Source organism: Columba livia, chromosome 2 (assembly GCF_036013475.1).
Source record: "Columba livia isolate bColLiv1 breed racing homer chromosome 2, bColLiv1.pat.W.v2, whole genome shotgun sequence".
Taxonomy (NCBI): domain Eukaryota; kingdom Metazoa; phylum Chordata; class Aves; order Columbiformes; family Columbidae; genus Columba; species Columba livia.
The window spans coordinates 110,176,771-110,465,128 of record NC_088603.1 but is presented as its reverse complement, the minus strand read 5'-3'; the positions used below and the strand labels follow the sequence as shown (position 1 = coordinate 110,465,128).

General features: G+C 40.9%; 4 protein-coding genes across 57 annotated transcripts; all 4 read right to left on the bottom strand.

Annotated features, from left to right (window-relative positions):
- Positions 1-41,895: 41,895 nt before the first annotated feature.
- On the bottom strand, positions 41,896-72,467 carry AKAIN1 (A-kinase anchor inhibitor 1). The gene is made up of 2 exons (XM_005515004.4): positions 59,410-72,467; positions 41,896-44,784 (listed from the first exon to the last, which is right to left on the bottom strand). Exons 1-2 carry the CDS (start codon positions 59,423-59,425, stop codon positions 44,594-44,596), a joined length of 207 nt encoding a protein of 68 aa, XP_005515061.1. The 5' UTR covers positions 59,426-72,467; the 3' UTR covers positions 41,896-44,593.
- A 140-nt stretch (positions 72,468-72,607) lies between these two features.
- ZBTB14 (zinc finger and BTB domain containing 14) lies at positions 72,608-79,284 on the bottom strand. 5 transcript variants are annotated; one of them, XM_065053238.1, is made up of 3 exons: positions 79,083-79,284; positions 76,375-76,458; positions 72,608-75,899 (listed from the first exon to the last, which is right to left on the bottom strand). In XM_065053238.1, the coding sequence occupies exons 2-3, from the start codon at positions 76,375-76,377 to the stop codon at positions 74,556-74,558; spliced, it is 1,347 nt and encodes a 448-aa protein (XP_064909310.1). In that variant the 5' UTR covers positions 76,378-76,458; positions 79,083-79,284; the 3' UTR covers positions 72,608-74,555. The 5 variants fall into 5 exon arrangements, with proteins under 5 accessions (XP_064909310.1, XP_064909311.1, XP_021138398.1 ...); XM_065053239.1 differs by lacking the exon at positions 79,083-79,284 and adding an exon at positions 78,891-78,993; XM_021282723.2 differs by lacking the exon at positions 79,083-79,284 and adding an exon at positions 78,008-78,777.
- A 22,602-nt stretch (positions 79,285-101,886) lies between these two features.
- Positions 101,887-250,439, bottom strand: EPB41L3 (erythrocyte membrane protein band 4.1 like 3). Of its 50 annotated transcripts, none has more exons than XM_065053201.1 (26): positions 250,245-250,439; positions 172,120-172,304; positions 164,647-164,844; positions 145,627-145,731; positions 143,264-143,306; positions 139,739-139,814; positions 137,941-138,159; positions 137,533-137,620; positions 133,845-133,997; positions 131,867-131,964; positions 130,018-130,193; positions 127,695-127,915; positions 123,263-123,832; positions 119,069-119,122; positions 116,901-116,936; positions 116,667-116,732; positions 115,993-116,184; positions 112,520-112,594; positions 112,005-112,106; positions 109,882-110,004; positions 108,974-109,345; positions 107,799-107,930; positions 107,281-107,379; positions 106,107-106,187; positions 105,726-105,842; positions 101,887-104,468 (listed from the first exon to the last, which is right to left on the bottom strand). In XM_065053201.1, exons 3-25 carry the CDS (start codon positions 164,698-164,700, stop codon positions 105,732-105,734), a joined length of 3,246 nt encoding a protein of 1,081 aa, XP_064909273.1. In that variant the 5' UTR covers positions 164,701-164,844; positions 172,120-172,304; positions 250,245-250,439; the 3' UTR covers positions 101,887-104,468; positions 105,726-105,731. The 50 variants fall into 50 exon arrangements, with proteins under 50 accessions (XP_064909273.1, XP_064909276.1, XP_064909260.1 ...); XM_065053204.1 differs by having other exon boundaries at positions 127,695-127,861; XM_065053188.1 differs by lacking the exon at positions 250,245-250,439 and adding an exon at positions 203,536-203,698 and having other exon boundaries at positions 172,120-172,325.
- Positions 110,343-111,355, bottom strand: LOC110356169 (uncharacterized). Its single transcript, XM_021282722.2, has one exon. It carries the CDS (start codon positions 111,140-111,142, stop codon positions 110,492-110,494), a length of 651 nt encoding a protein of 216 aa, XP_021138397.2. The 5' UTR covers positions 111,143-111,355; the 3' UTR covers positions 110,343-110,491.
- Positions 250,440-288,358: the final 37,919 nt, after the last annotated feature.

Below are 288,358 nucleotides of genomic sequence, written 5' to 3'. Positions count from 1 at the left end.
TTATATGAGTTGTTTCAGATTGGCATCTTGACATTAAGAAATAGTTATATTTTTAGAAGTAGCCAGGAAATTTGTTCTTTCACTTTAGAAACTGTAAGCAAATTTTTTCTCTTTCAAAATGTATAGTTTCTTGAATGGCTAAACAAGCCAGTTTCCCCATAGATATGCATCATTTATCAAACATCCTAGAAAATCCAATTCCTGAAATACATGTCACGCAATAGTTGAATTGAGGCCAGTAAGGTCATTCTCAGAGCTACAGGATCAGCCTTTACATTTGATAGCAAACAAACAAGAAAGCAAACAACTATTTTGCAGACTATACTGAATCCACTGTCCTGAAATATCCTGAGCTTCCAATGATGACCTTTAGACAATCCCCCACTGCTAAACTGTCCTGACAATTTAGCAATAACCTCCAATCTCAGCATTTCAGAATTACAAGCAGAGACTGAGAAGATAAACTGTCTCTCTGCAGTATAAGGGTATGGAATATTTATCTCTGAGAAGCAGCTCATCCTGAGAAAAAGGTACATCTAGGAGCAGCTAGGAGAGGGGTAGAGAGATGAGGTGAAAAAAGGAAAGGGAAGGAGCTGACATTCAAAGGTGATGGAGAACAAAAGAAAGAGACCATGACTTGCAGTCAGATACAAGAGTTGCAGTGCTAACCTATCCAGTTGTTCTTGGGTACAATGTGTGCACTGGGGTGAAAGCAGAGGGGTATGTAGTCATGTACGTTCCTGTGCATAAACAGTCTGACACCACACCAGCAGCTACTGGCAGGAGCAGTGGTAAACAAATTTTTGTGTGTGTGTAGTCTGCTGTATTCCCTTGCATCTGTTTATGCTGGAATACTTTCATAAATTATATTGATACAATAGGAGGGGTAGAATTGCACACTTTATTTACCATTATGTCTTCAGGTACTTCTAAAAATGTTAACAGGGAGCTTCATAGTTCACATAACTATCCAGGCAACAAATACTTTACCCGATTAACATCTTCAGGTGAACTGGTACTGTGTTTGACCAAAGACCAGTAGGGTAAACATGCCCAGATAAAGCTTCCTTCAGAGTACCTAAGGTAAATAAATTCTCCAAACAGGCAACAAAAACATAACAGCTTCTGAAGAGTATTTCAGCGTCCTTCAGCAAGTCACTGCCTGTAGTGCAGATCTTTTGTAAGGTCTCAAAGGTCTTGAAGGACAGGAAGTTGAACGTGAGCCAGCGGCATGCCCTGGCAGCACAGAAGGTTATATAGCCATCCTGGGCTGTATTATCAGAAGCACACAAGAGAAGAGATTCTCCCTCTTTGCTAAGCATCTTTTAGACTGTGTTTAGAATACTGTGCACAGTTCTGGGTCCCCCAATACAGGAAAGACATTGGTAAACTCAAGAGGCTTCAGCAGAGGGCTACCAGGATGGTCAGGGCTAAAGCACTTGCCCTGTGAAGAGAGGCTGAGGGACTAAGGCTGGTTCAAACTGGACACACGACAGCTCTGAGGTACCTAACATCAGTCCCTCAGTACCTGTGAGGTTACCCAGTAAATACAGCGATGCTCATCACAGTAGTGCACAGTGGGAAGACACCAGGCATAAAGACAAGTGAGAGGCACAAACTGGATGCAAGGAGAAACTTTTTTACCCTGAGGACAGCTGTGCACTGAATCAGGTTGACCAGGGAGGCTGTGCAGGCTGTAACTGGAGGTTTTCAAGAACAGAAAACCCAGAACATCCTGATCTGATCACATAGCTGATGCTGCTTGGAGCTGCATGTGTCTCCAACAAAGTTCAGACATTAAGCAGACTTTAGGTCTACCTGAAAAGCAAACTAGACCACTATTGAACAACAAGAATACCGAAGCCTGGAGTACAACCTTGCCTCAGCACCTGAAGGGAAGGCTCTGTTGGGCTTGACAGGTCACTATTGCCAGATGACACTATGCATGGGCAGTCTGAAAAGCTTGCTTGGTCACAGGAGCCAACATTTCACCTAAGATGGACTTAAGCCCCTTTGTAGGCAATCCATAGCTTTCACTGAATTGGGGTGGGGGAGCTGTCATAATTCAGTGCTTATGGCACAGCAGAGCTTTCAGAAGAAAGAAAAATCTCAGACTTATATTTAGCAAGTGAGCAATGAAGCAAAATGGCATAGCAAATGCTGACGGTACTGGTGAGGCTGTGGGGGTGGGAAGGGGGCGTGAATACTGGCAAGAGCTTTAGAGCGAGTTTTGGTATTTCAGTTTAAGAGGTAAAGATGCTCTGCAGCAGGTACTGAAATGCCAGTACTGCAGAAATTTAAACATCATCTGAGCTTTCTCCCATCTCCCACCCTTCTGTCTTGTTTGAAAAATATTTACAAGGGGGTGAAAGGCAACCTTCAGACATGTGACCATATCTGTGTGCTGATGCTTTCTATAAATACGGGTTTGCTGCAGCACGAAACCATGTTCTGCAGCAGTGTGGCATTATGGCTTCTGCTCAGCAAAAGCTGTTTCCATTCTCATTTCAGACCCCTGCTAGTGTTGGCATCTGGCTCTCAGCTACATGACTTTTTTGCCCTCCAGCTCTAAAACAGAGGAAAGCAAATACTGTCAGGTCCAGCTTCGGCTGGAAAGAACAAAGTCTGGCTTTGTAGCTCAGACCTACCTAATCGGCAACAATACAGAAGTGATTTAAGAAGCCTGATGATTCCAGGCTATATTGGTGTGCTGCAAATCATTTTGTGGTCAGTTATCATCCATTCTGTGTTTCTGGCTGGATCCACTCAATTCTGTGGTGCATAATTTAGACAGTGCAGATAATTTACATTTTATTTCCATCCCCCACTGCTTTTCCCAAATTTCACTCTACACTAGTTTCAATAGTCCTGCTACCTACACGTGTGGTAGGTCCATTTAAAACCAAATTGCCCTTGGTTACTAGTATGAATAAATGAATAAGTTTATATGCACAGCTCTTCAGTGGTGGCAGAATGCTTAAAAAAAAAAAAAAAAAGTTAAAAAAAAAAGTTGTTTATTTTTCTCCCACAAAGTCACGTCCCTTTTTCACCTTCTCCATACAATGGAATGGCAAATCCAGTTCACCTTACAGAGAGAGAAACTTGGTTATCCTAAATGGAGGAAAGGGATTGTACACAGGTGTGTGTGCTGGGGTAATTATTTCTATTTAATAACTGTCAGCTCAAAACAAAATGGCTGAAACTTAAAAAAAAAAAGATCTGCAACTACAACCATTTAGAAATCAAGCAAAGTCAATAAAACATGGAAGTGTTCAGGTTTTCTTGAAACTTTATTCTTCCTGTTCTTTCCTTTTGCCGTTAGTAACTATGCTATTTTTCCCTTGCATTTTTCTGTTTTAAAGTTAAAAGATAACTCATTTATGTGCTTAGTTTAATTTTATCTGTAAAAGAAAAAAACACCACAAAACTTTTTCAAGCAATTTGTTACTGATCTTGTGCAATTAAAACATTGTGGGTTGACAGGGCCTAAGCTGATCACCATGCAGTTTTCATTCAGACTACATTGTATTGTGTGGCTCTGGATGTGCCTACCCACAGAACAACCTCACACCAAACCTAGTAGCAAAAATTACTTCCAGATTGTATTTACCTAAAGGCCTGCTTGCTTTGGCATCTAGATCGACTTGCACTGTGGCTCGGCTAACAGTCAAGGAGTTCCAAGGAGTTTTGTTGTCTTTTTTTGTTGTTGTTTGTTTGGGTTTTTTTTTTGTGTGTTTTGTTGTTGCCATTTTGTTTGTTTTGTTTTAATCACCTTCCCAAACACATCTGGTTTGGACGCTCCTGGAAAAAGGCTGTTGGGCCAGATGAACTTCTTATCTGACCCAATACATCTGTCCTTCTGTGCCCTCTGAGGGCAGATACTCACATCACATTGAAAGGGCTTGCAGCTAAACAGTTCATTCCAAGAAAAGACTGCTGAAATATGACCATAGAACCTGTGAACACATAAATATTCCTATATATTCCCTCCTCCACTAACCATACAGGGGACAGTTTCAGATACTTGAGAGGCAGCAGAAAAATGAACCTTTCCCTTCTCCTGAGCTTGTGCTGTCAGACAGGAGCTTGCAGCCTCTGTAACACCACAGATGGATCTACCCTTACTTCAGGCATCCACATGGGGGGGAAAAGACTCACCCAGTCTTTGTCACTGGGTGGACACATTGCAGGGGTTTTATGTGGCAACTTCCTCTGCCAAGACAACCAGCTGTCTGAAGGCTGGATTTGGCACTTTAGCCTCAAAGTGGAGGGAATGTTTTATTGTTGGTGGTGGTTGGGGTTTTTTTTTGGCAGACTCCAACGTAATTCTCCTTCTCACACAATCTGCATGTGCCATTTCACCAAATCTCCTGCCATTTTGAGTGTTCTGAGCACTGGGAATAGTCATATTTGCTCTCTGCGTGCAGCAAATTCGTTTTCCAGGGACTGAAATATACTGGGCTAATGAAAGTACCACTGGGCACAGATTAGGGAAACTGGATGTCTTAAAGCTCAGAAGCATCAGGTGAGCCGATTTATAGGTGTTTGTAATTTAAGACCTGAAAAGCCTTTATAAGCTGCAGGTTTGTATTTCACTATAGCTTTCCTAAAGACGACAAGCAGAACAGCAGAAGGAAAGCACAGTGTTATTCTTATGAATCATTCCCCCATTCTGCTGCATCGCTACTTGTTTTTAACGTATGACATTAAGGCCTTTTGAGAGTGTCTAGAATCACAGAGCAAATGACAATGTCTTATCAAACAGTCTCCCAGGTATATAAATAACATGTTTTATACAAGTTTTCCCATAGCATACATTTACATAACTTTAGAAAAAGCCCACGACAATTTACCTGCCTCACACTGTTCTTCAAAACAGTAAAAATCTATTCAAGACTCTGGGAGAAATGAGTATGTGAAAGATTAACATGCTGTGAAGTAACTGTTCTCCTGGAGCTACTAGGGACCTAAAGATATTTTTATCTTTTTAGAGTTGTGGGGTTTATTTCCTTACTGCTTTGGAGAAGGGCCATTATCAGGTCCAGGTGCTGCATTCACCAATGATGCAGGCAGCAGTGATGCCAAGGCTCCATTTTCTTTTTGAGCTGTATCTGTCAACACACCCCCAGAGAAGGGCAGAATTTGGAAAGGCTTGTGTGGCTATCAAGTGACATTCACTCTTCATTTCAGCAAGGGCTGAGTAAAAACAGAAAAACACTTTTGTATCAATGGTAACGGAAAGCTCTTTAAAACAGAACCTGGTTACCTTGCACCAGTTCTAAGAAGTGCTATAGGGATACTTAAAATTTATCCATCTTTGACACTGGGACATCTTATTGCCTCAGTTTTCAGGCTTACATCTACCTCAGTTTTTGCAGTTCAGCTCCTCTAGGCCATACTGCTGCTGGAGCACTGGCCGGTCTTTCCACAGCAAACCAAAGTCCAGTACAAGTTAACATGGGGCATTATTACAGCCTCAGCCATCTCCTGTCAGAGCTCTTGCGACATTATCCTTGGTAAGACATCCATGAGGGACCTGCCTGGCAAGAACAACTAAATATGTTGGGTGAGGAAGAGGGACACTGCCATACTAGGCAGACCCCCTCCTCTGGGACACCTCTGCTCTGCCATTCAAAGCCCCTTAGCCCAGGGTTGGCAAATCTAAGCTTCCATCCTCCAAGGACTGGCCAGCTCTTCACAGTACAACTGCAATGTGCTTTTGCTCAACACTTTTTCAGTTTTAAGCCTCCATTTATCAAGCTCAGTGATCTCTACAAACTTAAAAATAAGTCACAGAGGTTGCATCAGTTTGGTCAAAGAAAACACCATTAACACCATTTTTCCCCTTATCAGTAGCAACAAGCACCATGGTTGCCCACAAAATAAAATTTCCCTTAAGGTTTTATTTAAGGGGAGGAAAGAATCACAAAAAAAAACCCATCAAGCCACCTGGCAGATGTTAGTAATGTGCTCTGCTGCACCAGCAAGTTGTGGTCATGCTTTGCTGCCAGTCACATAGCATATTGGGGCAGCTTCAGTGGATTAGCACCCACCTCTACCCCTGCATTTTCATCAGTGGCATGGAAAATATGGAAAAGTTTCAGTCACTGCTACCCTCCTGCAGTGTAATTTCAGTTGTCAAGTAAGTGATACCCAGGAGACAGTTGCATTTTTTTTTTTTTAAACCAAAAATGCAAGAAATAAGAATAGGGTTTCCAACAATTTGGATAGATCTTCCTTCTAATTCACAGCAGCTAAAGTTGCAAGCTCTGTGGCTTCCCCAGAAGACGTTTCCAGCCATTTTGCACCTCTCAGGATTGATCTGTCACCGAAAAATGCACAGAGTATCAAACAGTTCTTGCCTATCTTAAGTTTTCATGCAATACAAAGTTTCACACCTTCCTAAAACAGGAGGGATTTCTATTTAATGAATATAGTTATTGAAGATTCAGTACGAGTTCAGATAGAAGTTCTCTTCACCTTCCAATTTCGCTATTTGCTCAGTTGCTTTTTATCACCTCAGAAACTGGCCCAGAATCAGGATAAAGTTGCAGTATAATCTTTTTTACTGCTGTAACTGGTAATGTGATGTTAGTGTCTCATCACAGGATGGTTTCATTTGGTGCATCTTTCTTCTACCCTCAAAGGGCTCCTACTGATAATTGTCCCACTTGCTGGCTATAGATCATGTCCTTTCATTATTCCTTTAGCGGTTTTTGAATGGCCACAGCCCAGTTCCCCGAGTGGTCTTGACCTGGTCAGGAGTTTTAATTCTGCTTTTTTTCCCCTCCCTACAGTCACCAGGGCTTTGGCACCACTGCGCAGTCTCTTCAGAGTAACCCCCATCACCACTCTGTGGCTTATTCTGAACTTGGTAAATTAGAAGCATTAGGTCAAAGATTAGAACAAACAGAGAATTTCAAACCCTGCTATTGACCTTGGAAATTAGAAACTGCCCTTGTCAGACCATCAGAGAGTTGCTGATGATAGCTGTGACAGCCCTGTGTCCCTGCCACATTACAGCAAAAACCAGAAAGGGGCAACATTCTTATCATGCAAGTGCTTCTTTATTACACTGCTTCTTTATTCAGCTGACCAACAATCTCCCAGTCAGATGTGCCTGCTGACATTTGTGGTTTACTGAACATTTACCTGTTCAAGGCAGATGCTAAAAGTAACACATCAGCCAGAATTGTTCACCCCAACTACACTGCCTCTTTCAGATACCGAGCTCTGCTGGGTGAGTACTGCAGTTTTGCAATGGTTTGTGAGAATTTCTGACATCCTTCCATGGACAAGGATTAAAGCAAGTGAATTGGAGACCTCTTATACAGGTCATTAGAGCCAGAATCTAAGAAAGGGTAATTGAGGTTTGTAGTACATTTTTTTTTCTGTAGTGATTCAAGTTAGAAAGGTAAAGAAGAGAAACAAAACCCACTTGATCAGATATTTTTCACTAGAATAAATCACAATAAGCCACTTCAGATAGTTCCCCTTAATTTCTATTCCAAAAATGCTGCTTTCTCTCTAGAGGTAAGATATTTTGGCCAAGATGTTTTCTAATTGCAAATACAAGTTCTCTACTGGTACATATTATCATTTAGCACACACAGTTGACGTCACTTGCAAACACGTTTCTTACGTTTGCTCTATCTTCTAAATAGCATCAGCTGATGTAGAATCCACACACAAAAAAACCCCAAACAAACAAACAAAAAACAAAAAAAACCCTTTTCTTAGAAATTTTATGCCTTATTTCAAATTCAGATCCCACAATTTTTGTTCTACTTTTTGGCTCTGTAAACAAAATAGAGTAATTAAAACCTAGGCTAAAAGCAGTTCATATTTACTTCTATACCAAATTCTTACACTCTTTCTAAAACACTTGTACTAAACAGTCCAGAATATTGCATGATTATGGATTGGATATTCTTGTTTTATCAGACAAATACCGAAGAGATTTGAACATTCTGCAGGTCTGAGCCCAGAGTCTAACATTATTCTTCTTTTAGCTTATACCAAAGGAGCCATACATTCTCTATGCAAATATTTTTCCTGTAAAACAGTAACAGGACACAGCCAACTGAGCCAGCTAGGGACTCTGCATCACCAGCTGGGATTGACAACAGTGTGTTATTTGCTCGAAAGATTAACAAAGAAAGTCTCCAGGTCCAACGTAAAGACATTCAGTTGTGTTTGCAGTAACAGGGACTAGTTAATCCTTGGTGAGATTCCAGCTGGAAAAACCCATGAGGCCTGTGAAGAGATGATCTGAGTTCCATTTCTGACTGGATCTTCACATGCGTTGTTTCCATTGGCAAGATCTAAATATCTGCCTGCTGTTGGATTTGCAATACCATCTCCAGAGCCTTTACCACTCTCTGGGTACATGGCCACTCATCCCTGTACAGCTCCCTCTTCCACACTTCCTGCTCCTTGCCTCATGTACTCACTGCTTAAAGCTAAGATGGGAAAGTTACATCACTAATCTATTCCCTCTCAAGCTCTTTAATAATTCCTGTGTGAAACAACTCAAGCCTGTTTTCTCCTCTTCCTCCTTTCTTGCTCTCTACCAACCACTGATCCTCTCTCTTTCTGCTCTCTGATATCTTCCACTGCTTGCTGCATTTCGGCCCTACTCCTTACTGCTCACACCCCCTCTGCAACCTGTTGGATTTTAGCAACTTCATCCCAGCTGAGCATCAGCTAAATATAGTAGGAGGGGGAATCCAAAGAAACAATAACAAGCCAGTATCTGTTCTGTAGACACTGTCACAACAGCTCCTCAACCCTGCACCCTAAAGACATATGCAATCACCTACAAGGTCGATGAGTATGTAGGGACTGGAAGGGGAGGGACAGTGACTGTTGCTGCCTATAGACAGAATATTCTGAGAATTCAGAATGTGTTCATAAATGAACACACATCTGAGGATACATAGACTGATTTTTTTATTCAGGTGTTTAATAAATCCAGGCAAAATAAAAATCATTTGCTCTCTTTCACAGGCTGCCCTCTTCCAGATTTCAAATCCTTGCACCAAGCCAGAAGAATGGAATAATCTTAAAGAAACTGAGAGTCCCCCCATTAAAAAACAAACAAAAACAACAACACAAAATCCAAACCCACACACCAAAAAAACCCGACACAAACAAAACCACTCATCCTACACATTTTTCCCCTAGCTTTGTCTTCAGCTAACATAGTTCTCCCATTTCTTGATTTAACCAAAGTAACTGTGAGAATAGGACTTCTGGGAAGGAAGATCTCAAATAATTAAGAATTAGGGAAATGGTAAGCAACTGAGAGCAGTATCTTCATATTGAAAGTGCAGTGTAGCCCTCACTGCAAGTGCAGTGTCTGAGTATAATTCCACTTAGCATTGCCTGGGCAAACAAAAATTTTACTGTAGCTAAAACCAAGTGATATGGTAAAACAAAGAGGAAGGTTAACACAACATTAATTCTCATTCAGCATTAATTCTTAGTATATATCCTGCTGGGGAGGTCCTTTAAAATAGAAAGTGAACGTTGCTGTTGTTTTCTCCTGCTGCACTTGTGAACCAGAAAGTAGGATTTATTCTCCTACCAGAGAGCACAATTGCTTACATTAGTCTCAGGTGCATTAGCAGGGAAAACAAATGCTTGGGAAAAAAAACAACAACTAACAAACAACCCAAACAGCAATGACATAAATATAAATGAATCAGTAAAACTGCATAATCAGATGTGTTTGTGGCCTTTTTTGTAATTATAGACAGTGCCCTGGAGGGCAGTCACATAGAAGTAAATACATTTTTTTAAATGTCACATGGATCATATATTGCTAGCTGAAGCGAGAACAGCAGTCTAAGATGAAAGTCAATACAGAACAACTTAAGCTTTTTAAGCTACTCTTTCATGTATACTTGAGCTGTATATAATCAGGAACATCCATCTTAGAAAAACATTCTTCCAGCACACTGAGATTACTGTTGCCTGGAAATTTTTTTCAATCCCATTTCACTTATAGCTTCTGACAATGTTAGTGACAGCCACGTCACAGAGCATTAGGTAAAATTGTGAGAATTAATTACGTGCTATTTATTTAACTTCTCTTGTCACCCGTCTCTGCTCCTTCTATTTGAAAATTCATTGGTTCACCTAAATCATCTTTCCCTCACTGACTCTGTGTGTTACCCAGTCCCACGTTTGCATTAAGTACTTACCTCCTTTTCTTTGGGAAAGGAATGAATTTAAACAAATGGAAAACTCGTAAAGTGTTTATGCTCCATTAAAGCTTAATTCTGCTCTTAATCCTGGACCAAAGTGTTTATAGATTCATTCATATTAAATAGAACTTGAGTCTCTGTAGTCCCTTTCTCTCTAATGAGGCTAACAGAGAAAGAAGATGCTACTAAATGTGGACAGGGGTATCACTTGCTGGTCCCACTATTTAATTCTACTTTATTACAGGTATTCAAAACTGTACTTTATCCTGTAGCTCCCTTTTCAACTTCCATTAACTACATTGTCACAGTACGCCATTAGAACAGAATGGAGCAATAACTACAAGGGACACAGTTATTCAGGAGGGGAGAGGCAGACAAGAAATTCTATTCTCCTTGACTGTTAAAACACAGTTATTTGACTCAAATATTACTTTTGTCACACCAGGCTATTTCTAGATCCCATATACAGATCCAATAGTTACCTTAAGATAAGCTGTAGTACTGGCATGCTTGGCTATACCCATTAGTGTGCTTTGCTACTGATACGGTCTCTCAAAAAAGCCCCAAGGAGAATATTGTTGAAATACTGTAAATACGCTAGGTACTTGTTATTAAAAAATACCCGTGTAACTACCAGCACACCCCAGCTCCACTAGTTCTGCTTCCACCTTTCAGGAGAAAATTCAGTCCCAGGGAGACCAGAGATGCAACAAATGTTGAGCCAAATCACCTCATTTTCAGAATTAAAGATAGCATTTAATGCTTTTATGCACCAAGCTATCTTTTTAAATCACTACCAATCTGTGTTTGAAGGTGCAATATTACTTTGCAGAAAGCTTTGTTCCCTAAAGCCCTGCAATGCCAAACCCTTCCCTTTGCACTTGTGAGTCATGGCGGTGAATCACCAGGGAATAGATCCTTCCCCTGTTATATCAAAGCTCTACTCAAATCAACCTCACATTTGTCAACACTCACTTTCTGGGTTCAGCATCCTGAGGTATCTACTCTGGGGTCACCAAAGAGCACGATCCCCTGCTGTCTGCCCTGGGCACCACCAGCAAGCTTTCCACATCTTGCTGCTGTTCAGATATAAAATAAGTTATTTCCCTTCTTAACAGCACTATGCTGACAAGGAGGACAGCATCTTGCCTGCCAGTCAGGCAGCTGCTCCCTCTCCTGCAGGAGCTGCACATTGCCAGACCCTGCCTGTCCCTGCCCATCCCAGCCCCATGTCACCAGCATGTCTTGATCCGCACAGGGCAGTGTTGTCCGGCTCCTGCAAAGCCCTGTTGCCTTTCTGCACCCCTTGGGGAGTTGGGGGTGACTTTTGCTTCTTTGTCATCCCTGCATTTGCACCAGTCCTCTGACAGCTGCCTTACTGTATTTCCTCCTGCAATAGGCTTCCCTTGAGGAGTATATGCCAGGGTAGAGCAAGTTGTATGTTCTGCCTAGGAGAAAAGGGACACGGGATGACCAGATCTCGAGTGCCACACAGCTTCTCTTCCAACAAGGCACAAAGTGTTTTCAGCAGATCAGCTCAGTCTACCAGAGGTCTGATTGAGCCAGCAACCCTAGTGATGGTGTGAGTTTCTGGTACACTGCCTGTGATGTCCGACTTACTGGAGAGGATTTGGCTATGCTTTGCTGCCCAACAGATGTGTGTGAGAAACCACTACTTCAGCTGTCCCAGGAGGGCAAATCCTGCTGGCAGGCAGGAGCTTTTAAAGCTTCTCTGAAATATTCCGTGAACAAAGGTTTCACCTGAACATGGACAAGCAAAGTACTGCTTTCCCTCTGGACAGGAGGTGACAAAAGCGAGGGGAAAGAAAGGAGAGTGGGAAAAAACAAAGCAAAACAACCCACCTGAAGATTAACTGTAGTCTTGTCAGTGGAAAGCTACACAGCTTTAAGCCCCAACACTTTAGTCTGTAACTTGCAGGCTTACAACTGTTCTGATCTGATGCAAGTAGAAGCAGCAACATACCTGAACACAGGAAAGAACCTGCAGGTCCAGACCGTGGTCTCTTGGAAGTGACCAGAAGGAACTGCTGATAGGATAACATGTGAACAAGCCCAGATGAATCCATAAATAGGAATAGTCACAAAGACACTGAGATCCAGGTCCGCAACCCTCACCACTACAACATTTGGATCACACAGTCCCATTGACTGCTGTGGCAACATCCACAAAATAGTTTGCTTTTCCACATAAGTAAAGAATCATGACTGAGCCAATAATTATTTATTGCCCCATACCAGCCTCCAAGAGAGCCAAAAGGCTCAGTGAGGTGTGTTCAGCAGTACTGTAACATGTGCAGAAGGAAAACCAGATGCATTGTCATAGGCTGTGGACCAAACCACCCACAACTCCCAAGTTACAGGTAACAAATAAAACAAGCTCAGAAGTAGCTAAAGCAACTTAGAAAACCACTAAAAATTAAAAAGTCTCACAATACTATCCAATAGAAGCAATTAATTTTCTGGTTTAGGTCAGGGTAATTTAAGTAATAATTACATTTTGAGCAAAGTCTGCCAAGTAATAAATGTAAAACATAAATCACAATCAACTGAACTTGGTCAGGAGCACTGCAGAACTTTCCTCTTGGAGACTGAAGGGAGAAGCAGGCCTCCTTCTCTAATAAAGACAAATTGTAAACCCTTATTGTAGTCAGGTCAGAATGTTATCCTTCTTGAAAACAGCATTTTACAAGGTTTCTATAAACATGTTTTCTTCTGGATTCATCTGTCTTGATAAAAACTCTCTTCCCGTCTGTTCCCTCCAGATGAAACCTCCAATCCCCTCCTCTCTAGTTTTTGCAAAACACTTGCTGTCAGTATTACATAAGACACCAAGCAGCTCTCTACCTTTAACTGTTGTCAGCAGCTGTCAGGACAGGGAAGATGGGGACATGAACATTTACTGAGCTGCAGGCAGCAATGCAGGGTTGGCAACTGTTCACTGGCCAGTTTGTAGGCAGAGTCCCCATACTTTCTCCCCCTCCCATCATTAGGCTGTTGGAGACATGCTGAGATGAGCACCTTAACATTTTCTTAAACAGCACAAAGTTGGTCATGGCATACCTGTATTCTGAATTAGATGGCATTAACTTCCCTTTACAAAATAATAAGTATTCAGCCACCTGCATCTCTAGTGAGAAGAAAGAGGAAAAAGTGGTGTCCTTCTCTCAAAGGGTCAGGCTCTGAACTAATGGCTTCATTTCAACAGCTTGAACACTAATCCAGAAAGGTTTAGAGAAAGGTGAGTTGCTGCAGCTGCATACAGAGAAGCTGAAGGGATTTCAGCGTAACATATACTTTGCTTTTGGTTACCTTACTTATTGAAACCTTTATCTGAACATAAACTCAACAGACAATCCACAGACAAATCCCCAGTGTGATATTTAAAGGCAGTCAGTGTAAATAATGCATAAGAATAACAGATGGAGCCTCTGGCCAGCACAGGGTGATTCAAGTTACACATCCTCCACATCCTCAGACTCCACTCTCAACTTGGCGTGCAGAATCCAGTTGCAATTTCTGCACTGGAATATTTGTGACACTTCACTGCCACCAAGAGCCTCAAAAGTCATACTGTGCCATTTAGTTTTTGAAACAGGCCCTTCTCCTGACTTCATGGAAAGCACACTGAAAAACAATAAAGAGCAAATACTATTTTGGTTTTTCTTTGCTACTACAAGTTTTCCCTCTCCCAGCCTGTTATAACATTCATTACACAGAGAAGCAAGTGTTTCATTTCTAGGGCTTCCTCTGCTTCTGTTTAATGTCAGCAACTCTTGTTTCTGGTGCAGAGTTTGTTATGATTAAAGTAGGTTAAAACTTCAAGAAACAGGCAGGAAGAACATACAATGTTATTTGTTCAGAAGCAGAGATATCATTACCAAGGATTGACTTCACTAATAAAGGTCAGAAGACAAAGGGAAAGGTTTGTACTAGAGTATATCAAGACATTCGGCAGTAAGTCCTACACAAAGTCAATACATGCTTTATGAAAACTATGAACAGAACTGTACGATTTGCAGCGTAACTCTCATCCTAAATATATATCCAGGAGGTTTCGCAAGACACCATCATCTTTTACCTGCAGCTGTAGCAGTTTTAAGCAGCAGAAGGTTGCACTCTTACTTTCCCACCCATCGCTCAGGTCTGTTGTATTTCCTTGCTCATCCATGTGAGATGAGGGAGCTGAAGTTGCCTCAGAAGGTCTGGCCCACCACCCTGCTACCAGTATAACTTCCAAGTCATTACACAGAAACCTTACAAGGAAAACATATGACAAAGCACTATTGTTCCTTAAAAACCAAACCCTCCACAGTTGCTGATTTTGAGTTTTACTTTCAAATGAGCAAGTATTCAATATTTGCTACAATGACAACAAGAAAAACTCAGATAAAATGTCAATTCACGGTCTTGATACAATCTGGGTTCTTTTCAGCATTTAAAAAAAAAAAAAAAATATATCCAAAACCACAACACAGCCCTCAGTTTCTTTGTAATGCTTCATTTGAATATATGATCAATGACATCACAAATTGATGTTTCACTGAAAAACTTTGTGCTCTTCAGCATTTTAGAATTTGTTTCTATAATCACCAGTAAGACAAAAGCACTAAAATAAAAAATTCTGCTCTCTAGTATGTACCATTATTTCCTATGAGGATGTCACCTGTGCTTTTGAAACATTATGGTACAGGACACAATAAATCACTTAACTGTAGATCCTAATTACACCTTTCCAGAACAAGTGGCAGTCATCTAGATGATAATTTCCTTCTTCTTTTTTTTTTCCCCTTTATTTAATTAATTCATGATAATTCAATCTGATAATTTCCTCCTTGCTTAAACTTGAAATTAGCCCAATTTCTGCAATCTAGGGTTTGGAGTAATTCAGATGATTCTGTGTTTCTCCTGTTTCACAAACAGAACAAGAGGAAACAACTTTGTATGTTACTTAATTAACCACAGGTCAAGTAGTTATTAGTTGCAGAAAGGACAACAGTAATAAGACACAAAGCACATAAAATAACATCATCATCATCATCATCGTTTGTACGTGTTAGAACAGTGCCTGAGGACAAGCATCTAATAGGAAGCCACTGTTCTGGCAACACACAAACAACTCAGCCCTTATCCTAGAGGAGCTGTTAGGCTCCGAACACAGGAAATCAGCAGAGGAAGAGGGTGGAAAAAAAAATAGGACAGAAACAAACCAAGCAGAGTTAGGACACTCAATATCAGATTTTTGTATGTGTGTTTGTTCTCTTTTTTTTTCTTTTTAAACTTTCAATCTAGGGCTTACTTAGAAAAGCAGCATCTAAAGAAGGCAAAAGCCTAATGAAGGACAGGAAAGTAAGGGGAGTAGAGGGGAAGTAGACCCTCTACTAAGGGAAGTAGAGTAGGAGAAGAGGGGAGTCAGACCAAGTCACAGGAAGGGCAAAGTGCCTCTGAGAAACCAAACCAGTCCCACAAGGCAGAACAACTCCCACAACCACATATTGCCTAAACCCACTACCAACAACAACAATACCTTTTCCTGGAAATCTCTGCTTCCCAGTCCTCAGGGTACAACTTCTTCCTGAATTACCCCCAAACTCAGAAATCTGACATAGCTGAAACAGTGACAATAGCTACCAAATCTCTCAGCAGGGCTGTCTCCTGCTCCCTTGTGGCTGGGAGTGGTAGGAAGATAAGTGGTCCCAGGTGGAGCTTGTTGCCTCACCAAAGGTCTATGAAGCAGGTCAGCACACCTGCTTTCTCAGCCATCACAGGTGAGTATAGAGCTTGTCATACTTATTAAGCAAAATGTGCTGAACAACTCAGTGTGGATTTATTATAGAAATGTCATAACAATGAAGTCAAGTGGTGAAGCTATGCTTAATAAAAAAACATCCTTGTGATGCTCCCTATCTTTTCTTCTTTGCTTTCCCCATTGATAAGCTGGTGGAGCATGAGTGTACGCAGGGTAACTAGGTGGTGCAAAAGTGGAAAACAAGAGTGTGTATGTGTGTCAAGAGATGGATAGCACAGTAAATGCAGTAATAGCTAGACTGCAATCTTGACAACACTGTGGGGAAAACTAATGCAAGCCCTGAGCTCTGGAGTGTGATTCTTTCACTTTCCAGCTAGGAGCAGAAAGCAATTTGGTGAGATTTGCTGCTCTAATAAAAAAGACGTTGTATAAGAAAACCATGGCCGCAGCACGCCTAGCCATTTAGCTTTCAGGTAAGGTAGAGCTAAAATTTCTAACCTCTGGTACCACTAGGCTGTAAAGTAGCTTGAGGTCTTCAGGTTGCCTCAGCATCCAAGAGCCATACCATGTGGTGTACCTGTGATTTCATCTGATACCGGAGGGACATCTCTGCACACTACTTTTGGACCTCAGATGGTCTCTTCCAAAGCAGTGGGAAGGGTCTGTGATGGAAAGCACATTGGACAGTACTGTGTGGCACTGTGGCCACAACTGAAAAAAGTAATAGTGGAAGCATGAGAGGAAAAATTAGAGTCAGAGCTGGGAGAAAAAAGTGCACAAGGCAGCAGCAGTGACAGCTTGGGCAGGGCTGTGGGTCTGGGATGCAAGTGCAATGTAATATACATTAGGTGAGAGGAAAATTAGGCTGCATGTGGCCATCACTCTCCTAAGGAAGCTCTAATTGTCACATAAACCACTCAAGCTTTCCTCCGGCTGAAATTACAACCTCAGAATGAGTTTACTTCTGATAGCAGGTTGTATCTTCAGCTGCTGTAAATCTTTCTGGCTTCATGAACACCACAACAGTTGTGCTGATTTAAACCATCACAGTAGCTGGCCCAGCAAATTGCACAAACACTGACCAAAGAGGCATTCTCTCCCTGCTGGATTTACAGGCATGGTCTGCTACCATGGATGGGATGGTCCTTACAATTCACTCTTTTGTGTGGTCCTGATTTTTTGAGCTATGCCTGTGCCATACAGCGGTGTGCTTAGGCCAGACCAGAGTGCCCTGCTCACCTACATGTCATGCAGGGAGACAGGGATGCTGCATCCTCTTCTCCCACTGGGATACAGCCAAGGCAGATGTTCAGGCTTGATGCTGAGAAATGTCCTGGCTCCCTTGGTGACACTGCTCTCCCCAGACTGAGGAACATCCCTGCCCAGCCTGTGTTCCATCAGGGTTGCAGGGTGGAGCCAAAGGGCTTGCAGGACTGCTGTGCAGCACTCCATCATTTGTGAAGCCCAGCCCAGTGTGGCCACTACTGAGTATAAGAGAAGGCATTAGACGTCGCCTGATAAATTATAGTTTCTTTGACTATGTTTTGTCTCAAGGTTCTCTGCTTTTAGGCCATTTGCCACTATGTCTCTGTGATGTCTATTTACATAATAAAGAGTGGCTTCTGCTCTAACCTGCAACCTAGACTGTTTCTTGTGGCCGAAGGAGGTTGAAAAGTACACGTTGCTTTTGAAATCTGTCTCTGAGCATTTCTTTCAGCAACAGCCGCAGTTCACATCTCATAAACATCCACATTTTTCAATACAAGTTTCACATTTGTTAGTTCTAATCTAATTATTTATAGAAATGCTGTTTTCCTGTGATCCATAATCTTCTCAAACCTTAGTGGTTTCTTGCTGTGAAAAATTACTCATGCTGGGCTGCATATATCATGGTAGCTGCATATTTGTTCATTGCAGTGTATTTTCCTATCCAGAAAACTGAGTCTGAAAAAGGTTCCTGGAAAAGAGCTCTCACAAAGAATACTGCCAGAGGGCTAATCCCATCCCCCAAATGTTCAGGATTCCACTGAAATTAACTGGATGTGTATGCAGAAGTGTAAACAAATGTTCTTCCATATCTTCTATCAAGTATCTATAGCATCTATTTTCTACCTACTGATGGATTTTGCAACAGATATTTTAAGGCATTTACCCTCAGGGAGGATTAGCTCTTTCAATTAACAGAGTTAATTCTAGTAGTTGGACAGACCCACACAGGTTCAAGTTGATGGTCAAAATGTGACGTGGAAAGTTCAAATGTTTGTGTGAACTTCTACCAAACTGGTCTAGTCCTTGAAACCAGCTGCAAACCAGGTTGCCTGTGGGACTGGGGCTTTAGTCCTTCTACAACAGAGTGTAAGTGCAAAGGAAAACAAGTTATTGGGAAGGGAACTGTACCCAATTATGGTGAAATTAAAGAGCTTCATTCAAAGATGGTTTACTGCAGGACCTCAACAACCTGCAGAATGTCAGAAAAACACATGTACCTTTCAGACTGCCCTGCTGCCTTTTTCTGTGTTTCACATGCACTCATTTTGGGACCAAAAGGCAGTTGCCCTTCTTGGGGAGGACTGAGCAAATGTGGGTGCACAGCCAAGGTCAGGGCTGCATGCCCTGGGCTAGAGGCTGTCACTCAGGACCCTGCACTGATCTTCTGACCTCTCAATAAGCATGTTCCTGTCCCACAGCTGTAGAGTGGAATCTCGTTCTCAGTGACGCTGAGGTTGCTTGTTGCTCCCACGGAGTTGGGGAAGGCTGCGAACAGCAGAAAGCTCAGCAACCCGCAGGGTCAAGGGGAGCTTTGCTGCCCCCACATTACATACACTCCTCACTCTTCTCTGAAATACTCTATAGCATCTTTTTAATAGATGCTCTGCTCAAATGAGGTGATTGTCCCACTCCGCTCTGCACTGGTGTGGCCTTACCTGGAGCACTGTGTGCAGTTCTGGGTGCCACAGAATAAAAAGGATATAAAGCTACTCGAGAGTGTTCAGGGGAGGGCTATGAAGTTGGTGAAGGGTTTGAAGAGAAAGCCGTATGAGGAGCAGCTGAAGTCACTTGGTTTGTCCAGGTTGGAGTAGAGGAGACTGAGGGGAAACCTCATCATGGTCTACAACTTCCTCGCAAGGGGAGAAGGAGGGGTAGGTGCCAAACTCTTCTCCTTAGCGACCAATGACAGAACCCAAGGGAATGGCAGGAAGATGTTCCAGGAGAGGTTTAGGTTGGACATGAGGAAAAGGTTCTTCACCCAGAGGGTGGTGAAGCACTGGAACAGGCTCCCCAGGAACATGTCACGGCCTCAAGCCTGACGGTGTTCAGGAAGAGACTGGACAATGCCCTCAGACACATGGTGTGAACTGTGGGGTTGTCCTGTGCAGGCACAGGAGCTGGACGCTATGATCCTTGTGGGTCCCTTCCAACTCAGGGCATTCTATGATTCTAACAGGCTTATTCAAGCTGAAATATTCTAACCAGCATTTTTTCCCCTCTAAGATACATTTTTATCTTGGAGTGAAAAAAGAGGTACATTTTTTCACCATTGAGAAAGACCCCACACATATATTTCAAAGGATGGAATTATTTGTTGTACAAAACCACTCAGGCAGTCCATATCAACCTGTTAATTACAATTCAACAGGTTTTCCACAGCAGCATAAAATTAATGTTAATTTATTTGGGTAAGTCTTGTTAACAACTATTGTGACACGGTAAATGGAAAATAGATCGTTACCAGAAGGGTTTACTTTGTCAAGAGTTGCCCTAATTGGTGATGAATGCAGCCATGCAGGGAGCATTAGACATGTTGGGTTGGGAGTGAGAGAAGGTTTTCCCTCCGCAGTTGAGCTGAGTTACATGACCTCACCATCCTGCAAACTGCAAAAAGGAGCATTGTGAGACAGCTGTGTTTCTATCGATAATTGAACTCATTAATGTTGCATGGTGACTTGGCCTCCTGTTTACCTCAGCATCCATTGAGTACTGAATTTGTGTCATTTCTGATTTCTCTTCAACATCGCAGCTGCTCAGTGTAGATACTTTTTCACAGACAATTAAAGGACCTAAGAGAGGAACAGGAGTGAGAGGGAGGACATTGTCTGTTAATTAGATTTTTTGCAAGTAATTGACCCAGTCATGCAAAATGAATATCTGAGATTTGTTGTTCCTATTGTTATTTGCACCACTCACAAATCTGAAGTCATTTTACATCGAACTGAGTTTCAGTAATGAAAGGTTTTGTTCTCTGGGGGTTTTGGAGTGGAAAAAAAGACCCACTTCTCAATCATATATAAAATATCTAAAAAATTATACAACAAAACAATACTAACAGTGTTTTCTATAATGAGTAATATGAACATATATATACATCTAAAAGCTGCTTTCACAATGCATCAAACATATTTGACAGTCTGGTATTTTTCGCCAGTAATTTCTTGGTAAAATGTAAAATTTCTAAAAATGAATGTGAACAAAAAAATTATCCTGGTTGGAATATGAATCCTTACCCTTTCATCTTTTTATAAATTCCACAAGGAATAATAATAATAATAATAAAAATAATATCTTATTACTTAAAGAAGACGGGTTTATGCTATCAAACCCTCTACATATCTGTTGCACTCTCTCTTCTTCCACAGCTTTTGAATGTTGCTGGGCAGCTTCAGTGAGGCAGCTAGCAGAGATGTACGGCCGATGCTCTGAAACACAGAGCAATATGCCCGACAGAAGAGATATCTCTTTAATGTGGTCACTGAAAGAGTCTGTGAAATGAACCATATAGGAAACAGAGTGCAGAAAACCAGATTTCATCACTTTTACATAGGACGGGAGGTGCTGTGCTCACTCTGATGGGCTTTCTGCCTCAGAGTTGAGCAGCTCCGCTCCCTGGGTGAACACAGGAATATTAATAGTCTCGGAAACAATTACAGAAGAAATACTGAAACATGTCTAAATGGGGTGGGAAAGAAAGAAAGAAAGAAACAAACACCACCATCACACCACCCGCCCCCCCCCTCCCCCCAAAAAAATAAAACACCCACAAATAAAAACCTAAAATCATGACATTCATGTTGTACTTTGCTTCCGTAATTTATTATTCTAAGCGGGACTTTGTGGCCAAGTCTTGTTCGCTACTCAGTCTCTCAAGGTTTGCAGGGGCACTGCATTTTTAGAAATGCTAGAAATCTGGACCTAGGTGCACATGTTCTTCTTTCACATGTGTACAGGATTTATCACAACAGCAAATCATCTATCTTTTGTCCAGGAACCATGCTGATGCACTTCTCCCATGTCATGCCTCTAAATCCCACCTCCATCATCTGGAAGGCCACTAATTCTCACCATGCTTGAGGATGTGTGACTTCTGCCCTGGACATAGGGCTCTTTGGCCAGCAGAATGGGGACAGCTTTGTTTTAGCAGCCAGTGCCAGCACAGAGGCTTGAGTATTAACAAGCAGAATTAGTGGTTTTGCCAGCATCTGTTTAGATTAGATTAGAAAAGGTGTTAGGAGAGATTAGCTGGGGATGGGCTCGTAGATAGTGATAGGGGCCGGTAGGGACATTAGAGGGCACTCAGGGACAAGATCTTCTGCACAGCTGCATCGACGGGTTCAGGGAAAGGTTTATGTCAGGTATTGTTGAGTGCCTGGGAGGGGGAGGTGGGTGGACACAGCACAAAGTGGGCTCTAGATGGACATCGCTACTACGTTCTTGTCCCAAACTGTAAATGGCTCATCTGTCCTTAAAAATCAGCTGGTCTGACACCTTCAGGGTCCTGGGGAAATCCACAGCAGCACTGCAAAAAATAACCTTGAGCACTTCCCCGAGGGAACCTGGGCTCCTTGGGCTTGGCCATGAGCTGATATTACAGAGCAGACAGCTTTCTGAGGTCAACGTATTTTCTGACAGGGCCTATGTGAACAGGAGATCCTTGCCTCCCACAGTGCCTTCATCAGGAAACAGATGGTGTTCACTGTGAAAATCTCCTGAAAGTCACCCTTTCTTTCTTTAGGCCCTACTCTGTTTTGCTAGGCGTTCTTCCCATGCTGCCATGCCCCAGTTGCAATCCTGCCCCACCTCAGACTTCATGTGGAAATGACTGTCTTTTTCTTTCCTCCAGCTCTCATCAGGACGTGACAAAAATGAGCTTGGAGGTCACACACTTTGTTTGTTTTTCCTGGTCCTTGTGGATAGATGACTGGTGAAAAGTGTGCTCCACTTCTTCTTTCCACAAGGTAATATACTCCTATATCTTGTCTCTGAATCCTCCCTCCAGCCCCAGCTTCCTCTACAAACACTTCACAGCACTCCCAACAATTACGGGAACCAGATCTACCACAGGCTGAGACAGAAACATTGTCAGTTTGCAGTTTTCCTTGCTGGTATCTGCAGGGGCTCAGGAGGCCTTCTGCAGACTTGGGAAGGGTGAATGATGCATTTGGCTTAATCCTTGCTCTGTGTAATACACCTCTGTCTCAAAATCCACTTTTCGTCTAGTAATATGGAGGAGCAGCAGCAAAGGTGACTATGTGGATAGGCCAAGGCAGGAGGAATATGACAGGTGGATAAAGGGCACCCATCATGGAGGGAAAGCCCCCACATCTGTAGTTCACATGGTCTGAAAAGAGATTAACCACAATACACTGCTATGGGAAGTAATGCTCAACAGACTCGAAAGTAAAATGTTTTTACAAATTTAGTAAAAGGGAAATGGAGAGAATGATTTTTAACAGCCTGGGCTCCTATCTGAGCATATGTTGAGTATAAGTTCTAAGGGGAAAAAGGCGAAAAACTGAACAGGGAATATTGAGGATGTATCCTAAACTGCATTTGCTCTTTCGAATAATGCAGGTGCTGCAGTGAGAATCCACAGGGTTGTTGGGTCACTTTGTTGAAGTATCTTTTCAAAACAATGGGGTATCCAGAGACCAGAAGCTCTGGAGCATCATCAGCTCTGAAAGAAATACAACCCCATTGCAGTGGCACAGTATCCCCACTACCACAAATCTGACTTCTGGACAGAAATTAATTTCATAGAGCTAAAAAAAACCCTAACAAAACAAAACAAAACCCCAAATGGAACAAACATACATCTATACAGCACAACCAGCTTTTTCCCACTGGGTAGCTAGTCTGCTTACAGCAAAACAGTAACAGCACTAATAAGGATAGCAGATGGGGGGTGAGGGAGGGAAATGGAGTATTTAAGAAAGTGAAGGTTAAATCTTCAAAGAAACAGGATAATAACAAAGTTTGAAACGAAAGTATCCTTTGTTGATGAGTTGTATATTTTTGTTAAACTGCTGATTCACCACTGTAAATAAATAATGATAGTTTCATTAACAGTGAGCAAGCAGTGAGGCTTGCTTTGGTTCCCTTCAGGCTTTACTTTCTGTTTTACTAGTGCCGCGCTCAGCATGAACGGCTAATTGAACCCCGCTCAGCAAAAGCCTCCTCCGCCGAGCGCGGTTCCTTCCCCCGCAGGCGGGCGCGGTGCTGCCGCGGGCGCGGATCCAGCGCGTCTGCGGTAGCGGCGGCGCGACGCCAGGTGGCGCTATCGCACCGCCCCGGCAGCCTCGGGGAGACCCCCCCGCAGCGCCTATTAATTTCCTTTCGTGTAATTAATATAAACACAGTTTCTTAAATACACACATCGCCTTGCATTTTTAATCCGATGCGTTATTTAGGATGAGTGCTTTATTAGGCTGGTTGTCTCCTCTCCTTCCCCTTTGGGCTGAGTTTCTTGATAGGACAAGGGGTAATGGTTTTAAACTCAAAGAGAGGAGATTCACGCCAGACATGAGAAAGAAATTTTTTACAATGAGGGTGGTGAAACACCGGCACATGTTGCCCAGAGAGGGGGTAGATTCCCCATCCCTGAAAACATTCCAGGTCAGTTTGGACGGGGCTCTGAGCAACCTGATCTAGTTGAAGATGTTCCCACTCATTGCAGGGGGTTGGACTACATAAGCTTTAAAAGTCCCTTCCAATTCCAACTAATCTATGACTCTAGAATTCATCACTGGAGGGTTGTGGCACCTCACTTCTGTGGAGAAACACTTGTCTGTGGCCTCAGTGTGGGTTAATGCTGCTCAAGCATGTTTTTCACCTCAAGTCAGATTTTTCTTCTTCCTGCAGTAGAAGTGGGATACATAACATGAAAGGTTCATGCTGGAAAGTCAAAACCCAGCTTGTTACCCAGTGTTTTCCACGCAGTGGGAATTCATTGGTCTGTGGAGCATTAGTTGATAATTTTCTCAGCATGTACACACAAATATAAAGTACAAACTAACTATTTTCTCCCTGAACAAGCATTTCTTGCTTTTCCAGTACAGTCTCCAAAAAATGACTGTAAATGATCCACTTCTGAAAGAGGGAAAAATCCACCAGATTAGGAAACACGTGGGATCTTTCTGTTCTGTCAGGTCAGTCAGGAGTGCCCATGGAAGCCGGGGCATGAAGCAAACACATCGTCAGACCCGTCTGTGCAGAACTCAGTGGGCTTCAGCTCTTTGCATTTTATCTGGCCTTTCTATACCTTAAGAGACATTTCTAGAGAAAGACAAAAGAAAAAAAAAAAAAAGAAAAAGTTAATCAGGAATTGAAATGTATCCAACAGTTAGACAAATTTTGACAGATTCGCTGTCGATTTGTTTCCTGTGCGAGTTAGGTATGTTTTTTCAACAGCTTCATGAAACACAGCTACTTAAAGCCACTTGGCCAAGGCCCTTCATTTCAAAAGAAAGGTTTCTGAAATATCTCTCAGGGTCACTGAGGGAAATCGCTCTTCAACAGCAGCTTGTAAGGATTTCCATTCTAGAGCAGTCACAGCAAGAACATCCTACAACCTCTTGTTCATACAAATACCAGATGATTTCCAGACAAATTCTTCCAGCTTCAGCTATTCTGAGATTTTGTGGAATAGCTTCTACTCTCCTAGCTGGCTGTCCCCTTCCCATTGTTTTGTTCTACTGTTTCTGGGAGGTGTCGCTTATTCTCAGTGCTTACTAAAGTTTGTAGGGCTTGAATCATTCAGCACCATAATTTCTGGGACTGAGTCAAAAAACCTAAACAAGTCTGGATGAGTTATTTCCCAGAAATAGCATTGAAAACATCAGTCCTTTCAACATCTCTCCCACAGCCACAGCAATGAACCCTTCTCAGCTGTGCTGCCCGAAAATACCCACAGAGCACAGCTGATGTGTCTGTATCCACCCCAAATAGACTTGCTGTGGGGACCGCACCCTGACACCTCACTGAAGAAGGGCAAAGCAGAGCAGAAAGGTCCAAACACCAAAACTGACTTTCCAAATAAAGTGAGCTGGCCCAGCTTTATGTTTATTAAGCAGTAAATAAGCAATGTCAGCCTTGCCTACTCAGTATACCTCTCCTTAATGAAACCTAAATGCACTCACTAGCTTGCTACAGAGATCAGCAAAGATTTATTCTTTCTTCTAAACATATAGTAGAATGGTCTTCCTATTTGTTTAATCACTAACCCATGAAACCTGAAGGGAAATTTTTATCCCAGAGACTAATTTCTGTCCCCACTGATTTAGCAGTAAAGTAATGAAGCTTGGGACACATGGGATTCTGAAAAGAGTTATTACACGCTTTTAACTAGACACAATCTCTCAAAATATTTTGAGAAACAAAGACTGGAATCCTTTGAAGTGACTTTCAACCAAGCTTTTAAATGAATTAGGATGTTATTTCTGTGTAACAGCTAGACCATAGATTTGGTTTCTAATTAAATACTGGATGAAAACTTCACATGTCAGTGCTTACAAATTTGTCCACTGTCAAATCTGACCAAAGTTACTTGGAGAGATGCTCTTTTCTCCTTCTTAATGGGCACAGTAACTTTCCTCTGGGAAAACAAGCAGAAGTTGAAGGACATGCCATTTTGTCGTTATATAGAAAAAAAAAAAAAAGAAAAAGAAAAAAAATATTAATTATTGCAATCATGTAAGTCACGGATTTCTTTTGCAGTTGTTATCAAGATTTCACTGGAATTTCTCTGTCACAGTACTTCAAAACCTGTCTCTGGTCTCCAGAGGAAGCCACCAGTGCCTGGTGCCACATTAGTCGTCAAATGGTTAATGACATTCATTTTTACTGGATCATTTTCAGTCATATCATACTTTAAGACAAATACAAGCAGTTTCACTTTCTTGTCACAAAAGTCAAGGAGCAGATAATGTTAAGTGCTACTGGCAGCATTATGGGGCAATGCATTTTTAATAATTACATAGTATTACAGTTATAACTATTTATCCAAGCATCAGACCTGAATAACTCTTTTGTCTCTGTCCCTTATTACCCTTTATTTCTCCGTCTCTGTAAGCATCTCTTCTATTTCTTCAGCTAACTTAAAAGAAAATCCTACTGTATTTCTGGCTGCAAAAATAATCCTTCCATTTCCCTTTTGTTGTCTCATCTGTAATGACCCCTGACATCAGTTCAAAATAAAAAGTTGTACACCTGAATGTTTTTTCCAAGGTAACCCTGAAAGATTCCCAGCATTTAGTGATGACTAGTTACATGAATAAGATTAATAGTTAAGATTAATAGGAACAATAGTTAAGATTAATAGGGACAAAAAGAGCATCAATTCCTTTCAGTTTACATCATTCATTGACAGTAGACATCAGGGAATTATTTCAGACTGGGTTTTTAGTTGCTCAGTTAAATAAATGTGTCTCTCTGCTATCAGCCAAACTGCTTTGTTTTGGTTCTTTGTTTGTTTGTTTGCTTTTTTCCCCTGGGCCATTAAGTTAAAGGCTTGTGACTCTCTGGTCAACAAAGTGAGTGCAGTGTGAGCAGGAGCACAGCAGGAAGGGGTGCAGGGGCACAGACAACACACAATATAATCCCTGACCCTGTTGGAAGAAAATCACCACCTTAAGATGGCATTGCAGAGTGACTTGGCCTGAAAACTCAGTAACTTGATGATATATTGCTAAGAAATGCATGAAGACATTGGTAGCACACATTATTTTCCCCATGCAGAGCAATACCCAAATGCACTGTGAACTCTACCCCGTGTTTCTGTCTGAAACATTTGTGGCATTCTGAGCCTTCAGGGTCTGGGACACAAAAGACACAGCCATGGTTTTACACTGCTGAACACTGTACTGTCTAAATGCTCTGCCTTGACCATTCAGAAAGGCTTTGCATAGCATTTCACAATTCTTAACCTAAATCTTCTTATGAATCTGTGATTTAGGATTCCCCAGCTTAGCCGTGTATGAAGACTTTCAGCAGTCACTGTCCTTCATTCTTAAAGCCAAGGAATAAAACTGTGCTCTTGCTGTTTTAACCTGAAAGCAGTAGAGCACAGATCGTTGTTAATATTTAATCTTTTTTTAAAGAGTAATATTTACCCCTACTATGTTAGAGTGAGAGATGCCTGAGATGATCAGGACATAGAAACCATTGTGTGCTTTTGTGTTTAAACAACTCAGCTGGGACCAGAATTCTTCTCAGTTCCTACCATGCCATAAAGCCTAATGTTTTAAAATCAAAAATGTATTGTAGACATTGGTCTGGATATTCAGGCACCTAGAATCAGACCTGTTTCTTGGAGATACTGTAAGCAATCATTGTCTTCAGAAGAACCTCAGCTGGAACCTGCCCATGCTTAGACTGTGGTGTACAGCCCCCAAAACAGTCTCCATGTGGGTTGTACCTGATGACAACCACTGCAGTCTAAATCGTATCACTCTTACACATATGTATTTTTCATTCCTAATAGGCTTTATCATTCCCACACACACTTTTTTTTTTTCAGTTGGATATAAGCATAAACCAAGATTTCAAAAATGACTAATTCTGAGTGTTCAATTTGTCATCTCTCCAGATTTTCAGAGGATGTTTGGCCAAAATTTTTTGACTCTCAGACCACATTAAAATGTCACAAGCTAGACAAAATACAGGGTCTCAAAATGCCCACTGACAAATGGCATTACCAGCAGAGCAGTGAGTTGAAGAAATTCTATTACTAGAAAACATTAGGTGATAATATTAAAATAAATATTCAAATTAGGGCTCTTCGATATACATGGGTAGAGTGCTTTCAGATCAAGAGAAATGGAAAGATCAAGTCTGCTGAGTCTTTTGTCTGTTTTCATACAGGTTTGACAAAGGTCTGGTGATCTCAGAGAAATTAAGCTCTTGTGAAGTCTGTGAAAACAGCTGCCTGCAGAGACCATTTTGGGGGAGTCTGCAGTGGAAGCTCATACATTACCAGACACTGGGGAATCCACTTAAGAGATGAATTTGTCTAGATGACATCATTCAAGGAAAATACCTTTTTTTGATACATCAACCATAAGACTCCCACTCTGAAGCCAGTTCCCATTAGCATTGTGCTTTCATAATAACTTCAATTCTCTGTTTTTACAGTACCTCATTACTTCAGAATTTTTCCCTCCAACAAAAAGCCCTGAGATAACTTCTGAGAAATCCTTCTGTTGGCCCATGTTTTGGAGGATGTTATTTTACTTTTCAGGGTAATGTAGCAACTTCTTTGGCACTCTGTGAAAGTCACAGAAATGCAGGTTCCAGCTCTGCAGAACATACTACACAGATGAAATGACTGCTCACGTGTCTCTTGCCACTTCTGGAAGAACTCGGCTTCTATTAGAAATAGTGCAAGGACATCAATGTGTTTTTTGACTACACTCCTGTCAACTTTGTGCCTGAGGGCAATTCTTACTTGTCGTATTTACCACTCACTTGGTCACAGAATTCTCACTAACTGCAGGGCAATCTCATTCATCATTATTACCAAAGGTTGTCTCTTCCGACACCCTTTTATCAATCTGGCTTCTTGAGTTTCCAAGAAAAAAGAACAAAAAATCTCTCTCTCCCTCATCCTCAGTGTGAGTCATGGGTCAGGATTGGAAAAGAGGATCATCCAGAAGAGTTAGCCCAATGGTGTCAAAATCATGTAAATATTTAATGTTCTGTTTGGAAAACATTTCAGCTGGAAGATTTATTATGTTTTATCTATAGAAGACATTAAAAATAAATATTCAGAATTGTGATAAGTATGCAAAAGGAAAATAATGATTTGAAGTATCCTGTGATATTTCAATATGCAATGGCAAGTGGAGAAGGTGTGATGATGCGGAAAATTCTTAATTAACATTTGAGTAAGTATTCTCTGTCTGCCTCTTCCTCAGCTCACTATGCAAGTCTTTAATATCCTTGTGTATTCTCCGTGCTATAAATCCTCAGTTCTATGTCAGGGAGTGGCATGTAGGATCAACAGTTTTTCAATGGAAATTGTGAAGGGCTCTGTTGATCTACCTTCCAACAGGATACTTACCTCTGACTTGAAATGAATATTAAGTTATTAGTCCTCCATTAAAAAAAAAAAAAAAAAAAAAAAAAAAAGCAAGTGATCTTAATAAATGAACAGGGTAATTTTTATCAGTACCCCTAAGTGTCAAATTCATTATTTCACCTCCAGAGCAGTTGCCCTAAAAGGCAATAGAACATAGCTCCCAACCATCAAAATAATTTTTCTGCAGGGCTGACAATCACTGTTATAAATATCTTCATCTGGGAGGATGTTTGAAGTGCCCTGAAAAAGAAGAAATAGCCTCAGAAAGGAAGATAGGAGAGGTACTCAAGGAATCACAAAGTATCTTCCTCTCCTTACCAGACAGTCAAATTTTGAATTGAATTCTCATGTAAACTGAGGGGAAGCTAAACCAAATGAAGATTAAGTAGTAGAAACTGTTTTTTTGCAATACCTAACAATGAAATTTGGGCATATTGTTCAAACCTATTGACATGTTGTTCTAAATTCACATTATTTTGTCTTTGAGAAGCCTGCACTTGTATTCTGCTTCCCTTTTTTAAGAGGGGTAAGCAGTGGAATTTGCATTACCATTCAGCTGGAACCTCAGGAAATGGGCTTGTAAGTACTGTTGCAGCAAGGTGGAAAACCTTGTTTAACCACAAAGAGCATTGTTGTTTTGCTTTCTTAGGCAAGCCACTCAGAGAGTAGTGAAGCGGAGAAATCGACATCGGATTGCACACATCCTTTTCCCAACAGATGTCCCATCCCTTATCCCACCTCTATTGGGAGTTCCTCAGATGCAGGCATGGCCATGTGAGTGGGTCTGACTGTAGTACTGTGCTTTTCACATCCTACCCTACTGCTCCATTGACTCTCCTTTCTCTGATAAGCCAAGTGAAAGATTTTCAGATGAAACATGCCTAGGGAAGGAACCCCAGGAAACCCAGGCTCAAGACTTTGGTAGCTGTGAGAAGTGTTACTCAGAGGGATCTGCAGTTCCACACCTTACCTGCTTCTGCAGGAGGCTGGGAATCACATTTTTAATTTGGAGGCCAGACACAGGCTGCAGATTGGGTGTGGACAATCTCTGCTCTATTCAGTGTGTTGGCAGAAGGATGCTGTAGTTCAGCAGATTCAGGATATTCTGAACTGACACCTACGCCACCCAACAGAAAAAGCCAGAGCATCTGAAATGCTTCCTTTCACCTAAGCCCAGTATGCTCTCTTAACTGGTGTGCACCAGGGCAGGATGAGAAGCAGAAAACTCCTGCTCGCAACATTCATGAGAGAGGCAAGTTTTCTACTCCAAACCCTACGTGTGGGATTTCCATCTGGTTTGAATCAGGAAACCTTCCTGACCAGCCAGCAAAGCTGGTGCTGGCCTGGACTTGGCTGTGACAGTGCCCCTTTGCCACTGTCCCATGCCACCCATAGCCTCTGGGTCCATCCTGTTTGAGTCTAAGCACATGAAACTGCCAGCTGTCCCACTACCTCTCCCCTACTCAGGTACCAGATAGGAAAAAAATTATAGAACTATCAAATAGAGAACTTTTCAGAAATAATAGATATTTATTTGTTTGTGACTTCTGCCTAACCAGTACCAAATGAGAATATGTATCACCTCATAAGCACAGTTGCTTCTGGTTAGTTGTCCTGTGTCAAATATAGGGTCTCACTTTTTGGCTAGAGCTCTAAAATACCACTTGATTTGAATTAACTGGAGTGCAATAAAGGAATAAAATATTTGGTTGAGTGCGGTTTTCTTTGCAGTGCCCAGAACAATATGCTCATCCAAGGAGTAAAATAGACCAAGTTCATCTGTATTGCTGATTTGTTTGCCTCTCATGGGCTGAAAAGATCCTCGGGGCAGCGCTCCTTGTACAGAGGCTGCCTCATACTTCTGCCAAACTGTGGGAAGCTCTGGGTGACCATGCAAGTGTTTGAGGATATCCAGGCAGTTTCACTGATCTAAAATGTTCAGAGCTTGCAAGGCCCAAGATTACACTGTAAAAACACACACATCAAGGGTGAGTGGAGGAAAACCAAAACTTTATATGTTCAAACCTCAGGAGAAGCTGTTCACAACATAGTTTACCTTCAGGAATCTAATTAAGGACCAGTTAACATGGGTGTTGTGCTCAGAGAAGCTACACCCCTTTCAAAAACACAACTACTGCATCATACAGCATCAAAATAATTTAAAAGTTTAGAAAATAGTTATTTTTAAATATATAGGCTGAACAATACTGAAGGGATGACTACTGAAAATTACACAAGTCACCTGAGATGACGGAGTTGTCAGATCAAGAAAGCTCTTGAGGTACCAGCAGTGACTTTGCACCCTTATTTGTAGCACTAGTTTCATTCTTGGAAATGGTTCAGGAAATGCTGAGAGGGCAACCAAGGCTTGATCAGGAAGCTCCAGGGATCCCAAAGGTGTCTGAAGAGCAGGAGCTCAATTAGAAGTGCTCCAACCAAGTGTGCCAAACAAACAATGCACTGCCATTCCTCACTTCATGGGAACATCTGTCCTGCACTCCCAGCTCCTTCTGGGGAGGATCAGGGTGCAGAAGGCAGTAGCAGCCTTTCACCATCCATTTAATTGGTGCACTCATTATCCCCTTTTAAGTAGCTCTAAAATAAACCAGACTGCAGTCATGTAGAAAAAAATAAATAAATATGGCTGTGTCTGAAACCTGACCACAATCTAATTTCTTTAAAGGTTGCCTGATACAGATATCTTGAGAAACAGTTCTGCAGAAGCAGAGATTGATTCCACTTCCCCTCTTTTGCCAGGGAATAACCTTAGCAAAACTTTCAAATTTATGGTAATTCACTGGTTTCAAAGGGCAGACGAAATAAATCTTTAATAAAGAGGTTTGCCCCAAGAAGTAACTGCCAGTTTAAAGAGCTCAGAGCTCCAAATCATTGGCCTGTGTGCTCTCTGTAATTTAATACTGGAGGATCTTGGTTAACTTCATTAAGAGGATGACAGTGAAATTGAGATAAATCATCCCACGGTAGGGGAGGGACCAATACAGAGAAAATTATAACCGGCAGGACAAACAGGCTATATTATGATGCAGATAACTTACTTCCACATTAGTGTTAAAATGAGTTTAACACAAAATCTACATTTTACATCAGAGCCCACGCTACTGTGGAATTAAACACATTGTACGATTCATGTAGATGAATCTGTAGTTTCTGGAACTTTCTTAGGTTTTGTTCTTTATTATTTTCGGCCCATGGATTAAGACTGAATTCTGTTTTTCTTGCACTGACTTCTCAGTTAAAAAATTGACTATGTTTTGATCTTTACATCTTCACCAACTAATAGTTCAGAAATGTCTTTACTAAATGTGCAACTTCGACAGTCTCAGCTTTTACTTCTAGTGCTAGCTTGTGTCAAGTCTGAATTTTTTTTTATTCTGTTAAAAGATTCTCATTCTCTACCATCCTTTAGCAGTCATGCTAAGCATATTTGCTAAGACTTCACACATGGCTCACACTGACCAGAAAAAACATTAGGATAACCCCAGTATACAGAGCGTTAGTTCTGTCTCTCAACTGCTGGCTTATTCCTGCCCCCCCTGCAGGGAATATCAACCATTTGTATAAAGATTTTTCCTCCAGAAAGCTGAGTCACTGGTTTTATTAAACAAATTCAGCATGAATTGTCCATTTCAGTAACCCTTTTGCACTGAGTAACATTCACTTCTTCCTACTTAGCAAGAATTTAAATTCAGAAACTTTATTTCAAGCTTTGTAATACCAGCTTTTCAACACCAGCCCTCTGTAGCACCCCTCTTCTTTGTGTTTATTACTTTTCAGAAGCAGAGTGCTGGACACTGAGGGGAAGACTGCTCTGGCCCAACCATTCTCTTATCTTTGGACCATTGGTGGTCCACACCTACAAGACCGGTTTCATTCTTTGTTTTGGAAGTAGTGACCTGGGAGCAGTGGGTGTGGGTTGTGACTCTGGTTTTGACAGAGCCGTGCCCTTCTGCTCTCATCTTCTTGTCTCTGGACTCCCCAGGCTGCACATGTCCCCTTAGGATGGGAGTCTTGCTGGGAGCACCATTTTTCAACTGTGGATAAACAATGAGCACCACATGACAGTGACCCATCAGTCATTTCCAAGTGCATCATGCAATGCCGTATTTTATGTGACAGCACCCTGCACTTACAGACTACAGACACAACTTTAGCAAATGTAGGAGTTTAGTCAGTACAGGTACAGAGGACACATGTCAAAATGAATTCTGTGCTATTTTTTGTTCAGTTCTACCTCTGGCCTCTGTGATTTTGAATACACTAGTTTCCTGAAAGAAAATCCATGCTTCAGCATAAAATAATGTAGTATAAGACTGAATGAAACCTAAGAGCCTTGGCTCAACAGGAAATAACTTTTTAATAATTTTATCCCATTTGCATTGAGTCAGAATACATTTCCTTAGTACAGGGCACAGGAAAATATTATTTTTATAATTGATTGATTTAAAAGGGTTCTGTTCTACATCAAGAAAGGGGAACAATACAGACCTGTGGCGGCAGACAACCTGATTTTGAAATCAGAGTAACAAACATTAACAACTGCAATAACCGACCTGTCATGTTATCTGCTTAAAAAAAGACTTAAACAGTGACTTATACTCTAAACTGCAGAGTGAAGAATCACTAGCTATGGTGGATTGATTTCTTGCTGATGGATGCTTTACATACAGTTATGGCAACCACAGAGGCTGTACATACACTCACCTGCTACCATCAGCTGTGACAGTTCTCCTGACTCTCTGGCATGGGTGTCTGTTACAGGAATGAAGGTCCTCCTTGAGCCAGGAGCTGGGCTTTGCTTTCCCTGGCCAGAGGGAGCAGGCAGCTGGTCCTGCCCTGGCTCAAGTATGGGAGGAGAAGCTGTGGCAAGAACCTCTCTCACCTCAAGGCTCTGACTTAATGCAAGCACCAAGGGAAGAGTACAAACCAAGCAAGCAAAGCTGAGTGTTTGAATAGTCTCCTAGTCTCTAACCATTTTCAGCTCCAATTTCCATAGGTGCCTATGTATTTCTACCCTCAATGGATTTCTTCTCCATGCTTATTCTCACCCTTAACTCCACTAGATCCTGCAGCCCAAAGAAACTTTTAATGTTCAGTAGGAGTTCAGCTCACACCAAGGCTTCTCACAGAGTGAGGTTATCACAAAGGACTCTTTTCCAGTCTTCTGCCTATTGTAATGTGTGCCTTTTTCCAAGGACAATCTCTTATTTCTTTAATACTTTATTTTGTTTATGTCTCATATGGATAAGGAGAGTCCAAATAAATCAGATTTCACAGGTTCACAAAATGGCATGGATTGGAAGTAACCTCTGGAGGTCCTCTGCTCCCACCCCGGCACTGAAGCAGGGCCACCTAGAGCAGGATACCCAGGACCATGTCAAGACAGTTTTTGAATATCCCCAGGGATGGAGACACCACAACCCCCCTGGTCAACCAGTGCCAGTGCTTAGTCACCCCCACAGTATAATGTGCACAACAACAATAAACAATCACAGAACCACTAAAAAAAAATCTGAAAGGTTTCTGGGAAGGTTTCTAGATCATTCATGATCTTAGGACAGGAGCAGTTACAACTATGTTTTCTTGACAGGTCTTCCCCATTATTTTCCCATGATGCACCATCCCCATGCAGGGAAGGAATGTCACATCCCGAGAGCCTTCCATCAGGTTTTCTTTCCTGGGCAAATAGATGCAAAAGCTGTCAGGAGGTACAAACACAGATGGCTAATGTGAGCACATAAGCCTCACTTTCTTAGGAAGTCAGGTAAAGAAAACTCCACCACTGACCTCAGACATTCACCTAAATGGGTAACTCAAGTTCAGCTGAGCTCATTGTACATTGTTGCATGTGGTTTGTTGCCAAGATATGGACTGTGATTTGTATAATGTGTCAGTACAAGCAGCTTTGAAGCCAGTGTTAGAAGTGTAATTGGGTGAAATCCAGGCTCCTTTCAAGATGGTGAGAATCCCGTCAGGCATTTTTAGGAGATCAGACTCATTAACTGCGACCAGCTTCAGAAATAAAGGCAAATGTGACTAAGATTTTCTAAGCTCCTAGGAAAAAAATGTCTACATCTAATTCAAAGTATTGGTAACTCTTCCAAAATAACTAAAAATATATATATATGGCAGATTTCTTAATGGGAATGAGCCAGAGCCAGTGCTCTGCCAGATGCTGTTCTTACAGAAACATCATGTGCCTTTGACACGGTTAAAACATAAGCACAGACAATTTCTAAACCTCAGATGGGGTCTGTGGCTTTTTTTCTTGATTTGACGTGATGGGTATACAGTGTTGGATAATGGATAACTTGGCAGGCTGCCTTTTGCAGAGGGACAGGCAGAGCTGTGAAAAGAGATGACTTGTAATAATCCCTTCTTCCCCTTGCTAGAAGATAATGGCTCCTTATAACTGATTTATATCTAAAAGGTACAATTGAGAATATATGTAAAATGAGAAGCTGCCCACATGAGGTCTTAGGATGAGTGTGGATGACAGCAAAATCGTAAGAAGTTCATTTATAAGTACACAGGAAAGGTGTTTGTTAAAAGTAAAGCCTACTAAATATTCATTAGCTACTCCTGCTCTAACAAGCTCCAGGAAACACCCTTGGAAATCTTTGTTTTCTGAAGTTACAAGTGATTTCTGAACATATCAATGCACAAAACATGGACACAAAGTGCAGCTGCCCCCTCAGCCCTTGATTTCCTTCAGCTGTAGCTAGAACAAGTTGTGTTTGTTTCCAGGTAAGTTAATCATTTTCCATTAACAGCAAAAGAAAGACTTTTTAAAAAAGACAAAGTGTGGTATCAACCTGCCTCCCTCCCCCACATATACATGCAAAAGCCTAATCAGCAAACCAGAAACAACCAGAAGTTGTGTGCAAGACTTTTGTTATGGAGTTGTTCTGGACTTTGAAAACAGTGCTGACAGCCTGACACATGCTTAGTTGTGGGTTTCATGTCACATAATATCACAGGCTTTCTGATATCATGCACCAGCACTAGGTTTCACCTATCACAGTGTGTTCACCCCAAAATCACTCTGCTGTTTGGGTTTGTCTGTTTTTCATGCATAAGGCAAACATAAAGCAGGCAAGAAAGGCCAACCAGTGAGGATCTGCTCTGGGGTGGGAGAGTTTCAGTTGGGAAGTAGTTTATTTCCTCAAAAGAGACTGTTGATTCATTTCACCCGTAAGAATGTTCTCTGCAAAACCGTACCATAAGTGATTTTTATTACAAGGGATAAAGGTTTAGAGGAAAAATCTGGAGGAAAATTTTTTCCTCAGACCAGTCCTGTAGCTCTAGTATCATCATTTCAGAGTGGGGACTGATGTTTTCCAGAACCTTCAGACTTCTGACCTATTCTGACCTAATAGGAAAAAGTTCCTATTTATTTATGCATTGCTTGCCTGGTGGGGTCCTCCTATACTTTAAAATCATAGAATCATTTTGGTTGGAAGAGACCCTCAGGATCATTGAGTCCAACCATTAACCTAACTCTGGTACTAAACCATGTCTCATGACTCAAACACTTCCCTGGGCAGCCTGTTCCAGTGCTTGACAACCCTTTCTGTGAATAAATTGTTCCTAATATGCAATCTAAACCTCCCCTGGTGTAACTTGAGGCCACTTCCTCTCATCCTATCACTTGCTACTTGGGACAAGAGACCAACACCCTCCATGCTACAACCTCCTTTCAGGTAGTTGTACAGAGCAATAAGGTCTCCCCTCAGCCTTCTTTTCTCCAGGCTAAACAGCCCCAGTTCCCTTAGCCGCTCCTCATCAGACTTGTGCTCCAGGCCCCTCACCATCTTCATCACCCTGCTCTGCACTCTCTCCAGCATCTCAATGTCTTTCCTATAGTGAGGGGCCCAAAACTGAACACAGGATTCAAGGTGTGGTCTCAACAGCACCAAGTACAGTGGCACAATCACTTCCCTAGTCCTGCTGGCCACACTATTCCTGATACAAGCCAGGATGCTGTTGGCCTTTTTAGCCATGTGGGCACACTGCTGGCTTATGTTCAGCTGAGTGCCAATTAATAGCCCCAGATCCTTTTCCACCAGGCAGCTTTCCAGCCATTCTTCTCCAAATCTGTCGTGCTACCTGGGGTCGTTGTGACCCAAGTGCAGGATCTGGCACTTGGCCTTGTTGAACCTCATTCAGTTGGCCTCAGCCCATTGATCCAGCCAGTCCAGATCCCTAGAGTAGATCAACACTCTCCCCCAACTTGGCATAGTCTGCAAACTTACTGAGGATGCACTCAATTCCCTTGTCCAGATTGTTGATAAAGGTATTAAACAGAACTGGCCCCAATACTGACCCCTGGGGAGCACACCTTGTGACCAGCCGCCAGCTGGATTTGCCTCCATTCACCACAACTATTTGGGCCCAGCCATCCAGCCAGTTCTTTACTGAGTGTGAAGTACACCTGTTCAAGCCATGAGCTGCCTGCTCCTCCAAGAGAATGCTGTGGGATATGGTGTCAAAGGCTTCACCGCAGTCTAAGTACACAACATCCACAGCCTTTCCCTCATCCACTAAGTGGGTCACCTTGTCATAGGAGGACATCAGGTTGGTGAAGCAGGACCTGCCTTTCATAAACCCATGATGGCTGGGCCTCGTTGCTTGGTTGTCTTGTATGTGCTGCATGATGGCACTCAGGATGATCAGTTTGATGAACTTCTCTAGCACTGAGAACAGACTGGCAGACCTGAAATTCCCCAGATCCTCCTCCTTGCCCTTCTTGCAGGTGGGTGTCACATTTGTCAACTTCCACTCAACTGGGACTTCCCTGGTGAGCCAGGACTGCTGGTAAATAATTGAAAGTGGTTTGGTGAGCATCTCTGCCAGCTCTCCCTTAGAGCCCTTGAGTGGATCCCATCTGGCCCCATAGACACATGTGTGTCTGATCAGGAAGGTTATGTAACAGAAGAGACTAAGGTCCCCAGACCCCACCAGTTCAACTGTTGCTCCATTACTGCATGCCAAAAAGACTGGGGAGGAGCAGGGTTTTTAGCTGTGCTCTTGTACTGCTAGGACAAAATTGCATCTTTTTGGTGTCCCCTTCTACCATCTGTTGTTCTCCTTGTGTCTGCCCTATTGGAGTTGCAGTGAAAGGTGGAGGCAAAATGACAGCAGGAGAGACATAGCACAGTCTAATACCCAAAGTGACAGTCACAAAACAAAGAGGAGTTGTCTGTCTCCTGTAGGTGTCTGCACTCACACACTGAATCCTTAGGCTGATGCATTGTTCCTCTAGGGAGACATGCCAAAAGAAACTGGGTTTCTTTGTCCTTCTGCAGAGCATTTGGCACATCCCTGAGTGATGACACATTCGTTGCCACCAACATGAAAATTCATATGTGTAAGCATTTTCTTTTTCGCTTCTGTAGGTATGGGCATTTGGGTTAAATGAGTGGATCACAAAATAATAACGAATCAGGCAATTACCAGCAGAACACATTTGTTATCTGCTGTCAAGCCTCAGAAGCAGAGGGAACACAGTCATCTGTGCGCCCTAACGAAATGTGACAGGCTTTTAGAGACTGAAGCCTGACATTTCCTGACAGCATCACCATCTGCACACTGAAAGCTGCTAGTATCCAGACATCATAATCTGTTAAGGGCTGTTTATTATTGTACCACCAAATCGTAGGTCATGCAGATCCTTGAGTTATATGTCACCAGCTTTGTATGCAGTCTCCTTACCTTAGCTAGGATCCAAATTCTCAGTCGCTCACTGTGCTAGTTGGATGTTTAACTTTCCAAATAAGCAAGCCAATAGCCTAAGATACAGATATTTGAAAGGGGGGAGGGAGGGGGAAATCCTTCTAGCTCGCCAGCAGACAAAATAGATGTTAACCTAATTCTTACTAGGGCAGATGGAGTTATATAATCTGATTTCTAGGAGTATGGGATTTTTTAAGGAAGTAAGGATTTACAACATATGATATACAGCAGTTTTTGCAGCTTCAGAATCCTAATGTGGCAGTAGTTTCTACAATCCTGCTTCTATGCTCACTGCAGGTACAGACAAAACAGTTTAAAGAATGAAAGATGCAATAATAATAGGAGTTTTTACCTAAATCAAGGAGAAACATTGCCTCAGATATGCTGGAACACAGAGACTCAAACAGGGACTAGAGGGCTGATCCAATATTTTTTTCTCAAGCATTTTTTCAGAGCAAGGAAAAAGGTGACCTTGAGAGACGACAGTACAGGTTTACAGGAGTAAAAAAGAACAGACCAAAAAAGAACCCCAAAAAACAGTGGAGGTAAACTATCTTGCAGACTTCAGTGTTTCTTTGTATTATAAGGAAGAGGAGAAAAGGCTGTAGGCAAAAAGGCATAAGTCAAGTTACAGAAGCAGATGTGCCAATTTGGCCTTGAAGAAGAGGTCTGGCACCATGAAGAGTGGTCTTGAATTGCAAATGTATTTGCTAGAGTACTGCATGTTTGCTTTACTGCCTGGTAGTGAACATGGAGCACCCTCTCAGTAAGAGAGGGCAAGGAAGCACTGCCTAACACAGTTGTTCTCCTTAGAAATAAACACACACAGGGAACTGTGGGAATGGGTCAATATCCCACCAATGAGGCAAAGAAGATTTATTATACTCACTCTCCCTCGTCTGGAAACAGATGGCTTTCATAGTTCATCTTGTAGCTGAGGATTTTCAGAATGAGCTGTCTCATGTGAAAGAAATGACAGAAAACAGCATTAGCAGGAGGTATGTTTACTAAGCAAATATGTGGCAAACACATCTACTATAGCAACTGGAGACAAGGGCTTAGCTGTCTGGGACGCATATGCACATGTGAATGCAAGTGTGCAAAGAATAGCAGCTATTATCTTCCCAGAGCAGTACCAAATGTGTTCCCCTGCCAAAGGACATAATTCCAAGTCTTCTGTAGACACAAGGAGGTAACATTTAAGTTTTCAGAAGAACACAGTAATGTTCATCTTCCACCTCATATCACAAAGCAAGCAATTACAGTCTTCACTAGCTGGTGTTTCTAAATGGGTTTCAACTCTGAAAGAAGCACACACACAATATTTTCCTAAAGGTACCAGGAGTTTCCTACTTCAATGTTTTAGAATCAGCTCAGATGGATTCAGTTTCCAGCTTGCATAAGGGTTAATTTTCTCTCTTTCTGTAAAATTTCTACTCCCAGCTACTGTCACAACGTATGTGGATGATTCATGATGATCCGACCTATGTGGCTTCCTACTATAGGCAACTGAGGGGAAAATACCTGCAAAACACCACAACAACCAAACCCCACAGTTCCTTTTCTTTAGGTCATTATTTATTATTACTTTTCACCTTTAGTGAAAGACAAAAGCCACATCACAATGGAACATGTAATTCCACAGGGGTACTAATCAAACCCAAACTAAACATGAACTATTGTTGTTTTAGTGTAAAACTAGCAAGCTCATATAACAAAATCCAAGTAGCAAATCACTGGAGGAAATGTTATTAGAACAGAAAAGCTGCTTATGTTAATAAAGAAAATATGCCTGGCAGACAAGAACAGCTTAGAAACAAATGCATTTTAAGTATGTATCTATTTCTTGGTGTTCCCCAGAGCACTCAAATTTAGCCAGTGTGTGTGCTCATCTATTCAGTCTTAAGGATTAAAGAAATTGTTGGTCACATTGGCTAAATCCAGTCAAGATACAGTGGCCTTTTTTTGGAAACAAAAGCCTATTAGTGTCCACCAGGTTTTGTGAACAAAACAATGCAAGTAGAGAAAAGAAAACTTACTTCTGCTCCCTTTGAAACTCAAGATACAAATTCAAAACCTACTAGGCTGCAGAGATTCCTTTTTTTCTGGAAAACCCAAAATATGCAAAAGGGTTCTGTCAGAGTTTATCGTATGAGACATGAGAAGCCAAACATGAGAAAACTCATCATTAGAAACCAGGTTCCATCAGTACCTGCTGCACACTCCTGACTGAGTGTCAGGTGGGGAAAACATCTACAGCTTGGTTTCCCCTTCTCACTCCCACAAACTGATTTGGGTTGGTTTTGGTTTTGCTTTGTTTTTTTCATTTTAGAGTGGTGACTTCCAGTGTAATCACACAGAACCAACAATTTTATGAACAGTAGTATCTTGTAATCTCTTACAAAATCCTGCCGTGGCCATGTGAATTTCAGTTTAAGTGCTGTTGCTTGATTAAACTACAAAGAGTAGTACAAGTATGGTAATAAAATTGCAATAATCAACCTGAATGAAAACATAACAAACATAGTGCAGGATAGCCACAGACAGCTGATTCTTCTTTGTGGAAAGACTTGTGTTAAGTCTACTTTCACATGTTTGTGCATCTTTCTACTTACTATAAACGCTAAAAATTGGTGAGTTTGTTTTAAATACATATAGACACCACTTTGTCTTGGACTTTTAAGATATGAATTATTGTGTTGAATAATGCATTTCCTACTGCAAACCTCACGAGCACATTTCTTGCCTCATACAACTGTCTAGTGAATCTGAAAATTGCTTCCCTTCTTTTGACAAGAGAAAACAGAGACATGTAAGGTATTAAGAGTGTATTTAAGAGTTTATTTATTTGTAGTCAGACCTGCATCACATCTGTAATGATTTCTGTAGTCTGTATTTTCTCCAGAAAATATAATCTGTCAGTGAAGATACCAAAAATACCCGCTTTCACCATACAGTAAGCATTCAACAAGCCAAGGGTAAAGTTTTCTTTTGTGCAGTTCTCTCACATGCAGTACAGATCTCTACATATCCTGGATGCAAGTGGTGTGCAGAACACCCTTTGTCAATAGAAGATACTAAATGCATGCCTTAATTTAGGGTTATATGCTATAGATAGGAGAGACATTATTTGGCTCTCAGGGATAACAACACTATTTACTCTAGAGTATTTGTTTTTCCTTAATAGGTGACCATAGAGAACTTCCTCAAGGCTCTGGGAGGCTTCCTATTATTTTTCTCTCTCCAAGATACTAGATGTCTGACAGGACTGAAAAGGACGTGCATGACATAATGGTTGAGTGGTGGTGTGTCTAAAAAGGCTAAGGCAGTAAAGTGATATTGTAGAACAGTATGATGGGAGGAGAGCTGGAATAGGCTCATATGAAGTTGTGGCAAAAACCTGAATTTACTGGCTTTTGAAATTCCTTTTTCTAATCTGATTATTAAAAAGAAAAAAAAAAAAAGAAAAGTAAAGAAGTTTCTAGGCTACATGAAGATTGTTAACATAATTACCAGGAACATAAAAGAAGACACCTTGCAAATTTCTGGGGAGAAAAAGCATTAGAAGTAGCAGACTAATCCTGAAGAAATGGGATGTAGCTCTCTGTCCTACAGCACTCTAAGCAAGTCTATGGCGAACACCATTTTGCACCACAGAGTCTCTCCAACAGTCTTGCTTACCCCCATCTACTGCTCTTACCCATCAGCCTTGGAAATGAACCTTGACTCATTATCTGTTTTCTAGGCTCTCAGAAAGCAAAGATGCAAAGAGGGCTTAGAAATGAGCTATGTCCCAACAAAAGGTCAACTGATGAAAAAGCTAATGATGAAAAATAACTATTACTACAAACATACACATACCTCAAGACTGAACTACTTCTATCTTTGAAAGTTTGCTTGGCAGGGAAAATTCACCCAATGTCTATAGAAGTGAACCAACTGTGTACTTGCAATCCAATTTAGTTTTCATTATTAGAGGATTTAGAACAACTTTAATCAGGTTGAATTCTTATTTGCATTTTTAAGTGAATGAAGATTGAGATAAATCATTGTCTGGTATGAGTCAGTGCCGTTAAATCAGAAAAAAAAATCGAACCAAGCAGATTTCAAAGGCTTAATAGTACAGTATGTGACTATTCATGACTAAGCCTCCGGCCATGAGAAAGAATCCTGAAATTGTTTAACACAAGCAGTAGGACACAGTAAGTAATAACCAATTACTTAAACCAGAAAGTCTCTTTGAGAATCATCTGAGTAGAAAAGCAATTATGAAAGTTTGTCTCCTTCATTGCAGATCCTGTGCATCTGTTTCTCTATGTTTCTAGGTGTATTACTACAAGAATTCAGATGAATCAGAGCTAAAAGCCATTTCTAGAATCAAATATATTGTTATTCATTTCAGATGTGTAATAGTGCAGTTGTTATTACAGTAAGGGAGCACAAAAGTGAAACCTACATTTATTTAATTTGTGTTTTCAGAAACACCATGGATTCCTTCAGCTACACAGAGTGGTTAAAGTTCTGCATTACTCAAAGCAGTGCTATTTAAGGTGAATCTGTGTAACAATTCCAAATGTCTAAAGTCACTTTATGCCCAGCAGGTGAGAGATATCTACCATGACAGCATTCAGACAATATATTTCCATCCTTCGAGACATTAATAAATTCAAACATTTTTTTTTAAGCCACTCCAGTCTTCACTTTCTGTAAATCAGTTCCCAGCAAACTTACAAAACTGAAGGAAAAGCTGGCAAACTCTGTGCTAGCACATCAGTTCCTCTTATTCAGTATCAAAAGAATAAAAAGGAATAATTGAGGCACAAGTGATTTTTTTTCTGCAGAAGTATAGAAGTATTTCAAATAAGTAGACTAAAACTTCAGTATTTCTTTTAACTTCTTTAAAAAAAAACATAGATAAGAGGTCTATAATCACAGTCATAGATCGTAGCCACTGTAGTCTTACTGGATTGCTTTTTTTTTTCCCCAAGATGGAAAAAGTAACTGGTTCATGGAACTTACCAAATCCACTTTACACTGACATTTCATAGAGTCCAGGTTAAAGCAAAGTACAAACACATGCTTCAAGGCAGCCTGAAAGCATTCTGCTACACTCAACAGTAAACTATTTTTTCAGTGAAGACATCTTCAGTGAACCCAGTAACTCAGAGAAGAGTCTGTCCAGCTGAACTGGCATAAACATTGCACACAGAATTTACATGAAAGTGCACTCACAAGATTTTGAGAATTAGCCCATACCTTAAGAGCTTGTGCTTGAAACTACTTTTATAGCTATGGTTATTGTTTCTGTTAAGAGGCACTGCATAAATATGGAGTTAGTCATCTAATGCACTTAATATTTCTCAGCTGAGGACTATTGCAGCTTTACCCTATGTCTAGGTGTGGTTATACTTTGGTTTGCTTTACAAGAGTAACATTGCCTAGCAATACAGCTGATACTAAAGAGAAGGCTGAAAACACTGCAGCCTGGAGGACTGAAGAAAACAATCTGCTTCTTTACTTCTTTTCATGCTTCTTGGTTAATTTTCCCCTTTCTAGCTGGAGGCTCGTACTGCTGTTTGTTCGCTTCTCCTTTCGCTGGCTCTCCTGGGAAACTTGCTGCACTGCTCGGAGGATAGCAGTCTGCACAATCTGCTTGCTGGCGTTCTGCAGCTTCACTTCATCTTGCTCCAGCCCTGGCTTCTCACCTGCCAGAACCAAATGACAAAGAGAGTGAACTAAGCGTTTGTGGCTACTCTGTGAACACCTGAAGGACAGAAAACAGTGACAAATGACAGAACCCAAGGGAATGGCAGGAAGATGTGCCAGGGGAGATCTAAGTTAGACATTAGGAAAAGGTTCTTCACCCAGAGGGTGGTGAAGCACTGGAACAGGCTTCCCAGGGAGGTGTCACAGCCCCAAGCCTGACAGTGTTCAAGAAGAGACTGGACAACACCCTCAGACACCTGGTGTGAACTGTGGGGTTGTTATATGCAGGGACAGGAGTTGGACTTGATGATCCTTGTGAGTACCTTCCAACTCAGGACATTCTATAATTATATGAAAAAAAACACTGAAGAGTTCTTGGGAGCAATTTATTATATATGAAACCTGCTAATACAGAATATGATGTATTAGGGTGGAAAGAGTCTCCACGACACAGTGTGACAGGACTGAATAAAGGGGGAGACTTTGAGTCACACAGCTTGGTGACCCACTTCCCAGCCCCAGGGACAGCTGTGCCTTCACAGCTCAAACAAGCACAGCTGCATTTTCCAGCAAGATAATGGAGGAGGTTTTTCTTGTCCAGCTGTGAATCACATCCTTTTTGACTTGAGCTGTGCTTCTGGATGTGGAATTTTACTTCATTTTGTAAGCCTGACACATGCTCCCTCACCACCATACAGAGAAAAAGCTGTTTCATTAACATTTCTATTTACTTTTACTTTGGATTAAAAGCCCTCATCCATCAAATTGACTTCAAGGTATAAAAATTTTGTTTAGTGCCAGTTTATTAATCCTTACCTACATTTGCAAAAATATTTGCAAAAATATTAAAAACTGCTTATATTGCTTTGGTAGAATATAAACCAACATAAACCACAAAAACAAACAAACATCATATACAGCAACCTGACAAATATGTATTTCTTATGTGATACTTCCATGTTTTGCTGAAGTGCTAAAATCTGGAGGAGAACAAAGTAATGTAGTGTGACTGCTGACACTAGGTAATGAAGAAGAGTGGCTTGTTTTAAGAGGTTTATCTTTTGGAAATATTTTGTTTCCTAACAGAAATGACAATTTTGTAGGAGAATAAAGAATGTTGCATAATGGTCAAAGTTGATCTCAATATAAAAAAAGTAATTCTGAATTAAGGTGATCCACACCTATTGGAATTTAGAAAAATGCAGACTTGGTTGCTAATTGAAATACTTAGGCTAGATGCTTATTTGCATCACTAGATTTGGTTTTAAAGGTTTTTAAGATACTAATCAGTTCTTTCTTAATTGACACTGTTGTGCTCAAGTATTTCATTAAACAGGATTTGTATTTTACTGTCTCTTTGGAAGTCATATATTAAGAATTATGTCTTGAGAGAAGTAAATAGCGAATTAAAAGTCAACTGCTTTTATGAGAGGTCCACATCTGGAGTTATGAGAAATTCCCATCCCATGTTCTTTTTGCAATAAAATTCAAGGTACAGACAAAAAGTAGAATCACCTGATTACTTTAAGGAAGACACTACAAAGATCTGATATACTTGAGGAAAGGAATGTAATCCAGAGGAACCTTCACAGGCTTGAGGAGTAGGCCCATGTGAGCCTCATTAAGTTCAACAAAGCCAAGTATAAGGTCCTGCACCTGGGTCAAAGCAATTCCCAATATCAATACTGACTCAGAGATGTTAGGATTGAGAGCAGCCCTGTGGAGAAGGACTTGAGGGTACTGGTGGTTGAAAAGCTGGACATGAGCCAGAAATGTGCGTTTGCAGCCCAAAAGGCAAATCATATTCTAGGCTGCATCAGAAGCAGTGTGGCCAGCAGGTTGAGGGAGTGATTCTACCCCTCTGCTTTGCTCTGCTGAGACCCCACCTGGAGTTCCGGGTACAGCTCTGGAGCCCCCAAAGTTAGAGGGACATGTACCTGTTGGAGAAGGTCCAAAGGAGCCCACCCAGATGATCAGAGGGCTGGAACAGCTCTCTTACGAGGACAGGCTGAGAGAGATGGGGTTGTTCAGCCTGGAGAAAAGAAGGCTCTGGGGAGACCTTATTGTGGCTTTTCAAAATACAAAGGGGACTTATAAGAAAGATGGAAAGAGACTTTTTACCAAGGTCTGTAGTGACAGGACAAGGGGCAATGGTTTTAAACTGACAGTAGCTTTAAATTGGATATAAAGAATAAATTTTTACTATGAGGGTGGTGAGTCACTGGAACAGGCTGCCCAGAGAAGTTATGGATGCCCCACCCCTGGAAGTGTTCAAGGCCAGGGTGGATGAGCTTTGAGCAACCTGGTCTAGTGGAAGGTGTTCCTGCCCATGGCAGAGGGCTTGGAACTAGTTGATCTTTAAAAGTCCCTTCTGATTCTAAAATTCTGTGATTCTGTGATCCGAGTCCAAACCAATCACTAGCAAAATGGTCAAACATTACTCTGTGAGAAATACATAATTCATTATCTCCAATTCTTATTTGAAAGGACTCCAAAAATATATTTAATTCCATCAAAACCAGACTTATTCATATTAAAAAAAATATACTTATATTCATGCCATACACGTTGTGGCTAAAAGTAAGATACAAATGTCATTTAATTCTATTGAAAATGAATAGTGTAACAAAAACCCCTGCAACTGTACTGAGATGACAAAGTTTGTCTACAATTAAGAGGTTAAAACTATGAAAGCTTAGAAACCATGTTTTAAGACAGAAAAGCTGATGGAATGGAATAGCTCGAATTCCTGGCACAGCTTCCCTGATTCAGTTTGTTCCACTCCTCAGCACTTGAAACAGTGGGTTTTTGGGATAAAATTCAATGTTTCTTAACAGTAAAGTACAGATATTTCTCTATTACTCAAATATGAACTTGTTTTGTATTACATGATGAATTAGTCTTCTGGCTGGGCTGAGAAAGATCAGCCAATTCAGCTGGTGTTCAGAAGATAATATGTTCACAGAAGTATGGATAAACATGCAAATGTAAATACAAATTAGCATGTTGGAACAGGCTATGAGGTTGTATGAAATGTGAAAAATTTGCCAGCTCCTATAGCTATAAAAAACCCAACCCATAATTTATTATTAAAAACATACTGTCATTAAGCACCTTGCTGTTGAAAATGACTCAGTTTTCTTTCCTTAGAGACACTTGATTGTTTATTTGGCTCTTGCCACTTAATCTACAAAATATGACCTTCAAATGTTTTTACATTAGGAAGGTCATCCAAAGTAACACCCAGCTGAAAAAAAGGCAGTTTTCCAGTGAATTTCTACCTGAGCTTTTTAGTTGTTTGTAACGGAGCAACACCTGCCTGAAAGCACCACTCAGGTGAGACCAACACTACCTCTAACTCATTAGATGATTCTTTTATTTGCTGGGAAAACAAATGAAGAACAGAGAACTCAAAACCTCTGGACTACTTCTGTCATGTCTCTGTTGGTCTAGGTATGCACAGAAAAGAAAAGAAGTAGCACAAACAAACTTTTAACAATTTTACAACCGTATAACATAGTTGGGGTGATAGTAACCCAGGTAACAACAGCTAATTGGCTTTGGCCATAGAAAGATTCAAAATCACTGGCCTGGATTGATGTCACAAATAAGACCATTGACAGCTTATGGTGACCATCTAAACCAGAAAGAAACAGTGAAAATAATAGACCTCTTTGAGCAAGACATCTGACATTGTGTAGAGGTCTGAGCCTGCACTGGGACCACTACATGCAGGAGCTGGACTGCCAGCCAGGATCCAGACATGTTGAGCAGTCAGACACAAGTGTCCAGCTTCCCTGGGTGTGTCCATCTGAACATGATCCTGGGAAAATGGTTCTACACAACCCTGCTTGAGCAGGCAACTGGACAAGGTGACCTCCAGAGGTTCCTTCCAATGTCAAGCCTTCTGCGATCCTGTGATTCTAGCTGGTGAGGCTGCCATAAATCACAGCTTTTCCACTTCCTGAAGGATAAAGAGCAGTGTCTAGAAGAGTATCCCCCAATCTTCCAATTATTCATTTCAGGTAAAGCAGTTAGCACAAAGCTGTTTTCTGAGAAGCTCATTTATTGATATGCTGGACTTACTCTGAGCAAGGAGAGAGGGATTGACTAAGGAAAGCAGAGATGACTCATTCAAGGATCCCAAAGGGGCTGAGCTGGAACATATCTATCAAAATACTCCACCTTTCTGAAATGCAGACTGTTGTGGACATAAACAAAGGCAGGAAACTGAGTGCCTATAGAATTAATCAGGCATTTTTAGAACCGCATATTTTCAATTAGGTAAAAGAGAGATGTTCCCCTTGTTTAAGAATTTGGTGTTTAGCTAATCAAAATAAGAGTTACTAGGGTGATAAGATACAATTAATTTTATATATATATTTAAGATTTGAATAATTACTGGTTCAATAAAAATTCCATGACAAATGGTCGCATGAAGTACTTGCTGGGAAAAACTTGAAAGATAGTACAAACAGCATTCTGCCTACTAGTTATCCTTGTCTAATGGCTAGTTTTTTCCTCTTGATATCAGAAAATCATTTCTACTTATTCTCTGTTGTTAAACACTCACTTGATATATAAAGGAACCCAGCACCCTAATTCTGTAAACAGAAAACTGAAAAATCCAGGATAAGTGATGTTAGATGCAAGGTAGCAATTTTATCATTAAAACATGACAAAGTCTCTTTAGCATGTTTTTATTACCTTATCTTTCACTTGGTAAGTTTTATGCCAACTATCATAGCAGATGAAAAGTAATTTACAAGCCTGGTTCTGAAATCTAAAGTACAGTCTGAGAGATTAAAAAAAAACCTCAAAATCTTGGACTCACTGCAGGAATCAGTCACATTTTCCACCCTCAGCTAAAACTATAGCCGTATATCAGTACCTTGAAATTCCCTTGCCTCACTTGAAGACTTTCCCCATGAAGGAAGATATGCTGGCAGTTTGGAAAAAGAACAAAAGCATTTGAAGTAGATCCCAAGTATTCATTTGAATTACTAGAACTAATAGTTTACGGCCGACAACATCTTGAATGGGAGACTTAACATTCTCTGTGATATTTCCAGACTATGCTATATACCTAGAAATGTATGCATAGAAAATGGTAGTTACAGAGAAGGAGGATTTAGTACACATTAAATCTGTAAGAACTTCACTTTGGTTGCACATGGACCTTTTCTCATTTACACACAGCACATTCTTCAAAGCATCCCAAGTCACTTCCTTTCCTGCCTGCAATCAAAGCAGTCTCTTGCAATTTCTGTTCTTATCCCCTGTGACTTTGCCCTTTCATCTTGCTACAAGGTAAACTTAACATGCCTTATAAACACTCCTACTAAGTGACACTCAGCAACAGGTCATTTGTTTGAATCAGCAGTGAAGTTCTTTACCACATCTTTTTGTTGGATTGTTGGGAATACTATAATGAAGCTAAACTACCACAGGCATGACCTTGCTCTTGCAGAGATGCAAGTCCATCCCAGATCCACTAATGCTGGCAATGAACTGTGACGGAATGAGACACGTTTCAGTGGGTGCAGAATCAGTGTTTTAGAAGGAAACAGAAGCAACATTTCTCACATAGAAAGAGAGCAGAAGCTAAATAGAGGAAGGAGGGAAGGAGGGAAGGAGGGAAGGAGGGAAGGAGGGAAGGAGGTGTCGGGGATTGGCTCAAGGAGCACAGACATGAGTCCACCAAGCAACTGTACGAGCAGAGCCCATTTATCACTCATATTGAGTCGGCCGCATTTCTTCCTCCGTCCGCTCGGGTCTGGAACTCTGATGGGACTTTTCTCGGCAAGGAGGGAAGGAGGGAAGGAAGGAAGGAAGGAAGGAAGGAAGGAAGGAAGGAAGGAAGGAAGGAAGGAAGGAAGGAAGGAAGGAAGGAAGGAAGGAAGGAAGGAAGGAACAAACGAATGAACTTTGGACTTTTGGAGAACATGAACTAGAAATAACTCATCCCATATTTTTTGAGAAGACATTGGTCATGCATGATCATGCAGGACCATGAATGTACATCCAGTCTCAGGAAACTTATACTGTCTATCCCTTTTGCTTCTTCACCTGTATGAGGTTATTTCTTTTCCTAGGGAAAAAGTAATGCCTTTAATTTAAATTCAACTTTCCTTAAAGCATGTGACATTCATGCAGCCTGTCATGTCTTCCTGCAGGTCAGGTCTCATTCTGTCTTGAGACACAACACAAACATTGCATTTGAAGAGAACAGCTTAGCTTATAGGTCCAGTTCCACGAATCTCAAGGGCCATTCATCAGAGGTTGAAAGTTTATCATGTTCTGCTTCACAGGAATAACAAATGCAGTTTAATTCCAGCAAATTAATACCACCAAAGATGTTATTCTGGAAAAAAAATAAATTTTGTTTGTGTAAACTGCTTTGAGCTTAACCATATCTAAAACTAACAAAAATCACATTCCTCTAAGCAAATTTCTGAGCAATTTAGAACTGACAGTTACCCAAAATGTATTCACCTGTTAGCTAGCATTTTAATTTATGCAGATTTTCTAAAGCTGGAAGAGCCATGAAGCAAATATTCTTTCTTCTTTTTAAGAGATTATGCAGGTATATCCTTTAACAAGAAAATATACTGTTTATCAAGAGATTGCTTTGGATTGCGATAGTTAACCATTTTATTATTTTCTGCAGCATTGCAACACTAGAATTATTTTTGTTTCCATTATTAATAAAAAATAACAATAACCCAATGAAAATACTGCTCTCTGTTAAATCTGTTTCAATTCTCTTTAAAATTACTACTCTAAGATTTATAATCCAACTGACATTTTAAAATGAAATTTAAGTATAAGTGAGCAAGACCGTGACAATAAGACCACCACAAGATCAAGTATGGATGCATATGAGCTGTATTTATGGAAAAAGTTACAGGATGTTACCCAAATTGTGTTTATAAACTGCAGATCTTTTAAAAAATCTAGAAGCCTGGTAAGTTTGCAATGACATGATGCACATGTATATGTTGTAGTAACTAACAGTAACATTCTTTGCATTAGTATTGATATTCTTCTACAAGAAACATCAGTTCTTCAACCTTCCATTGGCATTAGGCAGTTACATATCTCTCCATCTTTCCAGCCACAGCATGGAAGTTCCAGATGAGCCTCTTCTGGCAAATATTTTGTAACCTGTGAATTGAAATGGTAAAAAAATCTCCTTCCTTGATTTGCTTTATAAGTTGATGCTAGGATTTCAGCAGCAGAAATTTAATTTGAAGAAGAGGTGTAAAATATGAAGCTGCACAGCATCCATAATCATGAAATGTTGATGAGTCACGTTAATTACACCCAGAATGCATGAACATGGCAGGCAGCCAGGGCTGAAGGCTCTCCAACGTGTGCACAAAAACCAACTTTATATATGAGTGTCATTAAGCTATTTACAGGATTAGAGAACCAATTTGTCTCAATGTCAGTAATGATGCCAGTTCAGACGCCTCACAAAAAGGTCCTAAAATGAAGTTGTAAATTGAATCTTTAAAAAAATAAATAAGAAATGTATTCATAACTGTATTAGCATTAATTCTGCCTAGTAATGTTTCTCACATTCTCAAATGGAGCCTTGTGAGGTCCTGACTGACAGCTGTCAAGAATCAGAGGGCAATACTCACTTGCCCTGATTCCTTGAGGAAGAACGGAAGACACCAAACATATCAGAACTGCTAAAAGTACTTTCATGTAGGACTGCTATGTTTTTTCCAATTCCCTAACCTGTGGTGTGCAGGGGATTTTAACATTCACTTTCCTTAGGAAAGTCACAGCTCAGTTCTATCATATTCTCTGCCTTAACCTCACTCTGTAACTCCTGTCATGCAACCAGCATGGAAGAAGAACTGTTTTGGGAAGGGGGAGAGCATAGACTACTTTGCTTTTCAAACAATTTATAAGTATGAAGCAGGAAAAACCCTGTTCTGAACACAAATCCAGAATGAATGGAAGGGTGAAAGAGAAGAGCAGAAATGCAGATAAACTGTCTCAAAGAACATAATAACATATCCAGAGTAACATGTCATTGTATCTTTTCTAAACTAAGTTTTTGTAATTTTGTTTTTCCACTACGTTTTATATTTTCTTAAGAGCAAAGAATATCTAGAAGTCTCTGGTTTGTTTGCTATATAAAAGTTATATTTATAAAGACTCCAGTGAGTTATTTCACAGCTGTAATGCTGACAGAATCCTTGTTTGCAACAGGATGGCATGACATGCTGTTTTCCCCTCTGAAAGCTAATTCGTTACATTCCCAAAGAAATATTAATATTTTCTGCTCTGTTAAGAAAAATTACTTCAAGAAAAAATATAATGTCAATCTGTGAGTATTTAATAGAATTAGTAAGGCATACGCACCCCCTCCATACTGACAAGTGGTAAGTGGATTCACTGATCAAAGTAAGAAAATACAGTATCATTTTATCAAATATGCATACTACAAAGTGAAGCAAATGTAACTAATCCACAGGAGATTACGTTTGCCTTACCATTAGTGTAATATCTGAGTAGAATATGGCTCAATTTACTTCTTCAGGCAGAAAATTTCAGGCTCTCTTGAAGAAGCAAGACAGCATCTTCTGATAGCACAACTAAAGGCATTTGCTGGGTCAGACAGCTGCAGCAAAGAGCTCACCTGCCTTGACTTCCCTGGCAATGCATTCTAAAGGATCCTGAAGCATTTTATGGCTGTTCAGGTCAGCTTTCCATTTCTGCTAATGTCAATAAAGATTCTGTTCTAATTGCAATCCCTTAGAATATAATGTCTTGTTCTGTAGGATCTTGTGAATTATTAGGGAAAGAACACACTACAAGTGGGCAAGCAGTACTCAGGTAATTTTACAAAGCATATAAAGAAATTACTAATACATTGCTTGCAAAGAATTTTTGATTAACTTAGTATTTGTAAGCTTAATACAGCAGATTGTGTCCTTAGCAAAATCCTTAAGAGACAAGATTGATGATATAAGAATAAATCTACCTTTCACTGTATTTTACAGTAAGCGCATTTAATCTCCATTATCATGATAAAGCATATAAGGTTGGAATCATATTATGTGTGTCTGTAACAAGTACATCAGAGCAATTCATCTAAAAGAATAATTATTTGGAGGGATAAACTTTAGAGGTCAGTGTAACTCATTCCTTTTGTACATTGACCATATGACTTTCCTGCTCAATACATGAAGCCCACACACAATGCCATTAAGGATGCTCATAATGACTGCATCACTTATTACCTTCATCCCCCAACTATGAACAACTCCTTCAACATAGGTCAGTACACAGCCACTGTGAAGACAGAATTCTTTCCACTGCTAAGCTAAATAGGATTCAACCCAGGGATATGCAAGAGAAAGGTACAAGTCTCACTTGTTTAAGCCTTTGGTTCTGGTAAAAATAATTTGAAAAAGTATTTTTTGTGCCAGTTTTTAACACTATGTTGAGTCATACTTCAAATAAATTTTGCAGTTAGGACTGTTGGCTACTTTTTAAGCTTACTAATTTAATCACATTTCTGAATATCTATGAACTAACTAACTTTCACCTCACTAATGAGATCTATTAGTGGAGTTTCACGGCATGGGAAAGATTAATGCATCATTGGTGAGAGGTCAGCACAAGAAACAATTTTTCCTCAGAAAACAAGTTGTTTTCTTGTATCTGATTTCTTCCTACCACGTGGCACTTTGAAGTACTGTTGAGAGCTTTTAGCTGCAAATACATTCAGACAGATACTTTTGAGGTGCACCTGGTCTGCATACTCAGACCAGCCATCACAAATTCTGGACAAGAAAACCATTACATCAGACTGCAGAAGGTCTGCAAAACAGTCTTGCCTGTAGCCTTTGAATTATGTCTATGACATGGTATTTGTCAACACTAAGCTCATGAGAAAGAATCCTGCATATACTACATTTTATATTGGGGGAGGTGGTTTGGTACTGCAGAAGTTAGAGCATGAGCAGAACGGAGCACAACAGTTAACAGGGACAAGAACTGTGCCCTGACTTACTACAATTGTTCTCATGGGTGACGGGCATTTCATAGCTGAGAGTCCCAGCACAAACACTGCAGATATCCCACAACAGGTTATCTTCAGAAAAGTAAAGTTAAAGGTAGCAGTTTTTCCATTCATTAATAGGTCCCTCCAAAGTGTCTTGATCTGTGCATTATAGACAGGGTTCTCCACAGTACCTGTAACTCTATAATCAAAAAAAGAAAAAAGCTCTCAAGAAATCTCATGTCGTCACATCCCATGGCGCAAAAGGTTTGATGCTTTCCCAGCTTTTCCACAAGATAAGATCAGGACTATCCAGACAAGTAAGTACATCTGCTTCAGTGTGCAGCTGCTATGTCTTCAATTGCAGTTTAATGAGATTCCTAAAATGTTTGGTACAGGATGTGCTTCTGATCTTTGGTGTCATTATGCAAGTCTGCTACACTGCTCCTAGCAGTGTTAACAACAGCTGTGCTGCTGAAAAGCTAGTTGAAAAGCTATTGGCATTGCTATTGTAAGAAAGAGGTGCTGAGCAGACAATTTTCTGACTTCTCTAATGTCTGTCTTTAAACTTTGAGTGTGTTTGAACATCTTTTTGTACATAAAAATATTGATACAAAAATGAGTTCTGCCTCCTCCTTTTGGGATTGAAGGGTCATGGGTGTGTTCCTAGTTACAGAGAAAATGCCAGGTAAGAAGGCATTCTTCGAATTACACTGAAAAATAACAAGATTCACCTGAAAGATTAAATCACACAATTCATAGCAGATCCATGCTTAAAGGATGGGAGTGTCCAGAGACTGAAACAAGCAGTCAGTGTAAGTGTTGCAATCTTTCTTGATGTATTCAGATAAAAATTGATTCCTTTCTAAAATATATTATTTAGCCAGCAAACACAGATCTGTACAGTACTGACTGGTGAGACAGGGATCACCAGCAATGATGAGACGTGGTAATTCGGTAATTTTTTACTGTCTTGAATTATAGAGCAAAAAACTCGAAATAAACTAAATTAATCACTGAAATTATAATCTAGCAAGAATTACTTAGAAAACCCATTAGGTAGCTCAAATATCCTTAACAGGTTTCTAGCTTTTATTCCCAAACTAGTTCTAAAAATGCAGGCCATCTTTGTGCTATATTGGTACATACACATAAGTGCAAAGGTCTAAGACATAAGTGCTTGAGTGACTCATGTGCAAAACAGCATCAGAAAAAAAATCCTTGGAGCATGAAAAACACCTTTGTATGCTGCTTTTTCAGGCAAATCAGAAGTAAATGGTATTATTTTAAATTTTATTTTACCTTTCCACTTGAAAAAAATTTAGATCTGAAAATAAGCATGGAATACAGTGCAGTCATTTTTGGGAGAAGTACCTGAAAGCAATTTGCAAAGAGGTAGTATGATACTGATTAGCAACATTTAAAATTATCGTTAAATCTTACAAGTCCATTTAAGAACAAAAATAAGATTATTATTGATCAGTTAGCCTGATATTGGAAGTGATCACTCCTTTGTAAACTCATGTTGTGCTAACAGAAGAATGCTTGCTGATGCTTTAGAACAAATAAATGTTTTAATAACTCTTCATTCCTTACCTTACAAAAGGACAGGTAATTAATCTGTGGGATTATTTATAGTTATCAATCTTTTATAAACTAATTTGGCAGTGATTTTTTTTTTAATTCTGCAATACGCTATCTTCTGAAGTCTTCTAAAAAAATCTGCCAGATCAAGAGTGATGACTTCTCTTTGCTTTTTGACCTAATCCAAAACCTTGACATTTCATACTTCTGTGCTGCAGTCCCATGCATATCTCCATCCTTATATCTAACAACCAGTAACATGTTTTTGTTTACTTCTCAAGCTTCCTATAGCAGTTCAATTCAGGAAAAGTAAAGAAGTTAAACTTTTAAATGTGCACTTTGGCATTTCCATTAAATGGATCATCCCCTATTGTAAGGGTAGCCTGTCATGTAGGAATCCGCCGAGTACAATGAACTCCTAGACACCTCACAGAGTTTGCATTGCATTTTGTAGACACCAGCCTACTGTCAGTCAATCAGCACAACAAAGTGCCATGAAGCCTCAGTCAGATTAAACCAAGTAATGAAAAATGTACTTTTCTCAGTTCCTTTTTCTGGAACAGACTCAAAGTTGATAAAAACTGTGTAGGAAAAAAAGATCATATATAAGCAGTAGCTTTTTGCATAGCTGGAAACAGCAACATACTGTCTAGAATGACTCAGAAACTCCAATTCTGAACTAAAAAATACTAGCCTTTTTGTAACAATCCTGACCTACCTAGGTCAGTAATATCCAGGCCTGGGCGGGGGGGAGGCAGGTGGGCACAGAGCATTGCTTTGTTTGTTTGTTTGTTTTGTGGGGTTCTGATGGGAGGTGTGGTGTGGGGTTTTTTGTTTGTTTTTTTTGTTTGTTTTTTACATAGTAGCTCATAAGATTTATAAAATTTAGAGAAAAGAGCTGAAGATTAACAGGAAAATATCTATTCAGTCAATAGTCAGTTGGCTTCACCTTTTTAAAAGTGCATGTGAACTTGGTAAGCTGCTTCTACTTAACAGTTTATAAACATAACGTGTTAAATCAGTGTTCTGCAATAATGTGTCTACTATCTTAAGGAAGAAAGTATAACCTTATTTGTATGCAAAAATCTTATGTTTGTCTTCACATAAACAAGTTCCATAGTTTTTTCTGGAAGTGAGTTTCCTTTTGGTGGTTTTCTTTTTTCCACCCCCATCCTGGAAGGATGTTTATCATTCTGACCTTAACAATTTATAGTTAGACAAATCTTTTTCTTTCCCCCACTCTCCCAACAAATAAATGAAACAGAAAACAAGGTCATTCATCACAGTAAGATAAAAATCAGAAAGTTGACTCAAGAAATGAAACTCAATTTATTTATAAACTTATAGTATTCCCATATGATATGACCTTAAGTACTTTGAAGATGCTATAGATAAGAAAAATCCTTATTTATTTATTTATTTATTTAAATATCTGGATAAGAGATAATGCCAGGGCAGGGCTGATTTAGAGTGAAGAAAAGCAAAAAATAGATGAACAATCTACTCAAGCTTGCTCTGTCTGAATACAAGTGATTGTCAAGATCCTCTGATTGCTTTATAATCTGTTTTGCAAATTCCTGCTTAGTTACCCTATGTATATTATGGCAATATTCGCAAGGAAATCATGGGCATTTCTTTGAGTAAGAGCAGACTGAAGAAGAATGACTATACAGGACAGATTTAAACAGTTTTTTTTTTTTTTTCCTTTATGTATTAGAGTTGTGAAAAGAATAATTCATGTAGTTATTAATGAGATTTGGGGTTTGTTCTTTGTCAGCCTTCGGGGAAAATAAGTATGTATTCATTATTTTAGAGGTAAACTCTTCCTGCAGTATTCCAGTCCCATGGTGCATTTCAAAAATGAGTACAGTTAATAGTGAAAGTCTGACAGATAAAAGTTCAGAAAAGAGCTACTAATACTGAAAGGTGTCCTACAAAAAAACAGTGGCTGTTTCTATGACGATAAATAACTTGGTCCCAATTTCAGAACACAATGTACAGCAAAGTATCAAATTACACAGCAACTGGGCAGTTAAAGAGAAAAAACGAACTTCCAATTGTTTAAAAATGACATTAATTTCTAAAAAAAATTGGTTTTGTTGAGTTAGCAAAGTCAACCCCAAGATCAATTTTTTTAAATGAAGGAATAAAGCTTTTGGATACTTATCCCTTCACAGACTGCATATAGAATTTCAAAGGAAGACAAAACTTCTGTTAGTATTGCAAAGCAAATGTATTAATAGTTACTCACTGTCTAGTTACAGCTTTTACCCTTCCTTTTCTATTGACCCACTATATTTACTGACAATTATACATATTTAAAGAAGTTAATTTCAAGTCATTTCACTACAGAAGATATTATACATGACTTAGATTTACATCCTAGAGCTACTGGGCCTCTCATCCCCTTTCTGAATAAAAAAATGCGTATTTGCAAGAAGAATATACTGAGTTCAATGTAGACTCTCTGTAGCTTCCCTCCTTCTATGGTGTAAGCACATATATGCTACACAGCAGCACCCTTATAGAGTGAGGTCTCACATCAGACATGAGCTTCTGCTGAAATCTTCAGTAAAAACTGGACTGAACAAACTTTCTGTTCTCTTCCATTAAAATGCTTGGGGGACAAGAAGGGAGATTTGTAAAATATCACCGTAAGTTTCAGAGATTGTCTCATTGTCAGACACTGGTGTGGGTGCTGGAGCGGACTCACTGTCCAGTCACTGCAGGGTCATGTCCCCCTTCCTGACCCTTTCATGCAGTCTGACAAGCACAGTCCCCTGCACACTGGTATAGGAGACTCCTGTCCCTAACCACGAGGGTGACTCTCACAACCTCCAGCTCTACAGCTGAACACATCCTAAGCTAAGGCACCTTCTTTGAAACCATCTGTCTCTGCTGGGTGGCAGCTCTGGTTCCCCCCTCCCCCGCAGCCCCCAAAGTTGCTCTCTGGCACAGTCGGGGCCTTCCCGCTGTGTTCCCACGTCTGGGCACAGGAGCAGGCTGCCCTTACCTGGAGCAAATACCATGATGCCGCCCGGGTGAGGAGCGGCTCGGTCTTTCGGACAGCGCCCGGCCCCGCACGGCTCAGCACCTCGGACAGCGCCCGGTCCCGCACGGCTCAGCACCTCGGACAGCGCCCGGCCCCGCACGGCTCAGCACCTCGGACAGCGCCCGGCCCCGCACAGCGGCGGAGGCGGCGGCGGCCGCGGTCCCTCCCTCCACAATGCGGCGGGGCGGGGAGGGGGCCGGGGCGCAGCGCGATCCGCGCCTCCACCGCCAGCACGGACACACACACTTACACACACTCTCAGGGAATTGTCGCCGCCGCGACTCGCTGCCCTGCAGCGGCAGGAGGGGGAAGGGCAAAAAGGAGAAAGGTAATAGCGATCTGCTCAGCAGGGAGACCGGCTAATTGCTCCTAATTACGTCTCGGCAACAGCCCCGCGGACTGACATTTCGGGGTGCGCTGCTTTCACTACAAGCTAACAGCCCTGCTAATTGGCTCCAGCGACACAGGACTTTGTCACAGTATTTTAGTTTTCAAAGGTTCATATGCTGAGGAATTTATTCTCTGATTTCACAGGCCTGTTAACCCAGCTCTACTGAACAGAAGCACTTTAAGTGGGAACATGAATGTTACAGCATACAAAAGACGACATCAGGGCCAAAACCTAAACAAATTAATGAATAAGTAATAAAATACAGAAGAGGAGGGCAAGCAGTGGAAGAAGACAAAACTTAAAATTTTCCACCAACTTTTATATTTCACAATTAGCTTGCTTTTATTTGTAAAATCTATTCTCAGATTTCCTGTGGACCCTGAAATTCTACAACAGAATTGAGAAGCACAACAGTCAGATGGGACACAATTTAGAAAAATTAACTGTCCTGCTTAAGCCTAACCTGCAAAAGGTATTTTGAAAAGTATTAATTAATCAGTGAAAATTAGAGAAAGCAGATAATAGTAAGCAAGCAAAAGCCAACCACAACAAAACATTTTTAGCATGAATATTTGCATGTAATTTTTTGCAATACACAATATATTTTTCAAATGCACATTCATAACCTACAGAGATTCCTGCAAGTCTAGGTAATTCTCTTCCTAGTCAGGCAGTTTATACAGACAGAATTCTCCAATCAAATCTGAAATATTTTATGTCTCCAAATAAAGCCTTATTCTTAAAATACAGATACAGAAAAGCACTGACCTGCTTAAATAATTCTGCCTATAAACTTCAGTAAGAACACAAGAATGGCACCACTGTCAAAGTCAAACTAATCATCTGGTGACAGGTTTTTTTCTTTCTTTTTTTTTTTTTTTTTTGAACACTATATAAAGTAATTTCTCCTTGGGAATGCCTTCCAAATTCATCATCACATACCATTTCTACCATCTGATTTCTGGATATTCCTTTTGTCACAAAAGCTTCCCCTTAGCAATTTCAACTTCTTTATTGCCATTTGTTTGTCTCCTCTCTTCCTCTCTTATATTTCAAAGATTCAATGTTGCTTCTCTCTATGGCAAATAAATTAATTAACCTAAATATTTTACCTCTGAATGATTAGAAGTAGTGTTCCTTCTACAAGTGTTACTTCAAAAACCTTTAATCTGTGCTCTTTTAATTTATTTTTCTCATCCACCTAATGTCTGAGAACTAACAGAATACCAAAAACCTGAATTAGAATAATTTCTAGTAAAAATATCCCACATAAAACAGAGAAAATATTACAGTAAGTAATATTCAGCATTCTTAAGAGATAGATCAAGGACACCTTATAATCTTTAGAAAATTGGGACTGATCTATATTTTGGAAAGACTGTAGGAAAATTTGAATGGGTATTTTTTTTATGATGCATATGTTATGTGACCACTGCATACTTGATTAATGTGTTCAATGGAGATTCAGCCATCATGAAAAAAAAAAAAAGCTCTTAACCCACTTTTCTCCTCCAAAAAACCCCAAACAAACTATTGATATATTTCTACTACATAGGTCCTCAAAATAAATTGGATATACACTCCAAAGGGAGCGGGTCTCGAGATTGTGGAACAGCTTTTTAAAAGATTCTCAAAGCAGTAAATACAATTCAGTAATTTAAAGGTCTGTAAGTAGACTGCAAAATTCTAGGTGGGTATCTTCAATTTGGTAACAGAACCTACACCATTCTTGTGAAAGAATACAAGTCATTAACTATCATGTTCTACACACATCTTTTTTCAACTGCTACTGTATTTGATCTAATGAAATACCCAAAAGAGCCAAATTTTATTTTAGAATCTTCAGGCTTTTTTCTCAAATTTCTGACAGAGGAAAAAAAAAATCAAAAAGTATCTTGGGCTTCTTTTTAAATTTAATTAAATTTTGAATTTAAGATTTGATCTCAAGTTTGAATTCACAAAAATCACTGAAATAATTGCACAGGACAGAGTTCTGTAGTGAATTGTCACCTCACAAAAATGTGCAGCTAATGCAGTACAGCAACCAAAACAAACACTGCACTAATTAATTATTCTCATTCAACTTCAGATCAGTTGAAAAAAATATCAGTTATGCCCCATCATTTAAAAAAAAGCCCTTGAGAATGACACACAGTGGTAAAAATAAGGTTATAACATTAAAATACTTTGCACTTGTTCATTTCAAGATGTATCATCAACTTGTATGGAACAGCAAATATGAAAGCACTTAAAAAACATCTTTATTTTTATCAGTAATTATACAGTCCTCACCTTGTGTAACAATTAAGTTCTTACTGTCTGAATGAGGAATTACTAGTTTCTGTATAACATCAGGACACTTAAAAATTCTCAAGTATGTATCTCCAAAGGTTTTTTTTGAAGAAGTCTTGACTTACTTAGAGGATACTTTGTTAAGAACTTTAACATTTTTAGCAGTTAACTTTAACATTTTTAGACAGTTACAAAAATCAAGTTGACTGATGTCACTTTAAATCATCCATTGCTATTTGTAATTCTGTGAGTTTACATCTGAAGTAAAGCCTTTATTCTAATGGAGCTGAAAACAATTATTTGGTCACATAGATTCAGAAGCTCAGTGAACATGTTTTAAGGAAGAAGTCATTTTTACCTGAAGATGTTCAGTGTTTCAGTGTTTTGTTAACAAGAATGCACAGCTAACATTTTACAGGTAGGCATCTAACTGTTTCTGAAAGAATCATTTGGAAGTAATCACCTAAAGATAAATGAAAACATTTTATAATAAAACAATATAAAAATAAAAAGAGATAATCAGGAAGATTTTGTTATAATTATATAAAATTCTGATTTTGTATTTTATAAAGCTTTCTCCCCAACTTTCAGAATAAACTAGTTCTGATTCATTTTTTAATTTCCTCACACACATCAACATTAATAATTAAACCTAGCCCTTTGGAAGGGAAGATTAATATAATCAGTAAAGCGCTTGAACTACTCGCTGCCTTTTGCTAAATTCAGTACTATCATAATGGTTTTCTAAAAGCAATGACAGTCACTGACTATCTTACGGTTAAGCTTAACAATAAAAATCTTTACTAACCAGGTTGCAATACATTTCATCTGAGTGTCAGCAAGAAATATCTAAAATTATTTCGATGTATATTTGAAGTGTCAAATAACAATGTGTATAGCAAGTATCGTAATATTCAGTGTCCTAGATTTAGACTAGAATAATTATGTCTCTGTGATTAATATACCTCTGATGACAAATGTAGGGAATAAACAGAGAAAGGAAAAGAGAAAAATCAAAGCTGGCAGAAGTACCATTCTCCTGAAAAAGGAAGTAAATGAAAAGCCAGTTACCTTTCCATGAGTACTCCAGAAGAGCAGCAACGCACAGACTTTCAGTAGCCAAAGATATGAGACCTTGAAAGCCAAGAGCAAGAACATGTAATGTTTCCAGTGACAAGAAAAAGTGAATACCATTAGATTAATGTGGTCATTAATAGTTTCAATACATTAGTCTATTCATTTTTCTTAATTAATCTGATAAACTACACAGTAGTCCAGGGCTGAGATTTACAAACATGGATGAAGTTTAGATAGAGTCTAAGAGAAACATCTGTACAGTTTTGAGTTTGTATTGGTTTGTTTTTTTTAAATACCACAAAGATGAGTACACCCAAGGACTTCTCACAGCATGTATAAATATCCCAAAAGCCCCACTTCCATCTTGGGAATTCTCTAGCTGACTACATTCTCACCCTCACAATCTCTGAATACCTCACACCCATTAATTATTATCTTCCAACAGTTCCACAAGACATAAATTGGTATCTTTGTGTTATAGATGGAGTCAAACTTACAGAAAAGCTGAAACCAAAGCAAAACACAACTGATACAAAACAAGGACCTAGATAAATTTAGGAGGTCTAAATACAAGACTGAATGACTCACCCAGAACACTACTACATACACAACTGCACAAAAAACAGTGGAGCCAAAGTAATTGCTGCTACCACCTGACAAACCTTTGTAGACAGCCAGTCCCTTCACTGAGAGGAATGAATGAGTCACAGCCCAAAATTCAGAGCCTTTAGATTACACAGGAATTCTTTTATACAGCAAGGAATTGAGTCTGGTCAAGTCCTTGGCTAATGACTCTGGATCTACAATAACTGACATGGACAAGGCCATACCATTCTGCACCATGGTAAAGACTCATAGGATAGGTTGGGAGCCTGCCAGAAGTAAAATTCTCATCTTCAAATCTTTTCTGTTCTACCAGCATGAAAGCACATTTGTTGGACTGAAAATTAATATTTTTGCATGTGTCTTCCTCTTTTTTACGACAAATGTTTTAAGACCCTGATCATACAACAGCTTATTGGTGTGTGTAACTTGGCATAAGTCTTAAAATTGGGCACATGCTCTAGTCTTCAAATAACTTAAAAGGAACAAGGCAAAAAAAAGCATTTATAATCATGGCAAAACTGTTAACCAGTGTGCTAAGGAGAAGAAAAGTCAGCTTTAAAATAAATGAAAAAATTTCCAAACTTGCAAGATAATTCTGTTTCATTAAAGTCCTCAATAAATTCATATATAAAATTTTGATAAATGTGAACAACGTAAATATTAAACTACATGCTTAAATTAATGCTCAAAGAACAAAACAAAGGTATGTAAAATGTAAACATGGAAATGACCTTTATAGCACAATACTAAACATGTTCTTGCTTAAGAACTGAGAATGAGAAACTAATGAATTACACAAATAAAAAATACAAACAATACAAACAATAAACTCACAATGCAGTTTCCTGACTGGTTCTATATGGTCAAAAGGATGGGGATTTCACCATGCATAGCTAAAAATTACACAATTTGACCAAATAAGATAAACATATGTATTTAAAATTATGTTTGAAAACATCGACCTTGTTACAAAGGAAGGATTTAAAACAATAAAGTATCAAAACTTCAAATTAGGTTATTAAGATTCACAGAGCGTAATCCATGTGCAATTAAAAAGTATCTATAACAGGACATCCTTACTTTAGCAGAATTTATCACATCCATCAAATCAGAGCTCCTCTCTGATTGCATTTAATCCATCCTTGAAACAATGGAAGATCTACAAGAAAGTCATACAACTGGATAAAAGAAAAGTTAGTTACTGAAATGAAAAATTAAACCTATGTTTCATTTTGAAAACATTTACCAATGCTCTTAAAATGGGTCATTGCTGACTTCAATTAAAACACTTATGTCTAACATGCCTTTATTTATGATGGGAGTCATGACATTTTCAAGTCAGAATTTCTGATGTGTTTAATTTTTTTGCAGATCGAATGCCAAACTCTAGCCTAAGCACATATATAGATGTGCATAAGCATGTATCTAGACGTACATAGCTGTTATTGCTGTAAACAAGGACAACTATCTTCAGACCTCTAACTCATCTGATATAGAAAAGGGTGTAGCTGCTCCTTCTGTCTTGCCAAGTAGACAGTTAAACTCTTTTCCCTTATTTGATTTAAGACTAAGAATTCCATAAAGTTAGAATACATTTATTTTCTTAAAAAAATCAAGTCTCTCCAACAGAAGCATTCCATGAGATCTAACTGCTTTTCAGAGGTATAAGGTTTCTTGTACAGTGCTGAAAAGTTAAAGATTGAAATCTTACAGCAGCATTACAAAGTTTACATCTCAAAATCCTGGTTTAAGCTCTATTTTACACTTCAAGAGCAAGAATATAGTGGCCATTATTGCTGTAAATCTTACCAGAAAATCGGAATGAATTAGTAAAATATTACTGGGTAAAATAACAATATCAATAATAGCTGTAATATAAAATAAGGCACCTTGTAAGAAGAAAATATTCAAATGTTACTTCAGATGGGGAGAAAAAGACTTGTTAAAAGTAAAGCACAGAAAACTACAAAAAATGTCAAAGAACAGAACTAATTTCCAGGAAATAACTTTTCATACAAAGAAGTCAACTCTCGACAAAGAATGCCTTCTGCAGCCTCAGCTACATAATCAAAGAATTACATTTAAAACTCCTCAATCTGAAGTACCAAATTAAAATGTAAAAAACAACTACAGCTTTTATATTCAGGCTTCCAAATGGATTCATACTTATATCTGGAAAGAAATTGAAGCAAACCATTCTAAAAACTTCAAGTTTACCACAGAAGCCTAAACTAGAAAGACAGAAAAAAACAAACCAAAACCTTAACATGAAATCAGTCCAGCTGACATCACCTAAGAAATACAGAATCTATGCCTATAATTCAGATTTAGATTATTTGCAATAACTAAAAAGATTGTTGATGAGTTTTACACAGTAACTGATCTAAAATAGACCCAAATAAGTATGAAGTGCATTATTTTCTACTTCTAACACTTGCAAACAGTAACCTAAGTTGCAAAAGTATATTTTTTCATCCTTTTGGTGTTACAGTTCTGTCCTTCAGTGAATTGAATACTTATTGTTTTTTATTACTATAATTTTCTCCTTAACCTCAGCAATTTGTCACAATTCAAGGCTTTGTAGGATTGTTCAAGGAGAGGCAAACATGGTCAGATGAATCTAAATAATAAAAAAGAAAGAAAATAAAACCCCCATAAATTCAAACACCAAATCTTGTTCTCCTGAAAAGGCAGAAATGAAACATGCATATGTCCCTCTTCAAAATCCTGCAAGTCTACCACCAGCGGTTGTTACAAAGGAGTTATGTCTGGTCCTTTCTCTTGCCTGGCTGGTTTGCACACTTTACAAGTGCTGTTACATCACCTTGTATTTATTGTGATACCAAAGTTGGGCAAGTCCTGCTTCATTCATTCTCCTAACTATAGCTACAAGCTCCTGTCACTTACCTTGGATCAAGTCTAATGATTTGGTTCAACAAGGAAGGTCAACCCCAAACTAACTCACTGAAGCACTGAATTACTTTGTTTTAGGAACTCACTCGTCTGTCTTATCCTAAAGCCAGAAAAGCCATTAAATCTGAGGCAAACAAGCCACAGGAAACAGGTGCAAAAGGTACAGTAAGATAGGAGAGAATGAGATTATCCCTTTCAGCAACAATTTGCAGTTTTACTACGGCAGGTGAAACAGAAAGCTGTTGTCTTAGGAGGCAGCTCCGCAACAGCTGAGGTTGATCTAAACTGGAGCTGCTCTTCCACTGACCCTAGCAGTGAGGCAATCATGTCGGGCTGCTCAGGAGGTTAAGAAAAAAAAACACCTCAAAATGGTTACTAGTTTTCATGTGCTTTGGATCTCTGTGAAGTAGTTTGTTGAGATACGTCATGAGTGCTACTGCAGCAAAAGAAGGACATTAAACTACAGCAACCACAGCTTTGATTGTCTTAAATCACCACCGATCTGATCCCTTGACCTTGTTTAGCTTTATCTTTAACTTGCAAATAGGAACATCTCATAATTTAGCTGTGACTTGGATATGAAGCCTACTGCCTTGGTGCATTACATGTCTCTGTTATCACCTAGGACAGACAAATAGGTTTAAGTTAAGAAGAGTGCTAAACCTGTTCCTGTGCTCTAAAAACACTGAAAATAGATCATCTTTGGATCAAAGCCGACAGACATTAGTTTGTTAACAAAACAGTACATAATATCCAGCATACTAATGAGTAATCAGAATATTAGCTCTACCATAGTTCGATGAATAGTAAATTCTATCTAGAGAAATAGGTTAAATTCTTTTCAACATCACTTGAACCTCTCCACTCTGAAAAGTCTTCAAAAAGAAAGAATTCAACAAAAATAAAAGAACATAACTTGGGAATGAGATTTGTCCAGACAAGACAAACTTCAGATTGATGACTACGTAAGACAGAGGGAGATGCCACTGATTTCACTACAGTTGAAATGAGAAGGTCCTGCTCCTTGCTCTTCCCTGTTTACCCTCATTCCTGCTCCTGCTAGAATACCTCCATCATTTACCTTGCATTGACACAGAAGTTCACCTTTGTGAGCAGGAAAGCAGGGGAGAAGGAATGAGACTAATGCTTTTGGCAGAATTAAGGGAATGATAATGGACTTATGTGGGATACAAAGAACATGGATCCTCTAGTGTTAAAAAAAAAAAAAAAAAAAGATTAAATGCTGCTTAGATATAAACAGTCGGTTTAACTAGGTATTTCTAGTGTAACAGAGCTGTAGGGACAGATAATTCATGGCTTTCATAGTCAGGAAAAATAAATCTATACACTGATTCTAAATGTTGGAGGTCAAGGTAGTGAACACAAATCAGCAAATTATCATCTGCGGCTGGTGACTTCTCAAGCAAGTGAAAACATGTTCTTAAATATAACTTTCCCTAAATGCATTAAATAAAAATCTGCATGTAATTCGTATTAAGTTTAATATAAATGCAATGTTTAGATCATTTTTCACAGTATATTCTTCTTTTATTCTCTACTCTGTTTGCCCATGCAACATTAAACACAACATGTAAACAAGGCTTAACAGTATGCAAAAATTGAACCAACTAATATATTTCAAGACATAGTCCTGAAAACTCTATTCTGTAAAGCCTAATTATACTGATGACGAGTACAAAACAGACAGAAATCATCTGCAGGTAACTGCTAACTTCCCTTGAAGAGAAACTCATGTCTGGAGCTACACAGGACCTTGTGTTGGTACCATTTCTAATTCCTAGAGTAGAAAAAAGTGGGGTTTTGGTCTCAGAGTGGAGTTCTACCATACTACATCCTCTTGGCTGAACCATCTGCAATGCCACTACAGAGGTTTGTTCCTGCAAGCACTGCCTGTACTACCCTTGATTCTGAAAAACAGATCTATATTAGTGAAGAATGAAAACTTAAGAGTATTTTTTTGTCTTTTAAAATATTCCAGAGATTGAGCTTCTGCACATCTAAGTTGCTTGCATATGCAGATTACTCAAATATAATATATAAATAGGCTACTGGGAGGAGGTCAGAAAACTATAATACAAATGTAAGCACTGTAGGGTTTGGGGTTTTTTGGTTATTGCTTTTAATAGAATGACTTTGCATCAGAAATTATGAGGTTGAGTTTTTTTGTTTGTTTTTTTGTTTGTTTTTTCTAAAACAGAAAAGTGCTTTAGCTTTGGTGGAAAAAGTTGAAATGATCAGTTTTCATAACTCGTATGATTTTATGATTTCAGGAAGATGATCTATTTTCAATGCATTACACTCATTATTTTTTTTTTTTACTTCTGCCTTAAAATGCAGCTTTACATCTATTTATATGCATAATATGTAATACGTAGTTACTGTCTTATATACATATTCAAAACAGCTCAGTATTAGTAAAAAGACAATACATTTGGAATTGCCATTCAGTAAGAATTTCAGATTCTTGCCAGTACCACCTGTTTTACGAACTTGCATTCTTTCAAGAACTACAGACTTAAAAAAAAAATAAAAAAAAAATATATATATATAGATAAATATAAAAAACTCTATCTTCGAAGGAATGTGGGATAAAGATATCCAGAATTTCTGCTTTAGCCATACTTTTTGATATCCATATATTGAACAGGTCAGATGTGGTACAACTTTATTCACATGGTCTACACGTTTTCTTCAAGTTCATGTAAAAAAGATTAGATGCTTAGGTACAGAGTATTAAAAAAACAGTAAGACTTCATAAGTCTCTTTCTATTTTAAAGAGCTCTAATGCTGTTCATACTAGAACCCCTGAGGTTCATAAAGTTTCAGAGTTCTATAAATACCTAACGGAGCAGGGTCTGCAAATAAAAAAAGTAAAAAGAACATTTAAAGCATATAAATATTATATAAATCACTATTTTTAGCTATTCTATTATTTCAGATTTCTTGTACTACATTTTAAAATCATTCCTGAGATGTCTCAACTCTTATGACACATATTTAACAAAATCTATTCATGGAAATCCTCCATCTGTTCTGAAATTAATAAGAATGTTATTATAATTGGTTTAGATCTACATAGAGACAAATGACAGACCAACTGCTGTAATGGAATTTTTAATGAAAACTTGCACATTTCTGACTGATTGGTTATACTAGTACAATCTGCGAACTATCTGAAAAAGATGAAAATTCCTTAGATCTATCTTTTTCTTCTAGCTAGAATTATCCTAATCTGTACTGATCTGTAAATGTTTACATTCAGGAAAGTCATATGCTGTTAGCGGTAGATGTACTTTGTTTGAGAAATGCTTTGCCTCTTCTGTAACATGGACATGTGTCTAAATTGATAAGAGACTGCATAATAGATAATCTGCCCCTATGATCTGCTATTTTATTCTATAACTCACCCAACTCTATTAATTTAAATACCCTTACTCACTGGAATCATAAAGACGATCTCTAGATTAGAAAACTGGGCCCCAATCCTCAAAAGAACTCTAGTTTGGGTACCTAAGTGGCAAGATTTTGAGGTGTATATAGTATTCTGTAGCTTATATGAATAAAGAGAAGCTGAACTCCTCAAACTTTTGCTACTGAAGTCAGCATGTGGCATTTTCTTTCACACAACAATCTTTAAAACTCTCATATCTGGGTCTAAACCTTTCTAAAAGATTAAAGCAGAAAAATGAAAACACATGTACTCAACTGTGAATTGCTTCATTTTCTAATGTTTGTTTAAATATTGATAAGAAGGGTGTGTAGAAGAAGGAATGGGGAGAGCAAAAGGGCTGGAAGGTATTTTTTCCTGAACTTTTAGTTTCCAATCTGAATTGTGCTTAATAACCAGCAACATACCCATAGCTAACACAATCTGGATCAGAAATTAATCAGATACCACAGTTCAAAATGTGTTCTCTTTGTTCCTTTTGCTCTTTACAAAAAAAACCAAACATACCCTATTTTTAAGAACACACAGATAAGAGCACAGAAAAGTTCTTATTTCAAACATTGAAGCCCCTCTACCTAACATCCTAACATGGGCAAATGTTCAGTATAAGTCTCCTAACTATATTAAAGACAGGACTGACTATAATTTCACAAAGCATAGATGGAGAAGTGTATGTTCAGGACTAATTCCATGCAGGATATTTTTGCTATTCAATTCTGAGACAAACAATTCATATCTAATGTTATTTTAGCCATTTATGTTTCTGTAGCATTCTGTCATTCCTGCATGCACACCTATTAGCTAATTAGCCCATAGTTGGACACCTTGCTAGGAATATAAGGGTAGTTTGGCCCAAATACAGTCAACAGCAAAATTCCCATTAATTGAACAGAATCTCATTCACTGTCTCATAAGATCTAAAAGAATTTGCCATCCTTGTAAAGGCAAAAATAAAAATTTGCCCATTCCTTGATCAACACAGCTCATGACTTATAGTTCATCATGCTGGAAAATCTGTGTCTTGGAGCTGACATACTTCTGCTTCTGTACATGGCATCTTCTGGCACAGACAGGAGAGAACCTGGGCATAGTAGCATCTTAAGACAGATTTCCCTGAACTGCACAAACAGATCCACATAACTTATCAGCTAACATCCCTTCAGAAGGTACACAAGGAACAGGATTAATTTAGAACACATTAACCATAATGTACAGCTAAGGTTACCTCCACACTTCCTTTCTGAAACCTTCTCCAAAACTTTAAGCTTAAGTATTCTAGGCCTGCTCCCTGTCTTGATAAAAACAAAGGGAAGGAAAAAATTATTTATTGTCTTTCAAAAAAAAGAAAAAAATAAGGTATGTTCACATCCTTAAAAGAGATAGCAGGAGTAGAAATTGCCACTAAAATTCTCAACTTTTACAAAAATAACTGAGCCTTTGCTTTCTTGATCAATATTGTTATTGTTGGTCTCAGGAACATACAGCAGTTTTCTGACTCTTAAGCAGCTAAAAAACAATAAGAGGCCAAGGCCCCTTTCAAAACCTTTGACATGGGAGCAATTCCATTGGTTTCACAGAATTTGTTCCTATGACAGACTGTTAAGACTGAGTCTCATGTAAGTCTGATGTAAGGTGTTTATGCCTCTCCAAGGAACATGCAAAGTTCTTCCCTCTGCATGCTTGTATTAAGAGTATGTGTAACATCAATCCATCCCAAGCTACAAATATCATGCAGCCCTCACAGTCATAACGTCCTCTTATGGTTGTAAGCTTTAAGAGCAGCAGATTTACTCTGATGTAAAACACAATGTTATCACACTTCCAGTTGTGTGTCTTTTAATGCAAGCCTGCTTTTCTATAACAATTTCAAATTCACAGCGTGATTGCTTGTGCTCGCATGTCAGAGGGCAACTTTCCTTAAGTGTAAATCTTGAGCTCTGTCTTTCTGCTCAAGCGTCTGCTGTCCCAGTGAACTTCATGTTCACTTATTACTTTCCAAAAAAACCCAAGTTAGAGATGCTCCTCTTGAGAGGTTATTTAACTTACCCCTCAGCTTCAAGGCAGAATTAACTATATTTAAACCATTCCTATCAGATGTTTGTCTAACCCATTGCTGAATATCACCACCAGTGGAAACTGCAGTACCTCCTCAGGCATTCTGTTCTAACGATTCATTATTCAACTCTCTAAAAGTTTTTCTTAATGTCTAATGCAAATGTTCACTGCTGTAATTTAAGCTCATTACTTCTTACACTCAGCATAGGAGACCTAGGGAAAATTTACTTCATCTTTTACTCTTTTGAACACTTATCACAACAGATCTGTTTTATACAACCTTATCAACCACTACTTCATCATCTAAGAAAAAGGGAACGCAATTTTAAATAATAAAACATAGCAAGACTAATATATTTAGGAAAAAAAAAAGGTAGATCCCATTTGGGACCTCCTATCTTTATATCTATGATCATATACAGTAAAACATTTTAACAATGGTCATTTATCATGTTCCTCAAGAGAACCAATAAAATGTAATGAATACACATCCTCTGATGTTGCACAGATACAAAACGTATAGTTTGTTTACAAACTAATATTACTGAATGTAAAATGAAGTAACATTTTAAAAAAATATATTGGTAAAGGTCCAAAGTTTACATTTTCTAAAATATTAAGTTCATGTTTTATTTACAGACCAGTTTTCAAATAATTATTGGCATTTCAAGATAACTTCTTAACATGATGAGTACATGAATAAAATGTAGCTGTAAAAAAACCCAACCAAACAAAAAAACAATAATCAAATTTCCATACAACAGTTCCAAAAACGCTATTTTCAGTTTCTGTTTTGCAAAGCAAGATGCGAGATGTGATCTACCACACAGTAACTTACCAGAAACTGGTCTAACACTTTTATATGCTATAGGTATCGCAAGTGACCAATGTTATCCATCCACGTGCCCAAGAGCATGTTTTCTTTTTTCCCATTCCAACTTTAAAAGAAGTTTTGACAACAGTTGTAGTCTTTACAAATTCAAAATAAATGTTCCATATCCTTTTGGATTACATTACCACTGTTATTGTGTCTTCTCTTGTTGACTACACATAGCAGACTGCAATCCAAAGACCAGGTATTTTGTTGACTCTCTGAGTTAACAGTTAAATTGGCAGCATTTACCCCAGCTTGTCTGAAAAAAAAAATAGGCGACTCCAAGTAACAGACTATTAGCGAACACTGATTCTGGATCAATTATGACTGAAATCACTCACTGAAATCTCCCTTTTGCTGACAAGTGGTGTGTCAGAAGGTGGGAGTTTTTAAACATGAATGGGCAGGTATGACCCACCATGACAAAACCCAGCATGAACACTGTGGGTAGGTGTGTGACAGCCCATGGCTGTGATGCCCAACACTCACCAGTGCAGCTAATCCTCCCACGCTGCCAGAAAAGTCTGCTACGTTGGGTGAACTGAAAGCTGCAAAATAAAAACTAGAGCCTCGGGCTGTATTAGCTTTAACTAACTTCGGCTGGCTCCAAGGAAGAAAAATATCTCCTCCATGGTGCACCTTTTTCCTTTGTAGCTCTGTCCCATCTCCATGGGACTGTATAAGAGTAAACACAGTAACAAATGAGGCAGACTCTTTTGCCCACAGAAAGGATTGGTGCATGTCACAATCCTTCTGCTTTGCCAGCCATGACCACTGTGAATAATGCCACTTTTTCGGAAAGCAAGTAGTTCATTAAACCTGCTACCTTGATTAAAATAAGAAGATATCTGAGGGAACGGAACAAGAAGCAATTCCATTTTGATCACCATCCCCCCTCACGGTCTGTTGAGCCAACCTCTAGCACCAACATTATGTGAAAAAAAGAGGAATTAAAAAGCTTAGGGAATCAACATCTATTTCTCAAAAATTGTAGGTATACCACTTTTAAAAATTACGAAAAACTAGTATTTCCTTTCTGTGGTTGTTATTTTCTGAGATCTCAGCACTTTTAAACAAAACTTACTGATCTAGTTGTCTGCATTATATGCAGTTCCCCATACTGGAAACAAAACATCAGCCAGTGATGATTCCTGTTTTATAGAGAACTTGATCATATTCTCAAATTAAATTGGGTGTTAGTACATTATAGTGCTAATGACAACAAAACTATTTTGTATTCTAAGAATTCCCATCTCTGAAATGTTTTAAAATACCTAACCAAGCAATGCTATGTGTTCCTATGTAGCATTCAAATCCTCTAAAAATATGTTTTCTTGAAAAGATAATTCTCAGTCAAAATGTATACCAACAATAGATTTTGTTCATTTTAATTTCTTATATTATTTCTGATAAAGTTTATGCTTTAGTTTTTAACTACAAGCTATTGTTTCTAACTGCTGCTCTGCTTCAGCAGCCATAGCTGCTGCCTGTAACTGTTCTGTTTCGCTCTGGATGGAATTGGCTGAAGTAACTTGTTTTCTTTCACTGTGCATATTGTTCTCATGCCTTTTTAGATCAGATGCTTTAGCAAATGCTTTAGTGCAGGAACTGCAGACAAAAGGTTTCTCTCCTCGGTGTCTTCTTTCGTGGTCTTTGAGGTGGGACTTGTGCTTGAAAGCTTTATCACACATATGGCATGCAAATGGTCTCTCATTACTGTGAACTCTTTCGTGCTTTTTTAGGTCCGGCGCACGAATGAAAGATTTTCCACATACCTCACAACTGTAAGGCTTGTAACCGGTGTGTATTTTCAGGTGTTCTTTCAAATGAGCTTGCGTGGTAAAGCCCTTTGTACACATTTCACAAACAAATGGTCTATCAGCAGTGTGTAGCTTTTCATGTTTCCTCAGTCGTGCTTCATCAGAAAAGGTCTTACCACAAGCCTGACACACAATGTGTTCCCTGTGACCATAAAGCAAATACTCAAACTTCATATCCCCAGCTGCTGTGGTCCAACCTGGTGTCTGTTCATCTTTCACTTCACTTATGCCATCATTAAATGTCAAAGGCTGAGGGGTCTGAGATCCTAAGTCTTTTGATTCAGTTGTCTCCATAGGCTCTACTTCCTGGCCATAGCAGTTTACTTTTCGAACTTCTTCACTTCCCAACTCTTTCAGAATTGCCTCTTGCACTCTCAGGGTAGTAGTAGGTGATTTTCCATCTTCCTGACTTGGAGGAGTTCCTTCCACCGTCACATCTGATGGGCTGTCATCATGATCTCCAATTTCTTCCACCTCATCGTCTTGGGTATCATTAGGTTCACCCACAGGACGGTTTATTTTTAGACAGTACTTGCTCTTGGACTGTGTGTTTTCTTCAGGACTAGATACATCACGTTTTTGAGAGCAGAGTTTATCCAGAAAACGAATACCAAGGATCTGGCCTGAAGACATCATCAAATTTACATCCTCTTTCTTAACAGAAATCTTCGCAGTATACATGTAGTTCAGAACTTCCTCAAAAATATCAGAACGAAGAAAATCTATTTCTATTACTGATGAACTATCAACTTCCAGTTTTTTGAAAAGCTTTTTGAAGTAGGTACTGCAGGCAGCAAGCACGCACCTATGTGCTCTGAATTTAACATCTTCAACCACAATAGCTATATCACAAAATTCCCCTTCCAAACGTTGTTCATTTAATGTTTTCAGGAACACAGTTTTGTGATCATCGTCATTATACTTAATGGTTTCAGACATACTGATGAAAAACTCCTGTAAAATAACAAGGGAAAGTTTTGTAATTTTTATTAAGTAGTCTAAGTCACAAAATTCCAACAGTTGATGTCACACATTAAAACAATTGCCAAATAAAATTCTTCCTTAATATGACCAGAAAAATCCTTTCTGAATGCAAAAGTATTAGTCTGAAAGTTATTTTAAAACTGTGAATACATAAAGGCCTTTCCATAGGTTATACACTTTACAGGACACATAGTGATTCATAGAAGATTTTTTTTGTATCAATATATTAATTTACTGAAATATTTATTGATTCAATCATTCAAAATTGGAAACTTCCCTGTGAAGTTACAATTCCCAGTAAATGTATGGTCCAACTTCAGTAGAAGTCATTCTTATAGTTAAAGGAAATGTTCATGTATTATGATTAATACTAAAAATATATAAGAAATATTCTAAATGTGTCACCATAACAAACTAAGTGTGAAATATCAAATATAAGCCTTACCATGAACAATGCAGGAAATTTTCTAAACAAATGATTATTAAATATATGACAGATGATTAACCCTTACAATGGGCCACCTTCAGCCTGAAAGACAGGAAGATAACAACATTTTAAGAAATTATAAAATGTATTCCAGAACCTGGTTTAAATTAGTGAGCTAAAATACAGCATTTTCAATTATTTTAAAAGATACAAAATGCACTAAAATGCCCAGTTATTTACACTGATTCTACAGATGATTGCACAAATTGATCTGATAGCGCTGTTGTCATAAACCATGTGTTTACTTTTCTCACGCCCCTTCATTTCTCTGACTCCTTCATGTCCTTGAGTCTATTTTCCTGCTACTTACTTGGCACTAGATTTAAAAGTCTGAAGAAACTCTATGGCAGGGGTGTCAAACTCGTTTTCACCAGGGGCCACATCGGCCTCACGGTTGCCTTCACAGAGCTGAATGTAATTTCATGACTGTATAAATGTAACTACTCCTACATTTACACAGTCCTAAAGTGGCATTTGGCCCCTTAAAGGCAACCACGAGGTCAGTGTGGCCCCCGGTGAAAATGAGTTTGACATCCCTGGAATCAACAGAGTCAACCCAGTAACCAATCTATCAGAAAGGTGATTAGTCTTTGGCTAAATTAGTGAGCTCAGCAAGCCCAGCAGAGCGTCTGGCAAGCAGAGCAAAGGACAGCACACTGGGCTCTGGATAGGTGCGCAGCCGGGACCACGGAAAGAGACACCAAGGATACCAGATCTTCAAACAGTGGAGATACTTGAACAGCAGAAGGATAATGCAAAACACGTAATTTAAATTATTCAAGCCCCGTCTCCCACAGGGATCTAACTGTGAAGCAGGAAATGCAGCAGAGAGGAGGGAGATTTAATATTTGGTTCAGACACTTCTCTCCATTACCCAGCATGGAGATATTGGGAATGACTTTCCTAAATTCAAATTTATGCATACATGAAATGGAAGCATCTGACGGGTATGTAACTTCCACTCTTGTTGCTGAGTGTTTAACATGGTATGGAAACACTTGGCTCCCTACAAATACCTTTACAAGTTTGACATGTCAGCACATAATGTTACTGACTAAAAAAAAAAATCTAAGGAAAGCCAAAATTATTTTCTTAGTCCTACATAACCAGGTGTTAATAGAGACAGGCAGGAAGTGCATAGATATTTGAAATGCAGTAAAGAAAACCAAACAAACAAAACAAAAACACACCTCCTCACCAAAACCAAACAACGAAAATAAAACCCAAACAAAAACAAACAAAATACCCCACCAACCACAAGAAACACACTGTATTTTTCTGGCCTGTATGGATCTACCATCCCAGGATAATGTACCAGTGCAACACCAAAGAAGGCAGAACAATTACTTCAAAAGGACCCGTTTAGAGATCTTTACAAGCTGGGGAAAAAGCTGCTTGCTTTTCAAGCAAACAGCAAAGCATCACTGCTAATAACATAGCAGCAATCCCACCCTGTTTTGTTAAACAATAAGCGATTTTACTGCAATTCTGTGGAGATCTACTAAGCGAGAACCAATTATAGAAGTAATCGGCTGAAAACATTGTTGCTGAGTGAACAGGGCTGTGTAATGGGTGAAAGAAACAAAGTTACCACTCTGCGAGTGGAGCACCGTAGGCACTTGACCGAAGTACCTCCAGCACTGAGGCAAGGCAGGGAAAAACTCCATTGCCGCTGGGTTCCTTACTCGGTGGGGTAATGCTAATCATTCCCACACACACACGCTGTTCACAGTGCCGTTACCACCATGGGAACGGGGCAGAAATATGTCTGGGGTTGTAACTGTTCGTGCAGCTCCTGCCGCCGCCGCCCGCGGTAGGCTGGGTGCCCGCCACGTTCTCTCTCTCTCAGCTCTGGCGGCGCACCGCCGCGGCGCTGGCTGCCGTGCTCGTCACCGCAGAGGCAGACGGGCGCACGCCTGCTCCATGCACCCGCCGGCGAGGACGCGGCGCAGGCAGGTTCCCGCCGGGGCTCAGCCCTGCCGGGCCGCCGCGGCCCGCTCGCCGCCGCCACGGGAACCCGCGCCGCCGCCGCCTGGGGCCCGCGGCTGCCAGCGCGGCCCTGCAGCAGGAGACGCCGCCCGCGCTCCCGGCCCGTCGTCGGGGGCGCCCGCGAGCAGCAGGCGGCCTCTCTCCGGAGCGAGCCCGGGCTGCGCGGGGAGGCGCCCCCCTCCTTCCCCCTCGCCCCAACGGTTCTCGCGCGGCGCCCGCCCCGCCAGCGGCGGCTGCGCCGGCCGAGACGCCGCCAGGCCGCGGCCGCGCGCCCCTTTGTTGCGGCCACCGTCGCGCGGGGCCCGCGCGCCCCAGCGTGCGCATCCGTCGCTGGACGTGTCGTCCTCGTCCTCCTCCTCGCCCTCCCCCCGCCCGCCCGCTCGCTCGCTCGCCCGCCCGCCCGCCGCGCGCGCGGGAGGCAGGCGCGCGACAGCTCCGAGCTGCTGACGGCGGCGGCGGGCGCGCCCGTGGCGCCTCCATCTCACCCAGCGCGAGCTGCCGGGGCTTTAAGGGCTGCGGCCGTCAGCAGCCGGGGCTGCGGAAGGCGGCGGCAGAGAGCGGGGCAGAGGAGGAGGAGGCAGAGGCAGGGGGGCGCGCGAGGGACAGCGCGCGCGCGCAGCGCAACAGCGGCCCTGCAGTCGGAGCGGGGGGGGAATGGGGAGAGGGCTCGCGCTTACCTGCCGCCCGCGCGCGCGCGCGCGGAACCGCACTTCCCGGGGAGCGCGGGGCTGCTGCTGCCGCCGCTGCCGGCGCGCGGGAGGGAGGTGGGGAGGGGGGAAAGGGAGGGAGAAGGGGGGAAATTTGGGGAGGGGGTTGGGGGGGGGTCTGCGCGCGTCTCTCCGGCCGTCGCCGCCGCCTCCTGCACGAGCACTCAGTGCGCGCGCGCGCGCCGGGGGCGGGGGTACGTGCATGCGCGGTGCGAGCAGGGCGCGCCTCTGCCGGGGAGCGTGGAGGAGGTGGGGAGGCGAGCGGAGGGAGCGCGCCAGCACCATCTCAGTTTTCGGGGAGCCCCCTCAGCGTCAGCGGTGGCCGGGCGGGGGAGGGGAGCGGCGGCACTCGCTTAAGGGGCGCCGGGGAGCCGCTCCCAGCGCGCCGCGGTCACCCGCGAGCCCGAGCTCAGCGGCGCCCCTCCCGTTAGGCCTGGCGGCGCACGGGGGCGAGCCCGGCGCGGGCTCGGACGGGGGCGCTGGGATGCGCCGTGGCCGTTGAGCGGCGCTCGGAGGGGCGAGGCCGCGCGCTGCGACGGGCGGGAAGGGGCGCTCGCGCCCGGCTGTGGCAGCACGGGAGCGCGAGGCGGGCGCGGCGGGGTGCTGCGCGCGGGGCCCGCGCCCGCGAGGCCGGTGTCACGGCGCTCCGGAAGGAGCCGGGAGCCCGCGCGGCTGGCGGCACGTCGCGGCCCCGCGGGTAATTTAGGCGGGATTTTTCAAAACGGGTTGGCGCTGTTCGGGCAACTGCCGCGCTCGCGCGGGGCCGTGCTTAAAGGGCAGGGACGCGACTCTGCCCCTCCGGCTCTGCCGTGGCCTCCGCGTGTCACAGGGAGGCGAACGCAGGTGCCCATCAAAATCCGCTGTACGCCACCGCTTATCTTCCGTTGCTTAAACATCTAGGGGTTTGAATTTTAGATAAATCACACCATCTCTAGCAGGGAATAAAAGCTACTGTTGCACTACTCATCTTCAGCCTCCGATTTTTCTTTTCAGAACGAGTTCATGAGATGCTAGCTTGATGGCACAGTGAAATAATTTGTGGATAAATAACATTTTAAAATGTTGCTGTTAGTGTAAAATGCAGCGGTTCTGCTAGAAAAAAAAAATAAAATGAAGTCTCAGTATAGTACCCGCTTGTGTTGAAAACTACAGCAGTGTAAACAAGTTACTGGAATAGTGGAATCATCCTCTGGGAGAAACATAGTGACTTTTTTCATCAGGTGGATAACTCCTGCCCCTTCCCGAGTCACTGTGATGTTTTGTGTAGAATGCGCTGATATAGGTAGTGAATTGCTGTCCAGCTGCATCACTCCTTTCTTAAAAATTATTAATTTTAAAATATTTTTCTACCCACTTTTAGATATAATGAAATGAAATCCATATTTTGCCTGGGTAGTCAAAACTGCCAGGCTTATTTTTGTAGTAACATAGGTGATTTCCTTTCAAAAGGTGGAACTGTCTTAAATCTTTAAGTATTTGTGAATGCTACACGATTCCCTCCAGTGTGGAAGGAGCTTCCCTTTTACAATTTCATGATGTGCTGTTTCTTTCTTTGATGGTGCCTCAGATGCTCCTGTGATAACCTTATTAGTCTTGAGAAACATGTCACGCTCTGACCTGCAAATGACACCTCTTCCTTTTGTTATGCTCTCTGTTCGTGCTCCATCTGCACAGTGCCTGGCACAGTATGGATACACTTAATATCTAGGGTCAGCTTTTCCTGTAATGCAAGTAATCATCTGGCGGAGAAAAGCATGGTACCATAGGAAAGGTATGGCCGCCTGGCTGTTTTTTCTCTCTGCTTTTCTGTGTTTTCTGAATGTGTGCTGTGTGTTTCAAATTGTATCATCGCTGAGACACTAAAGTAGAGGAAGGGTATGTTCACTATCCAGTCATGTTAACTATGAATTGTGGAGAATGAAAAGTAAAGCATTGTTACTGTGTCGTATTTTTCGTTACATATGGTGTCCCAGATATTTGCCATGTGGTCTGAAGTTATCTGTCTGGTGAGCCTGAGAGCTGAGAGATGGACTTCCTTGCTTCTGTGTGGAAGTGCTGGAATGCTGCTGGATTGTTAATGCTACAGATAACCTTATAAAGTGTGTACAGCAAGCAGCAGGAACAAAGATTGTTAAAATTTAGAAGTACCAGGTAGTAATAATAAGAATAAAAATAATAATTTAAAAAATCAATAATAATAATAATAAATTGCAGGTGCAGTTCAAGCGGTTGCTAATAAGTGGCTTATTTGAACTAATGCCTGCGAGGCAATTACGCATTTCCCCATGATTAATTTGTCTGAGTGACTGAAGTGGGCAAGAAATAGAAACCGTCGTCACATGAGAATCCAGGTCTCTGGTGAAACCTGCTGGTCTATAGTGCACTTGTGAACACAGGCCCTATACGTCCCATGAACACCCTGTGCTGAAAGGTGTCAAAGGAGCCTACAAGTGATCTTGGGTGCTGGTGCGTGGAAAGCACAGCTACAATAGCTGCATATATTAAACTGAAGCATGAGAACGGGTCTGAATCTGGGCGTGTTACTCTAGGTTTTGCAAATAAAAGAGAAGGTAAAGGACACACAAATTTCTGCTGAAAAGACCCAGGATTCAAAAGATGTATTATTGAAGGTGAAGCATGAGAATAAGAAAACACATTTCCTCTAGCATGTCTGTGGGATAATGTAGGTAGCCATGGCAGTTGAAAAGCAAGTATCAAAAAAGCAAGTTTCCAGTCTACTTTCCAGCAGTACACCCTTCTGTAGAAAAAGCGTAACCAGGAGGAAAAAATGTCCTGATCATGGATCTGACTAAAACACTCTTCCTATGAAGTGATTCTCTATGAAATTACCCTGTATCCAGCTAACACAGATTAACATCTGGGGTTCAAAGTAGTTTTGCTATTTTCTTATCTGATGACCCAGACAGTGGGTACTGTGGAATGCTGAACCAACAGGCTGTTTGCAGACTGTTTGGATTGCAGGAATATCTGTGGGGAAAAAGAGCCCTTTGTAGGATGCGCTTGTTTGTTTAGAAAATTGTGTAACGGGAGTGAAGAATGACAACTGCCACTTTCTACAACCATGAGTGAGGCGTGGGAGATGGCGCACAGGAAAGGCTGAAGGTTTGCATCTAATGTGTTCTAAGTGGCGATTGGTTTTAAAACTTATATTGAATGTCAGTGGTTTCTTCTGTGTGTCTGTATGAATTACAAACAGTTATATGAACATTGCAATGTTATAGCCAGTTTTCTTCTAATTGTATCTCGGTCTTGCAGCCATAGTCATTGCACAAGGACATAGATTTTTCCGTGTTCGCTTTTCATGGGTCAGATTTCTTGTCAGACTGAGCAGGCAAAAGAAAATGGAGGTACAAAACGTCCTATACTTGTGAATGGGAATTGCAGAGCCTGTTTGCTTATTCCCATGTGTCAGCAAGGACGGTCTGCGTCAGCCTCCAGAGAGTGTAAGTGAACACGCTAGGACAGAGGAGGACAGCCAGGGAGCAGATGCTCCTTGCAGTGTGTGTTTCCCATAGCAACCTGGCAAATTTCCCAGTAGAAATTTGCGTGCGAGTTAGTAATGTTTTTGCACCACTTACTTCTGTATTTTCAAGCATCCCCGCAAATGAGGGACTAGTAGAGACAAAGGAGGAGAATCAGGGAATAGATGGTGAAGGTTGGCAGCACGACCCTCAGCTAAGCTGTACGAACAGCAAGAGATGGTGAGAGGCCATCACCCCACCCGAATGACTGAACAGCACTCACAATTTGCACCTGAACCAGAAGAGACACAAGTACTCTCTGGAAACCCTGATCTCTAAAATCTTATTTAATAGTATTGTATTCTAAGTAGAAGAGCATCTTAATTATATACTTTTATTTCCAATTAATTCGAGTACACCTTGTGACATGTATCTAGTCGTGTTTAGTAACACATAATAATACATGTTTGTCAAAAGTTGTGGCAGGTCAGAGATGTGGTCACATGAACACAGCAGTTCATGCTCTGTGCATGCACAAGGCTGTCCACATTCTCTTTGTTTCTAAGCAAAATAGTCAGGTCTGGCTGTAAGTTGCATAATTTTACACACCTTATTACTGTCCCTGTTGGACTGCCTCTCTGCTTCTTCCTTCCTCCTCCTCCTACCGCTTTTTTTGGTATATTTCTTCATGGTTTTGGGTTTGCATTCAATTTCTTTATTCCTTGTCCCCGTTTCTTCCCTATAACCATCCTCTCATTTTTCCTTTTCTTTCTTCTGTCTCAGTCAGTTATCGTTCTCTAGGACCATTTCTTGACTCTGCTTGACACCTTTGATTGAAATCATGTAGACAGTGAGTGAAGATGGATGCCACTTTTTGGCATCAAGTTCCAGAGGAATATGATGAAACTTTACTTTCTCTTCCTCTCCCACAGTGTTCTCTCTGTATTTCCCTACTCTTGTGCCATTATTTTCTTGCCTTACTCAGCTGTGATCCTGTACTCTGGTGCTGAAGCTAAGAAGTGCCACAGGTAGAGGCTTTAGGGAGCAGCAGGTGAGTAGTGTCAGCCACAACACCCAATGGAAAGAGAACACTGAGCAGATGTGAGAAATCCTAGAGAAGAAAGAAAGAGCACTACATCTGTTTGGATCCTTCCACCTAGGTAAAGATGGTATCAAGTGAACAAAAGCTTAAAATTATACATTCAATCTTAACATGGGTTTTTCTGGACTTTGAAGTGTGTAACATGCATTATAAGAGGAATAGAAGGCATTTTTGTGAATTAGCTAATACTCACTAGGCAAGAGCTGTTTCTGTGCTTGATTCCTCTTTGTATTGCAGACCTGCTAACGTTATGAACATGCTCCTAAGCAACAACTGGTCCACAAGGGTATAACAGCTTCCTCATGCCTGGTCTATCAAAAAGAACAGATTTCTCATTCACAGGTCAGGGTTTTTTTCGATTTACAGACGACTTACGCCATCTGGTTCTGTAAGACTAGCATGGTGATTTCAGTTTCAGCCATGTCAAGGTGAAGTCTTTCAGTATGGAGCTAACAGAGGAGACTGCTATTCTGTGAATTATTTAAGTGATGTCCAGTTTGTTTGAGTAAGTAGGGCAGGCAATTTTTTTTTGGATGAACAGTCTTCTGGTGTGATAATGGGCAGAGGGCAACAATTTAACTCTTCTTTGAGGATGAGTTGTAATTACCAAGTGTATCGGATTTGTGCGGCAAGGTCTTTTTAGCAGTGAGGCTACAGGGGTGGCTTCTGTGAGAAGCTGCTAGAAGCTTCCCCCATATCTGATAGAGCCAATGCCAACCAGCTCCAAGACAGACCTGCTGCTGGCCAAGGCCGAGCCCATCAGCGACAGTGGTAGTGCCTCTGGGATAGCATATTTAAGGAATGGAAAAAAATTGCTGTGGAGCAGCAGCTGCAGAGAAGAATGAGAATATGTGAGAGGAAGAGCCCTGCAGACATCAGGGTCAGTGAAGGAAGGGAGAAGGTGCCCCATCATGCAGACCATGGTGAGGCCAGCTGTCCCAGTGCAGCCCATGGAGGTCCACAGTGCAGCAGATCTCCACCTGCAGCCGATGGAGGACCCCACAGCAGAGCAGGTGGATGCCAGAAGGAGGCTGTGATCCCAGGCAAATGTTCATGCTGGAGCAGGGTCCTGATGGGACCTGTGACCCCATGGAGAGAGGAGCCTGTACTGGAGCAGGTTTGCTGCCAGGACTTGTGACCCCATGGGGGACCCAGGCTGGAGCACTTCGTGTAGAACTGCAGGCTGTGGGAAGGACTCATTTTGGAGAAGTTCATTGAGGACTGTCTCCCATGGGAGGGACCCCATACTGCAGCACTGGAAGAATGTAAGAAGTCCTCCCCCGAGGAGGAAGGAGCCACATAGACAACTGACGATGAACTGACCACAACCCCTATTCCCTATTGCCCTGTGCTGCTGGATGGGGAGGGAGTAGAGAAAATCTGGAGTCAAGCTGAGCCTGGGAAGAAGGGGGGGGTAGTGGAAGGTGCTTTAAGATTTGGTTATATTTCTCATTATCCTGCTCCGATTTGATTTGTAATAATGGGGTTTTCTGCACATTTGCTAATAACCATGAACTCACGCTTTTAAAGAAGTGCAAATTTTAGAATGTAAAGCACTTTCTCTGACTGTTCAAGTTTGCACATTTCAAGCCTTCATCAGCACTTTCCCCCTAGGAGGTCAGAAAGATTTTAGCCTGTCAACACCTGCATTTTTGATGTCACTATTGAATAGAAATATTTGCAGAAAGCATAGAAATGATTTTATGATAATGGAAGTGGAAATCAGAACTGATCTCATCTAATAGTGAAGTCATTAAAGATCACTGGAAAATGCATCACCAATAACACATAACTAGAGGAAAACATTTGAACCGAGCTGGATTCGGGCTAGAGGCAAAAACGCTCAGTGCTCTGTCAGAATGGTTAAATATCATTGATTGTAACCTGTTCAAGAATAAGAAAGATTTAGATAATGGGAGAAGCGTTTGATTCATTTTGAGGGAATAAATGGGCCTAGAAAGCTAAAAGAGTTATCTTGATGTCATAAAACATTATGAAGTTAAGATTTGGCTTTACAACTTTCTCAGTCCCATGGACAAACATGTATCCTTCATTACCAGTCATTAAAAGTACAGAAAAAGAAGGAATAACTTCAGTATCCACTTCTCTTCCCTGAACTGACAGTCTCTCCAGTTGTATTAAAGGTGACATTAGCTGTCCTGGAGAAAGAATTAATTCTAATGGTCTGTAGCATCAGTTATTCAAACTAGCTTCCTTCTAATTACCTTCTAATGACAGGCATACATAAAATAATATCAAACATAAAAATAGAAAATGAAGTTTTTCTGGTGCTTCCTCATGCTTACAACCTTTCCATTTTGGAAGAACAAGTCTGACACATTGCATTCAGGCAACTCTGAGATGCAACTAATAGGCACTAGCCCTACAGGTGTTTAAGATATCACATTTGGCTGATGGTTATGGCGGCACAGTTACAAGAACACTGCAGAAGAGGGAGTCTTATCTGGTAGCTTCAAATACTCCTCACACAGAGGAGAAACAGGAAGAGAAATGAAAGTGGAAAGCTATGGTATGGAAAGAAAATAACACAGAAGCATGAAGGTCAAATCTAAGGCTGGACTGGCACAGGTCTGTTAAAGGCAGCGGTATCAGCAGGGTCCACTCAGCTTAGACTGCTAAGAGCATCCTTGGATCAAGGACCAGTGTTTCCACAATGGACCCTGGGCTTGGAGTCATGGCAGGTCCCATGGTAGAGCATTCCTCTTACTATCTGCTTGTACTTTTACTATTGTTGGCAGTGGGCCTTGTTGTTTGGTGTATTTGTTTTTCTGTATTTCATGATTTACAAAAGGGGGGGTAACAGATATCATAGTATAAAATGAATGTCCTTCATGTGACAGATTGGTACTTGTCCCAAAGAGGCTGTGTAATTTTTGCACAAGTATACATATAGATTTATATATATATATATATATATATATATGTATGGGTAAGCTGAGATAAGGAGGTGGTCTGCATAGTTTTAGTTGGTGGAGTCACGACTGATATCAGTCTCTCATTTGCTGTTGAACACAGTCCTGGTTCCCATGTTTCCCATGAAAAAAATGCAGGAAAAAATATTAGGAACAGAAAAGAGATTTAAAATTATTTAGAGGGCTGCAGGAAGTGTTTTGCAGTCAAAGACTTTAAAAGCACAAGCTGTTTAGCTTCCTCAACAAGAATGCATTAGGATGATTTGATTACAGCAGCTAAGACACTTACTTAACTTAATGGGCAGAAAATAGTGAGTGAATAAAGGGATCTTTAGTCCAAAGACAAAAGACCTGAATTGCCCATAGCTGGAAGCTGAGACCATGAAACCATTCAGATAGGCAATGAAGCATACATTTTTTTTTTTTTTTTTTAAACAGAGGGAGTGATTAACTGTTGGAACAAACCAGCAAGAAAACTAATGGATTCTCCATCTTTTGAAATCCTGAAGTGAAAAAATGAATGCCTTGAAAGTCATGCTTAGTCACACACCAGTTAATTGGCTCAAAGTAAAAGCAGCAAGTGACATAATGTCCTGTTTTATATAGGAGGTCAAATTAGATTATTATAATAGTTCTCTTTGGCTTGCCAGTCAATGAAATACTGCAACTGCCAAAGGCCTGTATTAAAAGAAAAATAGTGCTTTGAAGTTAAGCTCTCCAAGGGTAAAGAAGGCAGAATTAAGGTTATTCTAATAATCTTCACTGTGCTCCTCTGTGCATTTGCATTGTGATGCACTCTTAACTGCTTAGTCACTCAGATTTTCCCCTCAACATGGACCATTACCAAAGTTATAATCCCAAATCCTTAGAAATCAGACTCTTCTATTGCTTGATGTAAAGAAACAACTCCTACCTCCTTTATGTGGGTTAGCACTTAGTGAGGGGTGCAATGAACAAATAATTGTATAAAGGTCTAGGAGAATGAAAGGCACTTTGTATCAATGTCATGTTAATTAAACTATGGGAACTCTGCATCTTCAAGGAAAGAGGGTAGCCCATTAGGCCATCAAATTTGTCCTATCTATTCTGAAAGGCAGCACTGGTCTGGAGAGAGCGTGTTCCTGTCATATTAAGAACCAACCTTCTGTTCATAAGTGCAGATACAGGAGATTGGTCACAGCCCAGTTGTAGAATACAATGTATTTTGCAGGGAAGATTTTCTTTCTCCTTTTTTCTCTCTCATTTTCTCTCCCTTCAGTTGTTTCTTGGCTGTCTAGCATCTTCCAGAGGCTTGTTAAAGAGTCCTCAACATTTGTTGGACTGGAAAAAAAAATGTAGTTATGAGCAAATAATGTGTAGCTGTCAACAAAATACTTTCCTCCACTGTCAGTATAGACCATAGTGACAGGTGGCCACAAGTGATTTCAAGGGATCACTATTCAATAGCTTAAATTCTCCTCACTTTGTAGAGACCTATTAATGTGTTTTGGTTTGTTTTGTTTTTTAATATATATGACTGCAACACTGGTGTCAATTCACTCAAGGAATTACCAGAGTAGAATGCTTCTAGCAAAGGAACTAAGGTTTGGTGTGTTTTTTTGGTTTGGTTTTGTTGTTGTTGGTTTTTTTTTGTTGGTTTGGCTGTAAAAATAAATAAATAAATAAATAAATAAATAAATAAATAAATAAATAACCAAACCACCAATTTCTTTTTTCAGCTAGTTTCCTGTGAAGTCCAACACAAAAAAACCCTAACACAGAGGTTTTCTGAAGCTCTGGTCTGACCGTGTTTTGCTGTTGACTTTAAATGCAGCACTCTTCAACAGTCTTTCAGGGCACCCTAATAGGTGTAGATTGGCTTTGCTACCATTGGAAAGCTTCAAAATGTGCCATTATATTGTAGCTGGTAGTGTTTAACCTATGGCAAAACAGTCTGACTATGACCTCCAGAGAGGTGTTTAGATGCATTCAACTGATGAACAAGAATTCCCAGGGATAATATATGTTCTTATGTATACTGGCAAATAGTTACCAAAATTAGAATTGCAATGACTATAGCATAAAAAAGGTATAGTCTAGCAGGTATGGCAAATAATTCTGTTTGCAATCATTCTGCCACAGCAAGAATTTATAACACTGCTGAGTGCTTCTTGCTGAGGCAGGAAAACTATGAATTTTCCAGAGCTGAAGAGCTTGCATAAAAGGGAAGACTGGAAAAGATCCATGGGATGTAGATCCAGCACACTAGAATGATAATTGGCTGTGGTGTGCCACTTCTTCTTGTGTGATGCTGTTGAACAGCTGAACTTGGTCTGAGAACAGTGTTGGTTGTTCAGCCACAGGACTGTCAAAATTTCTGCCAAAACAGACTTTCCTTACCAGCTTGTTTGACCAAAGTTCTTCCACCTGCTTCTGTCCCCAGTATAAATGCATGTGTTCCTCAAAACTGATTGAAGGCATGTGGGCTTTGCAGTCGCTATCATGTTGTGTGCTTCAGTACCATACAAGTTGCATGAAATACAGGAAGAATAACTTTCAGTAAGTTACAGGCTCATGTGAATTATTAGCCCCATGTAAATAAATAGAAGTTACATTTGCTTCTTTTGAAGAATTTCTGTTTTATAACCACAGTCCACTAGAGTCTTTTGCACAGAGCACATACAAATATTTTCAGCAGCTGTGACTGCCAGACTACTTGGAGCAAGTGAACATTGCTCAGTCTCTGTAAGTACAAAGAGATTAATAACAATCATGCCTTATCGTCATCCCAAACATTACTCATTTCACTTTACTTAATGCATACTTTGGTCTTGAATGCCCACCAACATCTCAGCCAAAGCTGATATAACTACGGCCTATGATAGCAATATAACAAGCCTTTTTGCTTGATATGTGCTATGATTTCAAAATAAGGTAGAGTTACATTAATCACTTACAGTACATCTGCAGCAGGATTTGCAAGCTTACAGTCTGATTATTTTATGCATCAGCAACTAAACTAATCTGTATTTACTGTTCAATCTCAATTTATTATTCACAGAATTCAAGGTGGATGGCTAAGCATTGTTCTCTACTCTCTAGCTTTTGCAGCTTTCTTTCCTGTTTGTTTTTTTTTTTGTTTTGACATGAAAGCAGAGAGATGGTTTCAGAAATGTGGAAGAGAAACACATGCTAAAAATGAACCTCTTTTTGGAAATCCCTAGAGAAGCTTCATAACTTAGTCACCAATAATCCAACTGTGACACTGAAGAAGATAAAGCAGCTTCTCAAAGATCTTCCATAAATAACACAGTATATATGCACAGTTGGGGAATTATTACAGCACCCTCTCAGTCCCAGTGTCTGTATGTAATGTAAGTCAAAGGAGGAAGGGACAGAGAGGATAGAGGAGAAGAATTTTTGCAGCATCGCCATAATAGCTCTGGCTACCCTCTCTCAAGTAGAACAATTTACAGGAAGTAATGCCTTCAGTCTGGATCATCATTTCAATGGTGGGTCTCATGCAGGTAAAGCCAATTGAAAGTCTATAGAGTGCTTTAAGAGAGGTTCTGTCTCTTCATAGGCTTTTCCGTCTGAAGTATCAGCTCTGTGTAAATCAAATGCAACTGGACATTGCTGATCTTCATACCCCTTAGGTGAAGATATGTTCAAATAAAGCAAGTGTGTGTATCAACAGTGCTATTGCATGTTTACTATCATTCTCTCAGGCTACCAGCTAACCACAGTCAAAACAGAATTTTCCACCTGCTGGCCAGCACTGTCCATAATGGTATCACTCACTGTAATGATAGTTAGGGTTATTCATGCACTTTTTTAAGTTAGAGATGTTTTCTAACTGCAGCAATTTTCAGATTTGCTCTTGTATTAATAAGATATATAGTTAGCAATGGAAGTAAACCGAATTTCATTGCATCAGCCTTATATGCATTCAATTATATGCTGTCATAGCTGATAAAATCACAATAAGCAATTTTCCATACATATTTAAGCAAATAAAAATGCTAGGATGGCTCTTGCTTCAAATACATTCATATGAGGGAATGTGGCTGTTGTTGCTGTTAGACCATCCTGTTAGTTGTTCCCATTAGTGCCCATGGGACTAGTCCTTGAATGTGCTGGGGGCAGCTTAGGCCATATGGTTGGTACCTTAAAAGTAGAAGCCCCAATTTCAGAGAAGTCTTTAAAACAGCCTGAAACTTAGCAGAAGCAAGAGTAAAATGACAGCAGCTATAAACATCACCTCTTATATTGATATAGTTTCTGTATGTCATTCATTTCTGTAGCAGAAGCCCTTCTATTTAGGTATATGACATACACAAAGCATTTCAGAAACCATCATAATTTCATTTTTATCCTGTGTGGTACCTCACATTCTGTTGTAGTGTGCAGGCACTTAGGAGGGCAAGTGCTTGTAAGGTGATATACCGCATACAACCCACACTTAGCTATGTTGTAACACTCTCCAAAGCCAAATGCAGAGAAAATTAGCAGGGTTAGGGTTTGTTTGAGGATCACTCAATATATGTGTGCATTTTGCAAGATTCTCATCTTCTGTCTGTCACTGCAGAAAGGAATACACGTTCTTTAATACTCACGTTATATATTTCCATGTCTTGAGACATGTCCCTACCAAAATTCCCACCTGCATATATGAAGCTGTGCCTCCTAACTCCCACTGCTGTGCCCAATTCATTCGTATTTGCAGTGCAACAAAGACACAGCAAACAATATCAAATCTAAGGGACAGTTTTTCCACCTAGCTGATATTTCTTTGTCACAGGATACTTCTGGCTGCCTATGATGAGATCATGGAGAACACAGGGCAAATATAGCCACACTTTCATAGCCTATATTTATGCTTGCCAGCCACAGATAACTTTGTCTGGCTGAAACATGGCTTTTTAGACCTCTGCCCCGAAACTTTAGAAACACAAAATCCACCCTAGTAGCTGAACCCACTGAGCTCATGCAGGGCAGTGACAGTGTCATCATTCAAAGCATAAATTTCATCAGTTCTTGGTCAATTGGCTTCCATATCACATGAAGATGGTGATTAATCAAGAAAATTGCTATCTGACCTTCACTGCTGAGCTTCCATCAGTGCTGAACTGTGTTGTATTATTAGCAGACATTCGAGTGCTGCAGAGCAATGAAGACAGAGAGAGTCACCAAGAGTGAGATCTAGAAAAAGAAATTACTTCAGAGGCAGTCTTCTGAAAGACCTGGGAGATGGCAGTTGCCTCTGAAATTTATCTCAGGTCTAGAGCAAGGTTTTGGTAAGCCTGATCTGATAGCTATCAGAAGATTTTTTTTTTTAATGTGATGTATAACAGTGTCCCAGTTTCAGCTGGGATAGAGTTAATTTTCCTTCTAGTATCTATGTTTTTGATTTAGTATGAGAAGAACATTGATAATACACTGATGTTTTAGCTTTTGCTTGGTAGCTAAGGACTTTGTGCCTTCCCATGCCCTACCAGGTGCACAAGAATCTGGGAGGGAGCAAAACTGAACAACTGACTCAAGTTGGCCGAAGGGGCCCTTACCATGTGATGTCATGCTCAGTGTATAAACTGGAGTTGGCCAGGGTGGAAATACCTCTGCCCAGGAACAAACAGGCTATTGGTGTTCACAAGCGGTGAACAATTGCATTTTGCATCTCTTGCTTTGCATATTCTATTATTATTCTTTTCTCTTCCTTTGCTGTACTATTGAACTGTTCTTATCTCAACCCACAAGTTTTTTTTCCCCGCTTTCTGATTATCTCACCCATCCCATTTTGGGGAGGGGGCTGAGCAAGCAGCTGTGTGGTCTTAGTTGCCAGCTGGAGTTAAACCACAACAAACAGCAACGAGAAAAGAGAAGGAGTTGCTTTTAATGTTCTGGTACTCCTAGGTTCTGCAAAAGCAAGATCCTGATGGCTCATGCCATTGAACAGCATAACATACAACATGAGCATGTGGAGGAATCTACCCTTGAATGACAGCAGATAGCTGTTGTGAACAGGATAAGCATCTCTTTGCAAGTGAAGCAAAAATACATTCAGACACAAACCGTATTTGTAAACATTTGTGAAGGTGAAATCTCTCTTACTGCTGAACAGTAGCTAGTGCCCTTTCTCATTTGTCCTGATAGTTTTAGCCTTTTCATGAGTTGCTACAACTTTCTGGGAGAAAGTATTAACCTTCTTTTCGTTTTTGCAGTGTTTTAGCTGAGGATATTCTTCTTACTGTGGAAATCACCTGTATGTAAATTTGAGAGATTTGGCTGTTTCTCCACACCAAATGACTGAACATACTTTAAAATGAGTTCCTATTAAATATATTGAAGGAAATAAACTTATTCTCCATTGCTCATGAGATTAATAATTTTATACCTTAATATTTACAATGGGATATGTTGAATTTAGGCTGACATTAGTTTCCTGATTGACTCTAGCTGGCAATAATAGTAACTCTCACTGCACTTGTGAACTTCTGCTCATCAGCAATAGCAGCAGGGTTCGAAGAGCAATGAATGTGGTGAATGATGGTAGGCATTGGTATGGAATAGTTGCTGATAAATGGGTATAGATATGTGTGGTTTTTGTGTGTGTAGTTTCTTTGTTTGTTTGTTTGTTTTTAAAGAAAATTGGTGAGCAGGAGGTTACATTAGTTGTGTTTGAGCTTTTCTTTTGGTAGCTATCTTATGCACTTGTGTTCAGCTTGCACAAAGATTAGCGCTCTGTCAGATCCATGAAGGGGACTGAGACCCAATACATGGTATTTATAACATTGAAAACTCCTAGTCTTGCTTGTCATCATGAGAGGCTCAGAACAGGCCGCAGGTATTGGCTGACAAGTAAGTAGGCAGCAGGAAAGTTTCCCTGTCACCTTGCATGGATACGGCTGCCTATGAAAGTTTCTGTCATCAAGGTGGTAGGAATAGTATATTTGCAGGTTGAATCCAGACTAGTAAAATCAGATGTCCTAGTCTTGTGATTTGTGTCACTGTTTTCTTTTACCAGGAAAACAGCAGTGAAGCTCAACATGAAGCATGTCCATGACACCAGCCCAGAGAGGAAAGACAGAGATGAAGCTGAAAGCTTCGTTAGAAGAAAGATGGTGGTGGGTGAAGAATATCAAGTAGCCCATTACGCATACAAAGCAAAACACTGAAGAATAGCTGGGGGAAACACAGAAAGCAGAAATGGAACAAGGCAAGGCAGATTTCTCCCCATTGGAGTTCTAGATTAAAGTGTAGCTGAGCAGAGAAGGCTGGTGAAGAGACTACAGCAAACCAAATGCAAAAGACACCAACAGATCCAGTGCTCTCAGATAGCACATCTTTCGAAGACAAAGGCTTACCCCATCGCAAGCAAAGCCTGCATGGACTTATGACTTCTATCTATCAGTATGTTCCCAAGAGAAGAATCGTGCTGTCTTTGTCTAATTTTTCCTCCCCTGGGGGGAAGATGTAGAGGATGAGATGTCTATATTAGAAAGCCTTAGACACAACTACTGTGTCAAAAGATTGTTACTTCTCTCTCCAGCAGTAAAAAATTGGAGGCAGGAAGCATTTGAGGAAGTATTTGTTGTCACAAACACAGAGCATAAGAATCTTGATAAACAATATTTGCTTTACAAATTGATGTATAACAAATCTACTTGTCATCATGGCTAAGCATACAGAGGTCTGCTTTGACCAAGCAAATATTTTAAGATGGACATCATAAGCCAAGGATGCACAGCTGGAATCAGATCACTTTGGAGCCTCAGCAATAGCTCTTTTGCAGAATTACATGTAGGTATGGAGATAATACTAGTTTAGTGTAGAAATACCTTTGAGCTTGCTCACATGAATTCATAATCTCATGCCTGTTTGTGTAGGGGCAAATGCAAATAAGCCTGCTCCTGCATCATGAATCTAGACACCATGTGACACTTGTGCTCATGACTGAGTTGTCAGCAGTAGTGTCAGAAAGCCAGCAACTGGAGCTGTGCATGCATTAGATATAGACACTCTTGTAGTATCTCCCTGGGATACATTAAAGATATCATAAAACAATAAGATAGTTGTCAGCATCTAAAGACATGATTAGAGATTTGGTTTAGTACTATATACACTGAAAACATGCTTTTGAAGTAAGCAACATTATGGGGATGTCATTTTCTATTCTTATCTCCGTTCATCATGGTTTTTAAGTAACAGGCTGTAAAAGTGAAAAATGCCTGTTTCACATGCTGAATGGATATTAATCATTTGATATTTTTAGTCTTTTTTGAGACAGCAACACTAGTAATATATGATTGCAATGAAAAATAAAAGCATATTGAGCTATATTTATAGGACAGAGGCTAACAGAAGATATGTTCTATTTCATAAAGCAACATGTTTTATGACTCCCACAATACAACATTTTGGCTGATTTAGTATTCTTCAAAGAATCACTTAGACAAATAGGTTGTGTTCTCTATACATAAGTCTACCCCATTGTGTTCTATATACCACTCTACCCCATACCTCATTGTCTTAAAAATAAATAATAAATAAATAAAAATCACAAAACCCACTTAGTGTTGTTCTGAACCATCTTGGAGTACCTATTACTGCAACAAAAACACCCTTATTTTACTCATACATATGTGGAGGTTTTCTTTTTGCTACAGGACAGCTCACTTATGAATAACCACAAGATTTTTCTAACACTCCACCATCATAATTTTTGTCTTAAAGAAATAAAACATCACTGCCATAGATACAGCACAAAAATTCAGCATTAGAGCGAGCTCTTTTTACTGAGACTCAGTCATAAGAAGTAGCTTTCTTGATCCTGAACTATTATCACCTACCTTATTCTTCAGTCATATCACCTACCCCAGGTCACAAATAAGTTCCATCACACATAGTGAAGAGAAAACACCTTACTCATTCTCTGAATAAATTTTTTCCAGACCATCCTTATATTCTCAGTCCTTCAAGGTAGGACCAAGCATCAGCCTCAGGTGAAGTTAACTTTCATTTAGTAACTACCTCAGGTGGGAGAGGAGATCTGAATAGCCCCCAAGCAGTCACAGGAATTGATTTTCCCACCATAACATGTGAACAATGCTGCTGCTGTTAGAGGAATTTTGTTAACTCAGTTGACAGAGTGTGGAGTGGTTTGGTTTGGTTTGTTTTTTATTCTCATCACCTTTTTTTTTTCCCCATCACTTTTTCCTAACAATAAACTTTTTTTTCCAAAGCAGTGGAATAATGGGTTTTGGCCTGCCAGAGCACTAGGTGGCTTTTCTGACACTGCAGGTTTAGTTATCAATAAGAGATTGACCTACTTCATTCTAGAGACTGGAATCAGCTTTCCATGATGTACTTACACTTCTGGCCAAACAATGGGATACAATGATAAAATTTGGGTAGGGAGCCAACTGTTGCTACTGTTGTCCCAACATCCATTAGCTTTAATTGCTGGATTGATTGATGTACTTGACAACAGAGATGGAACATACAGGGTGTCAGCCAAGGTTTTCATCATCCATAAGGCTATGGCAGAGCTTTTGCTCTGTCTGTGTCTCTTGTGCTGTCTCTTCCTCCTTCTAAAACTACTCAGATTTATATGTGAGTGCAGCATTAAATGCACTGAAGGAGAGTGTAGTGGCATGACTGAAAAAATTATGCTGATGCACCATTTCAGTACAAATGCAGTGATGCATATAATCAGAGAGTTGATATCTGTCTTGTTCAGGCTGTGTCACAGCAGCCTGCCTCATGTGGATAATTTCACTGCCTTCCTAGGGTTTATGTAGAGGTCAAGTGTACAAAAGTGGGAGAAGACAGTCCTGTTCCTCAGTCCTTGCTCTGAGCAGCTTAGGTAGAAACCAGCTCCAACTCAGAACCTGTGCAACACTGGGCCCCAGTAAAGATGACCTTTTGGCCATGGGGCACATTTATCATCTGAAATAAAACTGCCTCTTTATTCCAGAACAGTTTGGGTGTCAATGTAGCAATGATGTTCCCTCTTCATTCTCATACGCTAATAAATATAATGTTTTCTGGGGGATGTTTCCATTTTGCCTTCACACAGGAATCTTTCTGGGGTAATATGAGTGAGAGAGCTGTCTCTGCTCAACAGTGCAGCAGTTGTAAATACACACAAATTGGTTAAAAATAAGCTATACTAACCTTACTTTCAACAAGTGAGAGAAACATGAGCTGGCTGAATACACATTATGGGGAAGATGGCAGGGAGGCAGTGTAAAGAGAGACTGAATGTACACCATGAGCTCCAAGGATTCCTACAGAAAAGTGGAGTGAAAGACAAGGAGTCTGTTGCTAAATGAGCAGCTGGAAAGTCAGGAGGAATGAACTGAGCTCAGAGAGTAGGACAGGATTCAGATAAAAATGTTGGATATGTGTCTACAGAGAGGACAGGTCACAAAGAATCTCAGCAGAATACTGGTCCTGAATCTGGAGAAGGCAATCAGATATGATGTGGTAGCTGTTGTGGGTGAGAACATGCTGGCCTGCAGAGTGGTAGAGAGCAGCTCCAGATAATGCCAACAACATGGTCCTGGATGTGAAATAGAGTTGGTGGGGACCAGAGTAGACATCTTTAGAATGAGAGGAACTAAAGATTTAGGAGATAAGCCTGATATCATGAAAAATATCTTTAGGATGCAATCATGAACATGTGTGGAGGTTGTCAGAAGCTGAAGCAGGCAAGAAACTTCTATGTCTGTTAAAAGGGCAAGGGGAAGCTGAGGATTAAGAGGATGGAAGTTGTGAGGGTGATAAAAGTCATTTTGCTTTTAAAATTTGCTCTCCTTGGAAGATATGAGCAGGACCCAGTGCAGAAAGAAGTACAGACAACAAGACAGCACATAAATTATCAGCTTGGAGGGATTTATTTAAATAGGAGTCTTGTTTAACATTGTAAAAAAATGAGGCTTTTCTGTACTGAAGGAAAGTTATCTACAGGATTTCCATCTTGAATGTTTTTCAGTGACAGGTCAGAAAGAGGAGCAGGGAAACTAGGGCTGGTGTTTGAAAAGTCTGAAAGCAGATGACAACCCATCAAAGCTAATGGACCAGAAAAAAATAAAAGGGCCAAGTGTCAATGTGAGAGAGAATGGGTGGATGCTGAAAGAGATCAGATGATGGCTGAAGAGGGAGAAAGTGGCTATAAAAAAAAAATCAAAGAGAACACTGCTTGATAAAAACAGCCATGGGAAAGACATCAGTGATAAGAAGAATGAACCAAGGCTGAAATTTGAAGAGATATATGAAAGCAAAGAAATATGTACTTAAGAGTTGGATGTATTTCCATTGTAGGAGTGGAACTTATTAAGGATGAGAGGGGACGACTGCAGGACAGTGAGAATTAGCAAGACTTTAAAGGAGGTTGATAAGTAGGATAGGATGTAATGGTAGAATGAATGGAAAAAGAAACAGCAGATGCAGTCTGCTCAAAACCCAGGAGAGAAGTTGGAAAGGAGAGAGATGCAGAAGAAAGGGGCCTGATGGGTCAAACACAGATGGGTTAAGTTGAAAAATATGAAAGAAAGCAAGAGGGGACAAAGATAATTTAAAATAACTGTGAAGTGGTGGGATAAGACACAGTTACAGGCTGTCTTCCCAGAATTTGCAGAAGCTTCCTTGTCACAGGACCAGCTCATGCAGATGTTCAAGACAGTCCTTTATTTCTGTGACAGTATGCCACATGTTGAAGTGTTTTCATGTCACATATTCCCTTTAAAGACTGATATGAAAAAAAGTTTTTGTACTGACATATGGCATCTGATTGCAGGGAAAAAATAAGTTTGTGACCTCTCAACCACCAGATGGCATTTTGAATGGAAAACCAAACCAAACCAAAATCCATTGTTTAATGCATATTCAAGGACAATTTCATAGCAATACTTTTATAAAAAATAATATTCTGTGGGAATGTGCATGTGTAATTGTCCAGTAGCCTGGAATTTAGGAGCTCTAAGGACAAGCGTTGCCTGTCAACACCTCTGTGACTATCTAACAAGATTCGCATTTCTCGAAGTCTTATATGGATTGGAGATTTGACTAAAGGGATATAAATGCATTTAGAAGCCTTCATATGCCAAATCCATCAGTGGAATTTGACCAAAAAAACAATGTCTGCAAAACAACCTCATAAATCCATCGAGGAAGGACATCTGTGGTAGCGGCACTCTTGATTTAAGGAAGGAATAAGCATCATATTAGCTGTACTCTTCTTACTGGAAGAGGCTTTGAAGGTTTCTTAATTATTTGCTTTTGTACCTTCAGATATATTGCTTTCATTTTTTTCTTTGCTTGGTTGTATGATTTATGATATGCCTTTCCCGAAACCTTTAACGTGTTTTGTCTAATATTGTATCTTTTATGCTACAGTCACTCAGGATTATCCACCAAAGAACATATGCCCAGCACTTAAAAGCAACAAATGCACTGCAAGGCAGGACTGGTATGGGAATACACCGCTCTGGGTTGAAATACAGGCAGCTCCAAAGCTCCCCATGTTCTGGGATTTGTGTTTTGCAGTTCAGGTTAGTTTACATTGTAACCCAAGCTTTTGTTGTGTGCAGAAGAGTCACGGTGCACCTCACCAGCAAAGCAGATGGCAAAGATACTTCTAGAAAATGAAGCAGCAATTCCTAGTAAACACTGGAAAAAAGAAGCAGGTATGGAAGGAAGGTTCTTATTGAAGTTCTGTACTGGAGGAAACAGACCTGATAGACTGTACAGGTAAAAATCAAATGTGTATAAGAAGGAAAATAATTTCTAGTGTCAGTACTCCTTTTGTTTGTTTGTTTTCCCTCTATGTCACTCTAAACATTCTCAAAGATAGGCCATTAATCCTACTTACAGTGAGTGATGGTCATTTCAATTGCATGAGTGAGATCATTGATTTATGGAGGTTATAGCTCCATTTGGGAGCATCAGAAGAAAGAAGAGACTTGACTGAGATTTTTGAAAATGTCCTGCTAACAGATCTTTACAGCAGTCGTTAGTTCTAGCTGAGAAACAGGACTTCTCTTGAATGGGAGACGGAAATAAGGGTGGAGGAGGGAATCAAATGTCATAAACTAGAGTAACTTGTGCTATGAACAAGGCCTAACAGTATTTCCAATGTAATAGAATAATCTGGTTTCAGTTAATGAATACAGTAATTTGTGAAAAACATAGAATCATATAATAGTTTGGATTGGAAGGGATCTTCAAAGGTCATCAGGAATATGCCTCATTTTTTATTTAAACCTAAATCCCTATTTGTGACAGACCTATAAGATAGATAACTTGTGTTTTTTGAGTGCATGACCAAATTTTTACTAGGAAAGCTGGCATTCTGTATTGCTCTAAAGGAACCCAGACCAGCCATGGCCAACCTCTTCCCTGATGTGGCATAACATTAATGACAAAAGGTACAGCAAACCATCGTTTGCAGTGTAAGACTGATAGCACCTCTGAAATCTATAGATTTAAGAAAAGTGCTTCATTTCCTCTTTCTTTAAAAAAGTGTGCAAAGCAGTGTTTCTCATATTCATCCTTTAGTCCACCTACAGTCATCTCATAGTCCATCCATAGCACCTCAAACCACCACTATGCCTTGGGATCTATAGGGGACTTCAGGAGGTCCAGCTGAGCTCCTGTTGTCATAGGAAGCATTTTTCAAGTTCACCAAGTCCCAGATCCTGTTTGAGAGGACTCTTGCCTTACTCCACTTGATGGAAAGTTTGTTTGGTGACATTTAGTTAGCCATAAAAAACCATCAACACTTGAAGCCTGTAACTACAGATAGTGGGTGTCAGGAGCAAAAGAAATTGCAAAGGCATCTCAAGAGATTAGATCAGGAGAGTCAACTGAAGGAGGTTCAGTACCAACAGAAAATGCTTAAAAACAAGTATTTGCTTCTTTACGTAATGGAGGGGAAGGGAAAGAAAAGAATATAGCAACTGTTCTTCATTTCGTCTCATTATCCAATGTTACCCTTTTATGTACTTCAGGAGAAAGTAGATGTAAGACTTGGGAATAGCAAATTACCCAGTGAAGGATTTTCCTTGAAGTTAACAATACAGAAGAGCTGAGTTGAATTTTCAAAACAGTCAACTGTAGTTTGGGATATACGTAACTTGAAAAGCACCACCTTCTTCTTAACGCTTTGTAATAGCTGAAGTCAAATGAAAATGAGGTTTTCTTTGGTATTAGTTTGAACTGTGTTCCTTAGGAACATTTTCTTGTGTAGTGTCTCTGAGTGTATGGTAACTAAGAATATAAAATTATGCCAGTCAGTTTGATTGAACAGGATTTTGTTTGAGCAATACAGTTAAGAGTATATCATATGTGCTGCTGGTGTGTTTAACAAACATTAAAAAAAAATCTTGCAGTGTATCTTAGCATTGCCTCAGGCATGTTGCAAACTTTTAATAGACTAGACTAGGAAAAATTACTAAAAAAATTAAGGTTTGATTCCCAGCTCTGCAGAACCTGAACCATTATTGCTCCCATATAAAAAAGGGGAACAGATTTCTTTACCTCACCCTTATTACCTGTGAAGAGCGAAGATGTAAAGTTGAAGTTTGTAATGGGCCTTTTGATCTTAGCCGAGAGAACTATTTTGGGTTAAGGCAAGAAATCTGCAGCAAGATTTGTCAAATCTCAGGGTGTTTGCCAAATTGAAGCCCATTTATTTGCCATGAGGAACTATTTATATGGAACTACAAATCTCAGCAGATATAAATTGTTGTGCAGGTGAGCTATATCACCTTACCAGCTGCCTAAATCTGCTCTAGGAAGAAGTAAGATGAAGCTGTTAAACCCTTGCTTTGATCTAATATCTGGATTTACAGGCCCATTAAAATTTTTCTGAGCTGCTTGAACACAGAACACCATTATTTGCCATTTGTGATGGGACAGCCTTAAAAAACTTCAGAGGGATAAATGTTAAGCGATTTCAAACAGCCTTAAAAATGCCACAGCAATGTATTAAGTCTTTATTTATCTGTAATGGTCACAATTGCTGTGGTTGCTTGCTATACCCAGTCTTGCCTAGTATGCAAAGCTCTGCGTGGCCATTTTGGTCCCAGTGGTGAAGCGCAGCCAGGTCTCAGGTCCTGAAGCCGCGACTCCAGTTCCACCAAGTGAGGCTGTCTCCTATGTTCATAATGGTGCTTGCAAACAACATAATATTTGATGGTTTGTTTTCTAAGCTGTTTTACGTTGAGAAGCTGGACAAAGACCAACAATAAATGAGAAGAGACAGAGACAAAAGATGGTTGGTAGAAACAGGCAGGTGTTCTTTATTTCATGTGGCACAGCATTAGGCAGACAACCCAAGAAACAGTTTCTGACAAAAACCAAAGCTCCAAAGTTCCAGGAACCATCCCCTAGACAAGGGTCTACTGCCAACAGTGGCACCAAGGTGTCCTTGCCTGTCCACTCTCATCTCCTCATAGTTTGCACACGCTTAGGCTGTATCTTAGCGGTGAGCGTTCTAAGGAGACTAACTTCTTACGATACAATATCTTTAGGCAGCGTACATACTGTGCAGTATCACCATAGTACAATCTCCTCAAGCCATGCTAAAACATAACACTAACTCTGGAGAGAAGGCTGTGCAGTCGCCTCGCATCTCTCTGAGGTAATACAATGCTGTTTCTTAGCTGACAACATGAGGGGCACCTGAAGGAAGATCAATATGGCTTCAGAGTCTATTTTTAAACTCTTGATGCAGTAGTGAGGACCTGGCATGACATTTGCTGAGACACAGAGCGAGTACCTCCTCCATCCCTGGATACTGCCAGGTGTTGGCAGCACCAGGGAGCTGAGCCTACTGTCACTGAGAGGGCAGAGAACAGAGATGCTCTTGGACCAGGAGGAGGAAGAGAGGTCCATCAAAGATCACAACAGCCTGTAATCTTTGCATTGGCCATGAGGTGAGGGGTAAGCAAGGACGGTGGTAAGGGGAGTTACATAGTTAACACTCTGGATTAAAGGCATGAAGAATGTGTGGTGGAAGGAGGACATTTTGGAGAGTAAGGGCAAAGCTTTAAAAGCCTTGGGATATTACTTTGAATTATTATCTACAGGTTATTCTCTCTATATATACTATTTTTCTTTCTAAATTAAGAAAATAAACATTTATTAACAAGTCACCGGGTCAAATCCTGCTCTCCACTGAAGCCAAATCCATTGACTTCAATGTGAGGGAGCCCTGTGTAAACAATGAAGGGCAAATTTGGCCCTTTATGTCCTGAAAAGTCTGCTTGTACTCATTTCTTTCAATCCTGCAAGGAAATACATATTGAACAGTGAATTAATTGTTAGGAATTTCTCTTGAACTATCAGGGGAGTGTCAATGAGATGTGGCAAAATAGCAAAAAAAAAGGAACTGATAAGTCCTGCTTCAAAGAGAATTTTTTCCATGTTTCAGAGCAGAGAGTGGATCTGGATCAAGCACTACTGGCCTTTACTTTATAAGCAACCATTAAATCCTTCATGTAGCTTCGGTGAAATGGTACACAGCCAGAGAAAGCAGAAGGAACCAAATACTCCTTTTCCTTTGACAACATCATTTGCCCAAAGGTGAACACTGTTGTCATCCCTTTGGATTCTCTGCTAACTCCAACTGTCTGTACAGTGCAAGCTTAGCTGCTGAAGACAAAATGTGTCTACTCTGCAGATGAGTAAAACCTGTGATGTCTTACAAATGTTAACTTAATGTTTTGATTATTAAAAAACACTAGGTGCTTTTAGACACAGAACGATACAATTTTGGATGCATTTACCACTTTTATTTCACTATGCAGAAACATACATTCACCATGTGTTGTGATGCAGCTGACAGTGTAATGGACGCTATCCCTTCAGTGGGTATTATAGCTGGACACTAACGACTTTTCAGTGGATGTTCTGTACAGGTTAAGGCTTGACTCTGAACTAGATAGTAAATGCTGACCAGATTCTCAAACAGATTTTTTTTCTCTTTTTTTTTTTTCTTTTGAGAACAAAAGGGAAATCAATAGAAAACCATCACGGTTATTTCAGATTAATAATTTTCTAATGCTGAAAACTAAGTAAAATACAGATTTTTTTTTTCTCCAAAATAACTACATATAATTTACAAGGTTAGGATCTGTGAAGGGTGACTGGAAGCTGACTCTGAACAATGCTGACAAAAATCTTTAAAGTTAGTATACTAAAATAATTACTACCTCATAAGGTATTCAGTCAGGTATACAAAGCACACTTCGTAAGCATTTAAATATTTTGATAAGAGTAAAGATTCATCATCGTTTATCGGGCAGTAATAAAACCAGATCAAACAAATATAAGATTCAAGTTGTTTACTGAATAAACTGTGTTATTGGCACATCTAATGTGTGGTAAAACATTATACACAGTACCTATACAGCTTCTAGCATTTTGGGGGTAATCTTCATTTACAATATCCGTAAACAAAAGGCTTGCCACCTAACAAATTTTAATTTGTTTAGACTTTCATAAACTGTGAAAGGCATGAACTGTTTATGTGTTACATGAGATCACTGTTGATACTGTTTATGAACGTGCAGGTATAGCTGAAAACTTAGACATTTTAAGAAAATTAAAAATGCTGCTTCTCTGTAATTTTATCGTTGCTTCATGCAATATTGTTTAACTGCTGCTGATTCAGATTGCTTTCTATGGGAAGGTATCTCTGCCAGTTTCTTTATTAACAGTCAAGATCAATTCTTCTGTACTGAAATTTTCCATAGACAGATACAAGCCAGTCAGGTTGGAACTGAGACTCCGTATGGGCTCTCGTATTCCTACTGGTGTGCATGTCCAGATTCATATGCAAACTAGGTCATTCCTGCAGGAAAGAGAACTGAGTTAATTATTTGAAGCAACTACTCTCTTGCAAAGGAGATTTTGTCAATTTGTTCGAGTAACAAAAGCTATTTGAAAACAGCATCATCCCAGTATAAGCAACTTGGCCTAAATCCAAAGTCCACTGATGCTGATGGAAAGAATTAGTGACATCAATAGACTTCTTAGGAAGACACAATTTGTTGTCTCTGAAACAATTAGCAGAATACCACAAGAATCATGGCTACTCACTCCTCAGTGACTGGCTCCATCTTCCAAACAAATAACATACCAGAATTCCAATTTTTTTTCCTATGGTTTGTATATCCAAAAGCAGGTGAGCAACAGAGCTTCAAAAGGTGCAGTACATCACACTCTGCTACTTACACCAAACGCTAAGGAATTTATATTGTTTTAAGAATAAAAGGCTGCTATTGATTTAAACAAATCAGACAAGCAGCTTTTTTTTCCCCCACCCTCTTCTGCATATAGCATTCAAAGCATTTTGTGCAATGGTGCTGGCATTAATGGCTTTTGCGTAGCAGGTTAGTATGCATGACATGTTTTAGCACACAGAATAAATATCGTAGTATTAAGACATCTGTTTAGCCAGCCGCAATTGGAGAGCATGCCTTTACAGAAAGAAAGCTTCACACAAGAAAAGCTGCATTATCATCTCATCCTGATAAACAATGCTGCTTTAAAACATAAAATGTTCCTTCAGGGACAAGCCAAGACATCCAAATACTGACGCACTGATTCACTGGGTTTAAACAAAAAATCAAAAGCAAGTTGGACCATATCTTTGCAAGTTGGGAATTAAAGCTTAATTTGTAACATATCTGCATGGCACATTAATAAAGCAGCTGTTGGTATTTTTAAACAATGGCATTTTTAAACAAAATACATACCTTTAAGAACAAATTGGTTTTGTTCTTAAATGACATAAAAGCAGACAACAGATTTTTTTGACTTCAGAATTAGAAAATTAGACTGTACCAAAGCATGGACAATGAGGACTTTTCAAAGAGCCAACAAAAGCAAATGAGTAGTTTCTCTTTCTCTAGCCGGCACCATTAAATGAAGAAAGATGTTTAGAGCTGAATGTGGTTTACATTCATATACCAGAACTGATAACCAGCACAAATGCAACTTGCAAATGCCAGTGAGAGAAAGCAAAGGGTTAGAGGTGAGTTATGGTAGGAACCCTTGCAACATGCCAGCCCAGTAAATGCCTAGGAAAATTATCTAGTCCTCTTACCTGTGGTCAATCCTCTCCATCTTCTGGTGTGATTTCTGTCTCTTTATGTACCACTACTTTGGTCACTGACATGTCAGGGTGCTGCTCTTTGGCTTCTTTAATTGCCTGAGCCAGCGCCTATCCCAAGGAAACCACAGAAGGGCAAAAACAAAAAGGAGGTGGAACATGCATGATCAGTAGCAAGGTGGAGAGATTCATGAGATATTACACAATTTACAAATGAGGAAGATGATTAAAATATGAAATATACCATCACTGATTTAACTACTAATCCAGTTTCATTTAAGGCATCCCGGTATGAATAGTATCTTTTAAAGCAATGTTTGGAAATGTTCTCTTTGGCAGTTTTCAGGGTAGCCCTTAGCAGTTTATAGATTTTACCTGATCATGATCAATATCTGCATCTCCTGTGATGACTATTCGTTTTTCAATTCTTGTCTCTGAGATGCCTCCTTTCACAGTCTAGATGGGAGGGACAAATGCATGTCAGTAACTTACTTTAAAGAGTGCTGCTGCTCATCCAGAGAATGATCAGTGCAGGAACACAGACATGACCGAACTACCTCAAACAGCACACACAGAAGGGACAACTCTGAACTGCGACCAGAGCAACTCTAAAGTTGGCCTGCTCTGAATGGACTAGATGACCTCCAGAGGTCTTCCCAACAAGGATTATTTTATGATTCTAATCAACCTGTATACATGTCAGGAGAGATGCTTCTATGTAAAAAATGGCAGGTATTTCCAGTAAATTCATCCCATGAAGAAAAGAATGGACATACAGACAGCCCGGTATTAGTACCTAGTTAAGTCCAACTGCAGGCTTCAGAAGGATATACAGAGTGGTATGATAGCTCCTCTACTGAAGGGTGAATTTCACTGCAGAAAGATGAAATTCTGTCCACGGTAAACGCTGGTAGAAGAGATGTCATGGCACTAACAAGTTTCTGCTTAGGAACTGTTATTTAGATGTTGTCTTGGAACTTGGAAGACCCAACATCATTTGTTTGTGCAGCCATAAACTTTCTGCCTGTCTGTGGGCAAGTTCCTTAGGGTACCACCCAGCAATGCCACTGCAGCCTCTCAGCCAACTGCTTGTCCTGTTCTGACTACATGATACAGATTTACCATGTGCTTTCAACACTGTGCAGGAATAATAGCTCAGGACTCAAAGGCAGTATAGTCATGTCAAGGAAGCCTCATGTCAGGCAAATTATTGCTTCTTGGCTACCATACGATGCCAATGTGGCTACACTGCTTCCAGTTCCAGACAGTATTTGCAGCTAACTCAAGTGTTCTGCACAACAATGTTTTGTCCTTGCATAGACATACCCTAAGGTTTTGTGATTCTCAGGACTCTTGTCAAGTCCTTGGTTGAGCATTAATAAAGCCAGTAGAGCCAAATACAGGTGAATGAAGACAGCTGCCTAGAATAGACAGGATTTTGTCCAGAGAATATAAGCGTGTGTCTACATTTTAAAGTACATAATAGAACTGAAGCTAAGAAAACATACACCCTTGTGAAAAAACCCTTCCCTGTTTTCTGAGGACTCACTTTGGTGATGTGTGTGGTGGTTGTAGTGCTGGTAGTTTCAGATGTGATAGTCTGTGCACTCATCAATACACCTGGTTCTGAGTCAGCACCACAATCCACCTAGAGAACCAAAAGAGACAAACAATCATCAAAAACATGCTTCTGAGCACAGAGAGGTGATAACTGGACTGGCTGAACTTCCCTATTTCTACTGTTCTTCATATCTAATAGTAGGGAAATAACTGCTATGGGGGTGATCATGAGTCAGTATTTCATGTGGAGACTCCTCTTTGCTTCTGGAAGAACAGATGAGAAGCTGCGGCTTTGAAATTTGTAGTGTCATCAATGTTCTTGAAAGGCCAGGACATGAGGGTCACCCTCAGGTAAACTGCACTTGCACACATCTTCCTCATGCTAATATTTAGTACTTGAACAGCTTAGAATGGTTTACACTAAGGCATACACTAAAAATGGGTGAAGAAATATGTGTTCCTTAAAGTTATTTTAAATTAGACGCTGGCTTTTGCAGGATTTCTTACCTGAGAAGACTCATATGTGATGGTTTTTGTTTCTGTATGTACTACTGGCACTTCCTTTGTGGAAATTTCAAGGTTTTCCCCATCAGCAGAAACAGTACTGAAACTGATAGTTTCAGTCTTCACAAGTGGTGACTGTGTGAACCAAAAAAAAAGGAATTGAAACATTTAGCAAGGCTTACAGATTTCTCAGAATATTTTTTTTTCCTTGGGAAAGGAGGAGGAACAACTAAAAAGCGTGTTTAAGAAAAGAGAGAAAATTATCTTAATTATAGTGGTACATAAATGTACATAATGCTGGCAACATTTAGCACTATCCTGGATTTCATGAAAACAAACTTTAGAAAAGATGTAAACACTACAAGAGGCAACGGGCACAATCTGAAACACAAGAAGCTCTCTCTGAACAGCAGGAAACACTTTTTTTCCTGTGAGGATGATTGAGCACTGGCAAAGATTGCCCAAGGAGGTTGTGCAGGCTCCATCTTTGAAGATATCTGAAAGCCATCTGGACATGGCCCTGGGCTACTGGCTCTGTGTAACTCTGCTTGAGCAGAGGGATGGACCAGATGACCTCCAGAGGTCCCTTCCAACCTTAGCCGTCCTGGGATTATACATCTTCTTAAAATGACAAGAGAACAAATGCTACTCAGGCTTAATCTTCCATTCGGCTCTCAGAAAAAAAAAAGAACAAGTTTTTTTTAACCCTTCCACAAACCAGTGCCTTGAAATTTTGGTAATAGGGCTAAGATAAGGCACCTATGTTGTTTAAGACACAGTATATTTATTTACAACTGTACCAAGCATGGAAAAAAACCCCATATTTTCTGTTTTTGAGGACACATGAACTTTGCCAATTTTGACAGACTTTTCCAAAGAGAACACTCGATGAATCCTTGTTATCCACTGCATAACATGCCACTGAATTAAGCATTTCTCTGTAGCATGAAAAGTGCTTTTAAGTAACATAGGCTTGGCATTTTGCCAATAATGGAAACCAGCAACAAGCCTTGAAGGTGCCATACAAGGAAGAAGCAGGAGGAGAAAAAAACCTGCCTGCTGTAAAGATGCAATCGTACAAGCTTGGTACACTTTGCTTTCCATGGCAAGAATTAGCTTAGTCCACTACTGCCTACGTTTCACAATTCACCACAGACATGACTGATTTAATGAGTTACCTCAAAATGAGATTTTCTTTCCAAAGACCCTGGAAGGTGGACTGTCATACTGTGCTCCTCCACTTGCTCACATGAAGCAGCATCAGTGACAACTCCTTGTTTGGTCAGGGCTTTCTGAGCCTCTTCCCTTTTATCCTCCTTTGCTCCCTCAGTCTCAGCAGAGCCATCCTTCCCTTTCACAACAGCAGTCACTGTATCCAGTGCAAGTCCGGCTGCTTTAGCAGGATCCCCGCTCGCCTGCACGCTTGGCCCATGTCTCTCCTCGATAACCACAGTCTCCTGTACAACCTTCTTCACCACATCCTGGGGCAGGTGAGCTGCTTGCTTCATTTCACTGGAAGTTATCTCCTGAGATGTCATTGTATCTATTTTCTGCAAGGAAAGAGGAAAAAAAAAAAAACAAAAACATCAGTATCAGAAGCAGACAGTACTACTTGCAACAGCTCCTCAGCTTAATGTTCTGTGAACACAAATAAATAAAAAAAAAGGGTATTACATTTTGCCAATTTATGTCTCTCACGTTGTATGGATGTTCACTCTCAGGACATTTTCACAATAGAAGAAATGAAAAACCAAAGGAAGAAGTACGATTTTTAGAAGCGAAGAAAAATTCCACAGTGTTTTTCTTATTGGTATTTTGTGTGAGTTTTATAAAGGCAAAATACAGCACCCTGCAAAATGACCAAAATAAAGTGAAATGAGAGAAACCCCCTTCCTTTTTTTTTTTTTTTTCCATTTTTCTTTTCAGTGAAGCTTCTATTGTGGTCTGTTGTAACAAAGGAAAAGGCACACCAATACATGCACTAGTTATATAGGTTCCAAGTTATACATAAAATCAGGAAACAAAATAAAAAGCAAAAGTAATTGGCGTGCAGTTATAACATTGATGGAGGGAATCAAATGGCCACCTGAGCCCAGCTCTGTGAAGTAGAAGTAACCCCTCCTATGAACTCAGTTGGTTTTCTGGCAGACTCTATTAAACTGAAGATATCTGAACCATCCAAGGTTTTTTCACCGGTGGACTGTTTAGTCTAAATAGACAAAGAAATGTAGAGTCACACACAGAAGAAAGGCAAACCCACATGCACAGACTTATTAATTGTCAAAACCGGAGGCAGAGACGGAGGAAAGGGAGAGGAGGTTGCGGGGGCGCAGAGAGGTTGGAAACAGGAAAAGAATGGGAAAATAAATCAGAGCAAATTCATAATGGCTGTAGTAAGCAACAGTTACGAAGCATAGTTGTTAGCGTTGGCATTTTGCTGGTTCAAGCAATCCTATTTTTTTTTTTCTTTTATTAATAAGCCACAGCAGCAATACCACATTTCAGTAACATGGATCTTTAAATAAACTAGGAAGGTTGAAAGCCTTGTATAATGTCTGCTTCAGACTCTGGGCTGGATTCAAAGTATGAGGGGAAAAAAGAAATAAGCTGGGTTGGCTGCTGTCAACATAAAGCCAGGCAGTGAGAAGACTGAAAGGCAGGGTGGTGTGAAGGGATTGCCTAAAAGAAGTCATGCTTTAATCTTTAAACCATGGCACGAAGTCAAAGCCACTTGTTACCACTACTTTTGACGTGGACGACTCAGTAACATAGTGAGCAGTAGCAATGGTAAATGGCTGTTCTCTGGAATATCTCCACTCAGACAGGCTCTTAGCTCTCCGGGCAAATGCCCCTGCTTTTGCAGCTTCACTGCCAAGGTGTTTTTCTGCTTTGCCAAGCTGCAAGCTTCCCAGTGTACCATGTAACTGCAAATCCTCATCCATCTTTAGTGTCTTTTTCAAACTTTCCTCTTCAGGACTTTGCAACTGAGATTCTGCTTCTTTTATAGGTGTCAGAGAGTCGGACAGCTTTCTTTTCGTGCTCTGCACGTCGGATCCCCGCCTGGCTTTCTCATCAGTGACAGGCTCAAGGATTTCATACTCAGCCACTACAGGAATGATTTTCACAGATTCTTGCACTTCCCTTTCCATTTTTTGCAAAGCTTCTACTGAAGGCTGTACTGCTTTCTCACTCTCTTTAGCTTTACTTGTCATGGTTACAATTTTCCCAGATACAGTATCATAGGACTTTCCTAAGGTGAACATTTTCTGCTTATTCTCCTCTTTGGATTGTATTTCACCTTCCAAGTCCTCAAAGCTCTGCATTAGAATGGTACTGGATTTTAACATCTCAGGTGGAAAGGTGGATTTACTGCTCACAGTCACTACTTTGTATGCCAGACTTTTTTTCGATTCACCATCAACTACCTCAGATGGTATTTTGTCTATAATAACCCAATCCTCAGTGCCCTATATTTGAGATATAAAAGCTAAATTAGAATATCTGAAGGTTTATCTGTACTTCAGGAGCACTAAAGTATGAAGACTTTTAAGAAATCAATGCTGCCTCTTATGAAAGCATATGATAACTTTTACCATTGTACCTTTTAGAGCAGCTATCAAACAACTAAACAGAATCACGTTAGGCAAAATATTATTTCTTTGCATATTCCCTCCCCTTAGAGGCCCATATAACGTGGACACAAAAAATGACTTTTGCCACACTATTTCTGTATTCATTTGAAGCAAAACAGAGTTTTAGCACATCATTTAAAATGATTATTGGAATCATCCTGAGGTTAAAAATCATGTATCACAATGATTCATAATGCTGCTGTCAAAATCAAATTGCAAAAATAGGGCAAATAAGCCCATTCAACCATTCCCCACTTGTCACAAACACACTGTTGACGAGGTTTAAGAACAGTATGTATTTGTACGTAGCTGTAGCCTGCAATGAATTTGTTTTCATTAGAATAACATCAACCCCTTTCAGCATTGTTGAAATCGAGTAGTACAACATAGTAAATGCCTTATTGCTAAAGACACTGAACTGAACTTAATGCTCTATCTTTTTTCCTCCTTATGCAAATATGCTATGTGATTAGCTTTGTCTATGCAATCAGCATCCACATATTTGACCTTAAGACTGTAACATTTGTATTTAACTAAGTAAATGTGGTAGTTTAAAATTGAATGAATGAAAAATAACCTCTAGGGATGATGGGATACTTTTCTGGATAATGATTTGATGAGAAGTAACCAAAGTGCCAGCAGATTCTCCTTCCTGCAGCTTCTTCTCTATCACACTTGGCTAATAGAAAAACCAATAAGAATAGAAAGTTCACCATCACTCAGCATAATCTGAATTCACTTGACAGTATAAAGGAAATTCATTCTAATGACAGAGGTGCTGCATTCACCATAAGGTTCTCAGTGATGTTTATGCTGGAAATGCATGCATAACTGCAAACAACATCCACAAACAGTACCGTGCAAGTAGATTTCTAACTAGTAGAGAACTCAGTCTCTATTAAGAAGCCATAAGCTTTGGAGAGGACTCATTTCTCAGAATTTGGCCCCCAGATTACATCTTTATCTGGAACTTACAAAATCATATCAAAAACAAAACAAAACAAAAAAGTGGTTTGGAAAGGAAGAAATGTAATAAAATAATAAATCATTGCCAGCCTGATTGTATTTCAATGAAGTATTGTTTGTTTTTACCTGCATTTCAAGGAATGTAGTACCTCCCTTCTGCAAAAATATGAGTTTTTCTGATTTTTCTGTTTCTTCTTTGGTCTAATGTCAGGGGAACAAATGGTTTTAGTAAATGGAGGGTATAAAGACCACTATACTTTACAATAGCTTATCCTATTTCTCTAATCTACAAATTATTAATTGCATGGTAAATTAAGAAACAGAATTAAACAGAATAATTTTACAGCAAAGAGGTTGCCAATAAGAAGTGAAATCAGTGTCACTCCATGATAAATGCAGATATGAGCATATTGTTTGCATAGCAGGAAAAACACTAAATCGAATAACACCTGGGCATAGACACACTGTGTTCATTTCCTCTTATGTTATTCATCTGATTGTGTCTGTTGCCAACTTCCATGGCTTCCATCAACATTCTAGAGCAGGTCCCTTCACCTTTACCCTGCCTTTAGCTGTTTCCTGAGTTTGCAGCCTTCCCTGCTCATGCAGGCAGAAGACGTTCCCTGCAAACATTTCAGCTCTCCTTTTCTTCTTACAGGTGGCAAGAAGTCTCAGTCTTTTTCTGATGCAGGAAGCTAACCACTGCTATATCATTGCTATAGTGTGACACCAAAATCCTCATCATTGTTACCCCATATATGCCTTCCTGATGCTGTGAAAACAGTAAGAGTATCTCTGCAGCTTGACCAATGGGGAAAGTTTTAAATGTTGGGTTGGTAAGATTCAGTTTTCCTAAGCCTTTTGAGCTCACCTTCTGGGCTGGCCACCTTTTGCATCTGGCTAGAACAAGTCAGGCCCTGCAGAGCAAAGCAGGTTTCTTGCCAAACCCTTTCTACCCAGTTCAATGGCCAGTGTCCTCACCAGACGTGCCGATGGAAGTACTATGACTGGCATGGTAACAGGGTACTGTTTTAAAGATGTATACTCCATGTACTCGAGAAGAAAGGTACACATTGAAAGGTAGATACAAAGCTAGAAACTTAGCTGAGTCGTTTCTGCCTCTCTACTGACTGCAATGAGTTGCTTAACTTCTTTATTTCTAAAGTGCTGGTTTATTCCAATTCAGATTAGACTAGACACTGCCAGGGAGTTTGTTAATATGATGGCTTTCATGTTCTGTAGCTATCTGGGCATTATTATGGCAGACATTTAAAACTACATTTTTTTATAACTAAAGAAAAACAAAGTATTTCTCCTACTGTTGTGAGAAACTGATGGATGACCATATGGGCTTGAAGTCAAACTGACCAAACACACACAAGTGCCAAATGCTCAAAGCACCTATTTTGAAAAGGAAACTTTTCCCTTTCTGTTCTTGTTTTGTTATACTAAAGAGTTACATGTAACAGCACTGAATACATTTTTGAAGTGGATATTCTGAGTTAAACACGTGACTTCTTTGACTAGAAGCAGCTACTACATGTAGCTGTCTATCCTGACTGTCTCTGAATTTCTTAGTAGACATCAAGGTGCTGATTTTAACCCATACATAACTTCATTTTTTCCCTATCAAATTCCTCTCTCAGCAGGACATGTGAACTTAAACCACCCGACTTAGTGGGACCAAGAAGGATGGTCAGATGTTATCTACAGCAGGGGTCCTTTACTGCCAGAAGACACCTCAGAGTTAGGCTCTGATAGCTCAAATCCATCCACATTTTTCCACAGAAACACCTTCATTTGGATGAGGTTCGGTGGGACAGCTGTAGCTTACTTAAATGCATATAAGGTATAGTGTCTGGATGCTGCTTTTGAGCAAGTCCTTTTCTTCTAGTAAGAGAAGAGTTACCAGATAAGGATATCTCTTGCTCTTTTCCTTTCCAAACGAATGGCTAAATTCAGATGTGTTTGGTCATGGTGAAGCCTATATAACTGTGTAATGTTTTGCTACTGCTTGTGCATAAAAAGACACGTAATAAAGTGAGGGGGTTATAAGTTTCCTTCCTCTGATTCAGGCTCAGCTAGCCAGCCACTCCCTACTCAACAGTTCCTTACATCTTTAAAATGTGAAATGCATTCCGTTTATTACACTTATTATACACACTTTATTACAATTTTAAGAAAGTAAACCCATACTTTTAACTACAACCAAACATGGTTGTAGGATCTCTTACGATTCCTAAACCAGGAAGGCAGTAGGAACAACAATAAGACTCCTCAGTCCTCCCTCCAAAAGGTAAACTTTGGGCACTGAGTCTGCTTTTTAGATATTTTAATCCAACTTGATGGCCACTCTAATGCATATCTGATGCCTGAATCACCCACCTATTAGGTGGGTATAATGTGAGAGAAGAGGAAGTGCAGCCTGTTTCTTGGCAACATCCATTTCCCTAAGAGGAGAAGCTGATAAGTTCTATCTGCTTCCAGGGATTCCTTTCCTCAGAGAGCTGTGGATCAGCTATGCCAACCTCTAAGGTGGGAAAGAAAGCAGAAGATTCTTTCAAATTATACTTCCCATCCCATTTTTTCTGAGATCCTTACAACATTACATCAGTGCTGGGGGGGCTGGGGGGCGGGTAGAGGCAAATTTTGTGACCACTTATTGCTCTGTAATGCTGAAAACAAGTGGTGATCATAAAGGTTGTTCCAGTAGAAAAATAAACTGGATATACATCCAAAACAGAATAAAAAGATTAATCTTCATACAGACCACACAAGCATATTTCTTTTTGCTCTACTGGATTTAAATCAAGATTCCCTCCTTTTTTTTTGAAGATCTATGTATTTTATGGCAACATGAATGTTACACGTTACATTGTTACCTCTACATCTCACTACCTACCCACAAACTAAATAAAAGGAGGCTTTTTATTTGACAAGTTCCTTGCAAACACTTCAAGACTGCACAGCAAGCAAGATTTTTTTCATGCATGCACACTGCATTAAAATGCACACACTTAACAATCTGCAGTGGGTCTTCAATGGAACAGTATCCAGCCAACTACAGCAGCTATCGGTTCCCTTATGGCACTGGCCAAGCAGGTCTAATTATCATCCTTATTTCTCTCTCGTCTTCAAAGATGGAGAGAGTTCTGCCCCCTTTGCCCTGTATTTTCTTGTCAGGCTTGGTACCGTACCCCCAGTCCGTCCCACAACAGTGCCGCTCCCAACCCATCACCATTATTTAAATTTTCTTTCCATCACCCTCTCAGTTTCTTTCATGCATGGCTGGACTTCCTCAAGCTCACTGAACCTGTAAGGAAGGCTGCATTTTGCACCCTCAAAGAGACCCAATTCTGTCACGTGGCTTACAGCAAATTTCATACTCCAACTATGTATATATATGTATATATACAAACACACATAAAAGGTATCTGTTATTCCTTGCATGTTTGCTGCTAGAGCCTGAGTCCTGAGAAAAAGGGAGCACCTGCAAGTGGGGAATGGCCTCTAATTACGGCCTCTAAATGTACTGAGAGCTATTATAAGTAAAACTGAATAAGACAAATACGTAATGAAGCCTTTCAGCTCCCGCTGACCTCTTCAGGCACTAGTGGTTCAATCATAGGAGCTTCCTCCTGCCTTGCTGCAAGCCGAACGGGAGATGTGGAAAGCCTCTTCTCCCACTCATTAGACACAGCTGTTTCTGTAGAGGTTTCCAAGAAGGTGCGTTTCAGCTCGCTTATATTGGTCTGATGTTTCATCAGATCTTCCTGGGTTTTGTCTAGGTCCTGGACAGTTTTAAAAGAATAGAGCAGTTTGTAATACATCCTAAGCTGACCAAATTTTAGAGCCAAAACACACAACTTTGTTAGTAAGGAGGGAAGGAACATCTCAGGGAGCCGGGCAGCACAGCACTAACACAACACTCTGTGAAAATGTGGCATTTTGAAAGATAACAGCATAGCATATCTCATACAAGTGAATTTAAAAATACCCTCGAAGAGCTTCACTGTATTGCTATGATTTACACCTGATAAAGAGGCTTCAAACAAACATACATATGCGCGTGGACGCACACACACATACGTGCACGCATATATATATTTATAGTACAAGTTAGAGGAGTCATCATAATCTGAGAAAAAAAAAAATCTATTTAATTTATTAGCAGGTGGGAATACACAGGTCATGCATCAGAGTGCAGATTCACAGTTTACCACTAAAACTAACACACATGTACGGACATGCACTGGTATATACCAATACCAACCTCTAACATAAGATTACTATGTTTGACATACACATTTTCACCCTGTATTCGCTTAATCAGACTATTCTGAAAGAAGTGAAAAAGAAAGGGAAAGGTAAGGGACACAATATTGAAAGGATACAAAATGCTGTTTCTACACATTTCTTCACAGAGAACCGACAATAACATGCTGAGAGAGGTGAACATCTCCAATATTGGTACTTGAGCAACATCTGGACCTTTCTTTTCTGTTACCTGTGCCTTTAGATCTCCATCTTCCTCTTGATCCGACTGCCAGCATGAGAAAGATTGGAAAACAACACCTTACACACGCGAATGACCAAAGCCTTTACAAAAACTGGTGAGAGGAACACGCTAGGTTAAAATCACATTTTCTCTATGTTAAGGGCTTAATGAAAAGGACTAGACCCACTGGTTGACTTTGCACGTTCTCCTAACTCAGAGCAAGTCTCCTCTTTTCAAACTTGTTTATTGCGAGCGAAAAAATATTAAACATTTTCCAAATAACACTGGTGTGCTCCACGTTCATAGATCTCTATTTAGGGAGCAGCAGTTGGACCTTCTCACTGAGATCGTGGCTGATTTAGGACCAAATGGGAACAGTAAATTCTTTGGAAGTCTGTAATCCCAGAGTTTAAACACCTCCTGGGACAGAGGCTGAGCTTTGTATTAACTCACCATGGGTAAAAGACCCACAACACTTTCTACAGAATGCAACACATTTTATTTGCTAAAAATGCTATTTCCCTAACCTCAGACCCATTCTGCATTTATATAATTTTATTTCATATTTAGACTGTATATATTCTTTCAGGATCTATCTGCAGAGGTCATCTTCTGGAATTGCCACATTTCGGCTCAAACTCGCCTCACATCTTTGAAAACAATTAAATATGGACTGCCAAAGCAGCACAGTTTCTGAGGGCTGAATTTTCGGATGGCAAGTATACCACATATTTTGAAAGTCAGGTAACCAGAAGGATAATTAAGGGTCACAAAATATTCTCCCCTAAAATAAGGATGGTGGATAGGGAGATTAACATGCATTTTTGATTAATAAACTGAACATTTTGAATGTCATGGGTTTAGGATTATGTTTTACTTCCTGTATAGCTCAATGCCTGAAGCCATACAGTGCAAGAGGCACTTGAATACATTTTGTACCCCAGATTCACCTCAACAGATTTTATGTTATTGCTCCATTTGGATTTTTTTAATGCTTGCGCCACTATTTTATTGTTAATTTTTCATGTAGTCCTAATTAGTCAAATGACTCATGGGAAAATCTTTACCTGTTGACAACTTTATAACTCAGCTCTAATCTATTCTATTTACAGCTGAGGCCGAATTGCCCTGACACATCATACGGAGAATTCTTCCTTGACAATAATTGTAACAGTTTGAAATATTAATGAGATCCTACCGAAAACCTACAGCAGTGTTTGTGGTAAGACCCTGTCTTCTAGCAGATGTCAGTTTAATTCAGCTTATATTTGCAGCTACAACCATATTAATTATGAAAGCATTATATGCACTTCAGTGGAGTCACACAGGGTTGAATTTGCCTGCATGGTCTTTATACCATGTTGTGCAAATAAGGCTTCTCAGTGCAGAGAAAATATAACAGCGCCTCCTCTGAAGACAATACCTGGACTACTGGTGACAATATGTGAAGATGACATGTGAAATTACATTCAAGGAAAACCTTAGATGTTTAAAATCTGGAAATACCTTTATTCAGAAATTTTGAAATCTGCTTTTTACTGTTTTTTTTTTCCCCCTCTCTGTCTCACAAGGGCTGCAGATTACAAGAGCAAACAAGCCAACTGAACAACCTGGGGGACAATCCGGTAAGCATGACCAACCCAGGTGGGCAGTGTTGGTGTGGGGGACAGTGCCACCACCTTGTGATCTGCACAGCACATGGGCCTTGCAGCTTCCAAACCCAACACAGACACAGGAGGAACCTGCAGGGAGTGTCGAAGACTCCCCCCAGCAAAACTCTGGCACTCACATCCACACACAGGTACAGGTGTGGAAGGGGATGCCTGTGGATGGCAGGAAGATGTGCCAGGGGAGGTTCAGGTTGGACATTAAAAAAGGTTCTTCACCCAGAGGGTGGTGGAGCACTGGAACAGGCTCCCCAGGGAGGTGTCACAGCCTCAAGCCCGACAATATTTGTCAAGAGACTGGACAACGCCCTCAGACATATGATGTGAATTTAGGGGTTGTCCTATGCAGGGTCAGGAGTTGGACTCGATCCTTGTGGGTCCCTTCCAGCTCAGGACATTCTGTGATCCCAAGCTGCTGCAGAGGACACGTGGTTTGGCACTCAGGGTGGGGAAGAGACGAGGCAAAACGCTCTCCCCCTGCCAGAACTGGGTGCGGGAGACTGTACAAACCTCGGTGGCAGTGGTCTCACCATCGGCTGCGGTATCCGTCTGCTCACTGTCAGTCTATTTGGTGAGACAAGTAACCGGGTCCCCAGAGGAAGGCAGGAATAAAGAATAAACCCAGCTCATCAGTACACATGGCTCACACGGGGGGCTGTTTAAATTCAAACATCCCTGCGAACTGCATTAGCATTGCTTTTCAAACCACGCACAAGTCAAAGAAGCAAAATAAAAATGCTATATTAGTAAACAGAACAGACTCAGAGGAAGACTCGAGGCGTACTGTACACAGTATATGGCTTTACTGGAACAAATTTATAAGCCAAACAAAACATTACTGGAAAAGTGGTATTTGAATAGCAGATTCTTTTTCTTAAGAAAGCCAGGTGGCTTTAAAAAAATCTGGGGAAAAAAAAAGAAGCGAATATTTTTCTAAACAAACTTTTCCTCCCATCATGCTTTTTTTAAAAGAAATTTATTGATCAAATTTTCATTATAGTCAATATAGCTTAATGTGATATTTGACTTTTTATCTGGAGGGGGAAAAGATAATTAAAAAAAAAAAGGCTACTTTAACAGTCACCTGACTTTCAGCCCCTCATTTGTACAGAAGTTATTCTTATCTCCACATTTATACGCCATGAGGCTGTCTGCATTACCAAGGAGTTCAAATAATCATACCCCCAGCCCATCTACTGTCTGTCTGTGGAGTAATGGTAAGGCTCAGATCCCACTTGGTTCCAATAAAGAGCAGCTGATATTGTTAATGATAGTAAAAGAAAGAAAATCACCATTAAAAGAATCAAAAATACTTCTCATTCCGTTTAAGAATATGGATGAAAGCAAGAGAAAAATAAAAGTAACTCCCCCCACCCAAAACACTTACTAGGTACAAGTGATAAAAATGAAACAAAGCACAGCATTGCACTGACTGATCTATCCCTGCTTTGCTTGACACTGTGAAGAACATTTCAGTGGAGAACACAAGTGTCTAGGTTTAATAAACAGAGTTGAGTGTAGCTTGCTATAGGCTGAGAAGAGAACTCAAATGACTATTTTTGTCATTATGCAAGCTTATGAAGAACTAGTAAGTAAAGAAAGTGCTTCCTACTGCCCCAAATTGGCATATCCAAGTTGTTTTAACACCAGTGAAAGCTCTGGTTTAGATTAGAAATTTTCTATGGTCCTTATGTAATCTACAATAAGCCAGGCAGGTAATTTAAAACTAGGACAATACATCTCATCCATACATCACATCAGTATGAAACAAGAGAAAAAAACCAACATACTGGTGGATGAAGTATTAATATCAGTCTTAACTATTTCCTATTTTATCTCGTTTTCTGACAACTGCAATGTTACATAAAACTGCTTTTTGGATCTTTTTTCATTGCTTTGTTCTCTATTATTCCTTCATTTGAGTAATTTCTACTGCTTGTATGACAGGCAGAAAAATAAGTAGGTATTTTGGACTATTTGGTAAGTGCATGAATGATTTTTCAAGCAAAAACCACTCACTAGACAAACTGCTTTTATTTTAATGTCCAAATGGTCTACTTAGCTGGTCAACTTTCACTAAAGTTTTAGGAAATTGTTTTTTATTAAGTAGAGTCTCACATCTTCGTAATAATGTAGGCAATTGTAAAAGTATGGCAATATTAAAAAAATAATCTATGCATTGTTACTCCTGTTCTAAAAAAATGAGATAATGAATCTAGGTATTTAAAAGGAATTAAAAGAATTGTGTCAAGGCACTGTAACATGTGAGTCTGCCACATAAGATTCATTTAAGAACTTGAAGCTGGGAACATTAGAGAAAAAAAAAAATCAAGAGAAATAGTAGCTGCTAAGGCACGAACACAGAAGCTAATGAAAACTAAGGAAGAAATTCTGCCTCTGACTGCACAGACTGCCTCCAGATGGACTGATCAAGGGAGAAGGGAGCTCAGCAAGGTATGAGATTGGACCAGGATACTGGTGCAGCCTTCTGCATCACTGCGTGCAATCTTTTCTGACTGGGGGAAAAACAAAGTTGGTATGTCTTTCACCATAACATCAGCGAAATCCTAAACAAGGCATAAAATTCGCTTCATTGCAACCTAAGTGTCTGCTAATAGGCCAATCAACACCCATGGAGTCCAAGTCAGCATTGCTGAGTTACTTGCAAGAAAGACCTGGGGTAATTGCAGAGCAGGGAATGGCAAATTGAGGCTCAGCAAGGCAGGTTTCCTCTTGAGTGGAGAGTGAGGAAGGTTGGGCTCAACCCCGGGACGGGCTGCGCTGGATGTCAGGCAGCTGCTGGGCGAGGGATGGAGCAGGAAGGGAAGGCAGCTGTCTCCTGAGATGCTGCCGCTGCTCCTCCTCTAACTTGCCATCATAATTGCTGTGATTTGTTTTGCCAACGTAATGCAGACATGCCCGAGTTTAAAACATACTCACTTTCATGCAATATTTTGAACAAGAAATACCCCCTGGATTAGGCACAAGTCTGTGTTGTCTGCCAGAATAACCACCCTCATAAAAGAGCAACACTAAAAAGCTTATTTTTTACATTTTTATGCTCAATACTTCCTACCTTTACTAATGAAAAGAAGTGCTCATTTCTGGAAGAGGAACAGACCAATGTATTACATAAACACAGCCTCATTATTGCCTCTGGAACTGGCACTGCATTAATGCTGTTATTGCTATTAGATTAATCCAAGTGCAGAGCTAATGCAAATTGAGACCTAAATGCTATCTCAAAATGAGGAAACAAAATGAGACAGCAACATTTTGGATGCCTTTTATCAGAAATTGCACATTATTATGTAGTTGTTAGGCATCACAGAGCCAAAAGCATCTAAAGACAATGTTTTTACAAGATAAATTGATGCGACTTTTGACTTTCCATATAAAGGAAATAAAATCCTGCACCAAGTCTTACAAAATCAACAGCAGCAGATTACACAAACGTTTAGATGCACAAGCTGGTTTATTGAAGACAACTACTGAAATGGCATCCACAAGTGGCCAAAATGGCTTTTTACAAACTGCCAACTGGTCTGTGATTATCTGATCTGTTGTGGTATTTTTGTAGTTTGTTTGTTTTGTCTTTTTTGTTTGTTTTTTTTTTTCCTTTTTTTTTTATACAAAGCAAACCCATAGTTTTGAATTTGATGATGAAGGGAAAAAGTAAAAATGAGGAAAAACTGAACTCATTTTATTCTGTCACAAAAGAATAACTAAGCACCAGAAAAAAAATGAGATGCCAGTTACTCTGTTAATTAAACAAGCAGATTCCTTTCCTTTTATCACCTACACAGTTCCCAGAACCACTGTGGAGTCTTCCTGCAGTTGTTTCATCTGCCTGTGATAACCCTGATGGCTTGAGGCATTGGTTTCGGTAGTGCTAATATAACACTGCGCACGGCAAGGCGGCCCACGTGGTGTGTTCCCCCAACAGCTGCAGAACAGCTGTCCCAATCTGACCTCTCACTGATACATTGGATTTAAGCACGGGAAAACAATTTAGTCTGCAGCAGAGATAGAATTAAGGCCGAAAAACCCAGATCCAGGTTTCACTGGACCATAAAGTCTCTTCTAGGCTCAGGGTACAACAGATAGCCCCTTGCAAAAACCTAAGTCTATCTGAATTTCAAACACCCCAAAGTTTGTGAGGGTGCCCATTATTATCAGCAAGCTATTCATATAAATATAATGTATATACACACACATATATATGCATGCATATATAATTATGCAGGAAATGATACTTTATTTCCACTATTTAGATAACTATTCTAACCCTAGTATAAATGGACAGGGGGAAGAAAATGGTCTCAGTGGGTTCAGATACACAATACTTCAGAGCTGCTCAGTGGCAATTTGTTTAGTGCAAGTCACTCTGCATCAGCCAACACAGCTCAAATCAAGCCACTTCCACACAGTGTTGTGCCTAACCCTGTGCCCCAAGCTGCACTCCCAACGCAAGAAAAATAAAAAAGAAGAAAAAATAAAAACAATTAAAAAAACCCAAAACAATAAAAAAAAACAACAAAAAACCAAAACCCAAGCCAAAAAACCCCAAACCACCCCTTCTAACATATCAGCACAGACAGAAATGAGGCTCTGAAAGTAGGACCACTATTGCAGCAATCTGACACTGGTTAGGACTGAAGCACTGAACACAAAAAAGAGTGTGTTCGATGCCGAGGTACACACCTCTTCCTCTGAACTGTCACTCAGGTCATTGGCAAGTGAGGCACTCAAGGAGGCCGCCTTGGGCTCCAGGTAGCAGAGGCACATAGCCAGAGGAAAGGAGAGAGTGAGGGCGTATGGCACTGAGAAAGAGGCAGAGAGCAGAAAGAAAAAAATGAAGAGGAAGCAGGGCACCAGGGAGGGGGAGCGGATGGGGAGGTAGTGCTGCACACTGGCAGGCAGGAGGTTGGTTTCAGAGAGGTTAGGGAGCGACAGGTAGCCATCGTCATCCAGGAGGGAAGGAAATGACTCTGGAAGTTGCAAGGAGAAGGAAAACAACGTTCCACCTTTGCCGGCTTTTTGCTTATAGCCGAAAGGCATGTCTTGCTCGGCGGAGCAAACTCGGCCCTTTCTGTCAGAGTCCGGCTCCGGCTCGCCATGCTTTGAAGCACTCTCTTTGGGTGCCTCACAACCTAAGGACTTTGATCGAGCACTCTCCTTGCATCTCCTGCGAAGCTTTGCTGAAGATGCATGGGGGCCAGGCTGCAAGGAGGAGGGCGAGGGGTGGCAGGAGTCAGTGCCAAGCAAAGATGGCTGGTGACAGAGAAAAGAGCAGCAAACAAGGCGCAAAAGCAAAAGGACAAAAAGAAAACTGTAATTAGTTAATTTTCTTCCGCGATGATAAAAAATATCTATATATAAAACTATAAACAGTGCTTTAACACCACAGTTTTCCACTAAGTTAAATGGTGCATGTTTCCATGCCACACATTGCAAGTATTAGTTAATCAGGGTTACAGCTTAGAAAAGGCAGCTTCTTCATTTAGCATTTCTCTAGTCATCTGCAGCACAGGATTTACACGAAAGCCTTCACAGCTATATGTGCAGTTTCAGGTGCTGTCAGTTTCCACTTACTGTAAGACTGGCTTCAGATCATAAGGAGCTTTCAAACATGAAGTACATGGAGAGCAACAAAGAAATAAAGGAATGTATTTCTAATACCAACACTGCTTGTGACAGCACTCCCGCAGTCAGGAACAGACCTGGGGGGGACAGATGCTTCCCATCTGTGACTTGGACAACCTCAGCAGCAATGATTAAAACCCTAAAGATTTAAAAACTCTATATGCCCAAATTCCTCCATTACAATATAAAAAAAAAAAACAAAAAAACCCAAAAAACAAAAAACAAAAACCAAAAAGGTAGATCCTAAACCTAAACAAAACACATCCTGGTTTGAGGGGGCATAAATCTATATGCCAGCTGTTACCAATGGAAAAAATTGTACTAGCTTGATACCTACTCCAGCAGTTGGCTCCTCAGTGCGGCTCCCATCACTGCCAGGCTGGTCTCTGCACAGCCCTGTCTGCACCCCTACCTGCTGCGAGGTGGAGCAGGCAGTGCCAGGGGAGTGACCCCCTCCTGACCATGCACCCTGCACCCCACTGCTTTGGCAGCACATTGAAAGAAGGGAGCTGATGGTTTTTGATAGGCAGACCCTCTGCTCTCTCACTGGGGATCTGAAGGGGTGCTGACCAGGGAGAGGTCTGTGCCCCACAGAGCCACATCTCCCCAAAGTCAAAAAGTGACTCTTTACCCGTAGTGAAGAGGCAAAAAAGTACTCAACACTTTTGCTAAACCTCTTACAGAAATGCAAAGAATATCAGCTACCAATAAGCAGGATTTGCTTCAATACACTGCTTGTAGGCATTCAGCCAGTCTTTAAGGTCATTCAAGGATACAAAACTGGTAGGTGCAAGGAGGTGAGTCAGCAAGAGGGGTGCTCACCACTAGCTATCCATCACCAAACATGGTCCCTGTGGGCAGTCACGACTGCTGTTTAGAAGGACAACAATAGCCATTGCCACTAAAATACACCAGTACAACAGACCTGCCATGATGCTGAGTGACTTCTGTTTTGGCTGAAGTCAACTAAGTGCACTTGGCTGAAGAGGCACATTGGCTCTGTGATCAAACCCTAAGTGCTCCATCCACCACACATCTCCCTGAGGAGCTATAAAAAGCATTTAACTCCCACTGCCTCTCCCAGCTCCCCAGGGCAGAACGGCTTCAAAGCCAAAACAGCATTTGACTGTACAGGCTGGTGCCAAATCTGAGCCAACAAGCAGGATTTAGGCACCCATTGCACCAATGTTAGATCCTAAGCCTAATCTTTACCAGGTATACCAAGGGTGTCAAACTCATTTTCGCTGGGGGCCACATCAGCCTTGCTGTTGCCTTCAAAGGGCCGAATGTCATTTTAGGACTCTATTAATGTAACTACTCCTACATTTATACAGTCCTAAAATGACATTCGGCCCTTTGAAGGCAATGGTAATGCTGATGTAATCCCTGGTGAAAATGAGTTTGACACCCTTGAGGTATACTAACAGTAGGAATGGGATTTAAGCTAAATATTTACAAGGAAAATCTCCTTCCCCTCCCCTTAATATTTTGCTTGTCTCTCTTCTTTAACCAGAACAGTTAAAGAGCCAATCTATCAGTACAGGCAATCTGTATTCCCAAATTAAGCAACCAAAACCAAACTTAACTTCAAACTGCTTATAAATGTCTTCTTTATGGGCTTAATGTAGTAAGCTCAAGTCAAAATTTAATGCTGATGGACTCACAAGGCTTTATGTGAGGTGAATACACAGAACTTTCCTTTATATTGTAAAGGCAAAAATGCCAAAGTAAATTTATTCTTTGCTATTACAGACTATTCACTTATTGACATCTTTGCAGTGTTAATATTTAGAATAACTTCTGGTACTTAAACGTATGGATAAAACAAAAGAAAACGTCTTAGTGGAAAAGTTGAAAACCTACCTATAAAATTTATAAACCCTTAAAAAGGAATTTGATGTCAAATGTGTCCTGTAATTCTTGAGATCTTATTCTCCTTATAATAAATGATGAAAGTGTTAGCAGGTCTAGTGGAAGGAGGACTGATAGCTCCTGTAGGCTTATAGAACTGAAGATCTATTAGTGGGTAGTTTAAACAGAACCCACCTCTTGGCAAGTGGGGGTAGATAAAAATCATTCATTTATTTATGTACAAGTACTATCAAAATATTCTCTTAAAAAGATCTTTATTTCTAGGCATATATACGGAACAGATGATCTTTGAAATGCAGCTGATCTCTCAATTGACCTAAATTAACAAACACTTGGGACAAAATTAGTTTCTATCATCTACTTTCTGCATATTTGATTTTCGTCAATGTTTCTCCATTCATAAACTAATGGAGTTTCAAGAAGACTCTAGTTTTTACAGAGACTATTTTTAATGCTACAATTACAGCACACACTTGGAAAAGAAAATATTTTCTCATCTGAAATTTTCAGTAATTCAATTTGGTTTTGATTTTTGGTACCTTAATTGCAACTCTTTTTGAGGGCTTGATCCTTCAGCTGTGTAGCTCATTGTGGCCTTATATGACAAGAGTAGAAGTTCAGTTGCATGCCTGACAGTTTTGTTGGTGTAAAGGTATACATTAAGGCTTTTCCTCAGAAATGAAGAGGGAAAATCTTACCTGTTTAACAAGTGCATTCCATAGTACACTTTTTGAATGATACTGTAGATTCAATATTTCATATTCTGTTTTTTCTCCTCAATGCAAAAGAAATGGAGGACATTTTATACCCAGTCCTTTCTGATTCTACCTTATTTCTCTTCGCTGACAGTCTCTAAAATTCAGTTTCTTCTCTGTCTCTCTGTTTGATTTACCCATTCTTAATAACTCAGTGGATATAATGCGTAGCCATGTCTGTACATGTATGCAGCAGTGGTGGGATTGGAGATGGTGAGAGATGAATCAAATTTAACAACTGAGCATAGAATCGTCAAGAAAAACATTTTTGTCCAATGCAAAAATTCAAACAAGGGAAGAAAATGCTTTTGTAAGCCAGGGAAAGAGAAAAAAGCTTATAATAGTATATTAATATCCAAAAGTTAATAGAGAAAAAATGCTCATTGAAAAACACGCAAGGAACCAGAGCGTTATGGGAAGTAAATACGAAAAATACAATCAGTTAAAGCACAGAGTTACACACAAGAACACAGAAGTATTTGGTTGCCTTGTCAAAAAATGATGCCCATACTGAAGTTAAAATACGGCTGAAGACCAAAGGAGCAAAACATGCACTGTGAGGCTACTTTTGGGTACTTCCTAAAGAGCTCTTCAATGCTGTGTAAAAACCACTGTGCTGACTGTCAAACAGATTTACTTTTCAAAAAACAGTCTGAGGCAGGAATTGACTTTTACACCACCACAGAAAAGGAGAAAGAACCATAAAAATATTGATTGAAGACACGTATATACACATACATACAAACGTGTATGTCCCAATTTCCTTTCACTGAACTAGGAATATTCTCCCTCCCTAACAGTTCTGTGTTTCTCCGAGCCCTCTCCAGGCAGGTCAGTTTAATATAAAAACCTCAAAACTCTACCTTGGTGTCATGGCGTATTGCCGAGACGGGGGTGACTTCCTCTGCTCTTTTCTTTTTGCCCTCTTCATCATCTTTCTCTTCTTCTGCCTTTTTCTCTGGAGTCACAGTGGTTATCAAGTTGGTCTGAGAGATGCCCTTTGTTGTGGCGTACTGGCCAGTACCAACCTCTGCAGCAGACACAGAATCCTTCATGTACATTTCATGGTTTTCATTCACTGATGCTAAAAGCAAATATTTAAAGAGGGAAAGTCTGAAATAGCTTTTGCGAAGAAGCTGCGTCAAATTAAAGAGCTGGGTTAGTAAAACATTCAAGATATTGCTGAAAACACAACTATGTCATGTTTCAAAAAAACAGAAGCATGTGCATACATTTAAATAAACTGTTTACTTGAAATAAAGCTTGTAGCTTTTATATGCATAAACATATATTACGGATGTGTATACACACATTACTGTAGCTAATGTGTGCAGTACACAATCGTTAAATGTTAGCAAGCCATTTAAAGTGCTACTGTAGTAAAACACCAGAAAAAAATCAACATGTTGCCACAGTTATCAGGCAGGAAACATAAGGAAAACCAGCTATGACATCAGCCATGGGGGTGGAAGGGTTTTTTTTTAAAATCTGTCAGAATATAACAATGCAGATCAAATGCATGGTAAGTAACATGCTGCATTGCAGGAAATGACAATATTGATGTAACACAAGAATAGTATCTGAGAATAAAGAAACGGGATCTTTGTATTATCAAGCATTGAAGTCTGCCAGTTAAGTGAGCTCATTATCCTAAAAAAGTCTGGGAAGTGATGGCATTCAATTCAGTGGATGAAACCAGAATATTTTAGGATGCAATCATTTGATAATTCAGAAAACTTAAACATGTATAAATGAATTTGAAAAAAATAGTAAACTTACAGACAGAATGTAATCAAAACATTCATGTTTACCCATACCCTGCTCTTCACTGTCGTATAACTAACTTCTAAGTCAACAGGACTATTCAAATTTATAAAGTTACTTGGATCTGTAACAAATGACAGGGCCAGGATCACAGTGTAATCACAATGCAGAATGTTACAGCCACGTTTGCATTATAGTAACATTAGTGACAAAATCGTAAGCATTGATTAGAAAAACTCTTTTCCCCATTTGCACTTACACAAATTAACATCATAAAACCCTTGCAGAGTCTAGCAAATGCTGGGGAAAAGTATTTCAGAGATCTTGGCTCTTGGGAATGAGCTTAGGAGGCGGGAGAAAGCAAAGGGAGCAGAGAGAGACATCTTGTTTAGATGTTACAAACAACGCAGAAGGATAATTTCTGCTTTGAGACATGCACAGCAATCAGGTCACCAGTTGCTTGGTAACGAGCAAGAAGCACATCAGAATTAGAAGATTCCAAAATAATTAATGACAAGCAGCACCTTTATGGGGAGAAAAGAAGGCTTGTCACTAGTACTTTTAAATCAAAGCATCTCCCCCTCCCCACCATCAGCTATATTAATTGCAATTTGTTTGTGATATTCTGTGATATTAACCTTTGTTTTTTTAAAAAAAAAGAACTGCAGCAATTCTGAATTTAGTCTCAGCCCTTTTTTTTCCCCACAAAAATGAGCTACAACCTCCTTTTACTCAATAGCTGACAACAGTAACAGCTGACAAAGCAGCTGAGACTCTGAATCAGAGGCTGGTTTCACTTAAGGGAGCAGCAGAACTGCGACCTCCGTGAATCAGAGAAAGAGCAGAGGAGGAAGGACATACTATAAACCTGCGTATGTTACTCTCTCTCTCAAACCTTCAGAAGACATGTACGGAAAAAGCCTGTTAGCACTCATCCGACTAGGACGCAAGGTAATTGGAAGCAAGTGTTATTACTCAATCAAGGGAAAGAATTCATTTCCAAATTGTAACATATACTTGAATGAAAAACCTACACAGGAAAAAAAGCCAAGTCAAACCAAAACCCAAACAGTTACTCATGCAAACCATGAAAAAGCATTGAAGCCTGAGTCGCTTGGGCAAGCAGGTCCAGGTGTCCTGTCCTTCCCCAAAGCAGGGAAGTGCTTTGCAGGTGTGAGGCCAAGGAGGCAAGTTCCACAAAGAGTGGGCTCCCAAGGACCTCATCCAGGCAACACTTTGTAAGGACCACAGGAGGACATTTAGCACAATATTTCTCTGCATCCTCCCCTAGTCTTGCAGTGAATGTGCAGGTACTTGCAGCCCCCACTCAGCTGATGCTCAAGGAGAAGTTGTTTATACCTGATCTAAAGCAGCGACCACCATGATGATAACTTTTGACAAAGTCAATTGAGAGGACCTTACCCCCATCTAAGCTGCGAGACATAGTATAACGTTTACTAGAAGACCGCTCGAAGTAAGGTGCGGGACGGTCTATGAGGGCGCTTGCTCTTCTTGTCTGTGCCTGCGTCCGGCCGCTGTAGCGAAACTTGGAGCCCAGTGTGAGGAACTTCTTTGGAGGTGCTTCTGGCAGGAGGAGCCTAAAACACACCAAACAGTGCACTTGTTACACCCCCTCCAACAATAACCAGCCCATAATTACTGCAGAGGAGGGAAGACAACTGTTGGGTATCACTCTCCATCATAACCTGTGCCTCATGGGTCTGCAGCTAAATTGGAATCAAAGGATGCCTCTCATGCAGCATGACGAAACTGCTTAGCTAATAAATTTGAAGATCTGGATTCTTCGTAACAGGCAATAGAATCGTATAATAATTTTGGTTAGAAGAGACTCTCAAGATCATTGAGTCCAACCCCACACTTTCCAATCATGTCCCTATGCTAGGCAGGCCTGGGTGGGTTTTGGTCTGATAAATGCATGCAACCCTGGAGGTCGGCACTCGTTGGCATGTATTAGCTCTAGAATTACCACAATTATCCAAAGAACAGGAGAGGAGTGACCAAAGGAACCATAACTGATTTAATGAGCCATTCACACTTTCATTTACTGCCTGTGTGTACTTAGACATGCATGGCTTAAGCTTTGAGACAAGCATATGCTACTGGCAGGATCGATCAGGTAAATCACTCAGTCCCTTCCTGCTTGAAAATCAGATTTATTATTTTCTAATCACCAAAACTAAAAAGAAGATCTTCCCTTGTATCAAGGACTCTGATCTGGACTGAGATACAGACAGATCTCTTATACTTCTAATTTAACATGGTGCTGCTCTGCTGAGGACAGAGCCAGAACAGATTTCCAGTGAATGCAGGGCAGTTTTCAATCACAGTAATTTTTCAGGTTAGAGCCTTCCCACCATTTGTATTTTGGCTATGAGAATTTGCTGAAGAACTCATTCTCCTGCTATGAAGTTTATGCTATAGATAGTAATTTTCCATTAAAAATCAGAAAACACCTAAAAAAATGCACACTCAGTTTCTTTTTGGATCTTTAGATACTAAGACTGCATTTCATATGAGCATACAGACAGCTTGAACCAATAGCTTTAAGAAAGGAGAGCAATTGTTGAGTCCTCCCAGACACCTTGGGAGGTTTTTTTAAGTGATGGATGGTCTTTCACACCGTTGAAAATCTCACCCTTTTGGGTTCCCATTGCTAAGAATCTGCTCGCTGACTATCTCAGCACAAACTAGTTACAGCATTTATTCTACTACCCCAAATTTCTCTCAGGTCTTCTTAAATGTCAAAAATAAAGCTGCAAAATCCCTCAGTAATACAAAAATTACAGCTATGAATTGGGTATTCTGGGTTACCAAACACCCCACCACTGACTACTGTCTGTATTTTCATATGTAATTAATAAAAAACTCCTTTTTTTAAAAAAAAAACCCACCTCTTACCTGCATTCCCCAGTAACTTTCCATGTAAGTTGCTCTCCCTATACAAGCTTATGTGCAGCAGAGTCTTTCATCTCTTTAATTATAGCGGCTGATAATATCATGGCACAGATAGAGCAAAACGATTAATTTGGACCATATGGTGACTTTAAACATTCAGTATCTGTCTGAAATAGTACGAATAATTTGGGTGAAATATTTCACATTTTGAAGAAGCAATAACCTTCCATTGTGTGCTCAGAGATACCTCATGATCAAAAAGACAATTTGATTTGAAGGGTTTTGTCTCTGCTGACAGAACTGATCATTTCTGTTGCATTTTATATCACACCTTTAGGAAAAAAACCCCACATACCTGAAAAATGTATGGTGCTCAACACACACTTTCCATAAGCGCTTTGCAGCACGATGATTTGGCAACTTAAACCCAATGGTGCTTTCAAACTGCTCAAACTAGGTAGGAAGAAAGAAAAAGTATGTATTTGATGCTGTGCATCTATTTTCAGACGGTGTACAAAGGTTCATTGTAATTTCCTCTGTCTGTATCATCTCATTGCAAGGGCTAATGTATATGCTCAGGTATATAACCACATATATACATATTCTACAGACTACTGGGGAAGAAGCTGTGAGTGATAATCAAAGGCAACCTTTGAGGATAGTTTTTGGGGGTAAGTCGAGATAATGAGCAAGAGGTTTTTGACAGTGACAGTGATGTTTTATGCCCTATAGTAACAAAGAGATCAGTTAGGACTTGGGAGACTTCTGAGAAAAACATCATTTACGTGTTTTAACCATATTGTTTTAACTTCACCAGTTTAAACAGTGGGAAGCCTGAAAATAGCCTGGAGGGGAGCAATAATCCCCAGGGATTGTTCTGGTCTCACACAGCCTTAAATTAAGGGGATTTACAGTGAAAGAACTAGAGGCAGTAAATCACAGTGTTTTTAGCTAATTTATCTCCTGGGGAGGATGAGGAAAAGACAGGTAATTGGAAGAGTCATCTGGGGATACTAAGAGACCTTTCTAGGTTGTGCTGCAGATTTATATTCCAGATGCAAAAGCTGTGCCAACTACAACCACTGTAACATGCTGATGGCTACGTGCAGAGAGCTGAGTAGGTGACATAGCTCTGCTGTGACCAGGGGAAGGTGGGCAGAAGGGCACCTGTAAGGAAGCCTGGATCTCTACAGGGAGCCAATAGAAAGAAACATGGTAGGAAACAGCAAAACAATAAAGATGATATAAGTGACACATGGGATGATGAATCACATTACTGTCGGATGTGATTTGGAAAGAGACTGCACTGATTATTTTGCATAAGAAACTATGGCCTGGTCATGGGATGTCACATACCAAGATCAGCAGAGCTCAATAGGACTTCAGTGGTGGAGAGCTTGAGTGTGGGCATCGGGAACATCAGTGGGGTGCCCCAGCAGATTTCCCAGGTGATTTATGAAGCCAGCACTGGAGACACTGGCTCAGGACTCCCCACTGCATTAAGGGAGAAGCACCAGTCCTCATCCCAGTGATTTCTGTCATGCTGTACAGCTGCATACTCTAAAATATGTATGGGTCTTTCAATCTATCACAGTCCAATTATTGTACCAGCACTTGAAATGGAGACATCCCTTTGCCTCAGATGACCCTGAACTCCTGCGATTTTTTCCTGAGATTTATCATCTTATTTCTGGGTTAGCACATGCTCAACCCGTGAGGTAGGTATTTGCTATTCATCCGGCTGAGCCACGAGAGGGCACTCACTGTATGAGATTTCACATCACCTCCTGAGCTAGAACACGGGCTTCTGCAGGCCTGGGAGAGTTAAGACGTGTAGATACTAAAAATGTGGAATGATGGATGCTTGACTCCATTTTTATCAGTCTCCAGGTTTCTATTCAACCTCCAAATTGACTAGTCTGATACACTTAGAAAATTTGGTATGGCCCATCTACATCTCTTAGTGGATAAGAAGAATAGATACTAATTTAATATACAACATGATGGTGGATAATGAGCACTCCATGAATAAGCAATATGTTACTTAAACTCCCAAAGTATTCATAATATGGATGAGCTTTTTACATGCAGATGGCCCTATTTATTCTTTATGTTATTTCATGGATGTAAACAAAAAAACACAAAAGAAGATTTTACCTGTATTTTAAATAAAGCATTTACCTAATCTTTCCTAAGAAAATCAGCACAAATTAAAAAATATAAATGGAGAGGAATATTACATGGGTGTAAGACATGACAAATCAACAAATCAATGAGAAAAATGTTTTTTATTGAGAAGGTTCATTCACTGAAGTGTGTCAGGACGACCTTACCTCTCCTGGTCGGATTTTGATGTAGAAGTTGTTCCTCTTGTAGGAAATTTTCAGAACCTTTGGCCAGGCAAATCTATTTATTCTGAGTCTGTCTCGATATATTAAGAGACCACTTGCACAAACTCCTAGCATGATTTCTACTCCTTCAGAATCCTGGAAAAGCAAGGAATGCACTTTTTTGAATACTTATTTCCTTACATCCCACAGTACTACAGATTCTTGTATGCTGTGTTTCTATCTGAGCTGCGTCTTTTTAATGCATCAGCTGTAGTGACCTGATTTCTGAGAGCTACACTACTCATTGACTGCATTCAGGCAAGTAATAGTAAGGTTGGACAGGGTGAGAGAAACTGAGTGTTGTGAATATTTCCGTGTATTTCAGAAAGACTCCAAAAGAAGGGGGGGAAGTTTAGACATTATTAAAAGAATTATATTAATCATATAGCAAAATTTTATTAGCATCATAAAAAAAAGTGCTATTAGCATAAATACCAGATTGAACGTAAGTAGGACAGCTTACAAATTTACTTCTCCCAGCATCACTCATCTCCATGACTAAGCCTGTGTATCCTTAGATGGACTTTTCTTCTGTAGTTCGCTCGTTTTGGCTCTAGTTGGTTTGCTGGTTTCCTTAATACTGTTGTGCCCATACTCAGTATTTTCACTTTGAAATGATCAGTGAGCAGAAAGCTGGGCATTTGGACCAGAAAGATAATTTTAAAAGTGCCTGTGATAAAACCCATTTTTGACAGGGAAGCTATAGGTCAGACACATTTGCACTATAAAAAAATCTGGCCACAATTTTATCCAAATATACTGATAAATAGGTATTTTTAAAGTCAGAATTACACACTTGTCTTTCCTTTACAAGTCTTCAAAAAGTCTAAAAACAACCTTCACTGTTTGCTATTACCACTAAATTGTATAATTCTGTTTTTTTTTTTCATTTACATAAGTACTAATACTGCCAGAAAAAAGAAGGATCTACCTTAAAGCGCAGAGTTTTTAGTTAATTGTTTTAAAATAACTTGAAGTTACAACCGTCTGACAAAAGAAGCTATGCAGATGTCATCCTATGAAAATCATGAAATGAATTCATTGTTTTCTTGACAAGCCATCTTTTAGGTAGACAGTGAAATTCTGATTACATTTTAAGATGAACACAAACTCATGCATAGTCAGTCATGATGAAAAGGCTATGGTACAGCTTGAAAGGCAAAAAAAGTATTTTAAAAATCAGAGTCAGCATAGAATTAGTGCCTTAAATTAACCTCAGTGTGAGAAAACACACCAATAGAGGATGTATGTTCCAACAATGACAGTATCACTCCTTAGAAGTAGAGTTTTTTCTAAATAAAGCTCATGTGTGATATCATTGTCAGGTACTTCAGAAGTGACAAAGATCTTTTTTTTTTTTTCAGTGGACTTCAATTTCACAGTTTCTTAAGCAGAGAGTAATGTCTAACTACAGTGAATACGTTCTGAAAAAGAAAGTCTCATTGCCAGTAATCCCACTGCATGGCAAATGCCTGAATTGCATGTGTGCTCACATGTGGCACACAGCTGCCAGTGCAGGAGTCTCCTTCCTCTGAGATACTTTCCCAAAAAACTTGTTGAGAAATGCCTTCTTCCCTCATTCCCACCTTTGCAGCAGATCTAAGCCCATTCACGGCTTCTGTTACTTGTCAGCATCAGAGGCTGCTTTTCAATATGATACTACTGGTGCAAAATGAAACCAGAATTAAAGAATTTGGCTTTTTTCAGGAGCAATGTGGTTGAACAGAACAGGAACCTGTTCACTGTAATGTTCGAGGCATGAGACGCTGACCTGCACATCCCTGCAACTCTGCATACAAATGGGGGGTTTCATCAGAGCAGTGACAGCCCAGAGGACAAATCTGCCTATGTGAACACATTTTTTTATTGTAGCCTCGTGTTGGATAATTGAAAACTAGTTTCAACAGCAGCTGGTGAGTTCAGCATCTGTTGAATACCGAAGATACTGGCACAGCCTTAATGAATTGACATTTATATAGAGACATCTGCTACAGTGTGACTTCAAAAAGACATCCACAGAGATATCTGTCCCCTCGTCTGATAGCATCAGATCTCACTGGCACACCTAATTAAAACTAAACATTACTTCTCACACAGAATCTACTTTTCCCACCTTCAGCTCAGTTTCCAAGATTACTGTTGGGTTTCTTAACCCACAGACAGACCCAATGCAGTTAGCACTGCTTTTTAAGTTAAGAACATCGCTGTAGAGAGAGATCGGCTTGTTTACCAACTTCTCCTGCTCTGAGTTTTTCCATACGAAAACGAGAAAACTAAATACTAATATTTTTTAGAAAAAAAAAAAAAAAAAGTTTTATCTCAGGATATCCTGTCTTAAATTTCACAGTCTTTCTCTAATATTCTGAAAAAAAATACTTAGGCCTTAATACTATGCTATGTTATATTTTCAGTAATGAAGCCTGTAACATATTTAGAACAGGAACTCACTTCATTGTGATTTTGCAGATTAATGTTGGACAAAGGATGTTGAAAAAAAGCTACTGAGTGACATTCACCAATCCATTTCTATCTCTGCTCCCAATGTGTCTCAAGACTTTGTGCCTACCTGCAAGACCCAGGGAAGGCAGCGGCATGCCTCCTAGTAGTGCTGCCCATTGAGCCATACCCAGATTTTGCATTTTCAGTGGAGGCAATTAACAGAACACAAAAGATTGCCTTGAATTCTGTAACACACATGCACAGCTCCTATGAAATCCCTCAGGTACACAGTTGCAGGCCCCTTCAAGATCTGAGCTGCTAATTTATCTTGGGTTCTTGAAAGGATCTGCTACAGCATAAAAACAGACTCACAGTAATTTGACCTTTACAGAAAATGCAGTGCTCTCCACAGCTCAGGATTCTTTGTTCAGCACTCATTTGCTTAACGATGCTTGCTAACCTTAGAGATGTTAAAATCCATTAGCCTTACTTTGAACAGTGGAAGAAAAAAAAAGTAATTATTTCTTAAAAAAAACCCAATAAACACACAAAAAACGGACAACCAACACAAGACTGGTAGGTGGCTATCTCAAGTCACACTAAGAATGACCATGTTTTATTCATAGTTTAACTTGCCAATGAACTACCTCATCATGGGAGAATATTTCTAGCAGAATTACTGCCCTTCCAGTCAACTGCAATGACCACACTTCATAAGAGAGACAAGTTGCTGACTCCCCATTATTATCAATCTGATTAGGTTTCCAGCGCACCTAAATAATTGCTTGAAAGTTCTCTGGAGTGTTAGAAATGATCTGCTTATCTAGATAAGATACTGTAGTTGGCCTTATTAAACTGGAAAATGTAACTGAATGAAATGACAATTGATCACTCCCTGGACAGCTTCTAATATCCTTCCTCATTACTCCATCCATTCAGTATTTTCCCAAAGGATTTGGGTTAAATCAACATGAAAGGTTGGTGTGCAACATCTTTGAATCTATAGGCTAAGTCATTACAGTTACAAGATATATTTATGCTTATCCCATGAGTCACCTTTCCTCGTGTTGACACATGATTTATCCCACAAACTGCCTGTCTCAAAACAAAAAGAAAGAATTAGAGAGTCCATGCAGATTCAAGTTCTATGCCGCAGGAGAAAGACAATCGCTGAAAGAACTGTAGTCCCTACCTTGGCATGATGGAGATCTACTCCATACATAGAGAGTTTTTTGGCATTCTCCAGGAAATGCATCTCAGCCTCTGCAGGTGTCATTCCCCTGAGGAAAAGCAACCAATTTTAGCATCAATGTTACAGAAGCAGAGTCTGAAATAAAATCCAGCAGCTGGAAAATATTTTCAGCCTGTCAGAACTAAACTGTCCCCCTTAAATAGCTGGGTACCTACCAGAGCCAAAGCTCTGGTGCAGGCCCTGTTATCTTTCACACTGCAATGCTCTTCTCTACCCAATGATATGGAGAGGAGCTTTGTCCAAAAAGATGTTCTTATTAGGTATACTGCAGCAGGTTTTAATACCTCCTGATGCAGCAGGATGGTAGCTGAAAACAGGTTCCAGCCTACATTGATGCCCTCCACCTACCTGTGGCTCTTGTGCAGCTCGATCACTTTATCCTCCAGCTCTTTCGTGTGATTCGGCGCAAAGCGGAACTCGCTGACATAGTCACTGCCATACTCATCGGGATCGTAGTCACCAAGCTCTGACTGCACGGTGTAGGAGCCCAACAGGGCCAATGTGACGAACGAGCAAGGCAGCCGACCCGACACGATGTCATCTCTCAGCTGCAAGCACAGGTAGTACCTGCAACGGAGCACCGAGGCGGCTCAGAAAGTGATGCTCCTCAGCTCCATCCCAAGTAGCACAGCCCAAGGACTTCCCAGAGGCCTCAGCTCCTCTGTGAATTTGCAGACAATTCCCAAGCCCAAAGGTTTTCAGGAGTTAACAAGGATATTATTAATTAAAAAACAAAAATCAGAAAAAAAAAACAACAAACCAAACCAAAAAGACAAAACCAACCAACTAAACAAAAAACCCACAAAACCCAACAAACCCAAACAAATAAAACGCAAAACAAAACCAAACAACACCAAAATAAACAAACAAACAAAACAAACCCAAGCCCAACCTTTGCCTAAGGGTAGAAATGCCTAATTTATCTTTATAAAGCCGCATAGAGATTTCTTAATAAAATAAGTTATTACTTTGTTTAGTGACCTAGATGGAGAATTACCTTTAAACATACCTGGCTTCTATCATAGATCACTAAGATATATAGCTACCTGATGATACTTTTCTCTAAGGAGAAAAAATAATCAAAAGAGCCAAGTACTCTTCATTAAGGGGTAGCCAAACTCCAAGTAATTCAAAAAACGTAAGTTGTCTCTTTAGCAAACTGTTGAATTTTCTCAAAAAAGTACCTTTAAATAGTAAATGCTGTTAAAACCACAGTGATGAACAGTTCAAGGGATCACCAGATAGAAGAAAACAGAAAAACATGAAGTGTGTTGGCTTGGTGGTGAAGTCATGGAGTTCTCAAGGGAGATTTGAGGGCATCAAGAGGAAACAAGCGAACCTTTCTTTTGGAAGACCTCTCTTCAGGTGGGAACTCTTGGCACGCTGTCTTTCTGCACAATGCCTAGCAAAGGGGACCTCTGATCTAGGCCAAAACCTTCATGCTACCTTCTAAGCAACAAGTAGTCCACAAAGCAATGAAGGTTAAAAATATCCACAGGTTGCAAAATGTTACAACAGGCTAGGGAACAGCTTGCCAATGGCACAAAACTCATCACGGCTCCTTATGCCAAGGAGGAAACCAGGTGAAGTTTTTGTTGGTGGTGGTGTTTTTATGGGTTGTGCTTGCAATCTGCACATAAAACCAGAAAGCAAAAGTGCAAATTGCAGACCTACCTGACTTGGATAGCAGGGAGCAGCCATTCATTACCACCATATTCCCTATACCATGCACATTAACTGCTTACCTTGTCAAATGACATATGAAATTTACAAGCACGCCTATTCTCATCCCACTTCTTTCCTTCCATGCTTACGATTATACCAACAATAATAACTTGTTATTGCTGGCAAAACTGGACATCGGGCATCTTTGTAAAAATTAAAATCAATGCTCAGGAATATGTACATTGGAAAAGCCTGGGTTTAGGGTTAAATTATAGAAAAGAAAGAGTCTTCTTAGCTCAGAGGGCAGACACTGTTCAAAGTGTCTTCTCTGCCAAAGCATTAAGTATTTTCCATAAGCTCATAAGAAAAAGAAAGTCGAGGGGAATACAAAACATTTATTTTCTTGGAGAATTCAAAGGTAAGTGCTAATAAGTAGGGCTACTTAAGCCCCTTCTAGAAAGGTATTTGATGTTTTAAATACCTGGTAATATCTTCAGACAGCTGGGCAGGGTCTGGAGGGTAGAATTTCACATTAAATGCAAACTGCCAAGCACCACCTGGAAAAGAACACAAGTTCACTGAAAGTCCACTGCAAGTGTAAACAGAGATACTTATGCTGTTTGATTACCAGAAGACTCAAAAATACTCCAGCCAGGCAATTCATAAGAACAGGAAATAGTATCTTTTTCCCATACATTGTTCTGAAGATACTACTTTCTCTCTCCCAATTACAGTATTGGATCAGATTATAGAGCTTGTTTCTTATTTGGCAATATTTCCACTGAAGCGAGGTCCCTAAGGGAGCAGTGATTTATTACTAACCCTGAAAACCCCCTTAATCCGAAAACAATGTTTACTGGAATTAACCATCTGAAAACACAGCCTATACAAGCTTTAGAAAACAAAAAGCCAAAACACAGAGGTGCTGGAAACACCATGAGCCAGAGTACGAAGGGGCTCCAGACTGGGGTGATGTGCTGAGGTCTGACCACCCAAACCAGCTCAGAGCATCCTCTCCGAGTGCTGCCTCAGCACATAGCTCCTGCCTCCAACAGACATAAATTATTGTGCAGACGAAACTGCAAGGACAGACATGGAGAGCTTGACTGAAAACCAGTACATAACACTGGGGAATTCTTATTGAGTTTTTTCAGTAAGTTTAGGTGATCCATGCGATGGATACTGGCCTGTGTCACCACAGTTTGTGAAATTTTTTTGGAGCGTCAGCTTTAAATGTTGTAAAGAAAGAATATCAAAACTGAAAAAAAAACAGACAAACAAACCAAAACCCAAAGTTGAACATAGCATGTAAATATAAAAGCTATTCTTGAAAAAGGGACAGGCTATACCAGCACGTCTCAAAATGCAAATAAAAAGCAGTAACGAAACGCCAAACCACAGTGTTCTTACAAGCAACACAGTTGTTTTCCAGTAAGAAGACTTTTCACTGAAGGCTCTGTTGTGGGATATACCTCTTATTTGTACTTCTACCACATAAATTACAGTATTTCCGTAGTCAGGAAACAAAAGCCAAAAGTAATGAACCTTGTGTTTTCTGAAAGGTATTGATGTCAAAATACAAATCTAACTAGAAATAAATAGATCTTTCTTGAAAAGGCTGTATTGGCTGTATAATGAGGAAGTGCTTGTGAACACTGTGAAAAACAGGACTCTATATAAACTCAACAGGGTAGAGCTTTCCCATGATCTGTAATTCAGGGGCACCTTGGGCCTAGGTACCTCCTAAAGAACATAGCGTTTGAGGTGTATCTGGTACACTCTTCAGGAAGACAGCTTATATGCTGAACAGGTCTGCTTGCCTGGAAATACTGTATGGTCATCATAACTGGTCTTGGGGAGTATTTGTTTAGACGCAACAAGGAAATTTAATCCATGCAAAGCCCCATCCTCTTTGGTCATCCACACACCCGAGAAAACAGGCTTAATGTGCAAGAAGACCTCAATGTTTACCATGAGGACTTCAGCTCTTGCTAAGACTTTTATGGTCCTTGATTTTAGAAACTTTTCCACTCTCTTGGGCCATAAAAGCCAGTGGAAGGAAAATCTGGCTGGCAATGAGGATGGGACAACGTCTCACCAGGGAGTGGACTGGCCGCGGGGTGGGGGCAGAGCCTGTGGGTGAGTGACACCTGGCCCCATCACAGAGGGCAGGGGCCATGGCCCAAAAATGTGTTCCTCTGGTACACACAAAACAAGTCGAACCTATGATATAGCCTGTCATGTATCACGGACAGCTAAGACACCAGAGTAAGAGACCTTCACCCCGACTTACAGGGGCTTAAATAAAACCTAATGCTATGCAAGTTAGTGGGTTAAAACTAATGGTGTTAGAACCAGGGGCCACACACACAGCAACAGCCTCAGTTCTCAACCACTGGGATGAAATCTCTGTGGTCTGCAGTGGAATCACAGATATCTGAGTGTTCTACAACTCTGCCAGTACTTAGCAGGATTATAAATATGTGTTTTGGAAAGTATAATGGGTAACAGCCCTCCTTTTCCACTGTTATTCTGTTCTAAACTTCTGCGATGAATTGTACAGAGCAAGCAAATTATAGCTGTCATCTTCTGCAAATACAACTGTCCCCTGTGTCAAGACCAGGACGAGACTCTTCTGCCCTGCTTGATCTCTTGCTGTCACAATCTTTCATTGTCTATCTCATGGTTTGGGCACATATTAAATGCCTTTAAAACCAGTGGTGTGCAGCTGAGCTGCTTGGATCGACTGCTCAACCTGACTCATTGACATCTACAGCACCTTCGTCTCCAGATCCATCTTCTCAAGAGATTAAAAAAGGCAGATTTTCATTACTTTTTATTGCAGATCACTTGCTTTTAATGAAAATAATACTGGTGGAACAGTGTGGTTGCTCACAGTAAGCAGGGAAGTTTTCCAGCCAGTGTAGATTAACCCTTTGAATCTTGAAGAGGGAAGTAATTCCCTTGCCAGGCCTGACCCAACAAACTACCAGAGGTATTTGTTTGTGAAAGCACAAGTGCTAGAAGAGATCATTAACAAAATGTGTGAAGAAAAAACTACTGAGGCTGCCCAAAGAAGACACACAAATTTTGCATCAACTTTAAAAAGTGAGGTGGGGGAAAAAGAAGGCAGGTCAAATTTTGAGCTTGGCAGTCTTGACAAGGTTTTCTCTTGAGAGGTTTTTGAATTTCTAATGTAGCAGACAGCCAAATTTAACAACCGAGCTTTTTAAAATATTCATGTGTAGCAGAAAATTGTCTGGCTCTCTGTGAACTGAATGGTCATTTTAGGAGCAAAGTTCAAGCTTCTGAAACGTAGGAAGGAAAGATATTTTAGATAGAGTGCTATCTTTGCACCAGTGAAGTATTTCAGTATGGGGCATAAACAGCATTACTGGATGTGATTTAAATATCAGTAATGTGAAGAAATAATTTATATACGTGGCCTAGACCCTAAGGTTATGTTGCTTAATGTCAAACTTTGGGTTTTTGCATCTCTGCAAATGTCAAGTTGTTTTCAGCAATGCAAGTTCATGCGTTATTAGCCTTAGTAACTGCCTACGTTCATTAAGGTCTAAAATACTTAAAAGATGCGGGTAATTCCTTTGCCAGAGACCCGTGACAGGATGCAAAAGAAGACTGTGAAATAGACTTTGATGTGGTGAGGGGCTGGGGAGAGGGGGCTGCTGAGCCCCCAGTGCTGGGGCACCCTGGTGGCACGAGCCCTTCAAGTGGATAGTTACCCCAGCAGTTTGGGAACAAGCCCAGAGGACCAGAGGGGCTGGAGAGTGATGGGCAGGTGGTACTATGACACACCACTAGTGCGGCAAGGAGCCCCCTCTGCCTCTTGCATCCCCACTTGTGTCACAAGGGTCCAATGTCTTTGAAGACACAGATTGCACTTTGGAGGGAAACACTTTATTGTGTAGATTTTGGGGTCTGGATACACCAGAATGAAAGTTTTCCAGACATGCTAAAAGAAACACATGAACGATAACAAACTTACTTCGGATCTGCTTCTTGATTTCCTTGGCGGGGTCCAACCAGTTCTGCAAATAAAATGATTCCTTTTTTCAATTTGAATTAAAAAACACCAAAAAAGATTATTATTAAAACAGAGCTATGAGCCAAAGCTAGAACACCCCTTTTCTCCTTGACGCAGCAATAAGCAGGGGTAACACTAACTCTCAAGATGTGTCTCTGGGTAGAAACAGTATTTTTATTAACCTTCCCAGATGCTGAGAGGCTGAATGGTTCAAAATAAAAAATTAAAAAATAGAAATTAGTAAAATACATGCACAGAAACCTTTTTCCAAATGGAAAAACAAAACTTCTACTAGCTACTAGGTGTGGGGGGTTTGTTTATGTGTTTTGTTGTTGTTTTTTTTTTTTTTTTTTTTTTCTTTTAGCTGGCTGGTTGGGTTTTTTTTTGTTCTAATCCTGGAAGGGCTGAAAAGCCTTGCTAGAGGACAACCAGTGTGGCATAGGGTACTGCCCCATTTGCAACATGGCTTGGGCACAAGGTGCAACTAGAGGCAGCACCGTGACTGCCCCCATCCATGCTGTGCAGAACCCAGTGACCACAGAAGACAAAACCCTTGCTGAGGATGTGGGGAGTTATCACTGTGTTGACTCCATGGATGTTGAGGATCAGATGAAATTCTCCTGGAAGAGGTACACAGCAGCTTGGGGTCTCTTGGTGGCACTGCTGCAGCCAGAGCTTGCAATTTATAGAGCAGCTTGCTCCATATTTGCTTCTTGGGCACTGGGAGAAAAAGGCCCTGCACTTCTGTCTTGCCTTCTAACAGAACGAAATTAACATTTAAAATGTGTGACACAGCCCAGAACAAAAAGTTTTCTTTTCCTAGGAAAGTTCCACTTTCTCCAAAGAAAGATAAACAAATGCATCAGAGAAAAAAAATACTAGAGAAATATCAACCAAGCAGAACACAACAATCCCCCCCTAAACAAAAACAACCAGTTTGCAGCTGTCCAAACCTCGTCTGTGGGGCAAAACATGAGCCTGAAGAGCTCCAGCTATTGCTGAGCACAAAAGCACACCATGCACCAAAAAATTAAAGATTCATCAGGATTTCTGTTTTCAAAGATGACGTGATATGGACACATGTATTGTGTGGCTGGACATTATCTGGCAGAGGATATGCATGTTGATCAATAAATGTGGCGGCAGCTAATATTCTTTTAGCTGTTTAGCTCTGTAAAGTAACTGGCAATCTACAAATGCTTAGTACTTCTAAACTACCTGTTCATAATGAATACATTTTCCTCTTTCCAATGCAGGAAAGCACGCCTATCTGGCAATGCTCTTAAACACCTGTATAACTTTTAACACAACTCAAAACTAAGCATATGCTAGAGTTATCTTTCACTGGCACGGACCAAGTGTCTGCTTAAGTGATTTTCTGAATCAGAAACAAAATCCTTATACCTAAAAGTCTGTAAAGAAAGCAGAAAATAGAGAAAAAAAGGACTGTTTTCTTCTGTATGATATATAACTGAAACAAAGGTAAGCCTAGAAAATAAAACTGTTGTTCTTACAAGACATGAATAGCTGAAGAAGCAGTAATAGCTTCAGGCCATGCAAAGCACAAAAATCCTTCACCTGCTGGGCTACAGCACATATTGCTAAAAGGTTTTGTTACTGGTTTCTTTCAAACTATTTAAATTAAAATGCCAAAACCACACAGCATAGTTTAAATTATCCTTTGATACTCTCTCTTTCATCATAGCATGTCCAAAATAATACACATATATATATTATCTCTCTCACCTGCACATTAGATCATCTTGGACACTGTTAACATGCAGCTTTTTATAATACTGAAGTTGAGATGCAGACAAGCAGAGTGTGATTCACTACTGCTGCCAACTGCTTCTGAAGACTTATGTCTTTAGCCAAATCAACAATAACACTCAGATAAAGTAAGTAAGACTTAAAGCCTCACTTTATCTTAGCAGTTAGCAGGAGCAGTCAATCAACTCCTGCCTATCGGTATCCCAACCACAGTATGATAAAGCCATATTTTAGTATTATATGTTTAATAGTGTATCTATGAATGTAAATCTGACTTTCACCTCTGGCAGTAATGAAATAAATCATACTAGAAAGAGAACCAGCTATAGGATTAACTTCTTTCATGTCATAAATAGTCAACACAGAAGGAAGCCAGGGAAACATAGGAAATGCTCTCGAGAGGCATTTGCAAAAAACAATAGCTCAAGTTATGTCTATGGATCTTGGCAAAGAAAATCAAAAGAAGTTCTGGACTGTTTGCAACTGCCTGGGGGATGTCTCAGGGAAGCTCTGACATCCACATCCCAAAGACCAGCAACAGTTTTGTGGTTTACCTTTTGGTTTTCTGTGTCTCTGTATGTTAGCCCAAAGTAGTCTTTTTCCAAAAGGTTCAGATGCTCACACACCTTGTCAAACAGCACTTGACCTCTGGAACGTTTCTGTTGGAAATGAATAGGAATGAAAAAAAATCACGTTTGCAAAACAAAGTAACGTAAGCATTAAAATAACACCTTTTATGTTTAATCCTCAAATCAATAACCCCAAAATTATTTGATTCAATATGTCCATCTTTGAAACCTATTGACCGTCTTAACAATCTGCTGAATGTGGCAAATCTGCTTTCCGTAAAAGTTCGTGTCTTCTTGAGGAGATAAAAATAAGTCAATACATGTCATGTTTCAAGTTTCAATGAGAACATCTCTTCTGTCTTTCAGAAACTGCAACTTCAAATGCATGCTGAGGTCACACTGCAGCAAACCCAAGCATTCTTTGTGTGCAACAGTAGCAGCAAACGACAGTACAAAATATCCCTGATCGGGGACTATCAGAGCTGTGACTTTGGGCGACCCACTAGAGAAAAAAACAAACATGGAGATATTTCTTGCCTCAGTAACAAGGCAAACTAATTCCAGGATCCTTTTTTATCTAATATATGAGGAAATGCGACATACTGTCTACTGAAATCACCAGAAGAGCCCTCCCTGGGAAGGTAGCTGGGTGAGAAAAGAGTTTCTAGTGTCCCAGTAACCTTCTTTACTGCTAATACGTTGGATGAGATGATCTCTCACTGTTAACAGCCAGCACCCTTAGCAAAAGCTTTGTCGTATCTCTCATATGGGATGGTAAAAATTCAGGTCATCCTAGGTCTCAGTGTTTTATATGACACTGAGAAAAACTCTCCAAAAAAACAAACACAGAGAGAAACATCCTCTTTATAAGCCACATGTGCCAACTTTGATATGCATTTATTATGATAAACAATTCAAAATCATTTAGGCCACTGTTTCATCACTGCCTGCTTCCCTAAGTGCAACTCAGCTAAAGGGAAAAAAAATCTCCCCTCTTCATATCAAACACATGGATATGTGAATATTTTAGTTGCTGTCAGCACTGCAGTTTCTTTATCCATGGCACACACGTGACTTGAAACAGAATGGAAATACGCTACTTGCTTCAAAGGCAGAGGAGGAGGCTAACACAAAAGAGGACAGAATGCTGCCTCTGAATTTAGGCACCTCCGCTGACTGATCTGTGCCTGGACGGTGCTGCCAGCCCAGCAGCCTCGGCCATGGGGGATGGACATTTCGCAATCCAAGCTGACACAGCTATGCCAACAAACCCGTGGAGCCCAACACTGGCCTCAAACTATTTTAGAAGTGGTAAGCAAGCCAAGAGAAAAGAAAAAATAAAAAAGAGGAGTTGAATGTTGCTGCCTAACACCCCGTGAAAACATTATGAGACACGATGGGGTTATGCAGTGTATCCTAATTTGTATTAAATTTGGTATTTCTATTGGGGCTCTGATGGCATATGAGAAAGGAAGCAGGGATATAGTCTCTACATTTTTATCAATGGAGAAACTGAAGAGTGTGGCTGGTAAGAGTCTAGCAAGTGTTCTCCAAACAAGAAAAACACGGGCACGTAAGTGTACTGTGAGTGTATTGCTGTAACTTCATTTACGGTGACTTCCAGCATCATTTGAGCTCACAGATCTAGGGCCTTGTTCTACTTGTCATACACTATCCACCCTGTCATAGGAAGCATAAATATACCCCGGGGCCCTTATGATTTCAAACAAATGTTTAGCTAATTCTTCACGGCCCATACTTGGAAGTAAATAATAAAAGCTTAGTGGTTTTATACTTGAGGCTCTATGGAGAGGATCAGGTGGATAAGAAAAGATCTTAATACTGGTGTGCAGAGAGGAACCAACTTGGAGATTTCAAGCCAAAATAGTCACATTCCTGCTATAAGCAAGCAATGCTGTATTTTGCAAAATTTCTTGCTTTTCTACTTGATAACAAACCAAGTAGTTATAATGAATGAAATAAGCAGGTTAACTCTAAAGGACACCTGCTTTGAGAAACACTATGTCTGCACCACCGCACCATTTATATGTATTTGAATTGTGACACTTCAGTGTCCTCTTAAGAGTCATATGAGGCCAACACAGGAGCTGGTTTATGTGACTGATCCATGCAGCTACATAGATGTCAGCTTTGACTAAGAGTAGCTAGAAGCTGCAAGGTACAGTGTTTTAATAACGAATTGGAGGAAACAGTTGTGTGGGGCTGTGCTGTAATAAAAAACAACCAACTGACCAAAAAAAGCCCCAGCGCTCAGAATTTCTTGCTTGGCTATACATCACAGGTGAGGATAAGTATGGCAAGCCTGGAAAAATTTGCACGTCTCATTTTTTGTCCATGACAAAATGGATCTTCCTCCTACAGTAGGAAGATGCTCAAGTTGTATTCAGCCTCTTCCCACATGAGGATATGGGAAAGCCCTGCCAGAAGATGTCAGAAATACCACGTATAACTAACAGCCCTTCCTGGCCAGGGTCCTCTCTTCACCAGACATCAGGTGTGAAGTGGTGATGGCTGAGGGGAAATCCTAACAGGACCACTTTCCTTCTCCACAGAAATGCCCACCGGCATCCAGACAGATGAGCCTCACATGTTGCGGCTGCCACCTGCTACTCCTGAGTGCCTCTTCCCAGGTCAGAGCTGACCTGTGGGAGCAGGATTTAGGGGGCTCCTATCATTTGGGGAGTGGGAGCTGCCTGGCAACGTAGCCAGCACTGAGGCCCTCCAAATCCTCGTGTACCTGCGTATCTGCAGCTCTGCTGCTCTGTACCTATGCAGCATTAGCACACACACCCTCGTTCTAGAACAACATTGCACAAATGCACAGTGAAGGAAAACTACTGGATTAATCCACGAGAAATTAAGAGGTTTAGTTAGGAACACATAATTAAAGCAACTGAAGAGACATCCTGTGCTCTTGTTAATTGCTTTTAATTTACCATGTGCCCAAATAAGCATGGCAGACAAGGTATAGGTATCATTGCTTTGGCAGTGATAGATTAGGACAAAGAGAAGGAGAGAAAAGTCAAGTTACAAATTCATACAGCTCCTCAACCTTTGCTTTGCACCATTTAGGGGTGAAAAGTCTGAGGAAATGAAAGACTGACTGTTGGTTACTGTGGATCACAGTTTAATGCCAAAAATGCCAACCAATTCTCAGCAGTCCAAAATATGAGGATTAAAAAAAATAAAAGAATATCAGACTCTGTGCTATCAAATATTGTCCATATAACAGAAGAGTTTTTCTGAAAGGTAAATATGGTGAGATTCTCCTTCAGAAATATTCTTAGCTATTTTTCAGGCATGAATGGGATGAAATGAAATGTGCAGATGTGGAAAAAAAAAGAGGCACTTTGCTTCAGGTTTGGGAAATCAAGACTATAGAAGGAATGCAAAATATAGATTAAATGCTATAAATAAGTACAAAAGTCTGGGAGCAAAAACTTTACACTTTTCACAGCCTCCTCCCTGCAGCTCTATAAAGTCCACAGCTCTTGCTTGAAGCTGGAATGGGAATAAACAGCCTCCTGGTCAAGCTCCCAGAGACAAGAGCCAGCAGCAGCAAACTTGGCACATCTGCACCCACCAGCAACTCCCACACGCAGGGGAGAGGAGAAGCTGCCTCTCTCCTTGCCAGCTTATCCTCGGTTTTGGAGCTGGGCTTGTCCCTCCTTGGGAGGCCAAAGGCCACAAAAGGCTCTCCCGTCCTGTGACTGGCTTCTCCAGAAAGAGTCCACATTCAAATCTCTCTACATTGGCTTCCTCAGCTCATATCCCTTCATCACACGCCTGGCTCCTTACAAGATCACCACAACAAGATAACACATTGTACATCACTGACAGAGAGGAATCCAAAAATTAAGTACTTCCATCCTAGCTTTGCCTGGATAACAAGATTATTATAAATTCAATTATTCTTATTAGTGAACTTTTGGGTATCATGTCTGTTATTTCTTAATGAAGAAAAATAATGAGTTTTCCTTTATTATGATTAAGCCCATAAGCTGTAATGTAGTTATGATAAACAAACATTATTAAAGTGAAAAAATGCAAGTCTTTGTTATAGTTACGTTGCCACCTCAGTCACAAAGAATGTATTGTGCATCAATATAATCCCAGAATCGCTGAGGCTGGTGGGCACCTCTGGAGACTGCCTACTCCAACCCTCCTGCTCAAGCAGGGCCACCTACAGCAGGTAGCTCAGGTTCATGTCCACTTGGGCTCTGAATATCTCCAAGGATAGAGGCTCCATAGCCTGCACAGGCAACCTGTGTCAGTGTTTGACCACCCTCATAGTAACCTTTTATTTCTTATGTTTAAAGAGAATTTCCTCTATTTCACTTTGTGCTCATTGCCTCTTGTCCTGGCACTGGGTACTGCTCAGCACAGTCTGACCCTGCCTTCTTTACCCCTCCCATCAGATATTAGTACACATTGGTAAGATCTCCCTGAGCCTTCTCCAGGCTGAGCTGTCCCAGCTCTCTCAGCCTTTCCTTATATGTAAAATGCTCCAGTCCATGTTTGTCTGGTAATGGAGAGCCCAGAACTGGACCCAGTACTCCAACTGTGTCCTCACCAGTGCTGAATAGAGGGGAAGGATCACCTCTCTTGACCTACTGGCAACACTGCCTAATGTGGCCCATCATGGCACCAGCCTTCTGTTCTGCCAGGGCACATTGTTGACTCTTGCTCACCTTGTTGTCCAGCATGACACTCAGGTAATAATAAACTCTGAATTGCAGCAATCAGGCTACCAAAATCATGTTAGTGTGATAAGCAATGAGGATAATTATATGTGAAAAGAGCAACCAACAAAGATGTGACACCAACTTCCTTGTCATGTAGGCGCTAGTAAGACCCCAGGAACCCTTTTTGCTATTTAATGAGATACAGGGAAGAGATCAGAAAGATTTCAAATGTTATATGCTGGACAATGCTTCCCAGACTGGATGCTAGTTGAACCAGAGAAAATTTATCAGGATCCAGAACTGATGCTTCCAAGGGGCAAACTTTTCTTCTGTGCAAGACTGTAGTCTTGGCTGCCCCATGCCAGAAGGCACTGTTTCTCAGAAATGTCTCCTTCAAACTTCTGTGGCTCCCAGTTTGGCCATGCTGCCCCTGAAACATGACCATATGCAATCTTCTTGTGGGGCATTTTGGAACCCACCTTGGTGATACAGCCTGAGCCTCTTAACTGATGCACCCTCACACCAAACCGTTGCTTGCTGCGTAACCTCCAGCCTACTGGACCAGTCATCTTTCCTAGCTTTATTCCAGCAAAGAGGTGTCTGTGCTGAGGACCTCTTGCCACCTGTGATTCTGCCTGACTGAATCCAACCCTATGTCTGACAGATTCTCCCCAGAGGGGCAATGCTGCACTGGCACCAGTATCTCAGCAAGGCTGAGGAGCCTCTGTTCTTGGGGGGTTTCAAGGCATTGGCCTGGTAATGCCACAGTTGACCTGACCCAAACGGCCTCCTCAGCCCCTTCCAACCAGCACAGCTGTGATAATGGGGTCCCTGTGCACCTCCACAGACACTAAGGAGTTAATCATCATATACCTGCTTAAAGTGTAGAGTGTTAGTCTACTCTAGTAGTCTATTTTTACTCATGAGCAGATTACCTTCCTCTCACTGATAGGGAACTAGGAGGAGCTGAAGAGCAGAAAATGGCCCTCTCAGCTTTCTAGAAATGAAAGCTACTGCAGCCTCCAAAGTGTTGTATTTTGGAGCAGTTCTATTTTTGCATCCAATGCTGCAGACTCATGTGGATGCAAAACGCTGAGCAAGGGCCCTCTGCAGCATGCAGGTATGTCCCTCCCATCTGAAAGCAATTACAAGATATCACATTCAGATCAAATTTTACAGGCAAGAGAAAACTTGAAGAAAGAGTCTCACAGCCAAACAGCTATCACAGGATTCATTTTTGCCACAAATAAACCATCATCTCCACTGCACAGTAACCGCAAGATCAGGACACCCCAAGGAATTGAAACTTCACCTCCCTTTCTGTTCAGTCAAGGAGCACAGCAAGATGAAAAAGTATCACAGCTATAAGCCTGGATTTTAAAGAGTTTGCATGTATCTTTCTGCACTAATACATATGCAAACACAGCATCTCCACTTTCCTCAGAAAAGCTGTCAAGCTGCCAGCAAGCAACACCACACTAGCACTAGCCTAGTGTTAAACTCTGTACAATTACTGTAATAACTCGAGTTGGAGCCACTGGAAGAAGGACAAACAGATTAGTATCATGAAATCCTGGTAGGGATAATTGGACTTTAACTGATGTTGAGGTTATCTGGTTCACATTCCTAATTAGCATTTGCACTTTCCCGTGGATCTTAACAATGCACTGTATAAACACGTGGGCTGGCTCTAGCCTTGCATGCTGTAATGTATTTTGGCATGTGGCTGTACTAGCCTCTTCCTTGTCCCCTGTTCTTTCTGGTGGGGAAGTATTAGCTTATTTTTTCATTTGCAATGTGCATGACGCAAAAAATTCAAATTCTGTCCAGACTACTGATTTTATTTTACTCTTTTGATTTAAGTTGCATTTTGCAAGCTATTTTGGTCAACACTTTGGTTTCTGCACTGCATGGGCCACATGGTGGTCTCCTCTGTGCAAATGCAAGGAAAACACCCATAAAAGTTAAAATGTATATGGCAACAAAAAACTAGCATGCACTAGGGCAAGTTTCTCCCTCCCCATATTGCAACTTCTGCAATTATTCTTGCAACACAGACAAGAGTAAACGATTAACTGGTTGTCAGCAATACTTTGTACTTGCCACAGTGAGCACTCTCTCCCCACAAATTCCCCCAGCTGAGTCTCCAAGCTGGTGAATTCCAGTCTCCTGACAACACACTTTCTCATTCCTTCCTTGTGAATTATCCAATTTACACAAAAATACTCCCAGTCCCAGGAAAACAAACAAAACAAAACCAAGCCCCAAAGACCATTACTATTGCAAATATCAACTACCTGCAAGCTAAAGTGATCAAGTGTATGCAGGCTTCCAAAATCACTTTTGTATTGAGAACATAATTTCTGGGGGAAGGGCCTGGAATGTCACATATATGTCATAAGCTAATATGCATAGGCAAATATGTGCATAATGTAATGCACATAATATAGATTCATAGAAGGGTTTAGGTTGGAAGGGACCTACAAAGGTCATCTAGCCCAATCCCCCTGCCGTGAGCAGGGACATCTTCAACTAGATCAGGTTGCTCAGAGCCCCGTCCAGCCTGGCCTTGAATGTCTCCAGGGATGGGGCATCTACCACCTCTCTGGGCAACCACCCTCATTGTGAAACAATTCTTCTTCATGTCCGGCCTGAATCTCCTCTCCTTTAGTTTAAAAACATTACTCTTTTTCCTATTGCAACAGGCTGTGCTAAAATGTCTGTCCCTATCTTTCTTGTAGGCACCTTTTAAGTACTGAAAGGCCACAATAAGGTCTCCCCAGAGCCCTCTCTTCTCCAGGCTGAACAACCTCAACTCTCTCAGCCTGTCCTCACTGTAGAGCTGTTCTAGCCCTCTGGTCACCTTTGTGGCCTCTTCTGACCCCTCTCCAACAGGTCCATGTCTTTCCTGTATTGAGGGCTCCAGAGCTGGATGCAGAACTCCACATGGGGCCTCACCAGAGTGGAGTAGGTGTATGCACAAACATATACAAATTTAAAAGTGAATGTTCAGTGCGGTTCCAAATGCAGAGCAGCTGGTGACCATACCACAGCACTTCTCCATCTGTGGAGAGTCAATCAGAGCTCTTAAACTCACACAGTCACTCTGGTAAGGAGTGCATTTTTATCTGTGAATTAAACAAAATCTACATACTATGTTATTTCCCGTGTTTCTTTCTGGAAGATTTTGAGCTGGTCAAGATACAAAGTGATGAACTGAGAAATTCTAGAATCTAATCACTGCACTTCAGGCCAGAAAATTTCCAAATAGAATGTGCTTTTGAACAAATATTGATTAAAGGTGAAAAAAAAATAGCAGAAGGTTTATTTTTCCCAAGGAAGATAAATGAAAGAAGTCATTCCAAAGAAGTTTAACTTCATTTCACTTTTCTACATTTTTAATTTGTGTTTTCAAAGGATTTGCTCTTGTGTTGTTTACAATTCTCTGCAGTTTCTCTCCATGGGGAAAAGAAGATGAAGGAGAAAGGTAACAGAAGAGAAAAGAAACCTTGAATTTCTTCAAATTCATCGTTTCTCAACTGAAGTCCCCAGATAGAAGCTAAATGGGGAGCATCCAGGAAGAAGAATAGATGGAGAATCTTTCCTGGAGTGTTAATTGGCAGAAAATCAGCAAGTTTTCCTCTGGTTTACTGAAGCACATCTTAGAGATTACATGTACAACTTGCAGGATGGGAGTTTTTAAAAACTTAACATGACTTAACCACTGGAATGTAGGTCCCTGCATCCACTGCTGTGCTTGCAGTGGCACTGGGAGATACAGAAACATTAACATTTAGTTAGGTGTGTTGAGAATTATGTTCTAGGCATTATACAAAACATCTTAAATAAATTAACTTCTACTATGGAACAAAAGCTTTGCTGAAGGTACCAGTACAATGCTGTACACCAAAGACAATGGTTAAGATACAAAGATTGACAAAGCAAACAACAAATACCCTTGTCTCCTCCTCCACACAGACAAACAGAGAACAGTTTAAAGATAAGAGAAATAAACTCATCCTGTCTTTTTAATCCAAATATTTCAAGTTTCTTAAGGAAAAGTCTTGGGTTGGGCATACACAGAGTATTATAAATGAACATCTATGAGGACACACATAACCCCTGGATGGATGTAGTACTCTCATCCAGTTTGTAAGCAGTTTCCCAGCATCTAGGAGACACTGAACAAGGCCTTTCTGCCAGCCTTTCATGTGGCAAAAAAATACAAGCAATGAAAAGGTTCAAAGCAAAACACATTCATTTTTTTTTTGTTCTCAAGAGGAAGTACCATTTAATCTTTTACATACCTCACTGGCAAACTACATTTGGAAATGTCCCAGGTCACAATTCTGAATACAATCCACTGAATGAACTATTTAGCCAAACGCAGGGAAAACTAAGTACTAGGCAATTTCAGAAAGATTTAGTTTAATAAAAGCTGTGTTAAAAAGGCTTTTTTTCCCCCCAATGTTAATACATTTAATATAAGGAAATTCTTTTCCTGAAAGCTGCACGCCAACGTAAGCTCTCCAAATGTTCTGTTCCCTTATTAACTTTTTAATGTGTGAACTTGCATATACATCCCAGTAGGTGATTAATATATTCTAATAGTTCAAAATAAAAATTGCAGTAGTATTTTGCCTCTATCTCTGCTTTTTAATTTAGAACTCTATCCCACATGGAAATGAATACCACATTAGAAAACTTACAGCAGACTAGCAGGTATTTTGACACACAGTGACGACTGATCATTTTCTTTTTCTTCCCATCATGGTAGCACTATAATTTATCAGGTTATTGATATTTAATGTAATATAGAACACTGAAATGTATTACCATTCCTGAAAATAACCTTTTCTGACACCTATCTCCTAAGTATTTAATACAAGTGCTTAGATAAATAAATAATAGTGTCTATGCTGTAGTTACATACCTGCACCAAGTAGCAATGACATTGTATAACATGGCATAGTTTTTATCGGGGGCAACCTTCTTTAATGCCGTTTGAGCTTGCAATCCTAAAAAGCCAACACTAATCTAAAAAAACCCAGTGGACTGCTAAATCCCAGTAAGAGGATTGGTGACCTAGTCCCGATTCTGGCATCAAACCAAATTAGGGTTTTTGCCTCCAACATCAGCAGCAGAGATCACAACAGCAGTGGCATCACATGAGCTCTAAGGGTACTGACGTGTGTGTTACACAGTTTGCATGCTTAGGAAAAAAGCAGGCACACCGTGGCAATGCAAAGCAGCAAAAGGAGGCACCTGAGAAATAATAAACACTCTGGAGTGTGTCTTTATACACGCAAATGTAACAGCCATGGCTGCATGTACACAACAGCTACACAAATACCCATCAAACGTGATGACTATCAAATGCTTGAGCATCCCAAGCGCATCAACAGAATTCGTACTGTAAAAATTGAGATCTGGTAACAGCTTACAAGTACTACTCTCTGATCAAGGTAGAAAACAGTGGATACTATTTCTCAAGCAGCAGTTCAATTCTCAGCACATTGATTAGTCTCACAGATTTGTTATATCCTGACATAAAATAATCAACCATAGTCCACAATTTTTGAGGCTTTTCAACAGAAAAAGTACCACCCTTGCTCAGCTTTCTTTAGAACACAGACTGTTTGGGCTTGGATTTTAACAAGATGTGCAGCTGACCCACTGGCTTAATGCCGCCTGATTGCCCTACTGCCTCCTGCAAGACACTCTGCATTAACACAAGCGGGTCTCTTGGGTTTCATTATAGCAGTAGGGGTTATAAATATAAATATTTTCCTTATTCTACCTGTACATGGGTAAGCACAGCAAACACTCTTCTCTCCTGTGTAATGCTATGTACAAGCCTAGCACCAACACAGAGAGGGGAGTCAACCATTACCTGTAGTATAAATAGTTACTGGCATATATCACCAAAAATCAACCATAAACATTATGTTTCTTTTCAGCTGAAAAAAGCTCTACTGTCAACATAGTCCGATTAAGAGAGTAATCTGGCCATATGAATTTAAAAGCCACAGAGCTCTCCCTGACCTACATTGCCAGGTTAGAGTTGAGAAAAAAAAAACACAAAAAACCACACAAAAAAAACCCATTAAAAAAAAAGCCAAACAAACCACAAACAAAACACAAGAACAAAAAAAACCTCACATCACACAAACCATAGTACAGAAAGATGCTCTTGAGGCAGGAGAGGCAGCACAATAATCAGGCTTTTAGATTTGGAGTACCTTAGACGTTATCGCACCATTAATGCTGGGGTTGTCAAGAAAAACAACTCAGCCTATTCTTAAGGTTTATCCACTTCAGATCAAAACCATTTCTGCCAGAGCAAGATAAGCCAGGAGAGACAGACCTCGCTCCCTATCAAAGCTTTGCTTTAGAAGCAGGTATTTCCTCACTACCCAGTCTCATCTCTGATATTTTTTTTCACTGTATCAACAGAAAGGGATAAGAAAACATAAAAGCAACCCAGTGAACACAGCATGGGGCTCAGCTGGAAAAAAAGAATCACCCATATGAGGTGGTAGGATTTTATATGATAACTAATATTTTTAGAAAATGATAATAAAGTGAACATTTACTAGTTTTGGTCTGGAAACAGCAATTCTAAGTGTTAACATGGAGACAGCATCTATGAAATGGGAACAACTACAACAGAGTTGGAGATTAATTCAGACAGCTCAGTCGGGAGCTGGAGCAGGTAACAGGCACTCAAATAACAGAAATGGGGCAGAAAATGTGACAAAATGCAGGGAGGCTTGGCAGAAGTGTGACTAGTTAGTGCCAAGAAAACCAGCAACTTCTGTTAGGGGAAGGGAAAGGTGTACGCAAAGCCCTTCATTCACTTTTTGTGATTTATATCCCAGTACTACTTTAAAAGGCATACATAGGTTGGGTGCTGGCTGCAACCAGTAAGAAGCAGCGGGATCTCTGAGGTGAGGACAAACAAACAAGGAAGGATCAATGCACCATCAGCAAGGACGGTGACAAGGACAGAACACCTGGAGCCAACAGACCTCTATCTGTCTGTGGCTGGAGATGGGTAAAAGATCACCCTCTCAAGGGCTCTTGCAAACAGATTACCCAGCAATGAGCCTTACACTGCCTGGATTTGAGTGCGCATGACTAAAAAGTTTTTTAAAACTTCACCATATAGAGAACAAGCTCTTGTTGCCTGACTTGTGTCCAAGTGGTGCATCAGGAGGAGGGAACCGGAGGCAACATTTCACTAAGAAGTTTTCAGCTAATCATTTATTCCCTAGAAAATGCAGTTTAATGGCAGCTGAAAATATTTGTCAATGTAGGTCAACCTCTCTCAATAGTCTTTACCATTATGAAAAACTGCTGGTGCCTCCAAAGTATCAAAATGAAGATCTTTGTCTGCTAAACCCATCATTTCACCGCCCAAATAATTTGCAGAAACTATTAACAAAAGGCAAGAGATAAGAGGCCTAGATGAAGAAAATGGACGTGGAAAAGACACATACAATCTTTTATTTGTTACTTTAAACTATTGGCATTTTTTTTATTGCAACCATGTCCCCCAACTGTGCAAAAGGTAGAATTTAAAGCCCAACCTGTTGTTCAGTAGGTGCAATGTCTGAAGGGTTTAATTCTCGGTTCTCCTTCAGTCTCTGTAAAATATTGTCATGTTAACTGGAAGAAATAGAAAAGACCCCAGCTGTCTAATCCCACAGAAGTGTTTTCCTACCAAGGTTATAAGAGACCTTTTCCATTAATACCATGCAGTACAGATGTTCCCAGCTGCAAGAGGAGCTGGGGAAACTGAGCTTCTCCTGGTGAGGAGGAAAAGCTCCAGCCCCACAAGTGCCACACCAGCATCCTCCCTCTGCCTCGTGGCATTTCCAAAACACTTGGCTCAGTCAGAAATTACTTCTTTTCATTTAGATTTCTTTGGTTTCAGTGAAAAACCTAAAAAACCCCAACCAAGCAAAAAAAAAAAACAAAAACCCAAACCCCAAAAATACTAAAAAGGTAGCCTTAACATGTTTGGTTTTGTATCAAATACAAAACTGAAGCGAAAAGCCTATTTCTACTCAGCCTCTCAGTTGATTATTATGAGCTGGACAATATCGGTATTGATTTCCAGAACATTGTGCTTCCTGAATTGACAAGTATTTTAGCTAATAAAAAGCTGCACACAGTATTTGGAAAAAGCAACTAGAAGAGCTGTGTACTAACTCTATCCAGCTGGAACATATTCAGGCAATACTGAGACTCCTACTGACATGTGTCAGGTAACATAGATCTTAACTGAATCCCCTAGCTAATCTAAGTCAGCCCTAATTAGTGGGTCTGGGGACATAAAACATTCCGTGTAACGGCAACGAAGCATCTCAGTTCCGTCACATTTACTGAAACACATCCCGGGGAAGGCACAAAAACCAAAAACAAAGCTCTTCATATTAAATTAACTGAAATGTAAGCAACGAGTAGGTCAAAAGGAAAAGACTTATTAAAAAAATTCCCTCTTGCATTGAATAATCAGTTTCACATGTAAAGACTGTGTGGAATTAATTAAACAATTAAAATGTGCAGCGGGTCACTGAAACTGTATCCTTCAGAAAGGGGAGTGCATCTTATTATAGAGGTTCCTTTCCTGACCTTAAAGGCTACCTCAAAACGGATGAGAAATTCAATGTTATTAAACTCTCTGCGCAACAGCAGAGAGCAGGTCGGCGATGACATGGCTCCTGGGGAAGAGTCAGCTCGGATACTGCATGGAGAGGGAGACAACAGGGCCGTGTGTTCCCCACTGCCATACAGACACACAGAAGGGTTTTTCCTCCAGAGGAAGTCTCGCAAACCAGATTTGGAAAACCAGGAAAAGAACACTGGAAGCATTTGAAGTCAGCCACCACTCTTTTTCATTTTTGGCAGTGGTGGCAGAGCAGAAAGAAGCTTGCTTGTTCTCTGTTCTTCAAGCCTGTCCTTCAAACATCCCTAACAACTTATTTATCAAGGAAGCATCCATGTACTCTCACTTTTTAACAGAAAAACTCAAGCAAAATGCAAGACTCCATCCTATTTGAGAATTTATGTCTTTCATGACCATTTTGTCCCTGAAAAGTTGTTTCAGCACCTATTTGTGCAGGGCAGAAAGAGATCTGTTCACCCTGGTCTGCCTCTGTCCATGTTATAAATCCTAGGTTCAAATGTATGGAAATAAATCTCACCATTTCAACTCAAGTATGTTAATGCAAAGTCACCTGAGGACACAGGGAAACCCTCTAAAGAAATGGGGCCTCCATCAGGGAGGAAGTCACTAGAGGTTCATCACAAAGGTGTAGCAGTAGCTACGCCACGGGACACCCAACTACTGCCCAGGTCCCAGCAGCAGCCTGGCTGAGGAATCTGAGGAAAAAAAAACAACCAAACAAACACAGTGTATTTTTACCAGTCCTCTCCTACCTCAGCTGACCCCCACCCACCAAGAAGGGGGGATACCAGTGATGCTTTCTGAGATGTCAGCTTTCCACATGCTTTGCAGCCTATCTGAATCCTATGGCAATTCATGCTGTTTGATGTAGGGCTGTGGAGATGCCACGGAAACATTTGTTTTCATTTACTGGTATCCTGCACGATAAGAAAGTTTGAGCAGTAGGAGAAAGAGTATAAATTACCAATAGGCTCAGACAGCTGAGCCTTTGAAAATGAAATCTAATTACTCTACCATTTATTTAGACAGATTATGTTACAGCTTTCTGATCTCACTTTGTGATTAATAACATGTATATGTTTAGAGCAAAAACGATGAAGGCAAATTCCATCCTGTTTTGCGAAGACACTTCAAATCAGGGTACATGTAAGAGAGAGGATGACAGCTGGTTCCACTTGCATCTTTTAATTAAAATGCAGTAGTCTAGATAACAGAAAATTGATGTGGGGCAGAGAGGAAAGAGGAGGGAAATAAACCCTAGAAATAACGTAACTGCACTACAGCACTTGAAAACACCTATTTAATGTGGGAAGGACCCAGAAATAAGTTATTTCTGCTTGTTTTCTTGTGTGTTATGACAGTGCATTCACTGTCTCTTTTAAGGTTATCTGAAATCAGTTTTTCAGTCTTGGATCTTGCTTTACCTTTGGTTCTTCAAACCAGCAAATGCAAAGTATAGGTCTAGCCTGCTTAACAGAGAAGTCTTCAGCACCCTCTTTCCGGTGCAGTTTTGACCCCAGGTGTGGACTCGGCTGCTTTTGAGAAAGAGCATTTCTGATCCCTATGCTGGCTGGGAGAGTGCAGGGAGAACCATTTCCAGCAGCATTGGACATCTACGTGGAAATCACCACTCGTCATCCACCTGCGCAGATGGCATTGACTCCTGTGACTGAGTGCCCATTAGAAGTGTCCAGCTTCTTCATGACACGGGAGAACCATGGAGACACCCTGAGGTTGTTTTTCTTTGATCAAGTATCAGGGACAATATCAGCGTATAGAAAATACTTCTGCTCCAAAAGCCAACAGCTATCCCTGGACAGGTGAAGCACTATTAGATGGCCATCCCACCACTGAAAGGAAACATCTCTCCTAAATAAGCCCACTGCTACCATCTATAGGCTCCTAGACAAGAGGGGCAGCGTGGGTACAGATGGTAACACTCCTGGTTTATGTTTTTGGAGGAGAATGAATGACCAAGCTGGGTTACCTACTTAACCTGATTTTGGCTTGTAATGTCTTACTGCATGAAAGACTTTCTGGGTCAGGTTAGATAAAACACACAGGCTGTAGCACTGTGCAGCCTCAGGAGAGAGCTTTTACCCAGCATTTGCTTAAGATCTTTTCAGTGAATAGATACCACATGAGATGAACCATTGTTAACCTCAGCTTTGAAGATACCTCCATGACATTTTCCCCTGTAGATATATCTCATACAACATGAAAAACTCCTGGTGTCACAAATGAAAAGTACTGGATGTGAGACAGACTGAAAGATACAGCAGAAGGCAACGATGATGCTCAGCATTAAATATGGAATAAGAAAGAGGGGCTTCTGCAACAAAGGACACCAAGAGGATAATGGATTAACCACACCTGCCTCAGAAGCATCTCAGTCTGTGCGTACGTGCAATTTCAGCTGTCAAGTCATTAGCTGGATGAACACATAATTGATAAGCTGTAAGTTGTGCTCTACTTGAGAGCAATAAGCTCCTTTAAATTTTATTAATATTTAACATATATAAAAGCATTTGTCATTTGCAAAGCACTCTCTATAGAGTAACTGATGGATTCTATAATGATTCACAACTCCCAGACTAGGGAATGCAGTTCTGGAGGGATAAATATCTGGCCTACGCCCAAATCAATATTCACTGACAGAGCTATTATTCTAGCTCAAAAGTAGGTTTCTAAGTTTCTGGTCCTTCTCAATTACACTGCTTTGTAGCCTTCAGTGGGTAGAAGTATGACACACAGAGTTGGAAGACAAGAGATGACAACACCGGATGATGCTTCTGACTCACATCCACTGATTGTCACATCTCTGCCCTGGGCCACCATCCACACCAAAAGTTGCAGTTAAGTGGGTAAACCACAAAGAATGGTACTTTTAAATGTTCGACTGGCATGTGTTTTCTGCTCCTCTCTCCTTTCTTTAAGGAATTAATCTTGGGGAATTTACTGACCTCCATAATATCTTAGGTCTTTCAGTATGCTTTTTATACATGTATTTTTTTTCCACAGTTTAAAGGGATACAGTACATTGACTCATAGGCACTCCTTAAAAAATGATAGCATTTTTCTGAAATGTGACAGATTATTTCTCAAGCTGCAGCACTGAGTTTCTGTGAAACAGCCACAGAATTTTGTTATTACCCAAAATTACTTAACTTTCAGCCTCCTACAGGGTTTCCCGAGGTGTCGCCTCAGACAGACCTTCAGTGTCCCTGCCCTGCTAACTCCCTTTGTATGTAATTTTTCTCCCCAGGAGCAAAAGCACAGTGAAAGTCACATAATTTCTCTTGGCTGGACACAGGATCTTTTTGCTGTAGCTGAACTTTATGCACATGGAATGGACTCCCCTGGGGATCTACCAAGTGTTCCTACATTGTCTGTGCCAGAAGTAGGTGCAGTTGCACCCTCAATACACACAGTATGCTGACAATAGCACCTAGGAAGGATGCAAAGTCTGTATCATTCGTTTAAGGCATGTAAATGCACGCTTCACTCCAGTTGCATTTGTTCCCAGAAATATCTGCGCCTTTTAAACCACTCCCTGAAATATTTGTACCTCCTAACTAACTTCTGTTTCAATGCACCCAATTGTTTGCTCATCATCATAGCTTGATCATTTGAGGATTCATCCTTTTAGGAGTTCTATTCGTACCAATATTACATGTTGCTTAAAAAGTCTAACCATCTTAGAAGCAGATAAAGTGATTATTGATGACAGTCAATACCACTTCAAAATATTTCAGCAGCGTAAGTAGAAAAAATACATACAAAATTAATATTTGACATTCAAGAGCTATTCAGCACTGGCAAAGCAGAAAAATCTGACAAGAATAAAAAATGATGGCTCCTATATGCTAGTAGTTTGACACTTCAACTCCAACAGACTCCAAGTTTAGCAAAAAAGTGAAAATTCCTAAAAGAAAGTATTATTCACAGCATTTTTGTGCATAAGTAGAAGTCTAATATAAAAAATCTCCCCTTCTGTTCCATCTTATACTCTCACAAAGCTCAGCCTGCTAGACATGATTTCCATAGAAATACTATTTGGTAAGATTTCCTTGATTGTATTCCAAAAAGTGACTCACATTGTATAACCAAGTGGCAAAAGCTGAAATGAGTTTGACTCTTTCCATCAAAGCCAGTATTAGTCATTCTTCCAGCTTAAAGGTTCACACACTATTCATGACAGGCAAAACTGGGACCACAGGTCAAGAAATGACAATTTAACAGTCACAAAGTATGTGGCCAGATAGCTATTGCTAGTCTGAAGGAAACAACACAGGACTTGGCCAGTGAAACTAAATAATATTCGACAGCATGATGGCTAAGTAGCTGTAAGAGTAATAAAATCACAGCTCCTGTGTTAGCACAGAGAAATTTGGCCGAAACTGTAAAGCCGTGGATAAATAAAAATCATAAATTTCTTCCTCATCTGTCGCTCTCTAAAGCACTTAAAACAAGAGTGGCTGGAGGGTGCAAGGGCTGAGTGTCACCTGATTGTAAAGGCATCAGGATTCACTCCCAATCAGGTACTCCTTTCCTTCACTCTCTCTCCTTCTTTGTTTTCCTGTCTGTTCTCCTTTCAAGCCTGCAGACTACCTCATCTCTATCTTTATACTCTTCTGTCCACCTCAGGTGCGTTTTCTTCTCCGCCACACCCTGTAGTTGCCCAAAGGAGTGCTGGTTTTGCCAAGCCCTCCAACACACATCCTTCCCCTCCTGGCCACTGCTTGTGTCCTCCTGACCTATAGCAGGCTCAGGACAGGCTACCTTGTCCAAAGTCTACCTTGGTGACATGGCTGGAAAGGCTGAATGGAGAAACTGATCCACTCTGAGATTTGCTCATGCCCACTATGACATTCTGAATATGCTCATGCTCTGCTTCTCCATGGCTTTATCGAATTGAAGGCTAAGTGTCCTCTTAGAATGAGACTGCCCACAGGCACGCACCAGTTCCCAAGTGACAGTGCAGCAAAGACCATCCCTCCCAAAACTAGGTTCCTGGCAAAATCTCTGCAGAAGACAAGTTTCCTTACAGAAAACTACCAGCATCTTTCTGCCAGTAACATTCAGACACAGTTATGATTCACAGACATTGTGGAGAATCATGTAAAACTTCCCATTCTCCCTGCTACTTGCTCCTGACATTTCCCCCGCCTCCCCTGGGCATCTCTCATTCCCCTGCTAATCTCACGATGATCAGAATTACTGTCTGGACAGTGACTCAACGTAGAGTCTCAACTTAGCAAAGTACCAAGGAAAAGAGAAGCCCTATGGGATGAATTCCTTCTTCATTTATGGTCTTTGTTATGGTCTTTGCTGCCTATAATCCTTTTTTTTTTTTTTTGCATTCTGCTGTGGCATGTGCTGACATAAAATTAATCCAAAGTCTCTGGCTGTTCCAGGAACTGCTCACAATCCCTCATCCAGCTCAAATCTGTGCAACATCTCCAACCTCCAGAGGAAACAATGGAAGCATCTCTGTGCTTGGCATTGGTGAAATATCAGGCCATTCATACTTTTGCTTAAATCAGGAATCTAATTTCAAATATTTTTCTCCACATAGGATGAAGAAGACAAAACACAAGGTACCTCTACTTCACATGCATATTCCGATCCATCCAAGAGTGTCACTTTGCACTGCATATTTTTCGGTTTCTTGACGATCTTTAGAGGAGATTTGGAAAGTTTGCTAGACGATGATTTTTGAGAGAGCTTGTCGTCCTCTAGCTGTTGGTATTCCAGTTGTTTTGCACTCGCAGCAGCAAACTCTTGTTCTTTTTCTGTGGCCTATGAAGAGAAAGATAAGTTTTGAAGTGAGATAAACCAATCATGCAATGCAGTACACTGTGCACCCTGCACCCAACAAGGAGAGCCTAGGATGGGACATGCAAAAGAAAGCCCCTGATGCAGGACAGAGTCTTCTTTATCCATTGCAAAGATTCCTCACATTCTTCCCTGCCCTCCTCTGTCACTGCAAAATGTACAGAATACCCACGAAGGAGGGGCACATATGAAAATACTTTAGGTTTCCACTTTTTCCATAGGTGAAAAATCCCACTTGGACTTCTTGGACCAGCTTTTTTGGTCTGTTGAAAATGCTGAATAATTGGTAAACTTTGTGATGAACAGATCTTCCTACAGTTTCTTGATACTGCTTTTAAGTCCTGTACCTATCAAATCATGAGACACTTCCATGGTGTCATATGGAACAGGAAAAGACCATCAGGTCTGCACTAATTTTGTTATCAGTGGGAAAAAAGTTCCCTAAATGAGGGTGCAGATCCCTCCATGACAGTGTGAATTTGCCAGGGGATACTGACGTACCTGGGAAAATGAAAGATTCCTGAAGTGCCCAACCAAAGGGTTAAACAAACAGGAAGGAAGTGAGGGGCCAAACAACTTTCATGTGCAGCTGACTGGCTAATGGATGATAAGTACAGGATGAGAGGCTGAGTTCTGCTCCCTGCAGATGCCCGATAAGTCCCTCAAGCTGCGAGAAGTAGGTGCTATTTGCAAGACAAATATACTGGAGGAAAAAGGGGCAAGAAGAAACAATCGTGGTTGTTTTTTCTTGGGTTTATCTGAGGGTCAGACCATTTTAAGAGTTACCGTGATGCAGCACAGCCCGTGGGACTCTCCATGGCAGCAGATGAAAGCCAGAACAGCTCTACAGCATTTCACCCTTCCTAGCAACAGCACTGCGCCACAGTCATTACCTTTCTCATCAGTTATGCCCCTCATGGTCTCCAAACAAAACCTCAACAGGAGTGCAGTAATACCTAAGCTAAAGCTTAAATAAAATGAAATAAAAATAACATCTTTCCATTATCTCACTACAAGGTAAAGAAAATAACTCTTTTGGCTCTGAATTATTTCAGTGTAACAGGCAACAAGCTTTACTGGAAAGATATTGTAAATTAATCCTCCAAGTCTGTTTCCATTCATTGTATATAATAAAACTTCATGAGAATTGAGCAAATCCATCCAAAGGCTTTAATCTGCTTTGAGACCAAAACAACCTTGCATCGTATAACCAGCAACAACAGTGTACCGCTAAATCTCAGGGAACTTTCCCCAAGAGATTTCACACAAACAAGCCATAAGCTTTCCCCTGCCTTCAGATGTATGGTGGAAAGAGGAATTTGGAGTCAGCTGTGCTACTGACAGTGCCAGTGCCCACCCAACTGCAAAGAGGTGGGGCAAGACCCCACACTTCTCCTTTCCCTGCCAGAGAGAATATAGCAATGGTCTTCTGGGCTTCCACAGGTGGGGAGACTAGAAAGATAAAATATCAAGAGTTGCTTTCAAAATCCACATCATCCCCTGAGCTGTGGATGTTCTTCCCCAGGAGCAGCACAGCACCAGCCACCTCTTCTCCAGTCTAGCTCCAGCACTGGAGGACTTTCTCCTTCCAGCATTTGGACACCAACCTTGCATCTGGATGTCAAGGTCCTTGCATACCTTGAAGGCTGGAGGGAGATGAAGGGCACAATGCATGTCAACTGTTTGCTGAGCATTTAACACTCGCAGCAACTGTGACGAAGGGGGAGAGCTACTCCAGGCTCAGAGCAAGACTTGAGGTGAACTATCCCTCTATCACAACCAAGGCCAGATGTCTCCTTCTGGGGTCTCTGTGAACAGCTGTGCTGATGCTGGTGGGCAGAGAGGGTCTATGAAGATTTCCACATGTTTTGTTAAAGAAATCTGCCATGGAAGGTGCACACAGGTAGGTGCAAAAGTGGTAGAAAATATACTGTCATTGCCAGTGGCTCATTAGTTTCACATAGCACCCAACAGCCATTTAAATTTTAGAAGCATCTTCAGCCTGCAAATAAATTTCATTGGTCCTTATTGGTGGTTATTTTCCTTCACACGAAGATACTCGGTAACTCAAGACTACAGCAGAAACTTGCTTATTTATACATTTTTGAAAAAATTGTATTGAGGTTACTTTGTTTGTTAAGGTTCCTGTCTACATGAAGATCAGGGGAATGTGTCTAGGTTAAAAATCATACAAAGGATTTTCTCTCATTTGTCTGCAGAGCAAAACATGCCAAGAACTATTAGAGAAGATCTCCCAAACTATGCTGACATGTTCAGGCATTGAGGTACTTTCAGACTGTATTAAGCCTCTCCTTCCTAAAGAAACCTGACATCCTGGCATCTAGGAAAAAAATGTGGCTAGCGTACCCATGTAGTCAGTGAATTATTTTGAACTCTGCAAGCATAGCTGCATTTTCTCCTAAATTCTTCCCTAAGATAACTCTGTGGTGTATTTTTGCTGTATTTTCAGTGTTGTGTACTAAATTTTAGTGCAGCACAAGTTGCTTCACGGTTTGTGATTTCTGAGCATAAGCTCTCTCAGCTCTATCTAAATTATTGTACCGCACTGTGACACAGTATGTTCAACCCGTTCTGAAGCTGGATCCCCCTCTTGAAGCAAGCCTTTGAAGTGACAGGATTCAGCAGTAATGGTCTTCGATGCTTCAAAGCTTCTCACTGGGGTATGAAGTGATATTACCAAGCTTGCTCAACGGGTGAATCCCATCTACTTATCATAACTGCTCAGAAACGTCAGTGCCCAACCCGTGCAATGCCGTCCTGTTCATTTTCAATGAGACAGGAAGGCAGAGAGATAGTAAGACTGCATTATTATACCTGATAGAAAGGACTCGGTCCGGTAGTAACTGTTCATCTCAACATGAAGAAGCCTTTTTGTCTTCATTAAAATGTTCTTTTCTATGTATATAGAATGGCAACAAAAAGTCAATGTCATGGATCAGTAACTTAAATCTTTCTTCCTGAGGTTCTCTCATCCAAGCAACAGCAAAAGCCAACAGCTACTTCACTGTGATTACAGATGGCAAGAGAGAGAATGATACTCATGACTCCTTCAGATTATGGCTTATTTAATGAGACCATTGTCAATGCCTTGGTCTCTTAGTGCTGTATTTAAGTAGTTCTTTCCTGTGATACAGACACTTAAGCCACTATGCTGGGTAGATCACTGCAACTGGATTGGGCAGTCATCTTATAACAGGGACTTCTGCGTTAAAATTGGTAATCTTAGCAGAAAGGTCTCATACATCTCTTCACTAACCTAGTTCTTTTATTGAGGCTTCTACAGACACCTGCTCACTGGTTATTTTTTGGAAAAGAAACGATCATGCAGCACATAAGAGCACCTCAGGTCTCCAAACTCACAGCTCCGTAAACACAGATGGACAGGTTTGGTTCCTAAGGGTGGTGTGTTTATTTGTGTTTGGGTTTTTTTTTTTGTTGTTTGTTTTTTTGGGGGGTTGTGGTGTTTTTGGGTTTGGTGTGGTTTGGTTTTTTGTGTTATGGTGATTTTGGGTTTGTTTTGGTTTGGTTTGGTTTGTGTTTGTTTGTTTATTGGGTTTTTGTTTGTTTTGGGGGGGGGAGTTGTTTTGCTTTGTTCAAGATGAAAAGAAACTTGGGGTGGAAAGATGACTGAAGATGGCTGGAATAAGAAAATTAATAATACTTATGCATAGGTCTGATAGAATTATATTTTAAATTAATGATCAGTTTGTGCAGCACCTTTCTCTTTTGGAAAAGTGGTCCTGCTGCTTCTCCCCGGACTATCTACAGGCAGTTTCTGATCTATTTCAGAGACCAAAATTGTCCCAACACATAAACACATAACAGCTGGATGTTGGAGCAAGAGCAAAGACATCTGTGGTGGGCATGGAGTGAAACTGATCAAGGGTTATCAATGGTAAAAATGGTTAGGAATGTAAAAAAAAAAAAAAAAAAAAAAGAAGCAGTTTTTCCAATTGTTGATCTTCAATAGCAATAAACACCAGAAATCCTGCCATGCCACGTCTGCTTCTTGAGATATTAGAAGTCAGATATAAGACACAGAAACATTTGTTGTCCCAAGCATCTAGGTGGTGCACCCCCAAATGAGTGAGATGTAAAAATATTTTGTACCTGAAATTGCTTATACCCACCTTTTTTCCCCACCAACAGTAAGTTTGGGCTGTAGCTCTGTGGACAAAAGCTTAAAACCCAAGACCACAGCCAACCTCAAACAGCTCCCACATGAGCGCTCATGCTGATTTTAAGTAACACCTTACATCTGCTTGCTTCACCATCACTGTCTCACAGCTATGTAAAATAACCAGACACCACTTCAAACAACCTGAATTTTTTTAAAGGGTGGAGGAGAGGAGGAGTTTGACTGACTTATTCCGCTCTTCAAAGGCAAATGCGATCACATGAGGGTCATAACCTTACAGAGCTAAGGGATGCAATTTGCAGGTACCTCATTAATTGTGTGCCACTTACCCATGAAGAACAATGCCTGTTAATCCTATTGACTGGAAATTATTAACAGGAAAAAGAAAGCAGCTTCCATAAATTTAATAAGTGCAACAATGAACCAAATGGAAAAGCATGCAATAGCTCTTCTGAAACCTATTACATGAAAAGTTAAAGTAATTATAATGCAGTTATTTCAGAACTACAAGAAGCTTAAGGGACCATAGATTCTTCATAGCTCAAACATCAGACAAGCAAGCATGAAATCAGTTTTGGGCAGGTGTCAAAGGAGAAGTGAACTATGAAAACATTTTTAGCTTCTTAAAAGTTGGCACTGTTATCTAACGCAAATGCAAGATCAAAGATGTTTCACAGAATCACAGAACGTTAGGAATTGGAAGGGACCTGAAAAGATCATCTAGTCCAATCCCCCTGCTGGAGCAGGAACGCCTAGATGAGGCTACACAGGAATGTGTCCAGGCGGGTTTTGAATGTCTCCAGAGAAGGAGACTCCACAACCCCCCTGGGCAGCCTGTTCAGTGTTGTCACCCTCACCATGAAGAGATTTCTTCTCAAATTTAAATGGAACCTACTGTGTTCCAGTTTATACCAATTGGCCCTTGTCTTATCATTGGTTGTCACCAAGAAGAGCCTGGCTACATCCTCGTGACACTCACCCTTTACATATTTATAAACATTAATGAGGTCGCCCCTCAGTCTCCTCCAAACTAAAGAGACCCAGCTCCCTCAGCCTTTCCTCATACAGGAGGTGCTCCACTCCCTTAATCATCTTTGTTGCCCTGCGCTGGACTCCCTCCAGCAGTTCCCCGTCCTTCTTGAACTGAGGGGCCCAGAACTGGACACAATATTCCAGATGTGGTCTCACCAGGGCAGAGAAGAGGGAAGGAGAACCTCTATCCACCTACTAACCACCCCCCCCTTAATACACCCCACAATGCCATTTGCCTTCTCGGCCACAAGGGCACAGTGACAGCTCATGGTCATCCTGTTGCCCACCAGGACCCCCAGGTTCCGTTCCCTTACACTGCTCTCTAATAGGTTGTTTCCCAATTTATACTGGAACCTGGGGTTGTTCCTGCCCAGATACAAGACTCTACACTTGCCCATGTTACATATCATTATATTTTTCCCCGCCCAACTCTCCAGCCTGTCCAGGTCTCGCTGGATGGCAGCACAGCCTTCTGGCATGTCAGCCACTCCTCCCAGCTTCGTGTCATCAGCAAACTTGCTGATAGTACACTCTATTCCCTCGTCCAAGTTGTTGATGAATATATTGAACAGTACTGGCCCCAGTACCGGCCGTTGAGGGACTCCACTAGATACAGGCCTCCAGCTAGACTCTGCCCCATTGACCACGACTCTCCGGCTTCTTTCCTTCAGCCAGTTCGCAGTCCACCTCATTACCCAATCATCCAGACCACGCTCCCTCAATTTAGCTGTGAGGATGCTGTGGGAGACTGTGTCAAATGCTTTACTGAAGTCAAGATAGACCACATCCACTGCTTTGTCATCATGTAGCCACCTGGTTATGCCCTCATAAAAGTCTTCCCCTTGGCGAAGCCATGTTGACTGCCCTTAATGACTTCCTTATACTTGATATGCTTTGAGATGGCACCAAGGATAAGTTGTTCCATCACCTTCCCAGGGATGGAAGTGAGGCTGACTGGTCTATAGTTACCTGGGTCCTCCTTCTTGCCCTTTTTGAAGACTGGAATGACATTTGCTTTCCTCCAGTCCTCAGGCACCTCTCCCATTTCCCAAGACTTAGCAAAGATGGTGGAGAGTGGCCTAGCAATGACCTCAGCCAGCTCCCTCAGCACCCGTGAGTGCATCCCATCTGGACCCATGGATTTATGGATATCCAGATTGCTTAACTGGTCCCTAACTCAGTCCTCATCAGCCAAGCCCAACTACTCCATTGTCCTGCCTTCCTCTCGGGCCTTGGGGGTATGGGGCTCCTCAAGACAGCCTCTGGCAGTGTAGATAGAAACAAAGAAGGCATTCAGTAACTCTGCCTTCTCTGTACATTGTGTCACCAGGGAACCCACCTCATTAATCAGTGGGCCTACATTGCCCCTAGTGTTAGTGTTATCTGCTTAGTAGGTAAGACCGCCCTTATATTTAAGCACTGGAGGATGAAAGACATGACATGAATTTCAAAACATTCTGCATGAGTGCTATTCTTTTTTAAATGCAGAAGACCAGCCAGTCAATATCTACAGCACAGAATCATAGAATCATTTTTCTTGGAAAAGACCTTCAAGATCATTGAGTCCAACTGTTAACCTAACTCTAGCACTAGACCATGTCCCTAAGAACCTCATCTAAATGCTTTCAGGGATGGTGACACCACCACTTTCCTGAGCAGCCTGTTTCAATGGTTGACAACCCTTTCAGTGAAGAAATTTTTCCTAATATCCAATCTGAACCTCCTCTGGCACAACTTGAGGGCACTTTCTCTTGTCCTATCACTTGTTACTTGGGAGAAGAGACTGACACCCACCTTGCTACAACCTCTTTTCAGGCAGTTGTAGACAGAAATAAGGTCTCCCCTCAGCCTCCTTTTCTCCAGGCTAAGCAGCCCCAGTTTCCTCAAGCTGCTCCTCATAAGACTTGTGCATCACACCATATAGCCTTCCATGAGTATCTGAATATATATTTCCACTCCTGAGACACCAGGCTCATTATTTCCTGGGAGCAATAAGTGGGCACATAGCTGGTTGCATGCACGGAGCATGTGTGCACGAGCTCACTTACCTGCTCCTTTTTCACAGGTGTGCTGTGAGCTGCCACGGCTGAGAACTGCTCGAGCTCGTTTTGATGCTCCTCGCTCAGCTGCTGCTGCTGCTGGTCCTGTGGCTGTGTCTCTGCCGCCCCTTGCTGTGCAGGGTTCTCCTGCTGATCCTGCTCTTTGTCCTTGGACTCGGAGTCCGATCCCGATTCTGTAGTCATGGTTGGTTATTCTGTAAAACAAGGGGAACAGACCTACTGAGTACCATCTCATAGCTGTGAGTTTGTAGGAGAGGCTTATAAAATGGAGAAAAATCAGGTGCAATGTCCTAATCTTAATATGCCCAGCCTTTAAAAGTAAAGTGGCTATTAGTGGCCCAATGAGGGTCCCTAGGAAAGATCTGGTTCAAAACATCAAGCAATGCATCCATACTCTTAGAGTCCATTGCCATAAAATCTTACTCTACATTATAATATAGGAACAATTATATTATTGTAATTATATAATTATAGGAATTATGTTGAAGTTACACACAGACATACAGTTCTACATAGTTCATAATTCATAAAAGAAGAGTACTATACTGAGAAAAGCTCATCTGATTGAAGGCTCTAAATCCAACACAATTCACTGCAGTTTGGGCTTCTAAACCACGTGGAAACTTTTGAAAACATTAAATCTTCTGTTTTTTACATTTAAGGCAACAGTTCTTGAACTCCTCAACACTTGCACTTCATTCTGGAAATGGACTCAAGTGTTTTTTTTATGCTTTTGGGCAATAAATAGGCTAGAAACATCTGAAGTGGTCCCACCAACTTCAGTGGAAATGTACAACTGTCCTTAAGCACAGTTCTGTCCTTCCTGCTTGAATTTACCCACATTTCAGTAATTTCTTTCTAAGTGCTGGAGCATCCAATAGAAAAGATAAATACTTCCATTAAGTCATTCTAAGTGTTAGATTTAAAATAAAGTGAATATGACTTTCCTTGAAAGTGACAAGGCTGTTTGAATTTTACTTTGTGCACTGGTAAATGAAAATGACAACATAAGCAATAGTCATTCAAAATCTTAATTATTTCAATTAAATAGTTTCATTACAAATATGTTGTTGGCACCCAGTTCTCAAACTATATAGAAGCAAAATCCAACTTTAAAAAATATTATGATTTTCTATCAAAACAAGGATATGAAAAAGCAGACTGTGTGCCAGTTCAGCAAATAAAGTCTGCTCTTACTTTTGTTACTCATATGCTCATGGTCTTATCCTTGAGCATTTTGCTTTTAAGCAACTCAAAACCAAACCAGTCTGCTGCAATCTATTTCTGTCGATCATAAGGCCCTGATTTCTTTAACCTGGTAACCATAGCTACTATGTAATTATAGGCAGTTCCACAGAAAATGCATCTGCTAATTCATCTGCTAGGAAGTCACTATCAACTGTGAACATACACTATGTAGTAAACTACAATGTTTACTAGTAGAAACAGGTTATTAAAGAGTACTAAAAATGTGCAGACTCCTCCTCCTCTCCTCTCCTCTCCTCTCCTCTCCTCTCCTCTCCTCTCCTCTCCTCTCCTCTCCTCTCCTCTCCTCTCCTCTCCTCTCCATTTAATAAGCTACATTGCTTGACAAAAAATGTTTTAAATGAGGCGAATTACTATTTTCAGACTCATTTATGTATCCTGCCCTTTCAATATTCAGTCCTCCAGTGAATCCATGTCTCTGTACAGCAGGCAAGTGCCCAGCATTCAGCCCGCGCTCAGTTTTTGCACTGCCTGTGAGGATGGGAGTGCACGTTCCTACCTCCTGCACACCAAAACAGCATGAGAGAAAAGCAGAACTAGAAAGCATATGTGGCAGATTTATGCTTCAGGCCACATTTTCAAAGTACTACTGTGTGATAGACTTGTTTAGGAATACATCATAAATTTCTACACTCAAACTGGCACAGTTATATCAAAAGCACCCTGTTAAATGTATCATTTCAACAACATAAACAAAAAGCAAAAATTAACTTATGTCTTTTAAAATATGACAGTCAGAAAGGCACTCATCTAATCAAATTACAGATGTCCACATCTGAGATGGCCACTTTAAACAGGGAGGAGAAAACCAGGCATTTCAGAGGGCAATTCATCTGACCTATTTTAGATGCTTGCTTAAGCCCAGATAAATCACATAAGAGCATGACTTGGTCCAACTTGCTATGAAGGAAGCCTAAAAAAGTTCCTCTGATGTAGATCAAACAAACCCATCCTCCATTTTCAATTCTATTCAGCCAATCCTTTTTTGCATGCTTTAAAAATTGAACTGCAGAACAATGTTAATCTCTCAGAGTTTTGTTTTGCCCATCTGTCACATCAAGATGGATGCTCCTACGGTTGCCTTGCTTTAAGAGCATCCAGATCTCCACAAACTTCACAAATTTTCTGCCCCCTCAACCATGTTTTGCACAAGTGTATGAAGATATGAAATCCAAGTTAAACAAATAATCAACTCAATAAAAACCAAACTATGTATTTGATTTTCTTTTCCACAAACTATGAATTAGGAAGTAACAAAAACCTAACTAACAGCTACAAAAATAATTGAACACCACCAAGCAGCATAGATGACCAATACAAGGTGTAATGCATTAAAGTTGTAGTACAATTGTTTTTTTTCCCCTCTTGGCATGAATTAGAGCAGTGTAAATAGAAAGCAACGATCATACTTGCTGTTTGAAAACAGCCGCCCCAAGTATCTCAAAGCATTAATTTATATAAGATCAGATTTCCAGTTGACATGAATCAAAAGTCTGTCTTCCTTCAGCTGCCATCAATGGAAGCTCATTTTTGCACCCTATATAGCTTCTTTCCTAACGAACATTTGTATCCAGGCTCTTTGTCAGCATGGAAACACAGCCATTTAAATTAGCCCATAAACCACAACTTCATGGAGCATGAAATGACAAGAAGTTTTACTTATCTTGCCAGTTATAATTTTGTACCTCAAGGAACAACAAACATAGTTCTTAAATTCTTCTGGGACATTCTGGCATGAAGCAGAGCCTTACAATACTGGGAGTTACTCCCTGGGACTGGTTTACTCTCCAGTTATACAAAAGTCCTCACTTGCTTTAAAAGTGCTCTGTTAGAAAAATTTTTGTGCATTATCAAATATTTTAGCATAAGCGATTCCCTGGATACAATATTCCTGTCATTAGTCAGACAGCAGATGGATTTAATTAACCCAAGGTTACCCATTTCCAAATGTCTTCTTTATTTCCCTATGCAGACTAATATGTTTAATAACAAATACTGAGAACAAAATGCTATTGACTTCACGCTGTTATCTTACAGATGTAAATAGAGGCAAAGCAAACACATTTTGAGTCCAGTTTCTTACAAACTCCTCAGATGATTGCGTTGTTAAGGTTTATCTCGTTCCAACTCGTGCAGGTTAAAATACCAAAATTACAAGACAGAAAACAACATTCCTCCCTCAGTGCAAACCAATAGGTTATTTTGCCTTCATCAGCAAACAGCTGCTTATTCAAACTATCTGTGAAAGCATTTCTTTTTTTCAAATGGTGCAATCATCCTCCTAGGAAGCAGCACATTCACTTACTGAAGAATAACAGTAATCTTAAGAAATTTAACAACAAAAACCTTACCTTTGTTTATACACAGCAATCCTGACAGACTAGCTAATAGTGTCTACACATTTGTCAAACACATATAGTAGGCTCAGAATGTCTTATATTATTAGTTTATTTGCTATAACTGGCTATGTATCAAAATCATGACTTCTAATGTGAATTTCAGTACAGGAGAAAAGAAATAACTGAAGTTCCCGAAACTTTTTCTGTTGCCAGCACAACCCCCATATCAAATTCTCCTTTCCAGCAAACAGAAAACAAACTAATGAAAAGAAATTACCTTACACAAATGAGGTAATAATATGCAGGCCAGATGTGCTCTTGGATAGCCAAGTTTTGGCTTAAAACCCAATATTCAAAGATTCCAAGAGATTAGCTGAGTCAAACTTAACACAGATGCTGGTAATACTGGACAGTCTAAGGCTAAAGTGAATTCGGCTACAGAATTCAATCAGATTGAAAATCAAGTCTTCTGATTAAAGGGAAAAAAATAAGCCAAGAACTAGCTTATCTAGCTTATTTTAACCTACTTCATAAAAATTAAGTTAAAAATATATGTAGTTTCAGCAGTGCAAAGTTTTAAAATATGTTTGAGAGTGCTGCAGAAGAATAATCAAGGAAAGATAAACATTAGTATACTATTAAGGTATTAAAACAACTTCAAAAAAATCCATGACATTTAAAAATATTTTTTATTAGATCATATCACAGAAATCCGTTCATACCCTTACACTACAAAAGACATTACATATGGATTTCAAAGCCTGCAAACCACTTGCACAAAACCTGCATCCAAAAACCTTCCAACGCACCTACTCCTTGTTACCTACAGCTACCAATATATCTCGGCTTGGGAGATGACCATTTTTGTCACCAATTACTTGCTATGGACTTAAAGCACATGATTTCCTTTTCCCTCTACAGAAACTTAAATCATGTTGTTCTCTAATTCTCTGAGCAGACAAAGCTCAGGCTATGTTACCTGGTCACCTCTAGCAAGTGAGAGTCACAATCTACTGTATATATTCATACATTCAGCAAGTTATTTGACCCCTTGCCTCCCATTCTCAAAACATAGACCTTCTGGGTTGCACCTACTGAGCAACAAAATTCACAGCTAATTGACAGCAGAGGCCACAGTTTAACACAGCAGTCATTAATAAACCTTTATTTATATATAAATACATGCTAGTGAAAATATCTGCTATATTAAACAAACAGAAATCACATTACAGAGGAAATTGCAAATTAATTCTGAATAAATTGTGACGTAATGGCAAAACAAAATTGAACGAAGTATAATCAAATGAACTATACATAGCCACTAACTATTTCCTGTAATGCACAGATTAATGATTTACATTTAAATGCTGCTTTGATCTAATTAATTCTCTTTGTAGGAAGTTCTCCTTTAATTACAATAATTTCTGAAGATTGTGTTAAACCATTGAAAAAGTCCAAATTTGGAAGTTATGTAAACAAAATAATGATTCTATACTTCAAGAATAATGTTCCGCCTAACGAGAGACATATTTATCCAATAACAACAAGATGCTGATGAGAAGACCATATGGAGAACCGTATTGCTGCTATGAGCAGTAACAGAAATGTCAATATATGTTTCAAGAAAAGAATACATGCCATAATGACAACTTCTAAGCTTAAATACAAACTGTTTTCATCAAACTGCTCTGAGTCTCAGCTCCCTTCATTCCTGTTGAGTTCCATATTAGGAAAACAATCATGTTTTTGTTGATCCTTTTTGGATTTGAGTGAGTTTTGCCCTCACGTGCAGGAGGCATCCTAGCCACAAAAGCCTGGTGCCAGGTCCCTGAGAGAGGCAGGATCTCTGCTGCACTTCACCAAGAGTTCAGACCAACTCTTTCATAGAATCATAGAATAGTTTGGGTTATGACCAGGTAACGTAGCCTGTCAAACATCATCTAGTCCACCCCCCCTGCAATGAGTAGGGACATCTTCAACTAGAACAGGTTCCTCAGAGCTCTCTCCAGCCTAGACTTGAATGTCTCCAGGGTTAGGGGCATCCACCACCACTCTGGGCAACCTGAACCAGTATTTCACCACCCTCATTCTCATGTCTAGCTTGAATCTCCTCTCCTTTAGTTTAAAACCATTATCCCTTGTCCTGTCATAGCATGTCCTTCTAAAAAGTCTGTCCCCATCTTTCTTATAGGTCCCTTTTAAGTACTGAAAGGCCACAATAGGGTCTCCCCAGACCATTCTTCTCTCCAGGCTGAACAACCCCAACTCTCTCAGCCTGTCCTCAAAGGAGAGATATTCCATCCCTCTCGTCACCTTTGTGGCCTCCTCTGGCCCCTCTCCAACAGGTCCATGTCTTTCCCGTACTGAGGGCTCCAGAGCTGGACACAGAGCTCCAGGTGGGGTCTCACTAGAGAAGAGGGCTCTGAACTTTGATTTCTTCTCTCCCTCCTTGTGGGACTCCTCTCGTTTCCCTGCTCCTCACGCAGGTTTACTCATCACCATCCTCCAGTGACGGCAGCAACCATAGGCCTTACAGAGGAGGCATCTCCTTAGCGTTACGGTTTCTCCAGTGGATGCCAACAAACCAAAGTGAATGCAGAGCCGTGACCTGATCAGATGTGGGTGAAGAATGACTACACAAAAAGGACAACTGGATGCCCCAACCCAACCACACACTCCTGTCACCTCTGTTGTGCCAGCACCAGTGTAATTTTGCAGGGCAGGTGGCTCAGCTGGGAGGGATGAACCTCCTCAGCATGGGAGGGAAAGCAGCGCCACTTATTCAGGTATCAGTGGGCACCCATCTAACATGCCTGTAAGGCTCCAGCCCACCAAGTGCAACCCTTATACCAGCAAAAAAACCCAAAAAATAACAAACAAACAAACGAAAAAAACAAACTAAAACAAAAAGATGGTCAAAAAGGTAATAACAAGAGAGACAAGAGGCAAACCAATGGAGGAAGGTGCTAAGCATGAGGCTGAGCTGCAATGGCGCCAGCACAGCACGCTCTGGGTTAAATGACTTAACAGATCTGTTGCACAAACCACAGGTATCAGTGAAGGAGAGAGACTTCAGGGAGGACAGGAACATGTTAATAAGCAATAATAAGAAAAGGCTGCCTGGAGGTGTTGAAAAACATAGCATGAGTTAAAATATTTGTCTGACCCCCTAGGAAGGTGCACAATACAGATTCCTTTGACATTCTTTGATAAAGATGAAAAAAGGAAAAATGGAGGCAACATCTGAGAAAAGTGTCATGTAATCAGGATGAGATGGGGAAAACACCTTAAAACCAACACACACACCCTTCAGTGGGGATAAAAAGGCAACAGCAGACTTGAATTACATGTAAGGACCCAAAACTCCCCCGCCCCAGACAATCATGCACCTCTCTGAATGCACCCTCTACCACCACTGAAAGAAAATGTAGCTCAGTGTTTCTGGAGAATTATCCCTTGCCTGGCAAGGGTGAGGACAGGAAGCATGAGGAGCTTTTAAACGAGGTGGGGGGGGGTGGGCGGGCAGGAATATATGTCAAAAGGAGAGTGTATACCAAAGCAGAACCAAGGTCATGTGATTCAGGGATGAACATAAAAGACCAACATTGACATAAAAGGAGAAATGAAGACTAGGATGCAAAGTGACTTAAAATCAGCTAGAGATGCAGCAAACAAGAAGAAGAGAGTATAAATACACCAGAAGGCAAACCAGGCCTTTTACTGAACACAGAAAAGGCTGAATTATTCAGTGCCTCATTTCACCACAGTGAGCTGGGACCAGATACTGGGGGCATCTTTCACCTGATGTGCAGGACGTGCAAACACAGACTGGATGGAGTAAAGAGAAGATCAGAGCAAACACATCAGTAAGCCAGGTGGTTTGAAGTCAGCAGGAACCACTGGAACCAGGGCTTGGGGAACTACCAGCAACCATCTCTAAACCATTAACTGCTGCTACCTTGCAGATGCCAGTGGGGCCAGGTAAGGTCTAAAAGAAATGAAAAGACCCAACACACCACCCGATCTTATAAAGGAAAGTAGGGACATAAAAGCCAGAAATTAGTGTGCTTTTAATACCAGAAAAGTTACTGAAGCGCACTGCTAAAGATTCCTAATCCTGTAAAAATAATGAGATTAGAGAGAGAGAAAAAAAAAAAGAAACAAACAAAAAAACCCCAAACACAACACTCAACATGAATGTATCAAAAAGTCATGTCAGACTAGCATAATGTCTTTCTCACTCTCTCTGACAGGGCATCTGTCCCAGCTGATAAAAAGCAAGTGGTACAGATGACAGAGCCTATCTTTAGCAAGGCTTTTAAAACAGCCCTGCATGACTTTTTCATGAGTGAACCACAGAAACAGTGTAAATGTTTAAAAGTAGAAAGAAAAAAAAAGGTGGACAAGTGATGAAAAAAGCCCCAAACCCCAGCCCGTGAACACTTAGCAGTATGATGACAACTTTTATCAGTAGTATGATGACAACCTGGGAGAACTATCAATTTTGAGGAACCACAGCCCTTCAAGTATCAGCGAAGGAAAGGAGAGTGCCCACTCCCTGCCCAGCATCACATCGGGGTGGCTGGGGCATGCTGCTGCCATTCTCACCAGACTTAAGAGGAGAAAAGCAGTCTGACAGAAAACCATCTATATGCTGAATCTGACTACATTCCCCTATAGGCAATGGTAACAAGAGTGGGGACCTCAGAAGTGATGGGGAAGCTATGGGTTAGGCAGCAGGAACGAAGAAGTGTGAGGGTCTGAAACAAGATCAGTTTCAATCTGGGACATAATGCTGGAGCTGTTCTGCCTTCTGTAGCACCAGGAAGCACACGGCATACTGTATTTTAGTTTGGGACTCATATTTTTTGAAAAACATGCATTAGAGAGTGCCAGGAAGAGAGCAGGAAGAACAATCGTAAGATTGGAAAATGTAACCTGCAGAAAAAGTTTTTGTTTACCCTGGGAAAGGGAAGAGAGGGACGGGAGCCGATAAGAGCCTTACAATACATGCAGGCTTCTTGCAGACAGAAAGTAATCAAACATTTGCTAAAAATGAAGCAAGAATACAATTGGCATTGAGTGGGATTTAGTATAGATGGTGTAGCAACTGTAATGACAGTCAAGAAGAAGTTATCTATAGCTGTGTGAACTCATCACTGGAGACTTACACGCAGATAAACAGTAGCAGCAAAATTCTGTTTGCAACTTTATAAAACATAAGCAAATAAAATTTTGTTGATTTTGCTATCCCTTCCACTTGGGTTGGCAATTCTGAATTCACAAAATGCATATATTTTCTTCTGCTTCAGAGCATTTAGATGCACAGGATAACATTTTTATTTCCTGTTTACCTTTCATTTCTATGATTCAGTGAAATTACCCGGATCTGTTTTGCTCTCTTGATGGGTGGCTTCCCACAGCAATAAAACCCAGAATCACTGCAGGTTCCCTTGCCCCTCCTGCATGCAAGGTTTATGAAAAATATGACTGACCAGGCTTCCTGAAGACACCAGATCACCTTTTGGAGGTCATATCACCTAGAGCACCCCAAGGCTACCCTAATTTCTAAACAGGACAAGAAAATCAGGCCACCATAACCTGTTTTGGCTGTTTTTTTGCCACCCTGCTGACCAAAGCAGTTTTCCCCATGGGCAGATATGAATTTACCAGAGGAAGAAGGTAGCTGCATTCTCCCACCACTCTGTACAGGTCTCCAGGCATGGGGTGCAGTTGTCAATGCATCTTTCCATGCACCCAAAAGTGGGGGCTGCTTCTGCCCCCCTCATCTCCCAGTGCCAGGATTCATCCATCAGCTCCAAAAGCAGGATCATGGCCACTGCCCACTGCTCGTGCTGGGGTTCCTGCAGATGGCTCCCATTTGGAAGAGGCCACACTCACAAGCGGGGAAACGCACACCTTCCTGCGACTGCTGGGTCTAACTACAGAACTGCACAGCACTTAAACCCAAGCCTGATGGCTATTTCATTGATAAAGAAACAAACAAACCAAACAAAACAAAGAACCCACACAACAAAACAAAGCAACAACCAACAACACAAACCAAACAAACCCCACCACAAACAAACACCCTCCCAAAAAGTCATCCCCCCCATCAACAAAACTGAAAAAAACCACCAAAAATTGTAGAAGGAGAACTCCAGAGAAAAAGTGAAAAATTATGCTTATAACATAAACTGCTGCTTATAGCAGACTTCAGCAAAGCAGCTGCCCACCAAAAAGCTTTAATCCACACAAGTACTGTAATTTCAGAAAAGCAGGGTGAAGCAGAAATAATACATAAATAATTCAATAAATAAGTATGCTGAGAGACGACAGGGAATTACAGGGGGGAAACAGATGTGAGGAGGAGAAGAAAATGAAGGAACCAGTACTGTAGACTATAGCAGCATCCCACAGATGCTGGTCATGAGAGAATTGCATAGAAACACCCTCAACTCCACACTTGCCTCATTTCAGTTTAAAAAAATAAATAAATCCATGCAAAAGAAAACACACCAAAAATGCTTGTAGTGCTGTGATTAGAACTGACTGATAACATATTTCATTCAGCAACTAAAAGGGCAAGAAGGAACCCTCAGTGTCACACACTGATTTTCTGCAGACAAGTGACTTTGATTACTTGAGTTACACTTACGTGAGGTGTTGACCTGTCTGAATCCCTCTGGAGCCCAATGTGGGCATCATTCACTCTTTAAAAGTTGTATTTAATGCTGCAGAGACTGAGCATGCTTCAGGCATCAGATCATTAAGTTCATATTCTCTTATACTGAGCAGAAAATGGAATTAATTCAAAATTAAAAACAGAGTTGCAAGAGTTGCTGACATGTGACAGGTGAGCTACATTATCACACTACCCTCAGGCCAAAATACTGTAACACCTGTGAACAGTATTTTCTGTTTCATACACTTCTTAAATAGACTGTGCTCCAGTGCTCCCAAGCTGGTGACCTGCTGAACCTCACAGAAACCAGGGAATCAGATAGGCAAGGAATGGATGAGAGCATCAAGCCCATCTCCTCCAAGGCTTCCTGCTCACTCCCACCAGACACTTATCTTTCCAGCCAAGGTGATGTAAAAGCCTACAAAGTAAAACAAAAAATGATGACCTACAACTAAAAATATCAACATGACTCTTCTGATTTCCCAGACATCTTACTAACCAGGATTCAGCAAAGAAACCAGTTGTTTTTTGCTTGGTTTTACAGAGTGGTGAATGAAAAAGTCAAAAAGGACTGCTCTCTGATGAATTAAACCCTTCCCAGCCTATTACTGGCAAAAGCGATGTAATGTTATGATTTTTTTTTTTCGCTTTTGCAGTGAATAGATACTTCTCCCCCATTTTTATAGGGTGTGTGTAGGAGGGGGATTCTTTTTAACATTTTGTAGCCTTTTCTCCAATCTAGTGTGGTTCAGAGATGGACAAAAGGAAGCATTTGGGGCAGAGAGGACAGAGGTTTTGCAGTCAGCTGGGTGATGCCTCTTCCAGGTAGCTGCTGCTGTTTCCATCCTCCATTGCTGCTCCGTCCCAGTGAGACACATGTTTGTGATGTGGTCAGGATATCTGCTCCCTGTGCCCGGCGTGGGCCCACGCATCAGTCTGCCCTCAAGTATGCTCAGCTTCAGAAGGCCACAGCATTTTCTGCTTTTTTCCCAAAATATCAAACTGTTTGTTCATCCCATTTTCCAACTTTGAAGATGTTAAACAGGTCTGATGCAGTAAAGCTACATGATGAGGCATCATGATGTGTTTAGTCTTAACAGCTTTTGTTTTTCTGAAATTGATTATTTACTTTGTATTTAGATTTTAATCTCCTGGGTATTCACGTCAGTTTTGAATGTAAAACATGCCCTGCAATATCAAGTAATAGACTCCCAGTTTGAAGCACCGCATCAGAAAACCACTGGCTCCCCAAACAAATTAAAATCTTACAGGTCTAAACAACCAAACCTGTGGCATCAGACAGCCAGCTTTTTATACTTAAGCTCTTCTGGGATCTCCATGCTCCTCAATGCTTCAATTACCTGCTACAGATTACAAAAATACCATTCCTTTGGCACCAGCAGCTCGCCTGTGACACCTGTGCCCCAGGTTATACCGTTCCTCCGAAACCATCCTCCCAAGCCCTGCACAGACACCAGCGTGCCAGACCATCAGCAGGGATAAACACCCAGCTCTGAAAATGCAGTTCAATGTGTCCAACTCTAAAAAACTCAAGTGTGCACACCAGCAGTTGGACCTGATGCCTCAAAGCCACCAGCTGTTAAATAATGTGTTGGATGCAAACCAAGACCTACAGATGGTGTGGGAGCAGGGACTTCTAGGAACAAATAAGTCAGACTGGAAATGCACGAAGAGCAAGAACATTTATGGTGGATCCAAGCACCTGCAGAGTGGAATAATCTCACTTAAAATCACTGATTAAGTGGTGTCCTCTCCCAGCTTCAGTTTGCTTTGGTTCTGTCTTTTAGGACCATTTTAGTTGCATGTTTTCAAAGCATGGAAAGCTCATGCACATGTTGTCCCAATGCACAATAATTAAGTCTGGAGGGTCCTTTCCACAATGAACTCCACAATGAATTAAGAGCAAGCTTTCTGTACTTTCACATCACATCCCAATAAAGCCAAAACCTTTCATCATCTGTGCAGCTACTCAAACTCTGAGGATTTGAAAACCAGCATCCAAAACAGCCTAACAATGAAAATAACTATCTTTAAAGAGGATTTGACTCTTTTCACCTGTGAAACCCTGAAGTATTATACATACAGCTATATAGTAATTACATCATATACTCCTGACCCAGTATTTTATTGGATTATGCTCTCTCTGATGATGGATGATACTGCATCTGGCAAGTCCTCTTTGAGATGCATGACTATCTTGGATTTAGACACTTAGAAGTGACACCAGCTCAGAGAGAACAGAAGGGGTTGGGGCTATAGGGACAGTCAGGTGGCTTGAGGTGTCTCCACAAGACAGTGTTCAGAAAAGAACAGGGGAGGAAGGAAAGAGGGGAAGAATAAGAAAGTAGAAAGTAGTTGTGTTGCAGCTTAATCACAAAAATGAGAGTAAGAGGGAATGGACAAACTCTCATAGCAGAAAGAGTAAGAAAAGCTCTTTGCAGCTTTTAAATCACTGAGGATTCAAAAAAGAAGGTCACAGAAATCATTCTAAGTTACTCAACAGGAGCTGAGGATTTAAAAACATATAAAAATCTATTCTGTATCAAATATTACATTTGAAAGCATAAGTGGAGGTAATTAAGTTGGATGCTGCTAAATCCTGAGGAATTAATGACTTTACAGTCTCAATTATTTCTGTCCTCATGTATTTTTTCTTATACATAGCTCTGGAAAGTGTTTGATGATGTATTTTTAAGGCTACAAACCACTAATTTGGTAGCTGCTAAACAATTCCAATGATACACCTTTAAGGGAGAATCCTACCATACAGAAATAAAGTAAAAAACTTTGATATCACACCCTGTTCAGTGTGCTGAGCTTCAAACTTAACTCATGTGCTAACCAGGAAAGTGCCCAAATCAGCGACAGCCATAAATGGCGGCTTTTCCCATTGCTGCTCCTGACATTGTGCAGGACTCAATGCAAACTCTCTTGGCATGTGACAAAGGACCACTGTGCGCTGTATCTACTGATTATTTTATGCCAATCCATTCCTTTCAATACCCTTCAGATCACAGCATGTAAAATTCAACTTATTTATATTCTACACTATGTGGTAGTGTGGGGAAAAAAAAAAAAACAACCAAACAAAACTTTCTCCTTACCAGAAAGATTTGTCCAAGGAATATTTATAATTACAAAGTTTAACTTATCAAATAATTTTGATATCTTAATGCACAATTCAGCTTTCTCAGCAGCTACTAAACATGCAGAAAATACAGAAATTACTCCCTACCTCATCATAAATTGTAGTTCAACACCCCAGCATTTCTTCTAGTAGCTATGGCTGATACCAGATCACAGAATAAATGACAGAGTTGCATTTCACCTCTTTTGTTCACTCTGCAGCCTGTTTTCTGCGGGGACAGAAATCTCCATGCCAATATTTACGCAGCCATTACATCTGAACTAAAAAATGAATGAAGTCATCCACCCCCTTCCTGGATGTCAGGAAGGCCCTGGGGGAGCGGTACCCTGCAGCTGGGCTCCAACCCACTCCTCTCTCCCTCGCCTTCGCTATATGCAATTGTGTCACCACAGCTGGGGCTGCAGAAACCGTACCCTTAAGAAATCATTATTTAAAAGGTCTGCAAAGAAGCAAGAAACCAACTAATCCTTCCCCCAACTCTGGAACAGCATTAATTATCCCTACAGCAGCAGCCATCAAACTTTTTTTGAGAGATATAGCCATGCAAGTGTGCCAAAAGCACTACCAACAAAACAAGCATGTCAGATATGTGCCAGGTCATAACTAGGGGGCTCATCACTTCAAAGCATCTTGTACAATGACATCAGTGCTTTGTGGTCACCTTCCCAGCCCCCATTGTTTAACCCCTACCTACTATATATTTATGTCACCTGTTACTAAAATCCCACAGTGCTCAAGCTTCCATGTTCCCCACAAGCCATTTATTCCACTGAGACTCCCTAGCCTTACTGTTTCTAAAGATTTTCCCAAATGTCTGACCTACTTGAAATGGAGGCACACTCCTCCTCGCCCTGGTGACAGTGGATGCATAACGTGGCTCTGCAGCTCACGGATGGATGCCGTCCTCCCCTCAGACCACCCTCTCCTCTGTCTCTTCTGGCAAGTCCTATTTTTAGCCTTCTCTCGGGCTCTTTTCTCTCTCCTCTGTTCTCTTTCCCATCAGTCTACCTCTTCCTGAGCAATAGCATCCAAACCCTACTTACAGCTGAAGATCAACTGTGCTTACTTGTGCTGGGCAGATCGCGAGGACAGCTTGATGTCTGAATACAATAACCTCCTGCTGTCAAAAAAGTTCAATATATTTGCCACAGTATGACACTTATCAACTTAGTTTTAACCTTTGATCCATTCATAATCCCACCCTGTTTTCTCCAAATTCCTGCTTAAAGATCTCCCAAGTGGAAGAAAACTATGTTAACTGCATTATATTCAATAAAAAGTAAGGAAAAATACACTAGGTATATATGTTTTGATTTTTTTGTTGTTTTATATTTAAAAAGTTCTTTCTCTTGTGCTGAGTATCATTCAAACAAGTGTATATTAACATACGAGATCTAGTTTCAGTGACAGAGTGCACATGATTTATACTAGAACAACTGTGACTCCCTGTATCTGAAGCACATTCAAGCCATGATACTCTCTCACTTATCAAAATATCAGGGAGTACCAATTGGAAACGTTTCCAGTTTCACTTGCAGCTTCCATCCACTGGTGAAATACCCACTCCAGAAGCAGCCACCTCAGTCCCTGGCAGGTGTTAGGGGCATCAGCAATGGGGCTGGACCAACCCCACAGCACATTTTCTGTAGCTGTTTCACAGGAGCTGAGAACATCTTTGAAAAAACACAGGGAACTGACGTACTTGTCTGCCTTCAAGAGCCTCAGGGCCATTAAGGTGACTTGAGTTGCAGCGCTGGCACTGTCGTAACTTATTAATAAATTAGGAGCCAGCTCACATCTGCTAGGAAAGGAAAGTCTAGTCTAGCCCATTTTATGGTCTCTAGCCGAGTCAAGCACATTAAAATATGTATTACTTCTGTCTACCTGTCACTTCATGTAATATGCTTAGGTGAACCTATGGCTGCAAGCCAGAACCCAAACTGTTTCAACACAAGCAGTGCTTTTGGGGAGAAGTTATTTGCAATAGAAGTGTCAGGTCCCTTTCAGTATGCTGGCAAATGTTTGCCTCAGCCCTCGCTGAACCAAAAGTTAAATGGTGAGGAAAGACTGCGAAAAATGGAAAAATCAAAAGATCAATTGAGGCTGATTCCTTTAGCCCATATTTTAAGAACGGTTTTGATACTGATTTCTTAAGAGGGGACAAAACCCTGATCTACGTTACGCCACTAAGGAAAACATCTACTCTTCTTATTCCTGGTACTGACTAAACATGCCATGGGGACACAAACGGGCTGACAGGCCAATATAGGATGCAATTTCATTCAAACCAGTTGCTAGACAATGGCTGGCATTCTGATGACTGAAAACTTGCAGAGAAGCTAGTTCAAGCTGGCTTAAGCAGATCCAAGTGTGGACTTGGATATTTAGGAGTACTTAAGAAGAAAAGCAGCTTGCAATATTTCAGGGTGGGGTTCTGAGGCTCTTTTCTTTTTTTTTGGTCTAATCCATTAGTACTCAATAAGACCAGAAACATGGCAGAGACTTTTGTGCCCAGAACTGCAGCTGTAATTAATGGGTTTTCCAAGACGGGGGGCGGGGGGAAGAATCAACTGGAGAAAAAAACTAAACCAAAACAACCCAAAAAAACCCCAGTAGTCTGCAGACCGAGAAAGTTAAAGATTTCTTCTTTTGCTCACACATACACACAAGCATACAATAAAGGGCACAACTCCCAAAACACACATATTCTCTGTTTCACCCCATTTGTAATCCTTTACAGTGTCGTGAAAGCATGCTGTCTTCAGGAAGATGAGGGCCCTTTTCACTTCTTATTATTTCATCTGCAGTTCAGTGTGTTGCTTGACCTACGCTGACATAACCTTAAGTAAAACAGGCTCAAGTATGCAGTTTCGCCATCCCTAAAGTAAGACATATTTTATTAGTTTTTGGGATTCTTTTTCTTCTTCTTTTTTCTTTCCCTCCACTCACACTTCAGAAAAGAAGAAATGCCTGGTGTGAATTATTTTCCAGTATTTTAAATACCACACAAAGTGCTTTTGTGCCATTGTCAGAGAGCTTCCAAAGGACCGCAAGCCCTCCAGAAGAGGTGTAAATACCTTTATCCATCCCCAGCCAGTGGGAAGCAGATGGGGTAGAGGTGGAGCCAGTAGCCTCCAGGCACCACAGCATCCACCCTGTGCTGGGTGCTGCCTGAGTCCCCAACACACACATGAGCAAGGAGAGAAAATAAGATTTTTGGGATAACCACCTGCTTCCCTCCACCGTCAACCACCTCCAGTTGTAACCAAGACCAGCAAGTACCCAAAAGCTACAGATTTTTGGTATTAGGATCACACTGTTATTTTTCAAGCAGCCAGCTGTACTACCTTATATACTGCAGCCACACATTCATTATGGCCAGTCATATTGAAATATGTGTGGAAAGGCAGAATTATCAACGTTTTGCAGCAACCTTGGTGCCTTAACACCCAGAAGTCTCATAAAGGACAGTTTTGTAGCTTATTAAACAAGACACATTTTTGTGCTCTACAAGCTTTTAATTGTCAAGGAAAATAATGTACAGCTATAAATCTATGAAATGTATTATAAATAATGCCACATTGTTCAAATTAGTTTGACGTTATGGGGAAGACAATTCCCTTAGTTTATTACTTTAATGCTCAGGTCACAGCAGTCTGTAAGGTACAGCAGATATACTACTGCAGCTGAATAAAAAGCAATCTTAAAACTTGCATCCAACAGGGATAAATCCAAACTTCTCCATATAAGCTATTACCATTCAACATCAGAATAGAAACTCCACCGAGTCACTATTGCATGTCTCTTTTGAACATACTTTAAAACAAAAAAGCCGAGTTTTGGCTTGGTTTTTGCAGGTTTTGTTTTGTTTATTTGTTTGGTTTGATTTTTGGAGGGGATTTTTTTGTTACTTTTTTGTTACAAAATTTGGGTTTGGTTTGGTGTTGTGTTTTTTTTTTTTTTTTTTTTTTTTTTTTGGTTGCTTTGTTTATTTTTTCTTTTTTTCAAAAGATTGCTCATTTTACCATTATTTTGTCCTCTCAGAGAAAGTTCTCTAGTTACTCTGGTGTGTTGGAAAGCAGATTCACTAAGTCATGAAAGCACTTAGGAAGCTCAAGTCTGGCACACATCCCTTCCAACTCCTCCTCAGTCAAGCAAAATTTATCTAGTGAAAAACCTGTGCCACAGTAGGAAAAAAAAAAAAAAAAAGGAGCTATTTTCAGACCAAATGAAATGTACTTGAATGAAAAAACCTGAACTCAGTCCTGAGAACAATGACAGAAAGGGAAGACCGATTGAGCCTGGGCACTGTATTGACTGTAATTGCTCCAGCAATTTGCACCATCACTAACCTCAGCAGCAGCGCCCGATCTGTACAACAGGATTTCATAAGTACCCTAAGCAGATGCAGAACCATTTCCCAACCTACACACTTTTAAAGGCAAAAGGATCTGGCATTTTCCTGCAAACTACTGGTGCGGGTTTGCAACACAAGCTACAGTGTATTTACAAACCCCACACTCAGCATCATGGGTTTTCTAACCCATTTTAATTTGCAGACCTCGTCAGTCACAGGCAGCATGCTGGTTGGGACCAGAGTAAAGCCAGCACAAAGCATGCAGATGTCACGTTCTCAGCTCCAAACATTTCATGGTATGGAACTTCTTCTCTCAGGACAATGTCCATCCCCTAACACAGACGTGGGCACGTGGGCTTCTCTCCCAGTTTATATTTATCCCTGGCCCAGGTACTATTTTCCAACAATGAACACAAGCTCACCCGTGCCAATGGCTCTGAAACAAAGGCAGGAATTTTTCCCCCTCTACACACACGTCTTTCGGCATGCGAGCTGCTAAAGCAATTTCATACAAATTAGGTTCATGTGTCAAGGAACAAGTGACCTGGAGTTTTCAAACGTTCAAATCCAGCATGTGTTTGGTCTTACACTTTATTTATGTTCTGTATGTACTTTGTCTCCCTAAAGAATACAGCAAACAGCTGTCATTAACATGCACCCCCTCTGCTAACACTTTCCTTAATCCCTGACTTTCCAGCCTATAATTAAACTTTACAGCTGCCGCACTCAGAGATGGCACCAATATCCATAATTTCTTTCTAAGTAGTCCCTAAAAAGAACTTCCAGTTTCCAAGACCATGGGCTAGGACTAAAGCCTCTTATAACTACAGGTTTTAGACTGAAAACCTTCCATTCACTTAAAAATCATACCATCTTTTAGCAGTGAAATTAAATGTTCAAATAGTATTATCTTAATAATTAAACTAATGCATTTTTATAGTGCCAATAAGTGGATTGCAAAGAGCTTGAAGACTGATAGATAAAGCTGCAACTACTTTCACATTTTGCATGGAAAATACACTGGAAAGAGCTGTATATCCACAATGACTTACAAAGCCAAAAGTTTAAACAGCAGTTCTGCAATGTAAGAATTAGGATTTGGAAAGAATTGCTGAATAAACATAATGAAAAAACAAACATCTTACTTTAGATCACAACAGTAAATTGGGGTTAGCACACCAATCCTGAAAAATCTGTTTTTCACATTCCTGTAAATGATTCCTTGAAGAGCACAGATAGCTGGCAACATTTTTGTCTGATGCTTTTGTTACAGTGTTCAAGAGGACTTGATATGAGAATATTACTGGCTTTACAGTTGAAAAAGGGAAGGAGAAGACGTCCACATTAAACACTGTGGTTTTGGGTGACGCAACATAACACAACACTGGAGCAGCTGAACAGAGCAGGTTGAGGCAGCGTAATACCCAGTGCACACACACTGTGGGCTTCAGGAGATAGATGGTCCACCAGCCCTGCAGATACAGGACAATAAAACCCCACCAGACAGCCACAAACTCATGTTACTTTTTTAAGTCCCAAATGTCTGGGACATCTGCTGAGCCTCTGAGTCCACAAAGCTTGCTCATCTGAAAGCTGGATAACCACACATGGCAACCTTGATCCTAGAGCTCTTCAACTCTGCACACTGCAGAACAGCAGCCAACACAGAACCACAGTGTGATTTGAGTAGGAAGGGACCTTCAAAGGTCATCTAGTCCAACCCCTCTGCAATGAGCAGGGTCATATTCAACTAGATCTGGTTGCTCAGAGCCCCATCCAGCCTGGCCTTGAATGTCTCCAGAGATGGGGCATCTACCACCTCTCTGGGCAACCTGGGCCAGTGTTTCACCACCCTCATTGTAAAAAATTTCTTCCTCATGTGTAGCCTCAGTTTTCCCTCCTTTAGTTTAAAACCATTAGCCCTTGTCCTATTGCAACAGGACCTACTCAAATGTCTGTCCCCATCTTTCTTAGAAGCCCCTTTAAGTAAAGGAAGGCCGCAATAAGGTCTCCCCAGAGCCTTCTCTTCTTCAGGCTGAACAACCTCAACTCTTTCAGCTTTTCCCCATACCAGAGGTATTCCAGCGCTCTGATCATCTTGGTGTCCTCCTCTGGCCCTTTCCAACAGGTGCATGTCTTTCCTGTACTGAGGGCTGTAGACCTGGATGCAGAACTATGGGTGGGGTCTCACAGGGGTGGAATAGAGGGACAGAATCACCTCCCTTGACCTGCTGCTCATGCTCCTTTTGTTGCAGCCCAAGATCTCCAAATACTATTTTTTATAGGGCAGGGCAACATTTTTTTTGACTGCCAAAGCACTATCATTACAAACAGTGAGTGGGCTCCATTCATAACATGACTGGCAAGTGCACCAGCCTGCAGTAATCGCATCACCTGCTAATGAAGACACAGGCATGTTCAGGGTCTGCCACCCCCTTTTCTCTTGTTAACATGTTTAGAAGTCTCAGTGTGCTTTGGCTTTTGCTTCACGTGTCAAGAGACAGGTTGAGTGGTTAGATCCAGCCTTCGCACTTCTGAAACCACAGGCTGACTTCTCGCTAGGTGAAAGCTGCAAGCCTTGCTGAAAGTTATCTACCGTTTATACAATGCAGGGACACCTTCAGGAAAGGAATGCATGCATTGTTGATTCTATCCCACTGGTTGAGATTAACAATTTAACATTAAGGTTTTAATGTTGTGCAGTTACGAAATATTTTGCAAGATTTATCTGCTACTGTAAGGCTATTTTGGTAGGCTACCTGAAGATTAATCATTTGTGTTTTGTCAAGTCTAAAAAGCATCACTGCTCAGCAAAGAGATCATACCAGACAGGTGTAAAAATTCAAAGCTTGGACAGCTATAGCTTGTTCCTAGTGGCAAGGCAAGAAAGGTCAACATTTTAAGTGGAAATTAACATACTTCCAGTTCTATCTAAACTACAGGTGAAACTTTCCTCCCTCCTTACATTTAACATATCTTTTTAAAGGTGAATTTTGAAGACTGCACACGACATGTTTAATTTTCAAATACTAATGCTTTGAAAGGTTAGGAGTATGCGGAAACAGCATTTCACTGGAAACTGTTTGTCAGTTTTAATCACAGGATAACTCTACAAGAGGTGTGACTGATGCAATTTAAATTTTCACCTGACAAATAGAATTATTAATCTTCGCAGCACCTATAACAAAGGATCAAGGAGAGCAGTCAGTCAGTTGCCATCCCTGGGAGCTATTACAGAACATTTTTGGGATGGGAAAGCAGCACCTGGCAGCATCTCGAGGTGAAGCAATTCTCCCTGCAGGCACTGCAGCCAGGAGGGTAAAAGATCTCCATCCATCCTTGCCCACACTGCTACCTCCTTGCTTTGGTTTTCCAAATCAGGGGAAGACATTGGGCAGCCCCAGTTATAAGAAACGCTGTGTCTTGCAATGAAAGCGACAGAGAAACAAAGTTGAGGGCTTTATCTGTGCCTGGAAAGAACTGATTCTTCTGTACTGGCAGCTCTGGCAGGGAGGAGTAAGGAGCTTTTCACTTGCATCTGAATGAAAGCCTCACCTGTCACCAGTCACTACTTCATTTCCTTACAGGAGGTGATAAATACTCCAAGCTCCCACTAAGTTTTCAAGGAGTTGCCTTTTTCAAACAGAGTATACTTGTCATGACACCTTAACACCCCACTTCTGAAAGATACTACGCATTATGCAGAGCTGTCATCTTAAGTGTTATTAAATATTACTCTTAGGCACTAACATTCTATCTCTTATCCTACTGATCAATATTTTCCTTATTATGTATCTAACTAGAGTTCAGAAAGAAATAAAGTTCTAAAAATTTCAATGGAGTAACTTAAAATGGGGTTTCCATATACCATAATTTCAGAATACTTAGTTAGCATAGGTTATGCAAGGTCTTACAACAAAGGCTAAATCCCATCAGAGAGAGGATTCCTCACTTGAGAATCTCAAGATGTTGGGCTTAAACGTGCCACTAGTCAAAGAGGGACTTCTGCCCAGCCAAGTTCTCCAACTAGTATGCATTTAAGTAGGAAACAATCCTATTCGTCATATAAACACTTATTCATACTCTTGTTAATATTTGTGCTATGCCTTCTGAATTTTTGGACAGTTTCTTTCAGGCTCAGGAGCCAACATTTAATTAAAAAATATTTAAGCACTAGTATTTTTTAAACAATGGCACGTAAGCAGAAATAAGTGCTTATCACATCTACATTACAAAGTCAAAATACAGCCAGTGGAAACTAGATACAAAACACTCGCCTTCGGCTGAACTAGTTTTGTTTGGAAAATGAACAGACAATGCATTTCCTTGGCCAAGACCTTGATTTGTTTGCCAAGTCCCATCCTGCAGTGATTATTTTCTTCTTATAACACCATCCCAGGCACAGAGGACACTATCAAGGAAAACAATTCATAGTTCTGCAGGTTAGGAACAACAACAGCCCCGATGTGCCTTAAAAGATGGTAGCAAAGCATTTTTAGTAAACTGGGTAATGTAGGATGTAGTAAATGTATCTATTTTATCCCTTTATAACTGCTTGGAAGCTAAAGAATGATGAAGAACTTCTTAGTGCAATTTGTATCTTTATGACATGATGGCTCATTGCTGCATCATCTACTGCAAACCAGCATTTTTTTACTAAGACAAAAAAAAAGGCACAGCAAGACTTCTCACAAATCTATGGAGATATTAAACACTTGTATCAATTTCCACAAACTGGTTAGGAGAGCATAACCACACTGATTATGTTCTTCAAAGCAACATCACAGGATCAGAAGGTCATGGGGGCATCTTCTGTCATACCAGCAACCTTGCTTTTAAATGGAAGAAACAATGGCAAGAGTTAGAAAGCAGTTCCTCTTACAATGGCATAATGCAGGACACAGGCAAACCTCAAAATAAAGTGCAATAACCAAACTGCTACTAGGGTGAGGTGATTCAGAACAAGGGATGGGGGAAAACGCACCAACCGTTTCTACGTGACGGGTAAGGAAAAAAAAATTAGCTGGAGAGGAAGGGAGTCCATGACCAGACAGAAGGTTTACTTTAATACAGACACCCTTGTTACAGAAGCTGCTGATACCCTTCTGGCCAGTGCAACACAGAAACTACAACCACCTTGACTCCCTGGATAACCCCCAAACCACACCATGTTTTCTGTACACTGGCAAGAGATGTTTTACGTCTGCGCCAGTAGCAAAGCAGTGGAAAGTTGGTAAAAATTTAAAAAGAAGGAACTTTTTTTTTATTCTTCAGTTCTGCATCCTTAATTCAATCACTGTCCCCTCAGGCTGAGAGGACTGGCTTTACTGCTCCGCATTACCGTGTTAGTAGAGAAGCTGCAAAGTACAATGTTCATGGTTTATATATAACATGAATGTAAGAAAAATAGTTTGGGGTTTGCACAATGAAGAACAAGTCAAGAAATCTGTGTCACACCACTGGCAAATGAGGATAAAACCCTTTTGAACTTTAAACGTGAAATTCTGGATGGTTTGGTTTGGCTTTGCAAGAACTGTGGTCAATGGGCACAGATCAGAAATAACCACCTCAACACCAACACTCAACACCAACACAAAGCCAGGCTTTTCAAGTAGCTTGAGCCATATCAGCATTTCACCATGATAATAATTAGTTGTGTGGCATATTTAGTTATGTGCAAATGCAAGTAGGCACACAGTTTGTGCAGACAAAAAGCCTACATGAATATATTCAAATATATTGATGAAGGTGGTGGGCACTGTCTCTTCTCCCTGCCTTGGACAGCTGGTGGGGGTGGAAGCATTGTCTGCTGGCTCTTCTTCTCCAACCCATCACAGGCAGAAAGGGATTCCCAAGATTGGACTAAACTAAGACAAATCAACTATTTTCTTGTTCTTGCAGATGTCATTAAATAGGGTTGCATGATAAGTGACTGAGGGGCAGTGGTGATCTTTTTTACTTTTACTTTTTCTGAAATATCTACTATAGCACAAGAATATATTATTTATTGTCATTATATATACATGCAGAACCTACACACAAGACTAGTGGCATTGAGGGCAAGACTGAGCACAGAATGCAAACGAGTGTCAACAGCAGATCTAAGCCAGAGTAGAGTCTGCCCACAACCCCTGTTTGCTGCAGTGAATTACCCTGCTACTCCTGCAAGTAAGCAATCGCACCCTGACAGTGTGCTGGCACAGTATTAAAGGACCCCCCTAATTGCCATGCCTCAAATTCCAGCTCTAAGCCTGCTAAGAGAAAGCTTGCAAAACTCTTTAATAAATCATAGAAATCAAAGATGGAAATCAGGTCATCTTGCATACACCTTCTATCTGCACTGTGAGTTTGCTACCCATACGGTGCTGCTGAGTGCTCTGCCTCAGTGACTCCTAAATGATTCAAGCACTAAGGTTTCTCCCAATTCCCCAGGCTGCCTGTTACACAGCTCAGTGAACCTCACCATGCTTACGCTTCCCTCCTACTAGCCTCATCCTCTCCACCCCAGTTGTTGCCTCCATTCCATTTTGTTCTTGTACCTTTTTATATCTCCCTCCAACTACTTCAAAATCTGCTCTTGATGCTACCACAACCACCACCCGGCAAAAATTGTTGCTCAGGAAACGTTCTTCTGCCTCTCCTGTAATCCCACTGTAGTGTGCTGCTATTTTTAGAAGAAAAAGGAGGTGGTGAAGGGAATGAAAGGCTGCCAGCTCCAGCTGTACAAGAATAACACTCCAGTAGATGGAAACAACATTATGGTGTTTCCCTTAAAGCACATATAATTAACCAAAACTTCCAGTCTTCTGGAATGATCAAAAAAAGAGAGACAGAAGAAATGGAAAAGACAAATTCCAAGGTAACAAACCCTTCATTTCACTTCACCTTTCAACCCTGCAGCTGTTCCTCTCCTTCCAGGGTTGTTCTCAAGATTTGACATCAGTGTTTGCCTAGCAAGACAGATGGTTAAACCAGCCACATACTGCCAGTAATAAATGATCAATTAAGAAACCTTCTTACAACAAGAGGCAACTTTGCCTAGTGCCAGCCCCTTAAGTGGGAGCGAGACCTATGTTTTACTCCTGCTTTGAGACAAGGCGATGTGCTGACCTCTGAAAAGGCACCTGTCAGTCACCCTCCCCAAACTCCCCAGCTAGCGCTAATGCCAGATTCACCATGCCAAGGGCTGTGCACAACCAGCGCCTGGCCTACCAAGACCACACAGCTAAACCAAGCAGACCCTGCTTTCCTGAGAGTACACTTTTATACCTCACCTGCCATCTTTACATTTATCGAACCTCATATTTACCAATATGTAAGGTTAGGAACCACTACAGGGAACAAACCAAGAGGTACTAGGTTTCTTGCTGCAAATACTTCCCATAGGCAATCAGCGATGTTTGTCCCTGTTTAGATGTATATTATATAGATGCATATATATATGTGTGTGTGCGCACGTATATATATGTATATGATATATATGTATATATATAAAATATATGTATATGATATATATATAAAATATATGTATATGAGATATATATATATGCAGCTGTGGTTCATCCACACCCATTGCATCATGGTGGGGAGCAGAGTGGGTGAGTGCTGCCTGCCCCATCCCTTGCTCTGCAAGGTAATTTAATGGAAAGAAAGCGGCTATGAATTCAGCAGACCTGGTGAAGTAATCATCTCCAAGGTCCTTGGAGAGATTGCAGCTTCCAAACCTAAGCTATGATTTGGTAGGGTCAAATTTTGATACCTCTGTTTACACTGAATCGAGCCTTGCTTCACAGACAGGCGTACCAATTTTTGTGGGAAGAATGGCAGATAAAGATACTCCCCAATGCCAGTCAGGGTGCAAGAACAGGTCTCTCAGTTGGCATAAACATATGTTTCCTAGGTCTGGAAGAGTGTTTTTTTTTTTTTTTTTCCCCTCTTCACAGTCTGTTTGCATTTGCTGGCTTATTAAACAAGATTTTATTTGCAGCCAGTATGTCCTAGGAAACCAGGAGGTGTTACACATAATTGCCCTCAGATTCATAAGGAGTAAACAACAAGGTAACCACTACCACCAGGGAATCCTCCTGCTCCATCGCCACCAGCAATGCCACGCTCCCTGGCTGCTGGGAGCAGTGTCACCTCCTGCCACCTGGGAAAGGCTGCTGGGGCACCCAGGCATGCAGTTGCCTCCCTGGATTTACTCACATCCTCCGGGAAAGTGGAAAGTACTGGGACCAAGACACCCCACGGGGTGAAGCTCTGAGGATGAGGAGTGAAGAGGGATAATCCCAAACTGGGAGGAGGGAAGCGGGGAGATGCTCAGCCACCTTCCTGGAGATGGGGAGTATGGATGGTGCCAGAGGTTCCTCCCAAAGGAAGGGGCACCCAGCCAGTGACTGCAGCCAGGGGAAGGGCATGTGTGGTAGGAGGGAGAGGCAAGAGCCTGGCTGGGAGAGCAGGACACAACTAAAGGCAACAGCAAAACCACAGGTGCAAGTGTGTGGCTTGATCTGGTCTGACACAGGCCAGGAAAAGGGTGTTTGCCCTTCCTCTCTGCCATGAACTGGCTCATCCTCTATCAACAGGGCTCCGACCAAGAGCCTGTCAGGGTCAGTCATACCCACCTCAAATATACGCCCATTTCACTACCTGCAGCCTATCTGGGTTCAAAACCTAGTCCCTGCTTAAGGAAAAAGGCTGCAATAAAAGCCACGTCATAGATGCATGCTGTCCCTTTGTAGTTCAGATTTTAACACAGCCTGAAAACAGAAACATCAACACTTCATTCCACACAGGAGCTTTCCTTTCCCGCCTCTAAACCATTAAAGCAGTGCTATGACTTATCCCTTCTGTCACATTTATCAGTAAACACACATTTCATACAAATACATGCACACGTGCATGTATCCAAAACTGTATCCTGCTTTTTTCTCTTCACACTCTACTCCTTCCCAAAATTTTTCTTTATATTCACATATGCTTTCCATTTATTCTAGCCCTTTATCCTCCCCAACACACACACTGAGTCCCCAGTTTCCACATTCTTCTTTAAACCTCTAAACTATAAAGACTTTTCTCACTGGGCTCAAACATCTGGTGGGTAATCCTCATGCAGATTTCAGTACTTCTTTTGTTTCTCAGCTTGCCAGCAGAACAGTTTTGATAGGTAGTGAAGCCACTGAAAGGGATTCTCTGTCTGTGGCACACTAAGTATTTACAAGATCTATAAAGGAAAGGGTAAAAATTGAAGGAGTCTGTGTAAAAAGGGTTTGTTGATTTTTTTCTTATCTTTTTCTTCTTTACTTCTATGTGCTTTCTAAACTTTTATTTATATATTACCCTTTCATATACTATATCCCACAGGATTCAAATAGATTTGTGTTTTATAAGGTTATTATAATTTCCTTTTTGTTTTTATCTGTTTTATTCAAGAACAATCAGCTCTGCTGATACAGTCAAAGACCAAGTTAAAAGTAAAGATTTAATTTTCCTCCAGAGACAAAATCTGACAATTACTCAAATTGCATTATGTCAGTTACTCAGGAAGGGTGTAGGAGATACCAAGTTTGCTGTCTATACAGCACGTTGTCTCAGATTAACTCAGTTGTCCCAAATACTGACCCATTTTTGCTTTTCCACAGATATTTAGTCCTCAGCAATCCTCCCAAATTTCTCTGCACTGATGCTTGTGGTGACAACAATTGAGACTGGCAGGGGCAGGCACAAAGGGCCCGTAGGATTTCTCCTACCCCAGCCAAGATGAGTGCTTACGTTCCTCTTCTCTACTACCCGTGCCATTCATTTTAAGAAACTGAGATCTTCCCAATGAAAAGAAACATTTCTTTTTGGGTGTTTCTAGTCAGCGAGAGGAAGGGCCGTGTGTTTGTATATACATTTAGATGTGGACCATTCCCCAACCATTAAAAATGGCTTATAATGGAGATTAAAAATTAAGAGAAATGTGATAAAACCTGGGTAATGCATCATCTTTTCAGGAGTTCATCTCTTTCAAAAGCTTCCTTTACAGTATTGATTCAAACTGCTTAGCGATGCTTATTTAAGTCGAGTTCTGGGTAAAGCTCTTGTACATGCTCTATAACTTTCATAACAAATAAAAGCAATTCGTCATGATCCTTTGGAACAAACACATTTTCAGCTTAATTTTCAGCATAGTTGACAGCAATCACATTTTTCAGTTATATGCACACATTTATTTTCACTTGATTTGAGAGAAATTAAGTTCAAACAAAAGACATTGAAAATTCAAACTCTGCAGTCATAACATATTTCCAGTTAAAAATGTGATAAATAAGACGCTGAAACAGAATATCCCAGGGCCATGCTATACACATTGAAAAAGCCCAATCCTGCAGACTCATAGCAGCCCCCCCTGCACAGACCAAGCCTTTGTTTTCAAAGCTCAATTTACATCGAATGCGCACGGAATATACACAGATTCTCACCCCAGGATGATTCCAATGTGACAAAGTAACAGAGTTATTAATACTTTCATGCTGAAAACACTGTAGCTTAAGAGATAAAGCTGGTGCTTCATCTCATGAGAAACAAATATTCTTTTATAACCACTTATAAATGGTTTGATGTTTTCTCTGAGACAACAAGCACTCATTTACTGGTTCATGAGATTTCCATGAAACAAGTTTGAAAGTCACCCGCCATGAATAACACATTTAACACATTTCAAGAAGTTTCTGTTAACTCAAGTTCATGCCTAAAATACGAAGAAGTGACATTTCACATATTCAAGAAAATAATCATGCATAGCCCCTGCAGAATTCACAAACACTGCACCAAACAACGAATCTAATAAATATATATGTGAGCATGCTACTGTGGGTCAAACCTACCACCAGTGCCTGTAAGTATCTATAAAAACCCCTCAGCCTTCAAAGAAAAACGTGTGAACAGTAATGTTTTCATCACAGAGTACATATTCAGCAGGCTTCCACCACAGAAAAAAAAAAAAAAAAATTAAAAAATCTCACCCTGTTTAATTCAAAAATTACGTAAGTTGTAGCTTCACCTTCACTTGCTCCTTCTCGGAAGAGAGAATAAAACCCCAACTAAAATTAGACCTCTCCAGTTTTGCTGCAGTTCCCCGGCAGACAGACACAGCCCTGCCCTGGCAGGAGCCAGCAAGGCGGAGGTGCCGGGGCGGGGGGAGGCTGGGGATAGTGCCACACCCTGATGCTCCCCCCTCCTTCCTCCTCATCCTCCTCCTCCCACTCCTCCCAAAGGCGAAACCTGTCCACTGCAGAAGCAGGCTCCCATCGGATGAGCTCCTAACACTCATCCGACCAGCTCCTCGGTCATACGGGGCAGTATTTGGGGAGAAAAACCCATCAGCTGCATCATTGACAGAGGGATGCAACTGCAGACAATTAGTTCAGGGAGAACCCTGCGCTGTACAGGTCTGATTAAATAAAACCAATGTATTTTAAACACTTCCCAATGTGTTCTGCGTTCTCTGCTGCAGTGAGCAGGTCTGCAGCACACCGATGGCTCAAGGAGCCCTCCTGCTCCAGTGGTGCTGTAAGGAACAAACTTCCAGTGGCTCTTACTCTAATGCAGTGCTCTTGGGCTCTCCTCTCCCCTTATTGCCATGCAGGTCTCATCCTCACGTTAGAGCTGAAAGTTTCCAGCCCAAGGAGACCAGCATAGCAGTATCCGCCTATATTACGCATGTACACACACAGGTACAGCAAGACCTGTGAATTTAACCACATCATGATCACAGCAGGATGATCTCGACCTTTTTATATTCTGTGAAAGGGACCATGGGACCATTCTCCATCGACCTAGAGGAAAAGCATACACTTGATTGCATCTGACCAAGGTTTGCTAGTCAAAACTTACATAATTTGCTTTTTTTTTTTTTTGTTTTCTATGAGGCTTAGTTATACTTGTTTTCTTTACACAAATCTTTCAGCTTTCAAAGGAAACAGGCAAATGCTGACAATATTAAAAATAAAATGAAAAAGATACTATGCAGATTGCCACACTCTAAAAAGACAGATGCACACGGGACACACCTAACCCAAAGCTTTTCTTTGGCAAGTAGGCCTCTGCCTTGCTGTCATTTTGACAGAAAAGACTTCAAATATCATAGGTAGTTTCCCTTCAACTTACAAGCAACATGCATGTTGAGTTGAAGATATACTTTCCATCTCTACCCCAAACACAAGCACACACTGGAGAATAGCATTCGGACCAATAAGCACCTTTATCAAATGCCTTTCTTCTTAAGCATAGCCGCAAGAAATATTAAAAAAAAATCAAGAAACTGCAAGGCCAGATATGCTATACGTCACTACTTGCAATGATCACAGGAGTGCAAGTTTGCAATCTTTCCAGTATATATGACAAAGTTTCAACTCTGAATGAAAAATAAGAAAACCTAACAAGCCAAAAATACTATTTTCCACGCTCCCCAGCCCCTTCCTGGTCACCCCTGTGCAAGGGTACCCAGCCGGGATGCAGGAGAATGGGACCGGCACCACCTTTCTGCCGGCCACACCCGCGGGGTCTGGATTTCCCTTTGCCAACAGATCAGCTCCAGCACCGCAACTTCTAAGCCGCGCTTCACGTGGACACGCGTGGGGTGTTGGGGTGGTGGGGCAGGGAGGGGAGCGCAACGCCAGGACCCAGTCAGGCCACCCCACGCGCGATTCCTCTTCCGCGCGGCTCCGGCAGCGCGGGGCGGAGCAGCCCCGGCCCGGCGGCCCCGACACCCGCGGGCGGCGAGGGGGACCCTTCGTGCTGGCCGGGACCGTGGGGCGGGGGCCGGGGTATTTGCGGTGCTGCCACTGCAGCGGTCCGGGGCTGCGATGTGCTCCGTGCATAACCACACCCACCGCATTGCAGAAGCCACGGCCCGGGGAGGGGGGGACATGGGGACGGACAGAGAGAGGGAAACAACCCCCCCCGCGCCACCACAAGGCGGGCAGCCCCGGCCGGGCGCTGCGGGAGAGAAGCAGGCGAGTGGTCCCGGCTCCCCCTGCACCGCCCAGGAGCTGTGCCCCCCAGGGGAGCGGGGCAGCGGGCACCCGGTGGGCTGTCTGCCCCGGGGAGGCTGGGGGTGCGCCCTACCAAGCCTCTGCCGCCTACAGAAGTTTCCCACAGAAATGCGCATCGCCCCAAAAAAATTAAAATTACAAGTCCCCCCGCTTCCACACACACCCTCCCACCCCCGCCCTCTGGCACAGCTGCGGCGGGCGCAGCCGTGTCCGTCGTTCCCCCCGCCGGGCCGCAGCGATCGCCTCCTGCCGCCATCCCCACTCTGCGGGGGGCACCGCTCACTGCCTCCCCCGGCGCTCCCCCGGGCATCCCGGCCTCACGCACACGCCGCCCCCCGGCCCCCCTCCGCGGCTGCTAGCTTAAAAATGGCTCCTAGGAATGAGGTTTACATATATACATACGTATATATTAGAAAAAAAAAAAAAAAAAAAAAAGGCAGGGGGAATGCAATAATGCAATCTGCCCGTGTCCCCCCCGCCGGGCATGTCCTCCGTTTCTCCTTGCGGGGAGGACACTGCGCGCATCGGGGTCGTGAGCGGCGGGACGGTACCTTGGCGGTGGCGGGGAGCGGAGGGGGTGGCTGGCGGCAGTACCGGGGCGCGGGGCTGCTCCCGGCGGCGGCGGCCACGCGTCAGCAGCGGCAGCGCAGCCCGGCTCTGCCCAGAACGAGCCTCCGCCGCTTCCCAGCAAATCAGGGCTGCGGAGGCTCCTCCGGAGAGAGGGAGGGAAAAAGGAAAGGAGGAAGAAAAAAAAAAAAAAAAAAAAAAAAAGAGGAAAAAAAAAAAGAGCCCAAGCCGCGGAGAACGGCAAAAGCTGGATACCGGCGGTGCGAGGGGGGGCGGTGAGGGCCGGTCCTCGGGCAAGCAGCAGGGACAGCCCCCCCCCGCCCTACACCGGGATCCCCACCTGCGTCCAGAGGGATCCGGTCGGTTTTTGGCTCAGCTAAATGAATTTTTCTGTTTAGACAGATGAGTTTAGCTACTGCAGTTGCAACCAAACACTAGCGATGGAGAGACTCCCATGGAACTTAAAAGCAGCAAGCTGAGTGCTGGCAAGGTCTGGCTTTGATTTACCCGTGGGTTTTTTTATGGGGGGGGGGGGGGGGGTGGGGGGGTGGGTTTGGGGTGTACCGGCCTTTTTGATTTTAATTTCCAGTGACAAACCACATGCTTTTACTATCTGGGCCCTGTTTCACTCAACAGCATCATCAAAAATAAACAGGTCCTGCCACACATTGACTCTCAATCCAAAAAAGGTAATGTAAAACTGAAAATGACTTCTGAGTTTTTACTACAACATAGACCACAACATGCCACATGTCAGAAAGCATCAAATATTCCTAGTGCATACAGAAGCTGTCTGGGAGGCTATAATCCTTTCACCATTTCATTTTGGTATTATAAATATGTAGCTCCTCTTAGAGCACATAACTGAGCTCTCCAGTGTCTAGTGATACAAGCAGCTATAGGATCTGAGATTCTGCCGCACCACAGCACTCAGGCACACTGTTCATTCTTATCTCCGAGTGACCAGAAGCAGCTGAACTTGCTTTTTTCCAGAGAAGGAACCGGCCACGGGAAAGGATAGCAACAGCTAGCTATTGGAGAGCCACAGACTGGAATGCTCTCATGTGGCACCTTCAATCTTTTTGCAATGAAGTGGATGAATTAGGCACATCAGGCTTATTCTGTCTTTAGTGTATTTTGAGAGCTACTCAAAATGGTAAGATCCAAATTCTATTCAGGCCTTCAATATGAATCGGGGAAAAAAAAAAAATCTCCTTTAATTAGCAGCATTTCTGTGGGATTTAAGAATGGAAAGAGGTTTTGACAGTAAGCAGCGGACATATCATTGTACCATTTCTCAGATCTGCAAAACTGCACTGCTCTGTATTTAATGTAGAATTGTAGCAAGACAGCCTTCCCCTGCCCCCCCGCTTCACCTGCCACGCAGGAGTGCCATGTAGCAGGTCTGGCACACCATAACATATCTAAGAAGGAGAGAGACTTCAAAAGGAAAGTGTGTGCCATCAACTAAGAGAGGGCATACTTGTCGTCATGCAGCTGAAATTAAAAGACTTGTATGCCCTTCTCCACCAGGAGCTCTGTAAGCCATCATGAATCACAAGGGAATGGACTTGACAGCTAAGACACACATTAAAGTTAACAAGGTTTGATTTGGAAAAAAAAAAAAAAAAAAAAGGACTGAGTTGGTTTGAATCAAATGGAGTCTCAAAAGCAAGCTAAGAGACTTAAAAAAAACAATGCAAGATTTACCAGCTCTATCTTTTGCAGCTCTTGACCCACCCATGAGAGAGGAAGGTGTTGACACTGCTTTTAAACAGAGATACACTGCTGGAATATTAGCGCTTCACAGCAACATGTGTTGTCCTTGAGCAGAACTGCAGGCAGATTTGTCCCACAGTCACAATATACTGTGTGGATATACTGCATATATAATAGCATCTTTCATCTGAGGATCTAAAGGGCTTTCAGCACACTGATTTAACCTCAAAACATCAGGTGTTATTAACAAGCTGTTCCTACAAGCAGTAAGTCTTCACAACAGATATTAGGTAGCTGGTACCTCTGGGCTACCAATATGAGCCTTAGTTTCACAGTTTTCAACACAGTAACACTGAGAGTATTTTTATTTTTCTTTTTTGAACATTACTTTCTAGTTCCAAAGGGGGTTAACTGGCCAGCTTGCCCTGATTTCTGTCAGATGGGAGTTTGATGGAATTTTAGATTCCCATGAACAGCAGTTTTTCATTACTATTAATAAAAAACCCTGTTCTTCCAGCAATTTATAAGCCAGTCCCAATCCATATTCTTCTCACACAGGTGGGAAATGTGAATAATCCCCCTACACATCACTGCAGTTATCCCAGTGTCCATTTACATGAAATGAAGCATGGATGACAAGCCCAGGCAGCACTAGAAGAGACCTTGATCTCCTACCTTGCTATGGGACAGTAGTTTTATTTTTGCTATTTTCTCATCCTTCTGGGGGTGGTGGTTCAGACCTGGATGCCAAGAACAAATTAGTTTAATGGTCCCTTTTGAGTTTCTGTTTGTCTCGGCTCCCAGGGCATTAGGCTTCATGTAGCACAAGACAGTCCTATCTCGCCTCTACAAAATGCCCCACCAGCAGCCAGAGGCACAGCTCCTAGGCCTGCCACAGTAAAGTTTTTAACTCCCACATTCTGCCCATTTAAAACCAGCACCAGCTTTGGTGGGATGCGGGATGTCATACACTCGCAGCTGCCCTGAACACGCAGCCTCTGAACCCTTCATATCCTGCCACTTTAGACACAAGCTCCCTGCATGCTGCTACCCACCTGCCATCTCCTCCCCATTTCAGTGACTGCAGAAGACCTCTCCCAGCCTGCTCCTTTTTTCTTCCCACATCAGCATGCCCCATTCTCCCTCTCCATGCAATGCAGTCCCTCCTCCTCCCTCCATTATCACCACACCTCTCAGGCAGGGGCTTCCTAACCCTCTACTCCTCCTTTGCCCATACAAGAGATATCTCTTCATCTTCCTCCCCTCCAAAGCAGTTTCGTTCCCCTTGTGCCATATACCTTCCCTGCATTCTCACCAGGCCAGGATCCTCAATTTATACCCATGCAAACAGTTAGATGTACATCCAGATTGCTTCTGTGTTGGTCTAAAAGCCAGGCTGCTCCCAGCACCCCATCCTTTGGGGAGAAAGGCACATGACTATTGAGATGACAGGACCCAACTGTATAAGCAACAGAGTCACCCAGGAGATCAACACTAAACTGGGGAAATGGGCAAAATATGCAGCAAGCTCTGCCCTGCCTTCCCTTTTCCATCCATACATCGCTTTTGGTTTTCCAGTTTCTCTCCTTTGGTGAAGACATGCAACTTGCTTGGGAAAGCCCTGCAAATGGGAGTTGGGGAGGAAAGGCATCATTCTTGGCATGGAAATCCAAGGAAGAATAAAGGCAAAGACAGCCTCTGACATGAAGCAGGTAACTTAGAGGTGGGGAAGGAAAAAGTCCTAACACAAACACCCCTCTTCCCCATGGAGTACCAGTCAGAGGAGGGTAGCTGTAAGGAAAATGGGCCCACACACAGTATTTGGCCATAAAGAGGGCTTTTTTTTTTTTTTTATAGGAGAGGGGAATGGGGAGACACGTGGTCTCTGCCAGGAAAGGATGAATAGGCAACCCTGGAAGAGCAGGGACAAGGATTATTGCCCAGGCCTGGGAACTGCTGCCTAAAACATTCTTGTGATTCCCTAATTGATTGGACATGGCATTCAAAATAGTACATTACAGAAAACCAAGACACAAAAATGCTATAAAACTCAGCAAAAGGCTGTCTCAAGCCCAGCCAACGATGAATTAGCTGGGTACAGCACTTCGAAAAATGGCAAGTACTGTAAAAGCAGTAGCATTATTACAGCCTTATTAAGAAGATATTTCTTAGCAGACAGGAGCTTGGCACTATCTGTCTAGACGGGTAGATGGCTTTGGAGTCAAACTGATTTTTTTATTTTTTTTTCCATCATTACCGTATCCACTTCCATTTATTAAAAGCAAACTGTTCTGCCCATGACTCATGCAGCTGAGCTTTCTGCATGGCAAGGAAACAAAATTCTCATAATTAAGAGCGATCACTGTGAGACAGCAGATGAAGGCAAGATTTAGAAATCAGACCAAATCTTCTATTCCTGTCTTCCCTCACTGCAAACATAGTGCCCATAGACCTCTAAAGGGCCAATATTACCACTGGCCTCAGATATCTAAGTAGAAAACCTTCAGGTGAGATATCCCTTAGTGCAATGCAGCTACACAGCAGGTCAGATTTATTCTTGACAACGGTTCATTGACTTCAGCGCAGGGATTTATTTGTTCTGTCATTTGAGGCAAGTTTCATTCTGCCAGTCAGTGCCAAATCCACCCCATTTAAAGACTACTGAAGGAACAATCAGTAAATTTGGCCCCATTGCTTCTGCTACTGAAATCCTGCCTATAGAACATTTACTGCAATTAATTCAGCACTGCCCTTTGCCACTTTCATATCTGTAGCTACTTTCTGACTGAGAGCATTAGCTGGATTATCAAGTGATTACCTCCTGCTGCAGTACTCCAGCCCTGGTTAGGAACCAAAGGTAACCAAATTTTATGGATGCTTTGGGATCTACCCAAAGCTGTGCCCAAAACAGACAAGAATTAGTTTTCAGATACAGTAATAAACTGAAGCTTTTAATCTCAGTTAAGGTTTTCACTTTAAATTTATTCTGCCTATACATAATCATTAATATGGTTTAACTGTACTTTGATTTAATATGCACTTATTATAGGAAACAGAAAATACAGATGATATGCAATATGGAGTTAACACAAATGTATTTTAATTTAAGTAGGGTTCCTAAAAACCCTAATAATGAGGGAGGCAAGGACAACTCTCATTTGCTATCAGCAAAGGACTGAGAGCTGCCTACATGGCAACCACCTCCACTAAGGTCAACGCATACCATTCTCCTTTACCAGGGTGCTTTCTGTTGAGTCCATCTGTTGCAGTCCACAACATTCTGCCTTTTTGTCCTCATTGCCACAGTGCAGGCCATTTTGTCCTACTTGTGGAGTGCTACACAGGAAAGTGGATACTTTCCTTCTGTCTTTCCCACACCATTAAACCCAGCCTTGCATTTTACTTACAAAACTATCTTTAGCTCTTCTACGTCGCCTTTTTCCTGAAGCATCTAATTCAGAGAAGGATTTAAGCAGGAGCTTATCTTAAGCAAAAGCTAGTCTCACTGACTCAACGAAGAATCAACGCTCATATTTATTATTATCAGAAAAATACATGCCATCCTGAATCATAACTGCCTTCTACAAATCTCTCTTTAAGATACCTCTTCCACACAACACCTATAATAAAATAACCCTCAGTGGCCAGGTTAATGGGCACAGCCCCCAACTGCTTTTATATCATTTGTCTTTGTAAGCTGCAAGATTTACCAAGGATGGAAGGCACTTTAATGAGTGTTTGCATAGCACCCAACACAGTTCACCTCTCATCTTAATGAAGGTTAATAGCAATTAAGGGAAGTGCTAGTACGTTCTTATTTAAAGTAAAATGAATAACTATGCTTATGCTTATCATAAAACAAAAGGGTTATTAAGAAAAGGTAAGAAGTCCTGTTCACAAATGAACACATTTATCCCTAATCTGTATTGTTTTACAGTTATGCATGCTAAGATGTCAGAGGTTGTTTTCTTTAATGGTTAAAAGATTACTTTGGTTCTAAGGATTCCTTAGAATTACAACATTTCTGACCTGGCATGTCTAAAGAAGAATTCTAGCTTCCCTGGCTCGCTCTCTCCATTTTTATTCTCCCAGAGTGCCAGAAGAAAAGAAAACCAAGATTCAATATTTGACAGTACATAAACTTTACTCATAGAAAGGGAAAGGGCTGGTGGTTTTTAATCTAGCCAATATGCTTACTGAAGAAAACAACAAGAAAGCAAAATCTCCAAATACACTGTGCAATTTCTCTGTCTTTAGTTCAAAAAGTGCACATTTGCTCCCAGTACGCTGCCTCCTCTCGCTCTTACTTCTCTCCTTGCACAACATGTTAACAGTAGAAGTGGCTGCTCTTCACAAATCAAGGACATGGGTCTGTGTCCAGGCTGCTTCAAACACACCCAGCCAGACATCACCCTTGCTCCTCATAGCCCATCCCAGTCCCCCAGTCCACCATCCTTTCCCAGCCATTTTAAAGGTCTGCATTACCAAAAGGAGAAAAGTCCCAATTTTTTCCCCATTTGGCTGTTCCTTCCCACCTCTGTCCTGCTCCCTTCACCAAGCCACTACAAGCATTTATCAAGGCCATGGGAAGAAGCAGGCAAACCCATCTGAGTTAAAGCTAAAAAGGGAGGAGAGACAATAAATCTGATCAATTCCTCTCCACGATTCCCCACAAGATCTCATCAATACGACACTGAAAAGCAGAGGGTGTGGTGTGACATGAGAAGCGGGGATGACGGCAGAGCCACACTGCCGCCTCTTTTGGCAGCCACGCCAGCCTGTGCTGCCGTCAGACTGTGGTGTTGAACACCAGCCTTTATTTATGTGAGTGACAGCTCAAAATCATAACCCCAAAACCTTCAGCCTCCGCCTGACTGGATTCCCAGGGCCAGTCCACCTCCACCTTATGTTTATATCTGCTCAGTCACTTTCAAAATGCATTACCTTCTAAAAAAAACCCTCTAATTCAGTTTACAGTTTAAGTCTCACATCCAGTCCATGCAATAGTGCCAGTAAAACTGAGCTGAAGGAAGTGAGGAGAAACACCTCCTTTCCCTCTGCTTAGGCAGCTTACTCCCCTGCTACTCATTCTCAGTACTCATGGAGGAAAAAAAATCAGTGGCTACTGATCCAGGCTTTTCAGGTCTTTCTCTCAGCAAAATGTGCTGGTATACCTTAAAGGTAGGGTGCTCTGTGTGCACTGAGCGTATTGTATCCTGGATAGAAAAGTAGCAGAGTCACACTCTACCAGCTTCCTTCTAACTGAAATCCAGCTAGTTGTTAGCTGGAGACAGACTGTGAAACAACTAGGAGGGGTCTGGGTTTGTATCTCTGAAGAGTAACCCTCTTAAAAGCACAAAAATGTTACTGTTACAGTAAAAGAGCGCAAAAACCCCATCATCTTCAACTCACAGCTTTAACAAACCAAACAAAATTTCATTCTTGCAAACGACAATGATATATAATGTGTGCTAGGCACCGAAAAATATCCAAGAAAGGCATCTCAGCTTCTCACCACTTTGAAAAGCTTTTTACAATTGCAAATAACGAACAGCCTTTCACAGTGCAAATGTTTAATTTACTATATATCCCCTGAAATGATAATTTCAGGACCAGGTTTGCTCAGTCGCGACCAGGTTGCTCCCTATGTGCAAACATCTGTCTGTCTTCTCCCAGAGAGACACACATACAGCGCGAAGTTGCCAAGCAACATCTTGCGTGCCTTAAGCATCAGGGCAACTCGCCTGCTTTATAAAAAGTTACCCAGAAAAAAAAGCAAATAGGAAAGCACAGGCTTATGTAAGGACCCTGCATTTAGATGATGTGCTCTGCCTCTTTTCCAGAAGATTTCTGGGTGCACAATTTGTTCTTAGTAGTAAAGCAAATGTAACAATTCTTGTAATCACCTCCAAAAAGAAGAGTTAAAAAAATAAAAAATAAATGGTGTGGTGGAGTTCCTAAGGTTGAAACTAAAATCTAAACAAATGTTCATGTTGAAAAAATTAATTTTCTGGGTGACAACCAACGAAGCATACTGTCTTCCTATCCCTTACCCAAATCACAGCACAAGCAAACATTGATTCAGTGTATCTGGGTGCGAACCCAGTGCCACTGGTGAGAGTAAAATAATCACATCTTATTACAAAGTTACAGATCATATTACAAAGTGGTTACAACAAAACACAAAAATAATATATTTACAAATAGCCTGTGAAACAAAGAGATCCAGGTTGTGTTCTCCCCCACATTTGAACTGGTGTTGCTCCAGCATCAGCCAAACTACTTCCAAGGTATTCTTTGACATAGCAATCAAAACAGCCAAACATCCACACTTTGCAAAGTTTTAACACTAGCTCCTCTCCCAAAACAAAGTCACAAACAGAAAAAAGTGGGACCGCAATCTCTACTGCAAAATAAAATCATGTTAATGGTGTCATGGCTTACAAACAGCATCAGTCCTCGGTTGCCCAGCTTGTCTGCAGGACTCTGATGAAACCACAGTGACGGACCGTATCAGTTTGTGCTTCAGTACCCTGAGCTTGGGAAAAATTTGCAACTGCCATTGCACCTATTAACATGTATCATGAACTATTGCTGTTCTTAACAAAAGTAACCAAAGCTCATGGCATTTGGAATTTCACCAACACTTGAGGTGCCAAACAAGTGCAATAAGTCTGTAAAAGCCTTTAAGACTTTGTTTTCTCCTGACAAGACAATACTGCAGAAGTAATGAAAGCCACAAACATTTTCTCAAAGGAAAAACAGGGTAGCATTGATACTAGGTGTTGCATTTACACAATATGCAGCGCACAGTTTTTTTCTCTGAAATTTTAAGAAAATTCTATTATTCAGTTAGATTGGAATGAATGTATCAAAATCCTCCAATTCTGACTTCAGTAATGAATCAGTTTGTGGTGGTTTGGGCCATTTTACAAAAGTTATTTTAAGTGGAAGAAAGAAATTAAAAAGCATCTTAAGCCAGCCAGATAAATGAACTCATAAAACAGCCTTCAGAGGGTTCATATAGCTTCAGTGAGCTGCTTTCCTATGTCCCTTTCACATTTTGGCAAGAAAAGTTGGAAAGAGAAAGATTAAGCATGGGAAAGGTTCTGTTCCTAAGGTTTTATTATTGCTCCTTGTCCTTTGCACTCCATCCTTACCACCAAAGTTCAGCATTCTGAATATCCCTTCTGGTATTACTGTCAGGCAAGTGAGAGCATATGCAGTAGCTATATGCATGCTGACAGCCAGCCCTGCACATGCTGATCGTCTATCAAAACTTATGCTTCGATTAGTCAAACAGCCTCCCTGCCCACCATGGCCACACAGGACATGGCTGAGCTCATGCCAAAGCAAAGCACTTCCCTTAGGGAGGCAAAGTTTGCCTCCAGGCTCTTCTAGACCACCATGGCTACACCACCACCACTACTCTTTATCTCTCTTATCACTACACAGGGTAGATTTGAACACGTAGCATAGAAGATGCTGTAGCAGTGTCTTGTGGTATATAGAGCCTCCATGACTTTCCCTGTGCCACCCACCCTCTGCTTTGCATTAAAGCATACAAAATCCTACTTTATTTTACTTTTGGGGGGATTCTGGCACTCTTTGAAGGAACCTGAAAGTGATTATACACATGAATGATGAAACCTGAACTGTTGTTCTCATGTTCCACCCAAAGGCAGGAGATAGAGTGGCTTATTGTTAGATAACTCAGCCTCCAGTTGCCACCACAACTGTGGCGATGTATTACTTGGGGTGCAAGAAGGCCAAACCCTTCAGACAGCAAGATCATTTTTGTGTAGTACTCCAAAATGAGCTTCAAAGAAAAAGTGCTTTCATGTCATCGGTAAATTCTTCACTGGCAGTTTTTTCATTGTTTGTTCTTGGGTTTTGGTGGTTGTTTGTTCTGTTTTTTTTCCTGTTTTTAATGAGCAGCAATTAATAATAAGTAAAAAAATTAAATAAACTCTGACATATATCCACTATTATGATTAAAGTAAGGACATCTGAAGCTAAACTCCCCAATTACTAACTTCGAGAACAAAGCAAAGTGAAATTTTGTTTTTCTGTGCTTAACTGGGATCTTGAAGTGCACATGAATTGTGAGGTCTCTTGCAAAGGCTGCATCATCAATGTGGATGTTTTATTCACTTATCTTCTTCATAGCCTGTCTAAAGCTAAAATTATCTTCCACGTCATCATTTATCAATTTTATTTGGACTAATCAAATAAAATTTTCACTTCGCAACTTCCCAGATATCATATTATGTGGCATGTCTGAAGTCTGTATAGTATTAATCTGTCAATGAACTTAGCAGAGCAGAGCAATGTTCACCAGGCAATTACAATGTCTGGAAAACTTGCCATAAAACAGCAGTTATCATGCATTATATAAATGCAGACTGAGCTATTATGGTATGATTATGTAGCATGTTACATCTTATTTTCTGATCTTTTAGGTCATTACTATCCTCAGCTTCTGTACCAGGAGTAGGTCTTACATATGTGTGTCATGCAGCCTTCTCCCGCCCATCCACACTGCAATGCCACTATGAACTCTTTGTTTCAGTGACTGCTCTTGAACACTTCTGGTTAGCTTTTTTAGTATCAGAAACCTATAAAACACTTTCATTGTTTAAGGGCGGTATAGCAAAAGTCAAATTAAGCTGATGACCAACTTGAAATCAAAAGCAATGGCTACTTGGAGAAGTTAGAACGCAAAGTGGTAGGGCAAGAATTCATGGTACCCTGTTCAAACCTCGCTAATTCACAGTGTAAACATTTTTGATGTACAATACAGATGAAGTAAGTAACTCTCTCTCCCTCTCTCAAATAAATGTGTTTATATTGCTTTGCTTGGTTAAATGAAAGCTTCAAAATACATTGGCCTGCACTGCATCAGCTGAAAGAAGAAAAACACTACCAAAGATAATCTGTTCAAAATTTGCCTGGGGAGTCGACATTCCACATCACTAAAAGTTTAGCCCACAGAAAGCTATACTTGGGTAATCCCAAGTACTTGAGAGTTTTACATATGGGGAACAGCTGTACACCGTGTGCACAGAGATGACACATTTGAAGTGGAACGTGAGAAACAACAGCTGCTTGCAACTGTACAGACAGTGTTGAGCTTGGAGAAACCCACGGAGCATCTCCACCTTCTGGGCCACCAAAATGGAGACCTGGAGCGGGAACTCATCTCCACATCTGCAACACCCAACAGCAAAAGGGCAGGAGAGATGATGAACACAGCCAGCACGTTGGGTGCTCGAGCAAACGCATGCCTTAACATGACTCCTAATGATACCAGGAGAGACATGACATCTCAGGAAGCCTGCATTTTAAGTATTGGGATGCAGTCAACCTGTCTCATTATAAAGGACCAGTAATGAATCTTACCTGGGAAACCTAGGTTCTGTGGAACAGATGAGTTGCAAATACCTACTACCAGAGCAGACTACCCAGCCCGAAATTCTTATCAGAGAAAGTGTTTTGAAAGCATTGCAATGTAGCAGTAAATATAATTTTCAACTGTATTATATATTCTCTTCCCCAAATTTTGAGTGTTCTTATACATGTTTCTATAGTAGATTTTCTTTATATACATATATTTTGGGAGATTAAAAATGAACAGGTCTTTCTGAAAGTTTCAGTTTCCCTTATTTCCTCTCAGAGAATCAAAAGGTGATAAAAACCCATGGGCTGAGATAAGAAGAGTATAATAGGACAGAAAAGCAAGAGAAAACAACAACGACAATAAAAAAATTACAAAACAAGCAATACACAATACAATTGCTCACCACCCGCAACACCAGTGGCCTGTCTGTTCCTGAGTATGTTATTTTCCCCCCCAGCTCTGATTTACATATCAACATGATGTCATATGGTAAGGAGCCCTTTGGCCAGTTTGGTTCCTCTGTCCTGGCTTTGGTCCCTCCCAGCTTCTTGTGCACCTGGTAGGGCATGGGAAGCTGAAATGTCCTTGACTAGCCTGCAACAACCAAAACATCAGTGTATTATCAATGTTCTTCTCATACTAAATCCAAGAGACAGCACTACACCCACTACTAGAAACAAAATTAACTCTATTCCAGTTGAAACCAGGCCAGTGTTAGTTGGAGGCAAGGAGAGGACAGGCAGAAGCAGCCCTCCCTCCTCCATAGCCATTACCTAATGCATATTCTGCTTTCAGGCAGCATCTGGTAATTACATCTGATTTTGCAAGATCACTTCCCTGCCTGAACAGTTGTGTTGTTTATAAAACTAGGAATTAAAGTCGCATTATATAATACACAAATAAGCAGCTTCTCTGCCTTTTTGCACACAGGTTATTCCTGGTAGCATCGGTGCTACTGAAATGCCTTATCTTGTCGCGTTCTTTTCCACTTAAGAAAACCAAACCACTGAGAAGCAACAGAGACTTTCTAAACCTCTGTTTGAAAATATTATCACTCATTCTTCAAGAGCCTAGAACAAACAGACTATTGAGAGTCCAGAAAGTGAAGCAGAGGCAAAAAAAAACAAAAATAAAAAAATTAGTATCAGTTATGTCTATAGTATCTGCCACAGTAGTTTTGCATCAGCAAATGTGATTCTCCGCTGCACAAGAGAACAGGTCTAATCTTGACAACGCATTGGGTGAAGTCCTGGACCATTGAAATGAATGGGGAAACTCATCAGTTGAATGATGCAAGGGTGTCCCCACCCCACATGGTCTGATAGTCCTGGTGGTCAAGCAGCTGACCCAACAAATCGAACAGAAACACATTGTCAAAGAGAAACAGTGCATTGGCCGACTGTTCTGTTTTACAAACTAGACAGAGATAATGTTAATAGCTGTATAGTTGTATAAATATGTACTATGGGAAATTAAATTCCGACTCCATCCCTTTATTTGCATTTTACCCAATAGTAGTAACAGTGTATTCATTGATGAATTAAAAATGCATCTATGTTTCTTTTTTTCCAAATAAATTTAAAAAAGCACATTGAAGAGAAACAGCTATGTTATGTCTAGTAATGAAGTAATTATTGCAAAATACATACTCATCCAAAACGTATTCTTGCATATGATTACAGACCATTTGATATTTCAATTCTAAATGCAGTTGATATTTGAAAATTACACACACACTTGCAAGGAAAAGACAGCAACTGTGTTTAACATGGGTAGTTAATGCAGTTACAATAATTTCTCATCCAAGTTATGTGTGCAAGCTGATTTTGTGTGCAGCACACAACACTAGACCCATTAGACCCTCCCCTTCTTCCCTGCAGCACATGAAGGTCAGCTGCTTTTAATGCCGGAAATTTAGTGAAACAGCTTGGTTTGTTATTACATTGGAACTGGTTTTAGTCAGGGCAGCTCACAGCTAAATGGCAGGCAGAACAAGCAAATTCAATTAAAATAGCTCTGAGGCAAAAAGGAGATGAGTGTATTAGGAAAATATAAATGGGACTTTAAATGGGTGCTACAAGAGCACAACCAGGCCATAACACAATCTGCTTTCTCTCTTTTATAGGCATGTTTTTCTCTTTAACTATGTAGAATATTTTTAAATAGGCTGCTCCACTTCACAACATTATCTTAGCTTGGCATACAGCAAGCAGGCACAGAATAGCCAGAGTTTTCACCAATCCTGCCACACCAACCCTCTCTTGTAGAGAACTTGCAAAATGCACAGTTTGGAGTATTCCACATTCCCAAGCTTAATTTTTGTGAGAAGGTACACAGAACATCCTTTCTGCAGGGCAGTGGCTGGGTGCAGGCAGGGTAAGAGCTGCCACCAGCCCCTAAGTGAAAGGGAGGGGAAAGCAGGGAGCAGCACCCAAGGCTCCAGGGTTGCTCTACCAGGAGCTTCAGAAATGAGTCTGCAAGCATTCAGGCCAGCAAAAACACTACCAATATTCACAGATTCACATGAAGGGACATATATATATATTTCCCCCCCCACACTTGTTTTACATCACTATAAGATGCTGCTCCACATGTTGTCAAGGACAGCATAACGTCTTCTTGGACACACTCAGTGTCAGAGCAGTTCAAGACCTCTTCTCTAGAGCTTGTGTTATTGTAATGACTCCTAGAGAAGGACATCACCCATGAACTGTGCAGCTCCAAGCCTACCTAGAAGCCAGAGTTCTCTGGACTAGGGCTCATCCGTGCCTTGCTTTGCAATTAATCAATCAAATTCCTTCCCTTCATCATTGTTTGAGGCACCACATTTGTCTCCCAACTGCAGAACAAGATCTAGATGAGGGAGAGTCAAACCCATTTTAGTCCCAGCAGACATCAGGCAGTCCTACCTGACACAAAAGAGAAGCAGGAATAAAATTCACATTTTCATTATATTCAACTACTTCTGTGTATCTCAATAAAAGGGTTTTTTAAACTCAACCGTGTTTTTGTAATATTTACATGTATCTTCTGAAAGCAGCCTTAACAAAAATTTCCTTTCGGTGGGTCTCTGTTACCATAATAGCTGTGATGTACAGCTATACTCTTCTACACTGACATCAGATGAGATACCAGGACCCATCTAAAAAAAAAAAAAAGTCAAAACAAAATTGGAGTAACACATGTTATTATGTTATTGAAGTTTAACCTCAAAATATTTACTTTTCAGAGCTAACTGAAAACAGGCATTTCCTGAACTAATACTAGCCAAAGGTGTTTTGGTTTGGTTTGGCTTTTTTGGTTTCTTCTGTTAAATTTTCTTAGCATCAAAGTAATGTGTTCTCAAGCACAAGTACTTTATTAATACTCTTTCAGAACATGCCTAAATTTTCCTTGTGGCTTGCATGATAGTCTTAATCAGAGAACTAATGGACCGGGGATGAAGACAGACCTCAGAACAATGAATAAAATCCTTTCTATCCTTAGTACCATCTACTATTTGAGCCACCTTATTTAAAAAAAATGCTTTATTTTTTCCTCACCCACAATTTATTTAACAGTTCTAGTGAACATTTTCAGGTGTCAGTACGAAAATGAGAACTCTTTCTGTGCATACACATAAGTAACATTATTAATTATTTTCCTACAGCATGTCAGAATTCCAGTCAGTGATAAGAGCTGAAGCACACTACACTCTGTACACATCAACAACAGATAACCCTTGCTTTAGAGAGCCAGGATTAAGATTAGCACCAGGGCTAAAGTAAAATTATTTTGAAATTAAAACTACTTTGCACAGTGAATCCAAGCAACTTCGCATTTCTTACACATGATTTTGTTTATGTTGTGTCTAGAGCAAGTGTAACTTGGCAGGAGTGCAATACTCTGCAGACAGATATGGCAGCAGGAAAAAAGATAGCAACTCTAAAAATAAAGGCTCTAGCAGTACCATAAGCAGGAGCCAAAATGCAGAAGGAATTTATATTCACTGTCAGTGGAGTGAAAGGTATAGTGGAAGACCATGCAGTAGTAAGGCCCACCAGGCCTCTGAAAGACCTTTTTTACTTTTCATGGAATCATTTCAGCTGGAAGAGACCCTCAGGATCATCGAGTCCAACCATAACCTAACCTAACTCTAGCACTAAACCATGTCCCTAAGAACCTTGTCTATATGTCCTTTAAACACCTCCAGGGATGGTGACTCCACCACTTCCCTGAGCAGCCTGTTCCAATGCCTGACAACCCTTTCAGCGAAGAAATTTTTCTTAATATCCGACATAAACCTCCCCTGGCACAACTTGAGGCCATTTCCTCTTGTCCTATGACCTGTTTTTCTTTAAGTGAACAAACTGCTCCTCTCATTATGCATCAGTAATGCTGAGGATGTAAAGAGACAAACAAGCTTCAGAGGAACATGTCACTAGGGCCAACTTTTACATCAGTAAATTGACAAAACTGAAACAGGAATACAATTTTACAGGTAAAACTACCCACCAGAATACATTAACAGTAATACTACAGAAGTCAGTACTTAAAAAGTAGCAGAATTAAGTTGCCTTCTACTGATGTACTATTTCCAACCACGCCAACCTCCCCCCCCCGCTTTTTTTTTTTTTTTTTTTTTTTGGCTAGAAAGGAACTGTTGCCTTATTCAGTGTAAAGGTTGAATAGCATTTAAGGAATTGAACTATGAAGACAGAATTATCAATTTCCTCACATGCTTTCCTGCAGTGCTTAACACTGATAAACGAGCACTGCAAGAATAGCCATCAATACTTATAATCACCATCTCCCCAACCACCATTTCACACAAGAGACCGAGCCACATACATTAAAGCATCCATCAGTTTGGGATGCCCAACTTGAGCCACCCAGGGAAGAGTGCTTATACCACTTGTTATCTTCTAGCACAATCCCAATAGTTTTCAGTTTCAGTTTATCATTTTTTTGCACTGTGATTCTCAAATCTCAGCTCAAACCTCAGAAAAGAGAAAATTCAGATAAAGTGACATAGCATGACTAGGGAGCTCTGGGGCAACAGATAAGATGTACCCCATTTATCACAGCCCTTCTGTAGCAAGCAAACAGGAGGCTGGCTGGCTTCCAAGCACACTGAGCGAGTCCTACCCAGGACAAAGCAAAGATACTGCCCTCTGGTCCCTTCCTCTGACTTGTTGCTGTTCTGTTCCCTTCTTTTCCCCTATGTTCTGATCCTGTTTTCCTTCCATCCAGCTCCAGTCTTATCAACTTGTTCATATTCTCACCAAACACAAAGTTTTCATGCAGTGTCTCACTCAGTACGGCCTTGCCAAAAAGTCATGTACCCTGGCAGGCTAATAGGCTTTGCCTGCAAGCACAAGAGCAATTATATTTTTGAGAAAGACTATCAAAATATTTGAATACAGGTAAAGCCATATATTTTTCTTTCATTCCAGAAAATGAGGTTAAGATAATTTCAGCTTGGGAAAAAAACAAATCCCTCCTCTTCCACAACAAGTAAGGTACACATTCCTGTTGGATAGAAGGGTTAGCTCAGGTGTTTCAAATTGGGAATATGTGTGGGTGGAAGAACACTTTCCATGAGAAACACCAAATTAGCAGTCATTCCTGCTAAAAACCAAAAATGTTTATAAAGCATAGGACTCTACTTGAATCATTGAATAATTCAGGTTGGAAGTGTCCTCTGAAAGTCATCAAGTCCTATCTCCTTGCTGAAAGCAGGGTTAACCTCAAAGTTAGATCAGGTTGCTCAAGCACTTGTTCTGTCAAGTTTTGAGTCTCTTCAAAGATGAAAAGTCTCCAACCTGTGTTGATATTTGATCACTTTTATGGTGATATTTGTTTATTTACACCTGGCAGGAATTCCCCTTGCTGCCATTCACTTTCAATGAGTCTGAACCACTTTATCTATAAACCATTCAGAAGATCCCCTTTAATTTTTCTTCTCCAGGATAAATAAAGTTACATTTCCTTCCTCTCTCGATCCATCACTTGTTTTTTCAGCCTCCTTGCTATAATCCTCATCCTAAAATTGGAAGTCTTTCTTCCATAGGAGCAGGGCCCGAAATTGGGCACAGGACTCCAGATGCAGCCTGTCCATTGCTGAGTAGGGGAGTGATATGCCACCTACACACTTTTTAATCATCATGGACATGATTTAGTGGTAGAATTGGCAGTGGCAGGTTTATGATTGAATTTGATGGTCTTAAGGGTCTTTTCCAACCTAAATGATTCCATGATCTTTGCCTCGGGTTGGCCTTCACTGCTGCAAAGGTGCACTGCTGACTTATGTTCAGCTTGTCCACCAAATGGACTTCTATGTTCTTTCCTTCAGAGCTGCTACTAAGGTAGCTGACCCCCAGCCTGTGCTGTTGCTTAGGCTTATTCCTTACCAGGTGCGGAACTCTGTAGTTTTCTTTGCTAAGCTTCACATGGTTTCCCCCCAGTCCACTAATGCAGCTTTTTGTGGGTCTCCCTTCATAACTCCTCAAAAATTCAATCATTCACATGGCACTGTGTCAGTGACCGGGAATCACACTTAACAGGGGAGAAAAGTCTTTGGAGCATAAAGCCACCTGGCAGGTCCACCCATCCAGACGTAAATCCTGGCACATTTCTTAACAGCTCATGTACAAGCCTAGGATGAAGCCATCTGCTGCTCAGTCAGGGAGCTGATAAGCATCCACTGCTTTCAAAGGCAGCCCAAGTAACGCAGTGCAAACTCTGCTCCTGAAGCCTTAATTAGAAAAGGTCACCAAACCACCTTCCTGCAGGTGGAACGAGATAAGTTTCTTCTAGTGTTACTTCTGGAAACATTAACTACCCTCATGCAAAGGCACGCAAAAATCAGTGCAAGCTAGGAAGTACTAAACCAGACATGCAACAAGGAGGAATGATTGATCTTTTGGAGAACAAGGTGAAAGATGTAGAATTTACAAGTTTCTTTTTACCACCTCATCTGAAAACTGCATGAAACTGATAGATTATTTTTTGAAGGAACATATTGTTAAGTATGTTGACAAGACATCACCAACCATTTGGATCTATTAATCAATTAAAATGACTGTATCTGAAAGAATTGAATTAATATGAGACATGAAAGATGAAAGAAAAGCAGGAATTGAAGAAAGGAACAGATTCAGATGACTCATCTTTTTGAAATTCCTGTTTAATGACACTTTGCCCATAGTGGAGAGAGAACTGTTTCTCAGGTAAAAAGTTCATGGAAGGTAAATGACTTCATCCATCACCACTGAGGCAAACTATTGATGCTAGGATGCTAACTGCCATCTAAGTTCCTACAATATTTAACTGAACCATGAAGTGACGTGGCTGGATTCTCCCTCAGAAAGGTTAGTGTGGCCCCACACAAAAATAGGTGCTGGTGACCTCAGCTGGCATATAATCACCTGCCCATGCCAAGGGCATCTCAGTTTTCCTGTTCATCAGACAAAATACTTCAACCATGTCATTGTGTACCTGCTTTGGCCAGCTTTGCTTCCCCATGATCCTCTGCCCCTTGCTGAAGCATTAAAGCTCCATGTGCTATTGTTCTAGGGTTTTTTTGGGGTGATTGCTTGGGATACACCCAGCCCTCTACTCAAGCAATGTGAGGAAGGCTGCCCAGCCTCCCTGAACACACCAGTAATAGCACATGAACCTCATTATCTGTGCTTGACACAGATTTTTACTGTGGAATAAAAAACAAAACCAACCAAACAAACAAAAAAAAAAAAAAAAAAAAACACACCCCAAAAACAAACAAACAAAAACCCACAACAACAAAAAATTGCTGTTTGCTAGCCATTCAGCTACGGTTGTGGTTAGTGAATATCAGGGTCAAAAACTAGCTGTGAAAAAACACAGATCTCATGCTCTCTATATGGAGCCAGATTCTCATCTGGCCCAAGCTGGCAGGGCTCCACATTGACAGTCTGGCTCCCAGTCTAAATGGTCTATAAACAAGGTCTTTTCTTCATCTGTGAGGAATGGGGTATCTTAAATTTGACAGCCATGGAATGAAACTTTACTCTGGGGTTTAGAAGCAAATTATTGAACTGACTTGTTAAATTATGTTTCATTAACAGGAGGAACATTACAATCATTTGCTTTGTTATTTGAGCCTTCAACTTGATTTTTTCAAGACTGTTTCATCATTCAGTTTCCTAAAGCAAATGATTCTGAAAGGTTGTGCAAAGGGCATAAAAAGGAGTAATATAGTAATGACTTTCTGAGTAATTAGTTAGGGGTGGGTGGTTATATATATATATATATATATATATATATATATATATATATATTAAAAGAACAAAATGTAAGTTTGTTAAGGTTTCTCAGACCAACAGTCCTCAATGACCGCACATTCAACCAACATATTCTCAACCCAAAGGTGTGAACCCTGAGGAACATCACAACACGAGAGCTTTGCATGCCTATGTTTGAGGAGCTTCAGTGAGACACAATTTGATGTGCATCACAGCAAAAGAATTTCCAGCTCCCAGAAGAAGAGGAAAATAGCTGGAAAACAAAATTTGAACTCCTCTAGTAACGCATCAGGTATGTAGTAAGGAAAAAAAAAAATTACGGAAGAGTGGTTGATTCAAAGACTCTATGGAATCACTAAGTTTAAATTTACCTCCACAAAGAATGAGTAACAAGCTTCAGATGTGGTTGCTTTTCCACAGTAGCAGAGCATATTTACTTGTGAAATCTTAAACAGCATGAATTGAAAGACATATAAGATAAAAAGAAGATTCTCATAAAATATTTTGAAAATAACATATTTAGGCAACATAAAAACCATGGATCTATAAAACTTATTAAAAATGTTTAACATACTGCTTATTCACTACCGAAAATTATTCTGCATACTCTCATATATGATCGTTTTATGTTTTCAGTTGTACTTGGGAAGATCAGCCCCATGATAATTTTAAGCTGTGGTGCGCAGACTGGCTGATCAGCTTCAAGACTGCATGATTACGGTGTGCTCTGAGCACAACCTTGACTTGGGAAGTTTTTGGAACAGGAAGAAATGTAGCCACCCAATTATCATGTGAAATTTCAGATTGCACCATTTATCACCAAAGATAAAAAACGATTTTTATTACCTGTTGGGTAGCTTCTGAAGAATGATTTGAAGTAATAGATCTAACCTCCAAAAAGCACCAGGCTTAGGGAGCACCTTACCCAAGAGCTCTTTTCCCCCCCCCTAGTCATAGGTGACACCAGAGAAGGTGCTGAAGATCCATCCCCATGAGAGCTATTCAGAGAATGTGCCACACAAAATCTTTTCAGTGTCCCAAATCCTTCCTCTTTCAGACTGCTATCATTGCCATGCTTGGGCACTAGCTGAGCATGCCCTGAGGACACAGGGACTGTACTGGGAAGCAGATTCATGCTTGTTATGAACCTCCTGCAGAATCTGGGACAAGATTTTCCATTAGTGTACCTGCAAAACAAATGAATGAGATTTGTGTTGAGGTGAAGCACACTCTTAAAAAACAAACAAACAAGACTTTATTTATCCTGACTGATCTGCATTTACTGCCCATATCTCCATCAGCAGTAGGAGGCAGCATTTAGGTAGAATAAAAAATAATAAAAAAGGAAAAAAGATTGTGCATTGTAGTCCTGTTGCAACTCCCATGAAAACAACAAAAAAAACCCGACAACAACAGGTCTGAAAACCTTTGCTGCTACTTCCCAGTGGAAAACAGCCTCTCCCTTGGAGGGGGGAAACCCCAGTCCTTAATTTCCCACTTTAGTTTGAAATTGGTATGATATGCAGCAAATTAAAAGCCTCTGAAAAACCTCTGCAAGAGTCAGACAGCCCACAAGGTTCCCACCTCCTTCAGAAAGCCCTCAGATAACCTTACGGCTGGAGGCGGCCCCACATGGGTCACCACATGAGAAGGACCTCTGCCATTTCTGCAAACATGTTTCTCACAAGCATCATGGCCACACACCAGAGGAAGGTTTTGGTGTCAGCGGACAAGAAGCATCTTCTGCATTCCACATCAGATGAAGCCATGTAAGCACACAAAACATGGCACGTTTTAAGCAAGTTGATGTTTCTGATTTACAGATACGTCACCATCAGATGTGAAGCACAGCAGGTTTGTACATTATCCCTGCTGCAGCCTGGGCACCCGCTCTGTGGCGCAGACTCCAGCGCTGTTACAACCCATTCCGAAACAGCTGGTGGATAAACACGGCACAGCATCCACAGCAAGCAGCCCTGGGCACCAAGGGCTTCCGCACCGTTGCAGACATTTGATCTGCGGTTAATGCCATCAGAGAACGCTCCTCTGATTTGTGGCAGTGAGGCATCACCAAGCAGCTGAAACACTCTGGTCTAGTCATCAGCACTAATTGAGAGGAGGAAAAGGGTTATTTTGAAATAGCATATCCTAGAAATTAAACTCAAGCCTCCTGAGAAGGAGGCCGGAGGATTATTCCACCTCACCAAAGCCATCTGAGTTTTTCCTCAGTGCTTCCGAACCCACACAGTGTGTGAAAAACATTGCCTTCTAGTATTATGAGCATGATCTACTTCTTGTAGACACCCAAGTAAAGAGCTCTGCCATTACTAAGAACAAAGATAACCCAACCTTACTCACCAGTGGTGTCTGCAAAGTGGAAAAAACTTACAGTTCTCTGAATTTTTACACTATAAGGGTGAAATTTATAAGCACAAAGTGATACCTTTAGACATTTTCTGCCCAGTCTTCTTAATGTGTAAAACATCACATGTATTGTCCAGAGCAAGAAGTCAGTCCAGAAAAGTCTACATGTATGATGTGAATAAACCGGAAATACTACATCATCTAACTCATTACAGTGCTACACAAAGGGGAAAAATACTTTGTTTTCTTAAACACAAATATTTTTGAAAAGTACTTGGAGAAGAATATGCAGTAACCATAGCCGGCAGAAGACTTCTTTCATAGTTACTTTTCTACAGCAGTCTTAATAGCAGGCTTTCAGCAAAATTTGCTGTCCTATATTAATTCATTAGTAATTTGAGAAACCCAAAAACTTGAGAAATAAAAATAATTTGACCTTTAGAACAGACTTCAGAAGAAGACCTCCACACAATTTATGTTACTACTTTTAAAGTAGCCTCCTCGCATCTCACAATCAATTTTACTTTGTGTTCCTACTTCCCTTTCCAGAATTCACGACACCAAGGATGGAATGTGTAAAATTTATCAATATCACAGAAAATATGATTGCAACATATTTTATTTGGGGGAAAAAGAAAGGAAGTACATTTAACTTTTTCCGAAAGGATCAACAGTGCCAGGCAGCATAAGCCAGTTGCCAGACATGTCACAGTGGCAGGGGTTTTGCGGATCTGCACTGAAACTGCAGGAACATGAAAGCCCTGACTGTAACCAGCTGCCTGTCAAAAGGTGATTGATTACTTACTCAACCAAATTACAGGAACAACCAATTTGGAGGTGATCGGTTTTATTTTAAAGCGCAATCATGGTTCTAAACAGTCACCCTTAACATCAGCCTGCTATGGCTGTAAGAGACTTCAGTAGGATTTGTGTTTCCATTAGACAAAAACCCCACAGTATTATCTGTGCAAAAAGAAGCTGCCCTTTGTGAGGATATGTATTAAACCCAAGATTAAAACCCCAGGCTCTTGTCACCCACCTTGACTGACAAAACAGAATTCAGAGCAACAGAAGTAGGAAGAAGAGAAAAGCCTTCACATGGCCGACCCATGGAGCTGACCCACTGATCCTTCTGCTCCACCCATAAGTAATGACATATTTCTGTATACACAGCCACAGGGCAGTGGTGGAGGATATGACTTTTTTTTTTTTATTAGTCTTTAATGTTTATTTTATTATCTGTCCATGCAAAGATAGCCTCCAAGATCGTATCTCATCAAATGCATAATGAGCCACATTATTCTCCACCACTGTAAATTGGTGAAGGTTCATTGATCTCATTACCAGAGAGCAATTTACACTTGTGGAGAGGGTGGGTGACTACTTCTAAATGAGAAAAAAGAAAAAAAAAAAAAAAAAAGAGCAAAACCCCTAATCCTGGGAAGCCTAATTCAGGAACAAAATGCACAGATCGCTGCCTTTTGTTCTACTGAACAGCTATATTTACACCAAATATTCACAGTAAAGAGTTAAATAGTTTTACAACAACTTACTGAGCTTTGGAGACTTTAACGACACTCTGCAGTGTTTGCAAAGCTGAATAAAGGCAGTTTCCTTCCCCTGCAAAGCCACCAGCAGCTGGGACTTGCTTGGCATGTCTGAAGCATTCCTCTCTCCATTCCTTAGTGATGACAGCCAGGGCCACTGGCCACCAATCTCCCCATTTACCCCCTTGGCAGCCACCATAGGTGACATCCACCAAATGCAATGCCGAAATCTGAGTAACACCTCAGCTAATGTAATTGCTGAAGCGTCTGGTGGGCTCTGTGCATGTGTGTTACAAATTTGGGGTAGGGGGAAGAATCAGGATGGAATAATGGACTCTAATCTCATTGCCTTGCATTGCCTTAAACTTTTAAGCTTTTTAACTTTTTTAAACTTTTTAAACTTTTTTTAAAAAAGGAGGAAGGAACACTTTAAAAATGAAACATCAGTGGACCTTACTCTATGAACTGATGATTTGTTTACATTTCCTCTTGGTATAACATCTGTCTTGCTACAATACAGGCAAGGCAGGAAAACTAATTTCAATATGGAAGTACAGAAACTCCTTGTAAGTGTACAATTGGACAAACAAGAAAATTACTTATTTTTGCATCGTGTATTAATCAGTTTCAAGTATATGAATCTAAAGGCATTATTTGTTAATTAATATAAGGAAGAACTATTCCTACTGAATGACTTCTTATTTAGTATACACAGAGGTAGTCTTATAATGAAAACTTCCAAGGCAGCTCAGTAGAAGTTCCTTAATTCCCATACATGGCATGAAGCTAAAGAAAAGAAAAAAAAAAAAAAAAAAGATACAAAATGGCTTAAATAGACAAAATGCAGCTGATTTGGCAAAAGTAACTTCGCACATATAATATTTTCAAAAATGGCTTCTACAGCTGCTTTTGACTCCTATATGCAGCTCAGAAAAAGGCTGAGGAGATGCTGGAGGCTGATAATTAGCCAGCAGAAATCCCTCCCAATAGTCCTTCCAGATGGTTGTTATTAAGAGAAACAAGTTTGTTCCACTGGGCAAGAGGCCACAAACATCATCCAGGATCCTATGGATTTCTGAGGACAGGATCCTGGGAAAATCAACAGTAAACTGGGATTGTTTTCATAGAAAATAGCCTTGTGCTGCTATAATGTTCTCCTTTTGACTGATGCTGCTCCAGACACCAGGCTCTGCTGAATTCTTACTTTCTGGGAGACCCACAAAAAGAGGTAAGATGCCCCTCAGCTCACTGTCAAGTACAACCTGCCCCACACGGAGAGGAATGTCCTTGTCACGAATCTCTAGTTAATAATAAATAATCACAGAATTGTTGCGGCTGGAATGGGCCTCTGAAGGTAAGCTACTCCAGGCCCCCAAATAATTGTAAATAATAGTAATAACAATAATAATAATAATAATAAAATGCTGGCCTAAAAACACACCATCCCAGATGGAGAAAGCACATGGAAGAAGCTGCAAAGACTGCAGCAAAGCTGTGCAGAAAAGATCTCTCTCAGCCCTGGGTTTAAGAGCCCAACCTCCTGCTGTTGGAAGTAAGGACATTTGGATTTGATTAATAACCACAAAATGCTATTCCTCCTATGCAAGAGCCTGTTAATGTTTTATTACTTTCATTATCAGGAGGAGGTATGTCACTGTATGAAGGAGCAGCAGTTCCATACCTTGCAAATGCTGCTTTGAGGCAGGGCTTGTAACCAGGTGTAGGACCAGAGACAGAGGTGGGTTCCTGGGACACAGCCCACAGACACACAGCAAGCCCATAACCAGCAGCCACTGCTTTTCTCTAGATGTCACCACAAAAGGAATTTTAAGGCAAATAAAAAGTTCCCAAGAGCCATTCCCTGAACTTGAGGTACTGTCCTGAAAACCTGACAGCTATTAAAAGTCCTTTTCTGGCTATATTATGTACAGGAGTCATGGGAAAGGAAAACCAACAGAAGGTCAGCAGGCAAGAATTTTATTAGTTTGTTTAGTAGAGAAAAAGAGGGAAAAGGGCTACCCAATATTCTATTAGCTGTCATTCTGGAAGAAATCTCCAAGTGAAAGTGGAGGCAGAACTAGAAGGCAGGAAGGAGCTGGACCATGAACCTGAGACAGCGATGGCAGGAAGAACAGTCGAGGGAAGGATGCACTTATGCTGGGGCAGCAGAGCTCTAGGCTAAAAACATGACACACTAGGAAGAGAAGAGAATTAATTTATCCTGAAAAGTCAAAATGGTTGTGCACTTTCTGCCAGACACATTCTGCAGCGTATTCGTGTCACTCCTCTCACTGACCGAAATAAAATCTGGATTATCACTGGGCTGCCATTTACCTGTGCTTAAAAAGAACATTTCCAGAAGTGAAATGACATTGCAGAAAGCAGCAGCACTTCACAAGGAGGTGGAAGAGGAGGAGGTTTTCAGCAGTAGTTGTGATGTATCTATTCAATGCATGAGCAGATCTTCATGTTGCTGGCCAAACCACAATTCTTAATGCAAAGCATAGTGCCCCTGCCACAGATGAAAAATACATTTATCTAACAAGTTACATATGCAAAAGAAAAAGAATAGTTAAGCCATTGTATTTCAGTGTATTCCTATTCAAGAGTTCAGAGAAATTTGATTTAATGAAAAAAATATTTGCAGAATAAATGTGATGGCCCAGAAACCTAAGAATTCTTTTGTGTCCAGACATAAGAACAAATCTAACTTCATTAAAATGAAATTATTAAACTCTCTTACAGTAAATATGAACTTTTGGAAAGTACAAATTAGTAGCTAAAAATGTTAACCTTACTGCAATGATTTCCTTCTCCCTACGACACGTCATCTACGTATCTAATGTTGGCATCAGACAGTCATTAACGGCAGGGAACATTTTGCAGAGGTTAAACAGCAGAAGTCATCTTTGGTGATCACTCTAGACAGTAAGAGCTAACCAGTTGGCTCCACTTCTGGGATAAAGTCAATTCTCAGCCTACAACCACAAAAAGTTGCAAGGCTTTGAAAGGGAAGTTTCTCAGACACTTTTGTTTTTGTTTTTAATTTTAAATCAGTTCAAAAGAGCTGTTCTAGTAAGACGTACAAACAGAAACAAGCACTTCAGTGCTGCTCCTGGGGTCCTGTGCGTTGTGTTTCTCTGCATACATTTCAGAGCATCTCAAACTCCTTGCCCGTCTCAACCAGACAGTTTCAACAGGTCTGCAGTCCTTCACCTCAGCTTCAGGAGAGCCACAAAAAGCAGAGGAGAAGGAAAACAAAATGTGCTGGTAAACACAAACGTAGCATTTAAATTAGAAAAAAGAGGGGTTCAAGGGAAGAACGGGAAACATAGAAAACCATCCAGACACTTGCCTATCTGTGCAGAGCCACCAGCCTCACCAATCCCACACCGCACGCAGCTGCTTGTGGCTTGCGGATGACACGAAGGGGTGAAGGTGGCAGGGAGATGGGAGCTGAATGGGGACAAGGTGACAGGCAGAGCCCTGAGAGAGCAAGGGGAACATTGTGAGAGGCACCTGGCCCCCTGTGGCATGATGGGGGGGAGGGGGGCCCGGGGGGACAGTGAGTGCAGTGAGGTGCCAAGCACAAGCAGGACAGCAAGCAGAGGGCAAGAGCAGTTGATCATCTAGAGAAGGAAAAAGGGGAGAACACCTGTATGGGGTGGGGTGGGAAAAGGGCATCCAAGTGTTGCAACAAGTCCTGTGGCAAAATCTCTATGAGACTTCAAGGGGGAAATATGCAGGGAGTTGCAGATGTGCTTCATGGGGGAGGCTACATTTGTTCCCAATTTCTGTTTTGTTTCCTTTTTCTGGCAGTACAATGGGTGAGTAAAAGATTTTTCTTTCCTCTTTTTTTTTGTATCAAGCAGTAGGAATTTATCAGAAGTGGTATTTTTGCAAGACTGGCTTGGGACATAATCCAACAAATAATTATTAATCTGCTTAACTTCAAGCATGTAAGGGGTCCTTTCGACATTAATGAGACTATTCACAAACCTTGTCTTAAGCAAATGTGGAGTGTGTGCATGAACATTGCCTAATTTAACTTTTAGTTGCATAATGACCCCTGCATCTTCTGTTTTACCTCCAGACTGTGACCCCTCTTTATGCATACACCCTTCTCCCATCCACCTTCTTGCCAGCAGGCATCATTTTAATAATATACAACATAGTATCACTATAACATCAGTCACGGTAGATTCTAAAAGCAAAGCCAAATTCATACTATAACATACATAAAAAGTTATCAATCAGGCTGATCTGAGATGTAGTGCAGGCAAAGATTTTACAAGGAATATCTTATTTGTAAAATAATAATAAGATTGTTTTCTCTCGACAAATTAGGACTTAATTACTACAGGGAAAGTTAAGTGATTCCCCCACACAGGAAGTCCTTTTTTAGAACATCATCAGATATTTTATTTTCACTATGCTTTTTCTCCCCCTCCCTCTTCTTCCAGAAAATAAAATACTAGCGTATTTCAGAATTTACATTGAAGTCTTCATTTCCAAAAAATCCCCAAAAAACAACCAGCACATTCTAATACAGGAGGTGAAATAAGCTAGACCAGAAGGCACAAAGATACCACTCCGGCACAGTGCTGAACAGCTCCTGGTAGCTCTATAAATACACACTGGTGACAATAACGTTTCAAATCTCTCACTCAGAGGCATCATCATTTATCAATACTGTATTTTTCCTGCTCTGATTGAGCTAGTTTGATGTAATGACAAAATTGATCTTTAAATATTCAAAACTGTGATTATTGCACTTTTCTGAGAAGCACTTTTTTTTTTTTTTTCCCCTAGTACTGATAACATTTACATTTTCCTTTGGAAGAAAAAGATTTGTCTTCATCACTTCTACTTGTAATTTGCTTTATTTTATCTCTTTCAACGTTGAGCACAGCAAGGAAGAAATATTTGCATGCTAATGCAAATCAAAGCATGAAAGTAATCAAATCAAACAAAAAGTAAAATCATCTCTGGACTTAATGAAATTCTTCCTCCCCTCTTACATCATTAATTCAGCACTTTCTTTTCCCCACTTATTGACCAGCTGACAAATCTTCCCTTAACCAGAATTATCAGGAAAAACAAATCTTCAGGAATTCAACACTGTATTGTGCATTCTAAAAAAAAACCTGAGCTATAAAACTTTTATATATATATATATATATATATATATTAGAATATGTGTGCTTGAACTGACCAAAAAAACTATCCCAGTTTTCCCAGAATCATGAACCTTCAGGTATGTGCCGTCCTTTCATAACTTCAGAGCAAAGCAGAAATTTAAGTGGAGAATGAAAATAAAGACATTCTAAGTGCTGTTCTTGCATAGTCCAGTCCGATTGAGTTTTATACTGCTGTTTACACAGCAAACACATCACAAATAACGCCAAATAACCTCATACCTACTTTTGTAAGGAGAATAGCTGCAAACATGCTTGGGCTTCAAGCATGAGGGACACTTACTGCAAGGGCAGGGGCCATTTGGCAAAGCCAGCTAGTAAAACCCGGATTGTATGTAATACTGCAAAGTGCACAGTAGGCAGAGCAGTATTTTTTGGCCATTGTATTACAAAGAATTATGTCAGAAGGCATTATTCTTGGGTTTCGTAACAAAATGAACCTCCGGTGATTTTAATGGTAGGTATTTGGCTTTAATAATGCTATTTAAGATTAGATATTAAGTTGTATAACTTGTGCCTTCAGACTGGGCAATTTCATTACTTTCTCCTGTAAAAAGTGGCTTCAATAACTAAGCTTTCAAATTGCTTTCCCCATAATAAATAAATGAAGCTAAAGGCACTTGTCAGCACTGAAGAGCTGGATCCAGTCCCACAGCGGACATTAAGGATACAGATTAGATCAAGCCAACAAAACACTTAAAGCAAAGGTTTTACCTATTAGCTGTGGAAATTTTTAAATTGAGATTCAGTAATACTATTTTAATGCCAGGTGAACGATGTCAAAGAAGAAATTACGTCAGTGACAACAGACAAATTCTTACCAATGTAATGTCTACAAATTAGAGCAAGCGTTCCTTCAGAAACCATTAATGCATCTATAAGTATAGAACAAACCAAAAGCAAATCACTTCACAATGTCCAACTTGAGAAAAGAGAGCTAAAATGCAATTGTGATTGTTATTTCTTTTGGGCAGAGATAAAAGCAACAGTTCATGCTGTGGAACTAATCCTCTCAATCTCAGGACAATAAAGTTGCCTTCCTGATTTTCCTTCCTCTAGTTTAAATGAACATTCTTTTAGCTGCAAGTTTCTGGCTCATAAATTTCTGATATCACATGTTATGGTGGCACAGACCCAACAGGTCGTGCAGCCACACTCCAAGATGCTTAATGGCTGAAGACATCAGTCCCCCGTGGAGGGAGAAAGGAGTTCAAGTCAGGTAACCAAAAACAATGCAAAATTATAATCACTGGCTAGGGCTAGCTCCCAAACCAGCCAGCTCAAGTTTGGGGTGGAGGGGAAGAGAGAAGAAAGTGCAAGAGAGGTGAACATACAACCACTGTGACACAAGTGCTGTGTCCACCACACAGAGGAACAGAAGCACTATGTACCATAGTCTGCCCCCCTCAGGCAAGAAATACACATCTAAATTCAGGATCTTGTCATCTTAGTACCCTTAATCTAGTCAGTTGATGTATTAGTGAATTTTCTTTCTCTTAAAATACACTGCCTAGCCCTTCAATTAGCTGATGCCAACTGCCTACCCTTGCTATCTACTTCCATAGTGCATCGCCTATCTGATACCTTTGTCATAAAAGAAAACACACAGCTGGCTAATAAAAGATTTTATACCTTAATTTTACTTGGAGATCCTGAGTCCAAAATAGTAAAATCTAAATATTCTACCTCTTCTTCCCTGCCCACCCCATCCGCACAAATTATTTTATTTATAGCTTTCTTTTTCTTTCAGGTTAAATAGGCCAGGACTAATTACACCTTCTTCATTACCTGCACTACTTGAAACCATGAATCGCTTCTGCTCTTTTCCACTTCCTGTCCCTATTTTAGCATTTTCCTCTTCTAACAGGGTGACAGAAGTGATCAGAAAACTCCAGACCTGATTTTCACATGCCAGAACCACCTTTCCAACCTCATATTCTCAAGTTTTTGCTTTCCTTTTTGATTGCCGCCATAAACTTTGCAAGAAGCTCTCCCAAGTATGGCAAAGCTTCTCTCCTCTAGATTATCCTCAGCTTTGTCATTTTGTGCTGCAAATGGATTATTTGGCACTTGCTTTCTCACTTTAGGCTCTTCTACACTCTGCAGAGGGACTCAGTGGATGCAGCAGCACAAGATGCAGCAGTTCAAGAGCTTCCCCTGGTGCCACCTGCCACTTGCCTGCAGTTCAGCATCACAATTAAGTCCAGCCTTTCTGAGGTTTCTTTCTCCTCCATCAAGCTTCACCACAAAGCAATCTTGGACTCAACTGGGAGGCACTCATGCAGCTCCACTGTGAGGCCACATTGGAGGACTGGGACATCTCTTTGGAGACCCTCCCTCCCCTGTCAGCACCAAACCAAACCATCCTCCTTGGCCATGAGACACCACCACCCCAACAACCAGTGGTGTTGGACGAGGCAAAAATGGGTTCAAAGCCCATATCTTGCAGATTCAAAGCAAGAATGCAAGCGAGGTTCCATTTCGTTGCCTGGTGGGTGACAACCAAAAGCACCTGTGAGGCCTTTGTGGTCAATTTTAGCTTTGGCTAGAAATACGGTGTTTGAGTTGACAACAGCAAATTATCAGGCACTTGAAAAAGAACAACACTATCCTATCTTTTTGATCTATAATTTTACAAATAGGTTTTAAAGGCACAGTGGTAGTTTAGATTTTGACCCAATTTAGTTTCGCCTAAGGAGAGAAAAGGCTTTTTAAGGCAAACAAAGATATTTCCAAGTTTTGTTTAGAAATTGCAGTGTAACCACTGCTTCTAAATGGGTAATTAAAAAAAAAAAAAATACCACAACATATCTAGCAATCTACCAGATCACTGTAATACCCAGAGGTCTCAAGTGACACAAACTTCAGTTTGCTTTCATTGGCTGCTCTATAAGAAATGTAAAATGAAGTAACACAGAAAAGTAAACTGGATTAAACAATGTGGTATTTTATTAAAAAAAAAAAAAAATAATCAACAGTTAAAGAAATGAGATTTTTTTTTTTTGCCTATGGAAGACAGTATTTAATAGCAAAAAATGTCCAGGTGGTCCAAGAGGTCCACCCCAACTGTGGGGTTGCAATACCAAGTTTACACCTATAAGGGAATGGAAGATCAGAGGTTGCCAACTACACCAGTGTCTCAAAAGTGGAACAACAACAAAAAAAAATTGTCAAGAAAGCACGTGTATGTATACATACTTAAGCTCCCCCACACAACTACTGGCTGCCTCCCTTAGCCAAGTGAATCAAGTACACCCCAATGCTGAGAGGCTCTGGGGCTGTACCCGGGGCTCAACAGGGCGGCCCTAGTGTCCAGGGGGGTTTCACCACCTGCATCCCACATCTGATGGTGCCCTCTTTGGCCGCTGCTCCTGATCCTTTTCCCCCATGTCATTGACATGCATGGACCCTGGCACCCTGCCACAATGGATCCCCATTTTCACAGGGCCAAGGTAACCATCTCGCTGCTCCCTCCTGGCACCAGATGGTTCCCATTAACTTTGTCCACACTCAGCTTGCAATTGTCAACTGGAAAGCCCAGACCCCAAATATTTTACAGATGAAACAATAATGGGCTCTTTGCCAATGAGACAGGAGAGGATCCTAGCCCTTTGTCCACAGATGCACAGAAAACATGCCAAGAGCTGTCTTGGAACTTGGGTCAGGGATTTCCTCCACTCTTGCAAGGAGCAGGTGTCTCTGAAGCTATCTGGATCCCAGCTCTCAAGGTAAGTGACCATGGGGGCAAGTGACACAAACCTGCCATGCCACGGCAAAGGTGTGCAACATCCCCGTGCAGGCAGGAAGGCAGGGAAGGGCTGGTGGCTCAGGTGTGCAGCCACACTCAGCCCAGGCTTGGTGCCTGCCTGCATCTGTCCTCATCACTCTCAAAGTGTGGCTGGAAAGTGCCAGAGAGCTCAGGCTAAAAGCTTGTTAAAGAGGCCTCAAATCTCCCTCCAACCAGAGGAAAGAACACAACCAGACAAAACCTCACTGTACTGATAATTAAATATAGTCCTCAGATAACCCAGGTTTTCCTCACTGCAGATTTGCTGACTAAACATTTCCAAGTCCCCACTTCTTCAGTTTGGAATGTAAAAGGTCAGCAGAGAAGCCAAATCTGAATTCAGTTTTAAGTATTTCAAATTTCACAGTATTAATTAATACCACCTTGAACATATGAAAATTTTTTCTTCTTCATGCTTCTTGTCTCTGTTTTACAGCATTATTTATCATCAGGGCGTTAGAGACATGAGACAATAACAATGACATACTTTTTTATTTTAGTTTAAATTGGGTCAAAGCTTGATATCCCCCTTAATTTAAAAAAAGTAAGTAGACTTTACTAGAGGATTAAATATTACAATAACTGAAATATTAAGACAACAGCAAAAATAAAGGTCAGAACCCCACATGCTTCTTTAGAGAAGCATCACGTGTGGGAAAACAGTTGTTGCTGACTGCATATTAATATCCAGCACACATTTCAAAATTCATTATTTCTTAGAAGAGATCTGCAATTAGCTTTCTAATTCTGATTTTATAAACTAACAGGGTGGTTTCTAACATGCCACATCAAATAGCACGAAAATATATATATATAGGAACCAACCACAAAATATTCCAGTATCACATTATAGCCATGCTAGTTTAATCTCTTTTTAGCCATGTGCCATTTCATAAAAGGATTATTTTAACTTCAAGTGCATATGCAAGACAGACACAGTGTTTTCAGGTTGCTATATGCATACTGACTGTATCAAGAAAAATCTCATTCTAGATAATCATCAACAAAAGTGATGCCTATCATGATTCTTCTTCTATGTCCTTTATCCACACTACAAGGGCATTCAAGAAAATGAACTGGAGTCCAATCTTTAAATTAAACACTAGATGGAGCCCACTTCCCAAGACTGAAAAATGAATGCTCTCCTTGCAGCAAATTCTTACCAGCCTTTTGCAATATCTAGTCATGCATAAACATGACAGAACTCAAACAGCTGTGGTGACTGTCATTACTGCAAAAACATATACTGGCCAGCAATTACATCTCTGCATAAAGAAGACAGGCTTTAATACTGGGCAACTGCAAAAGACTTTATATTCCTCTACAGACACATTAGCTTGGTTTAAAATACGCAAAATGCTTGGATAGACTAGGTATATGGATTTTTAACTACCATATGACTAATGTAATGCTGTGTTGAGAGAACTACAAATGAGTCTGATAACTATTTTATTAAGCTGTACTGATTCCAACTATACCAGAATTTTGCACACATAAATTTATATTAAATAGAATTAATTAAAACCAACTGATAAAGGATTCTTCCTAACAGCAAAGCTCATTTGCGATGTTTGATAAAATGCCGTCTCTCTCAAATGAAACATACTGCACATTTAATGAGAGATAAGTGAGCTTTGGTGTTAAAAATAGGATGCAACAACACCAAAATTCAGTACAACTATTCTGGTGAGAGAAAAAAAAATAAAGAAAGAAAGAAAGAAGAGAGCCAAGTTGACAAGATCCAACTTGAACAGCCTCACAGTTACTGGATAAATCCACTTATCTGAGGCTCCACCACAAACAGCTGCCACTTGTGCAGTATTTTGGCCACACAGAACTGGCTTCACAACACAAAGGGCAGGCAGAAATCTTAGGCAGACAACCCCTGGCCTTTCCTCAGCTTGCTGAAGGACATGCTTGCACGGACAGCTAAAAGCTGAGCAGACAATAAAGTTGTGCAAAGACTCAGACACGATTCCCAGCAATGCAATTCTGCTGACAGCTGAGCTATCGCTGATTGCTTTAACCTTTGGTCAGTCGGGGCCACTGCCTTCACCTAACTCTTTTCCTAACAAACTGATAGTAATAGCTTCATCAAGGTTAAGATAAGCATGAAGGCTGTTAGCTTTACCACAGAAGACTGACCACCTTTTGGTCGCAAACAGCAATCCATCCTGCTCAAACCAAATTAACCACAGTAACCCAGCTTGCCTTAGGACATTTCCTGAATTGCCTGGGAGGAGAGACAAAGGAAGTTATTACTAACCACCAACTTGGAACCTAAAGGCAGTGTCAGAAGGAAAAATACAGAACCTCTGAAGAAAGGTGCATGTTTTCTCTAAAGGACCATACTCACGCCTTATTCCTGCAAAAGACCTACATAGCACATTTTCTCAGTCCCACACCCTTGTGGATGAAAGTTGGTCTTCAGGGTCTCATAGATTACTGCTGTGATGCTTTGAAACTAAGCAAAGGTCTTCAAACATGAGATCTGCTGCTACGAGATCATGGTCTGTACTCACCAAAGTGACAAGCAACTACCCAACTCCACCAATGAGCACGCACAGGACAATGCTCACACCTGCCTGGGCTGCTTCTCAGACCTGGACTTGTGAGCAAACACGCTGCTGCCAAAAAAACAACACGCTTTCCAGCTGCAGCAAGCCTACAGCCAACTCAAACGTTAACACTTTTTTTTAATCAACATCCTGGTTTAGTCCAATTACCTTATATATGTTTTCCGATATACCTGAATGGAACATGTATCTGCTCTCAGACTGATTGGTGTCTGGGTTTTATTATTATTTTTTTTTTAAACAGTGGGCATAGCAAGCACTTAACATTTCTTCTAAAAATGAATCTGAAAATAATCAGCATTTGTTTGGCACTTCACTTAAAACCATCTGGGATAACACACCCATTTACTTTCATAGGCTTTAAATTCAATAAAACAAGGACTTTATTAGCAGGAAGAGTATCTGCACAAATTAAGCGTCAGCAAAAGGAAGAGACAATTGAAGTACCAGCCACAGTTGCAGGTTTGACTAAATAGTAATGTTTAACTACTTCCTTATCACAATCTTCTTGTACAACTATAATTTAGGAACCTTTGCCACTGTAATTTTCTCTGTTTCATTTTCTTTACAGCTATGTTTTCATGTGTCAGACTAAATACTTGTTCATCAGCACTATTATCCATGCAACAACTGAAAATGAACAGCTATAGGAAAAAAAACAGAAAAGAAGAAACACAAAGGTTTTGCATATGTATAAAAAAAATTAAAATAAAAGGCAAATTACCCAGCGTAGTATTTGAGGCTGGAGGAAGAGTGGACATGAAGTCACCATAGTCACATGAACAGTATTCTGGAAAAAGTCTCAGCATGGTTACAGTCATGGTAAAGTTAAATTCTAAAGCTTTTAGATTCTGCCAGCAATAATCCCAATGGCTTTCAGCATCTGAGTATGGAAGGGACAAGATACTGTGGCCTCACTGGGACCTCACCCACTGGCCACATCCCATTGCAGCTGGGGCACCACAGGCAAGAATGACAGTTCACTTGCTTATGTGGGTGGAAGCAGATGGGATAGTGGTAAAAAAAAAAAAAAAGAAAAAAAGAAAAAAAGAAAAAAAAAGTGCAAGCATAAGTGAAAGCTTTTGAAATCCCACTTGGAGTATATTGTCTCCAAACACAAAAAAGGAAAGTCAGTCTGTAAATTAAATGAATTCCATTCTGGGAAGAACAAAAATCAAGCCAACAAAACCAGAAATACAACAGAAAAACGGAGATTTGGTTGAACATTTAAATTAATTCAGTGTTGTGTTCATAAGTCATACCCTACTAACAGCGCATTTTGTACATTTTATGTTTCTTTTTAAGTGTTTGCCAGACTAACTCCGATGCTGCAGGCCATCTTCCTAATAATGACAAGGATTACTCAAGAGGCTGTTTAAACCATTAGGAGGCCTCTGCTCCTCCAAAGCCACCGTAGTCATCTCTGACCCATCCACATTCCTCTTTACAAGGATGCCTTGGTATCTTGACCACTTCATTCTTCAGGAGCTCTGTTTGGCTTCACATCACCACCCATCAGCTCCCACCTCACACTGGGCAGCTGACTCACATTCAGTCCAATCAACCATAGGTTTTAATCCACCTCCTACTCACACTCCCACATCATTCTTGAAGGACTGGAAATAGTCATAGCCAACTCTTAAAAAAAAAAACCAAACACACGCAAAAAAACCCAACAAACAACTAAGCAAAAGAAAATCCCCCAAGGAGTAGAACCCTTCCACATGAAGAATATAGTTCTCCTGAAGCCTGTTCCCATGAGGTGAGGTTTGATTACTTATACAAACAGAAACCAACTAATTATTTCCAAAATTTTGGAAGTAATAGTGTAATGTGGTGATACAGCTACTGTTGGTGTAAAACAAATAGCATACCGTCTCTTCAGAAGCAGCAAGCGGTGGGTTTTAATTGCTTTGTGCAATTCAAAAAAAGCAGCAACAAACGTTCAGACACCCCCATACAGCAGCACTCCAGAACAAGCCCAGCCAGATGCTGCATTCCTCTTCCCCCTCCTCCTGTTACAACAGCCACCCTCCAGCAGAAGTCACCACCAGCCTTACCATCATCACGATGCCCTCCATGACCCTGCCACTTTATTCATCTTCCAAGCATAAAGGCCCCTCTATGTTGAAGTGGTTTTTAATGGATCATGGGATAATTCAGGCCAGGAGGGACCTCAAGAGGCCTCTGCTCTGCGCTCCAGCTCCGAGCAGGATCAGCTGTAAGATCAAACTGGGTTGCTCAGGGCTTTGTCCAGTCAGGTCTTGAAAACCCTCAAGGATTGAGACTGCACAGCCTCTCTGGGCAATGTGTGGCCCTGCCTGGCCAGCCAGCCTCAGGCTGAAAAAGCTTCTCCCTGCAACCAGTGCGAACTTCTCTTATTTCAACTGGAGCCTGCTGTCTCTTGGTCTTCCACCATGCACCACACGGAAAAGCCTGGGGTGACATCAGTTCTACTCCTTTAGCGAAAAGAAAGGAGTATATTCTGTATACTTTTAGCTATGATATTTATCTGTTTATGCAAAGTACACTTTGCTTTTCGATTTAAATTACTGTTTCAGATTTTTAACTTTGCTAACTACATTTGCCAAAAATTCAAATATAACCAAACCAGATCTAAAGTGAAAAATAAATCTAAAAATAAACTTTGGATGGAAACATTCGTCCATGCGATCACATTAAACTTCTCCTGATGTGCAGTGGTGACGGCAGCACTTCAGCACTCATATTACTGCATTTCCAGATATCAAAGCAGCGTCTCTTTATATATGTCCAACACAAGAGCCATTTATACACATACATTGCAAAACAGGCTAAAAAAGCAAGATATGTGCTGAAACAAAGCCATGAGGAATGCACTCCGCTAGTTTTCAGACTCAAAGAGGTTTGGGTAGCACGTACATCACAGTAAATTCAAGTCTCTTCTTTTCCTGGGCACAGGAGCTATTATTCTCTCAGGCTGATCAAGGCTTCTTAGCACATCAAAGCGCATCAATCTGAAGCAGAAGTTCACTTACAGACCTTTCTGCTACTCAGTTATGAAATTACTGTGTACCAGTCACGCAGAAGGCTTCTTAACTGCACTCCTAAGCCACGCTGTTGAGGAATAAAGTATACATAGCTGGAACTAAGAGAGGAGAAAAGTGCAGCAGTGCAACATATGTTCATCCTGCCTGAAAGGTCATATGAAATGTGATTAGTGACATTATCCTCCAGGACTCTGAATATTACTCTGAGACAAGGGCTTTCCAGCATAAGCTACGGATCAATAAAAAGGCTTAAGCAGCAATACTTCAGAAATGCTCAAAAGTAAAATATCAGATTCTCTCCAAAGCTGTGCTTGAGAAGAAACCCTTAAACTTAAGACCCATCTTTCAGTCTCATGCTCTTCACATTGGACCCAGATGCCACAGACCATGCAACTGCAAAGAAAAGAGAGGGAGAGAGAGAGAGAGAGGCAATGCCACCCCTCCCAAAGGGAGGTGCACCAGCTAAAGCCGGCTGCAACCTGTCAGAGAGCAGCCAGCCCCACGCCTTACCTGGGAGGGGGTCACCACTGCACCAGCAACACTCAGATCTCCCTGGGATGTGACAGCCAGCCAGCACCATACCCAAATTGTATTAGCCTTCACCCTCAAAACTTAAGGCTGTGCATAAGTGAGTTTGTCACCACACAGGTGAGAGGTGAAGCAAGTTGTTTTCCTTAATCGAGCCTATTACTAGTAATGAGTCACTCCTGCCAGGTCTAAATAGCTCAGAGATAAATCCCAAGGCTGCTAAGCTGCCAGCCACCTCTAGTCAGTGCTCAGAGGCAGCTTTACTCCTACAGAAAATGCTGGGGGAATACTGCCACCTCCAACCATGCTTTTGGAGCAGATATGCAGGCTGATATATTTGCAGCAAAAGTTTACCCTGCAGCTGCCCAGTCACCTTTAATTGAAAGCCCAAAGTTCCAGAACCTCATCCTCAAGGAGCAACAGTGGTCACCCCCACATTGGTATTCTGCCGGTCAGACGACTGCACATGAGCAAAGAGGGCCACACATTGCCCAGGGAGGCTGTGCAGTCTCAATGAGCAAAGAGAGTTTTGCCTCTCTTTAAATTTAAAACAAACAAATAACCAAACTCTACTGCCCTCTACAACAGGAGTGTCAAACTCATTTTCACCGGGGGCCACATCAGCCTCGAGGTTGCCTTCAAAGGGCCGAATATTCGGCCCTTTGAAGGCAACCGCGAGGCTGATGTGGCCCCCGGTGAAAATGAGTTTGACACCCCTGCTCTACTAGATCGACCTCGCCAGAGACTACTCAGGGTGGAAATCCTTTTCATGGAAAACTCTGGTACAATATTTAATGCAAACACTCCATCTATGCATCATCTTTTAAAGTTCACACCACAGGCAATACTGATATTAGGAACAGTAAGGAGAACCGCACAGTGCTTTTCTGAAAAAGCCATCCAATGAATTAATCATTTTCAGTCTCAACTATTTGCAGAAACAACTGAATAAGCCAGAAAAGAAAAATTAAAATGTTCTAAGCCGTTGCTTCACAGTGTGTCTTACAGAAAAGTCATTTTAAAATTATTACAAAAGCAATAACAGTCCATCTCATAAAATTACTATTTTGAATTAATCTGCTGCATGTTAATTCCTTCACCTTTGCCAACAATAAAGCAGAATAGGAAAAAAACAACATCCCAAAAGCAAGTTTAGCTTTCATCCAGCCCAGCTTCCAATAAATAACACTCCTCCTCTTTCTCTCGAGCAAGCATAAGTAAGTGAAACTGATTTTGCAGACTCACCAAGATTGTCCATATCCCAGGAGGCAGCAGTTTGTCCAGTTTGTGAAGTCCATGGTTGCAGCATGGTCACAGTAATCAGCAGGAAAATGAAAAGAAAAAGAAGAAAAAAAGAACTCTTGAGATTCAATGAAAAACATTACAGTTTTCTGTAAAGTCTGCATTACATAACTGTTTCAGATGACTCATTAAATGGACTGAACATACACCTACAAACATACTCTGAAAAGAAAGAAATGAAACATAATAACAATATCATATTGATGAAATGATAATAATTACAGTCTGATGATGATCTGTCAAGGCTGGGCTTGTAAGGAAGATTTTTTGGGGGAATATATTTTGAGAAAATCCAATCTTCTACTCTACCCACCCCCATCAGGCAGTAACAGGTGGGCAACATCACATACAGGAAAGGTATATTATTTTCTCATACTGCAGATATTTCCAAATTGTTGATGATGAGATGTAACATTTGGCAAGGAAGGAAGCCACAGGCCACAGAGACAGCTCATTTTAAGAATCCTTGGTCAAGGACAGGGGATCGATGATGTACTCTTTGCATTTAAGGGGTCTTGCAGCCTACTCTACAGCTAAGTACTTAAGCCCAGTTACACACCTGCAAACTGTCCAGAACTCACAGGCTGAAATAACAAATTTTCTGGATTTGGACCTTGAACAGTGTCTGGGCAACCCAGTAACTGTCACTTCTCTCCTAATAAAAAGCCAAAGAATGAATCTTACAGCTTTCACAGGCTTAATGTTGATACCTTCTGGCAACTGTTCCAAAACATTTGACCAATTTAGGATTTGTTTTTTGGCTTTTTTTGTTTGATTGGGTTTCTTTTTATTATTATTATTCCTTTGGAGAGGGAATGGTTTGAAAACATCTGTACTAAATGCCAATTGCTTTGGGTTAACCTAAACAAACTGCATGACTGTATGTAATGGCAGTGAGAGGCATGCTCTCCTTTCGACTAGAGAAACTAATTGCATTTGCAAGTTAAGAAAAAGCAAAAGGTCTCGAGTGCAGAGACACCAGACAAGGAGAGCACCAAAGCCTGCAGAAGCAGTGGTGGCTGCCATCTTCTCCCAGCAGCTGTATCATCATCAGATTGACCACTGTGTAAACAGCACCAAGGCTGATGAGATGTCAAGAAGCCAAAGGTCACTGCAAAGTCTCTTGTAACAGGCTGAGAAATCCTTCCATTTCATATGTTTCAACCACTCGAATTCTTCAAACCAGCTGTTCTCAGGAGTACAGATATCCTCACAACTCAGAGATCTTCTGCCAAGTACCAGAGAAGGGGCCTGAGGGAAGGGCAGCATTTTGGCCTCTGGAAATCCCAAGGCAGCAACCTGCCCATGCAAGTCCTAGTATGGTTTCTTTTTCACCCCTGTAGAAACCATGCCATATGAAGGCAAGTTTATCTGTTGGTGTCAAAAAGGAAAACATAACTGGCACAGTCAACTAATTTACAGCCTCCCTATGGATAGTGGCTGATGAGTTACCTTCTCCTCTGCCTCCACGGCCCATTAAGAAGACAGCACGAAAGACTGAGGAAGAATTATGACGATTGCTCATGTATTTCCCGCTTTGTTAGTGAGCAACTTTTTTTTGTTGCTGTTTTTCTGAGAGTCCTTTTACAGGAGCCTTTCCAATGCCTTCACATTAAGGATATTGGAGAGGACAGGGAAAAGAGATTGGAAAAGATTTGCCTTCATTTCTGATTTTTCTCGTCAGTCTTCTGTACCACAGTCCTTCCCCAGAGATGTGACCATGCACCATTGCTGTCACTGTGACTGCAGCTACAGATTGCCCTCAAGATATTACCTGCTTTTTCCCTTTGCATTATGGGGATTATAGGGAGGACACTTTTATCGGAGCAGACATGAATCCAAGATGCTCCCAAGGAATATAATGGCCACTGAGTGACCTGACTAAATGCAGGACTTCAAACTGAGTAAAGTGAGATTTTGATGGTGGCATGAAGCAAGATGAACATTAATGAACTTATCAGGATGAGAGATCAAGAGGTCACAGGAAAGCAGATATTGTGTAGGTGAGAACACCAGGAAATGTGATGTGCATAAAAGGAACAAAAGTGTAGAGATGGCTCCCAAGCAGCTGAATTTGAACAGGAGAGCTGCTGAGCTAGTTTATTTAGCTTGAGGAAGACGGATAATAGTGCAGGATCCCCACTGATACTACTGCATATGCATTTCTGTGTGAGAACAAAAGGTGGCTGTCAAAGTTTGACACATTATAAGGGGCAGCTTTCCATTATCAGCTCAGAGGTTTGTGGGGAAAGAAAAATTTATGATATGCTATGATGAGATGGATGAACGTATGGGATGTAAAATGCCTTGAGTCCTGCGGCAGCATCCACTGCCTACATTATATACCAGTTGCTTGGGTCAGGGTGAGGAGAGAGACATTAGAGCAGGACCACAGAGACATTTTGCACTCCCCCTGTTCCTCTTCACATGCTATTTTTGCATGACACTGATTATGAAACTGAAAACGTTGATTCAGCTTCAGGCAGCAATTTTAGGGTCAATTGCTTCTTCACCAGACACTGGAATCACAATTTTTCAAGCATCAAATTTACTGTAAATGTTTTAGGGGACAGTGAACTTTAGCTATGCATTATTACTGCAAAGCCCCCTCCTCAAAAGTCTATCTTGCAATCCCTCTTGATACGCCAGGTACCTTCTTTTTCCCCTAGAATCACAATTTAAGATGAACTCTGCAATTACACTACTTTCATTTTGCTCCATCAACTCATTCCTGACTATTGTGCACTCTTCAGGTGGAGGAAGACACTTCTAAACCCATGTGAAGTGTTTTATCCATTTATCACAAAAGTACATCAATATAGGTTTTCCAGCTGAAAGCTTTGGAAAGTTTCCTCAGGACTTTTATGGCTCAGCTTGGATCCATTCCTAATCCACAGGCAGGCTAAAAGACTCATCTGGCACCAGTGCCCCACAAAATAAATAAACAATAAAGCCTTAATGAGGTCAGCTGTCCAACAAAAAAACCCAAAACCAAGGCTATACTTCTTTCCCTAATACTATCAGTATGATGAGAGAACACCTAAAAGCCCTGATGCTGTAGCTGATTTCACCCTGGATCTGGCTCAATCAAACTGGCATTTAAACAGCATCCCAGATGGAAACTAATGGAAATTGGAAAGCCATTGCTGGAGATGATGTCAGATTTGGATTTATCATTTCACCTGCCAGTGGAACTTCTAGCACAGAATAAAACTTTCATATTTTACTCTTCTATGCAAACATTATTAAAGTGTGCATATGAAAAGATGTTCTTTAAAACAGAAGAGACCATCCAGCAATATCCTGCAAATTCTAAGCATTTCCAGCTAATCTAACTGAGAAGTGTTATTTTGTGTCAAAACAGGATGTTCAGAAAATCTTATGGAAATAAGACAGTTGACATGAAAAATTATTAAATCAGCAGTGCTATGGATTTAACAGTTAAGTGATATGTAATGTAAAGTTGAGCTTGGCTTGCTTGGTCTCCATTTCAGGTCTACAGCCCTACCTCCACAGCTTGGTATCTGGCCATTGACACAACTGTGAAAGCTTATCACATCATGAGCAATGAGCTGTACAACTGAAAATTCCCAGTTGCTTTCAGTAAAGCAAAGGCAGCATTAAACATCAGCAGTATCAACATCTCTCCCTTATTCTTGCAACATAAAACCCAACAAAACACAAGCCATAGTAAGTCCTCAGAAGGTGAGAAAATCCAAATCTTAGTAAAGTTTTCCAGGTTCACCTAAGAACATATCTATGAAAAAGCCATATACTCATATGTAAATACAACAGGCACAGTATACTTGTGTATACACATAAATACATACATATATATAGCATATATAATTTACATAAAGTGAGCTCATCACCCAGCAGGTGGCACTCGTACCACAAGCTCCTGAGGCTGGAGTACTGTGGGAGGCTGCGAGCCGGCACTGCTCTACAGGAGGCACCATATTTCCAAAAGGTAAAACCACCACAGGCACAAACGTGTCCACCACCCTTCTGCAAAACCTGAAGCATTCACTCCAAAGGCCCATGAAGCTTATTAGCTGGGCATCACATCCATTAATTCCCTTGAGAGCTGTACAACTTCCATTCACTGCTGCTAATTCTGAAGTGCTCTTGCAGCCCTTCCAGAGGAGCAGCATTTTGGTGACTTGAAGGTTTCTGGAATATTTTTTTATGTAGAAGCATCACATGATGATGTCAAGAACAATATAATTAAACATAAACTTCCTTCAGACTTGATCACTTCTTTTCTCCATCTAACACACCCAACTAGCTTTCAATTAGTCCCACTAATAATTTGCGCTTTTGAAGATCTCATGAATGAGCAAATCAGAACTGGCAGAAGAAATGCTGCTTTCCTTTGATTAAAATTGAAGACTTGTTTTCACCCGTGACTTAAGTGTCACTATCGTGTGAACATTCTTAATATACCTCTTCTTCAGCTTTCAGCTGAGTGGTGCTTCAACTTCAGCTGAGTGGGCTTGTTTTTAAAAAAATATTTTCCTTTCCAATTCAATATTCCACCCATCTCCTTTCCCTCTTCAAAACTAAACGAAACAAAACAAGCAAAAAAAACCCCACACCAACCCCCAAACAAACAAAAAAACCCAACAAACAAACAAACAAAACCCGCAGTTCAAAAGCCTCAATCTGAAAACATCAGCTCTGCATGGAGTGGTGCTGTTCCCTGTAAGACCATGCCTCGTGTCAGATTGAAAGATGCCTTTCCAAGGTCATTTCATGTTCCATTGGGTTTGTTATGAAGTTGTGGAACAGCAGATAAGGTTGCAAGAGATAGTAAAGTGCCTTCCTAAGCTAGTTCTGGGCAGTAATGTGCAACCAATATTTGAGCAAGGGACTTCTATAACACTTAGCTGTGAAAGAAACTTCATATGCTGAGATAAGTGCTGCTGCATGAAGGGCAGGAGTAGTACTGAGATACTGATAATTTGTTTTCCTGACATCTCTCAATTAAAATAAAAAGTCAAAGAAAAAGTCCTTTCTCTTGGGGGGAAAAACAAACAAACCAACCAACCATTAACAGTACACGTTTATGGCAATTAGCAAAGGTGGAGGGACTTTTCTAGAAACATTAGGGGTATCTCCTCAGGAAGGTTTGTTAAAATTCACAAACCTTTGTAATAATGAGTATCTGATGTTAAAAAACTGTTCAATTCAGAATCAATACTGATACTCGCAAGTTTCAAAAACCACAGTAGCTTCCTATTTGGTACCAGAACCAACCATGTCCAAGGTTAAAAAGACATGAAAAGAAAAATCCCAAAGCATATCTAAGAATGTTTCTTTGAAAGTCTTGAAGTGACACTGTAAGAAATTATGATCCAGTATTTTTTGACTGCTTTGAACATAGCCCAAAAATGGAGGAAACCATGTAAGAGTATTCCCATAGTAAGCTTTTAATACTGCTTGAGCCTATCCCAAACTCTGAAAGAAGGTAAGCATCTGGCAGCACACTGGATTGCGTGTCACCATTTCAGCCATCAAAACAGGGACTAAATCCTTCCCTGGAAAGAACAGGGGAACAAGCATACAAACTCCAGAGAGACCGGAGGCGGGAAGAGTCCTTCTCGCAAATGGTTAGCTACATCTTAATGAGCTTTAAAGACGGATGAAGGATCACCCATTTGGCACCCCAAAATGCAAGCACTTGGCATGGAATCAGCCCTAGTAAAGAGGGGTGTTTTTCAAGTCACAAATGAACGTTTTGAGGGTCCAACAGCCTGTCAGGAAAAATTCGAAAAATGGCCACCCAGGGCTGAACTGTGCACAAAATGCAGAGTTTCGGTGCTTCCAGTTCTGCACTGCACCCTGAATGCCGGGCCCCAGCCCCCCGCATTCCCACACGCTCCCAAACAGCCCCGGCGCCCCTCCGCGCCGCTCTCCGGGAGCGTGGGGCTGCGAATCCGCAAGTGCGATCTGCAACCACTCCCGGGGCTCTATTACTACTACTTTTATTTTTCCTGCTATTGTCAATTTCTAATGAACCGCTGTTACTAATGAAATGTAAATGTCGCCGGCTGAGTAGGTTGTTTGTTTTGTTTTGTTTTTTAAACATCCAAAAAGGTAGAGAAAAGGGAGGGGGTGAGGGGGAACACCTCATAAATATTCACTATTAAACATTTTTAACGCTAAAGACGCACTGACCCCGCCGACCGCCTGCAAAACCTTGCGGCTTCTTCAGGAATGGCACCAAGCTTATACTAAACCACCCCAAAAAACGGGCTTAAGGACCCCATTAGCAGCGGCTGGGCTCACCCAGAGATGCTCCCTCGGCCGCGCTCCAGCCTGCGCAGCGCGGTTCCCCAACCCCACCCCCCCATTCCGCAGCCGCCCCCGCCGCGCACCGCGCAAAGCCCGTAACTTCGCTCTGCGGACGCCGCGCCCCAGTCCCTCGGCACCCGGGCGGATCTTTCGCGGGAGACACCGCACTCCGCGGACGGGGAGAGAGGCGGGAAGGGCGGCTGAGGGACAGGCTCCCGCAAGAGCCGTATCCGCCTGCAGCACTCCCGTACCGCACCGCCCGGCTCCGAGCAGCCCACCCCGCTGCAGGAGAGGGGGAGAGCCCTGCCCGAGGGCACCCCGAAATGACCCATGGCGGGCAGGGGGCACGACGGGACACCCCAAACAGCCAAAAGCAAAAGCGCGGAAGGGGGAAAGGAAAAGGGAAAATGAGCGACTCAGCGCTGCAGAGCTGCGGGCTCCCCTCGACCTCCCCGCGCATTAGCGCGGAGCGGTGCTCAGCGGCACGGCGCGCCGCAGGGGCGGCCGGGGCAGCGCAAGCCCCTCGGCCCTCCCCACTGACCTCAAGCCAAGGACAGCTCGGCGGTCCCGCTGCGCATCGCGACCCGGCGGGCCGTGTCGTGCTGCCCTGCACTGAGCCGAACGGGGCAGTGGGAAGAGCAGACCAGGAGAGCGAAGGGAGCGAGGGCCGGCGGCTCCTCACCTGAGACTGCCCCGGGAGGTGTTTTCCGCCGCCGCAGCGGGAGGCGCCTCCTCCCGCTCTCCGCGGGGAAGGCTGGCGTGGACGGACCCGGCCCGCCGAAGTTACGCGCCGCTGCGGAGCCGGGCTCCCACCTGCAGCGCCCGGCAGACTCCGACAGCCGGCACGGCTCAGCTCGGCACCGCACGGCTCGGCCCGCCCCCCCGAGTCGCGATTGGCGCTGCCGTCGCGACCGCCCCGCCTCCGCTCGCCCGCCCCGAGCGCCCGCGGAGGCGGCCGGACCGCGGGGCTGCCCGGGCGGCGGGGCCGGCGGTCGGGAGCGGGTGAGAAGCGATGCGGGGCATCAGCCGCCCTCCCCTACCCAACCCACTGTCCCTTTTTATTTTTTTTTTTCCTTTCATGGGAGGGGGAAAAAAAAAAAAAAAAAAAAGAAAAAGAAAATAATAAGAACATAAAAGCAGTTCCGTGACATTACTTTGTGCCATCACTTCGTGCCATTAGGCACAGGAGAGCCCATTGCCACAGCCGGCGCTGAGGGGCTCCAACGCGGACGCTGCTGCCTGATCTGGTCATTGGTGCCCTGAGGAGGCAACGGCAGCCCAGGCGCGGTTGTTGCAACAGCGTGAGTCCTCTGTGACAGACCCGGGGAAACCACAAACTTCTTGGCAACAGCCGAAGGACAGGGCCGAATGAGCACCCTCAGGACTTCCTGAGCAATGCTGCCTGCCAGAAAACGCGAACTCCCCATCCTTTTGGTCTCCTCTCAACAGCCCACAGCCGTTTCTTGCTTTCTTGTTTAAATTATGGATAGCTCTTGCACAAATGCACCCTAGGCACAGATAAGGGACAGTGTATGGAAGGTGCAGGACAGAAATTAGAATACAGTTGCACTGGTGGGATTGTGAAAAGACAGTTTGTAATCTCGAGATAGTGGCAATTCCCCCTTGGATTTGTGAGTGACCACCCTCAACCTCTGGAAAAGTGAGGTCACAGCTCTGGGACTGCAACCATCCCAGGATGGCAAACCCTCAGCCAGATTTGGAGGTGATGGGGATACCCACATGGAAGTGAGAAATTTCCTAGAGAAAATCACACCAAGGAAGAAGCAGAACCACACAGGGCTGACTTGTCTTGGGCAAAGGTGTTCTGAGGCATGCTGCGAGATAATGGGAACAGTATTCCCAAGCCAGCTGCTTTAGGTGTCATGCCTAAGTCGTTAACGCCAAGATTACACCTGACCCTGCTGAGGTCTGTAAGTCATGATGAGGCTGACTTATCCCTTGTGGGAGGCAGCCAGAACAGCCGCATTTAGAAAGCCTGCTGGCTACTCTGCATCGGAGCTTAATGCTCAGCAAATCCCTCTGCAGGGTGGCGGGGAAGGCCTTTTCCCTTCCTGCTGCTGAGCGGTGGGGGCAGGTGCGCTCCCTCCTAAATGCTGGGGCGTAAGGCTGTGGTAGGAAAGGCTGCGGTGTCCCTTGGCACTCAGCCAGCAGCCTCTGCTGGAACCTCTGCCTGAAGTTTGCTGGTGGTGCAAATTATTGCTGAAATCCACCACACATAGCCTTAAGAGTTCAAAGGATACCCATGGGGGAGATATTCTCATGAGGGGAGTGTGGGGTGCCAGCCGCCAGTGGCAAAGGTTGAAGTTCCAACTAGGACATTTTTGTACGGCATGAGAGATAATTTTCTGCGATAAGTTATGCTTAGGTTGGCTCACCAAGAACAACCTGCTATCAAAGGCAATTTTGTGGCAAGCAAATTTCCTGGTTGCCTGCATTTTTATTTTTATTTTTTTTTTAACTGGGGAATTATTGACTTCTACAGTTTTGCAAATTGATATATAAGACATGATGGGCTCAAAGACCCAGAGGCAAAATTAGCGAAAAAGCATGACTTGATTTTTCTGCTGTTCGGCAGACTGAAGTCCCAGGTCTATGGCAGGATGCACTGGATAATGTAAGGGAGCTGGGACCCAGCCCTGGCTGATGCATCTGCAGGCAACCATCAGCTGAGAGCCAGCACTGACACAGTGGGGACATGGCTCCATCTGAGGACAGCAAGGCTGGGCTTCCCAGCTGGAGCAGGGCTGTGAGGCAAGGAGTGAAGCTGTGAGCAGGAAAGTAGCTTCGGTCATGCCACAGGGATTTCCGCTGGTTACCACAGAAAGGACTGATGGTTCACCCCATCGTATAAGGGGTTTCTAAGGTCAAGGGGGGGCTCTGGGAAGAAGAAAAGTGTGTAGAAAAAGTGCTATAAAATGAGTGCTTGGGGTAAGGAGGGTCCCAGGGGAAGCTGGTGCTCTGCCATGGATGGCAGCAGGTACCTGGGACTTTAGGGGAGCCAGCTTCAGGCAGTTCGGAAGCCATTGCCCAGCCCCGCTTTATTGGACAAAATGGCTGGAGTGTATTTTGTTCCACTGATGTGGGAAAAGGCCGCGACAGTCCCTGTCGGGGAGGCATTAATTAAAGGAACTAATGGCAAGTTCCTAAAATATCCATCAGAGTGATCAGGATGTCTGCTGAGAGAAATCTGACTTGCTGGGCTTCAAGTTGTGCCAAGTCATTGTGTTCGTCAGGAAATGAGAGTGCGCTGGGGCAGGTAAAACAGGAATAAATCACATTGACCATCCTCCGGTACTTTCTGCTTGTATTTCCAAAGCTGCATTTTGGGAGGTAACTTACATACATTCATTATGTATTTACTTAATAGACTGTAACAACTCTGAAACTTTTTTTTTGCTTATATTGTGTTTAATGCTTTTAGCGCACTGTAGAGGAGTCTCTTCTTGCTAAAATTACCGTCCTAAGCACCTCTCTCTGAAATTCCCTTGCTAAGGATCCTTTGCAGAGGCTGCATTAGAAGAATGTTAATCTGATTTACGGTAACCTGGCATGACAACTTGTGGTAATAGGTGATACAAAATTGAAACCTTGCGACAAGAGAGGACATTCATCTCTGGCCACAATGTGAATGTGGAAGCCCCAGGGGGCTGGCTCGGCAGAGCACAAAGCCTGTGAGCTTGGGGTGATGAATGAGGGGAAGTATTTACAGCATCACTCTAAAGAGCCATTTACACCAGAGAGCATCATTATTTCCACGCATATCAGTATTTCCTAGTGCGGGCTGGCCTCACATAGCCAAACTTTATGTGCCCTCCGTATTATTTGTGTGGCAGTGGCAGTGTTTTTTTTTTTACTTTAAATGTATATAATTAATAATGCTTCATCTGCCACCGCTTATTAGCACACTGCCAGGAGACAGAGTGGTGGGAGAAGAGTGCCTGGCAGTTGCTGCTCTTCAAAATCCAAAGGAGTTCAGCCCTTCTTGACCTCCATGTTCTGAGGATGAGGCCAGAGGCACAGATTTACAATTAAATTGGGGTTCACATGAAAGGAGTAATAAATACTATAGAAATATACTATGCGGACAGCGTTTTCACTGTGGAAAGACCTTTTGGAATGGTCTCTGTGGCCCTGTCCTCATTGGCAACACTGCCTCTTGGCATCCTCTGGCCCCCAGGTGCATCCCACAGACCTTCCACTGCAGCACAGATCCTCACTCCTGTGCTGTGCAAATGGATTCTTGGAAAGTTTTCTAGTCTGACAACTCACCTGCTTACAGCAAAATCCAAGAGCACTTGTTTAGGTGTTCCATTTCCAGTAAATGAAACTATACACCACAGAAGCAGCTTTGCCCATACCTTGTCTTTTTAAATCGATGGGGTTTGTTAGAGGGACCAAGACAGTGTTTGTTACAATGTGCTGGTCTCTGGGGATTGCTTTTGAATCCAAGGCCATTATTATCTGAGATTAGAGCTATCCACAGCTTTATTTTTATACAATCATCAGTGCACATAATGTTTAAAAGACGAAAAGAAAGAGAGAGGGAACTTCCCTGCGCCAGCAAATATATGGTTTTGGGGCTGAAACAGATTTATTGAAATCAATGTGCATTTTATCATTGATTTCTTTGTGCAGTGAGTCCTCCTTTAAAGCTTGACAGCTTTTTCTTGTGAAACTGAAATGAGACTAACCTGAAGTATCAGCACTTAGTAGTTTGATACAGCACTTCTCTCTCTCTCTCTTGACTTCTGAGACACTGCAGAATTAGTTTTATTTAAAAATGTTTATCACATTTACTAAAAGTGCCCAGGCTTCCTAAAACAATACAAAAAACATGCAAAATTGTATTTGACATTGACAGGGGACTTGAGCAGATGATCAAACTGGTTGTTTATAGCTAGTTATGACTGTAATTATATGTCCAAATCATGCCATCTAATATTTTAAATTCATCCCACACTATATTTTTATGCACTGAAAATAATTTACTTTAGTATCATTCTTTCCCCATGTCACAAGAGCAATTTTTCACTGTTGATAAGATAATGTCATTTTTTGTTAAAAAATTGCAAATGACTCAGTCATTGCTATGTCACCTGAGCTTTCCTTATTTATGGATTGTCTCCTCATTTAGTGAATAATTTCAATGAATTCCAGAATAATAACAATCTGTAGTGCATATCTATCAAATGGTACAGAAAAGACTTTAAATAAATCACTGTGAATTAGGATCTCATAATACAAAATGCTGCTTTTGCAGCCTCCATAGCTTGCCCCCCTAAAATGAACAGCATGAAATATATTATTTGACATTTTAAGTGGACTGACCGCCTTCTATCATGAGGTGACTAGCTTGTTGGATGAGGCGAGAGCAGTGGATGTTGTTGACTCTAGTAAGGCAATCGACATTATTTCCTATAAGACCCTCACAGATAAGCTGACGATGTATAGGTTAGGTAAGTGGAAAGTGAGGTGGACTGAAGACTGTCTGAATAACCAGATCCAGAGGGTTGTTATCAATGGCACAAGGTCCATTTGGAGGCAAGTCACTAGAGGTGTACCCAGAGGCTCGATGTTGGACCAATACTGTGTAACATCTTCATTAGTGATCTGGATGATGGGGCAGAGTGTACCCTCAGTAAGTCTGAAGATGACACAGAACTGGGAGGAGTGGCTGATGCACCAGGGTGTCATGTTACCACCCAGAGACACCTCAACAGGATGGAGAAATGGGAAGACTAGAGTCTTATGAAGTTCAAGGAGAAATGCAAAGTCCTCCACCTAGAAAAGAACAATCCCAGGCATCAGTACAGGCTGGAGGCTCATCAGCTTGAAAGTAGCTCTGCAGAAAAGGCCCTGGAGGTCCTAGTGAACAACAAGATGACAGTCGCCAGTGCCTTCATAGCCAAAGGCCAGTGGTATCCTGGTCTGCATTAGGAGGACTGTTGCCAGTAGGTCAAGATAGGTGATCCTTCCCCTCTGCTTACCACTGGTCAGGCCACAGCTGGAGTGCTGGGTCCAGTTCTGGGATCCCCAGTACCAGAGAAACACGGACTCACTGAAGAGAGTGAGTCAAAGGCCCCTGAAGATCATTAAGGGACCCTGGCTTCTGAGGTATGAGGGGAGGCTGAGAGCTGTGGCAGTTCAACCTGGAGAAGACCAGGCTCAGGGGGACCTTCCCCGTGTGTATAAATACCTGAATGAAGATGAGGGAACCAGGCTCTTTTCAGTGGTGCCCGCTGACAGGACCAGAGGCAATGGGCTCAAACTGAAACACATGAAATTGCATTTGAACACAATCCCCCCACACTTCTTACAGTGATTATGATCAAGCACTGGCACAGGTTGCCCAGAGAGGTTTTGGAGTCTCCCTCCTTGGAGGCATTCAGAAACCGTGTGGACATGATCCTGGGCAAGTGGCTCTGGGGGATCCTGCTTGAGCAGTGTGGTTGGGCCAGGTGACTTTTAGAGGTCCCTGCCAACCTCGGCCACCTTGTGATTCTGTGACTAATTCAGATGCCCCACAGAGAAATACCTCTCAATGAGAAAACAGCAAAACACTGAAATTCCATGTTCTGACTTTGATGGAAGAAAATACGTTACACATCAATGACAACATGCCAGCGTACCAAAATCATATTATGCTTGTACAATAAGGAACATATTTTCATCCATTGCTACCAAATTTATGTCTGTGTTAATCTGAAAAATTAAATAAATCCACATAGATCTCCCAATTAGTAATGCAAAATATGTATATTCTTTAGTTTGAAATAAAAGTATTTCTGTTCAAAGTTTGTGATGAAACATGTACACTTGCATGTTTCAAATTAAAACAAGTTAGACAATTTCCAATCAGAAAGCTATGCCAAGACATAGGAGATGGCAGTAGTGCAAATTGGCCATTCTGGTCTATAATAGCTCATCAGACCAGGCCAAAAGTGCAGTAAAACCAGAGAAACATCTGTCCTTGGTCTGGTTGGCCTGAATCTGCAAGAGGCATATTGTGTTGTTGGACAGGACTGGTGGCTGCCTGCAAGTGTGAAGTCTGGACAATCACAGACCACACTGAAGTGGAAGGGCATTCTGATCGTCTTTCTTTCAAACAAAATGAAAGAGAAATTAAAACCTCATTTGTTTAGTGGTAATTGAAACAAGAAGACCACCGCCCAAGGTGCAAAACAATATAGGAAGGCTGGATTGGAAGCTCGGCCATGTGGCTAGAGGCGTTTCACTGGAAATTGGTTGCAAAAACAGGAAACAGGGCATTGATTTGGTTGAAGCTCTGCTTTAGCTTGTGGGTGGAAAGAAGCACTAAGTGAGCAGGCAGAGTGTGTGTGTGGCCCCAGAAAAGCAGTCAAGAGTAAATGACTTTTTTTCTTTCCAATCCTTAAAAGCCCAGGGAAAAAACTCTCAAGCAAGAAGACTGCTTCTAACTGTACAGTTCTCCTGTGTTTTTGTGGAAAAAATATTTATATTTTAAGAGATTTTACCCAATTTGAAAAAATTAATTTCTACCTGAAGTGACCCTAGAACTCTGTGCACTTTGGGTTCCTGTAAGGAGCAGCCTTATCTAACTGCAACGTTGTATAACCTACAGCACTTCAATCGGGCTCCCATAAAGCTGGCTGGAGTCCCATCCTGCTATCAATTAGAACTCTTCTCGCAAAACAGTCTGAAAAAGATGTGTATTACAGCCTTGGAGCTATACAGCTTCTCCCACAAAGTTATGAAACCTTTCTTCCTCTAGGGATAAACAGTAAAGCAGCATCCAATTTGTATGAATAACTCTTTCAGCTGCCTAAATACTTTCAGCTTGATGAATTTTTTAAGCTGTTCCGATTTCTCAGAATGTATTCTCAGAATGTTTCACACCTGTTATTTTAGTGCAAATAGTGGATGTGCTGGTAGCTGGTAGTGTTTCACATTTCCTTCTATGCTTTTAAAAGATTTGATGGCTTTTTTTAAATGATATAATATTAGTTAACTGTCCTTTAGGAGGTTTTACAGGTGAGGTTTTACAGGTAAGTTTTTAGGTCTGGGGTTTTAAGTCTGGATGTTCCATGGCATGAAAAAAGAAGCACTTGCTGCCAAAAACCCCTCTTACCTGATTTCAGCTGTTCAGTCTACTTGTGGTTTTTGTCAAACTGTGAATTTGCAGAAACGAGTGATCATGCATGGACTACTGCTTTTTTCTTGCCAAGATCTCTTCTTTAAATGTGATGCCATTTGTGTACAGAGCTATCCAGATGTGTGTTGCAGCTTGGTTTCCTGGGGCTGTCTGTGGAAATGCTCCAAGAGAAGCAGTGCTCTCTACCCCAGTGACAAGTCCCTTCAAGATGCTATATAGTGCTGGAGCAGCAAAGCTTTATTAAATTTTCCTTAAATGTGTCTCTTTTCAGTTTGTTGAAAAGCCATCCTCCCTTATAAACAGGTTCATGAAGCCCATAGAAAATGTTTTTTGTGATGTCTGAATGAACCTTTTTTAATTTGACAGTGGAAATTGTGATTCTGTAGTCTGAGCTGTTTGTTTGTAATCTGGGCTTTTTCACTGATACAGCAAAACCAGCTCAAATTTGAAGGTGAAAATTCTAGCCTTAATTTCTGTGCCAACACTCACAGAAGTAGTCTAGCAACAGAGGGGGACAGAAATGTATTCCTTAATCCTCTGAATTAATAGTTACCTCACAAGTAAAGATAGATGAACATTCATTTGGAATATTTATTTGGTGTATCTTCTGTCAGTCCCTGCCTCTCACTACCCTGTTGCAGTGCTAAGGACTCAGATACCCAAAGCATGATATGGCAGCTCCCCCATTTTTGTTTTCTCATGCACCTGATTTGCGGAAGCAGAGGGAAACCCGTGACAAGAGCCAAGGTGGGAAGTGTGCATAGCCCTCAGAGGTGGGAGGTAAGCCTTGATATGTAGGGAAAGGGGAGGAGAGAATGATTCAGATCCCTCTGAATTTGGGGTGAGCCTACAGATTGCAATCCTATAAACATTTGCAAGTTGCAGATTCCCTTACTTTTGAGTTCTCTCTTTCTTTTCTTTTTTTTTTTTTTTTTTTGACAATATGCAGTAGTGGGGGCTTATAATTACATTTTGCTGTAGCAACTGTGTCTGTGTTTTAGCCCTGGTGCAGCAGTGGGAGCTAGAACCATGCTGCAGGACCTTCAGCTCCTTATCACCAAAGAGCTGGGCTGAGGAGGCAGCGCCTGTCTTGCGCAGGGTGAGCTCCATGTTGTGAGGGCTTGTGCACATTCCTCCTGGAAATGTCCACCTCCAAGGCCATTTTGGGACTTGTTCGTTCTAGTTTGGGTAGGTGGGCTGGGAATTGGAGCGGGTGCCAACGCAGGTGCTGTGACTTATGGGGCTTGCTCCACTCTGCCCTGCCTGTGCTCTCCCTCTTACTGCCCCTGGCCACATCCCCAGTTGCGTGGTCTTGAGAAGACAACCCTGTCCTCCCTCTGGCTAGACAGGCATTGCATCTTCTGAGATAGGTGTGCTAGGATGGATGTGAAGAGCCAGGTCCAGCTCTAGGTGAGGATGGATTTATTTCTGTGTGAGCTGCCACAAGCCTAAAAAGACATTATCAGAGCATGCTCATATAGCTGCCTTTTTACTATTTTCTTTTAAAGCTTAGGTTTTATAGGGGAGAAAATAAAGATGACAAGTGAGCTGAAAACATTCTGAGGATCAGAAAATTTGTAAAGGTGCTTCCTGACAGCCAATATATTTTAACTATGGCATTCCTCTATGGCATTTACAGTTACTGTGACAGTTACTATTACAACTCCTTAGGTTATCCTATGTGATCGTAGAGCATGGATCGTGTACGTATTGAACCATTGCATGTACCAAAGGTGGATAATCTGCAGAAAATGCTGTATTAAAAAAAAACTGTGCTTGAAGCAGGAGTATCTAATGGACTTACACATGTTTTCAGACCATACTGTTCCCCTTAATTAGCCCACAGATTTCAAATTCTTGAGAGGAAGGGTTAAACCTCCTGACAGCTGCAAAAGTTTTCACAAAAGCAAGTGGTACATGTCTTGTTAAGAAAATCCAGAAAACTAGTCCAGCTTCTTCACATTAGTGTCTGAAAGACAGAAGATAAAAGCTACTTAGTGAGATGTTTGTTTCGGGTGAGTATCAATGTGGATTTTTTTTAAATTTAATTTTCGATTTTAAATAAAAAGATCAAAACTAGTGATTGAAACACTACCTCAAATAGGCTTCTTACTTATTACAGAAAGAGATTATTAACATTCTCGAGGGCTCCATTTAAAAAACAAAAGACTTCAAAGGACCTGAAGAATGAAGCAGATCCTGCAAACAATGGGTAGAATAAATGTAAAATAGCATCAATTAGGCTCAATAACTACAAATATGTTGACATATTTGACTACTTTTATAGTATTTCATAAGTCCACACAGTCTAATCAAATGTATGCAATTACCAAAGCAGTGAAGTGCATATATCTAAGTTCAGTTATTCTTTGATACCAGTAGCATCTTAATCACGAGTGGAGGAAGAAAGCTTTCCAAACCTGAAGCCATGATTTCTCACATTACTAGAAAGACAGTGAATCTATAAGCAAAGGATACAATTTTTCCACTTTTGAAAGCTGGGCCCGCAGAAGACAGCCATCTGCTTTGCTTGTGATTTCTAACCTAAATATTAATGTGGAGATTAGGTGTAAAACAATCTAACCACACAACAAAACTCTACTTGTAATTAATGTGCTTTTTACAAGTGAGACTGGATGGTCATCACTTATGGTCATCACTTCAGGGAGGCAACTGAAAAGAGCTTGTAAAGAGCAGCAGGGTTGTATCCTGGGATATTAACAATGCAGAGAGTGTCATATGTCTTCCGACTTCAGAGTGTTACTTCTATAAAGACTAAATAATGTACAAAGTCCTGGAAGAATAAAAACGAATATACATTTCTATGTACACATTATTTCAGTGTCAGCTGTAACTTTTTCTATGGATTATTTATGGCTTTTTGTCCCACAACACTATACCTTACACATGTAATCTAGCAGGCTGTCTTGCTTGCGGTGTTAAGACTCCCTTTGTCAGTTTGTTTTTCACAAACAAATTTATGTACTAAAAATCTTTCTAAGCTGCTTTCCCAAGAAGGACTTGAGCGTACAGTGGATGAGAGATTGGACATGAGCCAGCAATGTGTACTTGCAGCCCAGAAGGCAAATCCTATCTTGGGCTGCATCAAAAGCAGTGTGGCCAGCAGGTCGAGAGAAATGATTCTGCCCCTCTGCTCTGCTCTGGTGAGACCCCACCTGCAGTCCTGTGTCCAGCTCTGGGGCCCTCAGTACAAGGAAAGACATGGACCTATTGGAGAGGGTCCAGAGAAGGCCACTAAGATAACCAGAGGGCTGGAACAGCTGTGATGTGAGGACAAGCTGAGAGAGTTGGGGTTGTTCAGCCTGGAGAAGAGAAGGCTCCAGGGAGACCTTATGGCAGCCTTTCAGTACTTAAAAGGGGCCTATAAGAAAGGTGGGGACAGACTTTTTAGCAGGGCCTGTTGTGACAGGACAAGGGGTAACGGTTTTAAAATAAAGGAAGGGAGATTCAGGCTAGACATAAGGAAGAAATTTTTCACAATGAGGGAGGTGAAACACTGGCCCAGGTTGCCCAGACAGGTAGTAGGTGCCCCATCCCTGGAGACATTCAAGTCTAGAGCTGGATGGGGCTCCGAGCAACCTGAAGATGTCCCTGCTCATTGCAGGGGGGTGGACTAGATGACCTTTGAAGGTCCCTTCCAACCCAAACCATTCTATGATTCAATGATTCAACCACACCTGCTTATACCATGCCATACACACCATATGCCAGAGCTGTGGGCAGTGTAAAGAGGCATATGGCAGTGATTTCTGTGGGTGCTCCGTGATCCACCCTAGCAGAGAACGAAGCCTGACACCCGTGCAGGAAAACAGATATAAAACCTTAAAAGCATGATCAGTTCTTCGGGAAGAAGGTCAGCTGTGTGTTTTATGTGTTACCATTTCTCTGATAAACTGGTGACTGTGCTGGTTCAGAGGACATATTGTGCCTTCAAAATTAATATTACAGTCAGACATGTCACTTAACATTTACACCATGACCTCTTAGTTTGATGAGAGAAACTTTCATATCTCTATGTGATTTACAAAACTGTTTTTAATATGTTTTTACATTCTTTTGATAAGATTGTATGTGGTTTTATTGCTCGAGCACCTTGGTTCATAAAGCAGCTAAAAGAACAAAAATTACTTCAAAAAATAACCAATAAGCGCTCCCCTGAATTAGAACATTATTGACTAAATTTCATGCCTATAATAAAACAAATAAAGCAGGTTACTGGAGCAGAATTTTTGATTTTCATTCAGATTTGTATAAGACAGAAAGAAAATGGCTAATGGATATTGACTACCAAAGGTTACTGTGATGAAAGATAAAGGCTGAGAGACAGTTCAATCAGCACAGCGATGCCCAGGAACTTTTCCTCACACTGAAGATGAATTTGTGATACTATGGATTGCTTTGTCCTACATAGGATAAATTTTCCCAAGTCTTACACAGAAACTTTCAATTTATATTGCATTAAAATATCCTACATTTGTATTAGACATTTGTGGGAATTCCGTATTTTTTCATTCATTATCCTTTGTAAATTAAGTCATTATACAGGGAGTAAACCCTATGGAATAACTTTACCATGAATCAACAAGGATGTTTCAGTAGAAGTAACCGTAGAAGTTCAACTTACAAAAAATTTTGTTGTTGCAGAAATGCTTTTTCTGAAAATATTTTTGATGTAACTCCAGCATGGGAAAAAAAAATCAATAGCATCCATTGGCAAAACCATTCCATCCCTTAATAGGGGAGGAACAACACAGAATTAAAGATTTCACAGTATAAACTCAGTATTCTTAACTTCAGAATTCTATAATTAAAATCCTAGATTTATAACTTCAGTCCTAGAAACATATCTATAGCAAATATTATCAAAAGACAATATGATAAACTGGGATACTTTACTAGCCATTTTTATCTACTCAATTTAACTGTATTTTGGTCTAGAAAGTATTACCATTCCAAAATGAAAAAAGTGTCTTGGGACTGTAGATATAATCTCTTTTATCTTGCACATCGGCAGGAAACCATCAGCAATTGCTCCTAAAGTACATTTTAAATTTTGTTCCAGTCTGTGACTGACCAGTGTGGCTGATATAGATACTAATAGCCCAGCTCAGACTTGAGAGAGATGGAAATCATTCGGTCAGACCCACATGCAATTTCACTCACTGTACCCTAGGCCAAAGCAAAAGCCTAAGAAATAATTAATCCTTTGGAGAACTCTAAAACCTGCAGGTTGTGAGGTGTGGGCACTTCCTATTGTTTCCACAAAGCTCCAGTTTTCTTTTGGCAATAACCCTTCAAGATTTAAGAGGTGCAAGAACTGCTTGGCACAACCAAATGCATCCTGCAGACTTCAGACCGTCTTTCACATAGGTGTAACAGGAGGGAACATTTCTAGGTTTCCGCATCAGCATTTTGGACATAGAGAGGTAAGGAATGTTTTCAAACACTGTGTGTGCTTCCAGCAAAATGGAAAACTCAGGTAAATAAGCGAATGGTATATCTGGGTAACCCTTCCCAGAATGGTGATGACTCCTCTAGTTGGTTCTTACCTCAATGTATTTTTTTCTGAATAGAAATAGGGTCACTCTTGTGAGGCTAGGTTAATTCCACCTTGTAAGAATGATAATAAACTAGCATTTGTTCTGAAATAAAAATGAACTAATAAAATGAAGAAAATACATCTGAATTCTCTTTACTAGTTGTTTAGGCAAATAGTGTGAGGTACTTGATATGTTTCTGTTCCTTAGCAGTTACAAATGTTACTGTTTATTTTTTTTTTTAATGTCTTTCTCTGAATATTTTGCAATATGTATTTAAGAATGATGTCCATAATTTTTTCAACAGTGAACTTTTGTATTGCTGGTAAACACAAACACGAGATTTTTGAGAATCAAACTTGCTTCAGAGTTTAACAAATAACTGTTTAAATCCCTCATCTTATCAGTCTTTATTTGCCTTTCTTTTTCCTTTAGTCTACTTCAATCAATTCAACTCTTGCAAATGGCCCCTTTCCACTGTGCTGCAGAGCCCTGTTGTCCTGGGGATAGTTCCAGAGCTGCCCACAATTATCTCCAAATGCCTTCAGCTACCAGGCTGGCACCTACGAGAGGTAAATATGACTCAGCTACTTTTCTGGTCAGCATTTTTGATCCTTGCAAAATAAATGGTGCTGTAACCATCTTAATTCCTCTGATTTCTACAACTAAGCAATATTTAAAAAATACTTTAAACATTTTTGCAAATATGTTTTATGTATTGTATCTCTTTTATATATATATTTATTCACTTGGAAAGAAAGAAAATTGGGCAAAAAAGAAATCCCCTTCTAAGTTGCTGAACAAAGTAATATTACAATAACTTACATAGTTGGAAGAAAAAAACACATTAATTCTGTGTTTTGATTAATAAACCATTTGTAGGAAGAAATACTGTATTAGAGCTAAAGCTATATCAGGTAACACACTCTTTTCAATGAAAACAGTTTTCACAGTGGAAACATCATATTGTTTATGCAAAGTATTTGGGCTAAGCAAAGGCCTTTTCTAAGTCTCCAAATCCTTTTATTGCTTTAGCAAAGACCTCTACCATTGATTTTATACTCTTTATATGGATAAAAACATTATTCAAGAATGAGAAAGGTTTCCATTGAAGTCACTTATAAAATAATAAATCATTAGCTTGTTTTCTTTCTGGAGGGGATGATGCCAAATAACTAACTTTTATTATAGGTCAAATATCACCAGTACTCAGAGTCTTTGACACACTCTTTAAACACTTTGGTGTATCTATAGAAATGCACTTTCCACTGCTGAGGACTTCTGAGATCCCAGCTGGCCAAAATGTATTTTTTCATCTCAGTTTACCCATTCAGCTCCAGTTCAGTCCTCTTCTTCAAAGGAGGAGAACTTCACTGAAGAGTCAGCGGATACAGGAACAAAAAGAAGAATTTTGTTTGTTTGTTTATAATTCTCCTTTGTGAGATGCCCCAGGAGTAAAAAAGAGAATAGTTCACAGTCTGGTAAGATCAGAACAGCAAAAGTATTAGCAGCATGGCACACAATAAAGCATTGCTTACTTGGGAATTCTGTGCTCCCAGCCAGCACCATCCTGTGAGATTCACAGATGAGCTCCAGACCCTGCCACAGACTTGCTTCGGGACCTAACATTCTCCGGATCTCCGGAGACTTTTCTTCCCTGAAGAGCCCTAAGAGAATGATGCAAAACAGATCTGACCCTCTACAGAATATCTGGTTATTTTTCTCATTATTTTTTTTCTGTTTGGATGTGTAGATTTTTAAATACTCCTTTAAAATCTGAGGTTCATTTTCATTCCCAGTGACAATGCTCATATTCCAGACAATTTGTATTTATTTTATGAGCATATCTTCTTTAATCATGCCATGGACCAGGCAACTAATTCTCTCCTTCTGGATGGCTGTGGTGAGACCACACATGCTCTCCGCTCTGAGCACTAGCAGACTGGAAAGAGATGAGAAGACAGAGCAAGAACAAAATACCATTAGAAACACAACATTGTACCCATCTGAATTGTTCTTATATGGTTCGTCACCAAACTGTCAGACTTCAGGATCTTCAGCCTCCATGGCCTGGCTATGAATCCTTTTTTTTCCACTGATTTATCATTCCAAAAGTGATGGCAAAGCTGCATCCAAAGAGCTATCCATTAGCCCTTGGGGGCAGTCTAAAAGAACCAGCATCCTATACTATGCTTTCTGGTTAAGAGGCACTGAGATTAGAAAAGGACATATTGAGCTGATAAGGCTGACTGAATAAAGGGCCTCTGTGGAGTATCTAACGAGGGAAGTTTTGAAGTGCAGTACACCAGTTTTATGGAGGGATGGCACTGATGGGAAATCCAGTCTCTGTATTAAAGTGCTCATTGATTAGTTATTTCCAAAAGCACAACTAGGATCTATTTTGAGTGCACAGTGGGTATTCATCCAAACTATGCTTTCCCTATTTCAAGTAAATGGAAAAGATGGAAAAGTTTGGCATAATTACACAGACGGTACTGGCCTCCATTTTAAAGGGAATTGCAATTTGAATTTCAGTCTCACCTAAAGATGATTTTGAGAAGAAACTTGTGCTTCCAGATTTCAAACTACAAAGCATCCAATTTGTTTCTGACAGCAGTGTTATTGTCTAAAGGAGAAACACATTGTGCTAAGTACTCCTGCCTTGACATAAAAAGCAATTTTATATCCCTGTCCAAGATGACCTCATCAGGGAGACATCTTTCAGTAGCATGGGTCTCATCTAAACATCTGGAAACAAAGCAATAGTTCAGAGACCTGTTTTTTTCAGTTTACACCATCTGTGTAGCTCCTGGGGCAGGTTTTATACCTCTATTGATGCATGAGACACTGGAGAATCAGTCAGAAAGTGTTATTGACTGCTCCCATCTCTGCAGCATGCCTGGTGACATTCATATTAAATGTGTTTCACAGTCAGGGATTCAAGTATAGTCTTTCTCTAAAGACCTGTAACTCTAGCCTTACCTAAAACACATCATTTTTAAAGATAAATTCTTTAAAACATTTTGTTATTTTATGGTCATTACAAGCTTTCAGAGAAGTGACGACTTGCAATGCATGTTCCCCATAGCAGCCCATTGGCGGCCCCATGGGGACGGGTGTCCTTTTTGCAGATTCTGCCACCCTTCAGGCACTGCAGCAGACAGAAAGATGAGCCTTTGCAGGGGAATCCAACTATTCAGCAGCTTAAAGCCATACTGTGACACCTTTATATAAACCTGTCTCTTATACTTCACCTCTCTGTTTTTTCATGCATAGAGTGTGCATTTTTCCATCTTTATTTTTGTCCACAATCAAGCACACACAGTATAGGTCACTAGCAGCCTCATGAGCTCTATTTGTGCCATGTATCTTCACCATAAATTCCTACTCTTCCTATCCCCCTACCCACAACGCTTCTGGTGGCATTTCCAGTCATTGGTTAATTTCTGCTAGCGTTTTGATGGGCCTCAGGCCTCCCACTTGTTAGTCTGTTCTCTAGCTCCCCATCTCTCACACTTTTGAGCTTTCCTTTACTTGGACAGTCATAGTAATACAACTTCTTTTTCTTCAGGCCTTCATAGCTTTGCTTTAGCCTATGGACAGCAACTGTTATCAAGGATAAGAAGATGTAGCAAGTCTTTGCTTATTACAGTCCTCCGTGTCAGATTGCCTTCTGAGAGGCTATGCAGTGCAATTTTCCATTTGTGTATCAGTAACTGAAAGGATGTAGTTTATTATTGCTGCTGATCAAGAGTAAGTCTGAAAGTTCAATTTTTATTTGAAACAACCCATTGATTCAAATGGTTCAAGCAAAGCTTCTTAGCTTCAACTAAATAAAAGCTTTGGGTGGATGGTGAAATAAATAAAGAGTTTATTTGCTAGTTTTTAACAGGCCATTTGCTCAAGGTGGAATATGGCCTCTGGCACAGCATATGCGACAATAAGTGAGAAGTGCTTGTACTGAGGAAGCAGCAGCTACTGTCTACTATTTTTGTGACAAATATTTATTTTTATGTGCTGCATTATTTTTCTAGCCAACATCTTTGTTACCAGCTCTTCAACAAACTGTAGTGAAACTGTCGGAAATGCTATGGCAGATCCAGATAAACGCAATAATGAACATCTTGTAGCAAACTGAATATAAAATTAATATTAACATCAGTATTATATTGAATTAAATTAGCTTTACTGCTTGCAAAATATTTCTTGTACTCTTCTTTTCAGCACTGAATATTGTTTTTCTTCTCCCAAACTGTTCCTCTTCAAGATGTGTACCAGGCTGTCAGACTGACAATGCCAAATTACCTTGCAGCCCAGAAATTTGGGGGATGAATCTGGAGGTTTTGGCAACTGGGCAGACAGGTGGTTCATATGGTACACAGTGAAAAATGTGGGACGTGGTTTGGGAATGTAATAAGAGCACATTAGCTGGAGGTTTCTGCTAGAGTATTCAGTAGCAAAATATTTAATGATGCTGACATTTAAATTGTGATAATTAGATTTCCTAGTTAGCACCACATTGAGAAGAATGGGAACAGTTTAGATATTGCTCAGAGCTATTATTGCAGACTGTCTGCAAACTCTGATTGGCAAGAATGACCTGGTTCATATTCTATTTATACATGAGTTTCATTTTGGCTTTAATGAAAGATTAGCTTCTGGATGGCAGCTCTCTACCATTATGTAGCAATGTGAGGATGGGAATCACAAAAGCCTTGCTTTCAGCCAAGCTCAGAGCTACTCTGGTGACACAGCCCCAGAACTCACTACCTCTGCAAATACTGGCCTGCAAATATGGCCATGGCACCTACCATGGGTTTTGATGGAACAGAGATTATCTAAATGTCTTAGATATTTGGATATTTGAGTAGAAAACCTTTTCTTTGCAAAAAGATTGCAGAAGAGCAACTCCAAGGTATTTGTCCCCTTGCTGTGAGGGGTTTGCTACACTGGGCAGAATGGAGAGCAGCACCCAATGTGACAGAGAATGACAACTTCCATCTGATGGCCAGTTTTGCTGTCTTTTTTAATAACTGTGGGGAAGCAATCTATGTGTAAAAAACATCTTCTGCCAGCTGACTGTTTCCCCCACAGTGTTTTTACAACACAACAGCTTTGGTGGATGGGATGAGGAAAGAATCTACTGTCCTTTCCTTTTTAAGAAATATTGGGATCATTCTTTTTCTCCTTTGGGCAGGGGACTGGCCTCACCATTGACTGTTCCTTTGGCCCACGTAACAAATTAATTATTTCAGTTTGTATACCCTCGTCAGAGCTTTGGGGAAGGCAGTTTGTCTTCTGAAGCTCTGCCTATGGCCAGCTCACTCCTCAGCCAGGTGCGGCTGTGCACAAGTGCAAGCCCTGGAAGGAGGGAGCCCATCGCCGTGGTGTGGGGGCTCCTGCCAGAGGAATGGGCAGGAGCCCCTGCCTGGGGTTGAAGGTGGGAAGGAGCCTGAAAGGAGCTGCATCTGAGGAGGTGGCTCTGCTGAGAGAAGACCCATTCAAGGAAAAAGAAGGATAGAGCAGGACTGGAGAGGCAAAAGAAGCATGTAAGGGATAAAGGGTGGGATGCAAGAATGCATGGTGGAGATGAATGGAGACAAAAGAAAAAATAATATGGATAAGATCCAAGGCAGGAGAAAAATGAGAGCATGGAGGCAGACGGTCTGTAACCACTGAGTTCTTCTGCCCTCCAAGAAGGCAGGCTGATCCCAGGAGCACCTGCACCCTGCAGCTGTCAGTCAATATCTAAGCAACCTAATAACAATGTGTGAATCTCACCTTCCCTCATTTCCAAATGGCTGGCTTTCAGTCTAGCACAACTCCCCACTGCTCCAGTAGCAAAAGCGATCAGAAAGCAAAGATTTATGCTGTACTTGTGGGAATAAACAATACTGCTGCCTTAATAATAAAGTTCAAATGCTGCATGCCTAGTTTTTGAAGAAATCATTAAGCCCTGCTAAACAACTCTAAATGAGCTTTTTTATTAAAATTTTTTTTTAAAAGCTGCAGAACAAAGTACTCAGAATTTAAGAAAAGCATCCAGAACTAGCAGGGGCTCAGTACACTCCCCATGCGCGTGCTCACTATGAGACAGTCTTTAATTAAGTGATCATCTAATATTTCATGCACAAGACCTTTGCCTGATTCCATACACAGGGCAATGAGCCTTCACAATTTTTTCAGCTCTTGTAAAGCACATTTCTGCAGCAGGCTTTTTATCTTGCTCCACAGTAATTAAATGTATTTATTGAGCTGTAGTAGGTTAACAAGGGAACTATCTGAGGAGGAGCAGAATGAAGGAATGACTTGGTGAGTAACTAATCATTCATAAAATTCTTATAGTGACAGTTCCTACAGGGATTTCTGAATTTGCAAACTGCCTCACTGTTGCTTTATTTTTTTACTGTGAAAAGCAGGCTTTATTTATTTTGTCTGGCCTATATACAGAGTAAGGGGTGAACTTACATAGCAGCTTTCTCCTTGGAGGAAGCACTAAGATGGTCTTTTGACCTACATTACTGTCTATTTTCATGAAACTTTCAGGACATGAATAATGCATAACTTTAGACCTGCTGTCAAATCTGGCCACTGGCACGTACCTGAGCTGAGAGACAGACACCCCCAGCCCACAATCACACTCACCCACAGTCACTCAATCACTCACTCGCCCGAGTGTGAGCACCCAGGCCCCATTTTCCCGGGCCAAACAGATTCACTCCACATATGGGAGCTGGCAGAAGGTTTTTTTCCAGTGTCTACAGCATTAGACTTTCACGGAAAGGTTTGACTCCCACATTTGTGAAGCCTTATAATGGGTTCCCCGGCAGGGAATGCCTGGCAGAATGGAACGTACTGGTGCTGCCAAGACAGGTCTGCAAGGGAGGAAGGCACCAAAATGCAGCCTGTGAATCCCTTCTAGGTGAGCATCATTAGCTGGTCAGCTTTTAAAACCAAATGCACTGCTTCATTGGAAAGAATACCTCTGACCATACACATAGCCTCAAGCTTGCAGTATCTGCAAACAGCCAATATGCTCACAGTGTGGAAGCTTATCATCAGGCAGCTAATTCAGCTTTCATCCACTGGGAGAATAAATTCTATTTACTTACCCATTATCAGCAACAATAGTTGTTTAAGGAGAATGAAATAGAACATGATTGATTAGTTCTTTCTCCAGCTCTTTGAAGATCCAAGGTGTTTTTTTGTCATTCATCATGCCACGTTCACACAAGCATGATTTCTTTCAAGGTACCACTGCAGCTATCATGGTAACAGAGTGGATTATTCAGCGACATGTTAGGCATTAGTAGCTGTATTTTTCCAATCTTCACTGTAACATGCATATAAGATTTCTAAGGCTACCATATGCCTTACAGCTTTTTCTTCCATACTTTATTTAGACAGAAAAACCTGTTGGTTTCTGTATAAATTTCAGAGTCTAGAAATAAGCTGCAATCCTCTGAACTAAAACTGGAGTTCAGATGTATCTCTTTGCTAGCAGAAAAGACAGTAGGACCTTTATTTATTTATTTATTTACTTCCTTATTCTTTATCTGCGTGGGTAAAGAGCAAATTTCCCTTTTGTTGAAAAGTCTCTTACCAAGGCTTGGGTCTTTTTTTCTCCCCTGGGCATTCCCTTCATGGAGCTACAGTTGGTCAAAATAGAGCCAGTAGAGCTGCAGTCATGCCCTCATTTGTTTGCCATTAGAGCCTGTCATTTGTTCTACAATAGACAATATAATTTCCCACTTACAACAGGTGGTGGAGCAAATGCAATCCAGACAGGCATTCACCCGGCACAGCAGCTGTGGCTCTACCTCCCATGGGACACTCCATGAAAAAGTCAATACTGTCCCAAGGCATGTTTTTTCCTAAAAATTATCCATGTGCTTGAACAGAGACAGCATACATGTCCCTTGCCCTGACCTCAGCCTTTTTGCTTCTCTACCGAGCGTGTTCACACTCTCCCATGAGTCTCTAAGCCAAGGCTTCTTAGGACCTAGAATTCTGCACGTCAATGCTGAAGATGAAGATACGCTTCAGCAAGATGGAGGAGGGAGGAGTCTATGGGCCATTATGTTTGGCAGTCAGATGCTGAAGGGGTAACACCAATTCCACTACAGACCAAGTCTTCTTTCTTTTTTTCCCTTCCCTTACAGGCTCAAAAGCTCCCTGCTCATTCAGATGTCTTGTGGACTAGGAAAATTGGGGAAACAAGGTGGGGCATGTAGAAAGGCATACAGGTGATCAGAGGACAGATAGACTAAGTGGTGCACTCGTATTCTCTCATTTTAGAAACACCAAATATATATACTGTCTGTCTGGTACCTACAAAGATCTATCTCATCTTGCCATTCCTGATCAGCAACAGGTACTGTGAAAGAGCACCAGTGGTTGAACTTCCCTTTTCAAAGTCTGTCCATGCTGTGTGAGCTCTCACATGGAAAGAGAAGAACCATGGGATGGTTCTTGCCTTAAGTGAAGAATGATTACTTCTCTGTGTGGAGGAAAGGCAGGTGCATTACAGGACAGTCCCATTAAAAAAAAATTGATTATGAATAAACTTCACTGAAGTACTCTGAGGCACCAGCTCTGTTTTCAGCTGAACTAACCTTAAGATCACTTTTTAACTGATTTAATTTTAATCAAGTGAGGGAAGTGACTGATAGGTCTGAGGGGAAAAGAAATGCAACTGATGAGAAAACCTGCAGCTGCACTGGATTAATCACATCTTGCACTAATTCCTCCCTCCCTGTCCTGCTGAGGAGGGAGAGAGAGAGAGGAGTTTCATGGGCAGCTGGCAGTTAGCCAGGGTTGACCCACTCCATCTTCATGGAATAACAGAATTATGGGATCATAGAGTAGTTTGTGTTGGAAGGGACCTTCAAAAGTCATCTAGTCCACCCCTGCTGTAATGAGCAGGGACATCTTCAACCAGATGCAACCTTGCGACCAGGGGATCAGCAATCCAAGGCCAGTGCTGCCCAAAACCATGCACTGGATGTTGGATAATAAGCATGGAAGCTTCTGGGCTGTCCATTCAATGCGAGCTGATGGAGCAAGCAGATAGACACCTGCACATGGACTGGCATCTTCATCCATTTCAGCCTGCAGTTTGGAGCACCAAGGTGTATTACAGAGGGAGTCAGGTGCTCCCTGACAGACAGTGGGGCAGCCCTGCTTGATTGGCTTCAAGGGCTCCCTGGAGCTTTCCTGGGGATTGCCCTGGCATGTGAGACCAAGCTTGCCTTGGGTTTTCAGGACTGAGTCCTCATTCCATTTTACCTAATGAAATAATCGTCTCCTTGCAGCAAGAACAGTCCCTGAGCCCAGGGAAAGCTCCATTTTGAGGAGACTCCAGGTTATTACTCTGACATAATAAAATAATTAGATGTAATGGGAAATGCTGAAGGAGATGATGCCAAAAGGACTGTCAAGTGCACAGAAGAAATACTACAGGAAAAAAATGGAAAATACTCCTTTAATGGCTTTATATAATCAGAACTGTAGACATTTCTGTTTAAAGTTGTAAATACACATTTTCCAAAAGAAGCTTTTATTATGTTCCTGTCAAAAATAATCCTTTCCTTTAAATCTATAAAAATATGGAAAGGTGTAAAAGAAAATAATCTGTCCTGCTCTTGCTTCACTTGATACAAAACACAAGAGGAAATCTTAACTTTTAAATGCCATCCCAACATCATGATTTCTTAGCAGTTTACACTGAAGATATAATATGTTGGTGCTCTGAGCAGCAGAAGACCAGGCATGCTCGTATGTGAGTGATTCTTTTCTAATGAAAAATTAGGCTTAGCTTCTAGTAACAATCTATATTCTTCCATGTTATTTATAGCAGTGTTTCTAGTTGAGTCAGACATGCTGAGAAATGTGAACGAAATCATCACTGGGGTTTTCGTTATTTTATGTAAACAGAAGTGACCTGAGACCTCTTGTACAAATTGTGCCGTGCACGTTTCTGAATCCGTGGCTTTTGTGTCATGATGATTAGAAGTAGCTACAAAAACAAGGCTATGTCTACAAGTAAAGAGCTGCTGAAACTTATTCTCATGGATTTTAAGCATTCATTTTGGAAAAGCAGCTCTATCAGGACCTTCATTGCAATAGAGTGACAGCATAAATCAGAATAAATCTAGAAACAAACAGGGCTTAAATCATAACACTTCTATGTCTGTAAGTAGCAGATACCCTCCATCTATACCTACATTTGGCTACAATTACCACAGTATTTGTTTATATTGGGAGATTTAGCCTTTTGGAAGCTGCAACCATTTTCTGCCAATTCATGCTATACAGCTATATTTTTAATGAGGTCATTTACTGGAGGGTTTTGGATCAAAATCGAGAGCATTCCCAGATTGGCATGGGTTGCCAAGAACAACTGAAGATAAAAATAGAGTGGATGACTCTTTCATACAGGGAAAAATGAAATCAGTAAATTCATTTTTAATTATTATGTCCTTGATCTGGGAGATATGTCATATATTACAAATCTAATTAATGCTTAGCTTTTTTTTTTTTCCTGATTTATTCATTCTTGAACAGATTTCTATTATTCCTCTGTGCTATTAAATATAGTGGTCCTGATTCTCGTGAACAATAGGTTTCTGTCCCCTTCTGATAGCTCAAGGAGCCCTGAAGGTAAGAGAAAGTTACACTCATTTTTATGTTCCTTCTACACTTTTGGAGCAAGGCCTGAGTCCATTACAAGTGAGAATAAAGGTAGCTTCACTTCTTAAAAGAGAACAGATGTATTCCTTGTACAGGAGTACTCATACGTCTTTAGCACAGCTTTGGCTTTTGCATTGGTTTAGCTACAGCAAGCTGGGCAGATAAATACTATCTATGAAGAGAACTGCTGAAGACTATGTTTATCATTCTAGCTTAGTTAGCATCTGCCAGCAGCCAAAGTATCCCAAAACATTTCTAATTCCCCCAAGAAAGGAGCTGTATACTTGTTCTGTTATTTTATTTCATTTCTGTGCTAGTAGCAATGGTCTGAAATATGAAGGGCACCGACTCTCCAAAAAGTCACACTTCAGTGTGACTATTCATGTTATGCTGGTTCAAGTTTATATTCACAACCTCAAAAATGAGAGTCACTCTCAAGACAAAATTAGACTCTCTTGACCTCTTCTTATACATCTCGACAGATTCTCATTTAATTTATTATACATGGAGCAAAATAAGCTTAAGCTTGGGCTATGAGGTTAATGGCGTATTCCCTGGAGTAAGTTCAATTCAATCACTCTCAGTATCATCACTATTAGAACAACAGACTTTGAGGCTTTATCTTTTTGAGCATCCATTCATATATCCTGAGATTTTCTTGAAGGGGAGCTTGAATTCAGCTAGCAAATTTAAACTGGCATCTAGTTTGATGCCATGATAGTACATGTCTCTGGCTGTCATCAAGACAGGGAGCTGAATACCACTGAACTGACTCCTTAGAGACACGCACAAGTTTGGAAGTTAATCAGTTAATTCAGTACCTAAAAATTCCTCTCAAATTGATTGAGTTAGCATGTTTCCAGATGTAAATAATTAATTTGTTTTATGCCTTGCTTATTAACCAGCTCTGCCCCATTGAGGCCTGCTATAATCTTCAGTAAGGGAAACAAAATTGGAGGATGAAGAAAAGTGGGAAGAAAAATAATGATGAGAGGTGTTCTCTGTTAGTACAGGGGGTTGATGGACCATCCATAGCTGTTTAAATAGACAGTGTCAACAGAAGGATCAGCTCTAGTGCCTGTGCATCATTTACTGATAGAAAGAACATCTCCGCTATTGCCTGCAATGCAATACCTAAGACAAAGTGCTGTATCATAATGGGCAATTAGAGCCAAACTATGAAAAGCCTTGTTGCCTGCAACTAATCTGCAGGATGACAGTATTTCAAAAAATGGATAAATACTACCTGAGCAGGGGAGGAAATTGCAATATCAGAGAAAACACAGCATATTTTCCCATCAGCAATAGAGGATATATCTCACAATATTCAATACATTGGCTGTTGTAATCATAGTCAGTACAGCATGTGATTGTTTTATGTGTTTGATTTACTGTTATCTTTAATTAGTGGCAATTCTGTCTTTTTGAACATTAAATGAGTTTGGTTTAAGAATCCTAATTGTAAAAGCCTCTCACATTAACAGAATTGAGAAAATAAAACCCATTCATAATTAACCATATTTTTTTTTTAGATTACAATAAGCTGTTAGAGGGAACAGAACAAATGTGTGCAGGAAAATGATTAAACTGTGCAGAGTTCTCCATGCTGTACCATGTTTCCCTGTTTTCCCTGTTTTAGATAGACATATTTCTGGGCTCTTTCAAGCCCAGACCTTTCCTTTCCTATAGCCACAGTCAGCTTGTTTCAATGGAGACACCTCCTAAGCCTCAACCACCCAGCCAAGGGAAGAGTACGAGCACATTGACTCAGACTTTAGATCATCATTTTCAAAGGCTGGAATATTTTCCACCACTTAATACAGTGATGGGTGTAATCTTCCAGAAGAAATATCACTCTCCCACAGCCTTGTCTTGAATCTTCCATCAAAGGAAATGGACTTTTATATTGGTAAAATATCTCGAGCAGCTTTTGACAATTCAAAGCATCAGTGTGCTTAGCACAACGTGGACCAGCTAATGCTTCCAAAGTGACAGTACACCGATGATCACACCGCTTTAGAGGCAGACAAAATTCTTCCAAAACAGATGTCAAAACTGACAAAGCAACCAGTCTCTCAGACAGTTCTGCTGTGTACTCTGAATGTCGCCTTTCTTAAACCTGTCACAAGGCAATGATCAGCATATTTGCCATCCAATACATGTATTTGCAGGTCTTTCACAATATATTACAAAACTACCTCTGTGAAGCCAGAAGGACACGTGAATGTAATTTCTTTCTCCACAAAGCATTTGCTGTGTTCTTCAAAAGGTTAACCTGCCTTACTAAACTGTACAAACATTATTTCACTTTTATTGACACTCTTTTCAGACCATGAAATGACTTGAGTTTTAATCTATTTTTTTATATTGAAAAGAACAGGCTAATTTAATAAGCTCCACACACAGAGGTTTTTCAAAAACATGTTTTCCAAAGCTCTTTCTTGAAGTTATAAGGAGGGAAAGGAAAATAGTGTGTCACGAAGAAGAGGTTATTGTTAAGATAACTACAGTTATATTTACTGGGCTGTTATTAGATTTTTTTTTTATTTTTATTCTAAGGTATGCCTGGAGACTTTGGCACAGTTTTCATGCAGGAAAAGCTCCATGCTACTTGAATTGTGAATAATAGGGTTATATTGTTTGGTTACCTTTTTTTAGGAAAAAAATACTATCCCATCCCCTTACAGAAAAAAAAAAAAACAAAAAACAAAAAACCAAAAAAAACCTGAAAGGATGTTTACATCTCAGCACAAAATTATTTTCCCAAATGTACTGCATTTGCATTGCCCACTTCTCTTTGCACGAAAAAGCAGCAAGTGGAGTACCTAACAGGGCTGCCTGTTCACTGGGGTGGCAGAAAGCAACGTAGCCTCCAGTCTGGTGCTTTCTAAAAGAAAAGTGTTAGCAGCAATTTGGTCACTTCGTTTTGCCATATAATTTCCAGAATGAATTTCTCATACTGTGATTATAGGGGAATGAAGGGTCCCTACCACACCTCTGCACCTCTGCGGGCCCAACTTCAGAAGCTGGTAAAACCCCATATCACTGTGAACAGCATCCCCGGCCAAACGTGACATGATGGAGCAGGGTTGGGGCAGGTACAGACCAACCTCCTGTGTTCAACAGCTGCAGGTTCCATGAGATGGTTCCCCAAAGACTGTGTCCTCTCACGGGCATGACACATTCACCCAATGGAACCTTGCAGTGGCCATTCCTGTGTCAAACCAGAGCAGTGGGCTGGGTCCTTCTCCCAAGGGAGACTGTGAATCTGTGGGGCACCACCCTGGACCAGGATGCTTCTGTTAAATACTCCAAACTCTGAAGTAATAAAAATATTGCAGAAATGTGGGGCATCATGATCCTGCTGATGGCAACTCTATGGATGATTCCATCCTGTATTTTCCTGGTGAGGGGGTAACTCAGGGATGACATGCGGCACATGCTGCTTTGAAATTCAGTAATGCGTTTGAACATGTGTTTAAGTAACATTGCTTTGCTCTGTGGAAGTGGATTTGACTATGTCTGCAGGTTCTTGGGTTTCATAGCTCATGAAATTTCTTCACATAGCAAAATACTAAGGAACTCACACAGAGTAAATAGGCTACATAGATTAGGAAAATAATGGCACACAGCATTAGCTAGCTGTTGCCTGGTACTTAAAAGAAAAAAAAAAACAAAACAAAACCAAAACAACAACAAAAGAGCAATTCAGACAGCTCCACTGTGAGCCTATAGAGAATCCAACTTGTAAAAATGTGTTGAAAAGTCTCTTGAACATCAAGTGGGTCAGAATGACCAGAATAATAACTTTAATCTGTAGTAAAAAAACTTCCAAGTACAACTAAGGAAACCATGATTTTGTACTTGACAGAACAGTTCTGTCCATGCTGAATCTTGCAGTCCCTTTGTTTTTTTCTTCCACCCTTTGGGCTGAGTGTTTGGGCATTATTAATTTTCAAATTGACAGCAGTAAATGATCTTTATGGTAAGAGGAATGGCTCTCCCAGGCTAGCTGCCTATCAAAGGTTTCTGCTGTGGACTCTATGCCAAAGTGGTCAGCACTGGTGAGGCCACATCTGGAGTGCTGGGTCCAGTTCTGGGCTTCCCAGTTCACAAGATTTGTGGGCCTATTGGAGAAAGTCCAGGAAAGGGCCACAAACATGATGAAGGCACTGGAGTATCTCTCCTGTGAGGAAGAGCTGAGAGAGCTGGAACTGTTCAGCCTGGAGAAGAGAAGGCTCAGGGGGGAATCTCATCCATGTATACGAGTATCTGATGGGAGAGTGCAAAGAAGACAGAGCCAGGCTCTTTTTGTTGGTGCCCAGTGACAGGGCTGGAGGCAATGGGCACAAACTGAAACACAGGAGATTCCCTCTGAACACCAGGAAACGCTTTTTTCACGTGAGGGTGACTGAGCACTGGCACAGATTGCCCAGAGAGGCTGTGGAGTCTCCATCCTTGGAAATATTCAAAAGTCATCTGGACATAGTCCTAGGCAGATGGCTCTAGGTGGCCCTGCTTGAGCAGGGAGGTTGGACCAGAAGACCTCCAGAGGTCATACGCAAAGTTTATAGACTGGTCTTTTTTTTTTTGGTCCAGTGCAATTTTTTACACGTTGCCTAAATCTTATATTAAAATGCAGCCAGTGACTACTGAGGTACAAGTTGTAAGAATCATACCACAGATCAGCATCCAGCTTGGGTCTACAAACAAGGAAATTTGTGTCTTTCAGTCAACATAGCTTTAATTGACTCAAGCTGTGCTTCAGTAACATCCATAGCTTCAAGTTTCATGACAGAAGTTCAAGTAAAAGGTACATATTTCACAATGCTATATGTTACCTGAAATAAGCTTCATTGCTAATGTCTAGTCAAGCCAGTACGCATCATCCACAAGATCTGTCTTGATGGACGGGAGGAAACACCACACATCCTAGGAGAGGAATGAAGCCCTATGTATAGTGCATACATCCAATGGAACACTGTGTTAAACATGAGGAAAATTATTTTCTAACAACTGCTTTACTGACTTGTTATGTTTTTAGGGCCAGATTCTTTTAAAAAGAATTGTTATAACTTAAACTATCCTATACATTTGACATGAGATATTTCTGGGAGCCATGGTAGCTGGAAGAACCACGAGATGAAGAAGTGGTAAAGAGCTGTCAGCTTCAAGGCTATAGCAAGCAAAGACTAACAGGGTTTGGGAAGAGGAGGTATCATGTAAACTGATTTACAGGAGTCTTTTTAAGTTTTGGATAACTGAGTATTTTAAAACATTATTTATATCGGATTATGTGATAAGAATCAAGGTAGAACTGTATGATACTAAACTGAAAACCTTTTTATATTCTGTTGTTCAGTACCAGAAAATAATGGAATTGTAGTAAGGTACCAAATATATTTAATGTAGAGATTGATTTTTTTTAAAGTAATGACTAGGACATTATGCTAAACCTGGATTTTGAAACTACTATTTTTTAAAATTAAGGGAGAAATAAACATTTATAATCTCGGTAAAAAAATACTTTTATGACGCACACTCTCAGTTTTCTACAAGGTCAAATATTATACCATTGTACAAGTTCTGCATGTCATATTAGTCCTACTTCTACAGAATCTGCAGATTTTCTTTTAAGTCTTCTTTCATTAGTTCATGACACCCAAAGACTAAGCAAAGACTTTCTTAAGTAGCAAATAAAACAATTTAGAGATTTAATGGACTGTCACTTGGAAGGAAAATTATCTAAATACAGGCAGCAATTGGATTTCACTGTAACCATTCTGCTTTCAGTTCTTCCCATTACCCTAACCTTCTGCACTGCAGTTAAAATACATTAACAAGAATGTGAACATGGCTAAAGTGATAATTTAGCCTGGCAAGATTTGGGGCCCTGTAAATTTTATTCAAAAGTCCTGTTAAGACAGACAGAAGTAATTTGGTCCCATCCTCCCCTGTTGTATGCAACCGAGTCTGAACACCAGCAAATTAATTTGCATAGAAGCTTACAGTAACAATAAATGACAAAAAAAAAAAAAGAAATAGCACAGGCTGCAGTCAGAAATTTGACTTCTTTGCCTGTAAAGGGAATGGCCATTTGTTCTCTACTTAAAATACATGGTAGTAATATGAGAAATAGTCCTCTTTTATTGTTGCAAGCAGTGCATGAGAACTGGTGAAGGAAATTTCTGTGTTTACCTTTTCTCTTCAGAAATCAAATGAGATGTGTGAAATTTAGCAAGAGAATGTTAAAGCTTCATTGTAAATTCAGTATATTTTTAGAGATGTGCTATCTGCTTTAAATACTTTCTAATTTGGATCTGTGCAAACAAAATCTGCTAGCTGAGATAAATACCTATGTAGCATGGAGAAGCTTTTGGATGAGATATATGCAATGATCCATATAAAAAAACCCTTTAATAAAGCTCTGAAGATCTTTGTGGTGCTTTATCAACACATAATAAAATACAACCTTTTGGACCTAAATTTTTGTTTAGGTTTCACAGATCAAAATAAAAATATTATAGAATCATAGAATTGGTTTGATTGGAAAAGATCCTTACTATCATTGAGTCCAGCTGTTAACCTAGCATTGCCAAATCCACCACTGAACCATGCCCCTCAAACCTCATCTATGCATCTTTTAAACACCTCCAGGGATGGTGACTCCACCACTTCCCTGGGCCTGTTCCAATGCCTGACAACCCTTTCCATGAAGTTTTTCTTTATATCAAATCTGAACCTCCTCTGGCACAACTTGAGGCCATTTTGTATCATCCTATTACTTGTTACTTGGGAGAAGAGACCAACCCTGTCCATGCTACAACCTCCTTTCAGGTAGTTGCAGACAGTGATAAGGTCTCCCCTCAACCTCCTTTTCTCCAGGCTGAACAGCCCCAGCTCCCTCAACCGCTCCTCATCAGACTTGTGCTCCAGACCCCTCACCAGTTTCATTGCCCTTCTCTGCACTCTCTCCAGCATCTCAATGTCTTTCCTGCAGTGAGGGGCCCAAAACTGAACACAGGACTTGAGGTGAGGCCTCACCAGTGTCAAGTACAGTGGCACAATCACTTCTCTAGTCCTACTGGCCACATTATTCCTGATACAAGCCAAGAAGCTGTTGGCCTTTTTGGCCACCTGGGCACACTCTTGGCTAATATTCAGCCAGATGGTGACAAACAGCCCCAGGTCCTTTTCCTTTCCCATGGGAAGTTGTGAATTTGGACATGGATCCTCACCACTGGGACTGCCTTCTCTGCAAAACGCAGTATGGTAGGGAAGTCCCCAGCAAGGGCTGGGACATGCTGCTCGCTGCAATGTTCAGATAGAGCCAGCATGGACATCTGCCCCTGCAGCAAACACTGCCCCCAGAAACCTAGAAAGTGGTTGAGGTGCCTTGCTGTGAATGTCTGAAGCCATCGTATTGCCTGTAGAGTGTCCTCCTCAGCTGCAACTCCAGCAGAACATGGGATTCCTGCAGGTACCACATCATGTCTGCCTGCCCTGCACAGATGATTTGGGTACCATTAGGCACCTGAAAAGGCTCCAGTCATCTCTGCTTAGGCAGATGAATTTCATCCCAAGCCCCCACTGCATTTATAAGAGTACCTAAATGTCATTCCCTTAGTGTCTAAAATTTGGTGGTTGCACGAAAATCCTTATGCAAGACCATAATGTGAATGGTAAGCGTATTCTGGCAGCTATTTTAAAATCCATTAAAAAAAAAAAAAAAAAGAAAACAAAACCAAACCAAACTCTCACAAAATTTGCATGTTCTGAAGATGGTTTTGTTAAATTCTAAAGCTCCCTTCTTGGCTTTATTGTAACCATTTTAGCTCATGCTAAAGACTGTATATTTGGCTACAGAAAAAAATTTTGAAGATTCATTAGAACACATTAAACACTACACTCTAACAGTGTTTCTCATCTCTTGGGCTAGGCAAGCGCTAAGCATTTTTGGGAGTCCTATCACACCACTGCAGGAGAATGGCTTCTCTAAGGCTTCCAGACTTGTGTTACAGGTAGGAGAGAGAAAAAGAGCCAGCAATATGTGCTCCCATATATTCAGCCAAGTCCATCTGCTGTGCGAAGGTGCAAGCAATAACTCTTTTCCCTTCTCCTCTCCAGCTGATCCTGCACTCTCTGGGCAGCATCCCACTTTCTAAATCACAGCCCTGGTGGGGTAGGGATCCCCAGGTCCTGGTCTCTGATCTCAGGGTCATTCCCACTCTGTCCAGGGGAAAACAGCTCTCTAAAAACAGAATTTGCCTGCTCTCAGCTGGGTACCATAGCTAAGAAAAGTGGAGTCAGCTTCCTTAAGACCTCCTGTTCTGGTTCAATGAATCCTGCCCTGCTGAGAGTCACCTCATATGCCTCCCTCAGGCACCTAGCCTCTAAAGAGGTCAGAGTCCAACCTTTTCTCCTGTATTAATCTTTTCTTTGGGCTGACTGGAAGCGGGTCTTTGCTCAGTGAATGGCTTTAAATCATCTCCCTCAGCCCTTGGGTTTCATTGTGGTCAGCATGTGTCTAGAATGAAGAATTGCAGCATCCTAGCTGTAAGCACCCAAGGTTTTTATTAGCTGTGGTCCTAAGAGACTAATTCCCTGGATTAATCATTAGATAGGTCTTCCTACTAGAGATCAAATTTCGAAGTCAATCTTAGGTCAAGTTAATATTGTTTGTTTAATAAAAGCTCCCCCATATCAAAACACGTGCTGTCAAAAGGTTAGTGATCACTCACCACACTGCTTGCCTTTTGCACCTCTGGCTTCAGTTTGCTTCAGATAAAATCAAAGCTGAGAAATGTTTTTTTTTTTTCCATTGGTTAAGAAAAAAAATCTCACATACTGGAAGTTACAAGTCATCAGTAGGATGTAATGAACAACTGAATGAAACTTGTCTCAGTTGTGAATGAAACTCATCTCATTCATCTCAGAAAGCTCTGTGGCAGCCACACTGAGACTATGAGCCTTGCAAAAAGTGTCTCTTTCTTAACTGATTTTACATAATTATGGTAGCCTTCCACTATACTTTTGGGAGGAATACCAGAGCTTGACAGTGATAACATTTATTGCAAACCCTTTCTTCTATGTATGATTGAGGCACAACAAGGTTCTATGTTTTGGATACAAGAGTGACATAGAAGCCAAATATTTCTCTCATTTTCTGAAATGTCCAGGTTCAGAATAAAGGAGTGCTACCATGTGAAAATACAAACAGGAAAGCTTCAGCCACCTGATAAACAAAGACCAGATTTTCAAGAGATATCTGAAGTGACCAAGGAGTGTTGGAAAAACTGTCTTTACAAAGTTTGGTCTTGGACTCTTGGCAGCCAATATTCCTCACAATAGGAGGGAGATTTGCCAAGGAATTTTGGATCGGGTCTCTACACTTATTCTAGGCTTTGAAATGTGTTTTGAAACCCATGGAGGAAAAAATAGGGAGAAATTAAAACTGTGAGTCAGAACCATCCCTAGAAGGTGTAAATTAAAGGGTTAGAAGACATCGCACTTTTAAGTATTATTCACATTCAATAGAGAAAAGCAGCCCCTTGATGTTGCTCTGACTTTCTGATTTAGAACTCAGTAATTAAAAGTAGCTATTTTTAAAATTTATGTTTGTTAATCCAAGATGCTGCTACTTTGCATTTCATTCTGGGTAACATTTTCCTTACAAGAAGTACCCAGAAAGGACCAGTTTTAAACCAAAAATCCTGTGAATATTTATCTACTGGATTTAAGATGTGATGCATTTAAGAAGCTTAAGAAAATGCCAGCAGAAGTCCACCAACATTTTAGCACTGCAACTGATGTCATATAAAGTGGATGATTAAGGATGTGGAACATCTCCCTTATGAGTAGAGTCTGAGGGAGCTGGGTCTCTTTAGTTTGGAGAAGAGGAGACTGAGGGGTGACCTTATTAATGTTTACAAATATGTAAAGGGTGAGTGTCACAAGGATGAAGCCAGGCTCTTCTCAGTGACAACCAACGGTAGGACAAGGGATAATGGGTTCAAATTGGAACACAAGGGGTTTCACTTAAATTTTGAGAAAAAACTTCTTCTCAGTGAGGGTAACAGAGCACTGGAACAGGCTGCCCATGGGGGTTGTGGAGTTTCCTACTCTGGAGACATTCAAAACCCACCTGGACACCTTCCTGTGTAGCCTCATCTAGGTGTTCCTGCTCCGGCAGGGGGATTGGACTATATGATCTTTTGAGGTGCCTTCCAATCCCTAACATTCTGTGATTTTGTGATTCTGTGAAATAAATGTCTTTCAGAAGAAAGGGCTCACACTGGAAACAGTACACCCTCACTGGGGCTCCAAAGAGAGAGGGAAAAGAAGTTGTGATTCTGCCTTGTTGCATCCCTCCATGGCTGATCATCCCAGGGGATGGAACTGGTTGCTCTGCACTGACTGAAGGAGGAAAATCCCCAGGCCCTAAATTTTTAGCCAGTTACAGAAACATAAATTGGTCTAATTGGTCCTTAAGGTTAGATTTGAAACTCAGCGGTGCTTCTTAATCAATGAAAGAAAGCAGTGACAGCTAGGTGTAGCATTAGGATAGATTAGCTGCTATTAGCTGGGCAGATAAGATTCTGGAGTTAAAATTAAAATTGGGTATGTGAGTTCGAGTGTCTGATTATGGGATTTTAAAAGAAGATTTGATCGCTGTCTCCTGATAATGTTTTAAACTTATTTTAGTCTTAATTTTTTTTCCTGGTTTACATTACTTATCTTCTATTCTTCTACTTGTAGGACTGAACTCTAATACATTTAAACCTTCCTCTACTGGAAAGAAGGGTGAAAATGAGAGTTTGTCTTTACTTCTAGTAATATTTAAGTCACCAGGTACCTAGTTGATGGGTCTTACTCAAATGTTCATGGTTACACCTATCTCTAGAACAGAAATCTGAATCACCTCCTCTGAATGCAGCAACAAAAGGGTGTCGGGTATCTCCTGTTTTCACTGTCTGTGGAGCACAGCCTAATTTCCAACCAAAGCTCTTGGGACAGTAACAAGTTGTTTTTTTTTTCCATAGAAGGGGTCTAGAAGACAGATATGACCCTGGACTTGATAGCATAGTCATATTTGCAGATTTTTATTACTAAATTTGTTGTACAGTGTTGAAAAGTTTTGGAGTGTGAGACATCAAGGGCTGCATATCTCTCCCTGTGTGAACCTAGAGACTGTGCCTAAGATGACATGGGACAGCCCGAGGAGCTGGTCCCTCAGCCCCATTTAATTTGACAATGCAGAATCCAAACTTACATATCATGTAAATTCAGTTTCCCAGGAAGAAACCTCTGTGACCAGAGCATGACAGGCTCGAACTTAAGTGACATTACTCTGAAAGTATGTTTGCCAAATGAAACATGAACGTAGGAGCATAATTACGTTTTATCTGAGAACTTCAGTGGGCAAAAGCAGGACTTAATCCAGATACATTATTATAGCCTGAATATTTCCATTCTTGTGCATTTTTATTTTGTCAATCTTTGACAAATATCTTAGCTCATTTGTCAATAAAATCGAGAGAAGTGTAAGTTCAGAAGCGTGTCAACACCTTCTGTTTTGTCATCAACTGTGATAAGGTTAAGCTTGAATATTTTTGAATTTATTTGGTAAAGCAGAAAAATGACATCTGTTTTGTAACCTCACATCTTCCTACACTTTCTGACAGCATGCAGCATTTTCACTGAACTGTAAGATTTGCTCGCAAAAGCTGAGCTAATCAGAGGTGGCTATCCAAAGTTCAGTCAATAAATAGCTTGGCTTTCTAGCTTGCAACAATATAAAGGGAGATCAATAAGAACTATGAAGATTATTTCTCCGTTTCCTTCTGCTTCATGTTAAGCTAGCCATGAAGGACAGACTGCTTCCCTTCCATCAATTTTTTGTCCTTAGCTATTATGCTGCACATGTTCAGCAGAAAGAGAGAAGTGTGTGTGAATACTAGCCTTTGAATATTTGCATTTTAGCAATACATTCCTAAACAATGCCTGTTTACTATAAAATCAGAAAGTTTAATTAAAAAATGATGTAACTTCTGTCCTTAGGATGTCCATGGATTTTTTTCTTACTGTTCTTACGGAACTAGCTCAGCTATGTAAACCAAATCCCTGTCCTGTTTTCATAATGAAAAATTCCTATCAATACAAAGAACAAGCTTTCGTTCTGAGATCAAGTGCTTAGTTTCTACCTTAACAACATAGAGCACAGTAGTCTCAGCAATGTCAGCCCACATGGAACTTGTGAAACACCCGTTATGTCAGATTACTTTCTGGAGAAGGGTTTAATAAATGGCTGTACTGAAATAGCGAGTAAGTGTTCAGTTTGAATTGAATACCAACATTAAGATTAAGCACTGACCAATGTGAAGTGAAGGATTTTTCTGAGACAAAGTGGAAGAAGAAAAGCCAGTAAAAAGAAACACAGTTATATACTTAATATAAGCTGTACAGAGAAAAAGCAAGAAGGATCCAAGAAAACCAAATCAGTTAAAAGTGTTTAGGTAAAGGTCAATTATCAGCAAAAGCAGTGGCTATTGATGTTGAGATTTTTTTTAAGCATTGATTTGTTTAAGTGAGTTTATACCTTAGATCTATATCTCATCTGCAATTACAGTTATTTGTGACCAGGCATTTAATGCAATTTTAAACAGAGGAGTAAGATACAGACCACAATCTGGGAGAAAATACTTAATATTCATAAAGAGTTAAAGATATTTTAGTTGCCAGGATGACTGAAATTCCAGGAAAGAGTCTAGGGAAATAAGCCAAAATAATCTTGGAACAATTTTCTTTGAATATTCATTTAGGACAGAAAAGGTCCGAGAACAGGAAAAGTTCAGAGAATATCTCTGAAAAAGAAACTTGGGGAAGAAAACAGAAAGCTTAACTTCAATACCCTGAAATAACAAGTCAAAAGTGCATTAAATGGTGTGGCTTTTTAGGGTCATGGTTATCCATTCTCATTGCTAAAGAAATCTGTCATTCTAGCTAAACTTGATGGTGGCTAGGAACTTGGAGGCTGCTCAGCCCCTCTGGGCAACTTGTTCCAGAGCTTAACCCCTGGGATTTACCTGGGCTGCAGCATGGCCTCTTGCCCTGTCACTGTATACTGATAAGTCTGTCCCCATGCCCTCCGCAATCACATCCACGGGTAGTTGCAGACAGCAATTTAATCTCCTTTTCCCTTTGCTTTTTAAGGCTGAACAAGCCAGTTTCTTCTCCTCGCCTACATCTTGTGCTCCAGCCCCCAGACATCTTCGTGACATGCTCCAGCATGTCCATATATTTCTTGTACTGGGGACCCCCAAACTGGACACAGCTCTCCAGATGTGGTCTCACAAGTGCCGAGAGGAAAGGAAGAAATTATTTACTCAGCCTTTTCTCTGTTGTGTAATGCATGTATGTAGGTGGTTTCAAATGCCATAAAAGCATGTTGCTGACTCATGTTGAACTTGTCTGTCAGGATGTCCAGGTCTCATTCTGCGGAGCTGCTCCACAGCCAGTCAGCCCCAATGCATGTGTCGGGTTATCCCATCCCATCCCATCCCAGATACAGGACTTCATGGTTATCTGTTGAAGCACCATGGGGTTGCTGCCAGCCTACTGCTGCAGCTTGCTGAGGGTCCTCAGCTTAGTAGTAACACCCTTCAGTCTTTCAGATGCTTCTCCTTGAATTTCATATGACCCACCCGTTTACTTAGAGCACACTCCATCCCCTCATCCAGATGACCAATGAAGAGATTAAACCGTATGACCCCTGAGGAATACTATTCGTGCATGGCTGCCAGGACTTCCAGCTTTTGACCACTACTATGTTAGTACAAAAATCCATCCAGTCTTTCATCCACCTTGCAGTAAATCCTCACAGTCCTTATTTCCCCAGTTTGCCTACAAGTTTACTATGGAAGATTCTGTTCAGGTAAAAACTAAAGTAAATGTGTACAACATCAACTGCTTTCTCCTCATCCACAAAGACCATCATTTTTGTTGCAGAATGCAATCAGGTTGGTCAGTCTCCATTTGCTCATATAAATCTGTTGTAGCTGTTCCCAAAGACTTGGTGTCTTTCCTGTACCTTGAGAGGGCTTCTGTGAGGGATTTCTCCATAATGTTCCTACTTACTGATGTGAGGCTGAACAGGCCATAGTTGCTCCTTCATTACTTTTTTGAAAGTGGGCATAAGATTATCCTTTTTCCATTCATGGGAAACCTCTCCTGAACATCAAAGATAGTTTTACATTATATTGGCCAGCTCCTTCAGCTTCATCCCTGAATTCAGTTTTCCTCTCTCATGGAGGGGTTATGTACGTACACCTCCACTACCTCACTTTTCTAAATGCTGCTCCTAAGAACAGAGACTAGGTCATCTGAGATGAAACC

Bases quoted from the DNA above. Each gene is read 5' to 3' on its own strand.
- LOC110356169 (XM_021282722.2), bottom strand. From the start codon at position 111,142: ATGTTAAAATCCAGTACCATTCTAATGCAGAGCTTTGAGGACTTGGAA.
- EPB41L3 (XM_065053188.1), bottom strand. From the start codon at position 172,314: ATGACTACAGAATCGGGATCGGACTCCGAGTCCAAGGACAAAGAGCAG. The intron at 106,188-107,280 runs GTGAGTCCTCAG...CCTCCCATCTAG, and splicing joins CCACCACACACATCACCAAA to ACTGTGAAAGGAGGCATCTC. The intron at 105,843-106,106 runs GTAAAATCTATA...TCCTTGGGATAG, and splicing joins CAGATATTGATCATGATCAG to GCGCTGGCTCAGGCAATTAA.